At 42.0% G+C, this 243,571-nt stretch overlaps 4 protein-coding genes across 6 annotated transcripts; 2 read left to right on the top strand and 2 right to left on the bottom strand.

The window, feature by feature from the left end:
* Positions 1–20,257: 20,257 nt before the first annotated feature.
* On the bottom strand, positions 20,258–182,885 carry piezo1 (piezo type mechanosensitive ion channel component 1 (Er blood group)). Its single transcript, XM_072391535.1, has 54 exons — positions 182,681–182,885; positions 145,366–145,461; positions 144,090–144,255; positions 123,676–123,817; positions 114,783–114,999; positions 109,981–110,194; positions 109,299–109,470; positions 105,786–105,878; positions 103,863–103,932; positions 100,023–100,126; positions 99,797–99,876; positions 98,613–98,793; positions 94,837–94,942; positions 93,078–93,259; positions 90,899–91,047; positions 90,497–90,655; positions 89,132–89,238; positions 87,262–87,428; positions 86,349–86,525; positions 84,730–84,855; positions 78,202–78,402; positions 77,748–77,952; positions 75,732–75,836; positions 75,214–75,370; positions 65,815–66,058; positions 65,124–65,220; positions 64,735–64,900; positions 59,552–59,641; positions 59,288–59,370; positions 58,577–58,630; positions 53,639–53,739; positions 53,414–53,549; positions 52,799–52,873; positions 52,275–52,447; positions 52,069–52,178; positions 51,736–51,894; positions 51,324–51,582; positions 50,620–50,808; positions 43,862–44,056; positions 43,500–43,743; positions 34,605–34,737; positions 34,238–34,385; positions 33,841–33,993; positions 33,397–33,458; positions 31,568–31,726; positions 28,807–28,954; positions 27,180–27,368; positions 26,829–26,921; positions 25,525–25,697; positions 24,756–24,878; positions 24,591–24,670; positions 23,716–23,905; positions 22,965–23,106; positions 20,258–22,374 (listed from the first exon to the last, which is right to left on the bottom strand). Exons 1-54 carry the CDS (start codon positions 182,742–182,744, stop codon positions 22,252–22,254), a joined length of 7,731 nt encoding a protein of 2,576 aa, XP_072247636.1. The 5' UTR covers positions 182,745–182,885; the 3' UTR covers positions 20,258–22,251.
* A 1,141-nt stretch (positions 182,886–184,026) lies between these two features.
* On the top strand, positions 184,027–191,385 carry cdt1 (chromatin licensing and DNA replication factor 1). 2 transcript variants are annotated; one of them, XM_072391531.1, is made up of 9 exons: positions 184,027–184,758; positions 186,389–186,705; positions 186,800–186,991; positions 187,328–187,473; positions 187,637–187,737; positions 188,303–188,491; positions 188,595–188,750; positions 188,865–189,066; positions 190,774–191,385. In XM_072391531.1, the coding sequence occupies exons 1-9, from the start codon at positions 184,324–184,326 to the stop codon at positions 190,935–190,937; spliced, it is 1,902 nt and encodes a 633-aa protein (XP_072247632.1). In that variant the 5' UTR covers positions 184,027–184,323; the 3' UTR covers positions 190,938–191,385. The 2 variants fall into 2 exon arrangements, with proteins under 2 accessions (XP_072247632.1, XP_072247631.1); XM_072391530.1 differs by having other exon boundaries at positions 186,797–186,991.
* Positions 191,386–199,944: 8,559 nt separating this feature from the next.
* aprt (adenine phosphoribosyltransferase) lies at positions 199,945–208,308 on the bottom strand. The gene is made up of 5 exons (XM_072391528.1): positions 208,141–208,308; positions 206,929–207,032; positions 203,831–203,964; positions 202,114–202,192; positions 199,945–200,914 (listed from the first exon to the last, which is right to left on the bottom strand). The coding sequence occupies exons 1-5, from the start codon at positions 208,227–208,229 to the stop codon at positions 200,775–200,777; spliced, it is 546 nt and encodes a 181-aa protein (XP_072247629.1). The 5' UTR covers positions 208,230–208,308; the 3' UTR covers positions 199,945–200,774.
* An 8,992-nt stretch (positions 208,309–217,300) lies between these two features.
* tk2 (thymidine kinase 2) lies at positions 217,301–233,895 on the top strand. Of its 2 annotated transcripts, none has more exons than XM_072391525.1 (10): positions 217,301–217,541; positions 220,708–220,745; positions 221,000–221,074; positions 225,702–225,755; positions 229,419–229,508; positions 229,649–229,722; positions 230,090–230,178; positions 231,851–231,930; positions 232,057–232,137; positions 232,516–233,895. In XM_072391525.1, exons 1-10 carry the CDS (start codon positions 217,382–217,384, stop codon positions 232,645–232,647), a joined length of 873 nt encoding a protein of 290 aa, XP_072247626.1. In that variant the 5' UTR covers positions 217,301–217,381; the 3' UTR covers positions 232,648–233,895. The 2 variants fall into 2 exon arrangements, with proteins under 2 accessions (XP_072247626.1, XP_072247627.1); XM_072391526.1 differs by having other exon boundaries at positions 217,451–217,541; positions 220,630–220,745.
* The last annotated feature ends 9,676 nt before the right edge of the window (positions 233,896–243,571 follow it).

The raw sequence follows: 243,571 nt of genomic DNA, 5'->3' as shown, positions 1-243,571 counted from the left end.
CCGTTCGTGAGTCAGTCAGTCTCACCAGTCACTGGAAGAGCAGCACATCAAGCTAAAAATGTAGGTGGAGAGCAGTTTAAGTGGTAGATGACTGTGAAAAAAAAAAAAGCATTTTAATGTGGAGATATTCTTATTGCAGCCCAGGAAACATGAATCAAAGTTTAATTTTGGTTAACTCAGTCAGCACCGGTCGTCAATCAATTTCCACCGGTTGAGTCAACACCCCCATTTTTACCTCAAATTTCAAAAGCTCCGTCCCGCCCTCAAGGTTTTTTAAGATTTCTGACACATCTCAATACATAATGTTGAAATGGCATCTTGTTTTCATTTCTATCAGTTTAGTATCTGACTGTGTTTATATTCTTCACTAAAGGGAAAACAGGATAAGGAGGAAAAGGCTGAGCCAAACCAAGCTCATCTTTGGGCCAAGCAGCAAGAAGAGGAGCAGTGATAGAGGGAGAGCAGGTGCTATAAAAGGAAGAGACTATGCCAGTCCTGTATACGTTTTAAAAGTCAGATGTATAATGCAGGATGACTGAAGTATTGTGTAAGATTATAATAGAAATGTGTTCAAAAGCTGGTTTTCCTTAACAAGAGTGAACAGATTAGGCACTATCAGCAACATGATAGTGTAATAGGGCTTGGGTATCTATTTTAAATACTGAAGGAAATATGAAGCAACTCATTAATTATACGGGAATGTTTTTTGTGACACATTTCTAACCACTTGTAGATGGAAACTTCAAAAGAAAGATGACGTACAAATCAAGTTTACAAGTTTATAATGTCTGAAATGTCTGGCAGGGGAGACAGGAGAAGAGGAACAGAGAAATGCACAGCAAGGTGTTATTGAAGATGAAGAGGCAGGAAGAGAAAAGGGAGAAAGAGAAGGCGCAAGAGAAGAGAGAGAAGGAGCAGGTGCTGCAAAGGAAAGAGAGGGAGACAGAGAGCATCAGTTCTGCAAGAGAAGAAAGACGAGAGGAGAGGAGACAGGGAGAGACAGAAAGAGAGATTTGAGGAAATAGAGGAAACCTGCATGATTATGACCCAGGAAGTTTTAAGGAAAGACCAATCAGCTGAGTGATGAAGAAAAATGCTGTCCTCTCCAAAATAGATGGTCACAAGCAGAGTATACTTACCCCCAAAGAAATTTTGGAGAGAGGCGGTTGCTCTACAATGTCCAATGGGAAAAGAAAAATGCCTGGCTAAGGTACTCCCCATCAGAAGAGTCAGCATACTGTGCTATTTGCATGACATTCAATAAGCTAAAGGGATCCAACACCACATTCATTAGTCATGGTTTCATGGACTGGAAAAATGCTGTTGGTGAGGTAAGAGGGATTATACCAAAGCACGACAGCAGTCCAGGGCACCTTAAAGCTTTAGAGCTGGCCGAAAACTTTCTTGCTGTGGTGAGAGGGCAGAAGAAAGATATCAGTTCAATTATAAGTCAGGCATACTCAGAGAAGGTCGCCTTAAACAAAAAAACTCTGCTCTCCATTCTCGATATAATAATCAATCTGGGCCAAAGAAACATTGCATTACGTGGCAATTGGAACGGTGAATGTGAAGATGGAAATTTCACACATTTCCTTTCTTGGAAATCAGAATTTGACTCTAACCTAAAAAATCACTTTGAGACTACATCAAAATGGGAAAAATACGTGTCACCAAGAATTCAAAATGAATTAATAGTTTGCTATGAAGATGAGCTCAGAGAGCAGATAGTCAAGAAAATACAGAAGGCTAAATTCTTCACAGTGCTTGCTGACGAAACGATGGATGTGAGTGGGATAGAGCAGCTGTGTATCTGTATACGTTACATTACCAATGGAACTGAAATTTGTGAAGACTTTTTAGGGTTCTGTCCTCTCAAGCACCTGGATGCTGCATCCATTACAGAAGCCATTCTCTCTCAGTTGGAGAAGTGGGGTCTCCAAGCTACATTTCTTCGTGGCCAAGGCTTTGATGGAGCAGCCACAATGAGCGGACATGTAAGTGGAGTCCAACAGAGAATAACAGCTTTATCCAAAGGCACTGTTCATACATTGCAGGAGCCACGCCCTGAACCTTGTAGTTGATACAATGGGCACTATTGAGAAGGTTGCCGTTTTCTTTTCAACATCGGCGATCAGGAAAAACATGCTGCAAATCCAAGATGTCTCTGCAGAAGGAAGTAAGGTGTCAGACGGAGACAACGTGGAAAAAAAAACAAGAAGCATCCCACAAATGTCAGACACAAGATGGGGGTCAAGAGGCAAGACGGTTGGTGCATTTGTTGAGAATTTTGGTCCTGTCCACTCTGCATTGCAAGAAATAGAGTCAGGAACATCACAGAGTTCTGAAAAAGCCAGCAGGTTGTGTCACAGCATCGAGTCATTTGACACAATTGTCACCTCAGTGATGACAAACAAAGTTATTGGATACTTACAGCCAGTGACAAAGCAACTCCAGTCTCCCAAAATTGACTTAATGAATGCCCACCAAGAGGCAAAACAGGTGACTCAGTGCATCGCCAGCCTACCAAATGAGGAGAGCTTCAGTTCAATATATCAACAATCAAAAGAACTAGCTAACTCCATTGAAGTCGTCCCTGTGAAGAAGAGGGTGGCAGTGAGACAGCAGCATAGAGGAAACACACCCTCCCAGTCAACTCAAGAGCACTACAGGTTGAACTTGTTCTATCCCTTCATTGATCACATAACCAATCAGCTGAAGACAAGGACTGCTGACAGAAGTGAATCAGCTCTGCTAGCATCTTACTTGGTGCCCAACCGACTGTCTAGGCTGACAAAGGACAGGGAAGAGCAACTGATATCTTGGTACAAAGACGACCTACCTCATCCAGAAACCATCGACCAAGAACTTCACAGATGGAAACATTTCAAAGCCAAAACGAGGATGCATTGCCTGCAACAGCACAGGACACTTTACAGAAACTAGAGATGGAGTATTATCCGAACATCCTCTGTATTTTAACTTTGTTTCTCACCTTACCTGTGACCACCTGTTCTTGTGAGAGCTCTTTCTCTGCGGAGGCTCAAAACATGGCTTCGCTTGAGCATGTCTGCTGAGAGGCTGACTGGCCTTGCCATGATGCATGTCCACAGACATATAAAGGTGGATCCAGAAAGGGTCCTCAGGCGGTGGGATGCCTTTTGACCAAGAAGTCGACCTGATTTTCATAAAATTACAGACTGCATAATTGTTCTGAGATATATGTAATGCAAAAGCAGTTTTAAATTAGAAACCAAATATTTGAATGTTTTTGGGATTTGTGTAGTGTTCTAAAGGACTGACCTAAATAGGGATCACACACAGTTAACTGTTGTCTTTCATTTTAGTGAGTCAGGACCAGGGACAGCTCCCTCACTGTGGTGGATTGTCACTTCACGGAACCAACCTGTGTCAAAGTGTCTAAGAACATTTGTATGAGCACACGTGAAGCACACCTACAATAGTCTTAGCATGTAGCCTAAAGACTGCAGAGGGAGACCTGTGTGTGTAACTTCTGTGTACTTTTGTTGTATGGAGCCTATCTCCTGTCATATTTTATATGTCAAGTCTGTGATGAACCAATAAACCACTCAGCCTGATCTGTGTGTGTCAGTGTAACTTCATACTTTTATTGTTAGTAAACATAATAAGCTATAAAAGGTGTCAAATGAAGAATGCATATTTGAGGCATATGAATAAGAAATTATTCATATGAATATAGTAAATTATTCATTTCATTCATTATAGCCTAATAGTGTGTCTATTTAGAACACATCTACACTAATATAATGTTATTTTTAAAGATTTATTTTTGTCTTTTTTACTTGCTGGCCCTTTATGATCTGAAAACGTAGGTACTATAAGTTGCAGTACTAGTTAAAGGGATATACCACTGATTTTCAACATTTGTGTATTTCCTTTTGTGTGTTTCCTTTTGATTCCTAATCCATGACTTGATGAAATTAATTCTGCAGTTTTACAATGGGACTCATTTGCAAATCATTTAAGATGAGGGTGATGTTCTCTGATAACAAACAAAGCAAATAAGCCTATTCAAAAGTCATAATGATGTTGTTTTTGCTCCTTAAGACTCTGAAAATGGCCAGATTTTAATAATGGAATTAAAAAAAATTCCAGGGAGCATGCCCCTGAACCCGCCTAAAAGTTCTGACTCATGACCTCACTACTTTTTGGGCCCTGCATAAGGCCCTGCACTGCAGTTAGCTCAACTCTCTCTCAACTCTCAACTCTTAACTGACGAACTGCTAAGTGCTATACACAAATATCTTTATACATGCAAACACATACAAATACAGCTCGCTAATAAAAGAATAAACAATTGTGACCTGCGCACAGTAACATTAACATCTCAATTTATCATTTTTAACTGATTTCAACAACTTATATACAAAACCACTTTGTCATCTCACCATTCCTCAGATCACAGAGACCAACTGAGAAGTGATGTGTTCGATATTAACTAATCGTTTATATGACTCGGGAGTAACAAGTAGTTTCAGTGAGTGATTCGTTCGTTTTCACGCAGTACCCTTCCTCCCCATATGGCAGGCGGCTGCTGCATAAACTCAGTCAGCACGACAGGAAACATTTTTGATTCGTTCTCCTCGCACAGGAAACAGTTTTGATTTGTTCACGAGTCAACTCCTCGGGTTATGGCTCCTCGCACAGGAAACAGTTTTGATTCGTTCACGAGTCAACTCCTCGGGTTATGGCTCCTCGCACAGCAAACAGTTTTGATTCGTTCACGAGTCAACTCCTCGGGTTACTGCTCCTCGCACAGGAAACAGTTTTGATTCGTTCACGAGTCAACTCCTCGGTTTACGGCTCCTCGCACAGGAAACAGTTATGATTCGTTCTCCTCGCACAGGAAACAGTTTTGATTCGTTCACGAGTCAACTCCTCGGGTTATGGCTCCTCGCACAGGAAACAGTTTTGATTCGTTCACGAGTCAACTCCTCGGGTTAAGGCTCCTCGCACAGGAAACAGTTTTGATTCGTTCACGAGTCAACTCCTCGGGTTATGGCTCCTCGCACAGGAAACAGTTTTGATTCGTTCACGAGTCAACTCCTCGGGTTATGGCTCCTCGCACAGGAAACAGTTTTGATTCGTTCACGAGTCAACTCCTCGGGTTATGGCTCCTCACACAGGAAACAGTTTTGATTCGTTCACAACTCAACTGCTGGCGGCTAAAAACACTGTGAGATCGGGATGTAGCCTAGCGACAGGATGTCAATAAATGATGTGGAAAGGAAGCTCAAAGAAGGTCTTTACAGCACAAAGACAAAGCAAGGCAAGTGTGATATTTGGAGAAGTTTCTCAATTGTCCGTGAATCTCTTTATTAATAGCCTAAAAAAAACTCTCCTGCGGGACGGGAGAAGACACAAAATCAATGCATTTCTATTATTGTGTGCGGGCATAAATTCTCAAAGTTTTGCGGCTGCGGGCGGGAGTGTAACACACACGTTGCGGTGGTAATGGTCAGAAATTCAGCGGGAGCGGGGTGAAGAAAACAGTCCCGCACAGGACTCTACTGTAGACAGAGAAACGAAGGAGGAAATGAATGATGTCTGATTTGTTATGTTCATTCATTTGTCATGAAATCATAATTAATTAGTGGTCTTCGGTTCTTGTAGATATGTATAGTGTTGAGTGTAAATAGATAAATGATAATGTAATAATGTGAATAGATACTTTTGAAAATTATATCAACATATTGATTTTGTGTTATACTCTACCATAAAATAATATACTACTAATAATGATAATAATAAGACACAATAAATGCACTATGTAACATTTTAGGGAACTTATTGTTACTTTTTTTCTCACTTAATTGTGTTACTAATTGTCAAAATCAATGTGAGTTTTACATTCCCTTGTTCTCTACCAGCTGTCACGTGACAGGGCTGAACGGATCGTTCTCGTTCGTTAATTTGTCACGTGACAGCTACTGAGTCAGTGTCGGGCTTTAAACAACAATGGCAGGGAGGATACAGACAGAGTCACCTTATTGTGTATTTGCTTTCCCAGGTTTTCACATGGTTTGAATTGTTTGTGGCATTTTGTGTATTGTATTTTGTTAGCTCAGCTGAAGCAAATTATGTTTCCTACAGTGTTAAGTGTTTAGAACCGTGGCCGTTTTGTGCAACGCCCACGGTAGGGTTACAGCGCCACCTGCTGGAAAAATGAACGAAATGATTCGTTCAAAGATTCGTTCAATTTACTGTTCGAGAGTTAAAGATCCGATTCAGCCAAAAGACTCAAAGTTCCCAACACTACAACTGAGAAGATCGGCGCGAATTGACAGGAAGTGACATCACCAATAAGTTACCGGTCGCGCAATAAAAGCTAAATTTACAAAAAAAAAGCTCCCCATAAAAAAATATTACAAAAACAAATATTTAATTTGAAATCAACAGCAAAATGTGAGTAAGAGAAAACTGGATTTATGGTGAAATTAACAAAAACTAATAATATCGGTTACACAGACACTGCAAGGTCCAAGTGTCCACCAACCAGCAAGACCAAAGGCAGACCCTCTACAGTTTAGCTTCTTTAAAGTAGGGAAGGTTGAGTGGATGAGTTGGGACATGTTGTTGGAATGATTTGGTCTTGGTCATGGTTTGGAATGGTCCATGTTCATGGATGGCATGGGGGCCTATTTTATCATGTTGTTGATAAACTGCATCTTAAAAACATTAAAATTTTTAATGAATAAAGATCTGGGTTCAAATCCCCTGCATGAAAGGTACTATCTCCAGTAGGGGTCCTTAGGCAAGACCCCCTTACCCTACCTGCCTATCTGTAAGTCGCTTTGGATAAAAGCGTCTGCTAAATGCATAAACATAACATAAACATAACATATATCAGAATTCCCACATTACAAAAACCTTTCCAGATTGAAGTGAACTGGGGTCACAGTTGGTATACAGTGAAGCTGTAAACTTAGATAGAGCTGTGAAATGAACTGCTTTGGAGAAACGTTCAAAAACGGTTTTATCTTGGGACGGGAAAAAACCAATGACAAAGTCCAGAACTATATGTGACCATCCCTGAATCACAGTCAGTACAAGCCAACGCAAAAGAATGGGTGTCTGCTGCTGAAAGGACTTCTGGAGAAAGGTAAATGTGGTTAGGACAAACAGGTAATTGGGTGCTCGATAACCTGGGTCAGGTTGCTCCTTATCTTTGTCCTCTATCTGGCATGAAATGATGGCAACAACACAGGAGGATGGAAGGATGGTGCCTAATTTAGAGTATTCTGTCGTGGTAAACTGTCATGACAGAGGGTTGGGCTTGACGCTACGTGAACCAAGACGATAAGGGATAATGAAATCAAAATTTGAATAAACAAAACAAAGCCCAACAAGCTTGACAAGAATTTGGGTCATTTGGCAGATCTAAAGTAAGCTACGTTCTTATGGTCAGTCAAGACAATGAATGAATGCTTAGTGCCTTCCAGCCAGTGCTGCCATTCTTTCAAAGCAAGCTTGATGGCGATTAACTCCCGATCGCCCAAATTGTAATTCCTTTCCGCAGGATTCAACTTTCAGGAAAAGAATGCACAAGGATTAAGTTTCTGGTCCTTAATGGAATACTGAGAGAGGACATCTCCAACTTCTACATCAGAAGCATCAACCTTTCCATATCAATTGTTAAGAGGTATCAGCCAAAACAAAAACATGACTTTAATTCATTGAAAGAATGTTCTGCTTTAGTGATCCAAGCAAAAGTGGTAGAAGGAGTCTGTTAAGATGAGACACAATACCACTGTAGTCCTTGATGAACTATCGGTAAAAGTTTACAAAATCTTTGTAACTGTTTTCTCGTGGATGGTGTTGGCCACTCTGCAACTGCTTTTACCTAGTCTGGATCCTTTGATCCTGCCCTGCTGAACAATGTACCCCAGGAAAGTTGCTGCACCAACGTGAAACTCACATTTTGACAAAGAGCTTGTTTTCCAACAAGCGTTGGAGGACCCGAGGGACGTGCAGAGAGCTCTTCTTGGATCCAAGAAAATATGTCGTCAAAGTAGACAAACATGAAGTGGTACCAAAAGTCCATGAGAATGTCACAGATGAAGGCTTGGAAATCGACAGGAGCATTAGTGAGGCCAAAAGGCATGACAAGTTATTCAAATTGGCCAAGAGGAGTGTTGAAGGTGGTTTTCCACTCATCGCCTTCATGGTTATGAACAAGATAGTAGGCGTTTCTCAGGTCCACTTATGAGAAAACTTGGACTCCTTTGAACATTTCAGAAGCAGAATTGAGCAGTGGGGGATATTTTTATTTTTTTTACCATGCTATTATTTAGCCCTTGGTAGTCAATGCATGGTCAAAGAGTTATATCCTTCTTATCAACAAAAAAGACCACTCCTAGAGGAGAGGAAGAGTGTTGAATGATGCTGGCCACCAAGGGATTCGGTAATGTGCTTTTCCATGGCGGCTTGCTCGGGATTAGTGACGTTAAAAAGTTTAGTGGGTTAAGGAGCCCCAGGGAAAAATCAATGACACAGTCGTATGGTTGATGAGCAGGTAAAGATAACACTTTTTCCTTACTGAAAACTTCAGCCAGGTCATGATAAATCTCAGGTACAGGAGATAAGTCTAGAGTCTTAAGGATAGGTTCCATAGTATCTGGACAACTGGGTGCCAAGAGTAGCCTAATACCAAAGGTGAAGATGGGGAAGGCATGAGATACAGCGTGATTTCCTCTAAATGGTTAATTTATTCATTTTAACTAGCTTAACAGGATCTGTGGTGTGAGTGACTTTGCCCAGAGTTTTGCCCTCATGAGCTTTACCCACTTGAGGTCGTTAAAAACAAACAACAGGTATGTCAAAATCAAAAATGAATCCCTGGTCAATAAAAAATTAGCCTCTGCCATAGAATCAATAAAGGCTGAAAGAGAGAAAAAAAACTTAATGAGAAAGTGTGGCAGGGATTGATAAATGTAAAGGAGGGGAACTGTTAGCAGAAACTTTGCTCATAAGTACCCCTGCACCTACTGACAAGCTGGCTTGTTTAAAGAGAGCTGGCGTTTCTGACTGTTACAGATTCTAATCAGGTTCCCCACATTCTCCTCTGGGTTTAAACAGGTGTGTCCGAACTGCACGAGCAGCTCCTTTGAGTGTTGAGGTGAGTTTTCAGGTGGTGTAAAGGATGGTAGAGAAAAACTAACAGCAGGGCTCTAAGTAGGCTGAGACTGATGTGTTGATCTTTCCCACCTTTTTTCCCTCAGATGATTGTCCAACCCGATAGCGAGTAAAACTAGAGAGTTCAGATCTGGTGGGACATCACGTAAAACTAGCTCATCCTTGGAGAGGTTACTGGTGTGTGAGCATTGAAAGCTTCTGCCAAAACCAGAACTTTCAAGTTTTTAAGCCACTGACAAAGGATGAGCCACAGGTGAGAATAACAAGGAATCAAGGCACCCCAGCTGCCACCAGGAAACAGGAGCCACACATACATTGGGAGAGAATCATGGGGAAAAAAAACAAACAACAAACTATGAACACTAACAGTAAATGATCACAAAGTTGAGTTGCAACAATTTTTTTAAGAACTGAAGACATAAAAAAAGAGATTGAATAAAGATCTATAATTAGCTAACTGTCCTGGATTACAAGTAGGTTTTTAAATGTATTTTTTTTAAGTGTGTTTACAGAAGACAGGACCAGACAAAACAACAAAACCACACCACAACAAGCTGGGAGTAGCAACACGAAAACCCAAACAACAAGATCAGTTCCGAAAAAAATGCATGATCGATAAATGTGACAGGAACATTATACAACACAGAGTGAAATACAGTGGGAGCTTAACACGGAGAAATAGCAAAAGCAAAAATGAATAATATAGGTTTTATACAAATGCTCTCGTCAGTATAGCAGAGATATTTACATTAATATAATCAAGAAATGGTTTCCACCCACAAGGTTGTGTCCTCTCCCCCTACCTGTTCTCTCTGTACACAAATGACTGGCTCTCCAGGCACTCATCCATCCAGCTGGTCAAGTTTGCGGATGACACCACGGTCCTGGGCCTCATCAAGGACGCCAGTGAGACAGCGTACAGGGACACAGTATCACAGCTGGCAGCGTGGTGTACACGCAACAACCTGGAGCTCAACACCAACAAGACGGTGGAGATGGTCATGGACTTCTGGAGATACCCACCCTCCCACCCCCCACTTCTCATCAACAGCTCTGCAGTTCAGGTGGTGAGCTCTGTGAAGCTCTTTGGGCACCACCATAACCAGCGACCTTAAGTGGGAGACACACTCTTCCAAAGTCATCAAGCGGGCGCACCAGAGGATGTTCTTCCTCAGACTGCTCCGCAAGATGAATGCCTCCCCAAAGGTTCGCTCCCACTTCTACAGAGCCACCATTGAGAGTATCCTCACCTCCTCCATCACTGTGTGGTACCCTGCATCCTCTGCCCACACCAAGAAGAGACTGGAGCGCATTGTGCGAACAGCAAGCTGTCTCACGGGCCTAGAACAGGAGCCTGTGTGTGTTCTGCATGATGGCAGATCCCGGCAGAAGGCCAGGAGAATAGTGGGGGACCCATCTCACCCAGTTCACTCCCTGTTCACTCCCCTCCCATCAGGTCACAGGTTCAGGTCCATCAGAACCAAAACAACCAGGAACTTGAACTGTTTTTTCCCCCTAGCCAACCACCCTCTTAAATAAGGACATCTCAGCCCCCCAGCCCTGCCACTTCCACAGTCACTTAAAGATCAGTTAATTATAACATTCATTCCTGCCATTCTGTGCATACTCCTGGTCAACTAACTGTATTTCATTCTGAAAATTCCATTCATTCAAATTATACATATTGTACTTACCATATTTTTTATTGTTATTTCTAATTTCTTGTTTTATTGCTCTGTGGCGCTGTTACCACGTCAAATTCATGTGTACATTGTACATTTGGTGAAATAAAGCGATTTCTGATTTCTGATTCTGATGTTCTTTCACAGGCATTAGTTTTGGAGAGCAGAAGACAGGAGAGAAAGTCCAGAGGTATGTATTCCATTATTGTCCTGTGCCATCCCACCACTGAGGGGGCCTTTTCTGTGATCCATTGCTTTTTGCCTGTTTATTAGAAGATTTTAAAATGTCACTACTTTTAGGTGACAGAAGGAGAAATGTGGCCCAGTCAAAACACAGAAAGTTGCACTCAAAAAGATCTTTAAATAAAGTAATCATACCTTGTGTGCCACAAACTGCTCCCAAACACGAGGGGGCAAATAATACCTCTAAAACACTTAATAAAATGTTAAATTAAATGTTAGGTCTTTAACTGGGAAAACATTCTTAATTAATGATTTTATCACTGAGCACACCCTGGATTTTATGTTTCTAACTGAAACTTGGTTGGAACAAAGTAACAGTGCTGTTGTTCTCATTGAGTCGACCCCTCCTGGTTACAGTTTTATCAGCGAGGCCAGAGTGAGCAGGAGAGGAGGGGGGTCGCAGTCTTATTCAAAGAATCATTTCAGTGTAAGCAGTTATCTCCTGGAAGTTTTCAGTCCTTTGAATATACGGCTATACAGCTGAAGGCCTCACCCAGAGTCCTGTTTCTGAATGTTTACAGGACCCCTAAATACTGTGCAGATTTTTTCTGACGACCTCAGTGAACTGCTGTCTATGATCTGTGTTGATTTTGACTGTATAATTATTGTTGGTGATTTTAACATCCATATGGACAACCCTCAGGACAGAGGGACTAAAGACCTGAGTAACACTCTGACACTTTGAGCTGACTCAGCATGTAACAGAGCCCACGCACATTAGGGGGCACCCTCTAGACTTAGTGATCTCTAAGGGTCTGAGCATTTCAAAGATTACTGTGTCTGATGTGGGCCTGTCTGACCATTCCTGTGTTTTCTTTGAGAGTACGATTTCAGTGCACACAAATGTCTCAACAGCAGTGATCTCAAAACGGTGTATAACTGAAAACAGTAGTGAGACCTTTAACCAGGTCTTCTCTTTAACACCTGCCCTGGGTTCAGTCTGGTGAGTGACTGGTGAGGTTCAGTCAGTGAGCTCGTCAGTAGCTTCAATGCTAAAATGTTAAATGTTATGGATACTATTGCTCCCATTAAGGTGAAGGTTATCTCTGGAAGTAAGAAGTCTCCCCGACGAAATTCCAAACCGGTGAAAAATGGGAAAAGAGAGTGTCGGAAAGCTGAGCGCAGATGGAGAAAAACAAATCTCCAGTTTCATTATGACATATATAAAGAGAAACTTCACTCTTATAATTTACAACTGAGGAAGACAAGGAAGTCCTACTTCTCTGACATCATCACCAAAAACAGTCATAATGCTCGGGCCTTATTTGCTACAGTTGACAGGCTAACAAACCCTCCTGTGTCAGTGGGAACTGAACTCCATTCCACCATGGCCTGCAATGACTTTGCCAAATTCTTCATAGACAAAGTCCAAAATATTAGACAAGCAGTTGGTACCTCAGCAGCAGGTTCAGCATATGTACCGTGTCCACCGAAAACCGGTTTAAACACCATGACATTGTTTCAACCCATTAACAGTAAAGACCTGGAGGACATCTAACGTCAGCTGAACTCCTCCTCTTGCTGTTTAGACATCCTGGGGGTCTCAAAGATTTTGGAGTCAGACCTGTTACTGATCATGAACTTGTCCTTAACGTCAGGTGTGTTTCCAGAACCACTAAAAACAGCTGTAATTAAACCTCTGCTGAAAAAGGACAATCTTGACGACGCAAATGAACAACTACATGCCCATCTCAAATCTCCCATTTTTAAGTAAGATCATTGAAAAAGCAGTTTTTCAATAGCTTAATTACTTTTAAAAACAAAATAACTGCAATGATACCTTTCAGTCAGGCTTTAGACAGCACCACACCACTGAGACTGCTCTGTCCAAAGTGTTTAATGACAAATGTCTGAATACAGACGGTGGAAAAATGTCAGTCTTAGTTTTATTGGATCTCAGTGCTGCTTTTGATACAGTTGACCACAATATATTACTCAAACGACTGGAGAACTGGGCTGGTCTTTCTGGAACTGTACTGAACTGGTTCAAAACATACTTAGAGAACAGGAAGTACTTTGTGTCAATAAGTAGCTGGGACCTCTTCTGTTTAACATCTACATGCTCCTGCTGGCAGAGATTATAAAAACAAACAACAAAACTACCATAGCTATGCAGATGACACGCAGATATATATTACAATGTCACCAGGAGACCGAGGCCCAGTACAGGCCCTTGGTAAATGCATTGAGGAGATTAATGACTGGATGTGCCACAACTTCCTCCAGCTAAACAAAAACAAAACTGAGGTAATTGTCTTTGGAGCCAAAAATAAACGATTGAAAGTCACCACAGAGCTTCAATCTATAAATCTAAAAACTACCAACCAGGCCAGAAATCTGGGTGTAGTGATGGACTCAGACCTAAATTTTAGACTACAGCGTCTTTACAGGTCTACCTAAAAAGTCAGTTAGACAACTGCAGCTCATCCAGAACTCAGCTGCTCGAGTCCTCACTAAGACCAAAAAAGTGGAGCACATCAGTCCAGCTCTGAGGTCTTCACACTGGCTGCCTGTCCATCAGAGGATAGACTTTAAAGTTCTGATGCTGGTCTATAAAGCTCTGAATGGTCTAGGACCTTCCAGACCCCTCAGGTCATCTGGATCCTGTTTTTTATCAGTTCCCAGAGTCAGAACCAGACATGGAGAAGCTGCATTCAGCTTCTATGCTCCACATGTCTGGAAGAAACTCCCAGAAAGCCTCAGATCAGCTGAAACACTCTGTATTTAAGTCCAGGTTGAAAACAGCTATTTTCAGCTGCATTTGAATAAGCTTGAGTTTCAAAACGGAATCATATTTTAACTACTGATTTTATCTTTCATATATATAATTTTTTCTGATTTTATCTATTGTTCTTCTTTCTTTTGTTTAAATTTTAAATCATGCTTTTTATTTCTTCTGTTTTAATGTCTCTGTAAAGCACTTTGAATCACCTTGTCGTTGAATTGTGCTGTACAGATAAACTTGCCTTGCCTAAAGCGGCTGATGAGCCACTTGTCCTCATGTGCCAACAAATCATGTCTGTCTCTAAATACACGCTCTCTCCTTATTGCACGATTTGCTATGTCTTCCAACACCACTAAAGCAGCCATTGTTTTTAATAGCATGCATTGCACCACTTTGCGCATACTTTTATATCCACTCGTATAATTGCAGACACATGGGTGTGTTAATTGTTTATCAGTGATAATTGTTCATGTTTCTCAAATGTGCAAATCACTCATTCTGAGGACAAATTGTGTTCACATTTATTTATTATAACAGTTTCCCAACATGACCTCTAAGTGTCGCCAAAGAATCAACAGCTGTAGAAAAGTGCGTACGACAGCCCTGAAGTTGGCGTGAGGCACCATACAATTCCACGGTCATTTCACTCTTGATACATCTGATCGCTGACGTGAAAAGGTGTGTATGCCACTTTTTTGTGCGAACGCACCCTTTGTACATGTGACCCCAGGTGATTGTTGACTCCGTCTGGGACCCAATCAAGGACTTCTCCATGGCAACCTGCTGTGGTATCACGATGACATCCTGTGAACCGAGTCACTGAATGAAAGCCAGACAAAGCAACTCTCTGGGATTACCCCCATCCCATGCCTTCAGGTTTTTTTGCGTTTTTACGTGTGAAACGGGCAAATGTTTGCTTATGTTTTGAGTTCAGTGTTGGATGGTGAGCTTATGTTTGCTGTTCTTGATGTTGCTGAGGTTTTTTCCCGGTCCCACATTGTAGTCCTCCCCTCTCCTCTTGAGTCTAATATAGAATTAAAGTTAATATTTAGGCTGTCATTTTCAACATCTACATGAATATTAAAGTCACCCACTACAATGACTTTATCTGTACTCAGCACCAATTGGGATAAAAACTGAGAATTCAGACAGAAACTCGGAATAAGGTCCAGGTGGACGTTATATAACAACCAAAAGGTTTTTCTTTGTCTCTGTGTGTGACCCTTAATTGGATTAAGCAGGTATAGGAAATGGATTCCCTGGTTTTCCAACATGCATTTGGTTAAAACACATGACACTGAAGTGGCATTTAAATCTATCGGGCAAGTATTTTGTAGTTGAAGCCAAAATATCTTTGTGGAATTCCACAGATCAGCTCGTTTGCCTTGTTGCAAGGTCCAAACACAGAATAAGTAATACAATTAATGTCAATTATAACTCTTAAGTACATATCAGTACTTATCAGTGCTGAACTAACATTGCACAAAGTACAGCGTTTCAAAAGACATGCAGGCTATTTTTTTACCTGTTGGTATTCACCTTTTCTAAATTGTGCCACCCAAGTGCATCTTTTCTGCTGCCTTATTTCTTTGTGCTACTATACGCTCTCCCTTTGTACAACACAGCTGGTATGTGTCAAGCACTCCTTTCATCTTATATATTTTCCTACATCCTATATTTTGTTACGAAAGGAGACAACTGCTAATTGGTCACCATATGATGATACACGTCTTTCTATTTGTTCATCTGTCGTAACTGACAGCACTACCTTATCAATCTGCAAACAGAAAATAATTGAAGAAATACTTGAAATACGTTCTTTGAACATGATGAACATACATACACACAGAATATTTGCATTGTTTTAGTTGGCAGAACTTTCTTGCCCTTAATATGTCAGAGGCGACTGAAAAAACACCAACAGCAAGGCAAGTTGGCCGGTTATTGTCACGGCTTGAGCCCAAGCCGTCAGGAAAAGAGTCTCCAATGCAGACCAGAGGGAAATAAGGGAAAATATTTATTAAACAAGAAACGCTAGTGGTGGGAACTTCCAGGCACAGGAGGATTCTGCAGAGGGGAGGAGATGGTTAGAGAAATCTTCCTGAGATGAGGTGAATAATCCGAGAGAGAGGAGTAAATAGTCCTTACTTGGAAGGAGTGAGTACAGGCTGTGCCGGATGGGGTCTGAGCAGTGGCTTGGTGGGTAGGCAGGTGTAGGAATGTGGCTGACGCCTGAAAACATTGTTTTGGCAAAATTACAAACCGATGCAACATTAATTTTAGTGACCTCCAATTGGCGTAACCGGGTGTCATTACCGCCGACATGAATAACTATTTTACCGTATTTACGCTTATCGTTAGCCAGCAGTTTTAAATAGGATTCTATGTCTCCTGCTCTGGCCCCTGGAATACATTTGACTATGTTCTCTGGTGATGCAATACGTCTTACTGCAAAGTGTCTGCAAAGCCACAAATTATCCTTCTTGTATTTTAAGCAAATTGTTATTATTTTTTTTCCCTTGTCCTGTCCAGCATTTTGGCAGCAAAATTGTAATCTGAATACCGTTTATGCCGTTTAAGTTTTATGAATGTAAAGCTCCTCTTGATGGCCATCAACTGCTTATTTATTTACTTTTGTTACCATACTTAACATGTTATAGTGCCGAACCGGACCAGGGGACAGGGAAAGAGGAAGTGAAAAGAAAAAGAAATGGAACAGAAATAGAAAGAAAGAAACAATGAAAACCCAGACAACCAGCTGCTACACCTGTAAAAACAAAACAGACGACAATCCACAGCCTCTGTGGAGAATCCAGCCTTAGAGTCACCAGGAGCACCTGAAAGCAGACAAGCAGAGAAAAAACCAACACACAAACAAACACACAAACAAACAAAAACAAGCACAAGTAGCAGCAATCACATACAACACAACTGTCGATATACATCAACTGCTTAGTGAGCATGCTACTGGGCTAATGAATGTGTGTGTGTGCGTGAACATACGATACACAGATGGCACAGGTCCTACATGATAACCGTGCTCAGTTATAAGTGTATAGGGCAATGGTCCACAGCCACCCAGCAATCAGAAGCAGGCAGAGAGGGCCCCAAAACCCAGGCCACTTGCAGCCCCACGGAGCGTAGAACCTGGGAAGCCCACCGCAGGGACAACCATACATCCACCCAGAAGACTGCAGAGGAAGCCCCCGGACAGAGGCCCCATAAGTATAGGGCAGAGGCCCCCGAGAACCAGGGTCGACAAGCCCACCGGCCCTGCCAGGCCCCCGCCACTCAGACATGGGCCGTGCATTGGATCCGGGCCCAACGAGCCCTAAACCCCATGGGGTTTAGAGGTCAAATACTGGACAGGGCCAGGCGCCCCAGACAGCCAAACATAGTGCCCCTGGCCAAGTGCCCCAGGAGTCAAAGCGTGCCCACAGGTGGGTGCAGCCGCGAGCAGTGGGAAGAGGCAATACTCAGTCACTGCCAACCAAGTACAACCACACTCCCACATAAATCAGATAAGGAATATTTTTTAAAAAAATCACTTAAAAATAAACCCACACACAGCACACACATCCACTCATGGTCCCCCTCCCTGCTGTTTTTTCGCAGCGGACACATCTGGGGGCCAGCAGCACCCCAGCAACCACAGACCCCGAATCAGCAGAATGACTGCTCCCACCCCAGGCAGCAACCAGGCACCCCTCCCCTCGCCCACCTGGCTTTTCAATATTTGAGTGGGTTGAGGGCAAGTATGGAAGACTCCTCCCCCCGATGATGGACTAATGATGGACCCTCAATGTCTAATAGTATAATAATGATAATTACAATTGAGGGGCAGGCAACCTTGTAGAACTGGAAGCATACCCAGACAGCCCCGCCCACCAGATACCACTCAGTGCTGCCACCCCCCAAGACCTAATGTGTGTGTGTCTGATAAGTAGTATTGTCTAAGGTGTAATTAAAACAGGGGCGGATTAAAACGTGGTCCCATCCACTACACCCCACAGAACACACGTGTACAGGAGCCAGAAGGGAGAGGGGTGTGGGATATAGACCGGGGGAGAGACGAGACTGGCTGCAGGTCCCGTTTTCTGGGACCTGCCACAAGGCAGGAGAGCCTGATGTCCACCAGGTCCGGGGCCTGCAGCCTGCATTCCAAGCATATTCTAACAGTTGTCTGTTGTGGTGAAGAAGGAGCTGAGTGGAAAGGTGAAGCTCTCAATTTACTTGTCCATCTTTGTTCCAACCCTCACCTATGGTCACAAGATCTGGGTAACGACTGAAAGAAAGAGGTCATGCGGTTTTCCAGTCTTGCCGACCATTCAAAGCAATTTCAAACAACATGCCACATTCACCCATTCACTCACACACTCATACAACATGCTACACAGTGCTTTGTTTGAAGCATTTACATTCACACACACCAAAGTTCATGCATTTGTTACTTCAGGATTGGACTACTGTAATTCCTTATTATTGGGCTGTCCCACATATTCTCTGAAAAGCCTCCAGCTGATCCAAAATGCTGCAGCCAGAGTTCTGATGAGAACTAACAGGAGAGATCATGTTTCTCCAGTTTTAGCTTCTCTTCATTGGCTCCCTGTTAAATTCAGAATAGAATTTAAGATTCTTTTCCTCACATATAAAGCTCTTAATGACCGAGCTCCATCATATCTTAAAGATCTCATTGTAAGATATTTTCCTAACAGAGCACTTCGCTCCCAAACTGCAGGTTTACTTGTTGTTCCCAGAGTTTCTAAAAGTAGAATGGGAGGTAGAGCCTTCAGTTATCAGGCCCCTCTCTTGTGGAATAAGCTGCCAGTAAATGTCCGGGAAGCAGACACCCTTTCCACTTTTAAGATTAGGCTTAAAACTTTCCTTTTTGATAAAGCTTATAGTTAGGGATGGCTCAGGTAATCCTGAAACATCCCATAGTTAAGCTGCTATAGGCTTAGACTGCTGGGGGACCTCATCTGTCACACCTTTCCTCACTTTGCTCTCTTTTTCCCCCCGTTTAATTTCTCAAATGATATTATGTACATGTGACATTATTGTGGTTATTAACTTGTGTTTCCCTGTTCCAACAGGTATCCTTTGAATGGTGTTATGGTGTTTTTCCCCCCTCTTTTCCCTCTTTTCTGTCTTCTCAAACCCCAGCTGGTCGAGGCGGATGGCCACCCTTCCTGGTTCTGGTTCTGCCAGAGGTTTCTTCCTGGTTCTGGTTCTGCCAGAGGTTTCTTTCTGTTAAAAGGGAGTCGTTCCTCTCCACAGTCGCCTCAGGCTCAGGACGGGAGATTGGACTGAAGACAAGTTTCGGTGCAATCTGTTGGTTTCCTTAGCTAGGATATTATTTTTTTTAATTGGCTCTATCTGAATGAATTTGATTATGATTACAATGAATTGAATTCCAATTTGCTTGAATTGGACTATATTACTTAAGTGCCTTGAGATGACAATTGTTGTAATCTGGCGCTATATAAATAAAATTGAATTGAATTTAAAATTGAATGGACGCATCGTGGGCATCGTGGGGTTCAGTATCTTGCCCAAGGACACTTTGACATGTGGCTTGGACAACCACCACCCATTCCAACTGGTAGGCGAGTGCTCTTCCTATTTAGCTACAGCCGCCCCTAGGAGGAGGTGGACAATTGCAATACAATACACACACATACATACATATATATATATGTATGTTTGTGTGTCTATGCATGAATTGCTTCACTGAATAAATGCTATGTTGAAGAAAGCGTTAAAATGTCAATATCTCAATTGCTTAAGCCTGACCTAATAACTCTCCTCAACCTGACTAGTGTGGTGAAATGAAGCAGATGAAGCAAGGATGATGAGGTTTGGTCAAACCTAGTTCTTTCTCTCATCATGGATCTCTGGATAATACTTCCTTCCAAAGGCTCTCTGTTAAAAATAAACATGCAAGTCCATCCAAAAAATGACAAATAAATGCAACTAACTCAATACCAGGCAAAGAAACACAAGAGGTGGGCTGGAAAGACAATGGTCAGAGACAGACAAAGAACAGAGAAAGTAGTACAAATAAACTACAGACAGAACCAGGTATAAGTGAAACTTAAAGACAGGCAGCGATAAAAATAAAGAGAGCCCGTCTTCCACTAAGATCAATGCTATATTTAAAATTTTTTTAAATGAAAGTGATCCTGAACTGAAGTCAGTTTGATGGATTCTTTCTTTGCCTGTGCTTTAACCCAGCATCAAGTACGATGACATTTGGCTTGGTAGATTCTGCACCAACAAACAATGGCCAATGATGACATTCCTCCACTTCATTTGTCTTGGCAAAGGATCAAAGACAAAGAAATGATTAGAAAATTATTAAACACAAACATGAGAAATGAAAACATGAACCAAAACTGGGATGAGTCTCCAAAAAAACATGACAACAATTGAGTGCAGAACAGATCAAGGCATTTATAGGACGAGGCAAATCACATTACAGATATTGTTCAATTTACATATTATCCCACAATGGGCCTTGTGACATATTTATCACAAGATGAAAGCAGCAACCTGAGCAGTGCCATTTACAATTTCTTTCTCCATCATGACATGAAAAAAAGAAGAAAAACACCTCTTCACTAAAGACAGATGCTTCGTACAGATGGAGTCCTGGCAGCTCTAACCTGCTCGGATATGGTTATTTTCTGCAAGTTGTTGCCTTGGGTTGTTTTCTTCTTCTCAAAAGAGATGCACCCCTCTCCCTGAAACCAAGGATGGGCACACATGCACACACATACACACCGGAAAGGAGAAAGTTAAGAAACATGATTGGCTCCCCTTTCCACAACAATCAGCTACACTTTTCCTTTAATTAAACACTAATGGCCGTCCAGAGCTTGAAAACCATTATCTTTTTTTTAATGTAACAAGGTGATGAAGTCTCGCGCCGAACAACCTGAAACTTCATTGCGCGTTTGATCAGTCTGGTTGCAACACCTGTGTATACTTGTGCTGTACATGTTCTCCTGAAAATAGTTTTTTGACACTGAATCAGCATGAAGGCGAGTGAATCGAGATAGTCCACCTTCTGAGAGCTGACCTGCAGACGAGTTAAAAAGTGTGTGAGAATAAAGCTGTCAGTCAAGTATTTCTCTGTTTTAGATGTTTGTTGTGTATGGTAGTATTTGCTCTCTGATTTGGTACTGTATGCTCAGAAAAGACATTTTTAAGGGTTTCTGAGTGGAGTTTATGACCATGGTTACATTTGCCTGGATCGCAAAAGGAGGACCCCCCACTGATGAGAGGAGAGTTTTACTGCAGCCCCTAAAACAAGCTGCTTTGAACAGAGCTGGAAAGACAGCCCTGCAGTGGTACTGTGACCAAATCATGTCTCATACATTTCATTAAAAGATATAAACTATGGATTTTTTACAGTCTAATTCTGAAATAGTTCCATTTCCCTCGTCAGTAGTTGGGACCATGGACAGTTGCAAAGCTACTGATCCCTCTTTTAGGTGCAATCTTGGCCCAGCTTGTTAAAACAGGCACCACAGAACGTAATGGATGGTGGTGGCTTAATAACACCACTGAGAAGTCATGTTGTTCCTCAGTCACGTATATATCAGCTCCATAAACTCTGGACGTTGGTGTCGCTCCGTTTTTCTGTTTTAAGTTTGTAGCAACCAACATTGATTGATGTCTGTTGTTCTTACTGTTCTTACTGTACTTAAGTACAGCACTGTTCTTACTGTGCTGCACTTAAGGTGCATTCAACGACAAATAGGAAACTGGAATTTCTAATTTCCCACTGTTAAAAACTAAATAAAGCCAGGCAGATGTCAGATATAAGACCTAAAAAGAAGTAATGATAGAGCATTGTTAGCTTGTTTTCTTTGCTTAGATCATTTTTGAGGGATTTTTTTTGTCTCGTTTCATTTTGTTTTCTGTACCATACAACCATGTTCTGGTTTTCTTTTGGAATAACTTTAGCTCGTTTAAAGGAAAAAACAGTAAACAAATGCGAACTGGAGCTACCTCAACCACCAGCTGGAGTCCCTCACACCTAGAACCATAAAGTGAGGGTGGGAATTGAACAATGATCATTTCCTAACACAATGGTGGTGACCGCAGTTTTTGCTCTTCAGGGATGTTATTAGCACTCCTGCACAACAGCTGCTGCAGATCCCACCCGCAGCGGGTCTCCTATGCCATTCAAACAGCGTTCTTAGTTTGGTTCAATGAAAGAGGTCTGGCAGCTTTAACTGTACAACAGCATGGGTCCAGCAACAAGAGATGTGCAATATTGCATGTCTATTGGTGTACATCTTCTTTAAAGTGTCTCAAGTCCATAAGAGTGAATAGGAGGCCCTCCATGTGTTGTGCACTGGGCATCTCTTCATTGTGCCTCACATATCACGAGCAACAAAATTGATCAGGCAAACATTATCAGTCCTGGTCTCTATTGTGGATGTCCCGAGTCCATTTGATCATCGTCTCTGGAGATCGATAGAGGAAGATCAGTTTGGAGTAAAGTTCTTCTTCCAATGTCAGCTCTCCAGTCTCACGCACCTTAAAAGACATAGACACTATTTATTTGGGAAAGCGGATTTAATTCATGCTGCAGAATATCTCCAATAACTGTGTGCTGTTTTTTTAATATCACATGTATTGCCTGGCCAAGAAAACTCACACTCTAAAATCTTTTTAGCGTTGATTACAGCACATCCTCTCCATCACACCTTTCAACAACATTCATTTCTGTCATTCATTCATTAATTTTTCTCCAACATCTTGCATTGATGATGACTGCTGTGTAAAGCCTTTCCAAAGACTCTCAGTGGTGTTAAGGTCTGCAGTCTGTGGAGTAAGGATGTCCCTGCTCCCTCAACCACTCATTCACAATCTTGACACTTTCACCTTGGAATATGCCCGTACCATCAGGGAAGAAAATATCTACTGCTTATATTCAGGTGGTCAGCTGACCTCATTTTATGGTCTCATAGCATTGTTGAATCTGGACCAGACCAACTGAAACTACAAATTAAATCCAGGCAGTGGATTTTGAAAAGGATAATAATAATGTTTCTAGATTTAACAGTTTCGGATATGTTTGCTTGAGACAGAATTCAGACAGTGTGTGTTAACATGCACACGCTAACCAGGAAGATATCTGTGCAGAGCTTCAGGATGCGGTCCACACAGGGAAGCTCCTCAAACATGATGGAGTGGGAAATCTCACTGAAGAAGCCACGCACAAACTTTCCAATGACCAAGACCACCGACACATACAGACCCATAATACTGAAAAGAAAATTGAGAGAAAAATATTTACACTCAGGAAGGGCCAGAGAGAACAGAAAATCCATCACTATCAGACAGAATCATTATCTTCTCATCCCAGGTTCGTGGTGCTCTGAGCAGCCCCCTCACCCTGCTCTCTTTGTATGTTTCTACCATTTGTGTTGTAATGAACAACAGCGCCTTTCCCTTTTTTCTCTTTCCCGTGACAGGGGCCACTCTTTTCTTTGTACATTGACTCAGTATGAACTGAAGTGAACTATCTTCTAATTGGATTGAATTAGACTGCATCTTATTGGACTTTGCTCTGGACTCGTTTCATCCTCAGTTGTCATCATAGCCATTTTCACACACGAACACCGGAGGGCGGACAATTTGGTCAGTCATTTTCAGCAGTTGCTGTTCACACACGCACATCACAGCAGGTGCAGAACACTGAAGCAGCAGTGTTTAATGACACAAGAAAGATTTTTCCTGCACTTCCCAGCTAACTCTGCAACAATTAATGTGCACTTAGAGCTTGGTATATTCCAGAGTCTCTGAGTGAAGATCATTTTTTTATTTGGTGTATATCCACCCTCCCCTACATGTTTGTGATGGTGTGTTTCTTACCCATATCCAGCCAGGAAGCCCAGGCTGGGTGGACTGACTTTGTCGTTGAATATGACCATGGGCAGCACACTACACGAGGAGGGGACACAGCCTGCAATGGCAATGTCCCACCACTCCTGGTTCCCAGTGCTGTTCAGTGACCTGTCACTCTTCAGGGACAAGGTTATATTCACGTAACCATCTTCATTACCTACAAAACCAAAAAATGGTAAATGGACTGTACTTGTATAGCGCTTTAACACTGCATTCACCCATTCACTCACACACAAACAGCACGTCTTAGTCCATAGAAGTGCTTTCTTCTACACATGCACACACACATCCACCAATGGACGCACTGGTTGGCAACGTGGGGTTCAGCGTCTTGCCCAATTGGAAGCCGGGAGTTGAACCACCGACCTTTCCGATTGGCAGACAACTTCCTCCTGAGCAACAGCCACCCCGAGAGTTAAACACATAACAGACACAGATGCAGATGTTCCAAATGAGACGAAGGGCTGAATTTTCACATAGTGCCTTGAAAGGATGGTATGAAAAGGATTTTTGGATATTAACACTTGTCAGTTTGTGATTCACACACACATGATTCTATTCCTCATTCTATTCCAAACACCAAACAGGCATTTTCACCCAGTTGCTCAAAGATACGCATTGAAAAAAAGCTTTTCTCAAGTATATTTGTTTAATTTATGAATGATAATGCCTCCTGACATTTGATCGTTTCCATTGATTCTACACTGAGATTTAACACTGTACTGAAACAGTTGACTCTCTGGGTGTTCTGCCTTCCCCTTCCATGGTTCTGTAGTCTGACCCAGAATATGATTTTAGTATTTATTTTGGCACCCTGAAACATTTCTTGTGTAAACTCTGACCTTTATAGAGCTGACTGACTGGTTTAGCCTCAGCTCCATTAGGGGCACGGATGTAGTTAGGGAACATATCAGGAACAAGCCTGGGAAAAGGAAGAGATTAAACCTGTTAAATACAACTTCACGGTTAAAACCATATAAATCCTCCCTCTGTTGAGTGAAACTTACACAGGATCAGTGCGATTGCCAACCAGTAATGATGCCAGATCTGCTCTGACTGGGTTTCCAGGTTCTAGATCGATAGAATGTTTGTCAAAGGTGTGTTCAACTGTCCCACCTTTACCCAGGTCCCTGTCACATGAAAGATTCAGAGAGACAATGACTTTTAAAGATTTCCTGCATTTACCCAGTGTCTTCATTGATATAAGAAAAAAACTGCATTAGGGCTCCTGTCTACTTGGTACTACTTTCAGAGCACCAGTTATTCCCAATGAGGAGAGATCGTGTGCAGCTGCATTTGGGAACAGTGATGTTCCCAGCAGCATTTTTAATAGCACTCTTTTGTGTCTGCTTTGAGTGCTTGAAGTATAATATCTCAGAACTTTTCAAAAAAGCACTGGTGTCATCATGGTTGCTTCATTTTCTGATGAAACAGTGACACTCAGTGGACATGGGCCCTTACAGAATGCAGTGGAGAAAAAGTAAAGGCTATCACAAATAACAGCTATGCATAGAACACATCTTATACGGCATTCAAGCTACAGTATGTAATAAAGTAAGTCTTTTAGATCTCTATAAAAACAAAGGTTTGTCTTGGGGCCAGTACAGAAGGTGGTGTTTGAGCTGTCACTTTATAATGTGGCCACTCAGGATAAATCCCACTTCAAAGCTCCACCTTGTCATAAGGTTAAGCATGCTAATGCTAGAAGTTGGCAAAGAGATGGCTGATTGGAAATAATTCAGCAAAACTGACAAAAATACACAGCAAAAGTCTTACCTCTGGAAATTCCAGGCGAGGCGGAGTGTGAGGTCAACTGGACTTCCACGTAGTTCTTTAATGAGTTCCTGGCGGCTGGGGGGACTGATCCTCCAAACCGATCCCGAACTACCTTCAATCATGGCAGTCACAATATCTTCATAACTGTAGAGAGTGATGAACTGCATGGCAACCTGATCACAACGATACAAAAAAAAAAAACTCAAAAGAGATTTCAATGTTTAGTGTTTTTAATCAAAAGTGAACTTAAAGGAGAAGTTCGTTTTTTAAAACCTGGACCTTATTTCTGGCATGAAACATTCATCTTCTCACCGAGAACAGTTTGGTGAAAGTCAGCGTCCTTCGGACGCTATTTAGATCACTCGAGATCCGCATATATCCATATAACAGAGTGAACGGGGCTTAGACGATGCAGCCTCTAAATAAGGCATTATCTGTCTTTATTTCACCAATACTTTAAGAAGAATGAATGAACGAACATGTACTATTGCACTGTTAGCACAGAGCTGCCGTGTTGTTGTTATTGGGGGCTATGGTCAAGGAGTTTCCAGTCAGAAGAAAGTTAGAATCTCTCCAGCAGGTTCTGGGCCCACCCCAAGACCTTCTCCTAGTGGGTTGTGTCAGAAAGACCTGTCCTGGCAACCAGAAAAGCATCCTGAGCAGATGCCTGAACCACCTCAACTTCTGATGTGATGGAGGAGCAACTCTCCTCTGTGGAGCTCTTCACCCAATCCCTAAGGGTGAGCCCAGACACGCTTCTTTTTTCAGCCACGCCAACAGCATGTGACCATAGATTTTTTTTTAATTGACTCTGTATGAATTGGACTAATTTAAAATCTAATTAATGTGATTTGATTGTATTGCCAAAAACATGCTTGTTAGGTTAACTGGTGACTCTAAATTGTCCTTAGGAGTGAGTGTGTGTGGTTGTTTGTCTCTGTGTGGCCCTGTGATGGACTGGCGATCTGTCCAGGGTGTACCCCGCCTCTCGCCCGATGACCGCTCGGATAGGCTCCAGCCCCCCCGTGACCCGACCGACGGATTAAGCGGGTATAGAGGATGGATGGATGGATGTTTGTATTGCAATGAATTGGATTGTAATTGGCTTGGACTGTATCTTTGAAGTGCCTTGACATTTGACTATATAAATCAAACTGAATTAAACAGAATTGAATTAAATTGTTTAAGTGGTTTTCTGAGGTTGCACTGACAGAAAAGGGTGGACAGCCCAGCCATCCAACAGAAAGAAATACACATCATAACAGTACATTGAGAATATTTAAATCAGGCAGATCAATACGCACAGCATTGTTTGCAAACTCTTTGGTCAGTTGGTCATATTCAGGCTTTGTAAAAGGCTGGATTGACTGCTGCTGCACACTCATGGTGAACAGGGGCTGGAACATACAGAAAAAAAACAATGTGTAGATTATGCACATTTTGCATTAACATTCTAAAAATAGATAATTCCTTTTCATACTCCTAATAAACCCTAACACAGCAACAAGCAACTACTTGCTAAGATACAGAAGTGTGTTGATGATCGTGGCAGACTGAGCAGCCTGTGTTTACTCTGCGTTTACAGTTATAGGAAAGCTGCAAATGCATGATCATGAAATAAATAAATCTATAAATACTCAGATATTGCTGATTACCTCATATCCTCCCAGTTTGACAGTGACTGTGACATCAATGGGGTGGTTAACTACACCCACCACTGATCTGACCAATGAAATGAAGAGCAGGGGAAACCAGATGATGCAAATCAAGAAGAAGATGATAAGTCCACCCATGCCATATTTCACAATCTTCTTCTTCTTCTGTCCTTTAGGTTGGGGGTATTTCTGAAAAAAGAGAGATGACTTCCTCAGCCAGATGTGTAAGGTTTGGGTTTTGACGAGTAGACTTGTGAGGTGGGTACCACGTTTTTATTTCATTTCAGATTTTTTGACGTTCACCATGGAACAGTGGATCCTTACATCTTTTATTTGGACTTGGAGAGGAAACTTATAGTTACCATGAACTCTGTCAACATCTCATTCATTTTTGTTTTTTGTGCTATATGCTGCAAATAAAACTTAACTACATTCTCTTCCTTTAGTAACTGGATGGTTCTGTGAGATCCTCTTTGGAGCGACGCACAGAGGGAGAAATCAGCCAAAGAGGATCAGATACAGGAGACGTGCTCCCAGCAGCTTGTTGCACAAATGCAAATGTTTTGGTTGCTTATTATCTGCTGCACCTGGATTTTCAACAGTGAGACATTGGGCCTCATGCAAGAACCGTTCGTACGCACAGATGTGTTCTTAAGTCGTGCGAAGAAGTTATTTAAGAGAATTTGCGCATTCACCAATGTTTTTGTATTTTAAGTTTTCTTTCAGGTAGGAACAGAATTTATGTCATCCAGACCTGTCGTAGGAGTTTCATCAATAGTCCGCTGTTATTCGAATCAAGTTTGCTTGACCAATGGATTGTATATTTAATTACTTTGAAACAATCACAGATAAATATATACATTATACCCCATGGGTAAAATGGTATTTTTAAGCCATATTTCATATCAAACCATTTCTTCTTTATTTCAGTGACATTACAAACTACAGGTCACACGGAATTAACAACACTCGTAATTGCTTTCTTCGCTTCAGCAGGTCCCGTAATTCCCCTGCTGACACTGCTAAAAATGACAGATTTTCCTTTTTGGATCTCTGAAAGCAGAACTTCAGTCTCAGAGCCCATAAAGTTGTTCTTTTTGCACCTTGGTGCCATTCTCATGACTCAACACTTCCTGGCACAGGAGAGAGGAAGCGTAGCCTTATATGGTATTACTTTGGGGCGTAGAGTATGCGCATTTACTATCCTCGTGCACTTAGATACACACGGGTGACCTTCATCATTAGGTCGTTTACACACGATATTGGCACATGTTATTATATACCTGATGATTACTGTTTGACATCTAATTTGACATCTGATTTGACTCCAAAAAAGAAAGTAGACTTTTTTTTAAGGAAATAAGGACTTGAGTAATTAACCAATCACTATTTAGTTGTGTGTTGTCAGGTTAAATTATGCAACTCAGAAGACTTTGCCTTCTCTTTCTTTTTGACCAATCAGAATACAACATCTTCAGCAGTCCTTGCAGTGACCCTTTTTTTCCAGTTCTACTTCACTGCTGTCATCTGAATAATTTGGATTGGTATTCTTTGTCTTCTCACAGCAAAGACAAGATCATGCAAAGCAACAACCTCACAAAGGGAGTTGCAGTTGCTGTCCTCATACCTTCTCATTCTCCCGGCTGCATTTGATGATGAAGATGTTGGCATAAATGTCTTCAACACACATCCAGTTTGACAGAGACAGAGTGGTGTCAGTCCAAACCCAGTCCATCACCGCTCGCAGCTCCACCAAGAACGGCACCAGACGAAACCTACACACACATACAAAGTGAATCTGAGCCTTGCATGACATGGTACTGTCTGTGTTCTGCCCAGAACAGCAATATGTACAGACACAGACACCTGTGGCGATTCTGGGGGGTGGCCTGGGGTGGCCACCCCAAATCTGATAGGAAGTTGGTCCAGTTTGTCGACACAAGAGAAAAGCTGTAAATCAATGATGACAGCAGATGGGCTGATTTAGGGTCAGTTTTACATTTCTAACTAACGCAGTACTGGTCATGGTGAGGCTGTGAGAGCTGATTTCCGCTCAGCGGACGTTTGGCCAATGGCCATACACGCTGCATCTGCGTGCTGCTGCTGCTGCGTGCTGCTGCCGCTGCTGCTCCGGTGAATGAAGACGACGGTTACAGACAGCGTCACCAGCCGCTAGAGAAAAACCTGTCGATTGAGAGGTATGGTCATTTAATGTTTGGTTATGTCGTGGTTCCCTCTGAATGTGGGAACATTTTATGTAGCACAAAGTAGCAGCTAAAAGACGAACTTCACTGCACTAGCTAGCTTAGCAGCCCTGCCCCGGTCCCGATAAGTAACTTGGCGCTACTCCCGATTTTAAAGTGAAATGCATTTTATAAACTGTGTCGGGCCGATTTCAGGAGGAGTGGAGTATTCCAACCTCTACCCCAGAAAAGCTCCCTCTTTTTCATAGCCCAGTATGGGCAGGTATGAGTTAAGCATTTAACAATAGCGGGGTTTTATTGTTTGGACATGAACTATGAAACGTTTCTGGACTGAGGGTGTTTTTGCAGATGTGTGTGTTCAGTATAACTTGTTAAATTTTTACCAACCAGTGTGTTGAAATATAGTGTGACAGTCTGATGTAAGTAGCTATAAGACAAGAACAAGCTGTGGTTCATTTACTTGCTCTATGATTTAAGGGCTGTTTAAAGGCTTTTTTTCTCTTGGAGATAAAGGACTTCTTGTTTGTATCAATTAGCTCATCTTCACAGTTCACATATTTATAGGCGATTTAATAGGCAGAGGGTAGAGTAAATTGCATTCAAATGCCACAAATGTTTGAGATGCAATATGTGTTAATTGTGTTATTAAAAGTGATTTGAAGATATTATAAATAGACATCATTTAGGCTATTATTTCAAAGTGAATAGACTGACTGGTTGATTGATCGATTGAGTCATAGAATTACATTTCCCCCAGGGATATAAGGGGAATATGAAGAGAAGCAGAAATATTGAGAGCTTCTTAAAAAAAAAAAAGACAACAGTTTGAGCCAGCCCAGCCACTACCAGCAGCAGTTAGGCCCAGACAAGCCAGCAGTCCAGGTTCAGCAACCAGGAGCAGTCAGCTCCCCCTGCACAGGATGGTAGGTCATGCTTGGATAGTTTGAATTTACCATGTAGGCTCACATTCAAGTTGTTTGTCACTCCAGTTATACAATTACAACTGTCTTAAACATCACGACACACAGTTAACACAGTTGACAGAAGTTAATGCATAATACATAAATACACAAACAAACCTATGTATATATGTTAGGGCTGCCACAAACGATTATTTTAATAGTCGACTAATCACTGATTATTTTTTTCAATTAGTCGACTAATCGGATCATACATACATTGAATGTAAGACTTATAGCTTACTTTTTTAGGTTTTTCTTGCCTTCATTTGTCTCTGGCATCAAACATAGCTGCATTTAAATCAAATGAAGTAGGCACCTGAAACTCAGGAATTATTCACTAAAAGTTTTGGTCTCACTAACTCAAATATAGCACCGACATGTTCAATATGGACTCAGTCAGGACATTTGCTTGCTGAGGTGTGCATGTAGCTAGCTTTGTAACAAAGCCGTCCATTGAAGATGAGCGTACTTTTTTAGCACTGAAACATAACGTTAGAAAACATTCTAACGTTCCTATTCAAACACATCACTGTTATAACGTTACAGAAAACACATAAAATATGTGTGCTAAGGCTAATTAATCACATTGTCATCGCTAATGTTAACGTTTACAGCTATCAATATGAGAAAGTAGCAGCTAACTAGCCAGTTAGCTTACCAAAATGACGTCCCTCTTCATAATGAGCCACAACAACATGCTTCCTTTTCAGGTGCTCGTGCATCGTCGTTGTGCTGCCGTGGAAGGCAAGTTCTGCCTTACAGATATTGCATTGCACACATTTGTCTTTAGTTTTCTCAAAATGCTCCCACACTTTTGAGCTCCGTTGCCGGGTAGCCGCGATACCAGAGCCCGTCTGGTTTAACTTCCTGTGACATCACGGCTGAGCCCGGTTACCACTACTGCGCATGTGTGTCAAGGACAGAAAGGCAGACGCAGCAGTGGAAGGTGCTGCAGCAGCTTTGAGAGAAGAACAAAGTTTAAAAAAAAAAACTAAAAAAAACGACGTATCAACTATTAAATTAGTCGATGAATTTAATAGACGACATAATCGTGACTAGTCGACTAATCGTGGCAGCCCTAGTGCGTGCGTGCGTGCGGCCACCCCACATTAGCTTTGTGTCCCATCTTGGCCACCCCAGTAAAAATGTCCTGGATACGTCACTGACAGACACCACTGTGGGAGAAATAACTATGTTACCAAAACTTGTTTTGTGTCCATACCCTTGGAAGAGAAACAGGTTGAGATGGTTGTATTTCTTGGTGAGGAAGTTGCCAAGGATACGAGTTGGGTAACCACAGCGGATCTGATAGGCTGACAGGCCAAAGTAAATACACTTCACAAAGTACCAGAGCTGAGCCACAAAGTTCTGATTGAACATCCTAAACAAACAAATGAGAAACAAAGATGATTAAGTTCCTTCAATCTGAGCCACAACAGCTGATACAGTCATGTCAACTTGTTTTTTACATTTTCTCAGCAATTTGACTCTGGGTGAAGCTTATGTGACATATACAGACAATTTACACATTTAGTTGAATCTTTGTAGTGATTTCCTTCATTTAAATAACTCAGCCATATAAAAAAGTAAGTACATTTGTCACATCTACTGGAGTGGTACGATCCAGTTCAGGTGCTAATGATCACAAGCTCCTTTCACAAGGACATGAGACTGGACTTATTCAACCCACTGACACTCAGAATGTAATGTTAGTTCTATCAGAGATAAATAAAGTATAAAACAAGTAAACCCATATTTATACTCAAACTGTCAGGTTGCACAATTAAAACTGATTTTTGGTTTAGCACAAAGGAAATATATAATCTAAATTTTCATTTAATATTCAAGAATTTACTGGAAATAGAAATACGTTGGTGTAAGATGCTTCTTAATCATATCCATCCATCCATCCATAAATAAATAAAACATAGTGATCAAACAACAAGTGTTTTCAGTAAGAGGCTTCTTCAGCTCCACTGCAACAAAGAACAGTACATGAGATAGTTCATGCCAACAGCAACAGCTCTACACAATGACTAATGTTGTTGACCTTTATGAGGCGAAAATAATTTCTGTTCCTTTAAAATTTAGTGTAACAAAATTTAAAATGAAAGCACAATTTAACATGGTTTAAAACTTCCGATGTACTGATACTTTTGCCACTGTTTGAAATCTCTGTTCAGACAGAATGTAATAATTCCCACAAACTAAAATGAAAATAATTGAGCCAGCCCAGTAGTTGGTGTTCTGTCTACATTAATGACACATCAAAATACATGAGAGGAACATTTTAAGCACGCCCAGTCGGCTCATTCTCCTTTAGCGAAAACTTCAGAACCAAAGCAGTCATTGATGCAATGGTGAAACTGAAAGACAAATGTGATTCATTTGTATAAACAGACACTAAAGTAGAGTTGATGCTCAATATGACATCACAGTACAAGGCAATGAAAGCCCAGGAAAATATCAAAGTACAGGAAAAGAAAACCCTTTCAGATGAAGAGCTGCTGACTAACACTGAAACATGGAGGTGCATTTGCTGATGGTTTGTTTTTCAGTCCCTGGGCAGCTTGAAATCTTGCAACCCATAAAAGTAAATAAGCCATTGGCCTGGTCGACCAGAACTGGACATGTCATAAGATACTGATCCTAAGCACTAATAAATCGCCAAAAAGGCAAGGAAAATCTTCTGTATTGTCAGTGTCTATAATGTGTGTATCACGCTTAGTGTTGTAGCTTCAGGGGCCAAAGGGGAACTGACTTTTTCCTCTGCAGATGATCACGTCAGCTGATATGCTCATTGATTAAATCATATTGAATACATACCAAGGACATCACTTTTGTCTGCTTTTTAAGGATTGATTATGCTCCTTTTCCAAAAAAATCATCCCTTTCCAGGGGATGTACATATCTTACTGTAAAGCATTAGTATAATGATATTTTTACAGTTTTTTTCTAAAAAGTCCAAATTGCTTATATAAAATAAACCACTGGTGATGAAATCATTGAATACAAATGCTGCAACGAAAACACAATTTGATCTGACAGTACCTTTCAGTGACCGCAGGCAGGATGAAGAACATCCATAAGTGAATCCCAAAAACAAGGATCACCTGGAGGGAAAGAATGATGACATTATGATAAACAGATGGATGTATGAAAAAGAATACTTACAGTTCATAACTGTGCAATGCAAAAGTGTTTAAGTTGATGAGTGTAGAAACTCATCACAGTCCATAGACTGATCCTCATCCTGCAAGCCATTCTGAGCCTTCCTAGTTCCAGTAAAATTTCAACTCTTACATTTGCGCCAAGTTGGCAACTAATCAGATAGAGTTTTAAATGAAAGCTTTTGGGTGGTGAATCTCAAAGGGTTGCAGAAACACTGGGCTAAAAATAATCTATTGTACAGTACTTATGATGTCATGAATGAGGAAATCTGGAACCAGACAAACATATGCGTGAATGCTAATAATTTGTATATGTGACATGAACCTGAAAGAGGAGCTTTCCCAGGACAGCCTTGCGCAGATACAAAGCTCTGTCAATGATCATGGTGCTGAACTGGATGAGCAACATCACGAGGAAGGCCTCAGGTACCTGGTCCTCTGACAGGGTGGAGGCTATATCAGCTGCTGCACTATGTTTCTGAAGGAACAAAGACAATCACACCATCACTGTCCCTTTAGCTCATAATCATGTTCTGGTTTGAATACAAAATAAAGTTTCATATTAAATGTAGTGACTCATTATTAAAGGTGCCATGGCCAGTAGTCTACTGTTGGAAATAATTAAAGTTTTTGTACACATAATGCGATTAACATAATGTAGTAATCAAAGGCCTCACAAATGCAAAATTACAACTTCCTGTCAATTTCTGTCATTTTTTTACCCCAAAAGCCCAGAAGCCGAAGATGATGATGACAAAGTCAATGACATCAGTCAGGAACATTAGGGCATAGACATCAGTGGCAACCCGATACTCGTCTTGGATAATTTTCCTGAAGAAACCTTGAGCTGGCCTTTTCACACAGCGAATGCTGCAGAGGAAAACAGCAAGCATCAAAGCACTGAGAAAGTAACATTTCACTAATTCACTACAGCTCTTTTAAGTTTTCGTGTGACTGCAACTAAATAAATTGTATAAGCCTTTCTTTATTTAACCACTAACATGTAGAATACACTGTAAATCTATTTTATAGAGTGAAAGTGGTAACTTGTGCCTAATAGTGACATTTTAGTTTCTATATCTGTCTCACCCAGATGTGAAGATCTGCTTTATCTTGTGTCCCACAGCCATTACTCTCAGTCTGGCTGCTTCTCTCCTCTTGCCTTTAAGCTTCTTCTTCACTGGTTCTTTACTGGATTCTGCAGTCTCAGTTGTCGTTTCCACTAGAAAAGTATGAGGCAAAACTAAAGTATTAAGAAGAATTAAGTCAGAAATAGCAGCAAATCAATTAAATCCAAAGACAGGTCACATTTCTCACTCAGGCTTTTCTGTTGTATATTGCTCCACTTAACAGCATCCAAAAAAAATTAAAAATTATCATGCATCATGTAGTACAAAAGAATGCTTTATCTAGCAGTGATTGTCTCAGGAATCTTGCATAAAATTACTGTTTAATTTTTGGGGAACCAGCCAGACAGGAGACTTTCCACTCTCAACATCCATAACTAAATGCTGTACAAGCCTTTATTGAAATACTTTTGAAATATATGCTATACGGGGCTGTCATTCAACCATGCACACTCACACTCACTCCTAAGATCATTTTAGAAACATCAATCAACCTAACATGCATGTTTTTGGACGGTGGGAGGAAGCCGGAGTACCCAGAGAGAACCCACGCATACACGAGGAGAACATGTAGACTCCACACCGAAAGAACCAGCCGGGAGATGAACCTGGAACCCGCTGCTATAAGGTCACAGTGCTAACTATAAAGGCAAAAGAGAAAAACATTCTGTGGTTTTACAAAATCTGAAACCTACTTGTACTTAATCTTGTACTTATCTGCTGTGGTCAGCTGGAAGGTCGTAGCTCAACCAGTGGTTACTTCCTGTATCACATCTGGTTTACAGTTACTAATTGCCTCACCTGCTCCCTTTTGTAATCAACTCCTTCAGTATATTATCCTCCAAGTTTTCCTTTGCTCAGAGCCTCGTCATAGCTCGCCTCAGTCTGTCACATCTTCACTCGAACAGTTTTGTTTTCTTGTTGATCCTTGATGATTAGTACCCTGATTGATCTGCCTCTGCAGTGCCTTTTTAGTTATTTCGACATGTTTTCCTCACCTGCCTGTCTTCTGCCTGTAAGTCCTGCATTTCTGTCCTTTTCCTCTTTCTGCTCCATCCACGGATCATGACTACAAAACATCATCCTGGAGAAAGGTGTTCCCCTGCCCGAAGAGATATATAATCCCTCAAGCTTCTTCTGGGTCTGCCCTGAGCTCTCCTCCTAGATGGATGTCAATGACAAACCTTCAAAGAAAGACAAGCCACCTCAGCTAACTTGTCGCGATTCCAAGGAGCAGCATGACCATAGTTGAAGATTGGTTCGTAGATGGACCAGTAAATCAGAAACTTTGCCTTTTCGGCTCAGCTCCTTTTTCACCAAAGTAAAAGGGCACAAAGCCTTCATTACTGCTAACAAAGCCCCAACCCATCCTTTTTGATCAAGAGCCTGAGATACTTAAACTCTCCTGCTTCACGCAAAGACCCACCTCTGACAAAGAGAACACTTTTCCTCAATCTTTTCCAGTTGAGAACCATTTGAAGGCGAGGATTTTCATGGTGGCCACTTCACAATAGGCCACCAATTGCTCCAATGCACGTTGGTCCATTATTCCACAACCTGAATGTTGGTTTGAAGAAGCCAATAGAACCACATCATCCACCAGTGGTGTCCAACATGCACTGTAAACAAGCTGGTGCCAAGGATGAAGACACAGCTCTTGCTTAAGACCAAATAGTATGCAATAGATACTCTGGTATCCCATACTCCTGCAGCACAATAGCAGGATGCATGATAGGTCAAGCACATTCTCTGGTCAAACTTTTTGAAAACTGAGGCCCTGCGACACTGAAGAGGCATGTCAACCGCTCAACATTGTCCACAGTTTTCAGGACTCAGGGCAAATCTCTTATACAGCCAATGCCTTACCACCTGGAAGCTTTTTAAGCTTTCTAACTATGTTAGCAACCTCTGGCGAGGTCCTGAATCTTCAGACTCTGCGTCCTCGGTGGTGGACATAGCGGCTGGATTAAGGAAATCCTCAAAGTGCTTTTTCAAATACTCTTCAAAATCCCCAATTCGGGTGGGCAATTTCCATCCAGACTATGTACAACCTGGTTTGTGACCAGGTGGCCCACTAGCACAAGCAAGCTTGAAAAGTGTCCTTCTTTAGCCTAATAACTTCTTTCACCACTAGTGTTCACTCGTGGATCCTCCTGTTTCCGCTACTCCATGCACAGTCACCCTTCTGGCCCTAGCTCCTCATATAATAAGAGATATAGAGACAGCTTGAGTTAATGAGAAAAATAAAAATCTTTCAAGTCAACCTGTTAAGTTATAATGGTAAATGGACTGTACTTACAGTGTGCTTTTGTAATCCATTTGACTACTCAAAGTGCTTTTACACTACAATCCATACTTACATACACACTCAAACAGCATGTCTTAGTCTATACCGTGTACAGTGCTTTTTTTTTTTTCTATCACAAACCTAGGGATGCATCAGAGGTAGCATGGAGTTCTTGCCCAAGGACACTTGGACATGAGGTCTGGTGAAGCGATGAATCGAACTGCCTCCATTGCCTTTAAGTGTTCGCCAGCTTTCACCGGAATCTCTAGAGCCAGGATGGAACATAAAGTCTCACCACTCTGTGCAAATGACCTTTTACTTTACGTTTTCAAGATCGTGGACACTCTACAATCATTTAGTACTTTCTCAGGACATAAACTAAATTATGATAAAAGCAAATAATTCCCTTTTATTAAGGCAACAAAGCTGATCCAACCTGAGGTGTTACCATCTTATGCAGCGTCTTCTGGCTTTCGATATTTAGGTATTCATATTTCACACATCCTCTCCACTATTTATAAACATAATTTCTTGAAGCTCTTTAATGAGATCAGAACAGATTTACAACGATAAATATTTCTTATAGCCACAGCAGCACCAGTAATCTAGTATTTCTGACATAGCTTTGCCATCATGTGAGCTCTACCACTATGGCCGACCTCCTTATGCAAATGCCTGACGATAATGTCAGAGATCTGTAGATCCTTGGCCAGTTTAACTGGATGTTTTGACTCTTCAGGCATAGCTGCCCTACTAAGCCTTCCTCTAACTCTCAAGACACCGTCTTGAAGCACAGGATTGAGTTTGTATATCTGGCTTGTCCGTTTCACATTCTGTCCCTTTTACAGGCTGTAAAACTCCTCTGGAAATCTTTTCTTCTGACAAGATCTGATTATTTCCAGCTCAGCCTGCCTTAGCTCCTCCACAGAGAGAAAAACAAAAAAACAAGAACAAAAAATTCATGACACTTTGCAGCTCTTTCTTCAGAATATTCTTCCGTTTTCTCTCATCTGAACTTGAGTGAGCCAACTATGCCTTAACCTCCTGTCTCTTCTTCCATTGACCTATGAATAGGTTCTTGAATATTAGGATCCAGCCCATCACTCTCTTCAGATGACTCCAGGATGAAGCATTATTGATCAACCGAGTCACTGTGTCATTCTCTTCTTTGACACAAACCATGCTTTTTTTTTAACCTCAGGATCATCTTGCTCTGCTAGCTCTCTTACAACATCTGCATTTGTAGGCCATTGATCCTCTGGCAACATCAGAAATTGTGGGCCAGATATCCATTTTGCATCTTTGAGGAATGACTCTGCTCCAAGTCCCCTGGAAGCAAGATCTGCAGGGTTGCATAAGGTGCTCACATATGTCCACTGAGCTGCCTCAGGTGTTTTAAGGATTTCTGTGACCCTGTTCGCCACAAATGCTCGAAATCTGGAGGTCTCATTCTTTATGTACTTCAGCACTGAGGTGCTATCAGTCCAAAACACAGAGTCAATCAGCAGCATCTGTAACTCCATCCTCCACAATCTGTCCATGTGTGCTGCTACCATTGCTGCTGTTAGCTCCAGTCTAGGGATGGTAACTGGCTTTAAGGGAGCGACCCTGGCTTTTCCCATGACAAAGGCGCTACACAGCTGTGCATTGGCGTTGCGCAACAGCAAGTAGATAACTGTTTCACACCTGACCTCACTTGCATCTGCAAAATGGTATAACTGAGCAGAGGTCACAGCTTCAAAATCCATAGGCTTGAAACATCTGCTTACTTTGAAATCCTTCAATAGGTGGAGCTCCTGCATACATTTTGTCGACTCCATCGCAAATAGGTGCAGGTATCATGTCATCCCACCCAAGACTGTTTCTGCACAGGTCCTGCAAGATCAACTTGGCCTTCAACACCACTGGTACCAGTACTCCAAGTGGGTCATAGATTGAGCTGAGATAGACAGGATCCCCCTACAAGTCAAAGGTTGATCCTGAAGTGCTATCTTGAACTTTAATGCGTTGGATTGCACACACCATTGCACTCCCAATGCGCTTTCCACAGGAAGTATGTCATTGTCCAGATACAGCTCCTTCACTTCCTTAGCTCTTTCCTCTTCAGGTACTGCAGCCAGCACATTTCAACTGTTGCTTACACACTTTTTTAGCTGAAAGCCTCTCTGGCACAAATTGCTCAAAGTTCATGATAGAGAGCAACAGCCTGAGAATCTGATGCCACTGAAGCAAGACAGTCATCCACGTAAAAACTATTCAAAATAGTATCCACTGCCTGCTGACTGAATGAGTCTCTTTCGTAGAGCAAAGTGGGGGGGGGGGGGGGGGGGGGGTGTATGTGGAAGTGGAAGTGGGAGTGGGAGTGGGAGTGTGAGTGCGTCACCTGGGTGTGGCGGTGGTAATTTAAATCACCTGTACCTGTTTGCAGTGTTGTTTGTTTGCAACAGAGGGGGGTGAGTAGGGTACTGTGATTTTCTGTTGACTGCAAACGCAATCGGATAGCATGTCGGACAGATCACCCTACATTAGCGTCTTGGCAGCTAAATTTTGCGCTGGATAGCCCTGCCACATTGTCAACAGAAATTCGGCCACAGTGTCCCTTTTGTGTTCAACTTTGTACATGTAATCGATGGATCGCTTAGACACTTTGGAGGCGGACTGAATAAAACTTTGATAAATGGAGGGATCACGACACTAGCACCTACGGTATGTGTAACTCAGTTGGTTCATACTGTGAGTTTGTTTTACTTGGGCACAGTTTGAATATGGTTACCGCCGTGGTTTGCTCATGCAGTGTTTGCTGATTATTGCATTTGTTGCCATTGTTCAAGTCGGAGTTCAGTGGATCACACGCTTGCTTGATCAGAAGTGGAGTAGATACTGAAAATGTCAAAAGGACAGTCACTCTTATGGAAAAGGCCTTAGCGTGTAAAATTGAAACGCTTTAGAAAGAACGCCAGTCCAGAGTCAATAAAATAAAGGGTGTCATTACTGCTTTGAAACAGCTCATGAAAAATGATGACAATGCTTTACAGATGTAAGCTGTCAATCATGGTGAAGAGGTAGCTGAGCTACTCGAACACCTTTGTACCAACCCTCACCTACGGTCACGATATCTGACAGAAAGAATGAGGTTGCAGATACAAGTTGCGGAAATGGGTTTTCTTTGGAGGAAGGCAGGACTCAGCCTTAGAAATAAGGTGAGGAGCTCAACCATCCAGGAAGAGCTTTGAGTAGAGCCACTGCTCCTCTGCATCGAAAGTAAGCTGAGGTGGTTTGGACATCTCGTTAGGATGCCCTTTTACGAATACCTTGGGGTCCCCCAGGAGCTGTAGAGTGTCACTGGGGAGAGCTTGGTTTCCCTCCCTTATTTGTTGCTTCAGTGACCTAACCTCATATTAGCAGAAGATGATGGATGGATGGAATTTTGTTGGACCACCTTTAGCTACAAGCAAAAATTCTCTATATTATCTCTCAATAAGCTTATAAAATGTCCCTACATTTATTTCCATCCAGAATGGCATTTATTTTTCACCAGCAATATCGATTATGGAAAGTTAGACCACTGCATAAAGAAAATGACGCAACATTATTAATATTAATTATTAATGTAAAAACCTAATCAAGTCTGGAGACAAGATTGCCCTCAGTGCAGCTAGGGCAAACCTGAACCGGGGCATGAGAGCAGCAAAGCGTGCCTATGGACAGAAAATCCAATCTCACTTCACTGACACAAAAGACCTATGGCAAGGCATCCAGACAGTAACTAGCTACAGGCCCACCCCTCCACCCTGCGAGGATAGCACAGACTTTATCAACTCACTCAATGTATTCTTCAACCTGTTTGAAGAAAACAACACCACCACTCCAACAAAAGCCCCTCAATGCTCATAAGATGCAACACTGCAACTGGACCCAGCTGACGTGCGGAGAACCCTGGGAAAGGTGAATCCCAGGAAGGCTGCAGGCCCGGACAACATAACTGGGCGTATGTTTAGAGACTGTGCTGACTCACTTACAGATGTTCTCACAGATATCTTCAACATCTCCCTAAGCCTAGCCATAATACCAGACTGCTTCAAAGCCACCACCATCATACCGCTACCCAAGAAATCTCCAGCAACATCACTTAATGACTACGGGCCCATAGCACTGACTCCCATCATTATGAAGTGCTTCGAGAGGCTGGTCAAGGCTCACATAACATCCAGCCTACCCACCACCTTTGACTTTTTTCAGTTTGCCTACCGTCCCAAGCGCTCCAAGCGCTGATGACACCATAGCAGCAGCACTTCAACTAAGCCTGGCTCATCTAGAAAACAAAAACAGCTGTGTGCGGATGCTGTTCATTGACTTCAGCTCCGCCTTCAACACAGTCATCCCACAACACCTGGTGGACAAACTCCAAACCATAGGCATTAGCACACCACTCTCCAACTGGTTACTGGACTTTCTCACAAACAGACCACAGACAGTAAGAGTTGGAAAAAACTCATCACAGACCGCCATCATGAACACAGGGGTCCAGGGGTGCGTGTTAAGTCTGCTGCTCTTCACCCTGATGACCCATGATTGCTGTGCCAGATACAACACAAACCACATCATTAAATTTGCTGATGACACAACAGCGGTTGGCCTTATCAGCAACGATGACGACTCATCCTACAGGGAAGAGGTGCACCATCTCATCAACTGGTGTGAGACCAACAACCTACACCTTAACGTCAACAAAACAAAGGAAATAACAGTGGACTTCAGAAAGAATCACAAGCCACATACACCTCTCACCATCAACGGCAATGCTGTGGAATCAGTGAAAAGCACCAAGTTCCTGGGAGTGCACATCACTGATGACCTGACATGGACCACCAACACCACCGTCCTCGTCAATAAAGCACAGCAACGTCTCCACTTTCTGTGCAGGATGAGGAGAGCCAGTCTCCCCCTTCAGCACTCACCACCTTCTACAGGGGAGCCATTGAGAGCATACTCACCAGTAGTCTCTCAGTCTGGTATGGCAGTTGCCACATTGCCGACCAGAAATCTCTACAGAGGGTGGTGAGAACAGCAGAGAAGATCACAAGATCAGCACTACCTCCTATTCAGGACCTGTATCCATCCCGTTGTCAAAGAAGAGCCATCAACATCATCAATGACCCTACCCACCCCTCACACACACTGTTCACCCTCCTATTTTCGGGCAAGCGCTACAGCAGCATGCGCTGTAGAACCACCAGACTCAGCAACAGCTTCTTCCCACAGGCCATCAGACTGCTAAACTCACTCCAGAGGGCAAGACCTTAAACCCCCCCCAACACACACACACATATGCACACACACACTCACGCACACACAACCAAAGGACAATCACTCTATACACACTGCCCTGCATCAAGTTTGTTGTAACTCAATACTATTGCACTGGACTCTTGAAACACTGACAGTCTAGGATCTATGCTCGCAGTGTCTGTTTGTTGCTTGTTATATGTTATATATGTCTACTGTTAGCGATATCTCTATCATGCCTGATATCTGATATCAATTGTACTTTATGTTCTAGTGTGTTGGAAGTCTCAATACAGTTATACCTCAGTTGTATGTCAAATTTTAACTCGTGCACATTTGGAGTTAGATAAACGAAATTTCAGTCTGCTTGCAATGTACTGTTGTAAGCTTGATTGACAAAGTTTGCTTGGACTTTTGACTTTGACTAATCAGTTTATTACTTATTACCCTGTATTACAGAAGTGCAGTACAATAGTGCACAGCTGGTGCAGCACTTCATCTGCCATTCTTCCAAACCTGGTTCTCCCATCACTCTGGAACAAGGTCAGTCTCACTGCTCCAGAAATCTTTCAAGTAATTGGAAGCCTTTTTTTTTATTTTCTTAAGACCACACAGCTCTTTAGTCCCAATAATTTGAGTTATTTTCACATTTTGTGTGTGTGTAAGTGCTATGAATAGCACTGTTAAACATTGCAGTGATTTCTACAGTTGATTTTCTTCAGATTCCACTTTAGATTTAAATAATCCCCTAACACAATCATTCAAGATTTCTTTCTCAAAGATGACTGTTCACCACTGTTGTTCCAGAATTTAATAATTAGGCCTAACCCAGCTTTAGTAGTTTCAGCCATCTCCTTAGTTGTATTATTTAACCGTTAGGTCATTCCTTTGGGTCCTTCACCTCGATACCTCATGACAGTAGACTCTGGACAAACATTGTTCCAGCGGATCTCGGCAGCTACAATAAAAGATTTTGAGGGGGTTTACTAGGCCGCTACGGCGTACGATGACTGTAAGGTTCCTGGACCTATGATGGAGTCTGTAGAAGCTCTGCCAGTTGCTGTTCCTCTTATGGGGAAGGGTTTCTTTAATTTAATATTTTGACTTCTTGTAGTAGGCATAATAACTAGCATCACTAATTTTAACCTGTAATTTTATGTGTCACTGAAGATGAAAGGACAACACCAGGTCAATAGATGTGATTCACTGTAAGGGAATACAGTGGTGATAAAGTCAGGAGTTACACTTTGACATTCCCAGTATTTAAATAATGAAGTCACAAACCTTTGTTGCAGTGTTCTTTGGGTTGTTTATTTTTTTTGCGAAATCGAATGCTACTGTATTTCTTTGGGACTTGCACTGTCACTTGTTCACTATCTCGCTCCGTGTTTTCCACTGGATCCATCTTCCTCTTCCCAGGCAGCATTTCCTGTCCACATCTTGGTCCTGTGGACTCTGGTTCAGCAGCACAGGGCTGTATGGTAGCAGTAACTGAGCTTGTACTTGGTTCAACAAAATCCAAATTGTCCTACATTGAGGCCAGGAATAAAATTTAATAAAATTGTAGTACCTTTAAAAATATGTGTCCCAATATCACACCGAGATCTCACAGCTTTGACCAAAGTAATAATTATTTGCGCACCGACCTTTGCAAGCTGATTCATGTCAGTGATGTCCATGTTTTTCTGGGTGGACACAATGTCGGCGATGTGATCCTCTCCATTTACTTGTCTTTCCCCCTTCCTCCTTCCATCTTCATCACCTTCTGTAGTGTTTTCCCCACTCTCTGATGAAGGAGTCTGCTCCTCCAGAGGGCCCTCATGATCCCAAAGACCATATCTCTGTGCACAGGGACACACACACAGTCACGGACAATGAAAATATGACTCAAAAATAGGCTTAAGTTATGTTGACTACACATTTTTGCTGCTTAAAAAACTAACTGAATTAGAATCACATGTTTGAAATGGGATGTAAATGAATTCTGCAGTTACATGGACTGGGGCCCATTTAACACCGCCTATGTTCCTACACAATGTCGCAACCTCAATGTTGGAACAGGCCATTTTGCAACATGGGCATTCTTTGGTTGAGAAAACAGTGATTAAAGTAAAAAAATACAGAATGTAGCTTTTGCTGGAACTACTGGGAAACTGACGCTTTGTGGTGAGTTGTATTGACCCTTTAGCAATAATGGTACATGTAACTTTTTTTCTAGTTTTGGAAGTGAGGTTATGCGAACTGGAAGCTTGGCTCTGCACCGCTGAAAACCACCCAATATCTAGCAAGGTCCCTTTGGTCAGTGCGGAGCGACCTACCGCACCTAGCATAGCTAACCCCGCTACCTGCCCTTGAGCAGAACCCAAGACTGACTGTGAGCCAGCCAGACTGGCTGTGTGACTGTCAGGAAGAGGAGGAATAGCCCTAAAGTCAAGCCTGTGGTTCACCATCAACCTGTCCACGTTTCAGACTTTCCCCACTCAACCACACACCGGCTGAGGATAAAACCCTGGTAATTGGCAGCTCTATAGTCAGAAACATAGCATTAGCGACACCAGCGACCATAGTCAAATGTATTCCAGGGGCCAGAGCGGGCGACGTAGAATCTTATTTAAAACTGCTGGCTGAGGATAAGCAGAAATACGGTAAAATAGTTATTCACGTCGGCGGTAATGACACCCGGTTACGCCAATCGGAGGTCACTAAAATTAATGTTACATCATGAGTGATTTTGCCAAAACATTCTGGGACTCCGTATCTGACCAGTGATGACATGTTTAGCCGCATGTCCTCCAATCGCTGGTTGTCTAGATGGTGTCCAGCAAACAACGTGGGCTACATAGATAATTGGCAATCTTTCTGGAGAAAACCTGGTCTGATGAGGAGAGACGGCATCCATCCCACTTTGGAAGGAGCGGCTCTCATTTCTAGAAATATGGACAAATTTATTAGTCATCCAAAAACATGACAACCCAGGGTTGAGACCAGGATGCAGAGGTGTAGTCTTACACACTTCTCTGCGGCTTCCCGTCTGATACTACCCCCCCCAAAAAAAAAAAAAAAAAAAAAAAACACAAAAGGAGCAAATCCTCTTGTGCAAAAAAAATTTTTAACAAAAACTTTAACTGAACAAAAACATCAAACTATTAAATGTGGTTTGCTGAATATTAGATCTCTCCTTTCCAAGTCTCTGTTAGTGAATGATTTGATCTGTGATCATCATATTGATATATTTTGTCTTTCAGAAACCTGGCTGCAGCCGGAGGATCATGTTAGCATTAATGAATCAACTCCCTCTGACTATTTAAATGTTCACGTTCCTCCAACCACAGGCAGAGGAGGAGGAGTGGCAGCTATCTTCAGATCAGGGTTACTAATCAGTCCTAGACCCAAGATTAGTTTTAGCTCTTTTGAATCTCTGATTTTCAGTTTTTCCCAAAGTGGAAATCACAAAAACCTTTTGTGTTTGTTGTTGTGTATCGTCTGCCTGGCCCTTATTCTGAGTTTCTGTCTGAATTCTCAGAGTTTTTATCCCAGTTAGTGCTGAGTACAGATAAAGTCATTGTAGTGGGTGAAGTTAATATTCATGTAGATGTTGAAAATGACAGCCTAAATATTAACTTTAATTCTATATTAGACTCTATTGGATTTTTTCAAGGTGTTCACAGACCTACTCACTGCCTTAATCATACCCTTGACCTTGTGCTGACTTTTTCAAATGGCGATCGTTTTAAGGTGATCTTGAATTAATTTAATGCCATAAGATGGTTAAGAACAAAATCTCTAGAACCTGCGCTTTACTGTGTACTTAAAGATGTTTCTCATGGAGCAACATGTCTGCATACAGAGCCCTTTGATCTGTGCAACTGAGGAGTGAATATTAAACTTTTAATAACTCTCCTTCGCCAGATATCTTGGAACAGCTGTTGTACACTGGGTCCATCTTTCGCTGCCTTGCTTGTATTTGGTTGATTTTGCAAAAGCTGCCGATATTGTGGGCTGCTGAGATGCATTTGTGCTTAATCCGGCCGCAGCACCTGATCTTGCTGCAGTGGTTGGGGGTATTTTTATTTTTTTTTCCACATTTCTTTATTCATTTTCTGCAGACAGTACAGGAAGGTGACTCAGCATCATCCTACATCAGAGTTTCTGCCTTAGAAAAACAGAACAAGACAATACCCCGACATGAACCCCACTATTCCTCCCGACAACCCATGTCAGATGCAGTCACAGTACATTGTTACATAGCAACATAAGTAGATAATCTAAGTACATTTGGACACAATAGAGTAAAACATTTTTAGCTGGTGGAAGACCAAAAAGAGCAGTCAGGGGATTCGGTTCTAAATTTGTTTTGAGAGCCTGTTTGAGAGTTTGGAATATATCAGACCAAAAGTTAGTCAGTTTTGGGCACGTCCAGAACACGTGTGCATGGTCGGCTGGGGACTGTTTACAACGGTTACAGGTATCACCGTGATTAAGATATATCTTAGCCAGTTTAGCATTAGTGAAGTGGGCTCTATGAAGCACCTTCCACTGCAATAGACCGTGCCTGGCACATATAGATGAAGAATCAATCAATTTTAAAATGTCCCTCCACTGGAGCTCAGTTATATCCATCCCCAAATCCTTTTCCCTTGCACTTTTAGATGATATAGTTGAGGCTTGACTCAGCAGAGCAATCTTATTATAAATCACAGTCGTTTCTGTTGTAAGTTTAGAGACAAAAATTGGTCCATTTCTGCTTCAAGGGGCGATTTGGGAAATGTGGAAACTGCTTTTGAATAATGTATGTCATTTGGAGGTACAGAAAAAAGTGGCTATTGGGGAAATTGTATTTGTCTGAAAGAGATGCAAAAGACGTGAAAACACCTTCGTCATAGAGGTCATTAAGTGTTCTGAGGCCCTTATCTGACCATACACAAAAAGTGGGGTCAGAGCAGGAAGGAAGGAATGCATAGATATTCAAAACTGGGGCAAGAGTTGAAGCCCTATGTAAGCCATGCTGCTTCTTAAACTGGATCCAAATTTGAATTGTATTGGTGATGACCCGAGTAGGCAAAACCTTATGGGCACTTATGGGGCTGTGAGCAAATCATAGAATGCAAGGAGCAGGAAGAAGAAGCTATCTCAGTGCAAGCCCAGGGTGGACAGGCATCTGTACCTTCACTGTGGAGCCTGTAGAAGCCATAGAAGTTTATCTGTATTGCAGGCCCAAAAGTAGTGACGTAAATTTGGCAGTGCTAATCCCCCTTCAGGCTTAGAAAGTTCGAAAACATGTTTCTTAATACAGGCTGGTTTATTATGCCAAATAAAAGCGTTAAATTGTTGGTCAAGATTAGTAAAAAATTATTTATTAAGACAAATTGGGATGTGTTGAAAGAGATCTCGGAAGAATAACCATCTTAATAAGATGAACTCGGCTTGCAAGGGACAGGGGGAGGGCAGCCCATCTGGACAAGTCTGATTTGCACTTATCTAATAGTGGCTGAAAATTCTTCTGGAAAAGTTCCCTGGAGGAGTTAGTTATAAAGACTTCCAAATACCTGAATCCCTCTTCAGCTATTTTAAAAGAAAATATGGATTGTGGGAGTGACCTCGCTAAATCATTTACAAAAAATAGCTCGCTTTTCTGAATGTTCAATTTATATCCTGATAAGTGCCCAAACTGATTTAGAATTGACAAAACTGAAGGGAGAGAGACTGTGGGGTTTGAAATAAATAAAAGAAGGTCATCGGCATATCAGGAGAGTTTTTGGGTTAGACCGTAACGAGTAATGCCTTCAAACTCATCCTGGTTTCTAAGCCAGATGGGTAGTGGCTCGATGGCTATATTGAACAGCGAGGGTGAAAGTGGACAACCCAGCCGGGTCCCACGTTTAAGAGGGAAGTATGGTGAATGGACACCGTTCGTATTTACAGAAGCGGATGGGGTTGTATACAGAAGTTTAACCCAAGAGATGAAGTTAGAATTAAATCCAAATTTCTCTAAGCTAAAAAACAGAAAGCTCACACAAGAATCACACTTTGGAGACAGAGGGCAAGAACCTTAGCCAGAATCTTACAGTCTACGTTTAAAAGCGAAATTGGTCTGTAGTTATCACAGGAGGTAGGATCTCTGTCTTTCTTCAGAAGCAATGAAATGGATGTCTCGTACAAAGTCGCTGGTAATCTACCTTCAGTAAAGGAATCATTGAACATCCTCACAAGGATGTGGGCTAATAGCATTGTGTATGCCTTAAAGAACTCGACTGTAAAACCGTCGGGTCCCGGAGACTTCCTGTTTAGCATAGCACTGATTTTCCCATGCACCTCCAACAAAGAGATGGGTCTACCCAGTTCTCTGGCAATATTCACAATATATATATTATCAATTTGAGGATACGTTAACTGGTCTAAAACGGAAAAAAACAAACAGAAAACACAACAACAACAATGACAACATTCGTGACCACCCTGAGGGTTACACTCAAAACACGGGACATCCTCTGAGCTCTCCAGCTCACGACTAAGCTCAGCTTCCGGGTTCTTTTCTCCTGCAGTAACTATAGTTGACCCTTTAAGTCACAGAGAAATACTTAGGTAGACAAAAAATGAAGTACTATATTCCAGACTAGGTGTGCAAATCAATAAAGATGAACAAAGGTAAATCCGGCCGGTGAGTTATGTTCAAAAGTCTTCACAGTCAAAATACCAACTCTCAAACTGAACAGACAGGAACACTATTGCATATGACGCGGTCTGCCAATTAACTCCGAGCCCATCTAGGGCTTGAAAAATACACAGTTATACAGTTAGCATGAGGTAGCACTCATTTCAACGGGCCGATTTGACGAGCTTCTTCGCCGTGTGCAGCCATTAAGACCGGAAAAAGCAACTGCCAGAAATTACGTTCTGAGCGGACTAATCACAGCCCTTACGGTCCGCGTCTATGTGACGTGTAGTTAGAATTTTTTGGAGGTGCATGTCAGGCTACAGCGTAGGGGTTCACGTCGATGCCATAGCGATTGTCAAAATGACGAGAAGCATAAACTACACTTAAGACATGCTGTATGAGTGTGGGTGAATGCGGAATGTAGTGTTAGAAACACTTTGAGTGGTCAGCTAGACTAGAAAAGCGTTACACAAGTACAGTCCATTTACCATTTTCTAGCTTTTGCTACTCTACTAGCCAGAGGATTGATTGTCACCAACTGAAAATACCACCCTGTTACACCTGTTGGATTAGACACATCCTTTATTTTCTCATCAGACTGACTTTAGCTGGCCGCTCCAGTAAGTTTTGTAAAATATGGGGCCTATTCTTTCAGTTTGTCAAGAAGACAGATCTCTCGCTCACTCCTGACTGACGCGGTTGAGGCAGCCTAAGAGGAGCGGTTGTGATGGGGGTCATGTGTCACTGCTCTAATTTTGGTGTCTGTTGCCATCTCCTTTCTAGCCTAATATTGTAGTTGTTTGAGTATGCAGAGTTACCTTGATGATCACTTCTTTAAAAAAAAAATTCTGGACAGCTTCTGCCCAGTTGCTCTCTCTGAGCTAACAACAGCAAGAGCCTCTTCTAAACCATCAACTTGTATGTTAGACCCAACCAGACTGTTCAAGGAGGTTTTACCCTTAATCAGTACTTCCATATTGGATTTGATCAATCTGTCTTTGTTGACAGGATATGTACCTCAGACTTTTAAGGTTGCTGTAATTAAACCTTTACTTAAAAAACATACTCTTGATTCAGAAGTGTTGGCTAATTATCGACCTATATCCAATCTCCCTTTTTTGTCTAAAGTTCTTGAAAAAATAGTTGCAGCTCAACTTTGTGATCATTTACACAGAAATAATCAGAATTGTCTGCTTCTTTTGAATTTCCCCCACTGGGGGATGATTAAAGTATTTTTCTATTCTGTTCTATATTCAGACAAACTGAAGTTGTTCTCTTTGGACCTGAGCGCTTCAGGGAGAAGTTTTCTAGTTATATAGTTACTCTAGATGGTATTTCCTTGGCTTCTAGTTCTACAGTGAGGAACCTTGGAGTTATTTTTGACCAGAATTTATCATTTGACGCACATATAAAACTGGTTTCTAGGACTACCTTCTTTCACCTTCGTAATATTGTTAAAATCAAGAACATCCTGTCTCAGGGTGATGCAGAGAAACTAGTTCATGCATTTGTTACTTCAGGATTGGACTACTGTAATTCTTCATTATTCGGCTGTCCCACAAATTGAGATGACATTTGTTGTGATTTGGCGCTATATAAATTAACTGAATTGAATTGAAAAGAAACAGACTCTGATGAAGAGAGGGTCACAGAGTGGCACAGAAATTTCATTTGGACTTAAAAAAAAAATTTGGTCAGCTTGTGAAAAAAGGACATAAGAAATCATTGAAAGGTCGGTTTGGAACTGACCATGAGAAGGGATCTGTGGAAGAAGAGAGCCAGCAGCTGAAGAAGATCAAATCTGATGTAGTTGTCAGTCTTCTCTAGGCCAAAGATCCGTGGTGGGAAGAAAGGCTTGTCTTCATTCAAGGTAATCTCATAAACACTGTTCCAAGGAAAGAATCCAAACTGGAAAATGTATTTTATCACCACCATCACCTGGAGAGAGGCAAGTACCAGACACTGGATTACAGAGGTGAAAGGTGTCAGTCTGATAATAACTCACCTCGTCTCAGTGTAGTTTAAACAATCATATACAGTAAAAGAGTTAAAGATATTCAGATCATATTTATGGCTTTATCTTAGAAAGGTCACATAATGCAATTATTCTATTGTCTGGGTTGTTAGACAATAAACTAGTTATGCTTTTTATGAAAATGTAGAAAAATACAAATTAATAACAAATCACTATAAACAACTAATAGTGTCACTCTTACAAAAAACTAATGTGTTAGCAATCACTTGGAGTGACATTTGTATCAACCTGATGGAAGCCTCATCTCCACACTCCTTTAGAAGCTGAGAAAATCCCCAGAAAAAATATCTGGTTTGTGTCAGACATGATAGAGTCAGAGTCAGTCCCACTTTGTGGTGCATGTAGAGTAATTCTGAAAACATATACCTGTAGTGGTGTATAGTAAAGAAATAAAACAGTTATGAGTGTGTGTTCATACCTCTGTGTATACAATAGCAGTCATCCAAAATCTCTTAGTTGGTCTTGGAAACACCAGCATAGCCCATAGAAACACCAGCATTGGCAGGACCAGTGATATAACAGAGGCACTGATCACATTGTTTAACACTATGATGAAATAACAGACCAGCTCTGAATTGGCTGACAGCAGGGTGTACATGGAGAGCAGCAGCTTCAGCAGACGGTTCTGATTATTAAAGAACTCCCTGCTCTGCTCCAGCTCCTCGATAAAAAAATGCCTAAAGACAAAGAGGAGAAAGTTTATTACTTCTTCATCAGACCTTAAACAGCTGAATAATCAATGACGAGATAGAGAAAAAAGAAAAGATAGATCTGAACTACTGTTGTTCTTGAGCCCTATCACTGTTGGCTCAATAGTCCTGAATGTTCACCTGTCTGACAGGAGCTCGCTGGCTGTTCTGGAGCATCTGTGCTGTTTACATGGATCTGGCTGCAATCCAGTGCTGTTCAGGGGTTCTCCACTCAGGAGACTCCCAGAGCTGTTGAGTCTGGGAGTAGACTGGCCTGCCACATTCCTGGTCTGTATGTAGCTGAAACACACACACAGTAAATTTCATTACAAAAATAAAGAATCCATGTTGCAATAGGAGCAATCTTGTCATTGTCTCACATAAAAGCCTAGCTCTGTCGCAGTGAGAAATCACACTCATTCTACGACTGTCACATGCATCACCATACATGTGTGGCACCGACACCACACCCACCTGTTTCTGAGGGAGTTTTCTTTATCAGCCTCATCCAGGCAGGTCTCACTTGTAGAGTTTTCGCTTGCCTGAGACACGTGATCACCGCTGGACTCTGCTGCCGCATGATGCTGCCATGATTAGTCAGACACAAATTTCATTAGGTGATCATTACAACAATGTTTCAAATGAAAACTACAGTGATGTTTGTGTGGGGCTGTATTTACCAGCTGTACTTTGTGTATGATGAAGTAGCGTTCGTTGCACAGAACAGTAGATGTATCTCTGTACTGTTTTGTCAGCAAGTTGAGCCACTGAGTCAGTCCATCCACCATGGCCAACACTATGGCCCACAAAAAGTGCAGGATATCCAAGACCTTCTGAACCATTTCACCATGAACTTCAAGAGACATTGAGGGGAGAAGAACAGATGATAAGACAAACAAAGTGTCACAATGTGGAAATTTAGCAGGACAATGAAAAAACTATGCTTTTTCTGATACAATTTCCCTTTAAATAAACAACATATGTAATATCCTTGTATACAAAAGTTAAAAAATGATTACTTTACAGGCTTTATGTAGCTATTGAACTTTTTGTTCCAAGAGGAATATACTTTAAGCTACTCCACTAAATGCAAACACGGGTAGAAGCTGTTCATCTGGTGTGCCCTGCAGACTGGCCACAGGCACTGCATGTACTGTGAGTGACACATCCTCCAGAGGGACGATCAGACACAAAGTAATCTCACCCGACTCTTCTTCCTCAAACTCCTCCTCCACCTTATCCTTTACGACAGTCTCCTCAAAAACATCGTCCCCATGAGCTAAACACAAAAATAATTCACAATTGAAATACCAGCATTAATAGTGTGTGTTCATTTCCAATCAATGACTTTTCTTTTTTTAAAAGAGGACATTGATACCTGAACATGAGCACGTTTAAACTCTATATTTCATGGAAAATAGTATGTGGAGAGACATGTGGAGACATTTTTATGAATGTGAAGCCAGCAACAGAGTGGCGGCTGTAGCTCCACCAATCGGAAGGTCAGTGGTTCGACTCTGGCTTCCCCGGGCTACATGTCAAAGCGTCCTTGGGCAAGACACTGAACCCCACGTTGCCTCCTGATGTATCCATCAGGGTATGAATGTGTATGAATGATTAGAAAGCACGTAGTTATGTGCATCTTAAGACGTGCTGTATGAGTGCTTCGAGTGGTCAGTTTGACTAGAAAAGCGCTATACAAGTACAAGTCCATTTACCATAACAGAGTAAGGGCTATTTTTTCAAATTCTATACAGTTTCCTAAAGATTGTTTTGGAAAATTTGTTCTTGTTCAAAGTAAGAAGTAAGAAGATGTAACCTTTGACTGAGGGAGCCTCCTGACATGAATCCACTTCTTCCGGTCTCTCTGTCTCTTTGCTCTTTCTGCTCTTCAGGTGCCTCTGACGTTCTCTTAGAGCGGTTTTCACACTCGTCACCCATGCCTGGTATGCCAACTGGGATAGACATTTATTTTCTTTTTTAACTGCAAATTTATGAATGAATGTAACATTCGTCCACTGAACAAAGTGCAAGTGTGTCTGACCTGGCAGGCTGTTTGTTTCTGAGGCTTCTTTTCATCAGAATTCAGCTCCTCTTCGTCCTCACTGTCTGATTCAAATAAGTAGTACTCTCCTGAGTGGAGGACTGTGAGTAGAAGAAATATCGTGTTACGATGTTTAATTTCATTATACTATGAGTCATTAATGTTGTTCATATGTAAAACATTTCAAACAAGAAGGTTAACACTGTCACGATTTCACTTTAACTCAAGTTAGGACCCAAATGCCAGGCTATAGAGAGAGGCGAAGACTGGCAGATGGTCTTTGAGGCTTTAATAAGCTAAACTGAAAGCACTGCTAGAGCAGGACAATTGAAAAATAACAGAAAGTACAAGAACTAACTAAATGAACAAAGTAGAATGAATGAATGAAGAGGACCGCCCGAAAAAACACCAACAGAGCACCAACAGAGCATGACTAAAACAATGAGTTGGCACGAAACAATGAAAAACCTGGAGGATATATACTGAGGGAGGTGATAAGAAAGAAAGGTCAGGTGTGGCAATCAGAAACTGAAGGCCTGGGATGAAACAAGAGCGGAAAACTCAACACAATACACAGGGGGAAGCTCATCAAAATAAAACAGGAAGTAAGAAAACACGATGAAAATAAATGTCTGACAAGAATGACCTGGAATACAAAACATAACACAGCATAGAAACTAATAAACCAAAACACAAAAACACGGACCATGGCAGATACATAGTTATTAATCCATGAAGACCCTTTAAAAAGCAGACTAAAACCTGAGCCAGTTTGAGAACAGCTTCCTAAAACCCAGATAAACTGTTACTGTCCACTAAAATCTTTGTCAGCCTGTAAAATTGTTTGAAAATGATTGAAAAAAAGAACACTTGAGAGGTTGAACATTTGCCCCTCTGTTTATTCATTGAAATATCTGAACTCAAACAGATGTTGTTTTCTCAGACAGAGTTTGAGTGTCAGCGAGTCAAACTCAAACTGCATCAGATGATGTCTGTACATCCATGTTCATTTGAACTCACATCAACTAAAACCTTTTTCTGGAACCTTTTAGAAGCCCAGTAACAGAAAATGAACTCGGACATGTCCAATCAGCCTTCTGACTGTTTTTTCTGTTTGTTGCAGACAGACTAAAACTTTCTCACAATAATCCATCTTCAACACATTCATTTAATAAAACAGACAATCGTAAATCATCACATCGTCTTCTGCTATAATGAGGGGATATTGATCAGATTATTGATGAAATCATTCACAGAGTCAGCCTTCTTTTGGCTTTTTTGTCATTTTCTGTGTTGCTTTTCATTCTGACAGAGATATATTTAATAATATATTATATATATGTGTGATTATATTTGCTCATCTGATGCCAACTCCACCTGCTATAATGTTTTACATGAATATGTACATATCCAGTCAGAAAACCTGGTTTACTTACCAAGTTGATAACCATGGATGTAGTAACTGAGACCTCTGCTGTCAATTAGTTAAACCATATAAGCGAAATTTGACCTGGGCATGTTGAATCTGCTTTGTCAGCTGACCCCTGATTTGTCAGCCCTATCTGGTTGTCTCAGATCTTTTTCTCTGTCCAGTAACTTCATAGTTTTGTAAAAGGTTTGGTTTGGACCCAATAGCAGCACAAACACAGGCAGGTATAGTTGGTAACAAACATTATTAGCACACGTCCAGGAAACAATGGCAGCAGGCAAAACAGTCTGTCTTCTGGCCGCTGGCCTTTAACAGTCTTTAGTGAGGATTGGAGGTTAGGCCCAGCCGACCCAGACCAGGACACTGGTGAGTAATGTCTGTGAAACTCAGTCTTGTACTCACTCAGTGAAGGAATAATCTGTAGAGCTGAATCAGGTAATCACCGGATAACCAAGGGAGCATAATATTTGTCCGAGACGTCCATCTCCATCCCCTCATCCCCGACAGTAGGGAATGTGTCGTCCGCATCAAAGAGGGTGTTATCGCTGCACCCATCAGCATCAGACTCGTCATCCGATGGTTCTAATTGATGGGATGGTCGGGGGGGGGTGGAGTCTGTGGTTTGGGGATATAATTGGTTCTGGTGGGTTGATCGGGGTGACGCTGATGAAAGTCCCTAATGAGGTGGTGATCCAGTATGTCTCTGGCAGGGACCCAGGATCTCTCCTCTGGACCATATCCCTCCCAGTCCACCAGTTATTGGAGGTTATGAACGCGCATAGATCAGGGGAGTTTGAGTCTCACCGCTGCCAGGTTGATGATCTTGACCACCTCGAAGGGACCAATAAAGCGAGGGACCAGCTTCTTTGACTCCACCCTCAGGGGAAGGTCACGGGTGGAGAGCCAAACCTTTTGACCTAGCTGATATTCTGGAGCCTGGGAGCGGTGGCCGTTGGAGGCAGAGGCATAGCGACCAGCGGCTTTGAGGAGGGTCGCACAAGCTCGGATCCAGGTCCTGCGGCAGCGGCGGATGAAGGCCTGGACGGATGGACAGCAAGTCTCTCTCTCTGGTCAGGATGCTGTGGGAATATTCCACCCACAGGAGCTGTTCGGACCAAGACTAAGAGGATTGTGATGTCATGCAGCGGAGTGCCGTCTCCATCTCCTGATTCTTGAGAGACTGACGGTGGCCCCCAGGAGCGAGCAGAGTTCTCTCCAGAAAACAGAGGCGAACTGGGGACCCCGATCAGAAACCACATCCACTGGGATATCATGAGACGGACCACATGCTTCAGCAACAGTTTAGCAGTCCCCTTGGCTGAAAGGAGCTTGGGCAGGGGCACGAAGTGTGCCATTTTGCTAAATGGTGGTGTTGTCGCTGGACGGTGGTAGACCGGTAACAAAGTCCAGGGAGATGTGTGACCATGGACAATGAGGTACAGGTAGCGGGTGCAGCAGACCAGCAGGAGCTTGGAGCCTTGGTTTATGTTGGTTGCAGGTGGGGCAGGCGTTGACAAAGCTCCGAGTATCCTCAGCCAGAGTGGACCACCAGAAGCGATGCTGCACAACCTCCTTAGTCTGCTGGATCCCAGGGTGGCAGGTGAGTTTGGATCTGTGAGCCTACTGGAGGACCTTGTACCAGAGGTCAGATGGAATGTACAGGCGTTCTGGTGGACAAGAACTGGGTCCGGGCTGGTCCTGGAGGGCGGTTCTGACTCTCTCCTTAACCACCCAGGTAAGTGTGGTGATGAGACGTGAGGCTGGAAGAATGTATCGGGTTCACCAGCCTCCCTCTCCTCCTCCTGGAACTGTGAAGACAAGGCATCAGGCTTGATGTTGCAGGACCCCGGCCGATATGAGAGGGAGAAGTTGAATCTGGTCAGGAAGAGTGACCACCGGGCCTGGCAGGAGTTCAGTTAACCCTAACCCTCTTGGATGACTGGATGTACTCCAGGTTTTTGTGATCTGTCCACACCAGGAACGGCAGTTTGATCCCCTCTAACCAGTGTCGCCACTCCTCCAGAGCCAACTTCACTGCTAGTAACTCTCTATTACCAGTATCATAGTTTCTTTCGGCTGGGGTCAACCGCCTGGAGAAGAAGGTGCAGGGTTGTAGCTTCTGGTCGATGGCGGCCCTTTGAGACAGAATGGCCCCAACTCCCACATCGGAGGCATCCACTTCGATCACGAACTGTTGTTCTGTATCAGGCATTATGAGGATGGGGGCTGTCGTAAAATGTGTCTTTAGGGACTGGAAAGCCTCATTGGCGGCCGAAGACCACTGGAAGGGCATCTTGGAGGAGGTGAGGGCAGTGAGGCAGGAGGCAGCCACCATGCCACCCTCTGATGAACCTTCGGTAAAAGTTGGCAAAGCCCAGAAAACATTGAACATTGCTGCTTACGGGAGTCTGGCATGGGCCAGGAGGTGACAGACCTTAGCAGAGTCCATCTGGACAGTCCCCCTCCCTATGACGTACCCCAGGAAGGAGACGGACGGAACATGGAATTCACACTTCTCAGCCTTGACGAAAAGTGAATTCTCCAAGAGGCGTTGGAGAACTCTCTGGACCTGATGAATGCGTTTGTCCTTGGATCGGGAGAAGATCAGTATGTCATTGAGGCAGACGAAAACAAACTTGTTAAGTATGTCCCTGAGTACATCATTAACAAAGGCCTGGAAGACGGCAGGAGCATTGGTGAGGCCAAAAGGCATCACCAGGTACTCATAGTGGCCTGTGGGGGTGTTAAACGCCGCCTTCCATTCGTCTCCCTTTCGGATCCGGACCAGGTGGTAGGTGTTGCGTAGATCGAGTTTGGTGAATGCTGAGGCGATGAGGGAGAGTCTGGTGCAAGCATCCAGAACAATCTGGCAATGAGTAAGTGTGGAGCTGGGGCTTAAATACAGCCAGAGCAAAGCAGAGAGCACAGGTGACTGGAGTTGGCTTGATGAGAGGGGTGTGTCTGATTGGCTGACTGAAGCAGGCAGGTGCAGAGTGGTGAGGCAGAGATGAACTGTGACAAGTCTGGATTTCATGGCACTGTCCTTTGCCTTCCACCATGCTGTTTCCTTTATCTACCCACCTTCCTGCATTTAGATTCTCTGTTACTCATAAACATAACACCCATGTACATCTAGATCTGAATGACTTCATAGATAATCCACATTTGACAGTAATTCAGAGCTCAGACAATAGACTAGCTAAGATTAGGTGCGTGCTCTCCAATGGAGAGAGCTGTTCAAAAGCGATGTCTGTAATTCTATGACTATGTAATGGTTGTGTTCGATAAAGACATTTATTATTCTACAGTATATGTTTATGGGTAGCTTAAGTACTTTGATCTCATAGAGATTATTGGAGAGAATCAGATAATTCTAAAGACTTTAAACTTTTGTCTTATGACAACATATGGACATGATCTGAAAGTAATACATAGATGAGAAAGTAATACAGTATGTTTTTCAGTTGTTTGTCTTCATGTTAATTTATGGTAAAAACACACTGTCATACCTGTAGCATGGTTCCAGTTCCTCTTCCTCGGTTCATTCTCATCACTCTGAGTTTCTGAGGGAAAACAACATGAGCTTTAGATTGCAGGATGTGCAGCTCTTACAGTGGTGTAAATGCAAAATGAACTGTATTTATGGCACTTTTCTAGTCCAACTGACCAGTCAAAGTGCTTTTACAGTACAAGCTACATTCACACACACACACAGAAACACACAAACACACACACACTCTCATACAGCACATCTTAATCTGTACAGTGTTACAGGTTACACAGTGCTTTTCTCACACACATGCACACAATGATCAACGTGGTGTTCAGGACGTGGACACTTTGACATGTGGTCTGGGGAAAACAGAGGTCAAATCACCAACCTCCAACTGCTCTTCTTCCTGAGCAACAGACACACCTCGACTTTTACTCTTGAATAGTACCATTAGTGAAGATACAATTGTGTGTAATGCAAGACTAAAGATAATTGTGTCATCAAAAATGCAAAGATTTCTTATTTCTATGGAAACGTAAATCGATCAAATTAAATAAAATTGTCTATAAACTTATTTGATTAACGAACAAAAAAAATACAGATAAAAGAAAGAGGACAGAAGTAAGGAGGGAGTGTGCAAAAGTCAATGAAACAACTTTCCCTCTATAACGTGTAATGTTTGTGACTTAGACAATGTGTGAATGACTCCAAGAGGTTTATGTCCTACCATCACTCTGGCTTTCAGTGGAATTTCCACTTGTTTTCTGCCCATCTCTGTACTTCTGCTGCTTGGAGCGAATTCTCTCCATCCTGAGGGAAGAGAGCAGGAAGAAATGAAGACAGAAAAACTGAATTTCAGATCTCAGTCTGTACACTCCAAACAACTCATTAAGATTCTGTAGCTTAATTTATAGACCCTTTGAAAGATTTGGCAATGACTTTTCTTACTGCAGCTAATTTCAAGCGCTGTGCTCATCATGGAAAAACTTACGATCTTTTAAGCTGTGACAGGGATTTCCTCTCAGACTGTTGGTGGAATTCATTGTTCTTCATTATACTGGCTCTGAAGAGGTCGAACCCTCTGGAAGGAAAAAAACAGCTCAAATCAAATTTATCAGCAACTGTCTTCTGAAAGTAACTTCCATCTGCAAGTTCCACGGCAGCTTCATTTCAATACATGACTCGTGTCAAGGGTCTATGCATTTTCTGTCATCTTTTATCCACAGGAAGTTAACCTAATTTTTCATTTTCAATGTCCGTATATGGGGTACTGGACAGGAGGCAGGGTACTCCCTGGACAGGTTGCTGGTTCATCACAGCAGAAATAATGTGAGTAATATATACATGATAATTTTTTCAGCGGCAGCTCCTTCCTGGTTCATACTCAAACATACTAGGGTGCAGTTTCACACCTCAACTGTGGTCATATTAAAATGTGGAGGACAGGAGAGGAGGATAAAGAAACTAACATGACTGAAGATGTATCTACTGCGTTGTAAAGCCATGTCAAAAGAGTAAACACTACCTGCACCCAAGAAATTCTGCAAGAAAGACAGGGTGTTAGCACACACCTCAGTCCATGTTATTAAGCGTTATTAAGAACTTAGAGAGCTCCAAAGGGAGCAATACCACCCCCCTTTGCAGCTATGATACATGAAGTTATGGATTTTGTTACAGCAGAGGCTAAGTTGCAGTTAGTTTGTTAGCCCTGAAATGGGAAATGCTACATGTCAGTGCATTTGACAGTATTTTGTCCCCTCTGGATATCTATAGGACAGTTTCAAAGAAGAGAGAGAGAAAGGGATTCATATCAGTTAAATCTGTTTAAATAATGAATAACATAGGTGAGGGTTGGCACATAGATGGATCTTTATGTGGAAAGCTTTGGCATTCAGCTCAGGTCCAGAAACAGACTGGTGCAGTGACAGTCCCAGTCCATCTGTCCATCTCTGTCATGCCAGGTCTGTGTGTGTTCTTTGTTTCTGCTTTATTTTGGTAGTCACTTCCTGTCATAGTATTATTGACGACAGTTTTGCTTTTCTCTGTCGTCATCCTTATTGTTTTCACCTGTGCATCATTGTCTTCCCCTCTGTTTAGTGTATTTATACCCCAGCCTCTTGTTCGTTGTGTGCTCGTCTTGTCATTTGTCAGTCGTCCAAGCCTTTATACCAAGTCTAGTTTTGACATTTTTGACCCCTTTTTTACGACCATAAATTTTGCCGGCCGATTTTGTACCTTTGCCTTGTCTATTCTTGCCTGCCCGTGTATCAGACCTTTGCTTGACCGATGCTGATTTTGGAAAACTGTTCTGTCTGAGCCGTGCGTTTGAGTCCTCCAGTTCAGAATGTGATAATATCACCCCATCATATCATCACTTCTGAACGAGATTCTCCCCTGCTTATGCTAAGGACTCATTTTAGGGAGCACTCTACCTTGTCAGGCTGGCCTCAGATGTGGAGTGGCTGACTTTCATCTCAGCTGCTTCACACACAGCATCAAAACACTCCAGTGTGTGTCATGCCAGTGTGGTTCTTCTCAACACCAACAGAACCACCTCATCCACAAAGAGTAAAGATTAAACCTTTAACCTGTGTCGGATGATTGTCTCTCGTCAACGTTACACGTATGCCTGTTCTTTTGCTCAGCCAGAAATGAGTGTCCTGCCCAGCCTTCAACCGAACCAGCCAGCAGCCTGCCTCCGAGCCTCTCTTCATGAGCCCCTACACGGAATCATTGGGGCACGAGACCCACTCACCACACGAGCCCTGCACAGAATCACCTGGACACAAGACCCTCTCTCCTCGGATCACGCACCCAGACCCTGAATCATTTCCTCGCCTCCTGGTATCCTAACTCTCCCGTCCCTAAAAAATTCCTATTTTACTTCTAACCATCTGTCTCCTGTTCGCTTTTGGATCCAGTCCTCACCCGTCTTAACACCATGAATACCACAAAAAATATTGGTAATAAGAGTCCAGCACACACTATAAACGAGCTCAACTTTATGTTGAAGATGTGGACACAGCTCTGGATATACAGAGACTTAATAGACCAACAGCGGGTCCAGTACACCACACCCTCACAAGACAAACAGAAAACAGAATCCTTGGAGGAGCACAGTCATAAGCCTTCTTGAAGTCCACAAAACACATTTAGACGGGATGGTCAAACCCCTATGACCCCTTCTATAATTGAGCAAGGGTAAAAGTCTGGTCCACCATTCCATGACCCACACAAAAACCACATTGTTCCTCCTGAGCACAAGATTCAACTGCCAGTTGTTGCCTCCTTTCCAACACCTTGGATAAACTTTTCCCCCGTTGTCCACAAGCAGCACCGAGTACAAAAATGAAGGTGTGTGTTGAAGATCTCACACACAGCCTCCACCAGACATTCCCGGTTCATTCACTACTTGTTTAGGTTTACCAGTTCTGTTCAGCACTCCTCCCTGTCACTGGATCCCTACTACTGGATCCAAGTTCTGATGAGATCTAACAGCAGAGATCATGTTTCTCCAGTTTTAGCTTCTCTTCATTGGCTCCCTGTTAAATTCAGAATAGAATTTAAGGTTTTTCTCCTCACATATAAAGCTCTTAATGACCGAGCTCCATCATATCTTAAAGATCTCATAGTTGGATATTTCCCCAACAGAGCACTTTGCTCTGCAGGTTTACTTGTGGTTCCCAGAGTTTCTAAAAGTAGAATGGGAGGCAGAGCCTTCAGTTATCAGGCCCCTCTCTGTGGAATAAGCTGCCAGTAAATGTCCGGGAAGCAGACACCCTCTCTACCTTAGGCTTAAAACTTTCCTTTCTGATAAAGCTTATAGTTAGGGATGGCTCAGGTGACCCTGGAACATCCCATAGTTCTGCTGCTATAGGCTTAGACTGCTGGGGGAGCTCCCATGATGCACCTCTCCTCCCTCCATGTACATATGACATCATTGTTGTCATTAACTTGTGTTTCTCTCTCTCAGCAGGTATCTCTGGCCTGATGTTATGGTGTTTGTTGTCCCCTCTTTCCTGTCCTCTCAGCCCCCGGCTGGTCCAGGCAGATGGACCCTTCCTGGTTTTGGTTCTGATGGAGGTTTCTTCTTGTTAAAGGGAGTTTTTTTTCTCTCCACAGTCACCTCGTGCACGCTCAGGATGGGGGATTGGGTCAAAGAGAAGTTCTGATGCCACCAGGTGGCCTCTATTCACCCAAATGACCAAGACATTTAGCTGTACTTTCTGATGATGCAACTATAAAATCAGTCTTGTGTTTGAAGACAATATATGACACGCACAGAAGTCCAATAGCAAAACGGCACTTGGGTTCACATCAAGCAGGCTATTCCTCCCAAAAACACCTAACCAGGTCACTCTTTCATTGCCCACATGGATATTGAAGTCTGCCAGGAGAACCATAGAAGCACCAGTTGGCACCTCCTCCAACAAACCACCCAGGAACTCCAGAAAGGCTAGGTACTGCAAACCACAGCCAGAGCCTTTCTTTCAGCGACTCGCACCGGCAAAGATGAAAACCTTTCCCTCACTGGAGAGAACTCCAAATCTGAGGGGCTCAGCCCGGGGCTAGTACATACTTACACAGTTACATCCTTGCACTCTATATACACTATGCAGCACTACAATCACACACCAATGTTGAACATATCCGAGAAATGTGGGGTTCAGTACCTTGCCCAAAGTGGACATGTGACAGGTTGGGAATCAAACAGTTTTTTGCCAGCAATGGCCAGTCCAAGTGTGTCTATTGTCTAACAACAAACTCTACCACAAATCATGTAGAGAATATTCAAAAGATCTCCGCCAGCATTCACACACTAACTTGTGAAACACAACTTTTCATTTGGGGGAAGCTTGATTAGTTTTAGGACTTCTGGCAGAGGGGCTGTCATGCACGACTGAGTCACCACCAACTTTAAGTGGCAGTGGTTTAGGTTTAACTCATACACCTTGTTACAATGACTCCATCCATCCATTTTCTATACCCTCGCAGGGGGGCTGGAGCCCATCCCATCGGGCGAGAGGCGGGGTACACCCTGGATAGGTCGCCAGTCTATCACAGAGACAAACAACCACACGCTCACACTCACTCCTAAGGACAGTTTTAGAGTCACCAGTTAACCTAACATGCATGTTTTTGGACTGTGGAAGGAAGCCGGAGTACCCGGTGAGAACATGCAAACTCCACACAGAAAGGCCCCAGGTGGGGATCAAACCTGTCACCTTGCTGTTAGGCGATCGTGCTAACCACCCCACCACCGTGCAGCCTGTTACAATGAGTCTAACTTTAAAATGTTTTATATTACAATTAATGATGAGATTATGAGATTTTAAGCAGTGATTCACATTTTATTCAATGTCAGCGCTCTGTCAGCTTTCTGCTGCTTTCTGCATGGGCTGTTAGAAAAGTGCATGACTTAGGTCACTAAGGAAATCTACATCGTCTACACACCACACATGAACGACCATGTCCTCAACTATGCTAAATTATGCTGTCAAATAAAACGTCAGGACACTCAAAGTCTTGTATTGTAATTACATGAATAATGATATTTACATGTTAATCATGTCACCTGTCAGTGATATTTATGTTTTGGCCCTTTGGGACACCACATATTTTCTGTGTCTTCAAAAGAGGCAAGAACAGGGTGATACATCATTCAGTGTTGGTGGTTATGACTTTCCTGGAGGAAAGTCATAACCACCAATATATTCCCATTCATACATACAGTATAACAAATAACACATTATTTGGTCAAACTGACTCCTAGGTTACACCAGACCAACTCTATTAACAGAGAAATAAAGTCAGCTCAGAAAAGCTAGTGGTTGGACATTTCAAGAATACATTTTTAAAGACACTTCTACTCCAGCTCCCTCCCACCGTCCAAAAACAGCTTCTCCGGTTCATCAGAGACTCTAAATTGGAGTGAGTGTGTGTGTGGTTGTTTGTCTTGATTGTTTCTGTGTGGCCCTGTGATGGACTGGCGACCTGTCCAGAGTGTACCCTGCATCTCGCCCAACGACTGCTGGGATAGGCTCCAGCCTCCCCGCGACCCTCAGATGGAATAAGCGGGTATAGAAAATGGATGGATGGATGGACTTCTACTTATTCATTCTGTAGTTTTACCTTGTGTCAATAAAGTCTGTCATCTATACACTGTGTTTTTACCTTGACGCCTGTTTGGCAGAAGCCTGTAGTTCTGCTGTAACATGCAGGAAGTAGAAACTGAGGAAGACCCGCCTCTGCAGCAAAAGGCAAAAAAAACAGAAACTGTCCCAAATGATTCCTGCTTCCTCTACTGGGAGGGAACATGTGTTGCTGCTCACTGCATTTGCTGTAAGAAAAAAAAAGAAGAAAAAATAAATACTGCAAATCACATCTGTCAAAGTTTCTGTCTGGACAAACTGTAATCAAACAGCAAGTAAATGACATGTTTATTTCAAAGACAATATTCTGTATCATAACACTCAGAAACAGCAAAAGCCATTTACAGTAATAACCAAAACGCTGAGCAGAAAAAGGAGACTCAAGCTAAATTAGAACTAGCTAGTACTTACGATCATAGTATCCCTTAACTGTGCAAACCAAGCTGAAGAGCTGAATTACCCAACAGAATCCTTTCTGCATCTCAAAGACGAAAACACACGCCAGGATCTGTTACACACACACATATAAAGATACACAGTTTTCCAGAGCAGTTTTTTCCCTTTTGAACACATGAATGGAAATTCCACTATTCCATAGTCTTATAGAGGAAACAAAACATATTTGGTGTGCAAAGGGAAGATAAGATGCAGTGAATGTGGTCCTAACAGCCCACATTAGACCAGTGCATTACATGACTTAACTATGCATTATAGCACATGCCTATATCTCTTAGTAGTGGCTGAAGAAATTTCTCTTGTTTCAGTGCTTAATAGGAGACCTCTCAAATGCAATTAGCAGATTTAGTTGATTCTATCAATGTAGCAGAGTGGGTGTCAGTAAAGAGGGTTTGCAGTGTGTGCATCTTTACTGTGTTAGGGAAAAACAGAAGATTACTGAGAATGCTTTCACTTACATCTTATTTTGACATCTACACATAGAAATGACTGAGATTAGTCTAACTGGATTTTTAAGGAAGTGCACATTGGCTGCTAATTTGCTGACGTGGCTTTGCTGCACTACTTTGCCATAAGTCTGCATGTTCTCAAACAACATATTGAAATTTTAACCGTAACCCTAGCTAAAGAAGGGTTTCATACTCACAGATAAAACATTTTTAGATATAATAACAGCCACATTATAGATGATGAGACAGTCCCACAGGATGAGGCGGATCCTGGAACGTTTGACCAATAGTTTGGTTCCCAACAACAGAAAAAAGAAGGAAGCGAGAAGGTAGCCCAGTCCGAAGACAGAGATCCTGGTGGCCCCTGTGATGAAGACCACTGACAGCACAAACCAGAAGAAGTAACGGAACACCAAAACTTGAGCCATGTCCAGGTAACTCCTAGAGGAGGACAGGAAAAAAGCCACATTTATTGTTCAAACATACCACATTTGGACAACAAAGAATCTGAGGGAAAATGAGCAAGAGAGTGCAGGTCTAATCGTGTCCATCTTTTTTGTTTTTTAATCTGAATATAACAGAAGAAATACAAAGATTATATACACTGTGCAAATGGTTATAGAAGACAACTTAGACATACACATTCTAATATTTATTTATTCAGTGTCTTAAATTTCAGACCCTCTTCATACCTAAAATTCACCCGAGTCTCTAATGAAGCAGACAGCTGAGAGTTTACACCTGTTGTTAGGATGTGCCTTCATGTTCGGCTGGTAACCAGATTTCATTGAATCTCGCTTCTACTCTTTTAATGCAAATTAACGCATTACTCACCACATCTTACCACATATGTCCACACCCACACAGCTGAGTGGATTAGTGGAATTATAGACAAGTCAAATGCAGAAAATCCCACTAGCTGACTTAAAAATAAAAGTTCTTAAAACATATATTTGACAATGGAACCGAACCTTTATCAAACATCTGGTCATTGAAGTGTTAAAGACAAGCTATTTTTGTTTGTTTAAATGTACTTATTAAATTTGTCAAGGAGCCATTTTCTTTTCTTTTAGGTACTTCTATTTGCATGCAGGATGTATATTTGCTCATCTTTGTTAGATATATTATAACCATACCTATACTAACATTTATCTTTCTAAAGTTTAAATGTCTTCTATGAAATGTGGTTCCACAACATACTGATCAAGATATCTTCAGAGACAGAGAATGGATGAAATTACAATATTTTTTATTTACTATCTTATTTACTTATCTGGCGGCTTTGCTTTGCGGTAAGACGTATTGCATCACTTCCTGTTGCTTTGTGTGTGCACTGTGACAGTTCTCGCTCCTCTTGAACTACTAATAATCACCTTATTTCTCCCTATAATTTACACATCTTGCATAGTTAACTCTATCCCATACTTGTTATATTCTAACGCTCACTCTTACAGATCTTTAGTTTTTATTTTTCACTTTTTAGTGACATGTCAGGACTCGTCCCCCCACCCGAAGGCGGAGGGAGGCTACCCTCTCGTTCACTGGGGTAAACCCCAATGTACTGGCACACAGCCGGGGGGCAATAAGTATGCCCACACCTGCTCTGCGCCTCTCACCACGGGCAACTCCAGAGTGGAAGAGAGTCCAACCCCTCTCAAGAGGACTGGTTCCAGAGCCCAAGCCGTGCGTCGAGGTGAGTCCGACTATATCTAGCCGGAACCGCTCAGCCTCGCACACCAGCTCCGGCTCCTTCCCCAACAGAGAGGTGACATTCCACTTCCCAAGAGCTAGCTTCAGTAGCCGAGGATCAGACCGCCAAGGCCTCTGCCTTCGGCTGCTACCCAGCTCACATCGCACCCGACCCCCTTGGCCCCTCCCACGGGTGGTGAGCCCGTCGGAAGGGGGACCCACGTCATCATTTCGGGCTATGCCCGACCGAGCCCCATGGGCACAGGCCTGGCCACCAGGCGCCCGCTGCCGGGCCCCACCCCCGGGCCTGGCTCCGGGGGGAGGCCCCGGTGGCCCATATCCGGGCAAGGGATCACGAGGTCCAAATTTTTTGTTCATCATAAGGAGTCTTTTGAGCTGTTCTTTGTCTGGTCCCTCATCTAGGATCTGTTTGCCTTGGGTGACCCTACCAGGGGCTTAAAGCCCCGGGCAACATAGCTCCCAGACTCATTGGGGCACGCAAACTCCCCCACCACGATAAGGTGACAGCTCAGGGGGGAGTCAAACAGCAGTTCAGAGTACCCACCCTTTTTGGAGTCTCTGGGGGAGGCACTGGAGAATGCTCCTACCGGAGACTCCCTCGTTCTGCTGGGGGACTTCAATGCTCATGTGGGCAATGACAGTGAGACCTGGAGGGGTGTGATTGGGAGGAACGGCCCCCCCCGATCTGAACCAGAGTGGTGTTATGTTGTTGGACTTCTGTGCTGGTCATGGACTGTCCATAACGAACACCATGTTCAGACATAAGGGTGTCCATATGTGCACTTGGCACCAGGACACCCTTGGCCGCAGTTCGATGATCGACTTTGTGGTTGTATCATCGGACTTGCGGCCGTATGTCCTGGACACTCGGGTGAAGAGAGGGGCGGAGCTGTCAACTGATCACCACCTGGTGGTGAGTTGGCTCCGCTGGTGGGGGAGGATGCCGATCAGACCTGGTAGGCCCAAACGTATTGTGAGGGTCTGCTGGGAGCGTTTGTCAGAATCCCCCGTCAGAAGGAGCTTTAACTCCCACCTCCGGCAGAGCTTCAACCATATCCCGGGGGAGGTGGGGGACATTGAGTCCGAATGGGCCATGTTCCGTGACTCCATTGCCGAGGCAGCTGATCGGAGTTGTGGCCGTAAGGTGGTCGGTGCCTGTCGTGGCGGCAACCCTCGAACCTGCTGGTGGACACCAGTGGTGAGGGAGGCCTTCAAGCTGAAGAAGGAGTCCTATCGGGCCTTTTTGGCCAGTGGGACCCTGGAAGCAGCTGATAGGTACCGACAGGCCAGACGGGCCGCGGCTTCGGCGGTTGCTGAGGCAAAAACTCGGGCCTGGGAGGAGTTCGGTGAGACCATGGAGAACGATTTCCGGACGGCCTCGAAGAGATTCTGGTCCACCATCCGGCGTCTCAGGGGGGGGAAGCGGCTCACAGTCAACACTGTTTACAGTGGGGACGGGGCTTTGCTGACCTCAACTAGGGATGTTGTGAGTCGGTGGGGGGAGTACTTCGAGGAACTCCTCAATCCTACCAACACGTGCTCGGAAGAGGCAGAGTCGGAGAGCTCGGAGACGGGGCCTCCCATTTCTGGGGCTGAGGTTGCCGAGGTGGTCAAAAAGCTCCTCGGTGGCAAGGCCCCGGGGGTGGATGAGGTCCGTCCTGAGTTTCTCAAGGCTCTGGATGTTGTAGGGCTGTCTTGGCTGACACGCCTCTGCAGCATCGCGTGGACATCGGGGACAGTGCCTCTGGACTGGCAGATTGGGGTGGTGGTCCCCCTCTTTAAAAAGGGGGACCGGAGGGTGTGTTCCAACTATAGGGGTATCACACTCCTCAGCCTCCCTGGTAAGGTCTATTCGGGGGTATTGGAGAGGAGGATCCGTCGGATAATCGAGCCTCGGATTCAGGAGATGCAGTGTGGCTTTCGTCCTGGCCGTGAAACAGTGGACCAGCTCTATACCCTCGGCAGGATCCTGGAGGGTGCATGGGAGTTCGCCCAACCAGTCTACATGTGTTTTGTGGACTTGGAGAAAGCGTTCGACCGTGTCCCTCGTGGAGTCCTGTGGGGGGTGCTCCGGGAATATGGAGTGCCGGACCCCTTGATAGGGGCCGTTCGGTCTCTGTATGACCGGTGCCAGAGTTTGGTCCGCATTGCCGGCAGTAAGTCGGATACGTTTCCGGTGAGAGTTGGACTCCGTCAGGGCTGCCCTTTGTCACCGATTCTGTTCCTAACTTTTATGGACAGAATTTCTAGGCGCAGCCAGGGCGTTGAGGGTGTCCGATTTGGCGACCTCAGAATCGGGTCTCTGCTTTTTGCAGATGATGTGGTTCTGTTAGCGTCGTCAGGCCGTGACCTTCAGCTCTCACTGGAGCGATTCGCAGCCGAGTGTGAAGCGGCTGGGATGAGAATCAGCACCTCCAAATCCGAGACTATGGTTCTCAGCCGGAAAAGGGTGGAATGCTCTCTCCGGGTCGGGAATGAGATCCTTCCCCAAGTGGAGGAGTTCAAGTATCTCGGGGTCTTGTTCACGAGTGAGGGACGAATGGAGCGGGAGATTGACAGGCGGATCGGTGCGGCGTCTGCAGTGCTGCGGGCTCTGCACCGACCCGTCGTTGTGAAGAGGGAGCTGAGCAAGAAGGCGAAGCTCTCTACTTACTGGTCAATCTACGTTCCCATCCTCACCTATGGTCACGAGTTGTGGGTAGTGACCGAAAGAACAAGATCGCGAATACAAGCGGCCGAAATGGGTTTCCTCCGCAGGGTGTCTGGGCTCTCCCTTAGAGATAGGGTGAGAAGCTCAGTCATCCGGGAGGGGCTCGGAGTAGAACCGCTGCTCCTCCGCATTGAGAGAGGCCAGATGAGGTGGCTCGGGCATCTGGTTAGGATGCCCCCTGGGCGCCTCCCTGGGGAGGTGTTCCGGGCACGTCCTACTGGGAGGAGACCCCGGGGAAGACCCAGGACACGCTGGAGAGACTATGTCTCTCGGCTGGCCTGGGAACGCCTCGGGGTCCCCCCGGAAGAGCTGGAGGAAGTGGCCGGGGACAGAGACGTCTGGGTTTCTCTACTCAAGCTGCTGCCCCCGCGACCCGACCCCCGGATAAGCGGCAGATGATGGATGGATGGACTTTTTAGTGATGTGTCGGGTTCTCCAGCTTAGCATGTCTACCAGTTCTCTTCCTCTATCTCCTGCTTTCACCTGCTCTGTGTGTCAGATGTTTAGTTACTCCTCTGCCTCCTTTAGTGGTAATGGTACATGTAACAAATGTAGTCTTTCTGTAGTTTTGGAGGCAAGGTTATCTGAATTGGAAGCTCGGCTCTGCACCGTTGAAAACCACCCGATAGCGAGCCAGGCCCCTTTAGCCAGTGCAGAGCCACCGAGCCTAACTAGCTCTGTTAGTCGTCCCCGAGCAGATCCCGAGCAGCCGGGACCCTAGAGTGGCTGGGTGACTGTCAGGAAGAGGAGTCATAGTCCTAAAGTCAAGCCTGTGGTTCACCATCAACCTGTCCACGTTTCAAATAGATTTTCCCCACTCAGCGACACACCGGCTGAGGAGAAAACCCTGGTAATTGGCAGCTCTATAGTCAGAAACGTGGCATTAGCGACACCAGCGACCATAGTCAAATGCATTCCAGGGGCCAGAGCGGGCGACATAGAATCCTATTTAAAACTGCTGGCTAAGGATAAGTGTAAATACGGTAAAATAGTTATTCACGTCGGCCGTAATGACACCCGGTTACGCCAAACGGAGGTCACTAAAATTAATGTTGCATCGGTGTGTAATTTTGCCAAAACAATGTCGGACTCCGTAGTTTTCTCTGGACCCCTGCCAAATCTGACCAGTGATGACATGTTTAGCCGCATGTCCTCATTCAATCACTGGTTGTCTAGATGGTGTCCAGCAAACAACGTGGGCTACATAGATAATTGGCAATCTTTCTGGAGAAAACCTGGTCTGATGAGGAGAGACGGCATCCATCCCACTTTGGAAGGAGCGGATCTCTTTTCTAGAAATGAAAAACTTTAACTGAACAAAAGCATCAAACTATTAAATGTGGTTTGCTGAATATTAGATCTCTCCTTCCGAAGTCTCTGTTAGTGAATGATTTGATTTGTGATCATCATATTGATATATTTTGTTTTACAGAAACCTGGCTGCAGCAGGAGGATCATGTTAGCATTAATGAATCAACTCCTTCTGACTATTTAAATGTTCACGTTCCTCCAACCACAGGCAGAGGAGGAGGAGTGGCAGCTATCTTCAGATCACGGTTACTAATCAGTGCTAGACCCAAGATTAGTTTTAGCTCTTTTGAATCTCTGATTTTTCCCACCCAAAGTGGAAATCACAAAAACCTCTTGTGTTTGTTGTTGTGTATCGTCTGCCTGGCCCTTATTCTGAGTTTCTGTCATTGTAGTGGGTGAAGTTAATATTCATGTAGATGTTGAAAATGACAGCCTAAATATTAACTTTAATTCTATTTTAGACTCTATTGGATTTTCTCAAAGTGTTCACAGACCTACTCACTGCCTTAATCACACCCTTGACCTTTCCTCTTTTTCCCCTTGTTTACTTTCTCAAATGATATTATGTACATGTGACATTATTGTGGTTATTAACTTGTGTTTCCCTGTTCCAACAGGTATCCTTTGAATGGTGTTATGGTGTTTTTCCCCCCTCTTTTCCCTCATTTCTGTCTTCTCAAACCCCAGCTGGTCGAGGCGGATGGCCACCCTTCCTGAGTCTGGTTCTGCCAGAGGTTTCTTCCTGGTTCTGGTTCTGCCAGAGGTTTCTTCCTGGTTCTGCCAGAGGTTTCTTCCTGTTAAAAGGGAGTCGTTCCTTTCCAGGACGGGAGATTGGACTGAAGACAAGTTTTGGTGCAATCTGTTGGTTTCCTTAGCTAGGATATTATTTTTTGAATTGGCTCTATATGAATGAATTGGATCATGATTACAATGAATTGAATTCCAATTGGCTTGAATTGGAATATATTACTTAAGTGCCTTGAGATGACAATTGTTGTAATCTGGCGCTATATAAATAAATTGAATGTTAAAGTGCCCTCTTGGGAGCCAAAACACATGCTAAATTGCCCCCTCAGGAGCCAAAACGTGTTTTAAAGTGTCCTCTTGGGAGCCAAAACGCGTGCTAAAATGCCGTCTCGGAAGCCAAAACGCATGCTAAACTGCCCTCTTGGGAGTCAAAATGCGTGCTAAAGTGTCCCCTTGGGAGCCAAAACGCGTGCTAAAGTGTCCTCTTGGGAGCCAAAACGCGTGCTAAAGTGCCGTCTCGGAAGCCAAAACGCATGCTAAACTGCCCTCTTGGGAGCCAAAATGCGTGATAAAGTGTCCCCTTGGGAGCCAAAATGTGTGTTAAACTGCCCCCTCGGGAGCCAAAACACATGCTAAACTGCCCTCTTGGCAGCCAAAACGCATGCTTAAGTGCACCCTTGGGAGCCAAAACGTGTGCTAAACTAACCTCTCTGGAGCCAAAACGTGTGTTAAAGTGCCCTCTTGGGAGCCAAAATGCGTGCTTAAGTGCCTCCTTGGGAGCCAAAACGCGTGCTTAAGTGCCTCCTTGGGAGCCAAAATGCGTGCTTAAGTGCCCTCCACTGCCCTCTTGGGAGCCAAAACGCGTGCTTAAGTGCCTTCTTGGGAGCCAAAATGTGTGCTATATTGCCCTCAACTGCCCCCTTGGGAGCCAAAACGTGTGCTATATTGCCCTCAACTGCCCCCTTGGGAGCCAAAACGCATGCTAAACTGCCCTCAACTGCCCTCTCGGGAGCCAAAATGTGTGCTAAACTGACCCCTTGGGAGACAGATTGCGTGCTAAACTGACACCTTGGGAGCCAAAACGTGTGCTAAACTGCCCTCAAATGCCCTCTCGGAAGCCAAAATGTGTGCTAAACGCCACTGATTAAGTTGTTATTACATCCTGTTCAGACTGCATTTTTAAGGTTCATGTTTCTGTGAATGTTCAATAAATAACCCCTATTTGTTAACTAGTCGTGGTTGAATGCTTCTTGAAGTAATTTCGGTCTATTCAAGCGAGAACTCCTGAAGAAGCACTTTGAGACTGAATCTTAATTCTTTTTCCTCCCTATTGACCGAGAGGTGGTGCCCCAACGAAGGTAATGAATATTAAATTCATTCAATCGTGAGAACGCTACAGGGATGAAAACAGTATTTTTCAATTTCCATTTCAAATAAGGTTTTCCTTCCCTTGCATAACTAATCTAATTGGTTTGAGAAGCTTCAGACACACCCACATACAACTTTTAGTTATATGAAACAACTGACATGCAGCTTGTCTTTGTTTTGTCTCTGTGATCGTTCCTGTCAATAACATGTTTTATTCCTATTCTGTTCTGTTCTCTTTGTCCGTGTTTACACTTTTTTGCTTTCTTGCAAGAAAAAAGTACTTACAACGTTTCTAGTCCAGTAACTTTATGCCCTCTAAACAGCCAGTTCAGTGTGACCTCATTTACCTCCAGCTACTTCCTCACGAGACAGTTTCATTCATTTTGGGTTGTGTAGCCTACATCCAAAGTTGCAAAAATCGCCAGATTCATCACTAACCCCAGAGCTGCAAGAGCTAGAAAGACAGGGCCCTCACTCCACCACAGGCAGGAACAAAGCTTGGATGTGTTAAACTTGTGAATTTGGTGGTATCTGGATCCTTCCCAAAACCAGAAATAGTGAATAAGTTTAAATTCTTCAAAAGTGTCTACTTCTTCACACATATTTCATGTATATAATACATATAAATAGGATATCTGAAACAAGATCAGCAATATTTCTGACTATACTGAAAAATAGTATATAATATATTATAATAAACATTGTTATCTTAGTTTAGGACCCCCTACCAAACCCACATCTATTATATGTGGTAGAAATAATCAAAGCTTTTACAAATTTCTGTTGTACAGAGCATACAACTGAATCTGAACTTTTCTGTAAATTGGTTTTTCCCTCAGAAAAAGGGGAGTTTTGTCACAGCTCATGTTTTGTTAAATCTTGTTTTCAGGTCATTTGTTATGTTTTCAGGTTTTTGTCATGTTTTTAGATTCAGTTCTTGTCATGTTTCTCCCCTGCCATCAGCTTCACTCACGTCACCTGTTTCATTGTCATCAGCTGCACTCTTTCACTAATCACTCCCTCCACAGCATTTAGTCTCCTGGTTTCCTTTCATTCATTGTAGAATACTCACTTCCCTTTCATGCCAAATTCACGAAAAGCTAAGTCTGGGTTCCTGCCTCATAGTCTTGTCATAGCAAATCATAGTCCATTATTCATAGTCATAGTCTTATTCAAGTATTAATTCATAGTTTTGTTTAATATTAATTCACAGTTTAAGCATTTTTGAATCTGGCTCTGCCGCATCCTCTGGTTTGCCTTGCTCCCTGTTTTTGTTTTTGGAAATAAACCTTTTTTTGAATTGAAAGAGCTGCATCTGGGTCCTACCTCCTCCACCGTTCCTGACAAGTTTTTCCTGAATAAAAACCAAAAAAACCAACTGTAGACACAAGGAGCAGGATGGACCATCGGGGTCTTGTGTTGTTCCAGTTCCCTAAAAATTCCCATTAGCTCTTGACATCTGTTTCCTATCTGCCCATTAAAAGGACTTACAGAGTCTTTAACTAGCTATTGGGGAGTCAAGTTCATGTGGCCATTTTCTTCTCTTGTGCACAGTTTGATAATTACGTTTGTAAGATTTTGATCAACAATGTTTCAGATAACTCTTGAGTATGCATTGAGACAGATCGAATTATCTTGAATTATCTCAATCTGTTTGTAAGCAGTAAGTGTAAGTAACTTAAAGCTTTTGACAGCATGAGTGCAGCTGTTTCAGCTGTGAGGGACAGACACAGAGAAACACTGCATTTACCTGCAGTTGATGAAGTTAGGTGCAGGGTTAAACAGTCGACCCTCCATTGGTTCAGGTGCGTCGGTGTTTTCTCCTGCTAGAACCATCCACTCCTCTGTGTGCTCAAACTCAAACACCTTCCACTGTTGGGATGCACACATCAGCAGCACAAAGTCCGCTGTGGAGAAAAACAACTCATCATCCTCTTCCTGGAACCCTGGTTTATGCCTCCAATCTCAAACTCTATCAAACTACCAATACAGAATTCAGCTTGTGATAGGAAGCCGAGTCAAATATCGAATTAGTCAGATTGGTGTGACAAACTGTATTTCCTCAGAAAGGAAAGCACAGACATTGTATGATGTGTTTTATTGATGGAAGTACTTCTTTGTGAATGCACACCACATCGGCAAAGACTGAAAGCAAAGATTAGGTTGAACAGCACTTTGCAAATATGTGCAACCATAAATGGGACTTAAAAACTGAGACCTGTTCTCACGGATGACTCACAGATACTGTATACAGGCACACATACTGACCTATAAGATTTTTGGAGTTAGGCACCGTGTAGAAGTCAGGCAGATAGATCCATTTAATGAGAGCTGAATTCATCAACACTTGTGTGTTCCACCGCCACGGGTAGTCTGCAGGAAATAAAAAAAGTATTAGTACAATAAGCAGAGCTATATAGTGTAGTTTATATAATAGTTTACCATGGCAAATTATTATTGAATTGAATAGTTTTCTTTTGAATCAAAATAATGAAAAGAATAGTCCTCACTGTATCTACAAATGTACACTGAAACATTGTCCCTTCAAAATTAGCTCATTCTTGATCATTTTCACATACAGAAGCTAACTACACCATATAGTATCCATCAGAGGAAACTGAAATTCAAAGAACTTATTCATTATTATTATTCATTCATCATGAAAATTCTAAACCTAATTTAGCTTTTTCTAAATATGCCCAATACCCAGTGTGCAGAAAAGATGAGGTAAGTGGCTTCTATTTTCTGATCCCAGTCTATGTTAATGTGGTCTCTGTGAATTAGGTGAACTAAATATTTAATATCATGCAGTATAGTCCCAATTTAAGCATCAGAAGTGGCCACAATCACCTGACTATTATAGAGGCCAATACCAGCCTTCTTTGCAAACCATCCTGTGGTTCAGCTGGTTGGGTCATACATTAAGCTTTTTAAGATGCCGATGATCAAACCTTCATGTTGATGTCTGACCTGGGGCTGTCTGTCCTCCTTTTTACCGTCAGTGATCTCCATCCTACACTACCCCACCTGTCTGACTGACGGGCTGTCTGTCTGTACTGCCTACTGTACATTTGTGATGAATAAAAAGGAAGATTATTAAATGCTGCAGGAAGCCTTGATATCAAAACAGTTTTTTCATGTTACAGATATGAATTACTGTTTAAAACAAATATTTCCAGCCCCTTTGGACAAGACTTCAGAAAGCCATAGTTGTGATAATTGGGTATTTGGCCCACTTACATGAGTCATGACATTTGTGGTTGTTAATCCAGAGGTCTTACATTAACAGCAGGGCATGCATCCTTACACTACTCTCCTGAAATCAGGACAAGCTCAAGATTGTTTGAGAATGCAGTTTATCTCTTATCTAACTGCTACAATCTTTACAACATTCACAGGTACGGCTGTGTGCTACCTGTAGCTAAAATCACATATTAGCTTTGTTTTCATCAACGTTTTTTAATGCACAATTTAAAAGGTGCATCTCAAGGTTTGTTTGTTTTCACCTTTCCAACTGTAGCGTATATCAAAAGTTACGTCACAGCTGTTGGTGCAAAGTCCAGTATATTCATGTGGCCATGCCTCAGTTAAACATAACACTGCTGACATTCCTGCTGTGTATGCATCTGCACTCCAAACTCATCTATTTTATTTGTCAGGGGTCTCGTATTCCACATTACAAGTCAAGTGAAGAAATGCCTTTGATTTCTTCTTCTTTGCTCTCCGTTTGTCATCAGGCCTACATGCGCAGCATCTCTTTGGGGTCACAGTCGAGGCAGGGCTGGGGCTCTGAAAAGTGCAGTTAGCTACCCCTGTATGTAAATAACACTTTAGCTGCAAAGCATGTGTTACTGCACCCCAAGCACTCTGGCTTAATAAATCAATAAACTAATGACCTTGAAATAAAAATATAACAACAAATGCTGATTGTACCCTAATGATACTGAACGTAACAGAGTCACACATACAGTATACCTACAACTTTACCTGAACTAAAGTGGATTTGTGGGAACTATGAGAGGGCATACTTGACATGTTTCAAACATTAGTTGGGATTTTGGCCAATAGCACTGCTGGATCATCCTTCTCGAGACCTGGAACATGCTATGGATGTGAACCATAATCTCTTGATGCAACTGTCTTGTTGCAGGGAAACGAGCTCAGGGCTCCAATTCATTCAGTGATATTGTGGACATGCGATGTTCACATTCATGCAAGGATAATATGTGCTGTGTGAATTATGTTTTATAATTTAGACAAGAAATTAAAGAAATGAGGACTTACCGAGACAAAGAACAGGCGGTATGCCCACACACAGCAGATACTGGTAAATCATGAAGATTGACAGAAAGAGACAATATTTGGGCCAGATCCTGGAAATAGCTGCTCGCTGCCGCCTCACCAAGATTGCAACCATCCAACAGCCATGGATTATAACTAAAAAGTTCATTCTCTGGCCAATCACGTTCACCGTCATCAGGAAGCATATCTTTTATTAAAAAAAATGGATAGGATAAGATTTGAATTAAATAAAAGCATAAAACAAACATGATGCTCTAGAAAGTTTGCAAGATTAAATCCTAGTTGCATGTCATCTTCTTCTGAATAACATGAAGACAACTGCTGGAGTAAACTCTTTTAGAAGGTATGTTAAATAGGTTTCTATTATCTTCTGATTCAAACAGTCAAACTTTGTATCATGAAGCATTTACCTATCTACGTCAGTATGAACACCTACCTCTAATCCAAACTTGTAAAAGGTGAAGTTGAGTAGGTACTTGAAACAGGGTATGAGCCCATCGTGTAACGTGTCTCTTGTTGCTGAGGGGAATAGACACGGTATGGATGGGGGGGATCGCTGGAGCTGACGGTAATGGTGAGTTTGGTGACGATACACTGTTGCCTCAAAGACCAACAGCATCAGCACAATTAAATGGTTCTGTAAAAAAACATTCAAAATCCAAATCAATAGACGAACTGAATTAAAGGAATGGGTTTGTTGTCTAGCGATGCTGGGGGTCGAACACCACCTCCTGAGCCACAGCTGTTTTTAGATTTGCTTTGACTTGTGCTGATCAACACCACATGTGAACTGTTAGCTTTTTTTTTAAATCATCTTAAACAGCCAACAGTTCCCATTTGGCTTTAACGGAGTGACAACAAATAAATCTGATACAACTGAAAATATCACATCATCTTGTTCACTATTCTTTAAACAAAAATATAAATAGGCAAAACATTTTTCTGTAGAAAAATGCATCCATGGCCTCAAAATCTTTTATTGCATCCTTCAAAAAAAGATACACTCAAGTGGGTACTGTTCAACAGTCTGAAATTCTTGACCACTCTTCCAGCCAACAGCTGCATGATGTCTGTGTATTCTAGAATGTTGTGCAGATTCAAAATCCCTTCACAACATTTTAATTTGGCTCAAATCCATGCCTTAATTTGATCATGTCATATTCCTCTACTTCATTGACATCAACAGTTAGTTTTCTGTAGATCCTTGGAGCAATTTTTTAAAGACTGTTGAGGCTGCCACTCCTGGACACGTTAGCTGTGGTTCATGTTAGAGTAGTCATCTTCATGTTAAAAGATCCCCAGCCCCAGCCAGATTCAGTGGCACTGGGAAGCTTTTTCCAAAACAAAACAACAAAAAAAGGAAAAGGAAAAGTTTTGATCCGCTGCTCAGCAAGCTGTAGTAGGAAGAATGTTTTCAGCAACTACATCAGTTTGAACCAGTCAGGCCCATGAGAAGCAGCTCCCAGAGAGGTTCAATACTTAAACAGGACATCAGTGAAGGGTTAGTTTCTGTATGTTTGTACGTTGGCTATCGTGTTTATGTATGTTATCTGTCATCAAAACTTGGACATCTGCTGAGATTTAATGCAGTAACACAGACATAATGAAGCTGTTCCTCCAGTCAGACCAGAAACACTCCAGCTCTATATATAGATACAGATAGTTACTGTATTGATCCCAGAGGGAAAATAGTTTAGCATGTAGCTTTAAGTTAGCAGCAGATGCTAGCAAACAATGCTTTCTCATCAACGGTAATGGACCAAGCCGGAGATGTGCACAGCGTAACTCGTAGTAATGCATGAGTACCGTTAATTACTGCGTTTAAACATTTTGGATATATTAACCTCATTAAACAATCAGAAACATGCCGATAATGTAATGTTAACACACCGTGAGCGGTACACATCGTTCAATGTAGCAACGAGAGTGAGGAGAGGACTGGTGTTGTGGGTTCCCCCAAGTAACTTTGGTTAGAAAGGAGCAAATGTGTTCAAATTCACAGGAATGGTTGAGTATCATGAGTGGAATAAATGACCAAAAACTTGAGATGATTGGTTCCTCTTTGTCCGAGATATGGGGGGAACAGAATATTTCAAAAGGTGAAAAACAGGCTGGCTTAAAGACACAAAGCACATTAACTGGCATTAATGATTAAAAGTCATGGTAGCTACTGGAAATCTCTTTAATTTATCCAGTAATGTCTTACATTTTACATCAGAAACGTGGTTTACAGGAATAACATAAAACTTCTTGTAAGTTTTATTTTCATGTCCAGCAGACTGAGCTTCCAGCCTTTTATATCAGCAATAAGAGGAAATAAACACGATGTGTGGGAACACACAATGACTGACTTATCTGTTAAACTATCGTTCAAGTGAACATGACTCAAATTGGAAAAGATTATGGTTCTCTCAGCGTAAAAAACCCCACCAAACTGAAAAAACACGTTTTATACTGGGAGGTAGTGATGTGTCGTTCGCGAACGATTCGTTCGATATTAACTAATCGTTTATATGACTTGGGAGTAACGAGTAGTTTCAGTGAGTGATTCGTTCGTTTTCACGCAGTACCCTTCCTCCCCATATGACAGGCGGCTGCTGCATAAACTCAGTCAGCACGACAGGAAACAGAAATGATTCATTCATTTCCATGCAGTACCCTCTGTCGCCACATGGCAGGCGGCAGCTGCATAAGCTCAGTCAGCAGGACAGGAAACAGTTTTGATTCGTTCTCCTCGCACAGGAAACAGTTTTGATTCGTTCACGAGTCAACTCCTCGGGTTATGGCTCCTCGCACAGGAAACAGTTTTGATTCGTTCACGAGTCAACTCCTCGGGTTACGGCTCCTCGCACAGGAAACAGTTTTGATTCGTTCACGAGTCAACTGCTGGCGGCTAAAAACACTGTGAGATCGGGATGTAGCCTAGCGACATGATGTCAATAAATGATGTGGAAAGGAAGCTCAAAGAAGGTCTTTACAGCACAAAGACAAAGCAAGGCAAGTGTGATATTTGGAGAAGTTTCCTGCGGGACGGGAGAAGACACAAAATCAATGCATTTCTTTTATTGTGCGGGCATAAATTCTCAAAGTTTTGCGGCTGCGGGCGGGAGTGTAACACACACGTTGCGGTGGTAATGGTCAGAAATTCAGCGGGAGCGGGGTGAAGAAAACAGTCCCGCACAGGACTCTACTGTAGACAGAGAAACGAAGGAGGAAATTAATGATGTCTGATTTGTTATGTTCATTCATTTGTCATGAAATCATAATTAATTAGTGGTCTTCGGTTCTTGTAGATATGTATAGTGTTGTGTGTAAATAGATAAATGATAATGTAATAATGTGAATAGATACTTTTGAAAATTATATCAACATATTGATTTTGTGTTATACTCTACCATAAAATAATATAATAATAATAATAATAATGATAATAATAAGACACAATAAATGCACTATTTAACATTTTAGGGACCTTATTGTTCCTTTTTTCTCACTTAATTGTGTTACTAATTGTCAAAATGAATGTGAGTTTTACATTCCCTTGTTCTCTACCAGCTGTCACGTGACAGCTACTGAGTCAGTGTCGGGCTTTAAACAACAATGGCAGGGAGGATACAGACACAAGTCACCTTATTGTGTATTTGCTTTCCCAGGTTTTCACATGGTTTGAATTGTTTGTGGCATTTTGTATATTGTACTTTATCAGCTCAGCTAAAGCAAACTATGTTTCCTTCAGTGTTAAGTGTTTAGAACCGTGGCCGTTTTGTGCAACGCCCACAGTAGGGTTACAGCGCCACCTGCTGGAAAAATGATTGAAATGATTCGTTCAAAGATTCGTTCAATTTACTGTTCGAGAGTTAAAGATCCGATTCAGCCAAAAGACTCAAAGTTCCCAACACTACTGGGAGGCTGCAATTTCAGAGATAAAATAACAACCTTGACATGATAAATTTTGTCGTTTTACCGACAACTTGATTAGAAATGACGTACAGACTATAAAATCTGCCTCTCCAGCTGTTGTACGTGCTCCCAACACCAGGTGAACAGAATATTTCAGGGGAACAGAATTTCGCACAACCGGTGTTGTGTTGGAAACACACCTTATCCACACAGCTGCAGGTTGTCTGAGTTACAGAACGGAACTGTTCAGCTAGAAAGCTTCAGTTAACAAAGTAATATTGGAACAATAATGTTCATCTTTCAGAAAGGAACAGCAGTAACTCCTTAGAAGTTGGTGTATGTCATCTTCATTAGCTAAGCTGTTAGTGTTAGCTGCTGCTAAAGGAAGAAATAAATCAATAAATAAACCATGAGGGATTATTTCTCAGATGCTTCCATTTCCCTGCTCTGAAGTTCAGGCTCTGAGAGTTGGAACTGATCCTCTTTGTGGCTCAGTTCCTTCAGTCCAGCGTTGAACTGGACCAAGTTGTTAAAACAGTGGGATGAAAAGTGGCTGCTGCACATTCACATTCTTTAGCTAACTCTGCTGGAAAATTAGCCTCAGATATAGTTTATCCAATGGGCTCTTATATCCTCTGAGGCTGCTGCTGGATGGAAGATGCATGCTCCTCAGTACAGCTGACAGCAGAACATTTCCACCAGAAGCTGGCTTCATCCGTCCAGCAGGGTGGATGTGAGTGGGCGGGGCTTAGCGGAGGAGGCGGAGTCAACTCAAGGAGTGACGTACTTTAGAAATGAAAATCAGAACGGCTCGCTAAATGAGAAACTTTCACACAATTTATTTAGGGAACTAAATAAATTGTGGTTTTTACACCTGCTGGTGACTTCAGACGACCTGATATATGCTCCCAGGAACAGGAAGAACAGGATTTTTACACAAAATGTTACCTTTAAAGGAATTTTGGATTATTTAGTTGTAAATGGTTGATTATGGCAAAGATCAGATTCACTATAATTTTTTATATTTTTTTCAAATTTGATTACTGATTTCTTTGAGAACATATGTCTTTATTCAACTTTAAGACTATGACTTTAAATAAAAGCAGGAATGGGGAGAATTACATTATAAAGTGTGTTCTTTATGGATAGTAAGTTGCTGTGGCAAGAGTTAAGGAGCTTTTAACTTTTTGTGAGTTTTGTACTTTTATTGCTTGACCATAGACCACTTTCAGTTCAAATGGTTGAATTTATTTTTTTTGGCCTTGTGGTTCAGCCACTATCATGTAACAATTAATTTTTTATTTTTTTCCCCCAAGGCCTACTCCTCAAAACCAATTTTCTTTCCAAACAAATACATTTGTTCCTTCCCCCCTTACTGCCATCTGAGTTGACACCTTTCTAAATAACTGTGCCGTCGTTCTTCCTTTAGAAGACAGAATGCCTGAAGCTAAATGTGTCACAGTCAGTTGATAATCAGGTTAAATCTACAAAAGCTTTCAGCACTTTCAATATTATCATTCAAAATAAGAAATTTAAATCTAATGACTTGGAAATTATCAGTCATTTGTACATATATCATGTTCCATGGGATGTCTATACTTTCAAATATCTCTATGCCTCACAGAGGCACACAGAGAAGCACACAGAGAGTTCTTTGGATTTCATTAGTTTCCTACCCTGATAGTAAATGTGACCTTTTTTAAAACTTTCACAACCTTTTATAACCACCTATGAGCAACCTGTCTGATTGGTGACTCAACTCAAACTCAAGGCACGTTGACATAATTAAGACTGACAGTGTGCAAGTGACAGCAATTTGGTTGAGGAAAAAAACTATCTCAGTGGCATGCACTGCATGGTTATTAGTGCCACACTGGCAGGTCAGAGTAACTGAAACTGCTCATTTTCATCAATGAACTGATCTAACATCTTAGAAAAGCATCTTAAAATGTGGACATCCCACATTACAAATACTGATTACAAGTACTGCCAAGGAAAACTGGTGCTTACTAAAAAGACAAAGAGGATTACATGAAATAAAGTGGCTTGCAAAAGTATTCATACCCCTTGAACTTTATGCATGTTGGCATGTACCTTGGCATTTAGGCCAAAGAGTTCAATTTTGGTCTCATCTGACCAGAGCACCTTCTTTCACATGTTTGCTGTGCCCCCAGCATGGCTTCTGCAAACGGGACTTCTTAAGGTTTTCTTTTAAAAATGGTTTTCTTCTTGCCACTCTTCCATAAAGCCCAACAGTCGTCTCGTGGACAGCTTCCCCCGCCTGAGCTGTGGATCTCTGCAGTTCGTCCAGAGTCACCTCTTGACTGCATCTCTTATCAGTGCTCTCCTTGTTCTGCCTGCAAGTTTAGGTGGCCGGCCGTGTCTTGGTAGGTTTGCAGCTGTGCCATTCTGGATGATGGATTGAACAGTACACCATGAGATGTTCAAAGCTTGGGAAATCTTTTTGTAGCCCAACCCTGCTTCACACTTCTCCACAACTTTATCCCTGACCTGTCTGGTGTGTTCCTTGAACTTCATGATGCTCCCCAATACTCTCTTAACAAACATCTGAGGCCATCACAGAACAGCTGTATTTGTACTGATATTAGATTACACACAGGTGGACTCTATTTAGTCATTAGGTCAACATTCGTTGAATATTGAATATTCGTTCAATGATTCAGCAACCATCAGGCAGCTTCTGAAGGCAACTGGTTGCACTCAAGAGAAATACGGGGCTGAATACTTTTGCACACCGCACTTTTCAGTTTTTTATTTGTAAAAAAAATTTAAATTATATATCATTTTCTTTGTACTTCACAAATGTGTGCCACTTTGTGTTGGTCTTTCACATAAAATTCCAATAAAATAGATCTATGTTTGTGGCCGTAGCATGACAAAAATGTGGAAAAGTTTAAGGGGTATGAATACTTTTGCAAACCACTGTAGTTTTGTGGAATGTTGAGATGTTTAGGACTTTTCTTAACAGCTTTATCAAGGTAATGTTTATATTGTCCATTCATGGATCTACAAGCAAGGTATATCAAATGTGAATTTAATTTACCTTACTATATCCCAGTGCAGTAGCATCTTTCCTGATGCCAAACCATCTGGCTGGATCCACTGGCTCCTTATATAGTGAAGAGTTCATCATCTCCTCTGGTAACAAGTTAGTATTGTTTGTTAGAGGCTGTAAAAGAAAAGCGAAATCAAGAAATTCATGATTAGGATCACCAGACAAGACAAGACAGTCCTTTATTAGTCCCACAGTGGTGAAATTCACAATGTTGCGGCAGCAAGGACAGTAAGATAGAAAAAACTGGCATATACATAATTTTATGCTTGTGAATGTTCAGAGATTGTGTTGTATTGGTTATATAAAAAATAATTATGTTAATGGAGTTTTGTCACTTTGCAAGTCCACAAAGAGTGCAATTCTGACTCCATGGCAATACTTGTAATTGAAAAAATAGAAAAAGGAGGCTGTCAGGACAGTGATGGAAATTAAATGACCTGTTGTCTTTTCTTTTTTATTCCAAACATTTTATACTAAAATTTAACAGAAGATGAGCTATTGTCTATAAACCAAACAGAACATCCAAATTGTAGTTTGTATCTGTTGTCTTGTAACTTGCACTTTTTTCTGTCTTTCTTAATTCTTTACCTTGTCAATTCATTCATGGGACAGGCTGGGTGTTCAATGCATAGGTTGTAATGACATATAGAGGCCATGACTGTAAATTACAACCAAATGATTACCCCCACCTCCAAACTACAGTGGCAGGAAAAATACTAAAGGCTGACTCCTAAGCCAGTATTTTCTGTTTTTTTTCCTGTCTTTACATGGTGGTGCAGCATGGTGGAGGGGTACCTGTATGACCTGTGTACCATAACTATTAGTACATACAGAACTGCACTGATGCCTACATGATATTATCAAAAAACAGAACTTATAACAGAAATATATGTGAACTTTATAGGGAATACAGTCACATTAAAATGCAGCATATGTGAGCATACTGCAGAAGTAACTGTTAGCTACATTGTCCAACCCTGGCACAGATGCACTTCATTAATAAAAATTTAATCAAGCTATGTAAAATGAACTTATTTGGAATGGGAAATTTGAATAAAAAAATCGACTGCTGCAAACAGGTTTCTAACTGTATTGAAGATTCAATAGTGTTCCTGACTTGTAAGTCACTTTGGAAAAATCATCTGCTAAATTACTACATCCATCCATTTTCAATACCCTCTTAATCCCATTTAGGTTGCAGGGGGGCTGGAGGCTATCCCAGTGGTCATCGGGCGAGAGTCGGGGTACACCCTGGACAGATCATCAGTCCATCACAGGGCCACACAGAGACAAACGAGACAAACAACCACACATGCTCACACTCACTCCTAGGGTCAATTTCGAGTCACCAATCAACCTAACATGCATGCTTTTGGACGGTGGGAGGAAGCCAGAGTACCTGGAGAGAACCCACGCATACACAGGGAGAACATGCAGACTCCTCAATGACAACATGCAAATCACAAATAACCACTTTTCACTGCAAGTTATGATTTCATAGGTCTAATAACTTTAATCAAACGAAACAAGCCTCTTAAAAGTTCAAAAATATCTGCGCTACGGTGTTACCAAAATAGCTGCTGAGGGATGAGATTTTGGTGTCTTACCCTGCTACAGTTACGGGAGTACTCATCGGGGTTGACAACACTGAGTTGGTACAGCATCTTACAGACAATGATAACGCACACCCAGACAGTCGATAGGCAGGATGCCATAGGCCTGAAGCGACAATAGGGCATAGCCAGAGACCACAACACCACCAGGACCAGATTCATTACAGATGGCTGCAGAAACATAAAGAAAAGGAACAACTTTTAAATCAGAATGCAAAAATATGAACAAAGGTATTCGGTCATTTGTTTATGTGGTTCAAAAATAACCACGGGAATGTCCTCTAAACTAGAGCCCACTTTCATTTAACATAGATGTGACCATGTTGATCTTTTTATCTTCAAATATGACTAAGGCAAGCCACAAAGTTCTCTAAGGAGGACAGTGGAGCCAAGACACACTGGTTAAACCATGATATTACATTTTTTTTCATTCCTTCCTTCTTTTCTCTGGGTTTCATTCACCGTTTACACGTCATGACAGCTTGGTTAGGCAAAACGCTTTCCTGGTTTAGAGCACTGACTAAAACTATTTAGTTACAGCTAAAAGGGCTGGGATACATGTTTTGAACAATCCTATCATTATGTCACAGTACTCCTTTTAGCAGGATGCCGAGCTGATGTGTCAACACGAGTTTTCAAAGTGCCCTTAACTATTTGAACGACAGAAGTTGCAAATTTTTTAAAAAGAAATAAAGGTAATAATTGCTGCATGAACAAATGACCTGTACAATCAACTTTTGTTGGAGGACAGTCTCCAAATATCACATATATGTACACTGCATCTCATTCATCTCACAGCCTAACAGCAAAAAGGAGTTGTACAACAACAAAAACAGAAATTGATGGCTGTGTGGTGTTTCATTAATTCTTTGTCTGCTACTGTTCCTTCTGTACTTCCTGCTATTACCTCTTCAAGTGCAACCCACACAGTAAAAAAGGCCACCATCTTGAGGATGTGAAGTTCCAAAAGCCTCCAGAGAAACAATTGAACTCTGGCAAGAACGTTGGAGAACCTCCTGGACAAGACCAGTATCCTGTCCATCACCAGACCCCATTTACTGGGCATCAACTCCACTGAAGAAGAGAATGAATGGATTAATCAAAAGAGCAAATGGGCTGGGATAGACAGGAAAAACACACACACATGAACAAAAATCATACAAAGTTTCAAAAATATTTGCAACGTTGAGTGTACTCGAAAAAGAGTACATGTGGTGATTATTCATTTTCACGTAATTTATTTTAGTCTAAGGCCTAGATTTAGTGAACTTGTGCTGATCTAGAACACGGGCACAACCAGCTCCTTTCAACAGTGACCAAAGCAGTCGACCAGGAGCAGCACAAACACCCAGACCTGCTAATAATCAGGAGGATATAGTTCTCAAGCCCCACAGGCAGCTCGTTTATTGTTAAAACACGAAGCATGTAGGCATGAATCTGATTACCTTCTCAGGTATATGACTTACTCCCACTCATTTGACTTCTATCAAACTATCATTGGCATTAGCTATTGATTTTAAATGTGGTGTTTAAAAGACTCCAGATGTCTTTGTTTTTATAATATCAGAGAAAATTACTTCACTTTTATTCCACCATAGTTGTACACACTATAATGCATAGCGATGTGTCCCCCAATGGCTTCACATCGTAGTGGAATAATATAACTTCTGTATGGCCCTTTCAATTTGAATCCATCATGAAAGGAATTACTGAAAATGCACACCAAGATGAAGTCAGAGACAGGGAGGTGTGAGTGGGGCACAGTCAGAGTTTGTTGTAAAGAACTCCACCCTCTGGCATTTGCCATTCAAGGTAAGCATATTAAATATGCCATTTACATCACGAGATCATACGGTATTACACAAAAACATTATCAATATATTTACAGATATCCCGTGGATCACAGAACATTTTATGCAGTGTGCCTCAACAGATATCTTGCATGGGCTGCCATCATCAGCCTCCATGACAGTCAGAAAATTGACCATAATCACTATTAAAATCTCCAAACATACTGTATGTCATAGACTGTGCACACATTTATGAACTGCAGGACTGTCAGCTCCCTCCATTATTAGAGCTCTATCCGTTGGCTCTGCTTCAGAACTTGCATCTGCAGGAGTAGGTTATGTGGATCCTGGCAGCAAAGCAACCAACATCTCCTGTTTTTTGTACTTTTTAATGAAGATTTCACTTGACATCCAACATCATTTAGAGTCAGTGTGAGAGAAAAAAGGTAGGAACAGCATCTCTTCTTTAAAAATTAGCACCAGTGAGCTGTTTCAATGACCTAAACATATCAAATACATCCAGGGAGAAGTGGTGAGGACATAGCTAGGGAACTTTAGGAAGATTTCTTTGTCCACATGCAATTTGGCACGCCTTTCAGATTTTCTTATCAGGAGGAAAGTCGTAAAAACTAACTGAAACATTTTCAGGACCACGTTGCTTGCCAAGAAAAATTAACTACATCCACTAATCCAAGATTGTTGGGACTTAACCTAACATGGGAAGCTTATAGGAGATCAACTTACTTTTTAGTGTCAAAATAAGGGTTTTACACCAGGTGCAAATCTGAGTAAATCTGGGCATTAGTGTGGACTCATACATGCCTCTTAGATCTTACACGGACCAGCCACAACATTAAAACCACTGACAGGAAATGTGAGTAATTCTGAACATCTTGTTTCAAAGCAATGTCCTGGCACTCGTGTGGATGTTACTTTGACACTTTTATAGTTGAGAATTTTTCTTCTTTCTCTTTTTTTTTTTTTTACCTTCGTCTTCAGTTTCCTCATCTGCATTTGTCACCAGGTTTTCCTCCTCAGCATTCAGCATCACATTACTAGAGCTAACTCCCTCAGTTTGTTCACGGTTCTTCTTTCTGTAGGTAGATTAATTAATTAATACTTGTAAAATGTCCAGGTAACATGTGATGATGAGGAACAGCATATCAAAAAGCAGACAGGAGAATATATCTGTAGATGTCGGAAACATTGGACATCATGCAGAAACATTCAGCACATTGAGACGGAACACAAATCTTAGTTTCAGAAAGTCTGCAGTAAAATAACATATGTTGGTTTTTTTTGCTAGGTTATTTTTTTCTGATTTGAAATGAATGGTATAAATGTGTATGTGAATGGATGAATTAGAAACACACTGCAAGGTGCTTTGAAAAACCGAGTCAAGATTAAAAAGGTTCCATAGAAGTGCAGATCGTTTACCACTGGTTGGATATTTCAAGTGGTTCTCAACATGTTCATACAGCAATGCACTTTTCTATGGTTGAAAAGATATAAAAAGAATCAATCACCAGCCAAAGGTTTTGTAATCAATCACTGTCTTCTCTCTAAACTAAACCCTGCAAAAATGTCCTATTTCTATTTGAAATATATCAGAAAATCAATATGACTAACATTTTGTAAAGATGCTCATACAGTGCCTTACATAAGCATTAATCCACCTTGTCTTTTTGTTTTCTTTGGGTTTTTTTTTCATTAGAACCTGTAATTCAAATGGACATTCTTTTAGATTTCATGTAGCTGACTGCTGACACTAAACTGTCCAAACTGTTGAAGACTGTGGAAGATGGATTTCTGTCAGATGGATAGAACCCAACACTTCTCATCAGCCTGAGAACACTGTTCCCACAGGGTAAATGGTAAATGAACTTGTACTTGTATCGCTCTTTTCTAGTCTAACTGACCACTCAAAGCGCTTTGAGTGGTGGCAGGGTGGTGGCAGCATCATGCTGTGGCTATGTTTTGCATCAGGAGGGACTTGATAATGGAGGGAAAACCTGTTTGAGTAGTCCAGAGAGCTGAGACTGTGATGGAGGTTTACCTCTCAGTGACCCCGAACATACTGCCAAAACAACACTCTGGTAGTTTAAGGGGAAACATTTAAATGTGTTAGTAAAGTGAAGTCAAAGGTCTGACCTCAGTCTGACAGGAAATCTGTGGTATGACTTGCTACATAATTTGTCTATGGGAGGGCAACAAAAGGGGGGGCTAATACATTTGCATCCTTTCACTGTATCTTCACACTGCACTGTGCAATAGCAACATGTAGCAACCCACATAAAAATAAATCAACTAAAGCAAAAAGTAAAGTAAAAAGCTTTTAAGACGTTGTCTTACTTGTGTGTTGGGGTAACATGATCCAGGTCAGTGATTTTCATGAAGGGCTTGTGGAAGTAGTGCAGCTGCAGAATACAGGCGAGCAGGAAAAAGCCTGGGATCAGAATACTAGTGAAGAGTTCAGACAGAGCAAATGTCTCCAGACCGACAGCTGCCAGCCTAAGGATCACACGTGAGGAGCAATTATACTTTTATTCATTCAACTTTTGAGATGTGTTTCTTAACAACTCAATTACTTATTTCAATTACCATACATTAAATCTGAATTGGCAGACAAACTGCATATGCTGCTTGCAGACAGGATGGAACAGTGTTGATATAAAACTATACATTTTACCCTAAGGAAAACACTCACTAAAGTAATAATAAGGCTAATAATAAGGCTTTTGGTAAAGCACATACTGGCCATCTGTGAAACCAGTTAAGTTTTTCCAGTATCCAGGGAAGTCTTCAAACTGGTACGTGTAGATGGAGATCAGCACCAGCATGGTGTAGGCCACAACAAGCCACCAGAGGAGCTTTAACAGGTGTCTCCAAAGAGAATAGTACACCTGAGGAATATGAACAAGCCACTTAATATAAAAGATAATACGAATCTATAAACAGACATTACTGTGAGTACAGATGTGAAGACAGCTACAACACTTAGGGGATCTACCTGAAACTAGGTATAGAAATTGTCATGACCTAAAAGGCCTTGTCCACACAAACAAATAATAATATCTTTACATGAACCATTTTTTTGCTCTGCTGGACTTCCCATGATGCACCTTGTAACTGTCATGTCATTAACTTGTAAATGGTAAATGGACTGTACTTGTATAGCGCTTTTCTAGTCACCAGTCAACGCACTTCCATGTCACATTCACTCACACAGCACACAACACAGTGCTTTTTGTTCTAATTATTCATACACATTCATACATACCAATGGACGTATCTGTAGGCAACGTGGAGCTTAGTGTCTTGCCCAAGGACACTTCGACATGTGGCCTGAAGAAGTCTGGAGTCAAACCACCAACCTTTCGATTGGCAGACGATTGCTCTTCCTCCTAAGCTACAGCTGCCCAAAATTGTGTTTCTTTTTCTCAGCAGCCATCTCTGGTCTAGTGTTATGGTGCTTATTGTCCCCTCTTTCCTGTCCTCTCAACTCCAAAACGGGAGATGTCCCTCTCCACTGTTGCCCACCCGTCTATGCAAACTAAGGCCGGGGGATTGAATCAAACTAAAGATTAAATGTAGTCTGTTTCCTTTGCTAAGCTACTTTTTATGAATTTGCATTATATGAAAACACTCAGAGCTTTGAGCACTGACAAGGATACAGACACAATATTTGGAGTGCAGTTTTATAGGTTTTACTGATTGCATGAATATATTCTGGACCCCAACACCTCTCAACCCCACTTTCAAACTAGATGGGCAGACAAAGACTGCAGGTAGAGCAGAGAGAGTAGAGAGATCACAGAGCTTGTTCACAACAGACTTTCATTTTTTAAGATTTCTTCATGTCGCAGGACCTGGATTTTCTACTTATTACTGAAACCTGGCAAAGTGTCAGTGAGTTAAGCCCATCGTCTGCATTGTGTGTGTCTGTGACCCCTAACTGAAACTTCTACAACAGGTTGCAGCATTTAAAACAGTTTTTAACTTGAATTTTGCACAAGGCATCTCTCTTTCTGGTGGGAGGGCTGTCCCTTGGAGACATTCCAGGTATACAGACCACCTCATCCCCTCAAGTAAGTCAAAAAAGAGGAAAAAAAATTGTCCATGTAACCAATTGGGATTTTACAACCAGGGACCAAAGGTCAGATAGAAATTAAATTGTGGGGGAGGGACTTTGTTGCAGCTACTTGACTCTCTTGGTTGTGTTGGACCTCACTTGTAGAGAGTTGTGACATAATTGATGTTGCAGGCATTTTGGGACAGGGCAAAGTACTTACTGACTTCACTGGCCAGAACTTTGAGAACCCAAATCTTCTTATTGTGAGGATGTGGATATAAGACATGCTTTGTGAGGCTTGCGGGGGATTTACCTCTCAGTACGCATGATTATCCACTGCATCCTCTAGATTATAATTATTTTAGAACTTTATTTTTGGTCAAATAAAACTTATTTTCACAGGTGCCCATGTAATGCTACAGCCTTGAAGTGACTGCTATGACCAAACCAGACAATTAATATAACTGTCCATGTTAATGCCAATTCTTCAGTTATTCCTGTCTTCATGTCAAAACTGCAAAGAGTTCTTCAAATATTTTCACTGAGGAATGACTTTTCCATGAGGTCTTCCTTCAGTGACTTAAAGCTGTTTTTGCATATCGGTGAAGGCTAAAAGACATATTCTAATAGCTGTTTATGTGTGGACAAGGCCTAACACAAATAAATGGAGGCTGAGCATCTTAATCACAGCATGCTCAGGTTCAAGTCCCTTCTGTGGCTATTTACTGCATATCATCCCCTCATCTACCAGCTTCTGTCCTCTCCACTGTCAAAGGCCACTACAGCACACAAAATGGTAAAAAGAAGACAGATTCTTCTTAGAATATAGCCTGAGATAGAGGTCACTGTGTTTGTTCCTACCTGGTAGAGACATAGGCAGAGCAGGAACAGCAGCATGTAGATAATCTTGTATGCAACAAGTTTTCCAGCAAAGGAGACTACAATGAACATCCCTCCACACACATAGATCCAGTATTTGGCATAGCAGCTCATCACCATGCCTCCCAGCACCTTCAGGACTGAGTCACCACTATCTCCATCTTCTAAGGGTAAAGAGGTTAGAGGAAAAGAAAAGGAGTTAGACGCAAATGGTAAAACAGGGTTAAAAATAATCTGTAATATTGGTAAGAAGGAATGTAGGAGAAAAGTCACCCAACACACATCATATATGTCGAAAATATATGTTTGTGTGCAAATCAGTCAATTTACCTCAAAAGAATTAGAAAGTGCATAGTCCATATTTTGTATGAACATATTTTGTGTGCAGAGCAACTCTCACAACTGGTTTCCAATAAGGTCAATAATTTCATGACAGAAACACTGAATTTTTACTTTCAAACATTTAATATGACCTGTACAGTACATCAATTTGCTCTCTTGTACACTGGATGTAGGTAGTCCACATTTATGTAGAGTCTTTCTAACCATATTTTTACAAATGTCTCTCATTTCAACAGAGTATTTTTTTTCTCAACCAAACATGGTCACTGAGGATGGAACTGCTGACCGTCTGGGTGGAAGACAACTATAGCAGCTGAGTCACAGCCACCTCTGTAATTCATATGACTGCAGCTCAGTTACAAGTTCAATCTATTACAGTTAATATAAACAGTCCTTTAAAGTAAGTTGGGCACATGTAATTTGTTTTGTTTAAGGTGTGTACTTTTGGTCTTACTGGATCTGATTGTGTATAGGTTAATCTGCATTGGACAATCCCAGTGGAAGAAGTGTTTGTGAGATCTCTTTCCTCCATTGATTTATATCATCAGTAATGTTGACATAACCAATACAGATACCTGTAAAAATAATTTGGGTGAATGGGAACAGAGTATATATATATATATATATGTACAGAGAGAGAGAGAGACAGACCGACTTGGTTGAATACCAAGTTCTGCCCAGGAACATGGCTAATTAAAAATAGACAAGATATTCAACCCTACACTCCTCTGAAGCGTTCATTGTTGTGGGCTTCTATGTGTGGATAGATTAAAAAGAGAATCGTCTTGCAGTACCTAGCTATGGTTAAATGCGTAATACAGGTTTTAACTATTTATAGGTTTGATTCTTAATCATAACTTAACAGTGAGCAAAAAATAAAATTATTTTTTAATAATTGAATAATTAAAACAAGAAATTGAAAGAAAAAAAGCAAGTAATTGTCCCAGACTGGTTTTGAACTCAGACATCATGATTCAAATTTGTGTGGTTAATTGCAGTCTCCTCTACAACCTACTTATAAAGACCTTATTCATGAGAAAATGTCCAGAATGACTCTGAAGTGTCATGATATCCTCTCAAAACTGCAATATTTCAAAACCTGGTGCAAACTTTGGTAGTAAAATTTGTGTGAGTTCTAGTTTTTGTAACATCAGTAGGACTTTTTCTGGTATGAACACTGACACTGTCATGGGGACCAAAACCAGTGCTAATATGGCAGAATGTCATTTTCTGGGTCTTGGTAAAGGCTGGGGTGTTAACTGAAGTGACGTTGAGCTTAGGCTTAAAAAAGAACAAGTAATGGATGAGGGAAAAGACATTAGGCTATACAGTGAATGGAAGCCAATGCAATAACCTAATGAGTATAGCTGTGTGAGTGTGTGTGTGAGAGAGTGTTGACCTGTTGTAGTGACTTCTTGAAGTGGTGTGGCCATTTTAATCTTCCTCCTGAAGTTTTCCTTCACAGACTGACGTACCAACAGCCAAAACGTTAAGACAAACAAAAGCTGGAGAGAAAAGATCAAATAAATGTATGACTGTTTTTCTGAAAAGTTGACAATCTTAATACCAGTAATGAATATTTCATTGTCTCTGTTTTTCAAAGACACTTGATTTAAAACACAGAACAATTTAGAATTTACCTTATTATTGCATTTGAATAAAAATAGATTGTTCTGGCTTAATTTGAGTTTGAAATTACTTTCAAACTATCAATTCCAAAAATGGATATTGCTTTGCATAATGAATTCATTAATCATAAAAAGTTAGTTCTGCAGAATCCTTGTTGCTATCAAGAACTACTTCCTATAATGTTCTTTGTTGCCTTTGCCTTCCGATGAGGAAGCAGAGTCGGGGAGCTCGGATGTGAGGTCTCCCATTTCTTGGGCTGAGGTTTCCGAAGTGATCGGAAAGCTCCTCTTTGGCACAGCCCCAGGGGTGGATGAGGTCCGTCCAGAGTTCCTCAAGGCTCTGGATGCTGTAGGGCTGTCTTGGTTGACACGCATCTACAACATCGCATGAACATCAAGGACAGTGCCCTCTTTGAAAAGGGGGACCAGAGGGTGTGTCCCAACTACAGAGGACGTCGGATAGTGGAATCTCTGATTCAGGAGGAGCAATGTTGTTTTCGTCCTGGTCATGGAACATTGGACCAGCTCTACACTCTCAGCAGGGTCCTAGAGGGTGCATGGGAGTTCGCCCAACCAGTCTACATGTGTTTTGTGGACTTGGAGAAGGCATTCAACCGTGTCCCTCGGGAAGTCCTGTGGAGGGTGCTCCGGGAGTATCAAGTGCTGGACCCCTTGATAGGGGCTGTTCAGTCTCTGTATGACCGGTGTGAGAGTTTGGTCCACATTGCCGGCAGTAAGACAGATGTGTTTACGGTGAGGGTTGGACCCCATCAGGACTGCCCTTTGTCACCAATTCTGTTAATAATTTTTATGGACCTCTGAATCTGAACCTCGGTTTAGCGACCTCAGAATCGGGTCTCTGCTTTTTGCGGATGATGTGGTTCTGTTAGCGTCGTCGGGCTGGGATCTTCAGCTCTCACTGGAGCGGTTCGCAGCAGAGTGTGAAGCAGCTTGGATGAGAATCAGTACCTCCAAATCCGAGATGATGGTCCTCAGCCGGAAAAGAGTGGAATGCCCTCTCCGGGTTGGGAATGAGATCCTTCCCCAAGTGGAGGAGTTCAAATATCTTGGGGTCTTGTTCACAAGTGAGGGACGAATGGAGCGGAATATTGACAGAAGGATTGGTGAGGCGTCAGCAGTGATGCAAGCTCTGCATCGGCCTGTCACGGTGGAGAAGGAGCTGAGACAGAAGGCAAACCTCTTGATTTACTGGTCTACGTAATCTACGTTCCTACCCTCACCTATGTTCAGGAGCTGTGGGTAGTGACTGAAAGAACGAGATTGTGGATACAAGCGACTGAAATGGGTTTCCTCCGCAGGGTGTCTGGGTTGCTCCCTTAGAGATAGGGTGAGAGGCTCAGTTGTCCGGGAGGGGCTCGGAGTAGAGCCACTGCTCCTCCGCATAGAGAGGAGCCAGATGAGGGGGCTCGGGCATCTGGTTAGGATGTATCCTGGACACCTCCCTGGTGAGGTGTTCCGGGCACATCCCACTGGGAGGAGACCCCGGGGAAGACCCAGGACACGTTGGAGAGACTATGTCTCTCGGCTGACCTGGGAACACCTCGGGGTCCCCCTGTAAGAGCTGAGGGAAGTGGCTAGTGACGGGGGTGTCTGGGCTTCTCTGCTCAAGCTGCTGCCCCGACACCTGACCCCCGGAGAAGCTGCAGATAATGGATGGATGGATAGATGGTAATCCAGGGTTTATCACTGAGCAAGCACTTTACTGTCCTTCACGTGGAAGTTAATGTAGTCACAGTCACGGTATTTATATAATCTCCATGGGGCTCACAGAATGCATTGCAGTCTTTAGCCTCAAATTACAAAGACTTTTGTTATCACAGGTTGCTGTCAGATTGAGTTCTGATTTTCCTAATGGAGGACAGGCAGGAGCTGTATGATTCCCTTACATTTACACAGAAAAAGCTAACGGTAAACCAGCATTACCTCCACCTTTGCTTTTGCTGCCACATCTGATGTGTCTGTTTGTATTATCGTAAAGTCAAGTAGAGTGCCATTTCAGTTCAGTATGGACCCCTGCAGCCATGTCTTCGTGCAACACATAATACTGAATTCTCTTAATTATTGCTGTATCCTCATCACCACGAGTGATGGGGTACTCAATTCCTTTTACTGACTCGAGTTTGTATGAGTCACTCACTAAAGTGAATCGGGTTTTCGAGTCACTTGAATCAGTCATCCAGAGTGTGCGCCACGCAATGTACAAACAAGTTCCAAACCACTCCAGTCCCCAAATCATTGTGAAAAAGGCTAAAAATCAAGAAACATTTATTTTTCTCTCTAAATAAATGCAAATAACCCAAATAGACAATAAATTAACATTCAGTGCGAAATAGTGAAAAATTATAATAAAATGTATGAAACTGTGCACAAATAGAACATTTAAATAACCTAAACAACAGTGCAAAAATAATAATATTCTAACAATAAACAGTGCACAATTAGAATAAAATAATTATGTACAGAATGAATGAACTCCTGCTTCCTTCAAAATGAGGCTGAGAGAGCGAGTAAGCCGTGAGCTGCCTGTGAACCACAAGTCGGGTATGAATCATGAATTCTGAATCGTGCGAAGCAGAGAGTTGGCGAGTCTCTCGGGTAAGGGAGCGGATCTACGAGCTGGGAAGGAGAGCGAGTGAGCTGGAGCAGAGCCGTTGCTTCAGCCACGGAGCTAATACAATTCCATCCATCCATTTTCTATACCGACAGTCCGTTAATCGGGTAGCGGGTGAGCTGGAGCCTATCTCAGCAGTCATCGGGCGAAAGGCGGGGTACACCCTGGACAGGTCCTAATACAATTCATTCAATTCAATTTATATAGCGCCAGATACAACAATTGTCATCTCAAGGCACTTAAGTAATATAGTCCAATTCAAGCCAATTGGAATTCAATTCATTGTAATCATAATCCAATTAATTAATATAGAGCCAATTAAAAAAATAATATCCTAGCTAAGGAAACCAACAAATTGCACCGAAACTTGTCTTCAGTCCAATCTCCCGTTCTGAGCGCGCCTGAGGCGACTCTGGAAAGGAACGACTCCCTTTTAACAGGAAGAAACCTCTGGCAGAACCAGAACCAGGAAGAAACCTCTGGCAGAACCAGACTCAGGAATGGTGGCCATCCGCCTCGACCATAAGTCAGCTTGATACGTTTACGCAATTGCAGTTAGAATAACAGTGGTGTGGCATGTCTGCTCTTTGCAGTTAGCTGGCAGTAGCAGCGGTGAGTCAGTGAACGGGTTAATGGAGACAATGACTCATAACTCCCGAGTCAATAAAAAGAATCTCGAGATTTGAACGATTGACTCATGAATCGCACATCACTAATCACCACTTCAAGTTTCCATTTAATTAGCTAATAATCACACATTTTTCATGATTAACGATGGAAGACATGGTTCCTCCAACTATAGTATATCAGATTTATATCACTTAACTTCATAGACAATCTACTTTCTCTGTCAACAATGGCCCATCAGTTATGGCTTGAAAGGCATGCATGAAAATATATTATGCCAAATCTTACCATAGCTCCTAGTCTTAGACAGGGGTACTGGGCTCTGTCCAATCCTAGTTGTTTAAGGCTCATGGTTCCCACAGTGGTGGGCAGCTCAGGCTGTAGTTCCATGGCCCAGATGTACTGCAGACAGCACAGAGTCAGGCTGTAGAGCAGGATGAATGGAGAGCACAATGTGGCTGCATGTCGTCTGAAAGAAAGGACATCTGCTTGATCAGATCCATTGTATGAAACAACTCACTACTGCTGTCAAAAATAAAACTAATCAAAAAGTATTTCAAATTTAAAGATGTAATCCAAACATGTTCAAAGATACTGTATTTTAACAATGTGAATACATTTTTTTCCACATTTTCTTGTTACTCCTCCAAGGTATATTATTGGACCAGAACAGAAAGGTACATTTAGCCATTTAAAGTGTAGAATTGTGTTGTTCTTTTAAAAAAGACAGAAAGGTAGAGTATGCACTAATTTTGAAGGTACGGGGCTTGTACTCTTCTTGCTGGACCAACAAAGCTTATGTTTGAATTTCTTACAGTGAAGTACACATACTTAATCAGATTAGCATAGGAGGGACATTTCATAGAAAATCAGACTGAAGGATTCCAACAAGGAGGTGAACGGGTGACATACATGTGGTTCTGTAAATGAACAGAATAGTATAGAAATGAGATTGCTACAGTCTGAGTAAGGGGTTACATGCTCACAAAGAAGAATGCATTCACCTGCCTCCTCATATATGTACACATATGTATGTATCGAAAAAAAATGAAAAGGTTTCAATGCTTAATCATCTTTGAGAAGCTCTTTTAAGAGGGAAGTGTTCCTATTCACATACTTTACATTCGGAAAAAAAAGAGAGGGAGACATCCACTGTACATCTTGCTCCTAACTGAACAGATCTGGTCAGAAGTCCACATGTTCAGCTCAGATTTGATGTGTGCTCAGGGAAAATGTTAATTTTCCGCAGAAGAATGTGACAACAGCTCTTCAGTTTTAAACATACAACATTCTGCCCCATCAACTTAAATATCATCCAAGAGGAATAACAATGTATGAAGGGACGCTTTCAGATTTAGTTTTAAACACTGACACTGTCCACTTTAAATGCCCAATCAAAGCTGTCACATGAAATGGTAAACAGGCTGTTTATTCAGCTCCCCATTTGTTACGACAATAAAAGTTAACAGTACCTGGCACGCATGATCCAGATGAGACAAGCCCACAGCAGCAGTACAAAAGTTAGCCAGCTGTGGTATGTGATGCTCCAAACCTAAATAACAAGCAGAAAAAGTGCAAAAGAACATGGAAAAATATAAACTGTGTGATGTAATACTAAAAATTCAGAGTAACTAATATCATGAAAACACAAGAGTGCTGAAACCAGTCTGTTTAATATGTGTATTAAATCATGGTTACCATCATGGCTATGAGAGCACAGACATAACTCTGCTGCATGACCACCTTTCCCAGCAATAAAAATGGGCTTTCATTCAACTGTCCAGTGTTGGCACCTCTAACACCTGTAAAAAAACAACATATCAGCAGTGAGTCACACTAAAGTTGCAACTGACATTGATGAATAATTGCATTGACACTTTGTGGTTGTTTCTACATCTTTTGCAAATTACAAATCTTTGTTACAAATTTAACACATTTCAAATGGAAAAATATGAACTTGTATAAATTTGGATGATTGTATTTACCTTATTTAAATATCATTGCAGCAGGTAAAATAAAAAAAGGCCACATATACAGGTGATAAGATATTAACATCTCAAGACAACCAAGATACCATTTTTACACTGTGGTGTATCAGTTCCCACACTTAGAGTTTATAACATTAGTTATTAATATTGTTATCATTATTATTATTGCTATTAGTAGAAGTGGTATCATTTAATTCATATACAGCATAATTTATATACAGCATATTTCACTTAAAAACCTGAAAGCTCATAACATTTTATCAAATTATGCCCACAACTCCAGAACCTGCAATACCTCACCATGGGTGGCAATGCAACAATTTTTGTAATTATCTAAAGTCGTAGTTCTTTCATTATCTTTAATAACTTATAAGCTCCTCCTACATTCATCTTAAGTTGTTAAGAAATTTTCAAGATGTTAATCTGTCTTTATTTTACAATCCAATGCATTTAAGCCAATTTTTTTTTTCCAAAAATTCAGAACAACCCATTAAAGTGTTCAATCTGAATTTTGAATGTAAAACATTTGCATCTCAAAATTGGCTACATGTACAGTCAGGGGTCATGACATATCAAAGTCACAGTGGCTCTCAAACCTGCACTGTTTGAGTCTAGCCAATCCCTCAGCATGCCCACTGGCTTGGTAAGAGGTTCTTTGGAGCGCATTCTGAGCTAATGCCAAAAGCTTTGATATCTATGCTGCCATGACCACTTACTGAAAAAAGCAGCCAACATGATCTATAATGCAATCCAACAGAGCAAACGTCAACTCCCAACAAGGCACAATATCCCTTTTCTAAGAGTGGGGGAAAAAACTACAGGGGAATTGCAGGGTCTCACCTGAGCTACCAGCCTCAGGTTATAATTGACAGCTAAAGGATACCAGGCAAGGCCTTAACTACCATAACTACCATAGAGGACACCGAGGTCGTGTCCTCGGTATTTTTTCTAAAAATGTTTTTGCTTAAATTGTGGTGATTTTATATTTGAAGAGCCAAGAGTAGCGCGACCATTTAATAAAACACTCGCTCAGTTTGGGCATACGTGCTGCGCGTCATCAACAACACGCACTGTCGCTAGGGTAACTACCACACACAAGTCGGACTTTGATGTTACCGCTACCGTTAGTGAGTCAGTCAGTCTCACCAGTCACTGGAAGAGGAGCACATCAAGCTAAAAAATATAGGTGAACAGCAGTTTAAGTGGTAGATGACTGTGAGAAAAAAGCATTTTAATGTGGAGATATTTTTTATTGCAGCCCAGGAAACATGAATCAAAGTTTAATTTTGGTTAACTCAGTCAGCACCGGTCGTCAATCAATTTCCACCGGTTGAGTCAACATTCATTTAGCGATTGAAATGTCAGCGACGTCTTCGATTGAAAATGAAACGTTTATTCAGTGTTGATTTCTCAGTGTTGGATGCTGAACCTGTTATATATTTCTGCCGGATGCCGGAGCACAACGCAGCAACACGGCACAGAGCGGATCGTGCGGGACAGGAAGTCGTGCGCAGAAGCAAAATAAAACACCCAGTTAATTTTCAAAATAATAATAAATAATTTTCTATGGTAACTTGCCCTTACTTCATGAGTCACCATAACAGTCCTTCAAAAAGCCTCAGAATGCCCCATTTTTACCTCAAAATTCAAAAGCTCCGTACCGCCCTCAAGGTTTTTTAAGATTTCTGACACATCTGAAAACATGATGTTGAAATGGCGTCTTGTTTTCATTTCTATCAGTTTAGTATTTGACTGTGTTTATAGATTCAAGATTCAAGAGTTTTATTTGTCACACACATAATCATACAGTGCAGTGAAATTTTCTTTTTACCTGCTACCAATAATCAAGGATAAGAATTTAAATATTAATATGTCAAATAAAAAAAACCTCGGCACAATAATTCCACACAAAATAAAAAAAATGCTTAAGTAAAAATGTGTAGGGTATTAAAATGTGTACAATATTAACAATATTATTGACATTAGCATTAAGGTGCAGGTGAGTGAGATAGTCATCTTTGGGCCAAGCAGCAAGAAGAGGAGCAGTGATAGAGGGAGAGCAGGTGCTATAAAAGGAAGAGACTATGCCAGTCCTGTATACGTTTTAAAAGTCAGATGTATAATGCATGATAATTGAAGTATTGTGTAAGATTATAATAGAAATGTGTTCAAAAGCTGGTTTTCCTTAACAAGAGTGAACAGATTAGGCACTATCAGCAACATGATAGTGTAATAGGGCTTGGGTATCTCTTTTAAATACTGAAGGAAATATGATGCATTTGTATATAAATAAATGTGAACATGTGAAAAAGTGATGATGCTTATGTAGTTTGTCTTTGAGGCAGGGAGGGCATTTTTTTAAAATAATTTTTATTAAAAAGCAGTTAGAGCAATTACATTGTTTGGATGCAACTTCTCCAGCTTTTGAAAAGACCCGCTCACATGGCACTGATGAGGCTGTGCATAGCAATTGTAGGGACCTGTTACTGGACTTGAAATCTGTTATTATTTTGGCACAGACGCATCCCGTTCACCGTTCCCGTTGGCAGATGCGTTTCCTTATAAACAGTTTGGCACCTCAGTCACAGGCAAAACAGCGGCTGTATCGGTCACGTGACTTTTTCTTAAAGCTATACGTGCACTGACATGGGGTTTCGCTCTATGAGCTCGGCACATTCACCGATGCATTTGCATTGCCAGACCCATCACTATTTTCCATAGTTTAGGGTTTTGTATTCCGGATCAGCTGCACTTTTGTTTGAATTGTTTAAATAAATCAAGTTTTACTTTTGAAATATCTACCCCCACCACGCAACACACCACCCTACATGACACAGTGAAAGGAACTCTGAATGCTTCAGCATACCAAGAGATTTTGGACAATTTCATGCTCCCAACTTTGTGGAAACAGTTTGGGGATGGCCCCTTCCTGTTCCAACATGACTGCGCACCAAGGTCCATAAAGACCTGGATGAGCCAGTTTGGTGTGGAAGAACCTGACTGGCCTGCACAGAGTCCTGACCTCAACCCGATAGAACACCTTTGGGATGAATTAGAGCGGAGACTGCGAGCCAAGCCTTCTGTCCAACATCAGTGTCTGACCTCACAAATGCGCTTCTGGAAGAATGGTCAAAAGTTCCCACAAACACACTCCTAAACCTTGTGGAAAGCTTGTCCAGAAGAGCTGAAGCTGTTATAGCTAAAAAGGGTGGGCTGACGTCATATTATACCCTATGGATTAAGAATGGGACGTCACTTAAGTTCCTATGCGTGTAAAGGCAGATGAGCTAATACATTTGGCAACATAGTGTATAAGCCACACCACAACAACAACACTTTTCCTATTTGGGGAAAAGCAAGTAGGATTAATGTCAACAGTCTAAGTTGGGGAAAGGTATTGACTACATTTTTATGTTCTGTCCAATCAGAATTAATCGATACATGTTCCACTGAAATGACACGCAGAAGCTGCATTACAGATATATACTATTCTATAAACTGTTCTAGTTACTTGAATGACATCTGTGGGAAAAAAAAGATAATTTGGTACCCAGATCTGTCGGACTTTCCCCGGTAACACTTTCTCCTTGACCTTCTGTTGGCATAGACACAAGCATGATCTGAAAAAAAAGCAGCACACTTTGAGTTACAGATACAACTCTTAACTCTCGATGTACAAATAATTTGTGATTAATCAAATAGGTTTTTGTCTCATAATCTGTTGCAATTCTAACCATATGATGGATTTTTAAATCAAAAGATACTAAATTCTCCTTTAAAAATGTTTTCGCTTTTTTCAATTGAAGGGCCCATGACATGCTTTTCCATGTTTTCTGGCTTATCTGTAGTGTTAAAATGCTGTATTATCAACTTAAACATCACCAAATCGAAAAAGAGGCATGTAGAAGAAACATATGATGGCATTTTATCGAGTAGTCTCAAACTCTCTCTTGTGAGACTTTTTTTCAACCCCTTTTTCATTCACATGTTCCTTGTATGGTAAAAAAGTAAGCACCCATGGGAGCTAGAGCATCCATGTTATCCTCCGCAAGCAGATAACAGAACCCTATCACAATGTAGGGAATGAGTGATCCTACTTAGCTTGGTACCGAGTTTTGCTTCAGAGATTCCTTAAGAAAATGTGTTTTTGGTTGTGAGGGCATTTTGACTCCTTTCAGCTTCATCTGTTCACTGCACTTCATAGATGACAGCTTTATGAACAAGAACCAGTACAACACTTCCTTTCCAGAGAGACTGGAGCTGAAAGTGTACATGCAGGGTGCACGCTCAATCAAAAATTACATTCAACGTCAGAAGAGAGCCCCCCCCTTTAGTAAAAAATTACTTAAAAATGTGACTGCTGCTCATCACCACGCTGATTTTATTGTGCTCATGCACAACACAGAGTTCTGGAAGGCGTTGGGTACCTTGGACACTACAATAGCTTTGCTAGATTTGTAGGTTGATTTTTTACTGAACAATGCAAAGGATACATGCCATCAGAAGTAACACTGTTGGTGTTAGATGTGTACTTGGAGAGCACTCCTCCCCTACTTTGGGGCACTTTTCGGTCATTTTGAGGCACTTTGACAGAAAATGAAAGAGGCCACTCTCCTTCCACTTTGGGTTACTTTTCGGTTATCTTGGGGCACTTTGACAGAAAATGAGAGAGGCCACTGTCCTTCCATTTTGGGGTACACCACACTGATTTTATTGTGCTCATGCACAACACAGAGTTCTGGAAGGCGTTGGGTACCTTGGACACTACAGTAGCTTTGCTGGATTTGTAGGTTGATTTTTTACTGAACAATGCAAAGGATAGTCTGCCACATGCCATCAGAAGTAACACGGTTGGTGTTAGATGTGTACTTGGAGTGTGATACAGTCATCTGAATATACTCCAGTGATAACTAACCTCACTGATTCAAAGAGTAAAGAGCGATTTCCTCTTCCTTATTTTCTTAGTCACTGGCAAACAATGGTGTGGTTAAGTTTCCACTGTCAGCTGGCGTGGAATGTCAGTTAGATGTTTTAAATGCCAATAAAATTAGAATATGTGAACATGTTTTTTGTTGAAACAGTTGCAAGAATGGTTTTGATTTTAAACAGGCATATGTAAATATCATACTGTTATGCTGACTAGAGTAAATGCACATAGTGATATCTGCTGTTGGAATTAAACTGTTGGAGTTAAGGCAAAGGTAATGGTGCAGTAATTAAGTACAGTACAGTAAATCATAAATTTGTTCTGTTGTCAGACCATTTTTTGCTGACGACCTCTCCAAGGGAAAAAGCAGGTCGGACATGACAATATAAAAACTGAAAGAACAGAGCGTGTGTACATTTCAACATGTTGACAGTAGAGGTATCCGGAAAAGGAAGGTGAAAAATGAGCAACACTTAATACCAATAAAACAGCTGTAAAGAGCCACACAGATTAAATCCTAATATATAGCCAACAGGATATCTCTACCTGTGTGTCATCTTCAGAATTGTTTCTCTGTTGATTCCAAGACCTTAACTCCACCAAGTCTTCCTTCAACTCGTTTTCCTTCTGTTGCTCAACCTGCCAAAGTAAAATACATTTACAAATACATATCAAACCTGACTTTTTTTTAAAAGAAATAATAAATTCACTACACATGATAGTTTTGATTGGTCATTGTTCTGTCCCTCATATTACATTTTGCATTAATACTTTGATAACTGATAGTTCGTAGTCATTTGTTCAATGATTAAGTTAGTAAATGTGCCTTCAACGCAAATACAATGATTCTAAGTCTATTCTGTAGTAAATGTCACCATCTAGTGGTAACATGAGTAGCAGCATGACCACCCCCCCTTCATTTTGGGAATTTTTTTGGTGACTTTGGATCACTTTGGCCGAAATGACATAGGCCACTCCTCCCCAACTTTGGGGCACTTTTCAGTCATTTTGAGGCACTTTGACAGAAAATGAAAGAGGCCACTCTCCTTCCACTTTGGGTTACTTTTCGGTTATCATGGGGCACTTTGACAGAAAATGAGAGAGGCCACTCTCCGCACACTTTGGGGCAATTTTTGGTCATCTTGGGGCACTTTGACAGAAAATGGAAGAGGTCACTCCCCTTCCATTTTCGGGTACTTTTTGGTCATCTTGGGGCACTTTGGCCGAAAGTGACAGAGTTGACTCCCCCCCAACTTTGGGGCATTTTTGGTCATCTAGGGGCACTTAGGGAAATGCAGCATGTAAACAAAGGGTTCACTTTGGAACACTTTCGTCTTTGAAAAAGAATTGGACTCAATTGGCGGATGGTCCAATTTGGCACACTTTTCTGATGGTACAGGTGGCCGAAAGTGAATACTTGCTCAACCTAAACGCCACCTGGTGTTGTTAAAAGAGAAAAGTGGCTGAAAGAGCACAGAGGGTTCCCAAGCCCTAAGTGTCCAGAGGGAAATGCCCTATGTGCCCGAGCAGTCAGAGGGAAACGCCCAATGTGCCCGAGCATTTTGAGGGAAACACCCTATGTGCCCGAGCAGTCTTAACGCCCTATGCGATAAGGAATATTGCATCACTTCCTGTTACCTTGATTGTGTTCTGTCGAACTTCTCGATCCAATTGGGCTATTTAAAACCACTCAATTTCTCCTTATAATTTCCACATTTTTGCATAGTTAACTCTATCGCATACTTGTTATATTCTAAAGCTCACTCTTACAGATATTTGGTGTTTATTTTCACTTTTTAGCGGTGTGTCTGGTACTCTAGCCTTCCATAGCTACTAATTCTCTCCCTCCATCTACGGCTTTCACCGTGTGTCAGATGTTTAGTTACTCCTCTGCCTCCTCTAGTGGTAATGGTACATGTAACAAATGTAGTCTTTTTGTAGTTTTGGAGACGAAGTTATCTGAATTTGAAGCTCAGCTCTGCACCATTGAAAACCACCCGATAGCGAGCCAGGGCCCTTCAGTCAGTGCAGTGCCACCTAGCGTAGCTAACCCTGTTAGCCAATACTTTGCAAAACCCGAGAAGCCTGGACCCCAGACTGGCTGGGTCACCATTGACCTGTCCACGTTTCAAACAGATTTTTCATCTGTAATAGTGTTAAAATCAGGAACATCCTGTCTCAGAGTGATGCAGGATTGGACTACTGTAATTCCTTATTATTGGGCTGTCCCACAGATTCTCTGAAAAGCCTCCAGCTGATCCAAAATGTTGCAGCCAGAGTTCTGATGAGATCTAACAGCAGAGATCATGTTTATCCAGTTTTAGCTTCTCTTCATTGGCTCCCTGTTAAATTCAGAATAGAATTTAAGATTCTTCTCCTCACATATAAAGCTCTTAATGACCGAGCTCCATCATATCTTAAAGAGCTCATTGTTGGATATTATGTTGGATGGTGAGCTAATGTTTGCTGTTCTTGATGTTGCTGAGGTTTTTTTTCCCAGCCTCACATTGTACTCCCCATGGAGTATAGTCTGGTGGCTATGTTTTTTCCCCCTCTCCTCTCCTCTTGTCCCCTGCTCCCGTTTTTTTCTCGCTGAGAAACATGTTCAGCTGATTGTCTTCGTCCATGCTTCCATCAGTCTTATCCCCTTTCACCTTAAAGCCTGTAATGTCAATCATCCCATACCACACCTTTCAGGTTGTTCTGCTATAGCTTTCTTTTTAGCTTTTTTCTGTACACCTACTTGCTCTCTGTTATTCTTTTTTCAGCTGTTTTTGAACAGTTCCCTAATAACTCCCTGTCTCCCTACCTAAAGACTTTCTTCTTCATGTTCAGTAGTTTTTTCAGGTCAAGTGCATGGCTCCTACCCTCGGGGTAAAAGTTCTGTAGCATCCATGTCAAAACAGCTAGACACCAGAACAGCTTCTTCCCTCAAGCTATCAGGCTGCTGAACTGACCTGTATTAACACCAGGGCTCTCAAGGCTCACGCTCACATGCCACACATGGTATTTCTCACGCTGAAAAAAAAGTATAATATAAATTTCTTTGGTGCACCGCTGTTGCTATGCAAATGGCAGGAAACAAGCACGTCTCCCATGAGTCTGAGCAGAGCAACACTAACAACAACACTAATAATAATACAAGTAATTAAAGACCTGTCCAACAATACCCCCAGCCACCCCACCCCTCCTCCGTTGGCCGGGTCGCAGGAGTGGGGGGGCGGGTTTCTCACTCTTGCCTTCATTCAAAACTTGAGAGCCCTGATTTAGACAGCTTCTGTCTAAATACAGGTCAGAGGAGCAGAAAGACCGCAGAGGATCAGTTAGCTATCAGTGGGGATGGACACAAAGTAAACTGTATGTTATACTAAACTGAGTGTTTCTCTGTATTTTCTGGGGTCAGTCTGAGCTGAGTCTCAGCTTGGGAATGAGCACTAGCAGAATCCATGAAAGTCCAGAGCTCAGTGCTGGGTTGTTGCTGAATCGTGTGGAATGGAGAAAAAACAAGCCATTTTCTGTTTTGTTTGGTTTGATTTTAATCCCAATAATGAAATTCTTCTTTGTACATTTGTTTAATAATTAAAAGGATGCATGAACATGAATGTAGCACTGGATGCCAGGTATATGGATACAAGGTCACCACTGTCCACAACATTATGTTTGTACAAGAAACAAGGTGTCACAGTGTAGTTGTAAAATTAGTGGCTTCTTTTCAACAACAGTTCTGCTTGTTTGCACCCTATGCAAATTTGTGTTGGTCTTTATTTATTTTATGTGTCGTGTAGAAAAAAGAGCTTATTTCCTATCTATCAGGGGGGTATTTTGAATAAAAAAGCAGGTTATTTAACCCTTTCTTGGTTTCGATAACAGGACTACGTTATGCAACGGTTTCAAGATGGAAAAAAACTTGTTTTTCTTAAACCTTTCCAATAATTTACTAGGTAAACCCAAAGTAAAGTTCTTTTATATAAACTGAAATTAAAACACTGAAGAACAGGCACATGTTATTGCCATACTTTCTGTTTAATACATTCAGTACCAATGTAAAGTAAAACATACCTGGTTAGGAGCTGAATGACATCCTGTTTTAAGGACAGCTGCAACAGTAACATAGAGGAAAAAGAGTATTCCTGGGTTGACGTAAACTGGCCAATCATGATTAGCATTAAGGATGAGCTCATCAGGTAGAGAGCAGTTTCCTGGTATGATGATGTCCTTCAGACCAAAAAGTCTAGACAAAAAACACAGATGAAGAGGCAGAGAGAAGAGCTGAGTCATAAAAGAGCAGCCAGTTAATCAATGGCATGCAAAACAATGGTTTGTATGCAATTATAAAAACAATGATGTGGTGTGGATAAAACGTTAAGATTAGATGTGAAAAGGTGGAAGCAGAAACGGGCAGGATCCTTATAGCTCACAACAGCAACTCTTGTACCCCGTACAACCACAGCAAGTCGCTCAGAATCGCTCAGAAGACCCAGCCATATGCCTTCTCCAGGTCCACAAAACATGTAGATTGGGTGGTCAAACTTTCATGATCCCCTCAGTAGTTCTGCAAGGTCTACTGTTCCACGACATGGCAAAACCACACGGCTCCACTTGAATCAGAGGTTTGACAGACAACTCAGAGCCTCCTTTTCAATATCCTGGCATAAACTTATCCAACCTTGTTGGTTAACCCACTAAAATAATTTTAACTAAAACATTTCATAGCTTCATGCACAGTGTGTTACAGTCTTACCTGGCCCACAAGCTGTGTGGTGGGAAGAGGGCCTGGGCCAGTAAACTCTGGTACATGTACAGACAAACCATGTGACCTGCAGTGAAGAAGCCAACCATCACACAGAAAGCATTGAAACCCAGGTGACTGATGGGGAGATGGCATGCCCACCATGAGCACACACCAATGAAAAGCAAGAAGTAGATGGCTGAGAAGGCAGAGGGCAGTGTGATGCCTGGGTAGAAAAGGTGAGAGACACATATTAAAATATGTAGAAAGCCATATCATCACATGCAACTTGTGTGTTTTGAATTTAATTAAGTTGGATATAATTGAATCTTGTTAAATCATAATATTTAAAACAGAGAAAGTCAAAATGTGGCACTGAAAAACACAACCCAAACTGAAAAATATAACGACGGAGCGAACAACAATCGAAAAAGTTTCACAGAAAAATAAAATACAATCCTGACAATAAAAAAAGTCTTCCATTCAACTTCCATTCAAACAGTTTATTTTTGCATGACTTTTTTTTTTTAATTAGTGTTTTTCACTTTCAGAATTTATCAATGTTTTGGCATGGGGTAGAGCTAGTAGCCTTCTTGTGCAGCCGACTGGTTATGTTTGATGTTACGAACCAGGGACACTTTTATATGTATCCCCAATTCCGAAAAAGTTGGGACGATTTGTAAATCGTGAATAAAAACCAAATACTATGATTTTCATAAACCAATATTGTATTCATACAATACAATATAACAGTTACCATGTCAAATGATGATAGTGAGGTATTTTACTATTTCATTAATATGTTAACTCATATTGAATTTGATGGCATCAAAAACGTTGGGACAGGTCCATGTTTCACACTGTGTAGGATCCCCTTTTCTTTTATCAACAGTCTGTATGTCATGATCTGTGTTATTTTGTATTTTTCTGGTTGTCTAGTTCCTATGAGTTTAGTCTGTTTAGTTTAGTCTTGCCATTTCTTGTTTTCCCCAGTTCCCTCCTGTCAGTAACCAGTTCCACTCCCATCGCCCGTGTTAATTCCCTTCAGCTGTAGCATATCACTAATCACTCTCTCCACAGTATGTAGTCTCCAAGTTCCTTTCAGTCTTGGTCAGATCATCGCCGTCTTCACCGTCTCTATGCCCATGCTATTCCTTCCGAGTTTTGTACAGTTTAGTTTTGTTATTTCTCTCAGGTGTTTTCTAGTTCTTTAGTTTCATGTTTTTCCAGCGTTGCTGTGATTTTTATTTATATACAATAAACCCCTTAAGTTTCTCTCTGGCTCCTGTCCCGTGTCTGCATCTGGGTCCTCCTCCTTCGTCTCCATCGATGACCGTGACACTGTAAATATCTGGGAACTGAGGAGACCACCTGCTGGTCCTTTGGGAGAGGAATGTTGTCCCATTTTTGTCTGACATAGAATTCTGCTGCTCAACAGTCCTGGCTCTTCTTTGTCATAATTTATGTTTAATGATCCTCCAAATGTTTTCAGTATGTGAAAGATCTAGACTGCAGGCAGGCTAGTCCAGCTAGTCCAGACTTTTCTACCCTTTTCCCCTTCTACTACGAAGCTATGCTGTTGGAATAGATGCAGTATATGGCTTAGCATTATCTTCCTGAAATATGCAAGAATATTGATGGGAGTATCTGGATGGGAGCATATATTGCTCTAAAAACTGTATATACCTTTCAGCATTGGTGTTGTGATCCATGGTAGAGAAGATTATGGTGGACTCAAATGCATGCACAGGTAAACTAGTGATGAACCAAAGAAGTCTATTAAACAAACCAAGGCAACAGAATATCCAAAAACTTACCTAAAAAAGAACCCTAAATAAACAAAAAGCAAGCATAAAGAAACAACAAGACTGGGAAACACTATGATAGAGACAACAACGAAGACTAAAAATAAACTACAATACAAAACCAAAATACTAAAACCCTAGTAGAAGAGGGTCTGGATGAGGGACCAACCAGACAGGGCTAAGTGTTCAAGAGGGCATCCTGGAGTCTGATGGAGTGATCTGCGCAGGAATCACCATAGATGTAGGGTAAGCCTGACAGACATGACAGAAGAAAGACAGACAAGGTGGAGGTCGGTTGACTAGCAGACAGGACAGGCAGAAAGAGACTAGTGAAGGAGTAACCTAGCAGGCGCCCTTGGATACATGTGGAGAAGCCCCTTTCTGGGCCCCCTTGGGGATTTTGAGTTGAGGGACTAGGGTCGTGGTGTAGTGCCGCCAGATCCCAAACCAGTGAGAGGAACAAGTGGGGTGACATCTGTAGACCCTAGTGCAGGAACAGGAACTGGAACAGGACTTGGCAGGGTGTCGTCTGCAAAGCCCCGAGCAGAAAGTGTTATGAATCTCCAGATTTTGCAATCTGCCCTTCTGTTTTACTTTCCCTTCTCCTTGTGTGTGTTGTTTGTCTTGTCTTACCCTGCGTGTGTGTGGTGTGGTTGTGGCCATGGCTGGCTCTCTGCCCTAGCAGGGTCCTCAGGCACAGCTGCTCCACATCAGTTCTGTAACGATCATGCTTGGCTGTGCTGTTGTTTTGGTTTCTGAGTCTTAGGTGGGATTGGCAGGATCCAAGGAACCCTGGGGTCTTTATAGGAGCTGCAGGAGCAACTAGTCTTCGCTAGAATCACTCACTTCCCATGTGGTAATTCGGCTCACTCCTATGTTTAGCAGCAAGTTTATCCCTAGGGATTACCTTGTCTTTTGTCTCCTGCAGTATTGCTGCTCATCTCCCTCATCCTTTCTCCATGCACTAGTGTCCTTGTAACTGTATCATCATCTTTGGTTGGATTCCGTTCGTCTGCCTGCTCCTCTTCCTGCCTGCTCACCAAGCCACCGACTCAGGACCTTACACCACAGCCAGCATCCCTCCTCAGACTTGGAATGCCTCTGTATTACACGTAAGGACAGAACTACCACATTGGACAATTCACCAGCCGGTCTCCCTCCTCCCACCCCTACCCCTTGTGTACAGTGTTCTTGACGGCTAGTCCACTAGCCGTGACAAGTTCGTCAAGCTCGGCCACATATCTACCCCAGTCTTACTTTCACTCAGCACCAGATTGTTGTGTATTCAACATTGGTACTCCCAACCAGATTTCCTAAGTCTTGTTCTTACCTGACTCTGCCTTGTTCTAATCGTGTCTTCTCTAAGTCCTGTAGGAAGCCTGCCATAACACGAACTTGCTGCCATTCAGAATACAGATCCCAACTTCGGCAAAAAAATGTAATTCCTGGACTACTCATCATAGAGCCATGACCACAACCACAGAAGACCCGAGGTGATCATCAGAATTCTTATTATTATTATTGGATTTCCAAGTCTGTAACACCGCTCCCCCAAGGAACACTCACATGTCTGCCTGCTCGTCGAACCATCCACTCACCTAAGACCTCTCGGACTACTATTGATTAATCCCTGTACCTAAACTCTATCTGTAATAAAATTGTTTACACTTTTACTTCTAGTGTTCGGTCTTCTCACAGGGTCCAGAACCTTCCTTGTGACAGGAAATGGTGGAGAGGCAACATCTGCAAACGCTCCGGGCAGAAGCTGTGGTAGCTTTTTAGGCTTAGCATGCTTAGGCAGCAACGTATCCAATGGCAAAGGTGAAAACTGTGGCTAAAACAAAAGCTGTAAAAAAAAGCATAGGCTCTGGCAAAAACTGTGCCCCAAGCAAAACAGAAAACCAATTCTTAGGGCTAAAACAAGAATACAATAGAATCTAACACAGAGGATTAAAGACTAAGGGTGATTTCACACTGGCGCTGTTTGGTCCGGACCAGAGTTTGTTTCCTCGGATAGTTTACTTCTTTCGGGAGGTGTGAAAGTTAATATGTAAATGAAGAAAAAGTTGGAAAACATCTTGTTAGCAGATGTGGAGTAGTGAGAAGGTGTGAATTGTGAATGGCAGAAAAAGGCTGAAAACAACAGATTTCCATTTTTGGTCCGAGCAAAGCAATTTCTTCTTGCTCATGTTTTTTTCCCTCACTAGTCAGTGATCATTTTAGGCATTAGCACCCCAAACAAACAGCTGTTGTAACTGTATGATTGTCCAGACAGTTTGATCCTATTTCAAAAGTGCAGTGTGAAAGTAAACCAAACCAAATAAAGGTGTGAAAGCGCCCTAAAACAGAATACAGAAAGAATAAGGCTCAAAGAAAATAGCAGAACTCAAAACAGGAACTAAACCAAAACATATAACAGAAACTTAACCATGACATTAAGAATAACTGAAACAGAACATCGGACAAAAACCAAATCAATTATGATAATCAGATAAATAAAGTGAGCATAACATGGGAAACCTAGAGACTAAAAGTAAAAGAGTAAACGAGAAAACAAAAACCCATAAACTAAAACCCATCAACATAACAAAATCCACAAACCCTAACAGATGGGGCCTTTCCAGATGTGCAAGTTGCCAGGTGACCCTGATTGTTGCACTAATGCAAGTTGCACTAATGCACCCAAGCAATACCATCTTTACATAAAGCTGATATGAATAAAATCCCACATCCTCAATGGAATAAAACCCATAGAAACAGTGTCATTGGCATGGTTGTATGATGGCCCAGATATTTGAGTGAATACCTTAGCAATAAAGGTTCACTGTTGACCCTCTGGCCTCTAGACCTTAATTGGATGTCATTACCCTGCTCTCTTTTTCTAAATGTCCCCACTGGTCTGATACAGTCAAACCACAGATAAATAAAACTGGTGAATACTGCCCATAGATGTACACAGCCCAAAAACACAAATCTGAAGGGAAATTTGAAATGTTCACCAGATCTTACCAGCCAAGCCCAGCAGGCTGATGGCTGAGATTCTCCCAAGGTCACCTAGAACTTTACGGGCTGTGACCTTCAAACGTTCAGCCAGTTGCTTTGCTTTGGTTGCTGTGGAAACCTCATCAGGGTCACCTTGCAATGACTTATCTTCTTCATCTTCATCATCTGATGTCTCTTCATCCTCCTCATCATCTGTTGTATCTTCTGCAGGATCATTTTCTACCTAAGGTGTGAAAGGAATAAAAGCAAAGCTAGAGTTACTACATTACAGTTGAGTGGGTTTTCTTCAGTTTCAGATAGTGCAGGTGTTGGGTTGGGTCATAAATAGTCTTTTAAAATCAGAGTAATTCAGAAATAAATCTAGACACTCACTATGTCGTATCACAAAAAAATTACATTATAAACCACTCAGCAAAACATAAATGATTAAAGCAAACATCAAGTAAGTAATACTGGGTATAAAAATAATGTCAAAATCAAAGAAAATTTACTTTCTTCTCCACTAAAGACCACCTATTTACGCATCTCAGATCAGCTTCCATTCTGCTTATATCTGAAATTGCAAACGCATGTGGTGGACGTAAATATTTTGGTTACTTTCTTGGACTAAGTTATCAACACTGTTGATTTGAAACCGGTGTTCTCGTGGTGGGTATGTCTTGGGTGCAGAAATTTAGCCAAGAGCATACAGCAACAGCATGAGCATGCCAGCAGGAAAGTGAGAAACTTTGTCTAGCTGGTACAGCAGTGTATCTGTTATTCCCATCTATCTCTAGTAAATGCTTGTAAAACTTTCAAGTGATTAATGAGCTGGCGGTAACCAAGAATTCCTCATCACAACATATCTGCATAAAATCAATCCACTGAGCATCCACTGACTATAGTTACTCCAGAACCTCCAATTCTCTTAAGAAACGTTCAGCCCTGCAACCACCACAGTGCTGTTTTTGCGCTTCACTAAACAAATCCACGGTGTTTAACTCCAGTACCTATACCTAAGTCCTTTAAACACCACAGTACATGGTTAACTTTCCCTTCAATTTATTGCATAGATCTGCTTCTCAGAGCTGACATTTTGTCAGATTAGTAAATTCCACATTTCTGCTTTACTTTACACTAAATGAATCCAGCTTTTCTTAAATTAAATTTACAAATTAAATAAATAGCAAGTAATTCAAATTCTAGCATCAAGGTAAGATTCATTTCCTGCTGATAAAATTGAGCAGCACAACAAAGATTACAGCAGGAAATCTCAGTTTGGTAACAATGCTCAGAACTTGCTTGTATAAGTAAATTGATGTTTCTGAGCAGTTGGAGAAGCAAAAAATGGATACGTTCAGTTGCCTTGTATATCTACTCATCGGGGAATCTCCACTCGCTCAGCCGCCTCTGTCAACAGACGGACCGATGCGCAGTCCACGCGGCGCTGATCAACACCAGATCTCTTACAAATAAGACATTCATTTTGAACGACTTTTTTACATCCAGCAATCTGGACTTTCTTCTGCTGCAATCACCTGGCTAAAACCAGGTGATTGCAGCGCCTTCTCGGAGCTCCTCCCACCCAGCTGTTCCTTCCTCAGCACGCCGCAAGCTGTCACACGAGGCGGCGGCCTGGCTGCTGTATTTAAGGAGAGCCTCCGATGTCGAATGATTACCCAAAATAATTATTCCAGCTTTGAACTGCAGATGCTTGTGGTTGATCTCACTTGCCCTGTACTGTGTGCCATAGTCTATCGCCAGCCTAAGATCAATAAGTACTTTCTTCCAGAATTCTCTAAACTTTTATTAGACCTTATTATTAAGGCTGATAAAATACTGATTTGTGGTGAGTTTTATATTCATGTCTGTTGTGAAGCAAACCAACTGGCTACTGAGTTAAAAAGCCTTTTGGACTCCTTTGGCCTCACTCAATCCGTCACTTCACCAACACATGATCACGGGCACACACTTGATCTCATCATTTCACATGGGCTCTCAATCTCCCTGAGAGAAATTGTTGACATAGGCATATCGGATCACTTCCCCATTCTTTTTGGTTTTTCTGACCCCCCACCTGTCAGCAAGCCTGTCTCCCTTGCTCGCAGACGTCGCATCTTCTCCACAACAACAGCCGGAGATTCACTGCTGCCTTTAGGGACTCCCAGCTGAGCGCTGATGCAGGGCTTCCTCCTCCTCCCCTCCATCCAGATCAACTTCTTTCCGCCCTCAGTCCCACTTGCTCTGCGATTCTGGACTCCATCACCCCATTTAGATCAAAAAGCTCCAAGACTAAGACCAATCCCTGGTTGAATGACCACACTTGTCGGCTGAGACAACAATGCAGGCAGGCTGAAAGGCAATGGAAGAAGGACAGACTACATGTATCTCTGGGCTGGTTAAGGGACAGTTTGGCTGCCTACCAGAGAGGTTTGAAGGAGGCCAAATCCAAATATCTCTCCACCATTATAAATAATAGCTCTCACCATCCAAGACTGCTTTTTAACACCATTGACTCTGTAATTAACCCACGAAAAGTGGGCTCGAAAAGTTCCAGTCCGGTTTTAGATCCCGACACAGCACTGAGTCAGCACTTTTAAAGGTGCACAATGACATCGCCCTGTCTGTGGATGCAGGGAGTCCCACTGTGTCGTTGCTCCTGGACCTCACAGTCGCCTTCGACATAGTTGACCATGCAGTACTTATCACCCGCTTGGAGCAGTACGTTGGTGTCTGAGGCACCGTCCTCCAGTGGTTCAGGTCAAATCAGACCTTTTCTGTGATGTTTGGTGACCACTGCTCTTCTCAAGCTCCCCTTCCCTGTGGGGTCCCTCAAGGATCGATTCTTGACCCTATCCTGTTCTCCCTGTATTTGCTGCCCTTGAGTACGATCATAAAAAAACATGACCTGTCCTTTCACTTTTACGCTGATGATGAGTAATTATATCTACCATTGAGACACAACGAAAGCTTCGCACTCACCAAGTTACTGGAATGTCTAAATGATGTAAAGCAGTGGCTAGGAAAGAATTTCCTGCACCTTAACGACAGCAAAACGGAATGTATCCTGTTCGGTACATCTCCACTGTCTAGCACTTTTGCTGAAAACTCGGACATCCTGGCCCCTTCTTTTAAAACAAACATAAAAAATCTTGGTGTGATGTTCGATTGCAGGCTAGAATTTGACAAACAGATTAGTACTTGGCCAAAGTGAAGCCTTTTCCTAATAGGCAGGACCTTGAGAAAGCAATCCATGCTTTTATCAGCTCTAGACTGGACAATTGCAATGCCCTGTATGTTGGTCTTCTATTCGACGTCTTCAACTGGTACAAAACGTTGCTGCCCGATTTTTAAGTAGCACATCCAGATGCGAGCATATCTCCCCTGTCCTTTCGTCGCTCCTCTGGCTTCCAATCCGTTTTAGAATTGATTTTAAACTTTTGATGTTTGTTTTTAAGGCCATTAACGGCCTGGCGCCCACTTATCTATCCGAGATCCTAACCATCCAGGACCCTGGCAGGGCCCTACACTCCTCAGGCCAGCTTTTACAGGATGTCCCCAGATCTAAATGTAAACAGTGGGGTGACCGCTCTTTCATCGTTGCAGCCCCCAGATTGTGGAAAAAACTGCCCCCTGACATTTGCACGGCTACAGACCTCAACCTTTTCAAGTCAAAGCTGAAGACCCACTTTTTTAGTCTAGCTTTTAACGGGAGCTAGGGAAGTTCTTTCCTCAGGTCATTTAATATGCTTGCTTATACTGGTTTTATGTTTGGGGTTGGTTTTATGTGCCATTTTATGTACTATTTTATCAACTATTTTTATGTCTTTGTTTTGATATTTATTTTATGTCGGTTACTGTTTTATGAGTTGTATGTAAAGCACTTTGGGTACCTTTTGGGCATTGTAAAGGGCTATACAAATAAACTTGATTTGATTTGTATATGAACTTATCAAAACAAAGTACAATTACGATAAGATAAGATAAACCTTTAGTAGTCCCACAGTGGGGAAATTCACAATGTTTCAGCATCAGATACATACATACATACACATTAACCCCCCTAGCTGTCTTTCACTCTCTGTAACCATGACGTTTTTACTAAAATCCGTTCTTACCTCTAATGCCAACACAACACAGACATTTGAAACAGTTTCACTCTCCACTTGTGGTTCAGACTTGTGCCCTTATAGTGTTATAGTCTTATAGTGCCCTCATTTTCAGTTTAAGTCACCCTACAAAGCCAATTTCATACTGGTTCATGTCCGAAAAGCAATTTAAATTTTACTTGCATGGACATCCTTGATTTTGTTGCACCTTTTAGAACAAGGCACATAAAAGCATGCACAGAACCGTGGCTTAACGACTCCACACGTACTCCCAGGCACTCATGTCTGAGAGAAAGTGGAAAAAAGATAAGCTCCATGTCTCTAAAGAAGCTCTTCGTGAAAGCCTGTCCGTCTACCAGAGTGCTGTTAAGGCTGCTAAAATGGATTATTTTCCAGTCTTGTCTCTTGCAATAGTCACAAGCCCCAAGTTGATTTGATTTGTGATCATCATATTGATATATTTTGTCTTACAGAAACCTGGCTGCAGCAGGAGGATCATGTTAGCATTAATGAATCAACTCCCTCTGACTATTTAAATGTTCACGTTCCTCCAACCACAGGCAGAGGAGGAGGAGTGGCAGCTATCTTCAGATCACGGTTACTAATCAGTCCTAGACCCAAGATTAGTTTGAGCTCTTTTGAATCTCTGATTCTCAGTTTTTCAGATTGGTCGCAGATACAGATACAGCATCCCCTCTCGTCTTTTTAGGTATTCAGTACGGTGGGCTCTGATATACTTTTATCTATTAATTCCTGTCTTAGCTCTGGATGTGTTCCAGCTGCTCTCAAGCATGCTGTTGTGCAGCCTCTTATCAAAAAGGAAAACCTGGATCCCTCTGTGCTGTCTAACTTCAGGTTTATCTCTAAACTGCCATTTTAATCCAAAATTTAAGAGAAAGTGTTTTTTTATTCAGATCCAATCATTCCCAGTGACTGATATCTATGAAAAGTTTCAGCCTGGCTTTAAACCATCACATAGCACTGAGACAGCACTGCTGAGAGTTTTTAATGATCTAATGGTAACCGTTGACTCAGGAAACCCAGCTATGCTAGTGCTCCTTGATTTGTCTGCTGCTTTTGACACTTTGGATCATGGGATTCTCCTAGCACGGCTGGAGCAGTGGGCTTGTTGCAGCACTCTGGAGCAGCACTCACCTCTGGCAGGAGGCTGCAGTTCATCAGGACCAAAACCTTATGCCACAAGAACATTTTCTTCATCAAGAACTCAATGGGACTGTGGAAAACAACCCTGGAGTCCAATTCCAAACCAGTTGCACAAGTTACAATCAAGTATCTACCAAGGAGATCATCTGTCCTCTCTGCTGTTCTGCATAGGCCTGAGCCCTCTCAGTCTGATCATCACAAATAATAGCTATGGATACCCTTCTGAAGTGAAGCAACCATCGGCCACCTCTTCTACATGGATGACATCAAACTGTGAGCAAGGTCTGAGAGGCTTCGACTCACTGATACATCTCACCAGGCTGTACAACAAGGACATTGGGATGTCATTTGTACTACTGTAGATAAATGTAGATGAATGGTAACTGAGGCAAAATGATCACAACTGAAGGGTTGAACTACCAGAAGGCAACATGGGAATACATCAGGAAGATGGCCCTCAATGCGATGTGTGTGCCCCATGCGACTGAAACCCAGTGAATGAGAGGAAGAACCATGATGGAAGGTTAAGCCTCTGCACAGCATGTACCACAGACAGAATGAAGAAGCAATGATATTGAGAAGTCCTATCAGTGGCTAGAAAAGGGACCTCTGAGACATATACATGTCATATACTGTCATATACTCTGAGGCTCACACAGCATACATGGAATGTCACAACCAAGTTGGAAGTACCAAAATCAAAGTGAAAGATACCTCCAAAGGTGATGGAGAGTTAAAGAGCTAAACCCCTGAAAAACCAAAACCAAAAGAAAAAATTAAACGTGGACGATGGGTTATCTCCTGAAAATACAAGTGAAACAGACAATCACTGATGCTCTCGACATGCCCCAAAGACGACTGTATGCTTGGTGCGTCAAAGCCCTGAAAGTCTTTATGTAATATGTAATATGTATGTAATATTTTACATACTTATGCAGCAATCATGGACGTTCATGATAATAGGAACTGCTTGTCTGACTTAAGGTATAGTTTACTGCATATTTTAAAAAAAGCAGGTTCTGTATTCTGTAATTCTATTTTTTCCTTTTACAATTCAAACATCAAAACATTCACATTAGGGAAGAGCATTTTAAGTGATTTTTGAGGTTGACTAATCAAACCAATTGAACTCAATTAGAAAGTCTCTCCATTGTCTTTCTGTCTGGTCTTTTTGCTCCTGAAGGTCAAAATATTTGTGATGGTTTAGTAAGCAAGTCCTCGTTGCGCTGGTAGAACTGTGGTATACTATCTTAATCCTGTATTATGTGCATTCAACTTTGTTGTCCAGTTAATTAAATACTGCCATGCTAAATATGCTTTAAAAAAGTAATCGCCATTTTGACAAATTGATTAATCATTCACATCCATGTTTGAAATTATGTTATATTATACACAGTAAGGTTATTAAAGTGAGTCATGTTAACCCAGCTAAATACATCTTGTTGTATTACTATAATTTTGTGTTTTAGATTGTGTGAAATCCATCAATCTATTTTCTGTCCCCGCTTCATCCAGCTCAGGGTCTCTGGTTGCTGGAGCCTATCCCAGCTGAGTGAGAGGCAGGGTACACCCTGGACAGGTTGCCAGTCTATCACAGGGCCACACAGAGACACACAAGACACACAACAATGCACACTCATAATCACTCAATTTAGGGTCAATCTATAGTCACCAATTAACCTAACACACATGTTTTGGGCGGTGGGAGGAAGAGAGAACCCATACATACACGGTCGGGGAGAACATGCAAACTCCACATAGAAAGGCCCCAGCTGGAATTAGAACCAGGAACCCTCTCACTGTGAGGCAATGGTGCTAATGTGACAGCAAAAAGTTTCTTATGTAAGTTTTTTATTCAGTTTTAATCTCAAGGCAATATTGTCATTACACAAATAAAAACTAAAATCTTTTATTAATTTAAAATTCCTCAGCAGTTATCTTAAACAGTGCTGTCAACAGGAAGTTTCATTCCTCTGCAAATATGTATCAGAGTGAAATACAGAATGCATGTGCATTTGCATTTGAAGTATGGAAATATGAAATATGATTATTTATTCTTTGTAACATTAGTGTTATGTGACAATCAAACTGAAGATCTACAATTTTTTAATATTATTTGTGAATAGGGCTGCCACGATTAGTCGACTAGTCACGATTATGTCGACTATTAAATTCGTTGACGACTAATTTAATAGTCGATGTGTCGTTTTTTTTTCTTCAAACTTTGTTCTTCTCTCAAAGCTGCTGCAGCACCTTCCACTGCTGCGTCTGCCTTTCTGTCCTTGACACACATGCGCAGTACCAGACGGGCTCTGGTATCATGGCTTCCCGGCAACAGAGCTCAAAAGTGTGGGAGCATTTTGAGAAAACTAAAGACAAATGTGTGCAATGCAATATCTGTAAGGCAGAATTTGTCTTGCACAGCAGCACAACAACAATGCACGAGCACCTGAAAAGGAAGTATGTTGTTGTGGCTGATTGTGAAGAGGTACCGTTATCTTGGTAAGCTAACTGGCTAGTTAGCTGCTGCTTACTCATATTGATAGCTGTAAACGTTAACATTAGCGATGACGATTGGATTAATTAGCCTTAGCACACATATTTCATGTGTTTTCTGTAACGTTATAACACTGATGTGTTTGAATAGGAACGTTAGAATGTTTTCTAACGTTATGTTTCAGTGCTAAAAAAGTACGCTCATCTTCAATGGACGGCTTTGTTACAAAGCTAGCTACATGCACACCTCAGCAAGCAAATGTCCTGACTGAGTCCATATTGAACATGTCGGTGCTATATTTAAGCCAGTGAGACACAAAATTGTTTGTTGCAACAAGCTGCATATTTCATCAAAGGGTTAATGAACAATGATATTAATTGTCTTTTTTTTAGTTGGCATATACCTTAAACACTCCAAGCTGAAAGATAATGATGGTTATATAAGAGCAGCTGCATCCTGGTGCGATAAGTTGTATGTTTTACATTCAATATACGTATGTCGATTAGTCGACTAATCGAAAAAAATTATTATGGTGATTAGTCGACTATTAAAATGATTGTTTGTGGCAGCCCTATTTGTGATAAATAATAAAATCAATGTATTAAATGTATTAAATTACTTGGATTTTGAGTTTAAGTTAAAAAGCCACTGACCACATTTTCAAAGTCTCAACAAAACATTGTACAAAAAATTACCACACTTATGGATTGAAAGAAATCATTTTAGTATTTGTAAGTCTCAGTTAGAAACATAAAGAGGCATCTTTGTAGTCTAGCATATTAGCTTTAGCTCACTTGGCAGCTTCCAACTGGTTGGGTGGGGCTAAACACCAACCTCCTCTGTTCGCTCAACTGAGAAACCTCCTTGTTGCCCACTTCTGGAGAGGCAGTTCAGCAGATGTCAGGTACTGTCAAGATGGCTGCAGTCAGAGCCAACCTTTGAGCTTTAAGGCTGCTCTTTAAAAAATGTATAGGTGATGTCGCAGGGGGTTTATCCATCTTTATAAATAGTCAATGAGTTTGACAATATTGACAATACAACTTTATGGGAGGGTGATCAACTCAACTGGACATGAAACTGGTCACGAGTATCCCGCTTTCTCCTTTTTGGCTCTTTTAAAGTTAAACATTAAAAAATGGTATTGACTTACCATTGTTATGTTGGCAGCAGCCACCATTTCTCTGTTCCTGACCAATCTGCTGCAGAGGATGATTGTTACCAGGGATGTCACACACACGCCTACATCAGGACACAGAAGGCGTAACATGTTCCAAGGATCATCCAAGGGAAGCCTACAATACACAAACATGCATGGTAAATTCCCAAAAACAAAATATTCCACATTTCATTTGCTGTTTGTATATTTATTACTAACTTAAAGTATGTGGCTGTCTTTCTATCTGCAGTGACCTGGGGCCTCATGTACAAAGGGTACGTACGCACAAAAAAGTGGCATACACACTTTTTCACGTCAACGATCAGATGTATCAAGAGCGAAATAACCGTGGAAATGTGCGGTGCCTCACGCCAACTTCAGGGCTGGCGTACGCACTTTTCTACAGCGGTTGTTTCTTTGGCGACACTTAGAGGTCATGTTGGGAAACTGTTATAATGAATAAATCTAAACACAATTTGTCCTCAGAATGAGCAATGTGCACATCTGAGACACATGAACAATTATAACTGATAAACAATTAACACACCCATGTGTCTGCAATTACAGTTAGAGTGAATATAAAAGTATGCGCAAAGTGGTGCAGTGCATGCTATTAAAAACAATGGCTGCTTTAACGGTATTGGAAGACATAGCAAATGGTGCAATAAGGAGAAGGCGTGTATTTAGAGACAGGCATGATTTGTTGGAACATGAGAACAAGTGGCTCATCAGCCGTTTTAGGTTCCCGAGGGCAATCCTTCTGGAGCTATGCGCAGAGCTGCGGCCGGCGTTGGAGCGCAACACAGCGAGGAGCCATGCGCTGCCTGTTCCCAAACAGGTGATGACCACGTAGGGGTTCCTGGCAACCGGGGCATTTCAAAGGGAGCTGGCCGACCGATCGGGACTGTGCCAGTCGACCCTGAGCCGAGCCATGCCAGCCGTGTGGGACGGGATTTTCCACATCTCAGCCAGGTATATCAAATTCCCACAATGCAGCTGAACAGGCCAACATTAAAGCGCAATTTGCAGCGACAGCCGGTTTTCCTAATGTAATCGGAGCTATCGACTGCACACACATTGCTATAAAAGCGCCATCACAGGATGAATTTGTGTATGTCAACAGGAAGCAATTCCATTCCATCAATGTACAGATAATTTGTGATGTGCAAATGCACTTAACTAACATTGTGGCGAGGTGGCCTGGTTCAATGCATGACTCATACATTCTGAGTAACAGCATTGTTGGGAACAGACTACAAGCTGGCACTGTAACTTTATCCATGTAATTGTCCTAATATTATTCCCCGTGACATGCATTGAGCATGTGCGCCGAAATTTTCTATCCCGTCTTCACAGCATCATAGTTGGTGGTTAAAGTTAGTAACTTGCTGTTTTTTTGCTGGTTAAACAACAGCTTAAGATCTTTCTAACAAGCCCCTGATCGTCTCTGTGTGCACATGTTAATAACCCCGTGCTTGTGAAATGTCTCAATGAGTCTCAACTTTTCCCTGGCGCACTTCTGCACTGATTACTGTATGAACACGTTTGTTGTGAGTTACACAAATACAGGTATTTATCTTGGGGGTAATCAGAGTCACCCACATTCCCACACCCACCACCCCTGAGAGAGCAGTGTCACCCATAGCTGTGTCGACTCTCTGTTCAACTCCTCAGCATTAAAGGCCTCGCTCACGCTCTCCCACCCCCTCCTCTTATGTTTGCAGCTTATATCGTAGGCCAGCGTGCCAAAGAGCACATTTCTGCGGACCTCCACTTCAGAAAGTAGCACCTCCATCTCACTTTCCGTTAAGTTATTCTTTTTTCCGTTTTACGCATTCTTTATTCTTTATTTTCTGATCGTGCAGAGAGGGGAATCGCAGGTGCAGGGCTCATTTAAATATGATTTGCATATTTAAGTAGGGGCGTGGAAAGAGAGGAGTCGGGTACTCTGACATGTGCGCTCAATTCCACGTTGATTGGGATGTACAAAGGAAATGTGCTTGGATTCATGCGTACACACAGATTCATACATCCGGATATTTTTGTACGTTGGAGGGCATTTTGGTTTGAGCGTAAGCCATCTTTCAGTAGGAAATTCACGCAAGTCTTTGTACATGAGGCCCCAGGACCTTTGCCTGTATTTTTTTTTTTAACTTTGCTGTGTACTTAACAGTGGTAGATGCATCCTTGAACAGGGAATGAGGAGCCACTACCAGCAGCACCCAGCAAAAAAAACTGGAGTAACATTTTACACAGTATTTCTCATTAATACACCATTCAAACAATTAATCATATAAAAAAATAAAAAATACACTTGAGTAGAGTTGTCACGATACCAAAATAAGTAACCACGATACTATACCAGACAAAGTACCATGGTTCCGGGTATTGTCACAATACTGCGGCCTTTTATTATTATTATTATTTTTATGAACTGCTATGTATTTGTAAGTTATAAAATAAATAAATAAGTTATAAATACTTATTAGTTACGTATAATGTTGTTTGGTGCATGATAAACATAATACTAATATAAATAATCAACTTAGGATAACAAATCCACTGTCTTTTAAAAAAAATTATTTGACAATAATGTTTCTTCTCCAACATAATAAACCATAGAGGACAAAATTAGTTGATTCCCTGTGAAAACTATATTTCTTATGCGTTTTCTAGGTGCTTTATACTTTGACATCCTTTTACTCTTCATTCCTGTACATGGAGCAAATAGCCTAATATTAGCCAATGAGAAAATAAACAGGGCATGCTAACCTGGTTTTCTAAATAAATCTGGGTGACGACACTGCAGGTGTATTATGAGGTTGCATGTGTTCCCTCTTTTGGCTCCTATAGCTTGGTGGCAGCGCCTGCACTGTGGACGGCCATTGTCTAAATGCCTTGTTTAAACTCAAAATAGTTCCAAATGTGGCTATTGGAGTTCGTTTTTTTGATTAGTGGTGCCACTGACGAGCACGCCACGGCTCACGACTCACCGCTCGGGCCAGGTGCTTCTGCCATGGTGAGTGTGTGTGTGTGTTGTCACATCTCGGCGAGACACTTACCTTACCTTCTTATTTTTCTTTAGTGCCGCTTCCCTCATCTATTCTCCTCACTCTGGATTCCCATGCAAAGTACTTAGCATTCGTTGTTGGATTCCTGTTTCCCCTACCTGCCTGCTCGCCCTGCTGCCGACTCAGACCCACAGCACCACAGCCAGTATCCTCCCCTTCCATTCTGGAGTCCCAGCTGGATCTAGTAAGAACTGATCATTACCTTTGTCTGGACAAATTACCTTATTGGCCCTCTCCATAACCATCTCCCTGTTCTCTCAGAGTTCCACGTTTATCCGGATCCTCCCTCTGGCTTCCAACACCATGCAGCTGTAAATAAATTCTGTTCGAACTCTACATCTTCCAGCGTTCTGCGTCTGCTCTTGGGTCATTTTTCTGAGCTGGCTCGGAACCTAGCTGTGATAGCACAATCTGGCCTAAGAGAAGGACTCGGCAGATGCCTTCCGTCCAGTCAGCTCTGACCAAACAAGGAGTTATACTCGGAAAGCATGAGAAGGCTCTACACTCAATAAAAACTAACAACAGGGCTCAAATAACCAACGTCTCAATCAGGTTTTCGATTTTCTTCAAAACATTCATGAGCATCTGTCTGCTTCCCCTCTAGGCACATTACCACCAGCCAAACCTCCAAGTCCGCTCTCAGCCAGCTATGACGTTCCACTTGAGTCAGTCTTCCTTGACACTTCCTTTCCCACCCCAGACCACTTCTCTGGTGATATCAACAAGTGTGGAGGCTGGACAGGCCTTGCCAGAATCCCCCTATCAGGGGAATTCCCCGAGCCCCAATCTACTGTAGTTCCAAGAATAATCTCATTGCATCCTGTCCAGTGTGGCCAAAAGACAGTGTCCACCAGTAGAGGCAGGATTACTGGTGGGCGGTACTAAGAATGATTATTCTCCTCGCAAAACACTACCTGTGATCATCCATATCAGTAACTCCACTGAAGAACTTTTAGCACTAGTTGATTCAGGAGCTGAACAAAACGTCCTCCTGAATCCTGGTGTGGCCTCTTAGCTTCATCTTCCCCTGGAACCCCTGGTCTTGGTTCTGGATGGAGGTATCTTAACTGCTATCACACACAAAACTAAACCCATCACCGTTGTGAAAAGATTGAGTTCTTTCTGCTCCCCGTCTCTAGTGCTCCTCTAATCCTTGTTTTTCCCTTGCTCACATTACATAACCCGCACATCCTCTGGTCTGACTGCTGGATTGAGAGTTGGAGTCTCTTCTGCCTCTCTAACGTCCTTAAATCGACTCAGTCCTCAAGTTCACCACCACTGGGTACCCCTTTTTCCCCAGTGGACCTGTCTTTGGTTCCTACTGAGTAGCATGACCTTGGCACTGTTTTTAGCAAAGACAGGGCCTCGTCTTTACCTCCTCATCACCCTTACGACTGCACCATAGATCTATCATAGAGCACCCCTACCTTCTAGCAGATTGTACAACTTGTCCAGTCCTGAGCGCAAAGCCTACATTGGTGAGTCTCTTGCAGCTGATAACATAAGGCCTTCCTCTTCTCTGCTTGGAGCAGAGTTCTTCTTTGTACAGAAGGAGAAGAGCCAGAGACCCTGCATGGATTGTAGGGGATTCAATCAAATCTCTGTAAGAAATAAATATCATGGGGAGGAAAACCATCTTCACTCTGCTCGATCTCTGCAATGCTTACCACCTGGTCCGAATTTGTCAGAGAGATGAGTTAAACGGCCTTTCACACTCCCTTATGTCACTTTGAGTATCTGGTCAGGCCTTTCAGTCTCATAAATGCTCCAGCAGTATTCCAAGCCCTCATTAATGACATTTTGACTATTTAAACCTATTCGTGTTTGTATACTTTGATGACATCTTGATCCTCTCTAAATTCACCGCAGAAAACAGGCAGCATGTCTGTCATGTACTTGAGAGACTACTGGAGTTCTTCTCTAAATCAAAGCTGAAAAATGTGAGTTTCATGCACTTTCTCCACCTTCTCTTGACTTCATCAAATAGGCCAGGCAGGTGAAGGTGGCCCTGGACAAGATTAAGGCGTGGTAAAGTGGTCCACTCCCATCGACCGTAAGCAACTCCAAACATTTCTTGGTTTTGCAAATTTTTATTGCAGATTTATCCGCAACTATAGCATCATTGCATCTCCCCTAACCAAGTTAATCACTGTTACAATCATCTTTCTCTGGACCCCTGAAGCAGACCTGGCATTTGTTCTCTTGATTTGTTACCTACATTCCTGTTGAAATATGTCTCTCAGTCCATTCAGTCGGGTTTGCATAGGGCTCATTTAACTGAAACAGCCCTTCTTTGAGTCTCCAATGACATCCTGATGCGGAGTGATGCAGGAGAATGTTATGTTACTGGCGGCTGTAGTCGCCTATCAATCGGAAAGCTGATGGTTCGACTCCCGTCAACCCCTGGCTGCATGTCGAAGCAAAGACACAGAACCCCACGTTTCCTACCGATGCATCCATCAGTGATTGAATGTGTATGAATGCAAAGAATAAAGCACTAAGACACAGGATTCACTGCTGTGTGGGTGAATATGCCATGTAGTCAGCTAGGCTAGGAAAGAGTTTTATAAGTACAGTCCATGTATCACTACCAATGTTGGACTTGACCTCGGCCTTTGATAGCGTTGACCACCACATCATGCTTGATAGGCTGAAATACTGGGTCAGTATCGGGATCTGCCTTGAAAATGGTTTTCCTCATACGGTTTCTGTCTGGACCATCGTTTTCTGTGGCCGCTGCTAAATACAGGTTCTCTTCCTCATCCCTTAACTAATGTGTGCCACAAGAACTATTGTAAGGACATCTCTTATCACTGCTATGCAGAAGATATTCAGCTATATATTCATTTTGAACCCTATGATGTTTATAAGGTACAGATCTTGCTCAGGTGCTGAGATCCTGTCAGAAGTTGGATGACTGACAATTTTGCAACTTTCTGTAATGAGAAAACTGAAGTTCTTACCTGTGCCCCTGATATTGGAGACTCTCATTTGTTAAACCCTCAGTTAGGAATCTCGGGGTAACTCTTGACTCAGCATTGACTTTGGGTGCTCATGTGAAATCACTGATTTGCTCGTTTTTTATAATTTAAAAAATATTGGCAAGCTAGGTCTCATTGTCTCTGAGATGGAAATGATCATAGATACTTTTATTTCATAGCATCGAGATTATTGTAATTCAATAATCACTTGTCTGAGTAAAAAAGAAAATCACTGGAATGTCTTCAGGTTGTACAGAACGCTAATGCCAGGCTTCTGACAAAATCTTCCAAAAATTCTCATGTCACTGTGTAAGACTCCATTGCTAACTCAGCTGCACGGGCTGCCCGTCCACTACAGAGTACTTTTGAACATGTTGGTTTTAACATTTAGAGCTCTACATGGACAAGCATCAACTTTTGTTTTCAACTGTGTGCTGCACAGCCAGCAGGCGGTATGGCTGCAGAAGTTCTCTGACTTGAGTTACGAATGTAACTACGGTTCTATGAATTCTGGATGACCGCCAGAGGGCGGTGCTTTAGCGCTGGATATCTCCATCTCAAATATGTGCAGGTTGAGTTATTATACCAACAAAGTCACCTGTGACCATGTGATGAGGTAGGGTGCACGCCCCAGTATAAAAGCCCCACGTCATCACGCAATCTGTTCCTACAGAATCTTCTTGCCCAGATTTCAAATGAAACACGGCTCTGGCTGTCATCCAGAATTCATAGAATCGTAGTTACATTCGCAACTCTCGTTACATTTCATTCCTCCTGACCACCAGAGGGTGGTGCTTTAGCACTGGATGACCACTGAAAATCTGGCTGGGGGGGAGCTCGCCGGCGCTGAACATAATGCCCCGAATAGTGAGAGGAACTCAACTGTGCACCTGGGCGAGCAAGTGGATGAGAGCAGCTGGGACCAGATGGCAAAAGACCCCTCTGCCTTGGGGCCTGAGCTGGGCCCAGACGCAGGCCTGCAAACTGCTGCCTGGTCTGGTCCACTTGGTTACTGTGCTCTAGTGCCTGCTGAGTAGCTGGCCCAAACATGTGTCCTGGAATCACTGGAAGAGAACGGAGAGTACGGTGAAACCCTTCCGACAGAGAGGTCTACGCCTGTCACCATTGACATCAACCTTCCCAGCTCCCTAGACATTAATGCAAAAGTCTGAAGGGATGCTGAGGGTCTGAGCAGAGGAAAATACACCAGATTCCTGCAGGATCTGAGACAGGCCCAGGATAAGGTGGGAAAAGGAATTACCAATACGGTCCATGCGTGCCGCTATACTATAAGTCCTAACAAGGAGATCATCGGTCAGCCGGCAGTGAAGACGGGGACAGCGGGCATCAGGTCTGAGAGCCTCATCGGCTGAGACTATCAAAGAGGCAATGGTAGGATAGACTGGGGCCATACGATCCAACCCATAACTGCCTGCCTCCTGCATGGCTGCTAAATTCCTGCAATCACTGGTGTGATGGGACAATAATTTTGAATCTGCCCAGCAGCGCTGGAGCTCTTCAATATAGAGTTTCGAAGGAGGAACCGAGAAAGCTGCAGGCTGCGGTGTCTGCCTAAGAAAAGCACTTGAAGGAGCTGCTGTGATGGGAGCGTCATCCAGCCCCAGGTGTACTAAAGCCATTCGATTTGCTGGTTTCATTGTGGCATGGCCAGCTTCTGATCCACGCAATGAACCATCAGACCCTTGTGACAAATCATCAGAGGCTCGAGAAACCGAGTCTTTATCCTCGTCCTGTCTGTCCCACTCATCATCAAACAAACTGCAGGAAGCTGCAGTTGACCGCACATCAATATCACGACAAGGTGAGCCCCTTGTGGCGGAGTCACCACTGGGAGCTGATTCCCTATCATCAGTCTGCAGATTGAGCAGAAGCTCCTTAATCTGAGCAAACTCAGATGAGAGAGTCCCCACTTTGCGAGCCAAAGTGTCCATCTTCCTAATTTTCTTAGGAGGTCCCTATGAGGCCGTAATGCATCTGCATCCTCGTCCCCTAGGTGCTGCCGGGTGAGCGCTCCCACTAGCGGAGGCAGCGCAGTATCCCCTTCCACCACTGCTATTCTAGCCCTTCTGACTGACAGTGGTATAAACCTACAGTTCATGCATGGGTTGTCAGACATAACTGTCCGCAGGTGTTCAACCCCGAGAAAGGCTGGACACCAATCGTGGCCATCCTCAGGTTGGAGGTGGGGCCATACAAGAGTTACAGACATGCGAGCTCAACATGTCATTAAGTGGGACAGTCTCCAGTCCCAGGTGTGATGAGAGTGTGATGCTGTAGTGTCGCGAGATTCTGTGAGACTATCGGCAGATTCAAACATGGTACACCTCTAATCGAGCAAACAATATAGTAAGATTATAATTACGCCAATAACTATTGTTCAAATAAATATATTTTCAGGTTAACAAAAACAAAACACTGGAGTACAGTGAAGAAAGTCTTGAAAGCCTTACGGATTACATCGACGAGTGTTTTGACAGGATCGTCATGGGGAAAACCAACCAAACCCCATCTGCCAGCAAAACGGCTTCTACTTCCAAAATAAGTTGCAACGGAGAGTCACCCGGTGTGACGTCTCCAGCTGGTAATGATTCGACTGACATTTTAACATAGATTGATAAGAAATTATCTAGTTTCGACGCCCGTATGTCTCTGTTAGAGATTCTACATAGAGAGTTTCAGGCATTACGGGAGTCGTAGGTGTTCAGCCAGCAACAGGTGCAGACACTGGCTGCCGAAAACGCAGCCCTCAGAGGATCGGTGAAATCACTCACCAAAGGAATGAGCCGGATCTCTGATGAAAACAAGAGAATGAAAGAATCAATTATTGATCTCCAGACTCACAGTATGAGGGACAACCTGGTATTTTCTGGAGTCCTGGAGCAGGCAGACGAGGACCCTGAACTCACAATAAAAAACTTTATCCAAGCACATCTGAAACTTCCAGAAGATGCAGTGAAGAACATTACTTTTCACCGAGTCCACCGGCTGGGAGGGAAGAGACCTGATGCCCGCCGACCAAGACCCATTGTGGCCAAGTTTGAACACTACCAACAGAAAGTTCAGGTGAGGGGAGCTGAGAGGAATGGACTTCAGCGTCCACGACTAATTTCCCAAAGAAATCCTGGAAAGACGCAGGGTCCTGTTCCCCATCTGGAGAAAGTTCATGGAAGGAGGCTCCCGAGTTGTCATTGCGGTGGATAAATTATTAATCAATGAGCAGCTGTACCGCGACCAGGACACCACTCCTTGGCTCTTCTAAACTCCAGGTGATCTGAATTCATGAACTTGTATCAATCATATCACTGTAGATGGAAATATGTAACTCTGAAATAGTCTACCCAATTCAAAGTTATCTGTCAAAATAGATAGCTCACTACCAGTCTCACTAGTATAGAATGTTATGCAGGTCACATTTGTTTATTTGGGTTTGTTTTAGGCTTTTTTCTATCTCACACTTCCACTCTTTCGCACTGTTTTTCTATTCTGTCTTTCTTCTCCAACCCGCTGTGTTTCCACCTTGATAAGTAATGTTAACAAGCATAGCGCACATAGAGTTTTGAGCAGAGCACGCAATCAAATACCACTCAGCATTGACAGCGCGCGTACATATTGTAGCAAGCCCATACTGATGAACAGAAACACAAACAATGGCATGTTCATGGGAGCATATATGCACACACACGCACAGGATGCTTTTAGCAAGCATCCAGCACTCACTGCGTTAGTCTGAGCATGTCCATGCTGAGGTTTATTTCATGGAATGTGCATGGAGCTGGGTCCAGGGAGAAGAGATTGAAAATCGCCAATAGACTGAAGGATCTACAGGCAGACATTGTTTTATTACAGGAGATTCATTCATCAAAGACTGCAGCTGATGTTCTCACCACAGCACAGTTTCCTCATGTGTGCTCAGCCTGTTACAACTCCAGACAAAGAGGTGTAGTCATTCTGATAAGTAGAAGAGTAAATTTCACCATACACAACACTGTTATAGATCCAGAAGGTAGATTTCTAATAGTTAATTTATCTATCCAAAATAGGAATTTATGCATTGCAAATATATATGGCCCAAATGTTGATGACCCCTCATTTTTTCACTCCTTTTTCACTTCACTCTCTGATCACTCAGATAACACACTCATCATAGGAGGGGACTTTAACATGGTTTCTGACTCAGGAGTAGACAGACTCAGTACTACAGGAAGTCAGCGGAACTAGCAGTCCACAAATATTGTTAAACAGTACATGAATGATTTACGCTTGGCGCTCCCACCACCCCACTCTTAGAGAATACACCTTCTTCTCACCAGTACACCACTCATATTCAAGAATTGATTATTTCTTAGTAAGCAGTTCCTTGATGAGTGATATTTCAGACACCAAAATCCACCCCATCACTATCAGTGATCACGCTCCAGTTTCTATCACACTGAAGAATAACACCACCAGCAAGGAATAGGAGATTTAATACATGATTACTAAAAGACCCTGATTTTATATTATTTTCTGTATATTTAGAAAATAATGACCTGCCAGGAAGGTCAGCGTGTATTCTCTGGGAGGCAGGAAAAGCAGTTATGAGAGGCAAAATAATCTCTTTTTCATCAAATAAGAAAAAGAGGGAAAGTTCAAGGATATCAGATTTAGAACTCAGGATTAAATCATTAGAAGTTGCCTACAGTGCCTCTAAAGAGGAGCACATACTGAATGAATTAAGAAAAGCTCAACTTGAAAAAAACAAAATTATTGATAACAAACACAGTTTCTGATACAAAGACTTCGCTTGGAGAATTTTGAGCATGGCAATAAATCTGGTAGGTTCCTAAGCAAATCAGCTAAAGATAAACAAAGAGAAAACAACAATCACTCAAAAGGAAATGTCACCCATGACCCTGATGTAATCAACAATGCTTTTAAGGACTTCTATAAAACCTTATACTCAGACAGTAACATAGATCAGTTTCTTAGTAACATCAACCTTATAAAATTACAACTCGAACAGGCCATGGCTCTGGATTCACCTCTCTCAATAGGAGAACTCCATGAAGCCCTTCAACATATGCCTCGTAACAAAGCCCCAGGACCAGATGGTTTTCCAGCAGAGTTCTACAAAGAATTTTGGACTGTTTTGGCACCTACATTTTACAAAATGGTATTACAAGTTAAGCAGAATGGCAGATTATCCCCACACATGAACTCTGCTAACATTATCCTGCTACAGAAACCAGGAAAAGACCCCATACTTCCATCCAGCTACCGCCCAATATCTCTAATAAATGCAGACCTCAAAATAATTTGTAAAGCCCTCGCCAAAAGAATAGAAAAAATAACTCCCCTTATAATACATCCCGACCAGACAGGTTTTTATAAAAGGGTAGACACTCATCCACTAACACTCGCAGGCTAATTAATCTCATAGACTATTCTACCATCAACAACTTGGAAACCACAATCGTCTCTCATCTCTCTAGATGCAGAAAAAGCATTTGATCGAGTTGACTGGAAATTTTTATTTGCAACAATTTTTATTTGCAACAAATTTGGGTTTGGGTCATACTTCATCAACTGTATAAGGATATCATATAGCTCCCCAAATGCTAGTGTCAGGACAAAAGAGCAAACTTCTCCAAGCTTCAGTCTGCAGAGAGGTACAAGACAGGGTTGCCCACTTTCCCCCTCACTTTTTGCTATTTTCATCAAACCTTTAGCAGCTGCTATCAGACAAGATAGAAATTAAAGGCATCCAACCCCAAAATATTGAGCATAAAATAAGTCTTTATGCTGATGATGTATTATTTTTCCTTCAGAACTCACAGACGTCTCTCACTCACATGATCACACTCATAAATAAATTCTCAGCACTTTCTGACGACTCTATCAACTGGTCTAAGACCACATTTCTGCCCATTAACTGTAGGGTCCAGAATATACCTGCGATCATTTTACAGTCAGGAAACATTAGATATTTAGGCATAAACATTTCTGCGAGGCTCTCAGAGCTAACAAAGCTAAATTATGTGCAATTATTAAAGACAGTAGAGGACAATCTCACTCGTTGGAAGTCATTACCCATATCACTTATGGGGAGAGTTGCAACCATTAAAATGATGATACTACCAAAAGTTAACTACTTGTTCTCAATGATCCCCATAAAACCATCTGCTACTTGGTTTAAGTCACTAGATTCACGTATCTCTAAATTTCTGTGGAAAAACAAACCACCACGTATTAGTTTAAAAACCCTACAGAAGACCAATCACTGTGGTGAATTCGAATTACCAAATTTTCAGCACTATTTCTTAGCAAATAGGTTACAATATATATCAAAATGGTTTAAACCTAGCCCACTAGATGAACCATGGATAAATATAGAACAAGCATTGTGTGATAATCTGGAAATCTCCGACCTGCCACTTATTAGTTAAAATGTAAAACATCACAAATGTTTCAAAAGCATTAACATCAGCACCTCTCTGACAGCCTGGTGGGAATTTCTTAAAATTATAAAGTCTTCACTTCTCCTGTGTAAGCTTCCACCCATTGGGAACAGTCCCGACATTCTTCAAAACAAAAAAATGCTAAACTTTACTCTGTGGAAGATCAAAGGAATCAAACATTTGGAACATATAATCCAAAATGGAAATTTTATTTTATTTGATGAGCTCATATCACAACATGGGATAGGCAGCAATAAATTCCTAGAATATCAACAACTTAAGTCTATAAAAACTAAGAAATATATCCTCCAACAACCAGACTTTCAACTCCCCATTAGGGTAGCATCTGCACCCCAAAACTGTACGCACAGTGTTATGTATCGCAAAGAAAACTATTCTCATGAACTGCAAACGAAGAACAATCTGTGTATTAACCAGTTTAGAAATGTTCTTTTAGATTATATTAGCATGGAAACAATGTCGGCCTCCTCAAAACATCAACTGGCTGAATTTCTGGTCCCTGCTGATTAGCTTTATCTAATAGTGGTGGTGGTGGGTTACTGTCCCATCGCTCTGGGCGGTTGGGTTTGTGCCAGGGGGGTCTTTGTGGCTTCGGGTGTCTGGTGGTCTCTTGGGTCGTGGGGACCAGGTTGATCATTGCTGGGGGGGACCGTGTGTCGGGCTTGGAGGGTAGTGTTGGGGGCTGCCCCACCCCAGAGGGTGGGGCAAGTGGTTGCCTTCTGGGGGTACAGTAGCTCCCCAAATACGGTCACTGCAGGCCCCTAACCTGGTAGACATCAGGCCCTCCTGCCCTGTGGCAGGTCCCAAGAAACTGGGGTGCCTATTGTAGCCAGTCTCTGTCTGTATCCCATACCATTCTCCCTTCTGTCTCCTGTACACAGCACACACTCACACATGAAGGGTTTTGGGGGCGTGTGTGTTCTGTGGGGTGTAGTGGATGGGGCCATGTAGGTGGTCCCCTTGGCTGCACTCTGCAGTTCCCTGCCCCTGTTTTAATTACACCTTAGACATCACTACTTATCAAACACACACACACATACACATTAGGTCTTGGGGGGTGCTAGCACTGAGTGGCATCTGGTGGGCGGGGCTCTTTGGGTATGTAGGCTGCGCTCCCTGTTCTATGAGGTTGACTGCCCCTCAATTTTAATCGCTCACTATTAGAAAATATTGAAGAGCCAGAAGGGTGAGGGGAGGGGTCTTCCCCCACCCCTGTTGCCTGGTTGCTGCCTGGGGCAGGAGGGGCCAGGAGGATGAATTATTCTGCTGGTTCAGGGTCTGTAGTGGCTGGGGGCCTGCTGGTCCCCTGGTGTGCCCGCTGCGCCACACCCCAGCGGAGTTGAGGGAGGGGAACATGTGCGGATGTATGTGATGTGCAAGTGTGTGTGGTGATGATTGGGCCTGGGTCTGGGACTTGCTGTCCTCTGGCCTGCTTGTGCTGTTCCCGATGGGGGGGCGGCGTTGCTTCTCCCCGCTGCTTGCGGCTTCACCCACCTGTGGGCACGTCTTGACTCCCGGGGCACTTGGCCAGGGGCACTGGGGCGTGCGCTGGCCCACTGTGCTTGGCTGTCTGGTCCTCTTGGGTATTCGGTGTGGCCTCTGCCGGGGGGGTTGGGGGCACTCGGGCTCCTGGGGCCCGGGTCCAGTGTACGGCCCATGTCTGGGTGGCTGGGGCCTGGCGGGGTCGGTGGGCTGTTGTCTTCCGTTTTTACAGGTTTAGCAGCTGGTTGTCTGGTTTTTCTCTATATTTTTGTTCTGTTTCTTCTTCTTTGCTCTTCCTCTTTCCCTGTCCCCTGGTCCGGTTCGGCACTATTACTAGTTAAATATTGAAACACAAATCAATAAATAAGCAGTTGATGGGCATCAATTCAGAGTTCAGATTCAGAGTGCATCATAGCACAGAAACAGCACTGGTGAAAGTTACCAATGATCTCCTCTTAGCCTCTGATAGCGGACTTGTTTCTGTGCTTGTCCTGTTGGATCTCAGTGCTGCATTTGATACGATCGATCACAGCATTCTGTTACAGAGACTTGAACATGTTATTGGGATTAAAGGAACTGCATTAGGCTGGTTTAAGTCATATTTATCTGATAGATTCCAGTTTGTTCTTGTAAATGAAGAATCTTCCTCGCACATTGGAGTAAGTCATGGAGTTCCTCAGGGTTCTGTGCTTGGACCGATTCTTTTTACTTTATACATGCTTCCATTAGGTAACATTATTAGACAGCATGGCATAAATTTCCATTGTTATACTGATGATACTCAGCTATACCTGTCTATGAAACCAGATGAATCCAATAGGTTGGTCAGACTACAAGCCTGTCTTAAAGACATAAAGACCTGGATGACTCAGAACTGTCTGCTTTTAAATTCAGACAAAACTGAAGTTGTTCTCTTTGGACCTGAGCGTTTCAGGGAGAAATTGTCTAGTTATATAGTTACTCTAGATGGTATTTCCTTGGCTTCTAGTTCTACAGTGAGGAACCTTGGAGTTATTTTTTACCAGAATTTATCATTTGACGCACATATAAAACTGGTTTCTAGGACTGCCTTCTTTCACCTTCTTAATATTGTTAAAATCAGGAACATCCTGTCTCAGGGTGATGCAGAGAAACTAGTTCATGCATTTGTTACTTCAGGATTGGACTACTGTAATTCCTTATTATTGGGCTGTCCCACATATTCTCTGAAAAGCCTCCAGCTGATCCAAAATGCTGCAGCCAGAGTTCTGATGAGAACTAACAGGAGAGATCATGTTTCTCCAGTTTTAGCTTCTCTTCATTGGCTCCCTGTTAAATTCAGAATAGAATTTAAGATTCTTCTCCTCACATATAAAGCTCTTAATGACCGAGCTCCATCATATCTTAAAGATCTCATTGTAAGATATTTTCCTAACAGAGCACTTCGCTCCCAAACTGCAGGTTTACTTGTTGTTCCCAGAGTTTCTAAAAGTAGAATGGGAGGTAGAGCCTTCAGTTATCAGGCCCCTCTCTTGTGGAATAAGCTGCCAGTAAATGTCCGGGAAGCAGACACCCTTTCCACTTTTAAGATTAGGCTTAAAACTTTCCTTTTTGATAAAGCTTATAGTTAGGGATGGCTCAGGTAATCCTGAAACATCCCATAGTTAAGCTGCTATAGGCTTAGACTGCTGGGGGACCTCATCTGTCACACCTTTCCTCACTTTGCTCTCTGTTTCCCCCTGTTTAACTCAAATGATATTATTTACATGTGACATTATTGTGGTTATTAACTTGTGTTAACAGATATCCTTTGAATGGCGTTATGGTATTTTTCCCCCCTCTTTTCCCTTTTCTCTGTCTTCTCAAACCCCAGCTGGTCGAGGCGGATGGCCACCCTTCCTGGTTCTGGTTCTGCCAGAGGTTTCTTCCTGTTAAAAGGGAGTCGTTCCTTTCCACAGTCGCCTCAGGCTCAGGACGGGAGATTGGACTGAAGACAAGTTTCGGTGCAATCTGTTGGTTTCCTTAGCTAGGATGTTATTTTTTGAATTGGCTCTATATGAATCAATTGGATTATGATTACAATGAATTGAATTCCAATTGGCTTGAATTGGACTATATTACTTAAGTGCCTGGAGATGACAATTGTTGTAATCTGGCGCTATATAAATAAAATTGAATTGAATTGAATAGAATTGAATCAAGGGAAGCTTTACATTCATAAAGCTTCCCTTTGCAAAGCAAATCTGTTTGGCGTAAAAGGTATTCAGATTACAATTTTGCTGCCATAATGCTGGACAGGACAAGGGAAAAAAAAAAGTGGGACAGTCTCCAGAAAAGCACGAAAAAGTAATACAGCCAATACTATGATGCACAATTAACTCATAAACAGTGTAAGACAGTCACAGTGGAAACACTGTGCCGCCCACACAAAAATAAAGTTCAAGTACGTCCACACCGGAGCGTTATTTCAATGAGTCAGTGCACTCCACACTGCCCGACAATTAAAGGTAAGACGTCTAATGGCTTGCTTACTGCTGCTACAAGCTACCGAAAACAGAGAGTCAAGCAATGTAGCGTGTAATATAACATGTGGCGAAAACACCGCTGTTTAAAACAAATACAAGCCCAACGAGACGCCGGCTCTTACTAACAATTAAAGCAATTTAGCTGACTTACCTGTCTGCAGTAATTCAGTATGAATGTTAATAGCAAGGTCAGCGCTGTTCGTCCGAAAGAAACAGACACACTTGAAAAAAACAAGTTGCTTGCCACAGTCTCTGGTGGACGAATAGTGGAAGCACCAGCCCTCAGGTTATGAGACTACCAGCAGCGAGCCCACTGACCTGCTATCAGATTTTTCCTCAAATGCAAGAAGATAGAAGGAACAGATTGCGTGATGACATGGGGCTCTTATACTGGGGCGGGCACCCTACCTCATCACATGGTCACAGGTGACTTTGTTGGTGTAACTCGACCTGCACATATGTGAGATGGAACTATCCAGTGCTAAAGCACCACCCTCTGGCGGTCAGGAGGAATGAAATAGAACTAAAAGTGTCAGACCCTTTATAACAGTCGCTCCCACTCTGCGGAACTCCCTCTCTCTTTCTCTGAGCCTAAGACCCGTGACTTTGTGATCTCTCTTAAAAAGCAGCTGAAAACTCATATTTTCAAACTTACTTTTGATTGGTTTTTGTTGTTGTGTTTCATGTTTCCTGTATTTTTTTGTGAAGAACTTTGTGATTTTTATCTTGAAAGGTGCTATATAAAAATGTTTTACATGCATTTACTCACTACAGGAGTCTTTCCTTAGGCCTGTCTGAAATCTGGGGTTGAACTGGTAGGGAGGTGGTACTTTCAGACAACCCTGAACCTTTAAGGTGAGGCTTTCCAGCATTTTTATTTCCACCTGTTTGCCTCCAGTCATGTCAGACTGAATTTTCACCACAGCTCGTAAAATCAGTTAACTTTTGTTACTAATACAAGTTGTACTGTAGGGACAGTTGTTACAGTTTAAACACACAGTATTCATGGGGGAAGAACTGCTGATAACAGCGGATAACAGTGGCAGCAGCATAAAGAGAACAAAGATGTAACACAAATGGTTTGTGATCTGTTTTTTCATATTAGTATCTTCAGACAACAATTTTATTTTTTCACTATCTGAGAATGGGTAACAAGGCCTACATGGGCAGGTGATGACAGAACATCATGAATAAACTGGATTCCTGTCTGTGTGGCCCTTTGCCAAGCCTAAATGAAGAGGTATCCTCTGGAAGTCTGATAGAGGATGTAACAGCAGCACTGGATACCAACTAGGACCACACTTGAGGCCCCAGGGAGGACCAAAAAAAGCATTCCAGCTTTGCTACCCATCTGAAAAGGTATACTAGTGACGCAGAAGCCAGGAGAATAAACAGGATCTTTCTGCTGAACCAACCAAGGTGTGCTCTCGGTCAATATAAAAAATGTACAAGAGAAAAAAGTACCAATATCCATTGGTAGGAAAATTTGGGCATAAAGTGCTTTAGAGTGCTATCACACTGAAAGCAACAAATCTGTCTATTAGAAACATATCAGCTAATAGTGTCATGTAATATAGTCCAACTTTTGCCACATGAAAAAGTTGCAGGACTCACCCCAATGCTGTATTAAATCACAGCCAACAGGTTTGCTTTTACTAAATAATGAAATCCACAAAAATAAGATAAGTTGTTTTTCTGCTAGTGCCAACAAACGTTGGAAAGAGTACTGCTGTCACATCAGCCTACCATGAGATCTTTGAGATGTAACAAGCTGCTTAAATAAATCACATGCATTATTTATCGGTCAGGGCAAAAATTACAGACCCAGGATTCTCCTGAAATCTACCAGGATTAAGCTGACAAAAACTTCATTATTAAACTCATATTCAGCTCAGAATAATAATAAGCAATAGTTCCTATTCAAGGGGAAGTTCTACTCAGTAATAACAAACAAAACAAGAGATATTTCCAATCTAAAAAACAACAACCTGTCATTCTGTTTTGCTTGGTTGATGACAACTACGTGGGGATTTCATAGACTGATGTTTCAACCATTGGACTGAACGAGATTCTCACTGCAGCAATGTTTTGCCCAGTTTAAGCCTTGGACAGGCAAGTTGCAGATCTATAAAATTCTAAATGGCTCCAGGTAATAATAATCTATTTACTTTCTGTTTAATAAGATGTACAGTGCGCAGAGGTGCAGTGATATCTGTCCTTGATAATTACACTGTACTCTCCTCTGAAATAAATGAAGAATAAAACAGTGCTGAGGAGACTGCACAAACATTTCAGAACTAGCAGGTTTTATTAGGAGACTGTACTTTGAAGTTCTGGATCTACTTGATGCTTAATTGGAATGATACTTTGAGCAGAGAGACCTGCAGGTGGCAGCTGACCTGGAAGTTTGTGTCTGCAGAGATTACTGGTTTCCCATTATCCATCATAGCACTTTACAACTTAACTCTGTGTGTGTGCATGTGCATGTGCGTGTGCACATGTGCGTGTGTGCGTGCATGGCCTTTGACAGTTAGCACGGCAGTTAGTGTGTCAACAGTACGGAAAGAGCCTTCAAGAGTTTTGATGTTCTTTTCTTACTGTTTTTTTTGTTTGAGTTAGCTTTAATATATCAAATGAATGGACAACACATGTTATGTGTTGCTCAGGAGGAAGAGCAGTCGCCCACCAATCGGGGTATGAATGTGTGTGAATGCTTAGAAAAAAGCACGTAGTTATGTGTATCTTAAGACGTGCTGTATGAATGTGTGTGAGTGGGGTGAATGTGGCATGTAGTGGAGCGCTTTGAGTGGTCAGTTAGACTAGAAAAGCGCTATACAAGTCCATTTACCATTTACAACTGAAAGAAGGTGCACTTTCTTTTTCACATGACTCTAATGTCTAAATAAATTATGCTCTTTCAAAGAGAGACACGTTGTTATAAAGTTCCTGTTTGTTACAATATAAAGTGAGCTTAGGTGTGAAAAGTCCAGAACACTACTCTCAGGGGAAATAATAACCCTAAATGTTTCTAGACACATGTGGACCATCAAAACTCACTATCGTCCTCCGTGGGTTTAACTGTATGACACTATCATGTGACACGCTCCTTCATATAGCAGCATAAGATAATACTTGTAGCTAGACTGATCATGGGTCTGAATGTATTTGATTCTAATTCTATACAGTTGAAGTTTAATAACTTTGAAATAATTTCCAGTTCCCCCCTTGACATTCTCTGGGTCCGACCCGCCAAGCTCTGTTGGATGTTTGTTAAGAAATTATACGGATCAATATGTTTGATTATATCTGGTGTTATCTTCAATGCTAATGCTGGTTGTTATCCATCATATAACTGTCAGGGAGGTATCTGACGAGTCCCAAGGTTACTCTGCAGCACAACAACATCATACAGTACAGCTAAACTCAGAAACACCTATCTACTGTCCTGCAACAGAGGCAAGGTCCCCACAGAGCCTTCATCTCAACCTCATAGAACGAGTCTGGGGGATTACACAAAGAGCCAGAGAATGCTAAGGTAGTCTAAATCCACAGAAAACTGTCATTTCACTAAAGTGTTGGCAACAATGGGTGCTTTTTTAAGTAAATGGTGTCTACACCAAATATGGATACTTTTTTTTTCTTCACTGCTCTTTGCATGAAATTGCTTCTTAAACTAATTTAAATTGCCAGCTTTCTTTGTCAAACTATTCTCTCTGCACAAAATTTTACCAAATGTTAAATGTTTTACAAATTACTGTACATTTAATGTGCGCCATAGCAGATATTCTCAAGTTAAGCATATGGATCTTGTTTTTTACAACTTTACCATCAATCAATAGACATCAATAAAAATGACAGATATGACCCAGCTTTGAAAAACCAGATACATACCTGGAGAGTCCTATATGTCTGGTTATGGTATCCCATTGTGAACAGTTATCACCGATAGCGATGTTGAGGGGAGGGTAGGTGTATAGGACTGTCTGGAAACAGATATGAGCCAGTACAAACAGCAGACTGGTGCAGAATACTGCTTTGATAAACCGTCCTGTGTGACCTGGAGGTAAGACAGACAAAAAAAATAGACAAAAAAAGGGTTTTTGAACTTGATGGAACGTGATTTTGGGAGGATAATGTTCCTTGTTTCAATGAATGAATGAAATGGAGGGATATTCAAATTTTAAAATCACATGTTTGTAGAAATCTGTACTGCTGTAATAAGCAGTAACCCTTACAGTGTTACAGAAGAGAAAACACTGCAGAGAAAAAGAGAATATAGTTTTAAGTTTACTGGTTGAGTGAAAACAGGCAGTGTGTGATAGTGTGTGTCATGTGGCAACATAGCAGTAGCCCAATCCTATGGGATTCTCCCTCCTGAAATCCTGGATGTATATGAATGAAAATATAGCAATCTAATATGGGGCAAATGTCACAGAAGGACCCTAGAAAATACAATCTCTCTGGCATTTCCAAAGGTGGTAGACCTTGTGTTCTGGTGGTTTAATGGTTGTTTGCGCTGATGTGAAATTCAATTTTTAACAAAAATGGCAAGATTTATTTTACACTTTTTACATTTACACAAAGGAAAGAATAATGTGCACCAATGTGTAACTACTCATAATAGTGAGCATATTTTCATAATCCAATTTTTCTTTATATCATACCTTACATCACTTAGAAAGACATTTTTCTTACATCAGGGCCCAGCTGCATAAATAAAAACTAAAACTATGCGTGCACCTTTTCCTGCTTACAAACTGATCTGTAAAGGCAGCGGGACTGCACCTCATACTTGTTTTTTTCTTTTTTGTCTTACAGAAAACTGCAAACATCCCATGATGCATCCTGATATTCTCCCCACAGTCTGCATACTGTACGGGCTGAATGTTCATCTGCTGCAGATCAAACAGGAGCTGTTGGTCCCGATGTGACGTGTGAGCCGATGGTTTATGATGCCACCATTTCATCAGATCTGAACTCACTAAGCTGATCTCTTGTTATTTATTATTTTTATTTATAGAAGATAACCTTACAAGCACATGGTTTTATAATCTGGAGAGAAGAATGCACGCACATGAAACTTCACACAGTTTTACGCATCTGGGTCCAGCTCTTTTTCTTTTCAGGAATGTAAGAAAGATGTATTTGTGGCCACAGACACACTTACCTCTAATTGAGTATTTATTTGGACATAGGAACCATGGCAGCAACAGCAGGTAGAGGAGGTACACCAGGGACAGCCCATTGAAGCGAAACAGACAAGCTGCAAAGATACAAACATGACAGTCAAACAACAGCCTGTAATTTGAGACACAGTTAAAGAAAATCCAAAACATGATTTGGAAGATGTAAGAGGCACTTTACATCTGGTGCTTACATGCACCCAGGGTGGACAAGTGGACAGCACCATGTACAGGTGTAAATGCACTCTGGACACCACATTTAGGGTTAGTCGTGAACATGTCTGACACGTTCTTACTGTGTGAACACACTTTGGGCAGATATTCAGATGTCTTCAGTGCCAACAGGCTCAAGAAGTCTGGCTTCTCCAAACATGCTATCATCAATAAAAGACGCAACTACCCATCTGGCATGACTCCCAGCAGACATTGAAGTTTTCAATGGGAAGTTGTTCTTCTGGTGTCCAGAAAATACTTAATTCTATGTAAAGCTCAGTCCAAACTCACAGGACAGTACATTCAAAGAAAACCTCATGCTCCACTCTTCTATTGACTGCTACAGTAATGTGAACGAAACCACTATGAGTGTTTTTTTTCATAATGTGCAACAATGGAGTACAAAGTGCACACAGCCCGTGGATGTATTACAGCTAATGAAGTTAGGTTTTAATGTGAGCAAAACTGTGTTTCCACCTTTTCTGCAAACACCAGTATCCACTGAAAAGACCAGTTTGAATGCTTGTAGAGAGCTGACACTGAGCTGAACGTCACAAATCTTTCATTTCATGCTCCTTTTACATCATTCTCACACAATATCTGCTACATAATAAAACTTGAGGAAATATTTGGTCAAACAGTAAAAGGTCTACACAGACATAACATCACTTTAACCTGGTCTAGATTAGACAAAAAGTTATTTACCTTTATTTTTAATTTACTTCAAGTTCAAGTCAGGATGCATAAAAATGTTTAGATCAATGAATATGATTTGGCATTTTGCATTTATTTACTACTGATGTTGTGTTTGTTGTGTAGAAAACAAGCTTATTTACATCTACAGCAGGAAATTACATCCAAGCACAAGTGGTCACTTGAGACGCAAATGGAGATGCAATCTAACACTAGGTGTAAACACACTCACTTAGACTGCCCATGTGTGATCAGATCAAGCAGCAACCATATGAGTACCTGGAGGAAACAGCCTCTGAACTTGGAATCGAATGAAGATATTCAAGTTTCAGGGGTGGTTGGGTGGATGGGAACACTATCATGTCTTGTGGTGTAATCAGAACTGTGATGCTGTCTGACATTATCACAGTAAGCATGAATCATGTGACTTCAGTTCTATACATCGACTATATTCACTTTGTCCTGTAGAGGGCAGAAGTGGGCTGAAGCTTATCCTTGCTGAGTATGAACAGGCTATACTGCACAGGTCAAAGCATGTTATCCACACACTGAAAACCCCAGCTGACAAGCATGTTTGAAACTAGAACTTTGTTGCTGTGCAGCAGCAGGTCTAAACCCCCCCCCACCACTTTGCAGCTTATGGAGATTGAAGATATATTTACTTGTAAAATCCTTCACTCGCGTAAGAAGTGAACAGGGCAGACGCAGACATAGAGGTGTGCCTGCAGTGCTCATGATTGCTGGTGCAACAAGATGAAATTAGCAACAGCTAAATATCCTGAAGTGGGAAGAAGTATACACTTATCTAATCCCACGCTTTTCCTGCCATCAGTTATTATATTCATTTAAGAGTATTATTCACAAGGTATCATTAATCATTGAGTATCTGAAAAAACAGAAACATTAACTGAAACATTAACTGAATTCTGTTTTCTAAGGATCTTTTGTTTATAGATTTTTTTTATAGTTTTATAACTGAACACCTCTTCACCTCCACACAAAGAAACACCAAAATGTTTTCTTGTAGTGCACACATTAACTATTTAAAAGTTCCGAACACTCCTTAAATTCTAACTTCCTTCCTTTCCAGAAAACATGCTTAGTGTATTTGTCGGTAATTTATGTTTTATGCTCTGAACAACTGTTCTCTAGTTCTAGTTCTAGTTATGTTCTGGCTTAGCATGGCTACCAGTTCTCGTCCTCCATCTCTTATTTTCACCTGCTCCATGTGTCAGATGTTTTGTTACTCCTCCACATTTGCTGAGAGAACTGAGGTTAGTATCTCCATTGTGAATTATGTTTCACTTGTCCTGCGCTAGTGAAGGACCAGCAATGTCACCCAAAGTGGAAATCACAAAAACCTCTTGTGTTTGTTGTTGTGTATCGTCCACCTGGCCCTTATTCTGAGTTTCTGTCTGAATTCTCAGAGTTTTTATCCCAGTTAGTGCTGAGTACAGATAAAGTCATTATAGTGGGTGACTTTAATATTCATGTAGATGTTGAAAATGACAGCCTAAATATTAACTTTAATTCTATATTAGACTCTATTGGATTTTCTCAAAGTGTTCACAGACCTACTCACTGCCTTAATCATACCCTTGACCTTGTGCTGACGTATGGCATTGAGAGTGAACAGTTAACAGTGTTCCCTTGTCTTGTCTGACCATTTTTTAATAACTTTTGAATTTACATTACTTGACTACACAGCTTCTGAGAAGAATTCTACATATAGAAGGTGTCTGTCAGAGAATGCTGTAACCAGATTTAAAGAGTTGATTTCATCATCCTTTTCTTCACTGCCATGTGCAGATATGACAGAGGACGGCTACCTAAACTTTACTCCAGTAGAACTTGACTCTCTTGTTGACAGCACTATAGCTTCAATGCGTACAACACTGGACAATGTTGCCCCTCTGAAAGGGAAGGTAATCAGTCAGAAGAGGTTGGCTCCTTGGTATAATTCACAGCTGCTTTAAAGCAGACTGCAAGAAAGCTGGAGAGACAGTGGCATGGACAGTTTCTGCATGGACAGTGTAACTACAAGAAAACAGGTGAAAATGTTCTCCAACCAAAAACCCTGGTTTAACACCAATATCAAAGCCAGGCCAGGGATTAGGCCTGTGCTATTAGGCCTAGCACTGAGATCGAGAGACAGGGAGGCCTACAGGGAGACAAGAGCAGACATGAACAGAGGCACCAAGGCTGCTAAAACAAAGTACAGAAAGCAGATAGACACCAATTTCAAGGAAAACAACAGGCATCCACATCATTACGGACTGCAAACTGTCCCCCACCCCTCACCGACACTTCTCTCCCAGACCAGCTCAACGCCTTTTTCTCCCGCTTTGAAGAGGACCGCAGACACACAAGTGACACCATCAAAGCATGACCAGCCCCCCACCATCCAACAACATCAGGCACTGCGAGTCCTGCGTGGCATCTACATCAACAGAGCACCAGAACCGGAGGGGGTCCCAGGGAGGGTGCTGCGATCATATGCCCATCGGCTTACATGCAGTATTCAGTTAGATCTTTAACAATTAGCTGCAGCTATCCACAGTCCACACCTGCCTGAAAACTGCCACCATAATCCCCATGCCCAAATCCTCCGCCATCACAGGGCTGAATGATCACTGGCTTGTGGCTCTGATGCCAGTAATCATGAAATGGATGGAGAGACTGTTACAGCATGTAAAAGCCCATATCAAACCCAGGAAAGTTGTTATAACGTTGCACAGAAAATAACTATAAATACGTGTATGCATACATACAAATATAATATATATATATATATATATATATATATATATATATATACACACTATATTGCCAAAAGGATTCACGCGCCCATCCAAATAATTAAATTCAGGTGTTCCAATCACTCAGACACGAAGTGATAGGCCACATAAAATGACAGAGCAGGGTCAGCGGATGCTGAGGCGCATAGTGCGCAGAGGTCGCCAACTTTCTGCAGAGTAAATCGCTGCAGACCTCCAACCTTCATGTGGCCTTCAGATTCGCTCAAGAACAGTGCGTAGAGAGCTTCATGGAATGGGTTTCCATGGCTGAGCAGCTGCATCCAAGCCATACATCACCAAGTGCAGTGGAGACGCATTATCTGGAGTGACGAATCACGCTTCTCCATCTGGCAATCTGATGAAGGAGTGTGGGTTTGGTGGTTGCCAGGGGAACGGTACTTGTCTGACTGCATTGTGCCGAGTGTAAAGTTTGGTGGAGGGGGGATTATGGTGTGGGGTAGTTCTTCAGAAGCTGGGCTTGGCCCCTTAGTTCCAGTGAAAGGAACTCTGAATGCTTTAGCATACCAAGAGATTTTGGACAGGTTCATGCTCCCAACTTTGTGGAAAAAGTTTGGGGATGGACCCTTCCTGTTCCAACATGACTGAGCACCAGTGCACAAAGCAAGGTCCATAAAGACATGGATGAGCCAGTTTGGTGTGGAAGTCCTGACCCCCGGTAGAACACCTTTGGGATAAATTAGAGCCGAGACTGAGAGCCAGGCCTTCTGTTCAACGTCAGTGTCTAACCTCACAAATGTGCTTCTGGAAGAATGGTCAAAAACTCCCATAAACACTCCTAAACCTTGTGGAAAGCTTTCCCAGAAGAGTTTAAGCCGTTATAGCTGCAAAGGGTGGGCCGACGTCATATTAAACCCTATGGATTATGAATGGGATGTTACTGAAGTTCATATGCGTGTAAAGGCAGGTGAGGGAATACTTTTGTCAATATAGTGGATATACACATACATGTGGGTGTGTGTGTGTGTGTGTGTGTGTGTGTGTAGCATAGCATAACTGGTAAGCATTAGCTATGGACTGTGTTACTGTTTAATATTTGCTACATATCAAAAAAGCCATTAACATGCACTTCACACAACCACATGGGGTTATTATGTAGGTAAAATATTTGTAATGTTGAGAAGATAGATTTATACACTCTTTCTGGCCTAGATAGTAGATAATAACTACATGATTGTAGAAGTGATTGCAAGTAATAACAGTCATTTAATGCGTTAATACGTTTCAAAGCAGGTACCTGCAATGCTCTATGATTCTTGTTGAGGTTACCCCCTGATAATCCAAGGTACAGAGGAACACAGAAAATAGTACATTTCTGTGTGTGGAAGTAATCTGGCCCCTAAAATGACTTCAGGTCTCCAGATGCTTGGCAATGAAGGAATATTCTATCATTATAATGATCCAAACTACACTCTGAGGAAAAACAAAAGGAAAGTAAGACCTGAACCATTACACTGCATGTTTTGAACCACTTTTGGGCTATTTTAATGAGGAGGGGGAACAAACGAATCGCTCATGTCAAGGAGCAGCTGAAAAAATACCTCAGAAGAATTCCTGAACATCTGTCTAGCAAAAATATACAGCATCGGTATGTTCCATTCTGATAGAATAAGAAATGACTGACCTCTGGCTGAGGTCCTATTGTGGGGCCTATAACTCTGGTTTAGAAAAAATACATGCTATGTAGTCATTCTGAAGCTATGAAAGTCATTCTTTTCAGAAATTTGGAATGATTTTTTCTTCAGAGTGTAGTAAAATGAACTACTACTAGCTTTCCGTTACCATCCTGATCCTGTCCTGATTCTGTTGACCACTGAAGGTGTCACAGCAGAAGCCACATTTCCTTATTCATACACCAAGGTGAATATCACAATCTGAGTGAGGCATTCTCTCTGAGCCATTACATATAATGGTCGTCTTTCCTTGAGAAAGAGAACAGAGGAATACATAAATGGCATAATACCTGTCCTTCCTATTCCCAATTTCATGATGTATTACTCTCTCTTTAAACAAAATACCACCTCTAAGTACCTGTATTTTTTTTGTTTGAACATTATTATCGAATAATATTATTCCCCAGAGGTATCTGAAAAAACAGGCCTTTGTGAATTCAGAAAGGAAGAGTTCCACACTAGCTCTGTGAGTTTTCTGGGTTACATTATTCAGGGTGAGCAAATCTAGATATGCATAAGAACTTTTCCTACGTTTAAGCTGCCTGGACTCCTGTCAAGCCTGTTGGATATTATATGACCAGATTTCTCTGCTTCACTCTGTTCATCCTTATATCCTTATATCGAATTTGGCCACAATTCCTTGACTGCCTGTTCCTACTATATGTTATGTTGAGTGTTAGCTGTGTTACCAACCACATCTGTTTTTCCTCACAGGAACTATCCCCACCTACTCTCTCATTTCCTTTAAGGGTATCTAAGAACCATTGTACAGGGGTATGAACCAACACCAGTTAAGCATGCTCTCATTCTCCTCATGTGGCTGAGGCAGTTGGAGAACATATGGACATGGATGCAACAGAGGTTTGAATAACTGTTGCTGCCTTATAAATTCTCACAGGTCTCCAGTGGAATAGTGTTTCAAATAGAATATGCTTAGAAATTATACCTCTCATTGGATTTAGCTTGTTGTGAAAGATTTTACAGTGTCTAACATGGTGAACTGGGGTTGAGCTCTGATTTCCAAATTCACTCATTTGGGTGTCTGTAATGAGTATTTTTTGGAGTCAGGGAAAGCTGACCTTAGAGAGCAAACCCGAGGAGGGGGGCAAAGTCTGCTGGCATACAGACAGTAATCTTACAAGGACAGAGGAGGTTGTTTCCATTTCACAATAAGTGAACTGTACGTACACGACCAGCCTGAAAAGCGGGTGCATGTTTTGTGCACTCTTTTCCATGCTTCTCCCAGGCTAATTACTATTAGGGGATGCTTAAATAGCTATTTTATTCTTGACTTTAAATTACGTATGACTATATCAGAGTGTAGTGGTGTAAACTGATCGCGTAAATAATGTAATATATTTGATGTATCAAGTGCAGCAGCTTTAGAAGTATCTTTAGAACCTGATTTGTATTTAGATGGCTTCTGCCCAGTTGATCTCTCTGAGCTAACAACAGCAAGAGCCTCTTCTAAACCATCAACTTGTATGTTAGACCCAATCCCAACCAGACCATTCAAGGAGGTTTTCCCCTTAATTGACACTTCCATATTGGATTTGATCAATTTGTCTTTGTTGACAGGATATGTACCTCAGACTTTTAAGGTTGCTGTAATTAAACCTTTACTTAAAAAACCTACTCTTGATTCAGAAGTGTTGGCTAATTATTGACCTATATCCAATCTCCCTTTTTTGTCTAAAGTTCTTGAAAAAATAGTTGCAGTTCAACTTTGTGATCATTTACATAGAAATAATCTGTTTGAAGAGTTTCAGTCAGGATTCAGAGTGCATCATAGCACAGAAACAGCACGATCTCCTCTTAGCCTCTGATAGCGGACTTGTTTCTGTGCTTGTCCTGTTGGATCTCAGTGCTGCATTTGATACGATCGATCACAGCATTTGCTGTGGCTCGCAACCTGTTAAATTCAGAATAGAATTTAAGATTCTTCTCCTCACATATGAAGATCTTAATGACCGAGCTCCATCATATCTTAAAGATCTCATAGTTGGATATTTCCCCAACAGAGCACTTTGCTCTCAGGCTGCAGGTTTCCTTGTGGTTCCCAGAGTTTCTAAAAGCAGAATGGGAGGCAGAGCCTTCAGTTATCAGGCCCCTCTCTTGTGGAACCAGCTGCCAGTTTGGCTTCAGGAAGCAGACACCCTCTCTACCTTTAAGATCAGGCTGAAACTTTCCTTTCTGATAAAGTTTATAGTTAGGGATGGCTCAGGTGAGACTGAAACATCCCATAGTTAAGCTGCTATAGGTCCAGCCTGCTGGGGGAGCTCCCATGATGCACCTCTCCTCCCTCCATGTACATATGACATCATTGTTGTCATTAACTTGTGTTTCTCTCTCTCAGCAGGTATCTCTGGCCTGGTGTTACGGTGCTTGTTGTCCCCTCTTTCCTGTCCTCTCAGCCCCCAGCTGGTCGAGGCGGATGGCCACCCTTCCTGGTTCTGGTTCTGATGGAGGTTTCTTCCTGTTAAAAAGGATTTTGTACGCTCAGGACGGGGATTGGATTGGAAAGTTTTGATGCAATCTGTAGGTTTTCTTCGCAAGGCTACTTTTTTTTAATTGTCTTCGAATAAAGTCTAATTTGGATTAGAATTAACTGGATTTTGCTGAATTATAATTAGATTGAATTAAACTGTGTTTTACAGTTCCCTGAGATGACTTTCGTATGACTTGGCTTTTCATAAATAAAACAGATTTGAACTGAATTTGGTTCATCTTGAAGCTTATGAAGATGATTTGTGTAAGATTACAGCAAAGTTTATCAGTTCATGTTTTTTTTATTTGGATAAATTTACTAAGATTATCATATAACATCAGTAGAGAAAAACGTACAACTGAAACTCAAAATCGTTCTTAAGAACAACATTAAGTAAATGTAGTTTTACTACCGGAGACTCCCTCGTTCTGCTGGGGGACTTCAATGCTCATGTGGGCAATGACAGTGAGACCTGGAGGGGTGTGATTGGGAGGAACGGCCCCCCTAATCTGAATCAGAGTGGTGTTATATTGTTGGACTTCTGTGCCAGTCATGGATTGTCCATGACGAACACCATGTTCAGGCATAAGGGTGTCCATATGTGTACTTGGCACCAGGACACCCTTGGCTGCAGTTCGATGATCGACTTTGTGGTTGTATCATTGGACTTGCGGCCGTATGTCCTGGACACTCGGGTGAAGAGAGGGGCGGAGCTGTCAATTGATCACCACCTGGTGGTGAGTTGGCTCCGCTGGTGGGGGAGGATGCCGATCAGACCTGGCAGGCCCAAACGTATAGTGAGGGTCTGCTGGGAGCATTTGTCAGAATCCCCCGTCAGAAGGAGCTTTAACTCCCACCTCCGGCAGAGCTTCAACCATATCCCGGGGGAGGTGGGGGACATTGAGTCCGAATGGGCCATGTTCCGTGACTCCATTGCCGAGGCGGCTGATCAGAGTTGTGGCCGTAAGGTGGTCGGTGCCTGTCGTGGCGGCAACCCTCGAACCTGCTGGTGGACACCAGTGGTGAGGGAAGCCGTCAAGCTGAAGAAGGAGTCCTATCGGGCCTTTTTGGCCAGTGGGACCCTGGAAGCAGCTGATAGGTACCGGCAGGCCAGACGGGTTGCGGCTTCGGCGGTTGCTGAGGCAAAAACTCGGGCCTGGGAGGAGTTCGGTGAGACCATGGAGAACGATTTCCGGACGGCCTCGAAGAGATTCTGGTCCACCATCCGGTGTCTCAGAGGGGGGAAGCGGCTCACAGTCAACACTGTGTACAGTGGGGACGGGGCTTTGCTGACCTCAACTAGGGATGTTGTGAGTCGGTGGGGGGAGTACTTCGAGGAACTCCTCAATCCTACCAACACGTGCTCGGAAGAGGTAGAGTCGGAGAGCTCGGAGACGGGGCCTCCCATTTCTGGGGCTGAGGTTGCCGAGGTGGTCAAAAAGCTCCTCGGTGGCAAGGCCCCGGGGGTGGATGAGGTCCGTCCTGAGTTTCTCAAGGCTCTGGATGTTGTAGGGCTGTCTTGGCTGACACGCCTCTGCAGCATCGCGTGGACATCGGGGACAGTGCCTCTGGACTGGCAGATCGGGGTGGTGGTCCCCCTTGGTGTGTTCCAACTATAGGGGTATCACACTCCTCAGCCTCCCTGGTAAGGTCTATTCGGGGGTATTGGAGAGGAGGATCCGTCGGATAATCGAGCCTCGGATTCAGGAGGTGCAGTGTGGCTTTCGTCCTGGCTGTGGAACAGTGGACCAGCTCTATACCCTCGGCAGGATCCTGGAGGGTGCATGGGAGTTCGCCCAACCAGTCTACATGTGTTTTGTGGACTTGGAGAAAGCGTTCGAACCGTGTCCCTCGTGGAGTCCTGTGGGGGGTGCTCCGGGAATATGGAGTGCCGGACCCATTGATAGGGGCCGTTCGGTCTCTGTATGACCGGTGCCAGAGTTTGGTCCGCATTGCCGGCAGTAAGTCGGATACGTTCCCGGTGAGAGTTGGACTCCGTCAGGGCTGCCCTTTGTCACCGATTCTGTTCCTAACTTTTATGAACAGAATTTCTAGGCGGAGCCAGGGCGTTGAGGGTGTCCGATTTGGCGACCTCAGAATCGGGTCTCTGCTTTTTGCGGATGATGTGGTTCTGTTAGCGTCGTCAGGCCATGACCTTCAACTCTCACTGGAGCGATTCACAGCCGAGTGTGAAGCGGCTGGGATGAGAATCAGCACCTCCAAATCCGAGACTATGGTTCTCAGCCGGAAAAGGGTGGAATGCTCTCTCCGGGTCGGGAATGAGATCCTTCCCCAAGTGGAGGAGTTCAAGTATCTCGGGGTCTTGTTCACGAGTGAGGGACGAATGGAGCGCGAGATTGACGGGCGGATCGGTGCAGCGTCTGCAGTGTTGCGGGCTCTGCACCCACCCGTCGTGGTGAAGAAGGAGCTGAGCCAGAAGGCGAAGCTCTCTATTTACTGGTCAATCTACGTTCCCATCCTCACCTATGGTCACGAGTTGTGGTTAGTGACCGAAAGAACAAGATCGCGAATACAAGCGGCCGAAATGGGTTTCCTCCGCAGGGTGTCTGGGCTCTCCCTTAGAGATAGGGTGAGAAGCTCAGTCATCCGGGAGGGGCTCGGAGTAGAACCGCTGCTTCTCCGCATTGAGAGGAGTCAGATGAGGTGGCTTGGGCATTTGGTTAGGATGCCCCCTGGACGCCTCCCTGGGGAGGTGTTCCGGGCACGTCCCACTGGGAGGAGACCACGGGGAAGACCCAGGACACGTTGGAGAGACTATGTCTCTCGGCTGGTCTGGGAACGCATTGGGGTCCCCCCGGAAGAGCTGGAGGAAGTGGCCGGGGACAGGGACGTCTGGGTTTCTCTGCTCAAGCTACTGCCCCCATGACCCGACCCCCGGATAAGCGGTAGATGATGGATGGATAGTTTTACTGACAGACACTTTTAATTGTAAAAGGACTGGTCAATTCAATTCACTTACCTTTGAAAGCATTGTGATAGTAGTACTAATAATAGTATTATATTAATATAATATAATTAATAATAGTATTATTATTAATAGAAGGTGTGATGGGTCGGGTGTGTGTGATGCTGTAGTGTCGCGAGATTGTGTGAGACTATCGGCAGATTCAAACAAGGCGCGCCTCAAATACAGCAAACAATATAGTAAGATTATAATTACGCCAATAATTACTGTTTAAATAAATATATTATCGGGTGAAACAAAAACAAAACACTGGAGTACAGTGAAGAAAGCCTGGAGAGCCTCACGGATTTCATCGACGAGTGTTTTGACAGGATCGTCATGGGGAAAACCAACCAAACCCCATCTGCTAGCAGCAAGGCTTCAACTTCAAAGAGAAGTCGCAATGAAGAGTCACCCGGAGCGACTTCTCCAGCTGGTAATGATTCGACGGACATTTTAACATCGATCGATAACAAATTATCCAGCTTCGACGCCCGTATGTCTCTGTTAGAAATTCTACACAGAGAGTTCCAGGCATTACGGGAGTCGTTGGAGTTCAGCCAGCAACAGGTGCAGACGCTGGCTGCAGAAAACGCAGCCCTCAGAGGATCGGTGAAATCACTCACCGAGGGAATGAACCGGATCTCTGACGAGAACAAGAGGATGAAAGAATCAATTATTGATCTCCAGGCTCGTAGTATGAGGGACAATCTGGTGTTTTCTGGAATCCCGGAGCAGGCAGACGAGGATCCTGAACTCGCAGTAAAAAGCTTCATTCAAAATCAGCTGAAACTTCCAGGAGATGTAGTGAAAAACATTACTTTTCACCGAGTCCACCGCCTGGGAGGGAAGAGACCTGATGCCCGCCGACCGAGACCGATTGTGGCCAAGTTCGAGCATTTCCAACAGAAGGTCCAGGTGAGGGGCCGCGGCAGGGAGCTGAGAGGAACGGACTTCAGCGTCAACGACCAGTTTCCCAAAGAAATCCTGGAAAGACGCAGGGTTCTGTTCCCCATCCGGAGAAAGTTCATGGAAGGAGGCTCCCGAGCTGTCATCGCGGTGGATAAGCTATTCATCAACGGGCAGCTGTACCGCGACCAGGAAACCACTCCTTGGCTCTTCTAAACTCCAGGTGATCTGTATTCGTTAACTTGTATAAATCATATCACCATAGATGGTACATAAGTAACTCTGAAATAATCTATCCAATTCACAGTTATCTATCAAGGCAAAATATATAGCTCACTGCCAGTCTCACCAGCATAGGATGTATGCAGTTCATATTTGTTTATTTGGGTATGTTTTTTTGTTTTTGTTTTTCCTTTTTCTATCTCACACTTCCACTCTTTTGCACTGTTTTTCTATTCTGTCTTTCTTCCCCAACCCGCTGCGTTTCCACCTTAATAAGTAATGTTAACAAGCACATAGAGTTTTGAGCAGAGCACATAATCAAGTTCCACACAGCATCGACAGCGCAAGTACATATTGTAGCAAGCTCATACTGACAACTGAAACACCAACAATGGCATGTTCACGGAAGCATATATGCACACACACGCACAGGATGCTTTTAGCAAGCATCCAGCACTCACTGCGTTAGTCTGAGCATGTCCACACTGAGGTTTATCTCATGGAATGTGCATGGAGCTGGGTCCAGGGAGAAGAGATTAAAAATCTCCAATAAATTAAAGGATTTACAGGCGGACATTGTTTTATTACAGGAGATTCATTTATCAAAGACTGTAGCTGATGTTCTCACCACAGCACAGTTTCCTCATGTGTACTCAGCCTGTTACAACTCCAGACAAAGAGGTGTAGCCATTCTGATAAATAGAAGAGTAAATTTCACCGTAAACAACACAGTTATAGATCCAGAAGGTAGATTTCTAATAGTTAATTTATCTGTTCAAAATATGAATTTATGCATTGCAAATATATATGGTCCAAATGTGGATGACCCCTCATTTTTTCACTCCTTTTTCACTTCACTCTCTGATCACTCAGATAACACACTCATCATAGGAGGGGACTTTAACATGGTATTAGACTCAGGAGTAGACAGACTCAGTACTTCAGGAAGTCAGCGGAACTGGCAGTCCACGAATATTGTTAAACAGTATATGAAAGATTTTGGTCTTTGTGATGCTTGGCGCTCCCACCACCCCACTCTTAGAGAATACACCTTCTTCTCACCGGTACACCACTCATACTCAAGAATAGATTATTTCTTAGTTAGCAGTTCCTTGATGAGGGATATTTCAGACACCAAAATCCACCCCATCACTATCAGTGATCACGCTCCAGTTTCTATCACACTGAAGAATAACAGAGTTACATCACCAGCAAGGAATTGGAGATTTAATACATCATTACTAAAAGACCCTGATTTTATTAATTATTTCAAAAGGGAATGGTCTGTATATTTAGAAAATAATGACCTGCCAGGAATGTCAGCTTGTACTCTTTGGGAAGCCGGAAAAGCAGTTATGAGAGGCAAAATAATCTCTTTTTCATCAAATAAGAAAAAGAGGGAAAGTTCAAGGAAATCAGATTTAGAACTCAGGATTAAATCATTAGAAATTGTCTACAGTACCTCCAAAGAGGAACACACACTGAATGAATTAAGAAAAGCTAAACTTGAATTAAACAAAATTATTGATAAACAAACACAGTTTCTCATACAAAGACTTCGCTTGGAGAACTTTGAGCACGGCAATAAATCTGGAAGGTTCCTAGCTAACCAACTAAAGAGAAACAAAGAGAAAACAACAATCACTTCTGTTAAAGACTCAAAAGGAAATGTCACCCATGACCCCGATGTAATCAACAATGCTTTTAGGGACTTCTATAAAACCTTATATTCATCACAAAATGATCCATCAGACAGTAACATAGATCAGTTTCTTAGTAATATCAACCTTCCAAAATTACAAACCGAACAGGCAATGGCTCTGGATTCACCTCTTTCAATAGGAGAACTCCATGAAGCCCTTCAACATATGCCTAGTAACAAAGCCCCGGGACCAGATGGTTTTCCAGCAGAGTTCTACAAAGAATTTTGGACTGTTTTGGCACCTGCATTTCACAAAATGGTATTACAAGTTAAGCAGAATGGCAGATTATCCCCACACATGAACTCTGCTAACATTATCTTGTTACAGAAACCAGGAAAAGACCCCATACTTCCATCCAGCTACCGCCCAATATCTCTAATAAATGCAGACCTCAAAATAATTTGTAAAGCCCTCGCCAAAAGAATAGAAAAAATAACTCCACTTATAATACATCCTGACCAGACAGGTTTTATAAAGGGTAGACACTCATCCACTAACACTCGCAGGCTAATTAATCTCATAGACTATTCTAACATCAACAACCTGGAAACCACAATAGTCTCTCTAGATGCAGAAAAAGCATTTGATCGAGTGAACTGGAAATTTTTATTCGCAGCATTAAACAAATTTGGGTTTGGGTCACACTTCATCAACTGGATAAGGATATTATATAGCTCCCCAAATGCGTGTGTTAGGACAAATGATCAAACCTCTCCAAACTTCAGTCTGCAGAGAGGTACAAGACAGGGTTGCCCACTTTCTCCCTCACTTTTTGCTATTTTCATCGAACCTTTAGCAGCTGCTATCAGACAAGAAAGAAATATTAAAGGCATCCAACCCCAAAATATTGAGCATAAAATAAGTCTTTATGCTGATGATGTTTTACTTTTCCTTCAGAACTCTCAAACGTCTCTCACTCGCACGATCACACTCATAAATAAATTCTCAGCACTTTCTGACTACTCTATCAATTGGTCTAAGACCACAGTTCTGCCCATTAACTGCAGAGTCCAGAATATACCTGCAATCACTTTACAGTCAGGAAATATCAGATATTTAGGCATAAACATTTCCTCCAGGCTCTCAGAGCTAACAAAGCTAAATTATGTGCAATTATTAAAGACAGTAGAGGACGATCTCTCTCGTTGGAAGTCCTTACCTATATCACTTATGGGGAGAGTTACAACCATTAAAATGATGATACTACCAAAAGTTAATTATTTGTTCTCAATGATCCCCATAAAACCACCTGCTACTTGGTTTAAGTCACTAGATTCTTACATCTCCAAATTTCTGTGGAAAAACAAACCACCACGTATTAGTTTAAAAACCCTACAGAAGACCAAGGACAGTGGTGGATTAGATTTACCTAATTTTCAGCACTATTCCTTAGCCAATAGGTTACAGTATATATCAAAATGGTTTAAACCTAGCCCAATAGATGAACCATGGATAAATGTAGAACAAGCATTGTGTGATAATCTGGAAATCTCTGACCTGCCACTTATTAGTCAAAACGTAAAACATCACAAATGTTTCAAAAGCATTAACATCAGCACCTCTCTGACAGCCTGGTGGGAATTTCTTAAAATAACAAAGTCTTCAATTGTCCCATGTAAGCTTACACCCATCTGGAACAATCCTGACATACTGCAAAACAAAAAAATGCTAAACTTTACTCTGTGGAAGATCAAAGGAATCAAACATCTGGAACATATAATCCAAAATGGACATTTTATTTCATTTGATGAGCTCATATCACAACACGAGATAGGAAGCAATAAATTCCTAGAATATCAACAACTTAAGTCTATAATAACAAAGAAATATATCCTCCACCAACCAGACTTACAACTCCCGATTAGGGTAGCAGAATTTCTAAGCATCTGCACCCCAAAACTACTATCAAAAATATATAAATTATTGTCTAAAATAGATGACACAATGTCTCTTCCATCCTCAAAATGGGAGGCAGATTTATCCATCAGTTCTAGTCATAGCTTCTGGCCACAAATATGTTTGAACACCTTCAGAATGACTCAGAATTCTAATTTACAGCTCATACAATACAAAATCCTTCATAGAACACACTATACAGGACAAAGGATGTTCAGGATGGGTCTAACACACTCGAATATCTGCTCACATTGCACAGATAACACACCTTATGATTATGCACACGCTTTGTGGTTCTGTGCGCCTGTCCAGAAGTTCTGGCTTGAAGTCTGTGCGGACCTATCAACATGGCTAAAGTGTAGCATCCCTGCATGCCCCACACTGTGCATACTGGGTGATTTAGACAACATCAACATGGAAATTAACTCAGCACACATGGTTCTCACAGTGTTATGTATCGCAAAGAAAACTATTCTCATGAACTGGAAAGCGAAGAACAATCTGTGTATTAACCAGTTTAGAAATTGTGTGATGGTGGGTCTCAGGCCCGGGCTGCTGCGACTGGTGTGACCGGGAGGTTTGTTTGTTGTTTGTAGAGGTCCTCCGGGGTGGGGTGGGGCGGGATGGATACCTTCTGGGGGTACAGTAGCTCCCGCAATATGGTCGCTGCAGGCCCCGAGCCTGGTGGACATCAGCCCCTCCTGCCCTGGGTTGGCTCCCAGGTAGCGGGGATGCCTATTGCAGCCAGCCCCTGGCTGCCTTCTCCGGGGGAGAGTAGCTGCCCCGGTGTATATCCCCATACCCCTCTCTCTTCTGGCTCCTGTACACAGCACACACTCACACATGAAGGGTTTTGGGGGCGTGTGTGTTCGGTGGGGTGTAGTGGATGGGGCCACGTAGGTGGTCCCCTTTGGTTGCACTCTGCAGTTCCCCGCCCCTGTTTTAATTACACCTTAGACATTACTACTTATCAAACACACACTCACACACACACATTAGGTCTTGGGGGGTGGTTACACTGAGTGGCATCTGGTGGGCGGGGCTCTTTGGGTATGTAGGCTGCCCAGAGGGCCGCGCTCCCAGTCCTACAAGTTGGGCTGCCCCTCAATTTTAATCGCTCACTATTAGAAAATATTGAAGAGCCAGAAGGGTGAGGGGAGGGGTCTTCTTCCCACACCCCTGCTTCCTGGTTGCTGCTCGGGGCGGGAGGGGCCAAGAGGATTAATTAATTGTTCTGCTGGTTCGGGGTCTGTGGTGGCTGGGGGGCTGCTGGCCCCCTGGTGTGCCCGCTGCGCTTCACCCCAGCAGAGTCGAGGGCGGGAGGATGTGTGGATGTATGGGACGTGAAAGTGTGTGTGGTAATGATTGGGCCTGGATCTGGGACTTGCTGTCGCCTGGCCTGCCTGTGCTTCTCCCGATGGGGGGGCGGCGTTGCCTCTCCCCGCTGCTCGCGACTTCACCCACCTGTGGGCACGTCTTGACTCCCAGGGCACTTGGCCAGGGGCGCTGGGGCAGGCGCTGACCCACTGCGTGGCTGTCTGGGGCACTTGGCCCTCCTGGGTATTGGGTGGGGCCTCTGCCGGGGGGTTTGGGGGCGCTCGGGCTCCCGGGGCCCAGGTCCAGTGCACGGCCCATGTCTGGGCGGCTGGGACCTGGCGGGGTCGGTGGGCTGTTGCCCCTGGCTCTCTGAGGGCCTCTGCCCTATGCTTATGGGGGCTCTGTCCGGGGGCTTCCTCTGCAGTCTTCTGGGTGGATGCGTGGTTGTCCCTGCGGTGGGCTTCGTGGGTTCTGTGCTCCGTGGGGGCTGCTGGTGGCCTGGGTCTTGTGGCCCTCTCTGCCTGCTTCTGATTGCTGGGGGGGGGGGCTGTGGATTGTGGCCCTGTACACTTATACACTCATAACTAACCACGGTTACCATGTAGATCCTGTGCCATGGGTGATGCATGTTCTCACGCACACACACACACACATTTATTAGCCCAGTAGCATGCTCGCTAAGCAGTTTATGTGTTATCCTGTGGTTTCAGGTCATCTCTCCACAGCTGTGTTGTATGCGATTACCGCTTCTTGTGCTTGTTTTTGTTTGTTTGTGTGTTTGTTTTTTCTCTGCTTGTCTGCTTTCAGGTGCTCCTGGTGGCGCTAAGGCTGGATTCCCCTCAGAGGCCATGGATTGTTGTCTGTTTTGTTTTTTACAGGTGTAGCAGCTGGTTGTCTGGTTTTTGTTTCTATTTTTGTTCTGTTTCCTCTTCTTTCCTCTTCTTCTTTCCTTGTCCCCCGGTCCGGTTCAGTTCTATTACATGTCATATATTGTAAACAGAAATAAATAAATGGGCATCAAGGGGAGCTTTACATTTATAAAACTTCCCTTGGCAAAGCAAATCTGTTTGGCATCAAAGGTATTCAGACTACAATTCTGCTGCCATAATGCTGAACAGGACAAGGAAAAAAAAAAAAAAAAAAAAAAAAAAAAAAAAAAAAAAAAAATAGTATTTTACTGTACTGTAGTATTTTTTCATATGTACAAATAGTGCCTTCAAAGGGTTCTGGATGTTTTTTTTTCGACTTTACAGATAAGTAAAGTGGCTACTCCTGCACCATTGATTACATAAAACTAAATGCACATATTTTCAGTGTTTTAAATAATGCCGTCACTCCACGAGCACCTTGCTGACTGTTCTAAGGCCCGTCTCTTGACAGTTTCCCGTTTTGGTCCTTGTAACTTCTCTGACATTTGCAGAGACCAAGTGAAGGGAACTCTGCAGCTGTCAACTCAGCCAAAATGGTTAACTATGTTTCAGTCAACCTGCAGAATAACAGCACTAAAACAAAGTGACGAGAATAATCTACCAGGACTGCCCGGCTATAGAGGGCCACTAGAGGTACTGTGAACTTTAAAACAAAAGACCCAGTATGCAGCATCTGACGTTCATGAATTCTGCCTGAACTGTAACTTAAGTGAAAATTCTGGACAGCACGGTCCAGTGCAATTCCCACCAGGCCGTCATTGTAAAAAATATCCATAGAAATTATGAACACATGAGATACGTGAATTACAGATATCTGTAAGTGAATTACGAGTAGTCATAATTCTAGTTACAGATATCTTTAATTCACCTCAATTAAAGATATCTACATGTCGCTTTTCAGATATCTTAAATTAAGTTTTGACTAGTCAAAATGAGGTTGCAGATATCCGTAATTGCGTAGCGGATATCTTTAACTGAACTGTAGAGATCTGTAATGACAAACCCCATACACATGAAAGGCAAAAGTGACGTCATTTGTCCTAACAAGAATGTAGTTGTGGATATCTCTATATTTCGTTACGACTCGTCACAATTTACAGATATCTTCAATGAAAAGTCCAACTATTCGAAATGTAATTACGACCAGTCAGAAAGACATTGGTGATATCTACCAATATCACCAATGCTCTGGGGCACTCATGTTCTGGGGCTGTTTTGTTTCTTTAGGTACAGGGAATCTCCAGCGTGTGCAAGGTATCACGAATTCAATTAACCACCAGGAGATCTTGCTTGTAAATGTCATGCAGTCAGTGACAAAGCTGAAGCTTGGGAGACGTTGCAGACGAAGTGCTGGAAGATTCTGGAGTGGCCATCACAATCACCTGACTTAAATCCCATAGAAAATCTCTGGTGGGACTTGAAGAAGGCAGTTGCAGAACGCAAGCCCAAGAATGTGAATGAACTGGATGCCTTTACCCATGAGGAATGAGCTAAGATACCTGTAGATTGCTGAAAGAAACTTGTGTCAAGCTATGTTTCACGTCTGAAGGAGGTTATTATTGCCAAAGGGTGTTGTACTAAGAACGTATGTGACTAATTGACTCAATGAGGTAATCACAGAAAGGACATTTGTTGGTATATTACAAAAAATATTGTTGTAACTTAAGTTGCATTTGTCTATTTTACAAGTCCTTATTTGATCTGATTATAAACAAGATAAAAAAATGAATGTCAAACTTGCTGAAACACCGTAATGGGGGTTGAATCATTTTGAACACAACCACAATGATGGTTAAACCTTGGTCCTGGTTTTACAAACATGCGATCCAGTGTGTGATAAGGTTAACTGGGGTTCAGCTCAGGCATTAGGGGTATGATGGGTCACTTTCTATTTTGGTGCCTGTAGAGTGGGTAAAAGGCGTCTGTCTGCAGGCAGGGAAAGCCAACCTTAGACAGCTAACCTGAGAAGGAAGGGAGAATGTTCTGAGACAGTCTGTTGATATACAGACCGTAATCTTGCAAGGACAGAGGTTGTTTCCATCTCACCATAAGTAAATGGTACACACATGACCTGTCTGGGTGCACATCTTATGCTTCTACCATACCTCTTCCCAGCTGAGATGCTGTATTGTAATAAAAGTTTTTTTTACGCCATGGTGTCAATGTTGGCCTTAACAAAAATACACAACCCCTCCTCCTCTCTAATGCCGCTCACACCATCTAACTGTGTTACAGTGTTACAGAACTGTTATGCGCAAAGTTCTTCCATATTCTCGAGTATCAATTCAGTGCAGATCTATAAGAAATAAATATTACTGGAAACTTTTACCAGTGTGATTTTTATGAGACAGAAAGAAACCTTCCAGCTGACCTGCAGTCTGTCTGTCAGATTATGTTCTGCAACACAAACAGAGAATGTACTTGTCATGGGCTATGAGTCATGACCCGTGTGAATCTCACTATTGCAATAACACACTTGACAGTAGCATGAGCTTTTAAAAAATGCCATCTTGTAGCTTTTCAGCATAGAAGAGATTAGGAGGAATGGGAAAATGATTCCCCAAACCACGGATGGAAGAGCTTTCTCAATCACAGAGGAATTTGTGACAGCAAATATGTTAAAATGATTGCATTAGTTTGAGTTTCAGGTTGTAGCCCACATACATGTTGAGTTATTGAAACTGCAACAACTGTCACACATATACACACTTTAATTCTAGTTAACTGTATGTTTCTCTTTCTGCTTTCCCATAGCAGGTGCTATTCTGTTCAGTTATACATCCCTTCTGCTGCGGCACTGTGTTTTACTTGTCTCCAGGGTTGAAATACAGTATTTAGTTTAGCTGTTGAACATATGGTAAGCTATAAGAACAGTGAGATGAGAGCAGGGTATACAGAGTATGGAAAACATATTCAGCATGTTACGAAAACTGTCTGTTAGCAGCTAGATATGAGACATCCCCATGTTAAGATATGGAATGAACGTTGTGCTTAGTGTCCCTGTTGAAAGTCAGAATGCAATAATGTTATAAATGATTCAGCCTACCACAGTTCATGACAAACTTCTCCAACTGATGCTGGTTCTCCTTATCGAAAAGTTTAGAAACAAAAGGAGAGATGCTAAATGAATTCATTCATTAATTGTTGCACTCTACACAGGCTTGTTTGTGCTTTAAGATAAGTTTTGATTCAGTAAAAAGCCTCTCTGTGAGCAGCCCAAACAGTACATGTGCTTTAAACAAGCTTTTTAGAAATCTGTCATTTCATAGTTCTTTTAATTCACAGATTTTTTAAATACACATACATCATTATTTCCATGTCTAATAATGACTCTGTTTAGTTGCATTTGAATTTTCTTGTAGATTCAGATGAGACTCTGTCAGTGTATGGATAAGGTTAGATCTGCTCTATAATTTTGTTTGTACTATGTAAACTGACATGGAAGCCATGACAGTATTTGCACACCATTTGTCCTTCACTGCCTTCCTGGTAAGCTGATTTCATACATTAACACCAGAAACAGGTGTTCTGCTGGAGATTTTGACTTTGACATCATGAAATATGAGGGGGGAGGTGTGGGGGAGAGGCTACCTACAATGTACAGGAGGCAGGACATGACATTTATTAAATGTTACAGCTAATGTGTATGTTGCTTTTTAAAACAGTGTTTTTCTTTGGGAAGTTTAAGCTCCAACATCATACTCTTTTAGATCAACATGTGTTTGCATCATTGCTGCCCATCATTTGTATTTAAAGTCCAAACACAGCCAATTCAGAGATCTGAGTAGAAACAAGTTACATTTGTTCAACAATAGTTGCCTAAAACATGTCAAAAAGCTAACAGCAGTTTTTAAAGTTGGCATCATTTTCAATGATTTTCTGCTCAGGACATCCCAACTCTGTGATGCAGAGTGATGGCAGTGAGTAACTAAAACCTGCCAAAGGACCTCGTTGTCCAACCATGGCGTTATCTCAGCCTGAGACAGTTGTTGACAGTGAGGCATGGGAACAGCTGCCGACACAAACAGGAAATCGTCAGTAGGCTAAACCGTTGCATTTCACTGACACTCAGGACAAGTGAGGGATGCAGCTCCTGAACTGGGGAGTGCTACAGTAAGTCCCCTCTAACCAGTGCGAGTGAGTTACGAAGAGGCGAGGTCCCGTTCATGCAGTGATTACCACACGGTCACATAAAAAAGCTGTTCAGCTGAACTCTGATGGGCTGAATGCAGAAATCTCACAGACTCACTCTCTGAATATGGTGGAACCAAACTGTTCATGGAGGGATATCACTTAAGGGAAAATGTTTTCTTTTCAGGTTTATCAAATGGCTTATTATTTCTCACTTTGGTCTAGAGGACGGTAATCATTATGTATGTAGGGAAAAGATACAGGAGCCTCCGCACAAAGTCAGCCAGAATGCTGCAGAACTGTTATTATTATTATTATTACTATCACTGTTGCGGTTTTGAAAAATGGACCAGTGCTTTGTGAGATCCCCTATGATGGACCAAGAGTGATCCAGGGTAACATACTTCACAGTTTCTCTATCAATAATCTTTAAGAACACGGGTAAAATATAGTGCTTCAAGCTGAAAGATGTAAATTCTATCAAAAATCAAATATGGAAATGTATTCATCACACTTACTGACCCCAACTGAAGTCCTTAAATCTGACTTTAGGTCGTATTATCTTGACATTATTGCTCAGAAAGTTAACTGAGACTGAATTTCTTGGTTCTGGCAGCACTTTCTATCAGCAGCTTCCACTTCACAACATTTTCCATGAGCTGGAAATGGCCTTCATTTGAAGGGTGCTTTGAAGGCCTTGAATAATAGACAGCATTAAGACACTGAAAAAAGAAAATGCAAAAAAAAGACTGAAAGAAGGATCAACTTTTATAAACTATAGAAATTATAACAATAAGCCCATGCATCAAAACAGCACTTTAAATTGAACAACTCCAGTACCTCAGACTGAGTGTTGAGCAGCTCCACCCTGCTTCCAGCTAATCATGACGTCCGTGGTCACACACGATAAGACATTCGTTAACCACACCACCTATCTCTTTCCAGCACACTTATCTCTGCATGTAAAGTTTTTCTTTTATCTCATTTATCTCAGCTTTTTGAATCCGACTTGTTCCACAGTTGCAACAGGGACCATATCTTTAGCAATGTGATAGGACACCACTTTAGTTATGGTACACCACTTTTCACAAGGCACACTGCGGGAAAATGAAGCTTGCAGTGAGCTTTGTTTTGGAGCTCTGAGCTTTTTCGGGTTGTGGATGGCTTGCAGCCGGGGCTTCTGCAGTTCACAGTTTCACACATTCTTGGTACTGCAGTTTGTGCCACTGTTTCAGGTGGTGAAAAAGACTTGTAGTGCTTCCATCCATGACTGTAACTTGTTTGAGGCTCTCCCTACATACCATCTCCAAATACTGAGCCACTGCTTTTTCTTTTACTGACCAATTCCTCCGCACGCTCCGCAGACGTTGCTGCTCCCGCCATGTTTGTTGAAGAGTGCCGGAGTGTCTGTTCCTCCCACCCACCACCGCCCCTCCTCGGTGCATGAAGAGGAGGGGGGGGGGGCGTGGCACAAATTTGAACTATAATGATAAATGCGATAAGGGCTAATTCCATATCCCATTTAAAAATATATCAATATATATATTTATATCAATATATCGCCCAGCCCTAGGTTTAAATCTTACTGAACAGAAAGAAGCTTTTCTGTCACATCATTATCATCAGCTTCTCTCACATGTGGGGTCCCCCAAGGTCCATTCTGAGTCTAGCACTTTTTCCCATTTCTGTTAGGTTCTATTCTTTCTATTTAGGTTCATTTCATTGCTATGCAGATAATTCAGATATTTACTAGCTCCTTAAAACTAAATCACAAGTCCTCCAGAAGCCTTGCTGCTCTGCCTTGATGACATAAGATGGTGGATGGCACTAAATATTCTCTACCTATTTTTCAAACCTTCTGAGCCTCGCTCCTCCTTCAGTGAGGGTTGCAGCCCCTCAGACAAAACTATATCAGACAAAACCTAGCCTGATTTTGACAGCTTTACATTTGATACACAAATAAATGCTGTTATCAGAGCCAGATTCCTCTAACTGACCAACCCTTGCAAAGGTCAAGGATGTTCTTTCCTTCACTGACTGAGAAAGTGATTCATGCCTTTATTTCTCTGTGTGTAGTGATGGACTCAGACCTAAATTTGGAAAATTACATTAAGGCAACAACAAAGTCAGCCTACTATCACCTTAAGAATATATCAATGTTAAAAGATCTGACGTCTCAGCAGGACCTGGAAAAACTAGTCCATGCATTCATCTTTAGTTGGCTTGATTATTGTAACAGCATCTTTACAGGTCTGCCTAAAAAGTCAGTCAGACAACTGCAGCTCATCCAGAACTCAGCTGCTCGAGTCCTCACTAAGACCAAAAAAGTGGAGCACATCAGTCCAGCTCTGAGGTCTTCACACTGGCTGCCTGTCCATCAGAGGATAGACTTTAAAGTTCTGATGCTGGTCTATAAAGCTCTGAATGGTCTAGGACCTTCCAGACCCCTCAGGTCATCTGGATCCGATTTTTTATCAGTTCCCAGAGTCAGAACCAGACATGGAGAAGCTGCATTCAGCTTCTATGCTCCACATGTCTGGAAGAAACTCCCAGAAAGCCTCAGATCAGCTGAAACACTCAGTATTTAAGTCCAGGTTGAAAACAGCTATTTTCAGCTGCATTTGAATAAAGCTCCAAATAAGCTTTATAAGAAGATAAGTCCAAATAAGAGTTTCAAAATGGAATCACAATTTAACTACTGATTTTAGCTTTCATATATATAATTTTATTACATATTTATTCAATCTTATCTTTATTTTGATTTTATCTATTGTTCTTCTTTCTTTTGTTTAAATTTTAAATCATGCTTTTTCTTTCTACTGTTTTACTGTCTCTGTAAAGCACTTTGAATCACCTTGTTGAATTGTGCTATACAAATAAACTTGCCTTGCCTTTATTTCATCAAAGCATGATTATTACAACATCTTTCTTTGGGTATCAACCAGTCCCTGCTTTCTTCTCTGCAACTTATCTAAAATGCAGCAGCTTGACTGTTGGCATGCTTCTTTTCAATGGCTCCCAGTTGATTTGAAAATAGATTTTAACATGTTACTGTTAGTTTTTAAATTATCAAATGCGTTAGCTTCATCTAACCTTGCTGATCTTTTAACACTACATACACACTCCCAATGATGGTTTAGGCCACACTGAGAGGCAGATTAAAGCTCAGAGGAGATCAGGCTTCACTGCGGTTATACTTGAACTCTGGAACAACTTGCCACTTCACATCACTTTCAAAACCCATCTGAGAACTTTCTTTCATTCTTTGACACCAGACTGCCATTTTGATGAGTTTTCATTTTGTGTCTGTCTTTTAGTTTGAATTATTTCTGCTGGATTTACTTCAACAATAGTTGTCTTTTAAATGTGCTTGGAAATAAATCAACTTGACATGTTAACCTGCTGACAACTACCCAGCTGTGACAGTCAAGTGTATTAAGATAGAATTAAATTAATACAGAGTGACTTTGTCCTGTGCAACAATTCTCCAAATGCCAGAGTGAAGTAGGATGAATTTCTAAGAGAATATATGGAATGCAAAACAGGTGTACCATGCCAGCTTTGGGATACTCATTTTGCTTGACCCAAAGGCACAACTATGGTGTAAGAGTAGTAGGAAAAACTGAAAAAGGAAAGAGAACTGCACTGTTAAATATTTGTTGTGTTTAAAATAATTTCCACTCATTTTAAACAATGTAAATATTTAAGACTGACTGACAGTGAACTACTCCAGGGCTGACACATTGTTAATAGAATAATATAAATAGAAAGATACACCAGAAAGGCTATTCCCAGTGTATCCATCAGCAGGGAGGCAGCTGCCATGAATCCTGAATCACTGGTGCTCATGCTCACTTGTTCAGAGGCCAACCAGACTGACTACAAAGCATGTGTGAGGGCACACTGTTAGTGGGGCCTAACCCTAAACCAACACATGGGCTAAATATTTTGATGCATTATTCTCTGTAAGCGAGCATAGTGGCACATCTGCAGTGATCAACATTTTCTGAAATGACTCTAAACATGCAGAGAGAAGAGAGCTTATGTTCATCAACACATTCAGGTGATGCTGTTCCATGGTCATGCTCCAACTGAACAATTCAATTCACTTTGAACCAGTAGCCTTTATCAGCCTTCATACTGGTTATTCAGAAGAGAATTCCATTCGGATGGCACCGTATTCAGGACAACGACTACAGAACATGTAGGGGTATCCAAAGAGAAGCCTAGAACACTAACCCTAACCTTTGAAGAAGACTATGCTATTTTAGAAGCAACAGCCAAGGGAGGAGTTGATCGACACCTGCAGACAATCATCGTGAGCCAAGAGGTTCAAGCAGGAGGAAGAGAGAACAACAAAACACCCAAAAAAGATCCAGCACATCAGATAGGAGATGGCAGTTTTTCTCTGCAAACACTGGAGCTCCTGACTTTACACATGTAACCCGGAAGACCCATGTCTGAAGAGAATTCATCAAAAAAAGTTAATGAAGATCAGCAATTTGTGTCTGCATGACAAATTAAAACCCTGAAGAGGAGATATACTGCACGTGCATACATGTCCTTGATAATGGAGCATGAGATAGAGAAGTGCTAGCCTAATTTCATGAGGTTCATCAGCCTAATCATCTTATAGAAGATTTTGAAAACGCCACTAATATATTACAATATCAAACTAATAGTAAGTATACTGAGGAACATGCAAAAAACATTTGCAAATCTTTCCTCAGAACAAAAACTATAACAAGAAATGGCCACATCTTTAATGTCGTCCTATACAGAGGGAATACGTTTTACTTGGTGTACATGTGTTTAAAATCTACTCTACATGTCTAAAATGTCCACTCTGGTTATCAGATATTCCATGAGTTAGTCCTCTATGGCAGACAGGCTTGTCTGAACTTTGGAGAAGTTGCTGTCCTGCCTCTGAAATCTCCAGGTGTGAAATCTTTTGGACATTTTGGCAAAAACAAGCTTTGGTAGAGCTCTACCATTAAAACTAAGTCATTTGGAAAATCTGGCTTACCACTGCAAAGTAAAAAATATGTAGAGAAAATCATTAGAAAGTTCAGTGAGTGAGTAGTTAAAAACTGATCATCAGATCTCCTGCTCTGTGCTACACACCCTCACCACAGCTCACACACACTCTGAGTATTTCTCACTGAGTCATGAACTCGGGTGGAATGGCATCAGCTTATCAACTTTCACATCACAACTTTCTTAAACATGGTCAGTTTTTTATTGTTATGACAAACACAGATCTGAAACAAACCCAGATTCTGACTAAATAATTACACTTTTTTTCTTTTTGATTGGGATCATTATACAGATATTATTATGTGCAAGCTCAACTGGAACTCTAATTACTAATTCTACTCTACTAACTCTAACTAAAGCTCATATCTTGAATTCAAGGGCATACTAAAGAGAATATTCCTTTAAAAACAGTCCATAGCCCTTCAGCCATGTCTTATGAGCCAATAGAAGCATATAATAGTATGTTTTTCTGCAGAGACCCACATGTATTCCCCTTGTTTCTTTTTCTGTGTACACTCACACACACACAAACTTTTTTTTCTATCATTGTGGGGATTTACCAAAGGCACAATGCATTCCTGTATCCTAACCATCACAGCTGAATTCTTACCCCTAACTCTTACTCCAGCCATAACCTAAAACCAACCCTAACCATAAAACCAAGGTCTGACCCTCAAAAAATCCTTTAAACATGTGAAGCTCACCATTCGGTCCACATGAAACACAATGAACACCACAAGTAAAGTGGGTTCCTTGTTTTAGGACCATATGAATATAGAAAAACCATGTAAGCATACACACACACACAACCACTAGGACTGCGAGAGAAGTATCTGAATAAGACACATTTCAGATGAAGTCATCAGATACTGCAGTGCTGTGACTTTTGTTGCTTTATATCATAGATAATTTTCTATTTGAATTTTAATTAAATGTTTATTTATAAAAATGCTTTTAATAATTAGAAAAAAATACATATTTCTTAATTTCACAAACCAAAATAAAAAGGCTGGAGGGAGTGGCTCACAAACAGAAGACGCCTCAGCGTAGACATCCTAAGACATGGCACACAAAAACAAGACTGAATCCAAAATACAACCACAAACAAGTGACACCAATACGCAGGTACTGAAGTCAAGGTCAAGTTTGTTCGTCAGTGTTCAGTAACACAGGAGCTCCACAGGGGACCGTTCTGTCTCCATTCCTGTTCACCCTGTACACCCCTGATTTGCAGGACCACTCTGAATCGTGCCACCTGCAGAAGTTCTCTGATGACTCTGCAGTCGTCTTGTGTATCAAGGATGGGCAGGAGTCGGAGTACAGGCCGTTGGTGGACAACTTTGTGGACCAAGGAGATGGTGGTCGACTTCAGGAGGACAAGAGCCATGACCAAGCGAGGAGGCTGGAGTTGCTGAGGACTACAGATATTTAGGTGTACACTTTAACAACAGACTGGACTGGACTACCAACACCAACGCTGTGTACAAGAAGGGGAGGAGCAGACTGTATTTCCTGCAGAAGCTCAGATCCTTCAATGTGTGCAGCAAGATGCGGGAGATCTTCCACCAGTCTGTGATGGCATCTACTTTGCTGCAGTCTGCTGGGGAGCAGCATCAGTGCCAGGGACGCCAGCAGGATCAACAAACTCATACGAAAGGCTGGCACAGCTATTGGACTGAAACTGGAGACGTTCGAGTCAGTGATGAGCAGGAGAACACTGAACAAGCTGCTCTCCATCATGGACAATCCTTCCCCCCATTAAACACTGCAGGGACAGCAGAGCTCATTCTCCAACAGACTGATTCAGCTCAGCTGCCACAAAGAACAGTTCAAGAAGTCTCTCTAACTGTTCACCATCAGACTTTTCAACAGCTCTCCTTTGGGCCACAGATGAAACAGTTTGTAAGCACAGTTTAATATTGGTTTGCACCAATCATATCGCATTACAGTTTCATAATCAGAATTATTCTAATTCATATTTATTCTGTGAATACATATATTTAAACTACGTCTTATTCTCTATTTTTCTTGCCTATAGTATAACTTGGTTTATGTGTGCTTACTGTTTGCTGCTGCATCAGAAGAACGTTTGCGGGATTAATAAAGTACTTTGATTGATTGATTGGTCGGTCGATGGATTGATTGAAGGCCTTTCTCTCAAGCTTTTCAGGCCAGGACTGAGGCAGCATGGGGGTCGGAGGTTTGCCCGATGGTATTGACTGTGGTAGTAGCACTGGTCATGTCAGGGGGGGGATCCGGGGGTTTCTCAATGAGTTTCACATTCCTGTGCCGGCTTGCTCGGTGTATGCTCAGATTTGAGGTGGAATTTTTCATTGTAGAGAAAAATTTTCTTCTCACACAGAGTGTACAGCGGACATTAATGTTTTTGTCACTTTTTACCGAGTCAAACTCAAAGTAAAGTCGGTGCTTCCAAGCATTAAACGCTGCACGGTCCTGCTCTGTCCCGCACTCCATCTTATCTCTTGTTGATCTGCACACGCACCGACGCCGCACCGCTCATACGTGATTGTCACGAGACCCTCTCACAAACAAAATCACGGTTTAGTAACGCAGCCTGCTTGCGGGAAAGTAACAGTAATCTAATTACCGTTTTTGCAATTGTAATCCATTACTTTACTCGTTACTTGAAAAAAAGTAATCAGATTACTTCTAACTGTCGACGTGAAGTCGTCATTGAGCATTCGAAGTTCTGCATTGAGGGAACGCGTTGCTCTGCAGTTCACCATGCCGGTAGGGGAGGTGTGGCTGTATGTTTGTGTGGTTTCAGGGGTTATAGCCGAATCCTTGCTTTTTCTTCCGGTCTCAGTTAACAACAGTAAACAATGGCAACTGAGGTGGAGCAGCTGTATTTGCAGCTGGAGCTCATCAATATGAAGAACAAACGCTTATATTGCAAATGTTGAAGCGCAAGCGACGGAGAAGACGTTTGCGGAGGTGGTCTGTGTGACCGGTCGAGGCTGAACGGGTGAATTTACAAAACTGGTTCACCCACTGAGAACCTGGATGAACAAATGTACTTTCGATACTTTGGTATGTCAACGGGCCGATTTGACGAGTTTCTTCGCCGTGTACAGCCATTAAGACAGGAAAAAGCAACTGCCGGAAATGACGTTTTAGTGGACCAATCACAGCCCTTATGGTCCGCGTCAACACGACGTGTAGTTAGGATAGTTAGGAAATAACAGAGAAGTAGAAACTACGCTTAACACGTTACTGTCCATCACTGGGTACTGGCATGGTTCTATTCTAGCCACGTGATTGGTTCAGTGCTGCGTAACTCGTTATCATTGGCTATTCGTATTGTCTGTCAAAAGATGGACGAATGTAATCTATCTAAAGCGTATCGACCATGTTTCATATCTCTATCGAGGGAAAAGTTATTCCTCGATAGCAATCGTTATTGTTTTATCGCCCAGACCTAACAAACACCTAACATTAACATCCATCCATTTTCTATACCGACAGTCCGTTAATCGGGTAGCGGGTGGGCTGGAGCCTATCCCAGCAGTCATCGGGCGAAAGGCGGGGTACACCCTGGACAGGTCGCCAGTCCATCACAGGGCCACATAGAGACAAACGAGACAAACAACCATGCACACTCACACTCACTCCTACAGACAATTTGGAGTCACCAATTAACCTGACATGCATGTTTTTGGATGGTGGGAGGAAGCCGGAGTACCCGGAGAGAACCCACGCATACACGAGGAGAACATGCAAACTCCACACAGAAAGGCCCCAGGCAGGGATCAAACCTGGAACCCTCCTGCTGTGAGGTGACGGTGCTAACCACCACACCACCGCGCAGCCTCCTAACATTTCTCCAAAACAAGCAACACTTTTACAATGTGTCGAATGAACAAACCTGAAGACAAACTGATGCCATGACCTAACAGGCACCAGCTCTGTTTGACTTTCCCGATAACCCAAAGCACACGCTTTTCTAGGTGAGCATTCAGTTTTACCTTAATAAATACTGTTTCTAATACTTCCCCCCTCCTGGATTAGGACTGTATTTAAGATCAGATAAACTTTATTGATGGACTGGCAAAATTCTCTCATGAGAAAGGCTTTCTAAAGTATGAAGCATGAAGGCTTTCTAAAATACCACTCCACAACTTTTCAATGGGAGAGACTCCCTCCGTTTTATACATAATGCACCTCTGTATGAGAATTCTGAAAGGAAACAGCTGACAGACCTGTGGTGCTGGAGTTCACCACCAAACTGAACTAAACAAAAGACAACATATCCTAATGTTTGCTATATGGGAAGTGGCTCAGCTTTGGCTCAAAGAGCATAGTTTGGGTATCATATGTACCAAGAAAACAATGACGTTAGTAATCTTCAAACTAAATTGACTGAAACAACAACAAAAGTACACTCATTGCTTTTCTGTTACTGATATATTAATATTGCTAGATAGGGGAAAAATCTAAGGAAAAAAAGTCTTTAATAAACAGTAATTTGCTCACCACCTGGATTTAACTAAGCAAATAGGTGAGAACCTCCCATTGGAAATCACTGCAGTGAAGGTATTTCAGCTTCAAGTTATTTAACCCAAACTGACACAGTGAGGAGCTTTTCATCCCTTAAACAACCATGTTGAGATCATAAATACAAACATAAGGATTCAACTTTCTTTTTTTGGTCTCAGACCATGCAGTTACTCACTTAGAAATATAACAGCAGCTCAGACTGGGACAGAGGCTGCAAGTGTTTCTTTATATCGATAAATTCTGGGACTCCAAGCTCTTCCAGTCTTATCCCAAAACAGTAAAAATGAGTGACCACAAAAGCAAAGATGGCAAGAGGGTTTTCTGGGGAGAAAAGGGGACATCCGTAGGAGCCAGAAGAACTCCTGATAAGAGATGATGGAGAGATGGAGAGACCATGAGGAAGATATCTACCCAGTCTGATACAACTCCTGGCACCCTCGGCTGACCAGAAACAAGAAACGCAGCGTACGCAGTTGCAACAGTGACATGCTGTAAAAAAAATTTAAAAACATGTAGCATTCTCTGAACTGCTACAAAATGTTTTAGATGGTGAAATCTGGCTCTTCTTTTGACCCTGCTCTCAGCAGCTGTTAGCTTTCCTTCTCCAAACAGAGAACTCTGACCTCCGTACTGCAGCTAAACTACTTCAAACTTTCCCTTGAAAGTGACCAGTGGGACAGCTCGAATTGACTGAAGTCTTTAAATTCTGTTGATCCCAGCGATGCTGCTGCAGTCAAGCTGTGGTTTTTCCTCTGGTGCCGCACAGTTTGCTTATGGAAGCAGTCTCATACAGTACATGCAATGTTGAAAAGTGTACCTAAATTAACCTATTTCTAATTAAATAAAGATAAAACATATTTCCACATTTGTTTTCATATCCCTTTCTAAATAAATAAATAAATATTTTTATTTCCACACTTATTAATTCATTAATTATCCTTATATAATCCATATATTTCCTCATTCATTTTCTTCCTCTTTTTCAGACCTATTCTTTTTTTCAGTCACACCACCGGAACATTCTGGAGGAGCAGCATGTGTGAACACAGTGTCTGTGACATTGGCTCCACGCTTGTTGCAGACTCTTTCATGCCAGCCAGCTTTTAAGTAATTCCTCTGTAAGATTGTTGAGTGAAAGGATGTGTGAATGCAGCAGTTGAACGTGGGGAGCATTTACTGATGTGTGTGTTCTGCTTTCAACTCCTTCCTGCCGACCTCTACATTGCTTCCCACTCCTTTTTAGATGTTGACCAAGAAGCTGACGGTACAGCTAACATTAGCTCTCAGGCTGCTGACGGCTCCCTTCACATCTGCTGCACAGGCAGGATGATGAACGGGTGAATGAACATCACCCTTCTGTCACAAATTTAAAAAGGCTTGCACCCGTCTGAAAAGTAGCAGATGCACATTTCAGTTGGGTCAGGTTACTTTTATAGTCTGGTATAAACTATATTTTAAAGATATTTTAAAAAGCAGTCTTCTGAGATGGGGAGGTAAGATGATTTAGAACTGTCAAGTTGCTTTTTGACATTCTCATTAGTTTACTGTTGGATTCACTGTCAGGAGCCAGTAAAGACACTTTAACAAAAGTTTACTCTGTTGTGGATTTCAGATGGTAAAAATCTGTGATGTATACTTGTTTCCTCGTAGAAATTTGGGCCAAGAATTGATAACGGAACTGATGACTTGATAAGAGGCATTGGTATCTATGAAATCTTATCAATTCCCATCCCTATCAGTGAGATGTCAGGCACAGCTTTTTTTAAATAAACGCATTATGATATATTTAGCTGTGAAGCTGCCAGCACTCAGTGCGGTTACATCCGTGCCATCGGATCGGATTAATGGCTAAATTACAATAAGACTGAGTTATTCAGTTCATGTAGACACCTTAATCTGACAAGAAATCGAATCGGATCGGGTTACTTGCGATCGAATTAAGACCCCGGGATAACTCGATCCAAATGCCCACTGAACGTGCACGTAGACGACAGTGGATCGGATCGAGCGTTCTGCGCATGCTCCAGATTTTTTCCCTCGCTCGTCACCCAGAAGTGGAAGGAGACGATATTACTGTTGTTGTCGCCGCCGTCAGAAAGAAACAAACAACATGATGGAGAATGCGCCGTTGTGCATCGTCTGTGCCATAACCAGCTCATCACAGATGTAGAGGGACGCAGCTTCATCTCACTCTGCGTTCGCCATCTTTCTGAATGCCTGAGTTTGTTGTTGTTGGTGGTGGTGAAGACGTCAACAGGAAGTGGCTCTATTAGCGATAGCTGAAATGGGGACAGCGCCACCTATCGTACTGGGGTATGACATGCTTTGTGCCAGTGATTCCATTCATTCACCGCCATGTATCCGAGGATAATTAACCTCAGATAAGGAGCAGAACCCTACTATAGCTATAATCCAGTTAATCTCATCATGTGGACCCACTGAGTGAGAAGTAGCGAGTGATTCTGAGCAGCTCGTCGGATTTGCTTACAGACAGTTAAAGTATCTCTTAAACTGGTCGTATTGGATCGATTTCACCTTCATCTGCTGGATGAAAACAGAACAGAACAACTAGGTTCATGTACACGGAGCGGTGTGCACGGTGCAGACCAACTTCCAGCCGCGTAGCCTCAGAATCTGTGAAGGTGTGTGTGTGTGTGTGTGTGTGGGGGGGTTGTGTGTGTTTTGGCAGTGTGTGTGTGTGTGTTTTGGAGTGTGTGTGTGCGTGTGTGTTCAAACATTCGAGCAGTAATGTGTACAGTTACATTTTGGGGACCATCCTCTCTGCAGCCGTCACACTTTAGGATGAAGACAGGGTGAGTCGGGTTGGGTAAGTAGTTGTTTGTCTCCAGGAAGTTCAGACAATGTCTCTGACGGGATGGAAACATGAGTGTGTGTGTGTGACAACATGTTGGCAACTTTACTCGATGTGACTCAACAGAATGACATGAGCAGGTAAAAGAAAACCAACCTGAAAGCTGTAACAGGTAACATTCAGTCAGGAGACGTCTGTCTCACACACACAACCTGATCAAATGTGGAACATTTCATAACCGTGACCAAATATTTCCCCTCCAATACAATGGTGTGAGTTTGTGTGAGTTTCCTGCGGGTTAGGGTTAGGGTCAGCTGTCTTTGGGCTTAACACAACTTAAGCCAAACAGGTCAGATATCAAATAAGAGCAATCTGGTTATCAACCAGACAAATCAAAGGGGACTAAAACAGGCCTCATTTCTGTTTTATTCAGTTCCAGACCACCCGGTGGTCCAGTGGAGCAGATGCAGCTCTTCACAGACACATGGCTGGGAACACTTCTGTGGCCAGTGATATCTGTTGCCACATTTCTGTAGCTCACTTTGAGGAACAGCTTTTATTGTCAAGAGAATTTCTTTCAGTGATGACGCAGTAAACACAGAAGTTATTCCATGAACAACTGAAAAAACACGTTGGCACGATGAAGCGGCTTCCATGCTGAGCCACACTGCACTGTGTGTCATATACACAGGAAGTGAAAAGAAAAGCTCAACATTTTCCACAACTTCTCCCATGTTGCTGCTGGGCGTGTCAGCTCTCACCACCACAGGAAACATCAATGTTCAGCAACAGTGCAATTGACCAATATCTTCCTTCACTCTTTTCATCTTTAACTTAGAGGAAAAAGTTTGATTCAAACTCCAGTAATAATCCTCTCTTCCAGTCGTGTTCACAAATCATGCAGAAAACATTTCCTTCAACTTAACCTTTGATGAACCACAACCAGCCGTCCTCAGCTTCCCTTTAACGGCAGCATCTGTTTTCCAGTGCTCGGCAGCACTTCTGCACAACATGTCAGCCCACTCCAAGTCATCTCATTTCCTTTTTGTAGTAACAGATTTAGACATGTCCGTGCACTACATAAGAGCAAACAGGTCCAAGAGAAAGAAACCTTTAAGAATCATCTCCAACAGTACACAGTGGCAACGTGCAGCGAGGACACAGTGCTGGAGTGCTGGAGCTCAGGCTCGTGTTTCTGTGGGTTACTTCAGTTACTGCTTGCTATCAGTCACTGTCCTTTCATGCATCATAAAGATGGAACTCTGTGCTCAAACACACTAGCTATAATTTTGAGGGCTTCCAACGCAGCTACTGCTTAAATGGGAGTTTAAAAAGAGCTCTCTCATTGATAATCTAGCATTAAACAGCTAAGCTACAGGTGTAAGGCTCAGAGATCCTTTCTTTCATTCAGAGCCATCACATGTCAGAGCTCGTGTCCAGCTCATTTGCTTATCTGGAGTCTTGTATTTTGATGAGGACTGTGGTAACTTCCTGTCAGTATCAGGGGGCTTCTGCTGTACAAATCTGCTGGTCCTTTAAGTGATTTGGTCATTTAAATCCAGAAATCCACAGAGCCCCCCCCACCCCCCCACCCTTAATGCTCCTGTTTGCAAAGTTCCAATCAAAGATGACTCAATGTGTAAGATTGTACAAGACCTATGGGGACGGCAGCTGAATTCACTGCTCAGACGCCGTCAGATGGTCAGAATAAGTGAGCTGACACTCTCTTAACGGGCTGATTTTAGTCCCAGTTTCTCACAAAAGAAACAGAAAAATCTGTGAATGAGAGCAGCTTTATGGGGAATAAATTGTTTTTACTAAAAGACGCAGAAAGATGGCAGTTTGGAGCCTGAACAGAGCAGCTGGGACCATCTGCGTCCAGCTGAGTGTTTCCATGAAGGAGCTGGGTCATCTGGGGGTTCTGGTCCAGACTGACAAACTGGATTTGGGTTGGACTAACATGTTTACATGGGCTTTGGAATGAGACAAACAAACCAAACTTCCATTTATCTCATTTTATAGCAGGTTAAGGAGACTCTCACCTCCTAATTTGGAGAAAATTCAGAGCTGTCATATAATCAGATGCATTGGAGTCCCACTGGCTGAAAGACCCCCAAAGCGAATGTGTTCATGTGTAAATTGTGTATGTTGAGAGGAAAGTGTGAGCATGTGAGAAAGTGGCTAAAAATTCAGAGTCATGACATTATTAAACTCTAACCTGAACATTCTGTGATGTCAGAAAAACGGTAAAAGATCCCAAACTACCAGCTGAGAAAGCTAAATCCATGTCCTCGTGCCTCATTCAGACTTTGACTGTTTCTACTGTAAAGTATACTCAACTCTGTGCTCGGGTTATACGTTCCTAACAAAAGCTGCAGCACTCTCAGCCCAAGGTTTCACCAAAAACATTCTGTGCAAAAGCTGCGGAGGAAGTCACCCCGAAAGTGATGACGGAAACCAAAGAATAAGTGGAAGAAACATGGCGAACCGCAGAAAACGTCCCCGGTGATGATCTAAGAGTTGTAGGCTCGTCTCTGCTGGGACTGAACTTTCTCCTGACAAGCTGAAACAAGATGAGCACAGCGGAAGGTTTAACCCTTCCTCTGACAGCAGAGGTGCCAGCTCTGTTCTGGAGCGCGCGCACACACACACCTAAAACACGGCTCTGGTGTCCTTATCTGATCTGATAAGCTCGTGTCCGCTCACAGCGCACCTGAGGAGCCATCACAAGCAACCTGGGCCCACCTCTGCCCAGCAGCCAGCACGCGCTCATGTCCACATTTCTTCACTTCGTTTCGTCACGTGGGCCACAAAGTGACAAACAGGGCTGACTTTAGATTTTCCCCGTGGGGAGTGCTCGTGGCGTGGACTTGTGGCTGAGCTGGGAGAGAAAACTTGTGTTCCAGCAGTTATCCCCCTGCTACACCGAGCTCCCCGACAGCACAAAGCCCCCCCCCCCGTGAAACAGTTGGCCTACCTGTTAACAGGACGGATGGCAGCACGAAGCAGTACAGCAGCCAGACCACCACCTGAAGATCCATGACCCCCACTCCCCGATAACTAACGATGACAGATCAGCCGAGATTTGAACAAAAACTCTGATCGCTATCCTAATGACTCCATCCAGATCGACTGATTAAACATGATCGTTTTCCAACTGCGCCCATCAAAAAGACGAAACAAAGTTTCAAACAAAGTTCGTCGTGTGTTCTGAGTCCAGCTGTGACGCGACTGAAGCTGCGAGACACGAACAAAACCTCTGAGCATGCCTCCCTCGGAAGGGCCCAGCCTGACTTCACTCCTCTGAAGGTGGAAAATGTGATTCACACGAGCGAGTCAGTCAGAGGGGCGTTCATAGAGGCGCTATTCTCCACCGAGCAGGCTGCCGCTGGGCGGCCGCTGGGCGGCTGCTGCTGCGGGGCTGCGGGGCTGCTGCTGCGGGGCGGCTGCGGTCAGCGCCTCGGTGTCACCCGCTCCGGCTGCAGCCACACCTGCTCCGCTACCCCTCATTATTGCCTCTGTACCGGCGCAGCTTCATGGCTTTTACTACCTGTTTTTTCTTATGAAACCAACTAAAAAGAGTGCAGGGGCCACACTTTATTCGCTGCCACACCTGACCTCGAAACAGATGTTATAGCGCCCCCGTACGTCCAAATAATAATAAAAAAAATGTGTGTATGTGTAGATATATATATATATATATATATATATATATATATATATATATATATATATATATATTGTGTGTGTGAGAAGGAACAGTTTCCAGACTAAATATGAATAATGACACTAATCTCGATTCTTGACTTGAGGCTGCTGTTAATCATGGACGTTTCTCAGCTGATCTGCATTGAGAGGCCACTCAGAGGTTGAAAGAACTCATTGGACTGAGAGGGACTCCACCATCATTGTTAAGTATTTGAATCAATCAGTCTTTATCATTTCTGTAATAACATCAATGCTATTTGTTTGGACTGAAAAATATTAAATGTAAACCAAGAATAGCACTTTGTTCCGGTGACCAAAGACACAATGATAGAAGAACTTTTAGAGTTATGGAGAGAAATGAACATGGAGACAATGAACTATTAATCCTCTGAACTATTAATCATGACACGTGGCTGATGGTGACAAACAAAAATGATTAGTCACCTTCTCTCGCTTTGTTTTTGGTTTTTTTCAACACTTTGAGTTCAATTCACAGTATCCCAGCACACAATCAAGGCTGACAAAAGTTGTGTATTTTGATTAATAGCTGTGATTAATCAGAACAGTGGCGTGCACGTGTCAAGTGCCCTCTCGGGAGCCCGAATGAATCACAATGATGTTACCTAAGACATGTTGCTTAACAACTTGGATTTATTCAGATATAATGTGATCAGAAACATTGAACGGCACCACCCAGGCCCAGCCTGCTGTCACTTTAATTACGCATCCCTTCACCAACACGTCACACGCCTCCCTGAGGACGTAGACCGGATGGGGCGTGGCTTAAAGTGATTTCGCGCGAAAAATCTTGTTTCTTCCTGTAAAGGTCGGCAGCTCCAACCAGTCTCATTTAGAAACTGCGGATCCCCGTGGATTGTGTAGTAGTAGTCCAGCTCTGTGTCCGGCGGCAGCATGTCTCAGGGTCGAGTTACGGATTTCTTCTTTCAGAGAAAGAAAGGCGTCGCTGGAGCAGCCAAGCAGCGCGGTGCGGGAGCTCCCAGCACAGGGACAAGATCCACTGTAAACAAAGACACTTCCATATGTTCGTCCCTCGTCCACGAGGAGTTTGTCAGAGTCATCGACGAGGCAGTGGGTCTTAATGAAGTGGAGTGCGTCGGCAGCAAACCTGCTGAAGGGTTCCCTTCCAGCCCTCGGACACCGAAGCGGAGCTCGGCTGATGCAGAGTTTGACCTCGGGGCAGCCGTGTTTTCGGTCACCGTCGACCGCTGCACGACCAAGAAGAGACGGCAAGCGGACGGGGTCACACACGCTAAAGCTAACATAGCGGCGAAAACAACTAAGAAGTCTGCCAGGAAGAAACTTATCCTCCCGGAGGATATTCCAGAGGTAAGCAGGGTTTCTGTGCTGGCGAACTAATACATTCTGTTCAGTTTCTGTTCAGCTCAGAGTCACGAAGCGATCTGAGCTGAACCAAGCGTGGGTTCTGTTTGTGTGCGCGTTTTCCAGCAATCCGACCTGAAGCACACTGCGTTCTGCTCACACGGATCATTACAGTCTAACTTCAGTTTTAGTTGAGAAAAGCGGTCCCAGAGGCACACCAGGCGACACAAGGATAATTCTCCCCGTTATGATAGATTTCTACCAAAGGCAGGGCAGGAGAATCCAAAGAGTGCGAAAAGTTCCTGAGTAAGTCACACAGCCTAAAGTAGAGCTTTATGAGTGAGTGAAATGAAGGCTTCCTCCAGTGTTTCTCTGCCTGCATGAACAAAAATAGAATTGTCCGCCATTTGTTTCATATTCCACATGATATTTGAGGGAAGAGACGGTTTATACTTCCCCATCCTTTCTCTTCATTTGAGATGTCTCCTCTTCCACTCATACCTGGGGACTCATTCATGGCATTACTTTATCTTTGGAAAGCTCAATCACATGTTAACAACTTTCCTGTTGCCATGGATAACATCACAACAGATGTAAAAAAAACATACATTAAAGATACCAAACCGACCAGCAGAAATCATTCCAGCGTCACACAATCCAAGCCAGTGTAGAACAAATGTTTGAACTGTGACGTACGAAAAAGTTCAGTCACATTTATATTGCTGCTGAGGGCAGGACAGGAGGAGGTCGCTTTCACCATGAACTCAGCTTTTTTCTGATTTGTTCTGAGTTTATCCTCAGTGATGCTTCCTCCAGCTGATGTGTTAAAGCTTGAATGAAACGGTGCAGTTTTGACAAGGACAGCTGCAGTCTGTTCCAACAGCTGCCCTAGAACCCAGTAACCACCATCACTTGCAGCTGATCCAGTGAACATAAACGCAGCAGTCTGTATCAGTAGATGATAACCCATGCAGGTTTGTGTGTGTGCGTCTGCATGAGCAGGAGTCGTACAACGTTTGGTAGAGCCTGGGTAAGGTTGAATAAGTGTGGCTCAGAGAGGACCATGCTGAGGAGGACAGTGCATTGGTGCAATTCCAAATATCAGGCCAGCAACAAGGTGATTTCCGGTTTTTCACACCAGGTTATGTGGGCACAGTTCATTTATGATGAGATGTGAACGTAATGCTTGATGTCTCAGAGGTGACATTTTCATTCTTCCATCTGATTAGAACATTTTCATTTATAGGTGGACTCCAGGTCTCTAAAACCTCTGTTACCAGTTTGATCACAAATGCTTAAAGCAACACTAGAGAAACTTGTGAACCTTAAAACTATGTACCGCTGACTCATGTTGAAGTGCCCTGACCTTTGTGATGCCCAAAACTGCCCCAGAGCACCCGGGAGCGGAGATACGGCCACTTTGGTTTCCAGTCGGGCACGACTCTGAGTTGCTTTACATTTTTTGTGGGATCTTGATGGTGTGTATGGCTGTGCATGTGCAGGGTTCACAGTGAGGTTTTGTGGCAGTGGTGTTACATCCCACGACTGTAAGCACATTCTCTATTTTAGCCTTTTAACCTCATCGCACTGAAAAACGTCCTTTGATGCTGATTTACACTCTGCTGGTGTTTGACAGGCTCTCTGCAAGGAGGACATTGCAGCTCTCAAGTCTCGTCTTCAGGGGATCAAGAAACGGGTGGAGGAAATCCCCGGACCTGCTTCCTTAGCATCAGTTTCCACATCCCCCACTTCGTCCTCTCTACCCCCCCCTCCTCCTTGTTTTAACAATGCTACCTCAGCTGTTCCCAGCACCACCACAGCTTCCTCTACAGATGTTAAGGCCCTCAGGGCCTCTGTGGCACTGGCCAAAGAGCTGGCAGCTAAAGCCCAGAGGAGGAAGGAGGAAAGGGAAGCTGAGGAGGTCAAGAAAACTGAAACACACACTCAAGACAGGTGAGCAAGTCGAGTCAGAAACATCATGAACTCATGGTGAGTGTTTAAGTCAAAGCCAATGTAGTTGTTTGCTTCCCATTGTCCTGTCCAGAAGTGAGCAGCCAGCATACCAGCGGTACCACACTCTGGCTCAGGCCGTGGCCCCCGGCCTGTCGCTGCCTCACCAGTACAGAGTGCTGGCTGAGATGTTCAGGAGTATGGACACTGTGATCGCCATGCTGTACAACCGCTGTGAGACTGCCACCTTCACCAAGATCAAGCAGGGGGTTCAGGACATGATGCACAAGTAGGTGAAATGATGGACGGGTTCTGGTAGCCTTGGCATGTAGCAAAGTTGAATTTGCTGGTGTTGTTTCCTGCTACAGCTATGGAGAAGTGTGTGTGCAACGTTTGCTTCAAAGGACATTATCCAGTTCAATGAAACATAAGAATTAAAGACTGAGGTCCAGTTGATTTGATAGCTCTGAGCTGACGGGAGGTCCTGACGGAGGCTGTGTGTCGGGGAACACACTGCAGTGAACACAGGGAACACCCTGCGGGGAACACACTGCAGGGAACACACGGCTGAAGCAGGTTGTGTATGGTCAGAACTGCCTGATGTGTTCGTTTTCATCTCTTTAAGGCGATTTGAGGAGAGCCACATGGGTCAGATCAGAACGGTGTTTCCTGATGCATACGTGTTCAAACGGGAGAAAAACATCCCAACATTCAGCAACAGCATTCTGAGGGGCAGCTACCAACTCACTGTGGAGCCCATCATCCACTCCAGTAAGAACCGACTTACTTACCCCCATCAGTGGTCTCTGACTGATTTCATCACAACTAGAATCAGTTAATCTTTAGTAAGCCTTGTTTGTCTTAAGATACTGTACTCTTGACGGTGGCTAATGATTTTCTCTTAATTGTGTGTGTGTGTGTGTGTACCCTTCAGACCAGAAGGAAGCCCGACCTGTACTGTCGGCCTCTCGTCTCTTGGAAAGAAGACACATCTTCCACCAGAATCTGATTTCTTTAGTCAAACAGCACCACAAGGTGAGCATCTGTTCTAAGTTTACAAGGACACTAGAGTTTGATGTTTTCACATCTGAATGCTGGACTTTACGGCGGGGGGTTCTGTGCTGGAGAACCATGGGGCAAACGCACTGACCGCCAGCTGAAGTTTCCTATCTATCAGTATCTGATTGTCATTGTGGCACATATTTGAACAGTTCCACAGTACATTTAAGTCAGTGGGAAATGGGGAAACTTTGATATCTCTATTATAGTGACCAAATTATCACGGTTAACGATATTATGGCAGTATTCTTAATTGCTGTACAAATGTCCAAAAAACACACATTGAAATCATTTCATGAAAGCTTGTGATTCTCTTATCATACTAAAACATTTGAAGCTTTACCGTAATACCGGTAACCGTTACAAACATCAGTCAGGTCAGCAGAGAAGACATCTTCTGCCAGAAGTCCACAGCAACTGTTTTAGACATTTGTGTTCTCACCCACAGTCCTTCCAGAACATGTCTTCAGAAGAGCCGCACATATGTGAAATGGTTCCAGAAATGTTCCAACTTGTTTTTGAACCCCGCCTCTGTCTGCAGGTCTTCTTGTCCTCCTTGGTTCCTCCAGTATCTGTTCCAGAAGACAAACTGACTCGCTGGCACCCTCGCTTTAATGTGGACATGGTGCCAGCTGTGCAGACCAGCTCACTGCCTCAGGTCCCTCAGACAGAGAAGCTGGTTACAGCTCAGGAGGTCCTGGACAAGGCCCGTTCACTCATCACACCCAAGGTGCTGTTGAACTCATTCTTGGCACTTTAATGTTCTTTTTTTACAATACCTCTAAATGTCACACTTTGACTTATGAACTTATGGGACTTTTTCTTGTGTGCAGATGGAGAGGGCTCTGGTCTCTGTGGCCCAAAAGACAGAAGACAAAGATGCAGAGATTACAGAGTCAACATGTCAGCAGGTCCCTCCAACATCAGCTGCTCTAGCAGCGCAGCTCCCAACCTCCCTGAAGGGGGTTTCCCAGTCCCTGTTGGACCGGGTGCGTAAAGCAGCTGGTGCCGGGATCAGCACTTTCAAAGCCCTTTTAAAGTTAAAAGTACCTACATTACTGTGTTGGGTGCTTGTATTTATTTATTCAATTGTCTTTGTCCAGATTCGGGCAAAAGAGGCCCAGAAGCTGCAGGCAGCCATGACTCGAAACCCCACCCAAGAAGACCGCCTGCTGATGATGTCACGGCTCGGAGAGCTGGCAAGGATCCTCCGCAATGTGTTTGTTGCAGAGAAGAAAGCAGCTTTGATAATGGAAGTGGCATGTAACAGGATGGTGGCGAGCTACAGATCTGCGCTCAGCCCAGGTTGGTTCAGAAACGACAGCAGCTCTGTGTGAATGGAGCATTTATGAGAGATGCACTGTCGTTGTTTTCTTGGACACTTACAGAATCAGATTCCCTCATGTTTTAAAGCCTTACCGGCTCATTACACGTTGGCAACTCACCAAAAAGCTGACAGTAGCTTTTCCTTGAATGTAACTGCATGTTGGTTATAAAAACATTATCTATGAAATGATTCCAAACTGCAGCAGGTCACATGACCTACTGTTTAATTTCACCTGTGCATCAGTCGTTGAGAAGGAGTTCCTTTTGATTGCGAACACCTTGAAGCAGCCTCAGTACACATGCTTTGTGGAGAGAGGCTGCTGTGCTCGGTTTACACTTATGTGCATGAATTGTCCAAAGTGTGAGTAAAAGGAAATGAAGACGGGTGTACTGTACCTGCAGCTGAGCACTGATGATGCATCCATCGGCTTGTTTTGGCGTGTTTGACACAGTCTGACACTGAGCATGATTCAGTGCAAAGCTTAGCTTGTCATCTCATGCAGTAGCTTCAGCTGTTAGAGATGCAGGCCACACAGACCTGCGCCCCTTGCAGCAGTCTCTATGAGCTCGCCACATCCAACCACTGGGATTTCTGTCCATTTTTCATAGTAAGACTGCTCCAGCTCCTTCAGGTTCCATATGTTCTGCTGGTGTACAACAGTCTTTACGTCATGCCACAGATTCTCAGTCTGATTGAGGTCTGGGCTTTGACTAAAACATTCAACAAATGTAAACATTTCCCCTTAAACCACCGAGTGGTGCTTTAGCAGGATGCTTGGAGTCATTGTCCTGCTGGAAGGTGAACCCCGTCTCCAATCGGTGGAAGAGAGTTTCGCAGTCCCTGCTGTTAAAAACCTCCCCACAGCATGATGCTGCCACCACCATGATGTTCTTTGAGTGGTGTTGGCTTTGTGTCAGACCTTTTCCTTGATGGCCAAAAGTTTAACTTCAGTGTCATCTGACCAGAGGACCTTCTTCCGTATGTTTTGGAGTCTCGTACATGCTGTTTGGTGAATTTATCTGTAAGCAGTGGCTTTTTCTGGTCCAGCTGTGTGGAGATTACAGCTTTTGGTGGTTCTGTGGGCATCCTGAGGAGCTTTCCAGCTTCTTCAGGGTTACCTGTGGCTCTCTCTTGGCAGGTTTGTTCTGGTGCAAAATTCTTTCCACTTTGTCGTGATGGATTCAATGCACACGTAGGTTTTCAGATATTTTTGCTAACTCTGTTCCTGAGCTGTTCGGAGAGCTCCTTGGTCCTCATGGTGCCGCTTGTTTGTAAACTCTACACAGAACCAACCAGCTGAGATTAGAACAAGAAACCCTACTTGCTGTGAGGAGACGGTGCTAACCTCCACAACACCATGCATGCTACGGTCTTCTGAATGAAAGTCTCAGCCCTAAAACAGGAGGCAGTTTTGCATGGATGTAATGAGGCAGCATCTATATCAGCCAACGTCTTTTGCTGCCTGTACGACAGAATGTGAGCCTCCTCAGTTGGATGTGCCTGACACAATCAGCTTTTTCTCAATGATTTGCATTCCATGAACTAGCGGCACCATTTGTCTCAGAGCTCATTAATATTTGAACCATTATGCCAGTGATTGAGGCTGAATAAGTGATTTTTTTTCCCCATGTATTTGTTGCAGGAAGTTGTTTCGAAAGGCACTGATTTGCTGTTCTTTTCCTCAGGTGAAATGGAGAAACACATCCGTCTCTTGGCAGAAGTAGCTGCTGATTGGCTTACTATTCATCCAATCCGGAAGGACTTCTATCTCAAGTTAAACAAGAAGGTGGAGCTCAGCGTTGTTCTGGACAAGCTTAGCAGCCGACTCAAAGAGGAGGAAAGGTTCTGAGGTGATAGGATGACGACCAGGGTTGCTTCTCTTCGAACTCCTCCCTGTAGGTGCATGAGCTCACCAAAGTCTGGTTGTCCAGGAGCCAGCGGGGGGGAGGTTCTCTGGTTCATCAGCAGGATTTTGTTGCTGAGAGAACGGGCACAGCTGAAGGATAGCAGCTTTTTCAAGAGTCGGCACGGCATTGGACAGGCTTGGTGTTGTTGTGCCGCTCTCTGTGCTGTGAAAAGGTTTTTTTACCGTACTTTGTTTGTAATTACTTTATTTTATTTTTATTTTTTTTTAAAGGAAATGTTGGTGTTCTGACCTCTGGTTGGTTAGGAATCCCTTTTCAATGGTGATGTACTGGTGAACATTTGGAAGATTTTTGTTACTGTTTCAGAAATACAAGATTTCATCAGAAGCAAAGTGCCGCTTTATTCTGTGAATAAACAGAACAATGAATGAACTCTCCAGTGTCTGAAGCTGAGCTGTTTCCCTGACAGACATGATTTAAGTGGGGAAAAAGAAGAAAAGCTGTGCCGACGACAGTTGCCACTTTAAGATTTTGAGGATTTCATCTTACTTGAGAATTTGCGGACAAAGCAAATACACAGAACACACTGACATTAATGTAAATGGTTTAAATGAGTGTGCATGAGAGAACAGAACGGGTAAGAATGTGACTGAAGTATTGCTTCAAAAGGTTTTCATATGATGTGTGACATGTACAGTAAGTAGAGGTGGGTCAGCTGTTCACAATCAAGTGTGTTAGCTTGCTTTCTTCTTTTTTTCTTTTTTTTTTTTATTGGCACGTTTTATGACACTGAGTTTTAGTCTGATCATTTGAAATATTTAACTCGCATTCCAACTTTGAATAGATTCTTTCACTCCTCAGCTCTGTGGAGCACACTGAGCATTGGTTTGTAGTTAAATCCTCATTCAGCTTCTGATCGTTGAACACTGTGATGTTCTGATACCTCATTCATTACCAAGTGCACAGTGTTGAAATATAAAGAGTAACAGACCAGATTTTCAAAGGAATATGCTATTTCCGTTTAAATGTAGCCGGTAATCCCAGCCACAGCAAACGCACCGTAGTGTTCGTGTTCCCCTGACAAGCTTATCTGTGCGATTCTGTGTGGCTTTCATACGTACACGTGTGTTTGGGGTTTATTGGGCTTTGTATCGGTCAAATAAATGTGCGGAAACACTTTAAGAATTAAATAAAATTTCTATGAAATAGAAATATTGTGTTCATATTTATCCTACTCAAAGTGGTCAGCTTTGTGCAAGTTTAACTTCAGCTGCTACACTTTGATCATGGTGGACAAGGGTCCACTTTGCAGACATTAAAGGTTTAATACTGATGTGATCAGATGCTTTGGGAAGACCAGCTCTACTCCCACCTGCACAGACGTGCACGATTGCTCTTTGTTCTTAGCGAGACACCACATCGCCCGTGTGAAGCATTGTAACACTGTATAGACTTAAGACAATACAGTCAGAAGCTACATTCGTGCAGGTTTTGCCAGTAGAACATTGCATTGGATCAAGATGAGAAGTGTTTTTAATGTTATTGCTGATTGGTGTATATGGTCCTTGGCAGCTTCTCCGTGTTTAGTTCTAACTGTGGGGACAGAAAGCGAACCTGTTCCTGAAGACCTGAGAGGTTCATCACGTACCAGAAGATCTGACATGAAACCATTTTGAAGCGACAGCAGTATTCTAAAATCAGCGTAGAGGCCTCAGGATGGAGGGATATGATCCACTTTTCTGGTCTCAGTGAGCTTTCTGAATCAGCTGCAGCTGTCTGATCATCTTTAAACAGACTCTGTTCCAGCCGTCAGGTCTGCTGGGGATAAATGCCTGGAGCAGCTTTTCTAAATCACTGACACGTTAATCCTTGAAATGTTCTCCAGGTGATAGATTGATAACTGACTTGATAAGGCTGTTGGAGTTCAGGTCTGAGTCCATATTAACACCCGGACTTCCAGCTTGGTTTGTGGTTTTTAACGACACAGACTGAAGCTGAGCTCAGATTTGAACTGTCCAAAGACAATTACCTCTGATTTGTCTTTGTTTAACTGAAGGAAATTCTGGATCGTCCAGTTGCTTGAGGCACTTAATGAATGTTTGTAGGAAATTATGACCTATAAATTAACAAATTATAACGCTGAGCAATAGGGTGATGCAGATTTGTGTGTTGTCCATACGACTGAGGTAACAAATGTTACTGTGCATAATCTGAGCCAGTGGGAGCATGGAAATCCAATCCTATTTAACTAAATTTATAAAGCACTTTGTTTCAAGTCCTGTACAGATGAAATCAACTGAAATAAATAAATCAAAAGACAAAACATAAATAAAACATTTTGTAATACAATAAAAACATTAGAATATACTAAAAATAGAGGTAAAAAAAAAAAAAACGTCAATAAGTTACAGGGTGCTGAAAGTCAAAGAGATTAGTTTCAGGTAGGATTTAAAAATCAATGTCCTACTGTTCTGTCCTACCCATCGAGACATCCTGCCAATGCTGACAAAAACGTTATTGCCTACAAATTAGTTCTACCATCAACCTCAGCATTTCAAAACAGCGGTGAGACTTTAGTGGTTCAAAAAGCGATGCGTATTAATTGTTCGTACAGTTAATGCTTCTTTAAATTATTGCTCTTCTAATCAGTGTGTGCCACCCAGACGAGGAATAATATTAGCAAAACATTTTGTCACGGTATAGCTGTTGTTTTGGGGGCCCCTGATCCATAAACTGAAGAGTTCTGATGTATGTAAAGTGAGGAAGCAAAGAAGAATGCAGGTTGTAATCCGGACACAGTGAAGAGGTCGAAGAAGGTAGCCAAGGATCTCGAAAGAGGCAAGGTTACACTGGGGAACACAGGTAATGGCACAATAAGTCATAGGAAGGTTATACGAGCAACACTGAGAAGCACTGGTGAGCCTGATTACCAACAGAGACTGTAAGACAATATTGCAAAGTCTGGAGCTCCTGCAGGTCCTTCAGAGTTCATAAGGAGTGCAGACGAGCAGCAGGTGTGCTGGAAGGAGCAGTCCAGACTCCTGTTTTGTTCTGGGCCTGGAATTCAGAACAAAACTACAACTGAGTGCAATCATGACAACACACACACACACATATATATATATATATATATATATAAAATGTCACTTTACCACTTTTACAATTCAATTTAAGGTTCCAGTTACGCTGGCATATTTATCCCATTTCACCCTTTAGGATGTTTTTAGCAAAATTTCAATACTTTTCACTTATTTTCATTCTACTTGAAATCATTTTGTTGTTTTGAACCATTCAGCTTTTCTGTGCTGACAATTTTGCCATTTTTTTTCTTTTCCAGTCATTTAAACAATTCTGGTTTTTTTCCTCAGCTTCAAATCGTTTCAATAATTTCTTTTTACCTTCAAATTCCTGCAACCAAGACTTCAGCAACGGGTTTTCTGCTAAAATTTAATCATTTTAGTGTGGTCAGCTATCCCAATCAAACTTCATCAGCATTCTCACTGCTGTTTGGCAGGAAAGTTTTATCTAGTTTAAGTTGCAACTTCAAACCTGTACACCATCAGCCAGCAAGCACCCTACAAAAAATATCAGTACTGTCTGAGGTAATGTTCATTGTTGTCACAGTCCCCAGAGACGTTTTAATCATAAATGTGTTGCCTTATCAGTCAGTTACTTTAATTTTGTTCAATAGCACCTCCTGCTGTTTGGGTTTGTATAGCGGTAGTTTAATTCAGGTAGTCTGTGTCTCTAATTGATGATGTCATCAGTAAGTGTCGAGGCAGTTTTCTATGTCAGAGCAGAGGGAAAGTTTGTGCCTTTTTTATCAGTATCAATTTATCAATATCTTGTCTTAGGCATATTGTATGCCTCTTCAGGAAGACCTCAGATGATTCTACATGGACCTGCAAGGGGTGGCATCATTGTGGAAGACCATACACAGTGGAGGAACTCATTCAGAGCAAGAAGGTCATCATTCGATCTGTGCAGCAGGAAACTTGTGCTGAGGAAATGGAATGTATCAGGACCCAAAGAGAAATCCCCAAGGACAGTCCCTTGAAGATGCTGGATCCCTTCATTGATGAGGATGGCCTGTTAAGCGTCGGAGGACGCATACAGGCATCACAGTTGGGATATGAAGAGAAAAGGCCCCTAATCATTCCTGGAACGCATCACGTTGCATCCCTCTTTGTGCAACATCACCACACCAATCACAACACCAAAGACGCCATTTTACTGAGGGCGCTGTTCACTCAGCTGGCTACTGGATCATGGGTGCCAAAAGGTGTGTGAGCAGTTTAATTTTTAAGTGCATCCCATCTCGTAAGCTCCGTGGGACTTGTGAAGTTCAGAAAATGGCTGATTTACCATCTGATAGACTCAGCATGGAGCTGCCTTTTATGCAAGTTGGCATTGATGCATTTGGACCCTGGACCATTTCTGCTCGGCGTACAAGAGGTGGCTATGCTGATAATAAAAGATGGGCAGTCCTTTTCACCTGCTTAAGCACCAGAGCCATCCATCTTGAGGTCATAGAGTCCATGGACAGCTCAAGTTTTATAAATGCCCTGAGAAGGTTTCTAGCTATCCGTGGCCAGTCAAACAAATCCGTTCTGACCAGGGAACAAATTTCATTGGGGCATGCGAGGATCTAGGAATCTCCTCCAATATTGATGAAATGTGGTGAGGAGGAACCTTTCAGAAAAGGGCTGTACGTGGACATTCAATCTGCCTCATTCCTCCCACATGGGTGGGGTATGGGCGCGAACTTACCCGCAAGATCCTCCATTACATGCTTCTCCAGTCACGATCTTCTAGACTCACTCACGAGGTTCTCACCACCTTTATGGCTGAGGTCATAGCTATTGTGAACAACAGACCGCTAGTACCAGTGTTAACGGATGCTCAAGATCCATTCATCCTCACACCTGCCACGTTGCTTACACAGAAAAGCGGCCCTCATCCTATTCCTCCGGGTGAGTTTGATGACAAGGATCTGTACAAGCGACAGTGGTGGCAAGTGCAAAGCTTTGCCAACACATTCTGGGACAGATGGCGGAAACAGTACCTGTCTACCCTGCAGTCATGAAGGAAATGGACATCTAGTAGGCCGAACATCCCACCAGGATCCGTATTGCTCATGAGGGATTGTCAGTCCAAGAGGAATGACTGGCCTTCAGGAGTCATAACTCAGGTTTTCCCTAGCAAGGACGGAAGGATCCGTAAGGTGGAGGTGAAAATCAACGGACGGGCTGGAATGAAGCTGTTTCTTAGGCCAGTGGCAGAAGTGGTCTTGCTGTTCTCTCCTGAGGAATAAGGACGAGGGCCTTCTTCATTCTGGCCTGAGCTCTTTAGTTATAACTTGTGGTATCTTGGGATACCAGGCGGGGAGTGTGTTGCCTTATCATTCAGTTACTTTCAATTCAATTTTATTTATATTGCGCCAAATTTCAACAATTGTCATCTCAAGGCACATAAATAATATAGTCCAATTCAAGCCAATTGGAATTCAATTTATTGTAATAATAATCCAATTAATTTTTTCAAAGGTTTACCTTTTTCAAAGGTTTAATTACAGCAACCTTAAAAGTCTGAGGTACATATCCTGTCAACAAAGACAGATTGATCAAATCCATTATGGAAGTGTCAATTAAGGGGAAAACCTCCTTGAACAGTCTGGTTGGGATTGGGTCTAAAATACAAGTTGATGGTTTAGTACTAAACAAGCTTTCATCCAATAAGCTTTCAATCATCCAGTTAAAACTGTTGCAGTAACTTTACTGAATCTGCAGCCCTGAGTACAATAGGCTCTACTTATATATATGTACAGGTTATTGCTTGGGAAATATGAGCCATAAATTGTTTTACACTTGTTTGTATTGTATACTATAGCTATATTATAACTGTTTTACTGTTTTCTCCTGCCTTAGACAACAGTATACTGCAGATCCTCCAACTGAAAAGTCGTTTGAATGTGGTACTGGGACATTTGGGCCCTGTGACTTGTGGGCGGGAATCTTTATGGCTCGGGTTGATTCCCACAGAGCCATCATATAAGGTCTGTGGTTACACCTCAACTCACAATGACAAGGACTTCAATAGCCAATATCATCCTTCTCAGGTCAGGGATGGGGAGGACAGTTTGAAGCTTGCATTTACAAACTGTGACCACTAGGTGTGCTGCTGAGCCAACTGGTTCCAGTTGACAGAGACGCCATGACTAAAGAATGTAAACCATCAATGTCTGTGTAGTAATTCATTTTTATTTATTCAGGCTTTAATTATTAAAGGAGTAATACATGCATATTAATGAATTCCTTCATTGAAATTAATATTGTGTCCTTCACCACCATGCTTATATGGCTAACAGAGCACTTCGCTCCCAAACTGCAGGTTTACTTGTTGTTCCCAGAGTTTCTAAAAGTAGAATGGGAGGTAGAGCCTTCAGTTATCAGGCCCCTCTCTTGTGGAATCAGCTGCCAGTATATGTCCGGGAAGCAGACACCCTTTCCACTTTTAAGATTAGGCTTAAAACTTTCCTTTTTGATAAAGCTTATAGTTAGGGATGGCTCAGGTAATCCTGAAACATCCCATAGTTAAGCTGCTATAGGCTTAGACTGCTGGGGGACCTCATCTGTCACACCTTTCCTCACTTTGCTCTCTTTTTCCCCCCCGTTTAATTTCTCAAATGATTTTATGTACATGTGACATTATTGTGGTTATTAACTTGTGTTTCCCTGTTCCAACAGATATCCTTTGAATGGTGTCGTCCCCCCCCCCTCTTTTCTGTCTTCTCAAACCCCAGCTGGTCGAGGCGGATGGCCACCCTTCCTGGTTCTGGTTCTGCCAGAGGTTTCTTCCTGTTAAAAGGGAGTCGTTCCTTTCCACAGTCGCCTCAGGCTCAGGATGGGAGATTGGACTGAAGACAAGTTTCGGTCCAATCTGTTGGTTTCCTTAGCTCGGATATTATTTTTTGAATTGGCTCTATATGAATGAATTGGATTATGATTACAATAAATTGAATTCCAATTGGCTTGAATTGGACTATATTACTTAAGTGCCTTGAGATGACAATTGTTGTAATCTGGCGCTATATAAATAAAATTGAATTGAATTGAATTGAATATGTGATGATGACAACAGGCCCCTCACACAGTCAGTCCTTGACCTGAAAGTTGTAAAGTTTTTTTCTCTTTAAATTTCATGTACCAACACCTTGTGTACTGTGGTGGTCTGCTTTAAATTCTCCCCAATATTTGTCCAAAATCAAAGCTCTTTGCAAAGGGCATGGCTCATTTGTAAAAGGAGTATATCTGAAAAGTGACATTTACTTTTTGAATTTCAACCTCATCAACTAGCTTCACCATTACTGCAATAAATAGACAAGATTTGCTGTCATGGATGAAAAAACGCTAAGGAGCTAACTGCCTTTAACTGTTCTTGGTTGAAAGGATCTTTATTAAATTTGGCTGAGATATGCTGCATTATTTCATATAACTGCACACAACTTTCATTTTGAGCTTTGTCCTTCTGCTGATGGAACGTTAAGGTTTTTGATTGATTGATTTCTTTTATTTTGAATACAGGGAAAAAAATTTACAAACAAAAATAAATAAATAAAAAATATATACTGTATATATAAATGCCAAATGCATTCAATATCATGTTTGAAAAGGAGCAGGAAGAAGTAAAAAACGTATTAAATCCTACCCCTAGTCTATATACATACCTACACCGACACGTGCACATATACACATAGATCTACACAATACACACATCTATCTCTATATACATATATATCCGAATATGCCTTCGGTCTCACACAAACTTTTTTTTCCCTCCTCTCTTTCATTCCTTTTCCCTTCAATTCATAATGGCAGAACCACTATCCCCAAAGTGCCCCAAACCCTCCTCAAGCCCCCTCCTCCCTGTATCTTGTAAAAAGAATTTGTTTACAGTTGTTTTTGAACTGGTTGATGTTGGGACATTGCTTCAGTTCCATGCTCAGTCTGTTCCATAGCCTTACTCCGTTATTTGTTATGCAGAATCTTTTCATTGTAGTTCTATATCTTTGGATCTTAAAATTAAACATTTCCCTTAAATCATACCCTCCCTCTCTTTCATGAAACATATTTTGCAAGTGACTTGGTAACAGATTATTCCTGGCTTTGAAAAGAAATTGTGCTGTTTGGAATTCTATCATATCATAGAGTTTTATTATTTTAGACTTTCCAAATAATAAACTGGTATGTCCCAGATAACTGACTTAATGAATTATTCTGATGACTCATTTTTGCAGAATGAATAGTGGCTCTAATTAACTTTTATATGTGTTTCCCATACCTCTGTGCAGTAATTTAAGTAAGGTAAGGCCATAGAACAGAACAGAGTGTGGAGTGATTTGTAATCTTAAAAAATGTTCTATACCAACCCCCACAATCTGTACCCATGCATGATGACTTCTTTTTTTGTTACCAAATATATATTTCATCTTGCTCAGATTTAGTGAAAGCTTGTTTTTAATCAAACCAATGTTTAATTTTGGTAAATTCTGAAGTAATAATGTACTGCTGTAGTTGCAGTAAATTCTCACCTGATCCAATTATATTTGTGTCATCTGCAAATAATTTGATGTACATGATGAATAGTTTAGGACCCAACACAGACACCTGTGATACACCACACACAATGTGCAAACATCTTGACTGATAAACTCCCATTTTCACAAAGAGTTTTAAACACATTACAGTAGTGGTGTGTGGTCATCTAGAGCCTATAAAATCCACAGTTCAGTGATAATTCAAATACATGGTGCATATTTAATAACCCATCACCTGCAGATTTAAACATGAGACATTGGTGTAAGTGGTGAAATTATGTGATGAAAGGGTTCATTTTAATGGGAAAGGGGAAAAACAAATTTCGGCAGAATCAAACCTTTTGTTTGATTGTCCAAAAACTTTTTATTTGGTAAAAAATTATCGATACACGACATTGTGATCTTTATGGGATCACATTTATTTTTTTTAAACTATTTGTTACACATAACTTTTCTTTTTTCTAATTACTGTAAATGTGCAAATGTTGACATGTTCATTATGGCGCAATCTTTCCAGGCTCTCGTTTGTCAGATCCCACCACCTGTGGTCTTGAGGCCAAGACACACTTCTGTTATGAAATGAGAAAAATATCTTTTAAAAACGTTTGGAGCATATGTGAAGGTAGTTTTGAGTTTCTACCCATTTCTGGGTGACTGTATCTGATAAAACTGATGAAATGTGCTTGGTAAATATCTGTCCTCATGAGCAAAATGACAACATGCTAAATTTGTCAGAGGCCTTTTTGAACCCGACTGACCCTCTGTAAAACTGGCTGTAGTATGAGGAATAAATTTGTCATGGCTTTAATATTTGGGATACCTCAACATTAAAAGATTGACTCAACGTGGAATGATCCGGTAGCATCACATAGATGGCAAAGTATGGGCAAGTCACAGAAACACTTTCTCACTCTTAAACAGTCACACAAATACAGCGTTTTGTTCAGAAGAAACATACAGATGAGGCGAAATTGTACTCAGATCATTATACACGAGAAAGATTAAATGTTCCATCCATCCATCCATATTGTGGTCCTAATCTACCCCCAAAGATCATGTGAATGATGCCGAGTCCCTTCTGTAATCCTGAAGCACGAGAAAAGGTCCAGCCCCGAAACCCGAGCGATGACAGTGTTCTTCTGAAAGCTGAAGATATTTCTTGTTTTCTTGAACTCGCATAACCAGATTCAGAACAGAATTTCCTGTGTGGTGGCTGCAGTGGTCCTCAGTACTGAACCAGAGAGTACACTTTGTGTGGTTTAAGTCGGTCGCTGCCGTTTAGCTCTTTGAGCTCGATGACCACCATGCAGCCCAGAACATCGGCCTGCTGCCTCCTCATCAGCTCACAAGCTGCGTACAGTGTTCCTGCAAAGCACGCACACACACGTCTGTGCTAAACATCAACACAGAGACGATAAAATAGCCAATAGAAACTGGAGAGGGTAATGAAGAAACTGTGGAGGAGACGTTAGTCGGGTTGCTAGGCAACATGAGGAGAAAGTTTTGAGATTGTATGAACACCTTTAAATCATGAGAGAAATCTGTCAAAATATCTTGTTGTCAGTGGGCTCACTGTGCTGTGCATGTACACAATCACACAGCAGCTCTGTGCACGTGAAGGTTAACTGACACACAAGGCTTTCACATTCAAGTTCAGCCTCCAGACTAATGGAAGGTGGTGCAGGTCCTGGAATCTACCTGGTACAGGACCTCCTAAACACCAGAAGAGCCCAGCAGCACATCACAGCGGGCTACATCACTGAGGTCATAGATGGAAATCTATACCCCAATCAATTCAGAGAGGAATTAACATTCTCAGATACAACACTGTGCCTAAATTTCTATATTTGTTTCAGAAAATTTGGTTGCTACCCCCAACCAACTTTCTCTTAAACTTGAGAAAATGTTTTCACCTATCACTCCCTTTGATAGAGAAGGACTTTTCTCTGGTACCACCGTACAGCAGTGCATTATTTCACAGTGTTTATCCATATCGCCATTATCAAGTCTAGAAACCACAGCAAGAGGGCTGCTTTGGGAAAGGTTTCATCTCCAGAGTGTGCAGTCTCATGGTTCAGGCCTGGAGATAGGACAGCATCTAATCTGAAGAATGCGTGAAAGCACAGCCGGTCAGTCCAAACAGCAGCAGAAAAACTGGTTTACGAGGACATGTATGACACCAGAGAGGTTCTACGGGTTTCACAGTACTGTCTCAGATTCATGTACAAGATGTGGAAACCTTTTTCACCGTGTGTTGAAATTTAATTGAAAGGGACTCCAACTTCAAGTTTTTTATGTTAGGATTATACCTTAATGACTATCAAGGGACGATAGAGCTGCTTTGAATCCATGTAATGCGTGCAAAAGGAGTCATCTCCATCCACCACTTTTTTAGAGAAAATATTACCTCTGTTCTTATAGGAAAACAAGCTCCCTATTCGAGCATTTGGGCTCTCTTCATGTAATACCTGAAGAGTGTGGATTTTTTTTCCTTGTAAACGCTTGAATTAATGTTCATTACCTTAGTAATCCAGTGAACAAAGTGGTTACAAAGCAGTTCTCACCTCCAGTAGCCAGAAGATCATCAATGAGCAGAATCTTCTGCCCTGGAGCCACTGCATCCACCTGGATCTCTGCCTCTGCCTAAAGGAAAAGAAGCACATACTTAAGAAAACCAGGGGCTGACACAAGGACACAAACTGGGTTGGTCTGTTGAACATGCACAAAAAATAAAGATTCATATTCCAACACGAGAGATACAGCACCAGATTCTGCACTCATCTCAACCACCTGAGGAAGATAGACACCTGGTTAGAGAGTTACAAAAGCAGACCATAGAGTCATGAATCATGAATGGAACTGAAGTTTCCCTGGAGGCCAGCAGGAATGACAGAGTCAAATCTGAATCCTTGAGACAGGCTCAGACTGCAGTTCAGGCCTGATTTATTCCCATGATGTGACCAAGTCCATATCTATATTTGGCCCAAACTCTTGATGTAAAGTGCCCTAAGATCACTTTTGTTTTGAAGCTTTGCTGTATGTCAAGGAAACTGATATCCCATTCTCACAAGAGTGTAAAATGCTGACGTTTTCTGCATTCCACTGAAGGAGCCTTCCTGTGTGGAAGACAGACTGTCGGTGGGATTGCCTGTACTTTCAGGAGGGATGGTGGTCGTCAAGACACCTCCTGTGTCTATACGGCAGGGAGCTTTCCCAGGCTTCATGTCTACGGAGGTGGTTCTGCTAGCGATAGGTGAACCGGTGAGACATGACAATCTATCCGTCTGATCCCTGCTGTTGAAGAGAGCTGGACGCTGAGGTTATGACAAGGAACTTTTCCTACTGGAAATCAAGAACATGGATCTTCCTCTCTCAGTTCTATTGCTGAGACCTGCAGGCATGGCAAACTTTACGTTTCACACAAACACCCAAAGAGATTCTGGGCAAGTGGGTGCCTTCATTTAACACCTTCATCAGGACTCAAACCCTGCACTCTGCCATTTGTTACAACATCACCTCTGCCAGACTGATCCACAGGGTGGTGGAGGAGAGCCACGCTGCTCTGCCACAATCCAACTTTGTGTGACCAGTGCTTTCAGGGTGACGAATATAGTTTCCCCTCCCTGTCTGTTTCCCCAGCTGTGGGAGAGTGGAGGGACGAGGGGGGAGTCAGTTGCTATCCCTCAAAACTCCTCGACTGGAAGGTCTTCACTTTACAGGTATGCATACAAGCAGGCTGTTGAAAAGCGAACGGCAGACCTCCAGTGATGGGCCAATAGCTTCGAACCAATACAGAGCATTCCCAGCTTGTCACATTTATTTGTGCTTTTAAAATTCTGGTTTCAGGCCCTTGGAAAGATTTTCTCTTTTCCTCTGTTCATCTATGGACCCAAGTACTCTGCAGAGAGAAAGGTGGTACATTGTCTGTGGAACTTTATATCTGGTTCTGCAAAACTGGCCATACGGCTGACCAGAATGATACAGATTCAGGGCTCTGGTAGCGTAGCCGGTTTCAGTGTTGAAGGGAATTGCAAAGGCTAGACTGAGGGAGGGGCCTTGTGTTTGGTGGGAGCGGATGGGGTGCTGGTTCTGAACTTTTGAGAAAGTTTTCTTTTGTATTAAGTCTAAACTGTAACTGATATATTTTCTCCAGGCAATGGTTAACAGAGAGACTTTTTAAACCCCCACCCTCTCTCTCTACACACACACAGACTTTATATGGGACTTTCAACTGCCTGTAGTGTTAGACCAACATATGAGTGTGTTGGTGATGTTCCTTACCTTGCCATACTCCAAATCATAAGCCACAGATACTGTGGCTCCAGGCAGTTTGCCTTTCTTTCTGACCAGGACAAAGCCAATGCCCAATCTCTGGGCGAGCAGAGGCCCAAACAGGAAACCACGTGCATCTAAACCTGAAAAAGGAAGGAAAAAACCTAAATGAGTTGGCAACAATAAAACACACCATGAGAAAGCCTTGTGTAAAATACAGGTGGACTCTCATGACAGTTAAGATCTACTACAGTGGGATGTGACAGATGCATACATCAATATAACAGCGCATGCAACCGCACATCACTGGATCATGTGGACCAAGTTCATGTTCTGCTGACGGTGCCTGTAAAGCTCAGCCTGTAACCTCTTTGCTGCAGTCTAAATATACACGAGCAAAGGTTGCAGCAAACGTGGCAGGATCAGAAGAAAGTGGAACATCACTGGCAGGGTCTGCAGAGAAATACACCATGCACACTTTCAGAGGGTCATAAGACATGACTGAAGATTATATTCATACAAGTCTCTGTGTTGTTTAAGAGCATTCAACTTAGTCTGTCTTTTGGATGGGCGTGTAAATGTGACAGGTCTGATTTCCTTTTCAAAATTAATGAAATTTCTTCTGTAGTTATAGCTGCCTCTCAATCTGTAGTTATTACCTCTGATATCTTTGGTATCTAAATGTCATCTAGAAAATTATTTTGCTCTTGTGCCTTATGTATCATATGAAACCGGCATAGTTTTTACAGGCTGTAAAATTTCAGCATGGGCTTGCAGGTATTGTTCATCAATCCTGTAAATTTAGCACTTATGAGGGAAATTCCCACATGCATTTAGAGTGATATTATTGAACAGTGTTCTGAACTGATTCCACAATTGTAAGGTATAAAAGGACACAGGATGAATACGCCCTTTGGGTTGCTTCCCACAGATCCATCAGATTAGTACTTGAGGAGTTTGGCGGTTGGATGAACACCTCAGACTCTTAATGTGTTCTTTGAGCATTTACTGTGGAGACCAAAGCTGTCTGCCCAGTGTTTTGAAGTCAAGGAACATTTCTCCCAGGGATGTGAACAGGAGATGGCAAGATTCTCTAAATCCATGATTTCCTGATTCTGGAAACACTTCACCAGGAAGATCCCCGCAGAATTCCCATTCAGAATCCTGGCCCCATACTGAACGTAGACTATTGCATAATTACATCTATGCTAACACGGTTAAAAGGTTACATGTAATACGACATGTCACAGAAAATAATATTGAGTCAGCACTGATTAACTCCCAAAAAGCGTTTGATGCAGTTTGTTAAAAAAAAAAATCTATACATTTGTATTTTATGAGAACTTCATGAAAGTGATTAAAGCATTGTACAAGAAATCAAAAAGAATGGGGACCTTGCTACTTTTTTTTTTGCAGACAGTATTCTACAATACTTAGAACAGGGCACACAACCCTGATTGATGTGTTGTATAGAGGAATATGGCCCAATGTCCAAAAACATAGCTCGAAAGAATCAGCTAAAATGTGATATCCACTCAATAACACACTTGGGTGTGTACTTACCCACAAATTTAACAACCTCGTTTAGCATTAACTTTGGGCTCCAAAAGAAAAGCAGATGTCAGAAGGTGGAAAGTTATTCCTTTCTTAAATTTAAGCTCCAGGGTTGAATCAGTTTAAATGAATATCCTGCCAAGAATATTGTACCTTTTTCAGACATCGCCTGTGGAGGCAACAAACCAACAATTTGTTCAGTGGGACAAGCTCATATCTAGGTACATATGGAAAGGCCGGAAGCCAAGGATTAAATATAAAAGAATACAGCCCATAAAGGAGTATGGAGGAATGGCGCTTCCATGTTTATCAGAGTAGTACTATGCAGCCCAGCTACGGCCTCTGTGTCGGTGTAATCCTGGGTACTTGGCCAAGTGGAAGGAGCTTGAGTTGGCCATGTCTAGGATCCCACTCCAAGCAACTGTATCAGATGACATACTAACGCAGCACCTTCTAGACAGAGCGAATTCATTTATATATATATATATATATATATATATACACTCAGAAACTGTGGAACATACAGAAAACAACATCATAGAGGTGGTGCTCCTTTGACAGCAACCCCCCGACCAATCATAAAAGATTTAGGACGCGGGCAAAAAATGGCATTGCTGCTTATTGCACTCTGACACACAAGGGATCATTGAAGACTTTCCAGACCATGAAGGAAGAATACAACCTTCAACACCAGGCTTTCTACAGTCTCCCTAAAATGTGCCATTACCCTGAAATACTTAACAATTTGCTAACCTAGAGGGAGAAATTATAAAAATCTTTATATCTGCTTATAATTCTGAAATTTACAACTGATTCATTGTATGTTGAGGAGAAATGTAATGGGGAGGGTGATGGCATTCTTTCTGAGGATCAATGCTTGTCAAATACAATGGAAAACCAAAAGTTCTTTGGCTCGTATATGTCTAAGACCCCAGGCTCCACTAAGAGATGATTGGATAGACATGGTTTATGAAATAAAACAAAATGGAGACTGACATACTCACACAGACCAACTTGTGTTCTGGGTGGGTTTTCTTCATAGGTTCCTGAAGATTTATATGAGGTAACATTCTCAAATATTACCATTCCTCCCAGTTCTATGCTTTACATAGTTCTGTTGTTGGTACCAGAGAAATCTTCCAAGTAATGGCGAATGGATGAGAAATCCTGAGACACACTCTGTTTAATTAGGCAATTAGGGAAGTCATTCTGCGTTTTCCTCAGTTTTTATTTTTTTTAATCCCTTGAACAATACAACATGTAAGGATTAGGGTGAGTCTTTTCTCCCCTTCCCTTTTTCTAAATGCATCTCCAATATGTCTATTTGATATTCCTGAAATGTAATGGCTATGATAGTCCAACAACATACTAGTTTTCTCTGAAAAAAAAACAGCAAGAACTAAACCAAAACTTGAAAAAGCTGATGTAAATCATTAGATGAAGCAAGTCAGCCTGAAATGAGTGTGTAATTAAAGAGGTACTCTGGCTCCTGTTGGACAGCTCCTTTAAGACTAAATAAACATGAATAATAGGTTAAAGATGTAATTTCTTACCAACGATCAGATCAACCTGCTGATGATTGCTCCTAACATGTTCTTCAAACAGGTCGATTACGGCTGTAAGAGCAGCAGCATCTTTCAGGATGGGACATATATCTCTGCAAGACAATACGGCAGTAACTTTTTTATCAGAGCTCCCATGATGCACCTCTCCTCCCTCCATGTACATATGACATCATTGTTGTCATTAACTTGTGTTTCTCTCTCTCAGCAGGTGTCTCTGGCCTGGTGTTACGGTGTTTGTTGTCCCCTCTTTCCTGTCCTCTCAGCCCCCAGCTGGTCCAGGCAGATGGACCCTTCCTGGTTCTGGTTCTGATGGAGGTTTCTTCCTTCTCCACAGTCGCCTCGTGCAGCTCAGGTCGGGGGATTGAATCCAAGAGAAGGTCAAGATCAATTTGTTGGTTTCCTTAGCTAGGCTACTTTTTTCAATTGGCTTTATATGAATTGGACTCATTTTGAATTCAATTAATTGGATTTGATTGTATTATGATTACAATGAATTGGACTCATATATATATATATATATATATATATATATATATATATATATATATATAAAGTTGAATTTAATTGAATTCCAAAAGGGGGCATTTCCATCCAACTACCAGCCAATAAGCTGCCTCTGTACATATGGGAGCTCCTGTCAGCTGATACAAAGCTGTGGTTTTCACCTCTCATCCAGAACCATGACACTATACACTCCTGCCTCTGTGAAACAGCTTAAGGTACAGTTCATATCAAATATTCATGAGGCAGAAATAATGGCTTACTTTTGTGATCTTTTTATATAAATTGATGTTATATTGCTTCAGAGATGGTTACTACTTAATAAATTAACTGTAACACCACATGCATTTCTATCATAAGAGCAGAAAAGTGACATAAAGTCAATATGTACTTCATAGAGATGCTATATTCTTGCAGCAGAAACAAAGTATGGCTGAAAATGAACAACTTTTTACAGTCTGGTCATTCCTCCACCGAGATAAAGCCTTTTTCTGCTGAATGCACTCATTCATTTGTTGACCACATGCTGTGGTCTTGTGGCTCACTCTTTGAACCGGACTATAAACTGAATCACATGTCACCACTGCATTCAGCAGGTGTGGGTCCAACACTGCACGTGATGTACTCCATTTCTCCTTCACACGTTAAAGTCCACGGACCGCTCACACCGCGTGGACCCTGTGCTCCAGGTTTTCTCACCTGAATTCGATGCCCTTCTTGGGAAAGTCGGGGAAAGCTCGGATGTGTCTGCGAACCAACTGCAATTTGGACTCGAAATCAGTGGTCATTTTTAAAGTCACGATGTGAACCGAGCACTTCTCACTGAAAGCTCGTCTCTTCCCGAAGGACTTCTGCTTCTGCTTCTTCTTCTTCTTCTTCTTCTTTTTTGATTTTTAATGGCAGCTGGCATCCTTGATGTTGCATATGCCGCCATCTACTGGCCTAAACTTCTTTCTAATTCTTCTTTTCTATATTCTTTTAATTATTCCACTAGACACCAGGAATCCTATAATTATTTTCATTCTTTCTTTAGATTTACCAGATTCTACTATCTTTTTCAGATTACATTATCTTATTCCTGCCTTCTGCAGCCCTATCTTCATTATTTCCCTCTCTCATATTTGGGACATGCTATCATTATGTTCCACTGTCTCCCTCTCCCCACAGCTACACCGCCCAGTTGGATGTTTCCCCCTTATTTTAAGTGTATTTTTCAGTTTACAATGTCGTATTCTTATTCTGCTCAGAATGACTTGTTTTGTTCTGTTCTGTCCATAACACCCTACTTCTCCTGCTACACTTTGTAATGTATATAAATGTCTTCCTTTTTCCTGATTCTTTCAATATTGATTTCACTGTTTATTTCTTTCCACACTAAACTTTTCCCCTCTGTTTTTGATCATTTTACTTTAATTTCCACCACCTCTTTCTTTACTGCCTCCTTAGCAATCTGCTTTTTCATTTCCTTTTATTCCTACATTAGCTGGTACCCACATGATCACTATTTCCCTCTTTAACTGTATTTCATATAAAATTTCCTTTTTTTTCCAAATTTGCTGTTCCGTTTTTTAATACTTAAGAGTGATGAAAATGAATCACTACATATAACTATTCTCCTATCCCTCACCCCCTCCATCCATTCTATTGCTAGCAATATTGCACATAATTCCACTGCATATATACTTAAATTATCCAGTGTTGTTCTTGAAATTGTCCTATTATAAATGGGAACCACCATTGCTGCTGCTGTTACTCCTGTTGCCTGTTCTTTGGACCCATCTGTATATATATACACATATTCTTTATATTTTTCCTCCACATAGTTATAAAATTCCTGTACTAGATCTGCTGTTTTATTTCTTTCCTTGATGTTCCACATATTTAAGTCTACATTTGTTTATTGTAACATCCATTTTGGTTTCGTTGTCCAAAGAACTGTTGGGCTTAATTCCACATGTTGTATTTTTAGTTGTTCTGCCAAACCCTCACTGACTCACCCAAAACTATTTTTTTTCTTTCCCCTTTTCCCAGCACATCTCCAGAACTCTCTTTGCTGGATGTTCACCATTGTATCCTTTTAAATTTATCCAGTAATCGGCAATTAACTGTTTTCTTTTAAGCCATGACGGCATTTCTCCTGCTTCAACCTGTAGTGAACATATTGGTGCTGTTTTTATTGCTCCTAGACAAGTTCTTAATGCTCTAGCTTGAATTATGTCTAATTGCGGAAGAACTGATTTTGCTACCGATCCATATCCCACACTGCCATAATCTATTCTAGACCTTATTAATGCTATATATATATATATATATATTCCTGCTGGTATACTGTCGAATATATCGTTTATCATTATTGTAAATAACGTTGGACTTATCACACTCCCCTGCAGCGTACCATTCTCTACCATATAGCTCTCTGACACCTCCGACCTTATTTTAACTTTTATAACTTGTATATCCCTTAAAAATCAATAGTCCAGTTAAACATGTTTCCCTCAATTCCCATTCGATGCATTTTAATTACCAATCCCTTTCTCCACAACATGTCATCTGCCTTTTCAACATCAAAAAACACTGCTGCCACCGTTTCTTTATTTACTTGTGCTTTTCTTAAATCATCTCCGAGGCACACTACTGGATCCATAGCACTCCGACCTCTTCTAAACCCACTCTGATGTCTAGTTACCAATCCCCTTTTTTCTATATAATACATCAGCCTTTCATTTATCATTCTTTCCATTATCTTAACTGTATGTGATGTTAGTGCTATGGACCTGTAATTTATTTTTCTTACTATGATCTTTCCCCAGCTGCCTAATTGGTATTATAATTGCCTCCTTCCAACTTTGTGGTACTTTCCCCTCTTTCCAGACTTTACTGAATAATGATAATATCTTTGTTAATCCCCCCTCACTTAAATGTTTGCTCAAAGTGTAACATATCCCATCTTTGCCTTGCACACTCCTTCTTGTATTTTCTATTGCTCTTTTCATTTCTCTACTTGTAAATGGGACATCTAATTCATTTTCTGTACTTTCCTTTCCTTTTAACACCTCCCTGTTTTCATATCTATTTTTCTTCCTGCCATTTCTTCCCTCCTCAGTTAAATTATTTTAAGTGTGCACCGCAACAAAAGTTTTAACCATTAATTCCGCCTTTTCTTTATTAGTTATAGCCACTTCCTCTCCAGAACTCAGGACTGGATAAGTCCAATCCTTCCTATCCCCACCCATTTTCCTCAACAATCCCCATACTTCTCCTTCACCATCTTCATTTAGCTCCCAATCGATCCACAAAATTTCCTCCAATACGACCTCTTTGCTTGTCTTATTGTTTTCCTTACCATTGCTTGCGCTTGCTTATATTGAATCATGTGTTGAAAGTTATGGTATCTTTTAACTAACTTAAACGCTTTATTTCTACTCTTTATTGCCTGTTTGCATTTTTCATCCAACCATGGTACTAACTTGTTTTTCTTTCTTCCTGAACTTTTAGGTATACATCTGTTCGCTGCTGATATGAACCCCTTGCTTTATGTCCCTGTCCATCATTTCCACCTCCATGTTATCACTAACCCGAGCCAGATTTTTTCCAATTTCCTTTGTGAACTCTATCCAATTTGCATTTTCTAAGATCCATCTTCCCCTTCCTCTCTCCGTGTCCTGCACTGTCGCTATATTTATTTTATTATATATAGGGTAGTGATCACTTCCTATGGTCCCTTTTTGATACACATTCCAGTCACACAGTGGTGCTAATACATTGGTCACTATCAGGTCTATAGCCGACTCCTTCCCACTATTTACATCTATCCTTGTCCCTCTCCATCATTCACACAGATCAGATTCTGTCCTTCTAACATTTCTTCCACTACTACTTACTGTCATTCTTCTAACTCCCCCACAATGTATTATGAGCATTAAAATCTCCGTACCACACTGTGTTTCCACTGCTCTTGCCATTTTTTTCCAGTTTCTTTATATCCAACTTCCTGCATGAGTTATAAAAATGTATTATTGCTTCCTACAACTTCCTCTTCCCTATCCATAGTTCTATTATAATAGTCTCTATTTCAACTCTAATATCAATAACCCTGTAGGAATGCCCTCTTTTACAAATGTGACACAATATATAGTGCACTACATTTATTTCCCTACATAGGGAGTAGGGAATGAGTGAGTGATTTCGGACACAGCCTGTGACTCATAAATATTTAAAAAAAAAAAATTTTTATTAACCTTTATTTATACAGGTAAAATCTCATTGAGACCCAGGGTCTCATTTGCAAGAGAGACCTGTTTTAGGCAGCAGCAATACACAAAGTTACAGATTAACTGAACGTACAAGAGACAAAAACAAAACAGGAACATATGATAATTAGTAATAATAAAATTAAAGAAAAAATGAACTAGTTAAGTACAGTACATGTGCAGACCCCCACTGATTTTCTCACCAGCCTTCCTTTAAGTAATTTGAAGTCCTCTAATGAAATAAAACTGGACAGCTTCAGCTTCTGTTGGAGCCTGTTCCATGTTATAGGCGCAGCATAGGAGAACGCCTTTTTGCCAAGTTCAGTACGGACTGAGGGGATGGCAAATGTGATGAAATCCAGGGACCGGAGGCTATGATCAGACTGTTTCCGTGTCAAGTATGTGGACAAATAGGAGGGGAGTAGTCCAATGATGGATTTGTAGATAAACAGATACCAGTGGGTGGTTCTGCGCATGGAAAGTGAAGACCAGTCAGTGAGAGAGTACAAAGTGCAGTGATGTGTAAGGGGTTTACAACCAGTTATGAATCTCAAAGATCCGTGATATGCAGCATCCAGTAGATGTAGGGAGTGAGCAGAGGCATTCATATAAACAACATCACCATAATCCAGGAGTGGCAAGAAAGTGGCTGCAACAATACGTTTTCTTTATTAAAAGAAAAACAGGCTCTATTTCTGAAGAAAAACCCCAGTTTTAATTTAAGTTTCTTCAGTAATTGGTCAATATGGCATTTAAAAGAAAGGCTATCGTCCAATGTTATGCCAAGGTATTTATAATTCAATTCAATTCAATTCAATTCAATTTTATTTATATAGCGCCAGATTACAACAATTGTCATCTCAAGGCACTTAAGTAATATAGTCCAATTCAAGCCAATTGGAATTCAATTCATTGTAATCATGATCCAATTAATTCTTATAGAGCCAATTCAAAAAATTTATATCCTAGCTAAGGAAACCAACAGATTGCACCGAAACGTGTCTTCAGTCCAATCTCCCGTCCTGAGCGTGCCTGTGGCGACTGTGGAAAGGAACGACTCCCTTTTAACAGGAAGAAACCTCTGGCAGAACCAGACTCAGGAAGGGTGGCCATCCGCCTCGACCAGCTGGGGTTTGAGAAGACAGAAAAGAGGGAAAAGAGGGGGGAAAAACACCATAACGCCATTCAAAGGATATCTGTTGGAACAGGGAAACATAGGTTAATAATCACAATAATGTCACATGTACATAAAATCAATTGTGAAATTAATCAGGGGGAAAAGGAGAGCAAAGTGAGGAAAGGTGTGACAGATGAGGTCCCCCAGCAGTCTAAGCCTATAGCAGCTTAACTATGGGATGTTTCAGGATTACCTGAGCCATCCCTAACTATAAGCTTTATCGAAAAGAAAAGTTTTAAGCCTAATCTTAAAAGTGGAAAGGGTGTCTGCTTCCCGGACATTTACTGGCAGCTTATTCCACAAGAGAGGGGCCTGATAACTGAAGGCTCTACCTCCCATTCTACTTTTAGAAACTCTGGGAACAACAAGTAAACCTGCAGTTTGGGAGCGAAGTGCTCTGTTAGGAAAATATCTTACAATTAAATCTTTAAGATATGATGGAGCTCGGTCATTAAGAACTTTATAAGTGAGAAGAAGAATCTTAAATTCTATTCTGAATTTAACAGGGAGCCAATGAAGAGAAGCTAAAACTGGAGAAACATGATCTCTCCTGTTAGTTCTCATCAGAACTCTGGCTGCAGCATTTTGGATCAGCTGGAGGCTTTTCAGAGAATATGTGGGACAGCCCAATAATAAGGAATTACAGTAGTCCAATCTTGAAGTAACAAATGCATGGACTAGTTTCTCTGCATCACCCTGAGACAGGATGTTCCTGATTTTAGCAATATTACGAAGGTGAAAGAAGGCAGTCCTAGAAACCTGTTTTATATGTGCGTCAAATGATAAATTCTGGTCAAAAATAACTCCAAGGTTCCTCACTGTAGAACTAGAAGCCAAGGAAATACCATCTAGAGTAACTATATAACTAGACAATTTCTCCCTGAAGCGCTCAGGTCCAAAGAGAACAACTTCAGTTTTGTCTGAATTTAAAAGCAGACAGTTCTGAGTCATCCAGGTCTTTATGTCTTTAAGACAGGCTTGTAGTCTGACCAACCTGTAGGTTTCATCTGGTTTCATAGATAAGTACAGCTGAGTATCATCAGCATAACAATGGAAATTTATGCCATGCTGTCTGATAATGTTACCTAATGGAAGCATGTATAAAGTAAAAAGAATCGGTCCAAGCACAGAACCCTGAGGAACTCCATGACTTACTCCAACGTGTGAGGAAGATTCTTCATTTACAAGAACAAACTGGAATCTATCAGATAAATATGACTTAAACCAGCCTAATGCAGTTCCTTTAATCCCAATAACATGTTCAAGTCTCTGTAACAGAATGCTGTGATCGATCGTATCAAATGCAGCACTGAGATCCAACAGGACAAGCACAGAAACAAGTCCGCTATCAGAAGCTAACAGGAGATCATTGGTAACTTTCACCAGTGCCGTTTCTGTGCTATGATGCACTCTGAATCCTGACTGAAACTCTTCAAACAGATTATTTCTATGTAAATGATCACAAAGTTGAACTGCAACTATTTTTTCAAGAACTTTGGACAAAAAAGGGAGATTGGATATAGGTCGATAATTAGCCAACACTTCTGAATCAAGAGTAGGTTTTTTAAGTGAAGGTTTAATTACAGCAACCTTAAAAGTCTGAGGTACATATCCTATCAACAAAGACCGATTGATCAAATCCAAAATGGAAGTGTCAATTAAGGGGAAAACCTCCTTGAACAGTCTGGTTGGGATTGGGTCTAACATACAAGTTGATGGTTTAGAAGAGACTATTGCTGTTGTTAGCTCAGAAAGATCAACTGGACAGAAGCTGTCTAAATACAATTCAGGTTCGAAAGATACTTCTAAAGCTGCTCTACTTGATGATACATCAGTGATAATAATGGGAAGGATTCCATTAATCTTCTCTCTGATAGAAACAATTTTATTGATGAAGAATCTCATGAAATCATCACTGCTGAGAGTTAAAGGAATACATGGCTCAACAGAGCTCGGACTCTTTGTCAGCCTGGCAACAGTGCTGAAAAGAAACCTGGGATTATTCTTATTCTCTTCTATCAATAATGAGTAATAAGCAGTTCTAGCTTTACGAAGTGCTTTCTTATACGTTATTAAACTATCTTTCCAGACTAATTGAGACTCTTCTAAATTAGAGGAACGCCACTGTCTCTCTAGCTTTCTTGTCGTCTGCTTTAACGCACGCAGCTGTGAATTATACCAAGGAGCCAACCTCTTCTGACTGATTACCTTCCTTTTCAGAGGGGCAACATTGTCTAGTGTTGTACGCATTGAAGCTGTAGTGCTGTCAACAAGAGAGTCAAGTTCTACTGAAGTAAAATTTAGGTAGCCGTCCTCTGTCATATCTGCACATGGCAGTGAAGAAAAGGATGATGAAATCAACTCTTTAAATCTGGTTACAGCATTCTCTGACAGACACCTTCTATATGTAGAATTCTTCTCAGAAGCTGTATAATCAATTAATGTAAATTCAAAAGTTATTAAAAAAAAAAAAAAGTGGCCACAGACTCAATATGGGTACCCTGAGCAGACATAATACCGGGTAAAACAGCAGGCACCTTCTTTTTATTTGAAAAGAACACAGACTTAGTTTTACCTGCATTTAGAACCAGCCTGAGATGAGACAATTGTGCCTGAATGGTGTCAAAAGCAGACTGCAGTTCTTTGAACACCTGCCCAGGTCATCTATTGTTGCGCATCTTCTGTCGCCCGACAGAAGATGCGCAACAATAGATGACGGTATCATCAGCATAAAGATGTACAGATGCATTTATGTTTTGGCCTACCCCATTCACATAAATAATAAAAAGAGTGGGTCCTAAGACGGAACCTTGTGGCACACCATTTAAAGTGTTTAGGAACCCGGAGCTAAGACCATCGGACTGCACACACTGCTTGCGGCCGGAAAGGTAGTTGGAGAACCAGCCAACAGCATGGTCTGACATTCCAATGGTATACAGTCGCTGACATAAAATACTCTGATCGACTGTATCAAATGCCTTTGAAAGATCAATAAAAAGGGCAGTACAGTATTTCTTGGCATCCATGGCTTCCACAATATCATTTATCACCTTAATGGCAGCAGTTGCTGTACTATGCCGCTTCCTAAAACCTGACTGAAAGGGAGATAAAATATTGTTCCGGCTCAGGTAGTCCTTGACCTGGTCATTCACCAGCCTTTCAAGAACTTTTGCTAAAATCGAGAGATGGGTCTATAATTATTCAATAAAGTGGGGTCACCCCCTTTCAGGAGAGGGAGGACATGAGCAGTTTTCCACACATCTGGAATGACGTTGCTCTGGATAGAAAGATTAAAAATGTGAGATACAGGCTGAGCTATAATACGTGCGGCCAAACGTAAAAATAAGAGGGAAGATTATCAGGTCCTGCTAATTTTCGAGGGTCTAGGTCTTTTAAGGCTGTAAAAACCTCTTTAACAGAGAAGGGGGTGAAAGAGAAATTTTGGTTACCTGTGGCTGGGCTGACAAGGGGGAGAGTGGGTGAGTTACCATCACATGAGGAGTCAAACAAGGAGCCGGAGGCTATAAAATGTTTGTTAAAACAGTTTAGAATCTCAGATTTATCTGATATAGGGGTGGGATCGACAACAATGTTAGGCGGCAGCTCTGAAGAGCAAGTATTGTCTGAGAGGGATTTTATGGTATGCCAGAATTTCCTAGGATCGTTTAAGTTGTCGGTGGTCTGCGATAAGTAATACTCCCGTTTAGCTTCCCTAATAGCGGTAGTGCAGCTATTCCGAAAAAGTAGCCAATCAGCCGTAAGGCCTGACTTCCTTGCATTGGCCCAGAGCTGATTTCTCTTATGTAGGAGATTAGTCAATTCAGCAGTGAACCAGGGGCTCTCTCGTCCCTTCACCCTGAACCGACGAAGAGGAGCATGTTTGTCCATAAAATAGCTAAAACTGTCATGAAAATATTCCCAAGCAAGATTTAAATTACCAATTAATAAAATACTGTCCCAGTTAAAATGGGAAAGATCATGAAGGAAAGCTTGTTCAACAAAGTGCTTAAGACTTCTTTTATGAACAATACGAGGCTTAGTGCGAGGGATTTTAATGTCTCTAACTGCACCGATCACACAATGACCACTCAGATCATTAGCAAAAACTGCTGTGGCAGAATATTTATGTGGCATGTTAGTTATTAAAAGATCGATAAGAGAAGATTTGCTAAGGCATTTGGGGTTAAGACGAGTGGGGCTTTCAATAATTTGAGTGAGGTTAAGAGCCAGACACTGTGCCTTAAAAGGATCAGGTACTTGTAAAAGCCAGGAGGATAATCCAGGAGGCGAAAAACAAATGATCGTTTTAAACTCGAAGGAGGCGGTAATGCTACAAAAGACTGCCAAAAAAAAACAAACAAGAGGAGGAAGAAGAATGATCCACACTGCACACCGGTGGGTGGCGGTAATGCAAGGAAAAAGAAGACGGAAAAGAGAAGAAGAAGAGTCACTACCACCATCGTCGCTATCGTCGCTACTCCACGGCTCTTGCGTAGATAATGTTTGCTGTGAAATGGCAACTCCCGGTGGTTCCGTGCTGACCACGTTTGTGAGGTTTGAGTCTGCTCGCCGTGCCGTGGCCCGGACTCTTTGTGCTGGATATAAGAGAAGGGGGAAGTTAGCTGTCGGGAATCAGACCAGAGCACACAGCGTCACGCAGCAGGTGGCAACAGGTCGGTATGGGGCTCGTGGGTTTCAGCTAACTGGCACAAATGTTACTTTTCTTCATGGTGTGGCACGGCTCGGCACTTTACTTAGTTTTGACGGTTTTCTATTGTAGGTAGGGTTCATTGGTGCAAACAGGAAACCGTTGAGGGAGAAACTTCCTGTTGCTGTGTCATGAGGCTCACCTGGTTCCTCTCCTTTCAGGGTCCGGTCAATGGTCTGTTTTGCATAGAAATGTACCTGACTGAATACACCTACCTGGAAGTATCTGAGCTCTCTGAATTCTTTAGCATTTGATACATCAGACCACCCTTTTTGACACAACGGAGGTAATACCGTCCCACAATTCCTTGCGGGCGCAACTTTCATAAGGATGCAGCCTAGCGACATGATGTCAATAAATGATGTGGAAAGGAAGCTCAAAGAAGGTCTTTACAGCACAAAGACAAAGCAAGGCAAGTGTGATATTTGGAGAAGTTTCTCAATTGTCCGTGAATCTCTTTATTAATAGCCTATAAAATGATGTGTTTTCTCCTGCGGGACGGGAGAAGACACAAAATCAATGCATTTCTTTTATTGTGCGGGCATAAATTCTCAAAGTTTTGCGGCTGCGGGCGGGAGTGTAACACACACGTTGCGGTGGTAATGGTCAGAAATTCAGCGGGAGCGGGGTGAAGAAAACAGTCCCGCACAGGACTCTACTGTAGACAGAGAAACGAAGGAGGAAATTAATGATGTCTGATTTGTGATGTTCATTCATTTGTCATGAAATCATAATTAATTAGTGGTCTTCGGTTCTTGTAGATATGTATAGTTGTTGAGTGTAAATAGATAAATGATAATGTAATAATGTGAATAGATACTTTTGAAAATTATATCAACATATTGATTTTGTGTTATACTCTACCATAAAATAATATACTACTAATAATGATAATAATAAGACACAATAAATGCACTATGTAACATTTTAGGGAACTTATTGTTACTTTTTTTCTCACTTAATTGTGTTACTAATTGTCAAAATGAATGTGAGTTTTACATTCCCTTGTTCTCTACCAGCTGTCACGTGACAGGGCTGAACGATCGTTCTCGTTCGTTAATTTGTCACGTGACAGCTACTGAGTCAGTGTCGGGCTTTAAACAACAATGGCAGGGAGGATACAGACACAAGTCACCTTATTGTGTATTTGCTTTCCCAGGTTTTCACACGGTTTGAATTGTTTGTGGCATTTTGTGTATTGTATTTTGTTAGCTCAGCTGAAGCAAACTATGTTTCCTTCAGTGTTAAGTGTTTAGAACCGTGGCCGTTTTGTGCAACGCCCACAGTAGGGTTACAGCGCCACCTGCTGGAAAAATGAACGAAATTATTCGTTCAAAGATTCGTTCAATTTACTGTTCGAGAGTTAAAGATCCGATTCAGCCAAAAGAGTCAAAGTTCCCAACACTAATAACGTGGAAGTTCTTCACTCAACCTGTCTCTAGCAGCTTTGGTTAATCCAAAATAGTGAAAAAAGGGGGGTGTTCTCTGATGACAGGCTTTTACCTGTGAAACGGGTGCTCTGAAAACACCCCCATTAGCACTTGGTACTTTCCTCCTGATGAAATTAACCATTGAAATTAATGCGGCAAAAAAAAAGAACGTATCGACCAATAAGTCGACCAGTTGACCAAGACTTTGCAGCTGCAATTAACACAGCGTTTTATTTTATTATTTTAAGTACAGACAGCATAACTCGCTGTCAATATAAACTGACGTTTTCAACTGGCTATTATAAATCTCCCCGTATGTTGTTCCCAACGTTAATGAACATGTTTACTTTATTTCACGCTGCTTACATTGTGTGGGCTCCGCTCAGTGGAGCTGACAGTAGACTGGCTGCCTTCGGTTCCGTTTCGTTTGGAGACACTTAGCAACACAGCTGCTAACACGGCTAGTAGCTGCTAAGTGTCTCAAAACGAAAACGGAAAACGTCGTTGCATTTTAGGAGGATAGATACTGCTCGAAGCTTGGGAGAATTAGATGAGGCTCTTATTACATATCCCAATAATCCACTGTGATAATGAGATTGATTTAAACATAAACTTTAATCTTTATCGCGTAAAATTTCACCACGCTTTACCGTAATACCGGTAACCGTTACAAACCTAATATGTCACGTGCTTCTGAGGTTGGATTTAGCTAAAATGAAGACTTGTTAAGGACCTGCCCCCCCCCCCCCCCCCTTTTTTTTTTTAGGTAGATACTTTATTAATCCTGCAAGAGAAATTGTGTTATTGTTATGTTCTGATACTAAAGCACAGAGATGAACGATGGCAGACTAAAGTGTGGATTTTGTGTTATCAGCCCTAGTTCAAAGTATTTCTTACAAGAAGGATCAGCATATGGCATCAGCATAACCAATAATGTGATGTCAACGAATGTGGACGCCATAGGAGGTTAACATAGAAAGGCTGCTACACTAACATTTTGTTATTCTCCTGATAATGCTCCAGCTGTATACGGACTCATGAAGCCTAATACTAATTATTCTATATTATATACTATTCGCTAATCTCATTAGCCCATTTGTGATGTGCTGCACTTGAAACTAGTCTTGTCAGGATAGCGTCCTGTCCAGAAACAACTGGAAGGTGCCCCAGGAGCCTGAGCAGAATGCTGTCACTTTAAAGATGCAGGAGCCAGCAGTGTTACTTGTGCCACAGCTGAAAAGAGCTTACGTTCCCCCCCACTGTATTGACAAACTCACCTGTACCCTCCACCTGGTGTAAAAAGTTTCCCATTGTTTGTCTGTAAACTCAGAAGTTTAGACATAGAAAGTCGGTGACTCAGAGTGGATCTTTATGTCAGTACTGTGATAAAAGAAGTAAAATTAAAGGTAAAAGAAAGAAGCAAATGACTTCTACCTTGTTCATCTAATGGTACATCTGAACTTTCTCGTGGAAGAACTTGGGCATCTTTAAGGTCTAGGTCACATTTATTTATCTTTGTCATAATAAGTTTTTCCCTCTTGAAATGTAAAAGCTGGATCAAACTTGTCAAGCTGCTGACGCACTGTTGTGTCTGTGCTCTCTGTCCTTCTGAACACCCTGTAGCCTGTTGACTAAAGAGAGGCCAGTAGTGACAGTTTTGGGAAAGGAACTCTTATCTCACTATGTTGTCTTCCTTCCAAGGAAAGTTGGTGCGGAATGAAGTCGACAGGAAAACTGTGGTGAGCCTCCACTCTATAATCTGTAGTCTGAGATTTCCTTTTCATTGCGTTCATTCTTCACAGCATATAGTAAATGCTTACTTCCATAGCTGGTAGCTGCTCATCTCATGTACATTATTACCTTCCTTATTGTGAAAATAGAATTCATTATGCTTCACATTCTAAAATGGCAATTCTAAAGTCAGATCATAGTATTTTCCATTTTCTTCCTATAGAAATGCCTGTTGTATCGCTCTTACTGTCCCTGTTTTCAGATCTGTGTCGAGGGGAATATTGCCAGTGGGAAGACGACGTGTCTGGAGTATTTCAGCAAATCAAGTAATATAGAGGTACCTAAAGCAAAGTTGTTACACAGAAAATTTGACATTCTTGTGTTTGCACTCCCACAGTGATGTACACTGCTCAAAAAATAAAGGGAACACTAAGATAACACTTCCTAGATCTCAATGAGTGAAATATTCCAGTTGAATTCCAGTTATTCATTACATAGTGGAATGCGTTGGGAACAAAATAACATAAAAATTATCAATGTAAATCAAATCATTATCCCATGGAGGTCTGGATTTGGAATCCTACTCAAAGTAAAAGTGGAAAATCACATTACAGGCTGATCCAACTTCAGTGGAGATTCCTCAAGACAAGTCAGAATGAGGCTCAGTAGCGTGTGTGGCCTCCACGTGCCTGTAGGACCTCCCTACAACGCCTGGACATGCTCCTGATGAGGCGGCGGATGTTCTCCTGAGGGATCTCTCCCAGACCTGGATTAAAGCATCAGTCAACTCCTGGTGCAACGAGGCGTTAATGGATGGAACGAGACATGATGCCCCAGATGTGCCTGATTGGATTCAGGTGTGGGGAACAGGCAGGCCAGTCCATAGCATCGATGCCTTCATCATGCAGGAACTGCTGACACACCTCAGCCACATGAGGCCTAGCACTGTCATGCATCAGAAGGACCCCAGGCCCCACTGCACCAGCATATGGTCTCATAGTGGGTCTGAGGATCTCAACTGGTACCTAATGGCAGTCAGGGTACCTCTGGCTAGCACATGGAGAGCTGTGCAGCCCTTCAAGGAAATGTCTCCCCACACCATTACTGACTCACTGCCAAACTGGTCATGCTGGAGGATGTTGCAGGCAGCAGAACGTTCTCCACGGCGTCTCCAGACTCTGTCACGTCTGTCACATGTAGGGATGGGTGATATAGCGATATAAAAATATATAGCGATATATTTTTGAATTGGATATGGCATTAGCCCATATCGATATAGTTCGAATTTGTGCTGTGATCCTCTGCAAGCTGCTGAGTCGGAGCGGCGGTGGTGGGTGGGAGGAACAGACACTCCGGCACTCTTCAACAAACATGGCGGGAGCAGCAACGTGTGCGGAGGAATTGGTCAGTAAAAGAAAAAGCAGTGGCTCAGTATTTGGAGATGGTATGTAGGGAGAGCCTCAAACAAGTTACAGTCATGGATGGAAGCACTACAAGTCTTTTTCACCACCTGAAACAGTGGCACAAACTGCAGTACCAAGAATGTGTGAAACTGTGCACTGCAGAAGCCCCGGCTGCAAGCCATCCACAACCCGAAAAAGCTCAGAGCTCCAAAACAAAGCTCACTGCAAGCTTCATTTTCCCGCAGTGTGCCTTGTGAAAAGTGGTGTACCATAACTAAAGTGGTGTCCTATCACATTGCTAAAGATATGGTCCCTGTTGCAACTGTGGAACAAGTCGGATTCAAAAAACTACTGAAAACTATGGACCTGAGATATGAGCTTCCCAGTCGCAACTACTTTGCACAAGAGGCCCTGCCACAAATGTACACAGAAGTCAGGCAGAGCTTTGCTGACCGGCTCGCTAACGTGACCCATTTGGTGTTGACCAGTGACATGTGGTCAAGCAGGACATGTGAGCCTCATAGCGGTTGAGTTGAACGAGTGGCTGAGGATGCAGTGCTTCGGTCACAGATTACACTTGGCTATTGGTGAATGCAGTGTTGTAAGGAGTATTCAGATATTTTACTTTCAGCAAAAACATCTACTATCCACTATTGTTTTCCTGTTTCTCTTTACTATTATTATTCCGTACATTTTTTTTGTCCGCTAACTACTTCTGCAATCTTTCACCGATTTCTACAATTTTGGTATCAAAACATTCAGCTCGTTCAGGAGATGTGTGCTATATATTTTGGTGTTCATATATTTTACACTTAAACTATTCAACTTTGATTACATTTTTTCTCATTCAAATAAATGGAAAGTGCTTTCAACTCTTCAAAAACTTCTTCCTCTTTTCAACCTAACTGTTTCTGCAGATTTTTAGCTAGAGACACCATTCCAACTTTAAACTGGTCACAAGACATTCGGCTATTACCAATTGGTGCAGCTTTTTCAAATATTAAGCCAATATTGAAATATAACAGTTTAAAAAACCTTCTCAATTTTTTCAGCCCTTTCATCAAATTTTGTGTACTCCACTAGGTTTAAATCATTCCACTATTGTTATTTCAAATTCAAATTCTTTCAACCAAGACTTCAGCAACTGGATTTTCAACAATTGAAAGATTTTCCACTTTTTTAGTATTGTCAGCTATCCCTATTCAACTTCATCAGCATTCTCACTGCTGTTTCGCAGGAACAGCTTTTTCTAGTTTTCCTTTGTGTGTCTGTCTGCAACTTTGTGATTTATGCTGTCTTGGCCAGTTCTCCATTTAAAAATTAATTGTTGAATAAATTTATAAAACAGAACATTTAAAGTGCTAAACCTAAAAAATCACTTACAATATAGAATGTCAAATTTGAATGGGATTAGTTGACCATGCTCAAAAAGCTGACTCTAGTGAAAATTTAGCAGAAATTAAGTGAGTAATAGTTAAAATGGCTTCTGCTCCACTCATTCATGAAAATCAAGAAGGAGCAAAACATTTTATATTTTTGAAACTGTCATATTTCAAAATTGACTTAATATTTGAAAAAGCTGAATCATTTGGTAATAGCTGAATGTCTTGTGCCTGTTTAAAGTTTGAATGGTGTCTCTAGCTGAACGTATGCTGAAATAGTTGGGTTGGAAAGAGGAGGAAGATTTGAAAGCATTTCCCATTCATTTGAATGACGGGAACAGTTGAATAAAAGTTAAATATTTTAAAAAGTATAAAAATTATAAACACCAGAAGTCAGAGGAATAATCTCCTGAAGGAGCTGAACGTTTTGATACCAAAATGATTGAAATCGGTTAAAGTATGCAGGAGTAGTTAAACGGCAAAAAACGTACGGAAGAACTAAGATGCTGGAATAATAAAGAGAAACAGGAAAACATTAGTGATAATGCCTTAAAGTATTCTCACAATTAGTGATGCATTTATGTGTTTACCACTTTAATGTTACAGCTGGTAAAGGTGAGGTAATTATGACTTTAAAATGCTGGTTAGCCTGTTGATATCATCAAGGTAACAGACAGCTATTATACGCTGAGCTATTACGGATCAAAAAACTCACGGATCAGATCATTTTTCGGATCAGCAAAAACAAACAAAAAAAAAAAAGACAAGACAAATAAACATAAGTTTGGTCTTTTTTTTTATTAACACTTACATTATTAAATTAAAATATATAGAATCATCTTAATGTGCACAACACATGATATCTTCTTTTTAACATAATTAATGAAAAACATAAAAAGGCATATTTCTTTCCTTTAATAGAATAGCCTCATGTCTGCACCTACAAACACACCCATAGCGTTTGTGATGGTCGGATTGTGCAACAAGGGGCTGCATAACTGCCGCAGTGATATGCGCTTGTTGAGCAGCCTTCGTTTTCTCTCCTGTCAGTGAAACACCGGGGTGATGTTGCTTCAAATGCGTGGACATGCCTGATGTGTTTTCTGTCATTGGACTTTCTTGTGCCACAGTGCCTCCACACCGTTACGGTTTTATCCACTAACCTCTTTTCCCCATACAGGGGACTTAAATGACATGGGGCGTTCAAGCTCCTCCGTTCCTCGACTCGCCATGACCGCGCTGTGAGTGGACTGAACTTTTTTTTTTTTTTTTTTTTCATAAATCACGTGTGTGCCGAACTGAAGATATTGATCTGAACGGATCAATGATGATCCGTTGCACCACTATAGACTATAGTTTCATTTTCATTCATTTAACTGTTCAACTGAAATAGCCGGTTTCAGTAAAACTAATTGTGACATGTCATATTTGGCTTTGACTGAACATTTGCTCTCACTGTGCAGAAAAAATATCCGCATATATATTGTATATCGAGATTTAGCTAAAAGATATTGAGATATTATTTTTGGTCCATATCACCCATTTTAGTCACATGTGCTCAGTGTGAACCTGCTCTCACCCGTGAAGAGCACTGGGTGCCAATGGCCAATCTGCCAGTCTTGGTGTTCTCTGGCAAATGCCAGTCGCCCTGCACAGTGTTGGGCTGTCAGCACAAGCCCCACTTGTGGACATCGGGCCCTCATATCACCCTCATGGAGTCTGTTTCTGAAAGTTTGAGCAGAAACATGCATATTAGTGGCCTGCTGGAAGTCATTTTGCAGGGCTCTGGCAGAACTCCTCCTGTTCCCTAGGTGTTCTCTTTATTTTTTTGAGCAGTGTACTTTATTTGGTGACGCTGATGCTGGCTATGACTATGACATGGCTTCCATTTGACATGACAGATTTGAAGCTGAAGGTTGGACTTCTGCTAGAAAATTTTCACACCTTTACCTTTATTCCATGTTCTTTCATTCTCTGCCTGACTACTTTGAGGCCTCCACCTATCTTTGAAAATAGGACTTTAAAAAAGCAGAAACAGTCACATTTCAAAGCCAAAAGCTAATTGCTGAATATAAATGATGATGAAAATTGAGTTTGTTGGCTCCAGTGTTACTGTTAAGCAAGCCCAAAAATAAGAACTGTTTTTGCAGACATTCCTGTCTTCTCTCATGTTTCCCAGGTCATCACAGAACCAGTCTCTAAATGGAGAAATGTCCGCGGACACAACCCTCTGGTAATATACACAGCTGTGTTGTTATTACCTTATCATTACACAGACCTGATATCAGACTGAAATTAAGATGAGATCTAACATTATGATAATGAGTAAGTAGCTTCTAAAATAAAAGCTTCCCTTAAACGCTGTACAAAGATATGTAAAAATACTCCACTTAATTACACTTTTTTTAAACACTTTTTGTCTCCATTTAAAAGTTAGAAATTCTTTATGACATTGACACCTCCTCCCTTACTGCATAATTCTAAATCTATGACTTGGCTAATCTATTCCATTTAAGAGGTTTAACAACACGATGCAATGTATCTTCTCCATCACTGAAAGTTAATTTTTCATTTATAGTTTATAGTCTGCAGCTCTGGTCCGATTTATAAAGTGAAATAATAAATTATATTATTTACTCCGATAATCTAAGGATGCAGAATTCTTAACGACAAGAGCTTGTGGTATTCTCTTATACGTCTTGATAACATTCTGTGCGTACGTGGCCAAAATCCAATCTTTGTCCAGTACCACTGTCTGAGATTGCCACAGCATCTTCCTTAATCACCGTAAACAGCGAATATTCTGACCCTGAATAATATGTGGTGTGAGCAGTGGCTCCCTCCCACAGGACATATCCAAAAATGCCTTCAGAAGGTATCCTGACCAGATCCCAACCTTTCGACGCAGATGAGCAGGAACTCTACTCTGAGCCCCTCCCTGATATAGTGTAGCTCCTTACCCTGTTTACCCTGTTGTGAACCCATACACCCTTCAGAGAAAACTCATTTCTGCCACTTGTTTTTGTGATCTATTTTTTTCTGTCACTACCCACAGCTAACCGGTCAGGGTTTGAACATGCACTATACTGCCAAAAGTATTCCCTCACCCATCCAAATAATTAAATTCAGGTGTTCCAGTCACTTCCATGGCCACAGGTATATAAATTCAAGCACCTAGGCATGCAACCTGCTTCCACAAACATCTGTGAAAGAATGGGTCGCTCTCAGGAGCTCACTGAATCCCAGCGTGGTACCGTGACAGGATGCCACCTGTGCAACAAGTCCAGACATGAAATGTCCTCGCTACCAATATATTCCACAGCCAGCTGTCAGTGGTATTATAACAAAGTGGAAGCGGTTGGGAACGACAGCAACTCAGACACGTAAAATGACAGAGAGGGGTCAGCGGTTACTGAAGCTCATAGTGCACAGAGGTCGCCAACTTTCTGCAGAGCCAATCGCTAGACCTCCAAACTGAATCCTGGCATAAATTTTCCCTGGCAGGCTGAGAGGTGTGGTGCCCCTGAAGTTGGAACCCACTCTCTGGGGGATATTCCAATCACAGCGTTGGTCTGCAAATTTAGCAAATTTCCAGAAAAACTAGAAATATAAATACTGGAATCACTATACAATTTACCTTCTAAAGCTAATACCTGCACAAGTGCAAATAAGCGAATGAGTGTGCAGTTAAAGGAGAGCTCTGCTGAAGCTGCTGATTGGCAGGAAACGTGGTCCCAAGCAGAGAGCTGTCAGTGGAAACAGTGGAAAGGGTTATAAACCTCCTTCAACAAGGTAATTCAACTCAGTGTGGCAGAAGATGTTGGATGTTCAAATAATAATGAATCAAATAATGAAAAATTGAGATTCATTATTTATAGAATAAATAAAGTAAGAGATATCTACTCTTGAAAGTAGCTAACAGAATACTGAAAAAATATGCCTTTGTATCAACAAAGTAGCTAAGCTAACGTTAGCAGTAACTTGAAATAAAAAATTTCAAGCAGCTCAACTAACCAATTTATTTACAAAAATACTGTATAGTCATCGCGCTCCATGGGTGAGCTGATTGGTTGTGTTGTAGGTCGCGATCTGATTGGTTGTTGTTGGGTCCTTGTGCAGACTCCCAGGCTGAGCAGCCTGACCAAACTTCCGGGTAAACCCGACCAATTAAATATTAAAATCAAATTCTGTCCCCGTGCCCCTCTTTCCATTTCATATTTTTGATCTGAGCCTAAAAGTGAAATATGAAAAAACAGGCATTTTTTCGGTTTTGGTGTTATAATAAAAAACAATTATTTGATTTCTGATTTGCAATTGAAAATGGAAAGAACAAATGATACCCTGATTTAAAAGAAGAAATCGAGTGATTTTATTGTGATTTTTATCGAGTGAAATTTTTTTTTTTTTAAAAAAATTTTAATAACCCAAGAAGAGCAAGAAGTTCAACAAAACACAAACAAATTAACAGGAAGTGATTCAATATGTCTTACCACGAAGCGTCAGACCGTCTCCACTTTGGCAGCCCGCTAGCACCAAAAACAGTCCATGGAGTACCCAGTCTTTATCAGAATTGTGCATTTTCACCAAACGTGTCCATGGCAAATTCCATGCTTTGCCATGAAACAGGAAATCCTTACAGCTCAAACATCCAAGCTTCACTAAACATTGGATGTTTGATTAAAGTAACACCCTGAATACAGGCCTATGCAAATACTCTGGGGTTGGGGGAAAATGTCTCCGCTCTCTACAATCTTACAGAAATTTAGCATTGCCTCCTACTTTAACCCAGAGGTATGAAAATTGCCACATACATCAATCAGCCATAACATTAAAACCACTGACAGTTAAAATGAGCAACACTTCTCATCTTGGTCCAACGCAATTTTCTGCTGGTAAAACCTGCATCCCGGGATTTCACTTTGGTACCTATCTAAACAGTTCTGCAGACCAATCGTCCCCCACAGCCATGCAGTATGGCAACGCCACTCCGCTAACAAGCAGCTTTGTGCAGAAGGACCTCACTGACCCTGCCAAAAACAGCTTAAGAAGAGCTAAAAGAGCCTAAGGTGTTCCCCTTACCTCTAAACTCTCCACATATCAATCTGATGGGATCCATGGGAAGCAAACCCAATACCTCAAGCCCAAGACCCTCCCCACAACCCACAGGCCCCAGAGGATCCTTTGATAAGATCATGCCATATTTTTTTAACCTGAGACACTGCGTGTATCTGGCCGCCTGAGGTTAGCTCTGCTCTTTTTTTTCTTTTTATTTATGACATCATAATGAAGCATTTTCATCAGCTCCTTTCATAGGCAAATGTGATCAAATTGCCTTTGATATCAGTGGTGACAACACTGGTGCACTAACCATAATCGGACGTGAAGTGGAGGGCTGCAAAACAAAATTGACACACAAAAACACTTTACACACAGTGACAGCGTTAACAAAACTAACAAAACTGTTAACTAAGCTAAAGCCTGTAAATCATGTTAAATGTTCCTGATACAGCACATTTTTCATGTTCTTCACTCAATGTGTAAAAGCTCAGAATGCTATGAAAGCAACCAAAAATGTATCTAATATTTCAACTCAGACTTTGTTATGGATATGAGCCTTTCATGTATTAAGTCTTTATTTTAAAATATATTACAAAAATTACAAGAGGCAGCAGGAACATTTCCTGATTCCAACCTGACAAATTCAGAGAAGTTCATGTCAGATAAATATCATTATTGTTTTGAAAATTCACAGTTTTTATACCAAAAGATACAAAAATGTGTTGTACATTGACTGAGTTACCAGGGTTTTATGGTTGGGCGTTTCATTTAATGGATCCAAGTTTAGCCTCTTCAAGTAAGGTGGTTGAAACTCTCTAAGCCATCTTTATCCCTGCAGGCTCTGATGTACCAGGACCCTCAGCGATGGGGCATCACGCTACAGACCTATGTTCAGCTCACCATGCTGGATAACCACCTGTCAGCGATTGCAAGTGAACTGCTATACATCAACGCATTTGTGGCACTGTAAACCAACAGCCATACAGTGTGGTTACTGAATACGGTGTAAATGTTGCAAATTAACAGAATAACAGCAGCTGTATGTACTCACAGTATCAATGGTTTCAGTGTGCTCCTGTCAGGATGATGGAGAGGTCGATCTTCAGTGCCAAGTACATCTTTGTGGAGAATCTCTTTAGAAGGTACTAGTACCTGGGCTTTAACAGACTTCTGCACCAGGATCAGGCCAAGTGTATATTTGATACATCTTAAAGCTGGGATATCCTCAGTGAGGATTAGTGCATTCATTGTTCTCAGTAACGAACAGTAATTATGGAGGGTATATTACACAGTTTACATTGCAATACTGATTTATTACAATATATCATATATTTTTTTAAATTTCAGTAGGGACCATATACCTGAAAAGCTACTTCACAACATTCATGCAACTTTGTGTCTGGTCCAGCGTATTGCAGTCTGGCTGGCCCACATTGACCTAATATAGTTATTGTAATACTGTCACTACATCTGATGATTTTCTGTTGCCACCCCTTGCCCCTCCCCCAGTGGGAAAATGCCAGAGGTGGACTATGCTGTTCTGAGCGAGTGGTTTGATTGGATCACCACAAATATGTCCATCCCAGTTGACCTGATTGGTAAGAACATCCAAAGCAGAAAAATGTTTGCTGAAGGTTATGATGAAGACAGGCATTCTGAATGGCAATGCTTTACTCATGTGCTCATTTATTTCCACCTATATTGTAGAGTGAGGTTATGTTTCTGTCTCCTTACACCTGCCTGCCCCACAGTGTCCTCTCATAATCTAAAAATATTCATGTTCCCGTCTGCTAAATCTTCAGCCACATTTTCACTGCATTGCACCATTGCTACGGTGGAACTATTAAGTTTGTCAGAAAAACAAAAAGACATTTTAAGCAGCTTCCACATATGTGATATATATCTCTATCTATATCTCATATATATGATACTGTAGGTGCTGCGCTCTGCTTCCAAACCCATACATGCCTGTGTGGTGCATCACGTGAACAGATCTGTGCTGTGCTGAGTTTGATGTAGCACCAGGTTGGTGTGCCATCTGTTGTCTGTGCTAAAGTTAAGTTTAACATGGGTACAGAGCTCTGTAGTGACATGTTCAGTCAGAGGGAATCAGGGAGATCTGACAAATCACCACTGCAGACGTTCTACAGAGTGATTCTGCCAGATGGTACTAGGGCTGCCATGATTAGTCGACTATTAAAATAATCGTTTGTGGCAGCCCTAGATGGTACTTTGTGTGTCTCAGTGTGACTCTCCTCTTCCCCACTCAGCCTGGAGTAGTACCGGGAGCAGGCACTGCAGGTGCATCTCCTGAAGTAGCCTAAACTCTTTGTGCTATGATGCACTCTGAATCCTGACCGAAACTCTTCAAACAGATTATTTCTATGTCTATTTTTTCAAGAACTTTAGACAAAGAAGGGAGATTGGATATAGGTCGATAATTAGCCAACACTTCTGAATCAAGAGTAGGTTTTTTCAAGGTTTAATTACAGCAACCTTAAAAGTCTGAGGTACATATCCTGACAACAAAGACCGATTGATCAAATCCAATATGGAAGTGTCAATTAAGGGGAAAACCTCCTTGAACAGTCTGGTTGGGATTGGGTCTAAAATACAAGTTGATGGTTTAGAAGAGACTATTGCTGCTGTTAGCTCAGAGAGATCAACTGGGCAGAAGCCGTCTAAATACAAATCAGGTTCTGCAGAAGCGTCCAAAGGTTTCACAAGCTTCATCTGCAGTTTGTTTATTATGAACCCACACCTTCTTAGCTGCTGGACTCTTCCTTCTCCCAATCAGTAACTGTAGTGTAAGCGCTTTCCTCCAACAGCTGGACAGATAAGTCCTGGATCCAAGACAACAGCTGGAAAAATCCTCCACTTCCTGGGTAGCTTTTCAGTTGACTTGCAAATGGCACTGAGCTTCACATCGAGCACAGCATATACTGTATCCTGTGTGAAAGTAGCTTTACACTTGTAAAACAAAACAGGAAAAATTACTATTTTAAACTATCGAAACATTTGTCACTGTGCCCATGTGCTAATGTTAGCTTGTTATACAGTGATCTAACGCAGAGTTTCAGGTATTCCAGTTTACTTGATGACATTAGCGACTGAATGTTCAAACGAACCTTTTTACAAGCCACCAATAGCTAATTGTAGAATAAGGAGCATATGCAGAACAATATTTGGATGCAAAATTAAAGCAGGATGAAGTCTCATCTGAGGCTCTAACAGTTTTCTCATGTGTTCTGACTTCTTCTGTTGCTCCAGTTTACCTGCAGACCTCTCCTCAGACCTGCCAGGAGAGGTTAAAGCAGAGATGCAGGGAGGAGGAGAAAGTCATCCCATTGGTGAGGACGTAACAAAACACAGCAAGCTTGTCAGTCTGGCTAATGAATGACTTTTAGAGAGCTGGGAAATTCCCATCATATGTCCTCAGTTCTCTTTCTCTCTCTCTGTCTGTGCGTGTTCACCAGGAGTATCTGGAGTCCATTCATCAGCTGTACGAGGACTGGCTCATTAAGCGTTCCTCCTCTCCTCTTCCTGCTCCTGTTTTGGTGAGTACTGTACTTTTGGTGAGTTGGTCTGTACTTTGCTTTGTGCAAATTCCATAAAAATAGAACAATCCCTTGCATGCGGGGGGGGAGGTCAGGGTTCCAACTCCAGTCACCCACATGAAGGGCGGCAATCTTAGCACTACGCTATTGCTAAAATATATGAATATCATAAACAGATTGATTTATAGATCCATACAAAAGGACTGTCAGAGGGATAAAGGGCTGTCAGAGAGAAAGTGTATCACTTCCACTCTGTCTCTCTGTTTCAGGTCAAGTTATCGCAGGTGTCACAGTCACCAAATACATTTTTACTAAATATTTAGTCCTGCTCTATTTTTTTTTTTTAAAGAAAGATTTTAAGGCAAAATGTGTTTCCAGGTGATTCCTGCGGACCATGACCTCCAGAGCATGCTGCAACAGTATGAGGAGCACCGGGACAAGATCCTCACATCGAGCTGCCCGTCATCTACAACTAAAGACACGTCCCTAGATGAAGACAGGAGATTATAACAAGATGTTTACTTTTCCTTTTCCACATCTCACTTGAGTTCAATGTTTAAAGTGAATTTGTTGTTTTTGAGTCATCTTCCCACACGAGGCAGTTTTGTACCAATCCATAATACGTAAAAGCGTCATAAACAACTTCAGAACAGGTGAAACATTCCAGGGACTGTCAGCTTCACCTCAGACATGGTAGTTTTTTCAAATCAAAGACTTTTTGACGGGCGTTTGATTCTGCACAGCCTGCTGTTGTTGTACTGGTTTAGTCTATGCTTAACTGCCCCGTGTGTCACCACCTCACATTCTACACTTTTTCTGTTTTTATACCTTTGTTAAATCTTAAAAAGTCAGAACAGTGTAACTTCATAGTGGCATGAGGGTTTTATTGGTAATCAATCAAACCTCAGTGGTGTAGGCATCTTTCCTACCAACATCTGATGAGGTATTCATTAGATAATTATCCAGACGTAAATCGGGGAAAAGGGATCAATGATTGAATATAATTAACGACTAATGAAACATTATTTAGTATATACAATGGAAAAGCATGATTAACCTTTCAGATAGTCTCTTTTAAATACACTTTTCAAATTGAATTGGTGGTGGAGTAAGAAAAATCCAGTTTAAGTAATAGTGTTACCCAAAGTAAAAAGCATTTCTCGTGTATGTTTGTATGTGTATATACATTTATAAGTATTTGAGGATCTTGTGTATATATTTTATCTGTAAAAGGACCACAAGTAAATGTTTGAGCATCTGCATATTGTCAAAGATTTACTGAGGGTTGCAGTAAAAGAAAAATCACATTGTCCTGTTCTCTCTTCTCCCAGCGCAGAAATTTCCAATCATGTGGTGAGGATCCCGGCTTGTGCATGTTTTTTTTTTATAACCAACTACGTGTCATTCACTTAAAAGCTTAAACCTTTTTTTCTTTTTTTTTTAATTTCATTTAATTAGTGAATGTGATGCTGGTATTTAGATGAAGAAAAAAATCCAATCTACCAGTGAAATGCTTTTCTGTGACGACAGGAAAAGATCTGGGGTCACATGTACAAAGGGTGCGTCCGCACAAAAAAAGTGGCGTACACACTTTTTCACGTCAGCGATCAGATGTATCGAGCGAAATAAGCGTGGAAATGTGCGGTGCCTCACGCCAACTTCAGAGCTGTCGTACGCACCTTTCAACAGCTGTTGATTCTTTGGCGACACTTAGAGGTGATGTTGGGAAACTGTTATAATAAATAAATGTGAACACAATTTGTCCTCAGAATGAGTGATGTGCACATCTGAAACACATGAACAATTAAAACACCCATGTGTCTGCAATTATACAAGTGGATATAAAAGTATGCACAAAGTGATGCAGTGCATACTATTAAAAACAATGGCTGCTTTAGCGGTATTGGAAGACTTTGTAAATGGTGCAATTGGAAGAGAGCGTGTGTTCAGAGACTGAGAGGATTTGCTGGCACATGATGACAACTGACTCATCAGCTGTTTTGAGGGAAATCCTCCTGGAACTGTGCGCAGAGCTGCAGCCGGCCGAGCGCAACACAGCGAGGAGCCATGCGCTGCTTGTGCCACAGGTGACGTGCACACTGGGGTTTAAGCATTCCAGAGGGAGCTGGCCAACCGATTGGGACTGTGCCAGTCGACCCTTAGCCAAGCCATGCCAGCCGAATGGGCTGCATTGAGCATGTGCACTGTTAAATTCTATCCCGTCTTCACAGCATCATAGTTGGTGGTTAAAGTTAGTAACTTGCTGTTTTCTGCTGGTTAAACAACAACTTAAGATCTTTCTAACATGCCCCTGATCGTTTCTGTGTGCAAATGTTAATAACCCTGTGCATAAAGTGTGAAATGTCTTAATCAGCCTCACCTTTTCCCCGGCACACTTCTGCTCTAGGTTACTGTATGAACAGTTTGTTGTGAGTTACACAAATACAGGTATTTATCTTGGGGGTAATCGGAGTCACCCACACTCCCACACCCACCACCCCTGAGAGAGCAGGGACCCATCTCTGTTCAAACAGCCTCCCCCGCCTGTTTTGGCCACACTTCGGCGGTGGGCAGCCAGTCTCCGCTTCACATCCACCTTATTATCAGACCACTTCTTCTTCACCTCTGCTGGTGTGTGCTTCTCAGACCCCACAGCATGAAAACCCTCGCTCACGCTCTCCCATCCACTCCTCTTACGTTTGCTGCTTATATCGTAGGCCAGCGTGCCAAAGAGCACATTTTTGCAGGCTTCCACTTCAGAAAGCAGCACCTTCATCTTGCTTTCCGTTAAGTTATTCTTTTTTCCGTCTCACTCATTCTTCTTTCTTTATTTTCAGATCGTGCAGAGAGGGGAATCGCAGGTGCAGGGCTCATTTAAATATGATTTGCATATTTAAGTAGGGGCATGGACAGGGAGGAGTCGGGTACTCCGACATGTGCGCTCAATTCCACGTTGATTGGAATGTACAAACGAAATGTGCTTGGATTCATGCGTGCGCACACATTGATACATCCGGATATTTTTGTACGTTGGAGGGCATTTTGGTTTGATGGTACGCCATGTTTCAATAGGAAATCCACGCAAATCTTTCTACATGAGGCCCCTAGACTGTATGTTTGGTGCAGGAGACACTGCAGGAGACACGCAGTGTGTGAACTTTACCACGTCATATAGTATATGATTTTGTATGACAAAGTATTATCAAATATTTCATATACTCTTCATACATTTGTGTTGCAAATGTATGTAACTGTAAATAAATCAAATTTTTCTGAAATGTACTACGACAAAAGGAAAATTCATCAAAAATTGGAAACACTCACCACAAGTACCCCAGCAGAAGAAAAAGGTATTTACGGCCCATATTTGTGCGTTACCGATAGGTATTTAAGTTAAAACCATCTGTGTTACAGGCACTGTTCGGGGGAAAAAAAGCATTCACGCCACATATTTGTGCGTTACAGATAGGTATCTTCTGAGATTTGTGTTTTCGTTAAATATAAAGCTCAAATAAGTTTTCCTTTTTAAAATGTTTTATTTTAAACGCGCCAGTCTTTTGATTTTTGGTAATTTTGAGTCGGCACCGGTCCGATACCACTCAGATTCAAACTCTTGCAGCCAAAAGGGACTGAGAGATGTAAGCCGGCACCACCTGGGCTCTGGCATGGAAAAACGCACGCTGAAGCAACAAAGCGCCTTTAACGCCAGTGAAAACAGCCGGGACCCAGAATTATCAGCTTGGGGCTCCACCGTTCTGACCACGGAAAGAATACTTTTAAGTTTTGTGCTGTGGTTGGTGCTAAGACAGGTGCCGATTTCATTTAACCAATATTTTACCCACCTTTAATAAGCTATCCCAGTATTTAGTACGAGACCCGTATTAGAAGTGATATTAAGACAAAAGGTCCCATATCTCTCCAATCCTTGTCCTTTGCTATTAACCAAAACTGTGGTACCGCTCATTACCTGTCAGCTGCTTTGGACGACCCCTCGTCAGAACCAAGTCTAAAAGGCCTACTTTTTCAGCTTGACAGCTACCCTCACTGCTGGCATCCACCACCGGGGTTACCGCCACAACAAGCACTGACAACCTTCAGGCTACAACCCTTGGAGGCAGCATCCGCAATGGAGGTTCTGAATATGATTCATTTGGATTCCATGTCCCCAAACTCGTGAACTCAAGGACAGGGCGTTCCCAATTCACCCTCACTACTCATTTGAGCTTACTAGGTCTGTCCGGCATGTAACTTTGGTCCACTTGGATGTAACGTTGGATCCATTGGGGACCAATGAGGTGGTGATCAGTTGACAGCTCTGCCCCTCTCTTCACCCAAGTGTCCAAGACATAAGGCTGCAGGTCTGATGACACAACAACAACGTTGATTATCGACCTTTGGCCTTAGATTAGATAAGATAAGGTAAGAAAGAACTTTATTAATCCCGAAGGAAATTCCTGTGCCAGATAGCTCCAAAATTAAAATTACAGAGCATCAAATAGATGATGTATGAAAATAAGTGTAAAAATAAGAGTAATGAATAGAAAAGCAAGATACGTTAAAAACAAAGTAAAGCAGATAATGGCAATTTTCATTGACGGTAATGTTGGCAGTGCTATTGAGAGTTTGTATTGCACCAGATAATGAATGCAATTGTACATGGTAGTAATAATAATGCTGATGAAAAGTGAAATCGTATAAATCGTATAAAACATGACGTAATATAGAAGTATATTGCACATGATATTGAATTGCACATAGTTTAAGAATAATAAGTATTGGGAATAATGTGGGATTCCCACAGTACTGTGGGAATTTGTTGTACCTGCTGAGATGCAGATAATTCCGTCCCATTCAGCAAGCATGGCTCGGCTAAGGGTCGACTGGCACAGTCCCAATCGGTTGGCCAGCTCCCTCTGGAATGCTCCGGTTGCTTAAACCCCAGTGTGGACGTCACCTGTGGCACAAGCAGCGCATGGCTCCTCGCTGTGTTGCGCTCGGCCGGCCGCAGCTCTGCGCACAGTTCCAGGAGGATTGCCCTCAAAACAGCTGATGAGCCAGTTGTCATCCTGTGCCAGCAAATCCTCTCAGTCTCTGAACACACGCTCTCCTCCAATTGCACCATTTACAAAGTCTTCCAATACCGCTAAAGCAGCCATTGTTTTTAATAGTATGCACTGCAACACTTTGCTCGTGTTTTTATATCCACTCGTGTAATTGCGGACACATGGGTGTGTTAATTGTTCATCAGTGTTAATTGTTCATGTGTCTCAGATGTGCACATCACAGTCTGAGGACAAATTGTTTTCATATTTATTTATTATAACAGTTTCCCAACATCACCTCTAAGTGTCGCCAAAGAATCAACAGCTGTAGAAAAGTGCGTACGCCAGCCCTGAAGTTGGCGTGAGGCACTGCACATTTCCACGGTCATTTCGCTCTTGATACATCCGATCGTTGACGTGAAGAAGTGTGTACGCCACTTTTTTGTGCATACACACCCTTTGTACATGGGGCCCCAGATTATCCAAAAAATTTTGTATACTTTCAGCATTACATCCTTGTGATGTATGCAAGGACTGATAATAGCTCAGGAAAGCCTCTTTAATCTCTCTAGGATTACTAGTAAAAGTGTCATCCTTTTGAATTGTGTATATTGCCATGTTTATCTCCTTTCTTTATCTGCCAAGCTAAAAGCTTCCTTGCCTTGTCTCCCTGTTCATAATATCTATGCTTCATTCTTTTTATAGAATTTTCTATCATATGTGTATTAAGCATGTTATATTCCAGTTGTTTTGATTTCAGCTGTTGGAGGATATTGTCACATGACTGTACATGCTGTCTTTCTAGTTCTTTAATCTTACTTTCAAGATATTTGATTTTAGCTACATACTTGTTGCGTTTACTGGAGGTATATGCTATTAGCTGACCTCTGAGATAAGCTTTCACAACCAGTGTTGTAAATTCACTCGTTCCCAGCCTCGGCCGGTCGTACAGACCACCCCAGCGAACGTCTTCTCTGTCGCCTGTGCTTCAACATTTGCAATTTAAGCATTTTTTCTTCAATATTGATGAGCTCCAACTGCAAATATAGCTGCTCCACCTTGGTTGCCATTGTTTACTGTTGTTAACTGTAACCGGAAGAAAAAGCAAGGATTCGGCTATTCAATTCAATTCAATTCAATTTTATTTATATAGCGCCAGATTACAACAATTGTCATCTCAAGGCACTTAAGTAATATAGTCCAATTCAAGCCAATTGGAATTCAATTCATTGTAATCATAATCCAATTAATTAATATAGAGCCAATTCAAAAAATTAATATCCTAGCTAAGGAAACCAACAGATTGCACCGAAATGTGTCTTCAGTCCAATCTCCCGTCCTGAGCGTGCCTGTGGAAACTGTGGAAAGGAACGACTCCCTTTTAACAGGAAGAAACCTCTGGCAGAACCAGAACCAGGAAGGGTGGCCATCCGCCTCGACCAGCTGGGGTTTGAGAAGACAGAAAAGAGGGAAAAGAGGGGAAAAAAACACCATAACGCCATTCAAAGGATATCTGTTGGAACAGGGAAACATAGGTTAATAATCACAATAATGTCACATGTACATAAAATCAATTTTGAAATTAAACAGGGGGAAAAAGAGAGCAAAGTGAGGAAAGGTGTGACAGATGAGGTCCCCCAGCAGTCTAAGCCTATAGCAGCTTAACTATGGGATGTTTCAGGATTACCTGAGCCATCCCTAACTATAAGCTTTATCGAAAAGAAAAGTTTTAAGCCTAATCTTAAAAGTGGAAAGGGTGTCTGCTTCCCGGACATTTACTGGCAGCTTATTCCACAAGAGAGGGGCCTGATAACTGAAGGCTCTACCTCCCATTCTACTTTTAGAAACTCTGGGAACAACAAGTAAACCTGCAGTTTGGGAGCGAAGTGCTCTGTTAGGAAAATATCTTACAATTAAATCTTTAAGATATGATGGAGCTCGGTCATTAAGAACTTTATATGTGAGAAGAAGAATCTTAAATTCTATTCTGAATTTAACAGGGAGCCAATGAAGAGAAGCTAAAACTGGAGAAACATGATCTCTCCTGTTAGTTCTCATCAGAACTCTGGCTGCAGCATTTTGGATCAGCTGGAGGCTTTTCAGAGAATATGTGGGACAGCCCAATAATAAGGAATTACAGTAGTCCAATCTTGAAGTAACAAATGCATGGACTAGTTTCTCTGCATCACTCTGAGACAGGATGTTCCTGATTTTAGCAATATTACGAAGGTGAAAGAAGGCAGTCCTAGAAACCAGTTTTATATGTGCGTCAAATGATAAATTCTGGTCAAAAATAACTCCAAGGTTCCTCACTGTAGAACTAGAAGCCAAGGAAATACCATCTAGAGTAACTATATAACTAGACAATTTCTCCCTGAAGCGCTCAGGTCCAAAGAGAACAACTTCAGTTTTGTCTGAATTTAAAAGCAGACAGTTCTGAGTCATCCAGGTCTTTATGTCTTTAAGACAGGCTTGTAGTCTGACCAACCTGTAGGTTTCATCTGGTTTCATAGATAAGTACAGCTGAGTATCATCAGCATAACAATGGAAATTTATGCCATGCTGTCTGATAATGTTACCTAATGGAAGCATGTATAAAGTAAAAAGAATCGGTCCAAGCACAGAACCCTGAGGAACTCCATGACTTACTCCAACGTGTGAGGAAGATTCTTCATTTACAAGAACAAACTGGAATCTATCAGATAAATATGACTTAAACCAGCCTAATGCAGTTCCTTTAATCCCAATAACATGTTCAAGTCTCTGTAACAGAATGCTGTGATCGATCGTATCAAATGCAGCACTGAGATCCAACAGGACAAGCACAGAAACAAGTCCGCTATCAGAAGCTAACAGGAGATCATTGGTAACTTTCACCAGTGCCGTTTCTGTGCTATGATGCACTCTGAATCCTGACTGAAACTCTTCAAACAGATTATTTCTATGTAAATGATCATAAAGTTGAACTGCAACTATTTTTTCAAGAACTTTGGACAAAAAAGGGAGATTGGATATAGGTCGATAATTAGCCAACACTTCTGAATCAAGAGTAGGTTTTTTAAGTGAAGGTTTAATTACAGCAACCTTAAAAGTCTGAGGTACATATCCTATCAACAAAGACCGATTGATCAAATCCAATATGGAAGTGTCAATTAAGGGGAAAACCTCCTTGAACAGTCTGGTTGGGATTGGGTCTAACATACAAGTTGATGGTTTAGAAGAGACTATTGCTGTTGTTAGCTCAGAAAGATCAACTGGACAGAAGCTGTCTAAATACAATTCAGGTTCAAAAGATACTTCTAAAGCTCCTCTACTTGATGATACATCAGTGATAATAATGGGAAGGATTCCATTAATCTTCTCTCTGATAGAAACAATTTTATTGATGAAGAATCTCATGAAATCATCACTGCTGAGAGTTAAAGGAATACATGGCTCAACAGAGCTCGGACTCTTTGTCAGCCTGGCAACAGTGCTGAAAAGAAACCTGGGATTATTCTTATTCTCTTCTATCAATAATGAATAATAAGCAGTTCTAGCTTTACGAAGTGCTTTCTTATACGTTATTAAACTATCTTTCCAGACAAATTGAGACTCTTCTAAATTAGAGGAACGCCACTGTCTCTCCAGCTTTCTTGCAGTCTGCTTTAACGCACGCAGCTGTGAATTATACCAAGGAGCCAACCTCTTCTGACTGATTACCTTCCTTTTCAGAGGGGCAACATTGTCCAGTGTTGTACGCATTGAAGCTGTAGTGCTGTCAACAAGAGAGTCAAGTTCTACTGGAGTAAAATTTAGGTAGCCATCCTCTGTCATATCAGCACATGGCAGTGAAGAAAAGGATGATGAAATCAACTCTTTAAATCTGGTTACAGCATTCTCTGACAGACACCTTCTATATGTAGAATTCTTCTCAGAAACCGTGTAGTCAAGTAATGTAAATTCAAAAGTTATTAAAAAATGGTCAGACAAGACAGGGTTATGAGGGAACACTGTTAACTGTTCACTCTCAATGCCATAGGTCAGCACAAGGTCATGGGTATGATTAAGGCAGTGAGTAGGTCTGTGAACACTTTGAGAAAATCCAATAGAGTCTAATATAGAATTAAAGTTAATATTTAGGCTGTCATTTTCAACATCTACATGAATAATAAAGTCACCCACTACAATGACTTTATCTGTACTCAGCACTAACTGGGATAAAAACTCTGAGAATTCAGACAGAAACTCAGAATAAGGGCCAGGTGAACGATACACAACAACAAACACAAGAGGTTTTTGTGATTTCCACTTTGGGTGGGAAAAACTGAGAATCAGAGATTCAAAAGAGCTAAAACTAATCTTGGGTCTAGGACTGATTAGTAACCCTGATCTGAAGATAGCTGCCACTCCTCCTCCTCTGCCTGTGGTTGGAGGAACGTGAACATTTAAATAGTCAGAGGGAGTTGATTCATTAATGCTAACATGATCCTCCTGCTGCAGCCAGGTTTCTGTAAGACAAAATATATCAATATGATGATCATAAATCAAATCATTCACTAACAGAGACTTCAAAGGGAGAGATCTAATATTCAGCAAACCACATTTACATAACCCCTGAAACCACACAAACATACAGCCACACCTCCCTACCGGCATGGTGAGTCGCAGAGCTATGTGTTCCCTCGACGCAGAACTTCCAATGCTCAATGTAGACGTCACGTCGACATTGTCGACGTTCTGGAAGAGTATAAATCTCGCTTGAGAAGCAGTTGATGTTAGCTTGCGATGGCTTAGGGCCAGCCATGTTAGCAACAGCCGAAGCAGCCTTCCTCAGTCCACTATTTTTCTTTTCATCAAGCTTTTTAGGTGGCATTTGGCACTTGGGTCTATGTCAGCGTCTTGGGCGTCCGACAATATTTAGAGTCAAAAAAGAAAAAACACCACGGCTGTAAAGCACAACTGGTTACATGATAATCGTGAAATATCAGGAGAGCTCAACGGCGTGCTGCCATTCACTCTGCTGCCATAACTGGAACCCGGCTCTGACCTCTCTTAAATATGGCACCTGTGGTTTTAGTCCAGTCCAGTTTGTTGTCTATGTGGACGCCCAGGTACTTGCACTTGTTCACAATGTCCACCTCTGTTCCATGATGGAGAAGGGGTTCGGACAGGTCCTCTGTTTCCTAAAGTCCACCACCAACTCCTTCGTCTTTTTGACGTTGAGTTGCAGGTGGTTTAGTCCACACCACTTCACAAACCTGTTCACCACACTATACTCAGCCTCCTGGCCTCTGCTGATATAGCCCACCATGGCAGAGTCGTCTGAAAACTTCTGCAGATGGCAGGACTGTGAGCAGAAGCTGAAGTCTGAGGTGTAGAGTGTGAACAGGAAGGGAGACAGGACCATCCCCTGTGCTGCTCACAATTGTGTCTGACACAATGTTCTGTAGCCTCACATATTGCAGGCGGCCTGTGAGGTAGTTGGTAATCCAGGCCACTGGTGGAGCATCCACCTGCATGTCCAGTAGCTTATTCCTGAGCAGGGCAGGTCGAATAGTGTTAAAATCACTGGAAAAGTCAAAGAACATGACTGTCACAGTGCTGTCTGCCTTCTCCAGGTGAGTATAAGTCTTGTGCAGCAAAAAGATGATGGAATCTTCCACTCCAATATGGGGCTGGTATGCAAACCGCAGGGGGTTCAATGATGGCTCGCCGACTGCACGAAGGTGCTTCAGGACGAGCCTCTCCAGTGACTTCATGGCATATGATGTCAAAACCACTATATATAGTCTGTATTGAGTTTCTTCTTTGGCACAGGCACCAAACATGAGGTTTTCCACAGCTCAGGGACAACCTTCATGCTCAGGCTCAGGCTGAATATAATTTGAAAAACACCACACAGCTGAGAAGCACGTCCCTTAATTCACATCTTATTCACCAACAATCTTAAGCCTAGTTTATGCTTCTGTCACTGAGCATTCGAAGTTCTGCATCGAGGGAACGCGTTGCTCTGCACCATGCCGCTATGGGGGTGTGGCTGTGTGTTTGTCTGGTTTCAGGTTATAGCCGAATCCTTGCTTTTTCTTCCAGTAAAAGTTCACAACAGTAACCAATGGCAACTGAGGTGGAGCAGCTGTATTTGCAGTTGGAGCTCATCAATATTGAAGAACAAATGCTTATATTGCAAATGTTGAAGCGCAGGCGACAGAGAAGACGTTTGTGGAGGTGGTCTGTACGACCACTAAACTGGTCGAAGCTGGGAATGGGTGAATTTACAACACTGGTTCACCCGCTGAGGGACCTGGATGAACAAATACACTTTCAATACTTTTGAATGTGAACGGGCCGATTTGACAAGCTTCTTCTCTGAATACAGCCATGAAGACCGGAAAAAGACACTGCCGAAAATT

This window comes from Leuresthes tenuis, unplaced genomic scaffold, assembly GCF_036924035.1.
Source record: "Leuresthes tenuis unplaced genomic scaffold, fLeuTen1.0.hap1 SCAF_8, whole genome shotgun sequence".
Classification (NCBI taxonomy): domain Eukaryota; kingdom Metazoa; phylum Chordata; class Actinopteri; order Atheriniformes; family Atherinopsidae; genus Leuresthes; species Leuresthes tenuis.
This window is presented reverse-complemented; position numbering and strand designations above follow the sequence as displayed.

Coding starts and splice junctions, on each gene's coding strand:
- aprt (XM_072391528.1), bottom strand. CDS start 208,229: ATGACCACTGATTTCGAGTCCAAATTGCAGTTGGTTCGCAGACACATC. Junction 203,965..206,928: donor GCAGGTTGATCTGATCGTTG/GTAAGAAATTAC, acceptor TTCCTTTTTCAG/GTTTAGATGCACGTGGTTTC. Junction 202,193..203,830: donor ATGATTTGGAGTATGGCAAG/GTAAGGAACATC, acceptor CTTTTCCTTTAG/GCAGAGGCAGAGATCCAGGT.
- cdt1 (XM_072391530.1), top strand. CDS start 184,324: ATGTCTCAGGGTCGAGTTACGGATTTCTTCTTTCAGAGAAAGAAAGGC. Junction 187,738..188,302: donor TAGTCAAACAGCACCACAAG/GTGAGCATCTGT, acceptor CTCTGTCTGCAG/GTCTTCTTGTCCTCCTTGGT. Junction 188,492..188,594: donor GTTCACTCATCACACCCAAG/GTGCTGTTGAAC, acceptor TCTTGTGTGCAG/ATGGAGAGGGCTCTGGTCTC.
- tk2 (XM_072391525.1), top strand. CDS start 217,382: ATGGCAACTCCCGGTGGTTCCGTGCTGACCACGTTTGTGAGGTTTGAG. Junction 231,931..232,056: donor AGGAGAAAGTCATCCCATTG/GTGAGGACGTAA, acceptor CGTGTTCACCAG/GAGTATCTGGAGTCCATTCA. Junction 232,138..232,515: donor CTCTTCCTGCTCCTGTTTTG/GTGAGTACTGTA, acceptor ATGTGTTTCCAG/GTGATTCCTGCGGACCATGA.
- piezo1 (XM_072391535.1), bottom strand. CDS start 182,744: ATGGATCTTCAGGTGGTGGTCTGGCTGCTGTACTGCTTCGTGCTGCCA. Junction 58,631..59,287: donor CACTGAAAGCCAGAGTGATG/GTAGGACATAAA, acceptor GTTTTCCCTCAG/AAACTCAGAGTGATGAGAAT. Junction 51,895..52,068: donor GAAAACTCCCTCAGAAACAG/GTGGGTGTGGTG, acceptor TGTGTGTTTCAG/CTACATACAGACCAGGAATG.